Genomic DNA, 225,603 nt, shown 5'->3' with positions numbered 1-225,603 from the left:
TGTTGGGCCTTCTGTGAGACAACTGATCACACAATAGGTGTAAAGAAAATGCGACCTGTTATTTTTCCATTTCCCTCTGCTGCCCTGAGAATGACGGTCTCCTCTGTCCTCAGCTAAACTCAGTCGGCCCTTAATCCAGAATGACAGTGGGGTCTGTGTTGCACTCGACCAGGCACTTCCACTTTTCTATGGCAAAGTGCAACCTGAAATCTTTGCCTGACATTCTTTTTTCTTCTCCACGAACATGGATAAGGGATGTAATTCAATAGTCACAGAGGGGCGGGGCAGCGCGCAGCAGAGACTATTGTATTTGCTTGTGGACAGAGGCCTTTTCTTACTGTTTGACAACAGCCAGTCTCCCTCTAGACATAGAGTTCACACAGCTGACGAAACAGGTACAAAAAGGGCAAACTCTTTCTTCTTCACTGGGCAGCGGAGACGTTTTGCATGCATATTCACTCTAAATGTACTCTTTGCACTTTAAAGTGCACTAACCGATGCTTTTATCAGCAGTGCACTGTGAAGTGAACAGTGGAGTATTTATGAGTGAATTCATGCAAGTGTTTTACATTGTATCTATCGGAATTAGGGGTACGTTGCACGGGTGATGCCTTTCTGAGTACACTTTTCTCTTAAGAATGCCACTTCATCTTACTGGGTTAGAGTACAACATTTATATCAAAATAACTAACACATTATATTAGTAACTGTGTACATGCATGTTGTTTTTGTTAAGAATCAAATGGTGTTTTACCTTGTGAGGCCCAAATTCTTCCTCTTCATGGTCAGCTGAACCTCAGTCGTCAAGGTGATGGTGACGCAGTCCCGAACAACACACACACACACACACACACACACCCTCTCAGGTATCCGCCTCATGTTCACTTTCACTCACTGAAAACAAAAGCACAAGAGACAGTCGAAATGAGATTAAATATCTCACAAATGTATAAAACTCAGCATTTAGATCTTCGCTTTCGACCTGAGTATCTGTTAGATATTCCATATTTTATATTAATAGAGATATCTGACTGTCTAATGCATGCCATTACCAAAAGTATAACCGTTAAGTCGTGCCCAGATAAAGTTTCATCTGTGTCCATCTCATCTCCCAGATGGCGTCCCTGCTTTTGTGTTGTAATAGCGGCTTTATTATTAATAGGGAGTGCGGCATAGCTTTCCTTCAGAAGAGATGCTCACTTATTGTTTCACCACAGCCAGATATATTACTGGTAAAACAGTCTGCTTTATCACCTTTCTGTGTCTGAACTGCCCCAAACTGGAGGTACAGTGCTCACACTGCTTTGTTAACATCCATTATGCAGGATATGACAATTCACACACCCCACCCCACCATGCATTATTTAGAATGAACGAAAGACAAACGAATTTCCCAGCCAAAGACAACCCAGCAAGCTTTGCAGCTGCTGTGAAGAACAGGTTCAGGAGGCCCGGCGGAGTGGCCCGCTCATGTTTAGCATAAAGCTTATAAACACTAACGTCCCCCCTAGACCAGATCATGAACAAGATCATACACCTAATTCATCCTCCTAAACAAACAAGCCAGACTTGGCTTTATTGATGACTGCAAAGCCAGCAGGCCATTGGTGGCCTTTTCAACTGAGGAAGAGAGATTGCTCATTCCTAATGGAAATAAAGAGTGCTCATTTTGAAAGATGAATTTATTGTTTTGTTAAATGTCAAGTTTATGAGTGGTGGTGTAAACTCTGTTCTATTTTACCCATGGTACCATCTCTCCATGATCATCCCGCATTGCTGAAAACAATCAGAAGTCAACAGGGCACAATAATACATCATTAATGCACATTTTAATCAATACGGTGCATGCAAAGTGGATCCCCACCTATGTTACAAACTACTGTGATCTTTTTTTTTTGCTCATTAATGTGCTAAAATGGGATCTAAATAAGATGCCCACCGATTTGGACCTCCCATTACCTGGCTAAGCTGTCGTTGGTCGTATATGCGATTAAATATAGACCTAAATCTCCATTTTATCCAATTAATTCTCCGTGCAGGCATGAGAGTGGCTAATGATGTTATCTTACCTAATTAACCTGTATAGGGATTCAACTCCAGGACAGGGGATTGTTCATCCTTCATCCAAGTGTTCATTATTATCATTACAATCATTATCATAAAGGGGGCTAACTTATGATGTTGGCCATTCTATCACCATTAATCTAGATTGAGTCCTTTTTATTTGTTATTTTTAGATAGGGGGATCCTTTGGGGTCACTTTTAATTATCATTAAAAGGATGGGAATTCTAGCAAAGCCGAATAAGTTCAGTTATGGTCACAGCAATCATTGAAATCCCGTGAGAACACGTTGCACGTGATTTGACTGCTTATGACTGAGGGGACATTTCTGACTTTGCTGCGTTCAGGGCCCTGAGTCCTGCCCGCTACCAAACTCTTATCGCAGTATTCTGTCAGCTCTCCCATCGAATGTCGGCTTCAACCTATTAACACAGCAGACTTGGAGCAGATCAATACCCCTCATTGGGCCATGTGTCATTAGTTAATCGGATATTGATGAGGCTATTGACACGCTCCTAATTAATCTTCCAGTGCCGGCTTTCATACGTTTCTTTAATTATGCACTTCATCTTAGTCGCTGTACATCAGCAGGCTATCACTTCCTGGTTGACAGTGAGTAGTTTGCTGTCAAGTCTCACTGTTGTATTGTACGTTTATTTTCTCTTTTTAAACTGTCACTGACTGCAGCAGCCGTTCAGTAAACAGGCAGGTTAAGCATGTTACGTTTCAACTTGCAACACGCATTGCCTTACAGTTATAAAAAGCAATGTTTAAGTCATATTCTGGACAGTTAACCAACTGTCGCAGGGTTCTTTTTTGTTAAAACACAAAATGCAATTACATAAACCAACAGATGCTGCAATACATATATTCATATGTATGAGGGCTATCCTCAATGTAAGACGTTCTTCAATTAACACTCATTGTGTCAACTAATCGATGAGAAGATTTAATTGCCAGATCGGTAGAACAACATTTCTCTCCAAAGAAACATGCAAAAGGACCCCTCTAAATCTCGTGTTTATCAGAAATGTGCTCGTCAATTTCTTGGAAAGCCATTCAGCATGAAAAAAACATAAATAAATAAAAACATATCCACGAATCCCCAAAACAACAAAGTAGTCGACGAATCAATGATAACGAAGAAGCCAACAAAAAAAAGAATAAATAACTGTACATGCATTGCTCAAAGCATATGTCTCCTATCCCAAATGCTTATGAAGTGTCATGTATGTAACCCTGTGTCTATGTCCATGCTATTGAATGTGAGCTTATATCTGTCTGCTTTGTGTGTACCTGCTTGTGTGTGTGTTTGTGTGTGTGTGTGTGTGTGTGTGTGTGTGTTGACGCATACATGCTGATCAATAGAGCTGCGCATTAGTGCGCTGCTGTACAGATGAGAGAGCACCTGAAGGTGACCCTGACTACTGGCATCACCACAGGGCTCCAATAAGCTCCTCAGCCGCTGCTCTGCAAACCGCAAATCTCCAACTTTTAGCCCGCTGATGTTGGTTTGATTATTGTTTATAGATACAGCCGAGAATTAAAGTATGGCCCGCAGGCAGCATAATTATTTACAGCTGAAAACTCATATCATTACCAGCATGCTCCTAATTGCCAGAAGTAATATCAATGTTAGTTGATTAAGTGTTTTTTTTTTTCATCTTCACTCTCCATAATGTGCAGAGATTGTTTTCCCTCAGCATATGGGGGTGACGGTTTATCTCAATACAGCTGTTCATCTGGCTTGACTTCTATTTTTTTTTTTTTACTGTTCATTCCAAAATACAATATTGCGGCATCTTCAGAGGGTAGCGATCGATCGCTCCACTTTTTGTAGTTTGTTTACAAGGTCAAATAAGACACGGGAGATTCATCTTTCGTTGCACAAAAATAATTTATCTCTGTAAAGATTTTTCTTAAATAGATACAGATGTGACTAACGGGGGCAGACTTCTGACTCAAGGTGATGTCAGAACCAAAGAGAAAGGCCAGTGGGCTGTAAAGCTACCTTTAATTCACAATCTAATGATTAATTCAAACAAATGTTTATTTGGCCTGGACCTCCCTCCCTGTGCTATGAACATGTCAAAATATTTCATCCTGTATTTAAGGCGGCAAGAAAGATGAGGCTATTAATAACACCGCCTGTGAAGGGGAAAATACATAAACCTTGAAGGCTCCTTTATTATTCACATGTAGATTACTCAAACATTAATGTGGTTCTGCAGCACGAGAAACATGTGGAGCGTAGAGTTCATCGAGTGAGTATGTGTAGATATCTTCAAATTAAATGTCAGAAAGGGCAAAGGTCAAAATTATGTTATACATATTTTCATATCTATATATAAACAAACACACCCACGTAACAACATCCGGCATTCTTTTCAAGAATACGATTGTACAATTGACACATCAGTACAACTATTGCTAATAACAACATCCAATGTGTCAGAAGAAACTAACACTTCTACTTGTCAGGCATTGTTGTTTCTGGATTATGGTCTTCCAATCAGGAGCCAGTGTCATTTAGTTTGACTTTTTGCTTAAAGTTATTTCTATCGCACTCGCCTTGCTTTCTCTTTGACCACAGAGTTCGTGTATCCTCGCAAGCGTGGGAGTGAGTGACATCTACCAAGAGGAAAAAACAAAAGGCTTCTGTGTGAAGCCTCAACTTTGCTTCAATCAAACTTGGAAACAAGTGTTGTGGAAGTCAGCTCGCCTTTGCAAGCATACAGCATAAGAAATAGAGGGAAAGTCATAGAAGCCATTATTTCTACATTTCCTCTCAGTGCATCATATCTTGCGAGGAAAAAAAAATGAAGCGCCCCAAAAGATTCTGTCTATTAGGCATTTAACAATCACAGGAATCCATCTCTTGCTTACAGAGTTAATATTGTGCAGGGGAGTGTAATAATTGTTAAAAGGGCAATGCAAATAGTGATTAAAAGTGGGCCGTGGGTCATCATTAGAGCATGATCTCAGAGAAATTGAGAGCAAGGGGGAGTGTTTGAGAAACATCCTGCTGTCCAACAAGCGGCATCTTGCATGCAAGTGACTCTTCTATGACAAGGATTTATTATGCGCCTTGTGACAGGCAGAGAATTTGCCCCTTTGATGAGTACACTGTCTCACCCATAAAACGCTTGAGGAAATTAGACAATTGTCGGAATGAGACGTTGCACTCTAAATACATTTTCTTTCTTTCTTTCTTTCTTTCTTTGTCATTCAGTCTGAGACTCAGTGATGTCATCATCGCACAGTGAAGGTCTTGTGATCCATTTTAAAGATCAAGAGGCCACAGGCGGTGGTGTGACAGTGTCTCAAAGGGTCGGTATGTATAGGACGAGATATTAAATACAGTTTAAGGCATTAATCTACATGAACGGATGGATGAGTTTGATCTATTTAACTGTGACTCATGACACATGAAAGGGAATGTGTAAAACTGGGAGACATTCATGGGCCTTCTGATGCTTTGTTGAGCTCAACAATTGATCTATATTCTGGTAATGCGGACCAAACTTAGTATATTTATAAATAGTTTTCCTATTTGGACTGCTAAAACCAGTGTCCAGAGAATGTTCGACTTTTTTAAAGAATAATTCTATGATATATCTATATTAAATGAGATTTGCATCTGCTATTTTTCTCCATTGAATAAAAGTATGTGTTTTTCCATCGAACTTAATTCGATTAGTTTGCCGCTCTGTTTGTCTTCTTTGACTTGACAATGAAGCCTATGTTTCATTGCTGACATTTGCTGAAAAACAGGGTGATTATTGGTGCCCCTAACTGCTTAACACTTTAAATTCCCTAGAGGTGGTGTAATGACATGTTAAGTTGGTTTCTGTAATGGTGGCAGTATTTGCAGTTGTGGTGACTGAAACCTGACAGTCTTTAGAGCGTTGCGTATTTACAGAAAATGGATGGTGAACAACTCGATCTGCCATTCATTGCCACATAGTTATACAGGAAGAGGAGATTTCACTGTTACTTAGTTACTTAACATGGAAAACACGATCTTCTAGACAATGTAATGTTAGGTTTATATCATTGCCACCGGTTTTACATTTCAAATAGCGACAGTAGCCTCACAGTGACACAAGTCATTTTTATAACTAACAAAAGGCCAGAAAAAGCCCTGAAAAATATGCAACTCAACCGTATAGTTCTGCTTCTACTGAAAACACTGCGCAGAATACACCTACCTTCCAGAAGAAATATTACTGGTTCTGTTGCTGATTCAGATTTTACTCACAAAATACAGCACTAAAACTATGATGCATTAATACTTAAACTATCCAGCATTAAATAAGTATTGAACGCTCCAGTTTGAATATAAATTAACTAAATTTAAGTTAAGATATTTCATTGTTGCACTGGAAGTAAAAAATATGAATGCGGGACTTTCACTTTGTAACAATGTTACTATCATTACAGTTTTACTATTAATATATCAATAGTTTAACTTTTTAAGTTTTGAGTACTTCTTCTACATCTGCCAATACCAACAAAGGGTTGTTGTTCAGTGCATGACTGAACATGACATACTTACGGCCTGGTGGCAGGGTAGTTTAGTCTCAATTGGAGTATTGTTAAAAGAAATTACTTAAATGAAGACAATAAAGTATCCCATGAATATGATAAATTAGTTTGCAGTGAATTACAATTCCAAGTTGGCATTGTGGGGGTTGGTTTATGGGGTTTTGCTACACTTGTTACACTTGCTGTCTTCTTGCCCTTACAGTTCCTGTCCCACTGCACTCTCGTTTTCTTCCTGCAAAACATTTGATACGGCCAAAGGCAAAACATATGCCTTGACAGCATTTATTGTGAAGCAGCAACGTAGAACACGTTTTTTTCTTCCTGGTACTTTTTGATAAAACTGTTATTCATTGCAGCAGTGTCACAGCATCAGTGTGATCAGCATCAGTGTGATCAGTAACAACTACTGTATATCCAACAATGATTTAGTTTAAGCAACAAAAAACAATGTTGTGCTTACTTTTAAAATGTTTACAACTAAGAACTAAACTATATGAAACACTAAAGAGAAGTTGTGTCCGTTGTTGTTTACTCCAGAATTCTCGTTAAGTGATGAGTCACGAGGATGTAAGCCTGTTTATCCACGTTGGATTCCTGCTACTTCCGCCTGAAATGAGATCGACCCTCATGTCCCAGCTCACTAGCTAACCCACACATCTGTCTTAATATCTTGGAGAATGTTTGAAATGTAAATGTCTTCAATGACCAACTCCACTCAGCGTGCCTTCAATGGACATGCAACGTTGACCCTGAGGGCAGTAGCAAGCTCATTGGACTATTCATAGACTGTGTCCTCTGCCTCTTTCCTTTTAAGTTTTTTAAAGGGTGTAATGTTCACTCTGTGAGTTTAACCTGGATCTCTTTTGAACTTTTAATGATCTATTTCCTACAGTTAATGATTCAACATGAAGTTTACTACTGTGTGTGCACTGACATATTAACACACAGGCAAAGGAAGGACACATTATGATGTAGAAGTTAACTGAGGTAACACTGTATGTCGGTGTTTGACTCATTTAACCAACTGGATGTTTCATATTTCAACATTTTGTTTATGTTTCAAAATTATATTTGTCAGCGGAAGATCTGATGCAGCAGTAAAAACAGTATCATACTGTATTTAGCTGTGGCCCGATGCAAATTTCCATAAAAAATCCACTGTCCTTATTTTCTTACACAATATGTTGTCTTGCAGTTTGCCGCAGTCTTCACATCATGAATGAGCTTTAGGCTAAAAACATTTTCTAGCTAGGCTATATTTGTTTGGGCCAAAACATCATAACTACTCACCAAGGTTCCATAAGGTCAAGCTAGCTACTGCAGGCCGAACCTGAAACCACTTAAAGGGTTGTTGTAAATGTGGTGCAACGTGCCCAACACATGTAGACATGATCATCAACTCGATGTTGTACAGTAACCTGCTGCAGTAGCCTACATTAGATTAATAACAATATAGTAATTAAGAAAAAGAGTGTTTTCCACTGTATTTTTTAGTAGTTCTCATTGGTTTCTTTCAGAATAAAGAACACAGTCAGAACACGGCACACACATCTGAACTCATGAGGTCATCGACGAGTGTGTTTGTTGTTCTTACCAACAAGTAACAGCAAATACTTTTTTTTCAAGTTTACCAACAAAATCTTTGTTTCAGCTTATCTCTATTCAAATTATCGTCACTCTTTTCTTTTCTGGCTAGGTAGCCCAGTCACTTCGGGGTTAAAGAGTCTGATCAAACTCAAAAGTTAGAAAGTCCAAACCAAACAAGTTGTGAAAAGGCCCTATGTTTTACAATACAATTGTCTAGTATTCACACATATTATGTATTACAGTCTTTCATGGTGCACATACAACTAAACGTTGAAGGTTCACACCCTGAACTCATATGTGTTGGATGTTTGAGAATGCGGCTCTTAAAGCCAGATAAACTGCAGACTTTGTAAGTACACACTGGTTGCTGTGAGATGAGCAGCATTGACAGTCACTCTGAGGAAGTTGTTTAACCACAGATAAAAAAAAGGAAAAAAACATGAAAGGCAAAGGTAATGTTATTGCAGGTGATGCATAATGTCAGTAGAATTAATTAGATCAGCTCTATTCACACTATAGACACTCTTTTCTTTTCTGGCTCGGTTTTTCAGTCACTTCAGGGTCAAAGTGAGTCTGAGCAAACTTTTCAGTTTGCTCAGTCAGAAAAAAACGCCCAATGTTTTACAATATAATTGTCTAGTATTCCCACATATTTTGTACAACAGTCTCTCGTGGTACACATACAACTAATTGTTGAAGGTTCACACCCTGAAATAATACTTGTTGTATATTTAAGAATGCTGTTATAATCCACTTTCTGTATTGATATACACTGCTGTGAGTTGAACAGCATGAGCCACAGAGATTAAACAAATTAAATGAAAATAGGTCAAAGGCAATGTCAAGGTTAAATCAGGTGATAATCTCAGGATGACTATTTAATTGTCTGTGTCTTATTCCACATGTTAGCACGACGTCTCTCAGAGCTTTGACTGCGATTTGTGAAAATGCTGCACCTTGCATTAGATTTTGTTTCTGTCTGGTATTTCAGGATTTATACAAACAAGGAAACACTCAAGAGGAGCATTACAAAAGTGTAGGTTATGGTTCAGGCTTTTAATGCCTTTTATTACCTATAATTCCTGAAGACATAATAACTACTATTTGTAATTAATGATCCAGATGACATGACATAATCATATTTGTGCCCGTTTGTATGTAACCTATACAACAAAGTCAAGGTTTCATTGTGTTTAGATGTATACGTTATTTTTCCTCTGTTCATTCTGAATTTCTTTTTGCAGCCGGATCATTGGAGCGTATCGAAGAGTGATGACTGGTGTTCAATTCCGCTCGTTGCCGTCAATGTTGTTGTCCTCTCTATCTCTCTCTTTCATTATAAAAAATAGATAACGCAGTCAAAGCTGAAGGCAATCTCAACACCATTCTCACACGAGCGAGTGTTAGATGTGGGCCTTCGTGAGGCAAGTCGAGAGCTCAATATCTCCAGCACATGAAGTTATAAAGACAGAAGCAAAGCATCCTCTGTTGTATAAAAGTCATACATTGCTCCCAGGCACCGAAATACAGAAGAAGTTGAGCCGTGAACATATTATGAAACAAGATTGGAGAGTGGCAAATTGGTAATTAGCCTCTTCGTTGCAAATGAGCATTACAGTCTTGCTTATGACTTTCCTCTGCAGTCCCCAAAGCCTCTTCTATTAATTTAGCTCTGAGGGGCCATCCATAAACAGGCTGAATAAGCTGTTAGCCTTAACGACGAGTGCAAATGAAAGGCTGGCTAAATATGCTGAAGGTAACAGAGATAACGAAACAGCCAATACTCAAATTACAGTGAGTAGAGGAATAAATTAGTTTTCTCAGGTATTGCTGGAATCTCGCACACTTTCAGAGAAAACATGTTGTATCGATTAAAAAATAATTTCAATAATTAGATATTTCGTATACTTATGTCCATCATACAAGAACACACATCGTTGCCTGATCAATTTAGAAGAAAAAAATATCAAAAACATAAATAGACAGATAACAAGTGCTTGATGAAAGTTACTTTATTCGGCAACCAGAACCGCTGAATAGGATGAGACTTTGATGTAATTTAGGCTGCAGAATCCATTACATGAAATTAAAAATAGTGCGTTTCATTTATAGGTTATACAATATATATATAAAAATAACTAAATGTAATATATAAATATAATATGGAACAGTTTACAGAAAAAATATTATACTAGTGATTTGTTGAATTTTTTCGGTCCATAACAAAGAGCAATAATCTACATGTAAGCTTTTTCGAATGAATGTATCGCTTGGCACAATATGCTTGTCTGGCATCGTTTGTCACATCTCATGTTCTGTCTCCCGGCTTTAATGGAAATGGCTCTGAACTCTTGAAATTCTGTTTCCCTCCCTCATGAGGTCAGTTTCCTCCCTCAGAATCCATTCAGCCCTCTGGTTGTCTTGCATAAGAACAAGCATAGCCCATTACCACCAAATGAAAAGGAAGTAAGACAGAAACTTCCAAATTAATTTACAGTGGAACACACCTTACAGGTAACTGACTCGAGTTTGATGTAATTACTCCAGAAACCATAAATGGCTGTAATTGAGAAAAAGCCTACAGCATACAAGGATAACGAATGGTGAGATAATGGAGGCAGTGACAGTCTTAGCTATTCAGATTGATGTTCGGGGGAGAAATATCTGGCTTCCTTCGGATGGGCAATTCTTGCAAATACACCTCCCCAACACTGGTATCACTGCTGCCTGGCGCTCGCCCGCCCCTAAGCATGGCGCTTATATTCAGATGAGACAGCCATTAGCTCTAAGTGGTCTTTACCCACAAATTCTGCCATTTCACAAATTAGCCAATTTTCAACATTAGATGTTAGCCAGTGGCCAGGTCAAAAGGTCAGCTGTGGTAAATATGAGGTGCAAACCAGCAGTTAGGGGGATTAATAAGGGCTCGTTCAAAAGCACTTAAATGGAGTGTGTGACACGTTCTCTGGTCAGAAGGATGGGCGCTGGCCATTCAGGATGAGTGACTTTTCAGCTTTTCAAATGTTGGGACATATTTCACCGTGACTGAGTTATGCGCTGCTCTGACCTCAACTGGCTCAGGTTTTAAAGCCATCGCTCTCCCTGCTGTGGCCTACATAGTGTCCTGAATGGCCGCTGCATGGTTTAATGCAATAGACAAAACAGCATTAGCTCTGCACCAGAGTGGGGAGAAAGGCTCGTCAGCCCTGCAAAGTAGACTGGAAATAGAGAGAGAAAGAAAAAGGGAGTGAGCACTCTCGCATCCCTGCCCTTCCACTCCATCGAGTATGCACCAGGGCAGACGCACATATGGGTGACGCTACATTCTTTAAAGGGAGTGAGGCAAATTCCTGACCCTCCCTTCCCGCCCCATCCCTCTCTCCCGCCCCGTCGCTCACAAATTGCCCGTTCGAATGTCAGCCCTCCTCTTTATCAAACAAGTCCATTGTCTGCCAATTCGTGGGGCACTGACAAGAAGAGGCTAGCAAACTGTGGAACCTCTCGCCTGTGAATGCGTGTGTGTGCGTGAGCGTGTGTGTGTGTTTTGGCTATGCTTTCTAGCTGTCAGCCTTGTCAACGTGGTGGCACACAGTCAGAGACACGAGCCGAAAAAATCGATACAGCTTTGCATGGGCCTGACCCACATACAGTGAGGCGAGTGGCTGCCTCGTCAAGGTTGTGTCATTATTTTGATGTGTGCGTATGGAGAAACGTGTGCGTGTGCCTACATGCGTGTCTGAGTTTTCCATTTTGAATGTATGCACGTAAGTCAAATGTGAGGAATCATACTAGTGCGGGAGGAGGTCAGGTGTTTGATGACATGGCTTCGGAAGAGTGCAAGTTTATTTGTGAAAATGCACACGCAGACACACACATTTGTGTGTGGATGTGTGTGTGTGTGTGTGTGCAAATCTAAACATTGACTCCGAGTGGGTGTTGAGTTCACACAAGCCCTTCCTGCTGCCTGACTTCACTGTCACTGATTGCAAGCGACGCACAGCTAATAAAAGAGCAAAGCTGACTGTCAGCAGCGATTAGGCCGGCTACACAGACAAGACAAAGAGAGGGAGAGCACAGCAGCATTAGCTATGGTCAAGGAGAAGGCTAGCCTGGTTTATTAAAGGGGAGGAGGGCAGTGGTACAGACCTGTTTGCATCATTTAGCAAACACATTTTCTACAAAATCCTAATTGAGTGTTTTCCAATTTGAACCATGGAGGTGGTGAATATGGGCACACATTCGTCGAAATATACCTTTATTTTGTGATTTGATATTTCTGTTTCTATTCTTCTACTTCTCAGTATCACTTCCCACCTGTGCACCTGTGTCTTTACCCTCCTGTGCGCCTGTAAACATTGCAACAGCCGAAAGAAGGATCCAGGATGTCTAAAAAGACAGGATCTTCATGCCAACTCAAACTTATGATGAACCTTGGTGATTCTTTCCAAAAATAATAGTGCCATTTTTTTTTTCAGCACTTGTATTCATTGGAGCCTGCTCAGTGTTTGTGTTTTTATTTTTTTTTAATAGCAGGAAAAGGAAGCGATGTGATCATATAGTGCAGTATGACAGGTGAGTCAGCATGAGTGGTGTTCAGATGCACAGCTGCAGAATATGTCTGTGTTGGAAGCTCATTTGTTGCTGTTTCTGTCTAATAACACTATAGATCTCTGCATGAAAACACTTTTCCAACCAAAAAGGTCTCCCTGTAAGATATTGTTGTTTATTTTGTTGTTGCATGATGCAGTCACTTGCGCGCCCACACACACACGTCATTTCTCTCACGCACACAAACCATCTTTATTCCCCCCGTGTCACAGACTGTATACCCTGAGTCGTTTCTTTATTCTCACTTGCTTGTTCATGCACATGCAAACATAAACAGACACACATGATCACATTGACTCAGTTCCAAGATATCTGCCACTGGCTGGCTGCATTAGCAGGTAAATGAAAATCTCCTGACAAGCAGGTGGGGATTAGTAAATCTCCTCTTTTTGCCTCTCAGCAATGTTAGCGCTCTGGCTGGCTGGCTGGCAGGTTACCTCACCATCTCCCCCTCCCACCCCCCCTTCCTTTAACATCATGCATACCGATGATATTATCTCTAGATAAAATACAATCTTAAACCAACCCAGCTGCTTTTTTAGGATTAAGGGGGTACAAGTCATGTGTGTAGATGTACTGAAAACGGTAGAGGGTGTGAGTTGGTATTTTAAAGGCTGCAAAGGCAACAGGCGACCAGTAAAGGAGGGCTCCTGGCACATCAGCACACAGTGAGACATGTATGAGCCAAACTCGCAGCTACGTTTCATCTTCAGTGGCCTCCAGGAGGAAATGTGAGCTTAAATCTGAATCTGTTGATGACAGCGTGGATTATGAGAGAGAGACGAGACATGACATAGAAAAGAGAGAGGGGGGTGGGGGGGGAACAGATAGAGGGAGTAAACAGGAGTTACAGGTGGAGGCAACACATATTTTAGTGAGACTAAAACTGTGCATTTAGATGACAATCGTTAGCCTGTGTCAAGTCCCACAGTTGACAGCAATCTTTCCCAATTCTAAATTAGTTATGATGATGCCGAATGCAGAAATACAAAGCCGTACATGTGTCGACATGCGCCAGAAAATATTTAGCAAATGTGGATTCCCTGGTGATAGGGTTTAGTAAATGCCAGTCGGCTAATGGTGTGGTCAACATCCGACATGACATTGTCTGAATTGTGATGACTTCACGTGACACGGACTGCTCAACACCAGAGAGCTGCGAAAAATGTCTGTCTCCTGCAAAGAAGCTGTTCATTGCCACGCAGGAGCCAAAAGGAAGAATTGGAAGAGTGAATATATGGATGGAGAGATGCAGGGATGGACAGATGGAGGTAATTAAAGGTAAGGGTTGACCTGAACGCCCAGACAGGAGGCAGTAAAAACAGCAGTTGGGAGTGCATGTGGTATTTCTTAGGAAAACGTGTAAGTGAAATGTAAACGGATATCCTTCTTTTAAACTTTGCCTCAAAAATGATATCATCATTGAAATGTGTTATTGTGCTCTGATGGCTCAAATTGAACTATACCTTTCGATCGTATTATGATGTACAATGCTCTCAACAATATAGAAACAACGTTTTTAAATTTGTTGAGAACATTTTGATAATGAAACACAGAGTTAGAATAACTCAGATATGAAGACTCTCTGTAAAGTGTGAAGACTGTGTCGGAAGTACACAATATGAAATGTTAAAGATTTTATTTTGCCCCTGATGCAATTTAGCCCAAATAAAATGAAAGAAAGTTTCAAATGTAGACTCTGCCCTTCTATCATTTATACATTCACATATAACAACCAAAATGTTATTCTGCTTACGATTTAAAAATGAAGTAACATCCTGAAAAAAGTCTTGCGTAAAAACATTTTTAAATCCTTTTGTTGCATGTACAAAAAGTCAAAAGGAGGCGATTCAAGGGGAAACCATGCATGTCAAGTTGGAGATGGTTCTGTCTTTTCTTATTCTCGTACTGATTGCCATATCTTCACATTCATGTAATTTATTGTTCAGTGTCTGTCTTTATATCTATTTATAGCTCTGTTTTCACCTGCTTCAATCTACACACACACACACACAATTGTGCATACACGCAGAGACATGCAGACTCAAGTTACCGTACCACACAATCGAAAGCCCATATGAAATGCATCTGCCTTACAAAAATACACTCACACTTGTGTAAAAACAAAAAGATTAGTCAGAAGCACGGACACACACAAACAAAAACCTTAATGCCTGCTTTTCCTGCTTGTGTTAGAAATGACTGCCAAGAAGCAGGGGTATCCCACAAGCCCCGTAGCCAAGAGACCAGGGCTGATAACCAGAGTGAACATTTCTCTCTCGCTCTCTCTGAGTCTGCGTGTGTGTGTGTGTGTGTGTGTAGGTGAAAGAGGAAGAGGAAGAGAGTTGTTTTGTTTGCTATATGTGCTGAACGGTAGTGAGAATCTCTGTCCCATGTGTGTGTAGGTTTTCACGTATGCAAAACACCCTCTGTTCTTCTTGATTAGATCTGTGTGGCTTGTGTGTTTAATCATGAATCTGGGTTCAAGAGCTCTGCTTGTTGCATATGAATGTGGGTAATGTCTGCTCCCTGAATCCCTCCCACTGACCTGAGTTCGAAGGCCCAGTCTTATTGCTCCCCTAACCGTCTGCGGGTCACCGTCTCTGGGAAGAGGTTAGCAGTCTGCCCCCTCAGGCTGGGCAACATGGGGGTCTCCTTCCAAAGCATGTGAGAAGGATTTTACACATCTCCTTTGGAGCAATTATTCTATTACCATCTGTGTCTAAATGTTTTTTGCTGCTTCAAATTGATGGTTGTAGACATCTGACAGTCTTTCAAGACTGCAATGGGCTGGAGGAGGTTGGAATCAGGAATGCTTTCAGAACCCTTTCAGGTTGCTTTCACACCGGCAGTTCGGTTCATTTGATCTGGTCCAGGGGCAAAGAAAAGATGCATTGTTGCATTTTAGTTCTGGTTCACGGTGACGATTCACACAAACGAGACCAAGAGGAGTAAACATAACGCCACACGGAAAGACTCGTTGATTGGATAGTTTTGTGACACTTAAATGCTTCTGATGATTATATTTATGTACATTGGTGTTACAAAGAGCTCATGAATAGATAAGTTAATATCAGCATTATTTGTATTATTAGACTGCAAATCAAACGCTTGTTATGAATAATGACAAACAGACTTGAAGGAGGCGTCTTGTAGTAATGATTATTACTGTGGGATCAAAGTTGCACAGTTTTTAATGGACTTAAGCAACTGACAAAGTACAGAGCTTCAGAAACACTTTATAGACATGGCATCTAACCGATCAATGATCCTGAACAGATTGTGTGATCATCCAATGAATCTATTTGTAGTTTGGCATTTTAAATCATGCTTAAATCCCACACATGGTGTCATTACATCCCGTGGTTATTGACTTCTCTTTAACCCTCCTGTTACTTTTCGGGTCAATTTGATCCCATTCATTCAAGAAATATCAACTTTTTTGTATATTTAAAGGGCTATTTAGGTAGTCAACAAACAAACATCAAGTAACTCACACTTAAACTTGGGAAACAATATTAATTCTAATAATTTTCTGGAGGTTTTAATTGCTGGGGTCAAATTGACCCCCGTCCACACCAGGGTTGGATAAACAGCTTTCACAAAAGCACCAAACAAACCGTACTTACCAGGCAAACGTTTTGTTCTAACCACATCCAACAGGTTGCGGTTGTGGAAGCACCCTTAGGTGTCGGAGAGGACTGACTGCAAAACTGCCACGTCTTAGACGACTATGCCAGACTCCACATTGTGTTCACTGGACACAGCCAGAGGCGGCCATAGCCGCTACAGGAAACACCCTCCGGGGAAAGGCAAAGACAGTTTCTCACTTTTCTTGCTCATTTCTTCTTTTCATGTCTCTTGCATGGACAAGCAAAGGAGTGAAATGCAGCTCATGCTTTATGCTGGCCTTTATTCCTCCATTAGCTTTCCCCAGCACAACAGCTTCCATAGGGTCCATAGCAAATTACATGTGATCATGTAAATATAATAACAATAAAATGACAGACTGACTGTACTGACGAATAAAGCGGGTAAAAAAAATGCACATATTCATAATCATGATTGAATTATTATTATTATGAGTGTGTGACAGACAGAGGGAGAATGTCACTGATAGTGACTCAAATAGAACATACGACAATGAAGGCAAAGAGAGCATAATTACTATTTTGCTCTTTGGCTCTTCGAGTATCGGCCTTTATCAATGCACAAATCTATCCGATTTAGCGTATAGCTTCAAGCAACAGAGAGAGCGAGAGCAAGCGGACCGAGAGAGAAGCTTGCCTATAGATGAGGAAATGTTTCCCTGAGCCATCAGCCATAACTGACATTCCCGGTTCCTCTTAGTGAGTCTGATTAACTGCTGTCACTGACTTTGTTCAGACTCGGCCGTGAAATGTTGCGGTGAAAGCAACCATGAAATGCCATTTATTTTTGTATTAAAAGCTGAAATGCGACCACATATTGTATTGTTGTTAAAGTCCCCTGCTGTGCACGTGTTCATTGGATTGCATTCAAAATGCAGAACGCTGCATCAACTCTTAATTGACTTAAAAGAAACCAAAGAACAGGTTGGCTATTTTATTCAATTCAGTTTTTGTTTATACAGCCCAATATCACAAATTAAGAATTTGCATTCTCGGACTTTAAGCCACACAATTCTTATGTGCACTATTATGAGGTTATACAGTAACACAAACACATCTACTGAAGGAGTTAACAACTTTTTGCCTGCAAAGCTGGATCTTTCGTCTTACTTCTTGATGCCTTTGAGCTTCTTCTCAAACTCAAGTTAAAAAGCCCAAATGATCCATTTAGTTCGTGAGAGCTTTGTCAATACAACGACCGCAAACTGACACAATCCAGACACACAAGCCGGCGAATGCTTACATGCATAACGAATACACATTCACGATCTCTGCGCTCAAAACATTACCAACAGACACTTTTTGAACTGCTCAACAAATCAATACAATTATCTTTTGTTCTTGGAAGGTGTTTTATTTCCCCAATACAAATCAAAAATGTATTTTTATATGCGTAACACGCGGCGGCATTATGTTCAATGACAACAGAGCGTCTGGGGATCTTCATCCCGGCAAACAAATACGTGCATTCTATTTTCTGCTCCTCCAAGATCAGATATTTGGGGCAAGGTGTTCACAGTTTCCTCGTGGGTCTCTCAGGGGACTCTTGTTTTGTGCTCCGTCTTCAGTTGGAGATAAATGAAAAACCTTTTGACTTTCCCTCCAAGGAGAGAGTGCAGGCAGGAAAACTGTGAGCTACGCTGTGGAGCATGCTGGATGCCTCTAACAGAGGGTAAAGCGAGAGAAGAGGGGGAAACAATAATAAAACAATTTATTCTCATTATAATGCTGTTTGGCTTTCTATTTTTATTTTCCGTCGGAGAACCTGCATGTCAATTTAGTTGGGAGTGAATTTGACACAGATTTGCATGTTTTTGTCATTACTCAATGTCACTTCTTTATGACAATCCATAATGTCATAAAAAAGCCTGTTGAAATAATCATAATAACAGTTGCATATCTTTCTGTCTTTTTTTCTGCAGGCAGTTTCAGATGTAAAAAGCACAGCATTTGATTCAGATTATTAACTGTGCTCCTTCCAGCTTAGCACACATGTTTCCAAAGAATTCCTCGGGGATCGGGTCACAGCGAAGAGCTTCTTCAGCACCGTCAACCGTCATCTGTTCTTTTGTTGAACCCTTCCTTGAACCTTCGGCATCTGCTGTATTTGGCTGGCCAACTGCCCATCAGTCTGCATGTGGCACCATTAACTTGACTGTGTTTTGGGCTCAGAAACCGTCCATTCGTCATCCATCCCTTTCTACACCCATCTCTCCGCCCTTCTTGTTTTCATCCATCCAATGCCACATCACTTCGTCAGTCGGCATCCAACAGTTCCTCTTGATTGAATAAGTAAATCGCGAGAATTGAGTGTGCTGACAAGGCTTTGTGGATAAAGGAGAGGTGCCAGCTTGAGCCAGGCCGTTGATGGGTATTAAGGATAGGGATAAGGATAAGAAGTTTATTGTCATTGTAAAAAAAACATACCGCAAAATTAAGTTGGCGACTCATCATTCAGTACAGCAGCAACAATAAAAAACATGTATAAAAACATTTTAAGACAGGACATTTCGCATTTAAAAATAAATAAGGGTAAACAAAACACAAAACACAGGCATCAGTGCTAGCTGGGTGGGGTGCTGGGTGATGAAGGAAACCGCTCTGGGGAAGAAGCTGTTCCTCAGCCTGTCAGTCCAGGTTTTAATAGTCCTGAATCTTCTTCCTGATGGCAGAGGAATAAACAGAGAGTGCCCTGGGTGTGTGATATCCTTGTAAATGTTGCTGGCTTTCTTCTGGAGGCGGCCAGCATACACCGTGTCCAGGTCAGGGACACAATCCTCCCACAATCCTCTGTGCGGTCCTAACCACCCGGGCCAGGTCCCTCCTATTCTCTGCTGTGCAGCTGGACCACCACACTGTGAAGCACTGGCAGATGATGCTTTCTATTTCACTCCTGGAGAAGTTACTCAGAAGTTCAGGGGGCAGGCCAGCTTGCTTTAGCTTCCTCAGGAAGAAGAGCCTCTGCTGGGCCTTCTTCACCAGGTGTGATGTGTTTAGGGACCAAGTGAGGTCTCTGGTAATGTGGAGACCCAGGAATTTGATGCTGTCCACCCTCTCCGCCTCCTCCCCACTCATGAATGGCTGGGCTTAGATCACCCAGTCTTTGGCTTACCTCCCCCCCCCCCTCCTCCATGTTGCAAGTCATGTTTAAAATGTATGTGCTTATGTGCTCTCTCCCCTCATGTTATGCTGTAATCTTCATCCTTTCTTGCCATTGCGTTGCCTCTGTAGCTGTACTCTAGCAATGACAATAAATTGAATCCAATCCAATCCAATGAAGAGTGGAGAGGGTGTGGTGTTCCTGGATCTCCTGAAGTCCACTATGACTTCCTTAGTCTTGGTGGTGTTCAGGACCAGGTTGTTGTCCAAGCACCACTCAGCCAAATGTTGGACCTCCTGTCTGTAGTGCTTCTCATCATTGTTGGAGATGACACCCACCACAATGGTGTCGTAAGCAAACTTCAATATTGTGTTGGAGGAATAGATGGGCGAGCAGTCCTGGGTGAAGAGTGTGATGAGGGCCGGGCTGAGCACACAGCCCTGAGGTGCTATCTGGTTCCCTCTCCTCACATTCTGTGGTCTGTTGGAATAGAAAGTCCAGAATCCATGAACAGAGTGATGTAGAAAGTCCAAGGTTTTTGAGTTTACGCACCAGTTGATGACGGTATTGAAAGCAGAGCTGAAGTCAAGGAGGAGCAGCCTGAAGTTTGTGTTTGGCTGCTCCAGGTGAGACAGGGCTGTATGAAGGGTGATGGAGACCGCGTCCTCCGTTGATCTATTTGGAAGGTATGCAAACTAAGGTACTGGTGGCTGTCTCGATCTGCTGGGAGGATGTTCCTGATGTGAGACAGTATCATCCTCTCGAAGCACTTGGTGATGACTGGGGTCAGGGCGACTGGGCAGTAGTCGTTGAGGCAGGTGACTGCGGCCTTTTTTGGGACAGGGACAATGGTGGTGGCTTTAAGGCAGGTGTTGCAGGGAGAGGTTGAAGATGTTCGTGAACACCCCAACCAGCTGGTCGGCACAGGTGTTCAGTGTGCGGCCCGACACTGGGGCTGTGTCTACTACCGCGCACTTGAGCACTTCGAGCACTGACTTTCAGTGTTCGAAGTGCGCCACTGAAAAAAACAGCAGAATTCAGTGCACTGAAAGTACCCGGATGGTGCACTGCAAACGGGCAAAAAATGTAGTGTAAAACGATGGACACTACTCGCCCTAAGCGGCCGCCATCTTGGCGACGTAGCGGAAGAGGAGGAGCCCTTTCGCCAGCTTTTCATTTTATTTCTAAAACAATGGCGGACGAGATGGCGACGGTAGCACAAGCGGTAGACCACGGAGGCTCCTGCCGTGATTGTGGAGGTATCGCAGTTTCCACATGGGGTGGAGAAAGGGGTAAACAAGGGACAACAAGAGGGCAAGAAGTACATTAATTTTGTCAGTTTAAGGGTTAGGGTATCGCAAGCAGATTTGCATATGTCACTCCCGGCTTAATTTCGCGGGTGCCGTGAACAGATTTGCGTCCGTCACTTCCGCCAAGTGGTTAACGGTTAAGTGTTCCATTTGAGACAGCACTTCATCAGCGACGCAGTGCACTGCAATACAGTGCACTGAATTGCAGTGCACTGCATTGCAGTGTACTTCGTAAAGTGCGCGGTAGTAGACACAGCCTGGGTCTTTTCAGCTGTTGCTCCGCTGTGCTGTCTATCAAAGCGGGCAAAGAAGCGGTTCAGTGTGTTGGGGAGGTCACTGTCCTGACTGATCTGTGTGGTGCTGCTCTTGTCGTCAGTCAAGGTTTTAATTCCTCTCCACATGCTCCAGAGGTCGTTATTTTCATAGTGACTCTCAATGTGTTGTTTATATCTGCGCTTGGCCTCCCTGATGCCCTTCTTCAGGTCCTTCCAGGGATTATTTTGTAGGCCGTTATGTCACCAGACCTGAAAGCGGCATCTCTTGCTCCAAGCAGTAGTGATGTGATGGGATAGAGTCCAATTTTTCAGATATGTGGACATGATACTTGACTCCAATGTCAGTGATTCAGCTCGCTTGTATTGAATATGAGCCTCTGATGCACAAACAAGTACAAACAAGTACACACAAAACACACGGGACGAAAACACCACAAACAAATTAAGAGTGCCGAGCCGCTGCATAAATGCACGCCGTCATCTAACACGGAACCTTGGGCTTTCTTTGACACTCTGAATCCAAGTCAGTTTTACAGACAGAGACATCACAAAAAGGTTAGATGATTGAAATGACGATCGAAGAAAGTTATGTAACTCAAAAGTACTTCTTGCATTTGGCTAATCATCCTAATTGCATTTCACATGACAGAAAGGCGATTGTGATTCGGCTAATTATACAGTACCTACGGTTGGCTGGAAGTCAGCCATGTGGGCATTTTGCCTCACGTTATATATGCAATTATAAAGTCAGTCGGAGTGCGTACTTGTGTTGTTGGGTGATTTATTGGCACTTTAGATCACAGAGGCTGAACATCTTAACTGGTAGGAAACATTGTGATCTACTATGTGTCTATTTTTCTTTGATACTTTAATGACAGTGTTTCTGTAACAGGCTGCCTCCAGGTTAAATAATGAAGATATCTAACCAGCCTGTGTAGAAACATCTTCTGAAAAAGTTTACATGAACAAGTTATCGCTCGATTTACTGACTCTTGACTTCTTGCTGAAAGTTTTCATCATCATCATGGATTTGTTTTAATTAATTAATTTATAATGTTTTCTTATTATTCTTATTCTTATTCTTCTTCTTTTCTTTTTCTTTCTCTTTTTTGTCGTAAGTAAACTCAGAGTGAACAGTTATGCATTATTCTGCAACGAGCCCTCTGTATAAGTGTATAATCTGTGTGTGAGGCGTGTGAGTGTGTGAATGTGTGAGTGTGTGGGTGTGCGTGTGTGGAAGATGTGAGCAATGCGTGTTTGAAGGAAAGAATAAAAAAAGATGGTGGAGTGTTATTAACCGGCTTGTTGCCACCTGCCAGAATCACAGATGGGTAGCGTTGGGCCATACCTGAGTATGTGTGAAGCATTTGTGAAGCATTTGTGCAATCTTCCCACTGTGGTGGATCACATACATGCACACACCACACGCACACACACACACACACAGAGAGAGAGTAGTCTCCACCTTTGATTTAATTTGCTCTCATGTTCTCTGTCCCCAGTTATGAGTCACCTTCACCTGTTTGTCATCAGACTTCTCTCTCTCTGCAGCATTAGGTCTTTCTGTGACTCAGATTTGTCTATATTATTTGGATAAATAATTCATGTTTGGCAGTATAGAGTACATGCTTATGGCCTTGCAATCATTTGTGCTCCAGGATCACACAGTATGGGAATTTAAAAAAAACAGTGACCTTTGTTTCTCTGCATTTGGCATGTCTACAATTTGATACCATCATGAACAACAATGCTGAACAAAAAAGGTTCAGAAAATATCTTAAAAGCCATGCACTATCCACCGACATTAGATGAATGCACTTAAATACCTACCACTGCTGTGAAAGGCAGCAGCTTGGCCATTTATTTTCCTATAGGGACTGGGAAGAGGGAGAGTTGAGCAAAAGCCACCTCCATCATCTTCATCAAAGTGTCCCTAACCACATGTTGAGAGGAGAGAAATCCCGTAAACTTGCTCAAGTGGAGGTGTACGTTCAACTTAAGGCAGGACAAAAACAGCATTAAAAAAGCTCAATGTTCCCCAGTAATCCAATCGCATCACACCAGTCCCTAAATCTTTGTCAAGGAAATGCAATTGTTATAATGCATTTATTGAAACTTGGGCAAGGTTTTATTTAATCATGCTGCTCTCTAACAGCACTGGCGGTAGATGAGAAAAACACACAATCTTTCATCACACCATCATCCTTGGGAAATCCAATTTGTTGCTGTTCCTCTCGCCCCGGTGCGCACCACACGTGTGATTGCTACATGGTACAGTGAGAACGAGGAGTAAACTCTTTGTTAATGTGGGTTGCATGTGTTTCTTTCCATTTTATGTTCTATTGTGTGTCATAACGGTTTCATTTTTCCAGTGATTATCAGAGTAATTCAGTGTCTTGGGAAGGTAGAGGATCTCTGCTGAAGAAGAGTATGTACATGGCCTCATGTGTCTGTGGGAACCTTGATGAAACCCGAAACTGAAAGCATTAACTCCAACTGCACATTCAAACATATTCACTTCCAACATAACACTTCCTTATTCTCATTGTGTGCCATCTGCAAATCTACATTGACACAATAAAAAATTCATCAAATCCCATGTATCGTTTCCTTGTGTAATTTTGTTTAACACTGAATGATCATGCTGGAATTATGGTTCACAGCTTCTAACTGATCAGTAATAAAAAAGCATGTCAATGTTATCGTGAAAAAGATACAGCTGCAATATTATCTTAAAGACATAAAAACATGGATGACCTGCAACTTCTTGATGTTAAACTCAGACAAAACCGAAGTAATTTTAATCGGCCCTGAGCACCTCAGAGATCAATTATCTGGTGATGTGGATTCTGTAGACGGCATTGCCCTGGCATCCAACACCACTGTAAAGAATCTTGGCGTTATCTTTGATCGGGACTTGTCCTTTAACTCCCACGTAAAGTAAATCTCAAGGACTGCATTCTTTCATCTACGTAATATTTCAAAAATCAGGCACATCTTGTCTCAAAAAGATGCAGAAAAATTGGTTCACGTTCGTTACTTGAGACTGGATTACTGCAACTCCTTATTAGCAGGCTGCTCTAATAAATCTCTTAGGTCCCTCCAGTTGATCCAGAATGCTGCAGCTCGTGTTCTCACTAAAACTAAGAAAAGAGATCACATCACTCCTGCACTAGCTGCTCTGCACTGGCTCCCAGTAAAATCAAGAATCACTTTTAAAATTCTTCTCTTAACCTACAAAGCCTTGATTGGTGATGCTCCATCATATCTTAAGGAGCTTGTCGTACCATATTGCCCCACTAGAGAGCTACGCTCACTAAATGCGGGACTACTTGTAGTTCCTAGAGTCTTAAAAAGTAGAATGGGAGCCAGAGCCTTTAGTTATCAAGCTCCTCTTTTATGGAACCAGCTTCCAATTTCAGTCCGGGAGGCAGACACAGTCACCTCGTTTAAGAGTAGACTTAAGACCTTCCTCTTTGACAGAGCTTATAGTTAGGGCTGAATCAGGTTTGCCCTGGTCCAGCCCCTTGATATGCTGCTATAGGCTTATAGCTGCCGGGGACGTTTTAGGATGCACTGAGTACCTATCTCCTCTTTTTCTCTCCTTAAGGATGAATTTTCATCTCTCAATCACACGTTACTAACTCTGCTTTCTCCCGGAAGTCCTTTTGACTTTACGTCTCATGGGGTCATCGGACCCTATGAGACGGCATAGATCTATCTGCCTGATGGATCGTCTGGGTCGTGGAATTCCTGCTCATGACTACGCCACTGTCCTGTTGAGACTCCGCCCTCCTCCTCCCCACCGCCATCTGCCTGATGGATCGTGGAGGTCTCCATCGTGGAATATGCCTACTATGAACTATTCATACACTCTGTCATATTCATTGAATGTATTTTAACTCTAAATCTGTCCTTCTGTACACATTACATCTATTGCATCTGTCCATCCTAGGAGAGGGATCCTCCTCTGTTGCTCTCCTGCAGGTTTCTTCCTTTTTCCCCCTGAAGGGTTATTTGGGAGTTTTTCCTGGTCCGATGTGAGGTTTTGGGGCAGGGATGTCTATGTGTACAGATTGTAAAGCACTCCGAGACAAATTTGTAATTTGTGAAATTGGGCTATACAAATAAACTGAATTGAATTGAATTGAATATTGACTGGAAATTAGCGATGGATTTATAACTGGACACCCACCTCACCCAGTACCTATCCAGGTGCATGGACTGCCATCTTGAAGCCTCAAGTTTGACATTTTGGCTGTTCCTATCTTGGTTTTTGGCTTTTTGCCACCAGAACACACAACAGGCTGCAACTAAGTGCAACATAATGCTGAGTAAAGCATTGAACTTTGCCAAAATTGAAAACACACTGTGAAATGGTTCAAGTTAAAATATTCTTTTTAAATTTTTTTAAAGCTCCCGGACCGAACAACGCCTTTTTTTTGTTTAAAAGGGACCATAATCTACTAGATGAACATCAAGCTGTATTGAAGAAGACTTGAAACTAGTGATTGAAACCATAGATTCATGAAACTCGAAATCTAGCAAGAAGAAGGGTACATTTCTTATATTCTTCTACCCTGTTTATTTAAATCATAGGAGTCACCCCCTGCTGTCCTTTAGAAAGAATGCAAGATTACTGCCCTTCCACATTGGCTTAATTGTTTCAGACCTGGAGTTTGCTGTCTGAGCTGGACAAACATCTCCAAATGATCCCTGAGCACTTTCACTCACAAGCAACCGTAACACTGCTTAACAGCTTTGCATGGTGATTTAGTTTTTCACAGTATTTGAAATGGATGGTCCTAGTATTACAGTGAATTATAAGCTAATTTAAATAGTAATGATTCTTCTGCATTCATTTGTGGGTCTACTTGTTCTTTCTTGAACGGGCCTGTGCTGTAGGCCTCCTCTGAGTATCATTTATTAGAGTATCGGAGTTGCTGACAGCTCCCAGGTCTGGAGCTCATGGTGCTTTTGGAGTGAAGGCCTGGCTGATCCCAATAAAGAGTTTGTTTGTAGGTGTATTTTAATGTGATAATGGGGACAAGCGCTGAATTGTGCGTTGGTGAACTTTCTGGGTCATACAATTCTAAGGAACTACAGAGACGAGGAATCAGAATCCATCAAATCCTGGTAATGGAAAGTTTTGCGTACATATGTGAATGTGTGCGCTTATATAAATGGATTATGAGTGCTCCTCACTCCTCCACCTGCCAACCTGGCATCATTTGCACCCTCTCTTCTCTCATAAAATGTGCCAGATGTTACAGATTAGTCAGCATTTCACTTTGGCTCTAGTCTTAAGTCAAATGCCATCACCCCGAGCCACCCGTAGGTAACCATAAAGGCTTGAGGTTAACCAAATGGAGGAGGGCAACAAAACATAGTTGGGCATTGTTTGCAGATGGGAAACCTTATGGTTGTAAACCAGAGAGGCTCTAATCCAGCTGTGTTTAAAGCCATTACCGGGATGTTGCCTCAGAGAAAAGGAATTTTACTCCTACATGTCAGCCAATCGCGTTCTGCTCAAAGGTTCACAATGTGGTTGATAATACAAACCTTACAAACGGTGGCAGTTGGCAACTCTCCTCATCAGGGGAGCAACAGTGTGTGGAGTGGGACCTGTCACTGTTTGTAAGGTGTTCCCACAGAATCATAATTGAAAACTGTATTGAATATGTCAAACAGATAGAAGGCATCACCTTCCTGTGTTCAAGAGGTATCGCCTTTATCACATATCCAGTGGATTTAATATGTTGGCTTACTCGCCATCACTGGCCTTTACTTAGCATTTACGTACACACGCAGTAGAAGCAGCTGAAAACGATGGTTCTTTATGTTCCTGTCTGTTCATGTGGAATGATTTTCCTTTGGTTCTACAAAGCTCGGTGTGATGGAAATTAACATTTCCAATGTCCATTAGAGAAAACAAGTTCAATGTCGAAACGCTTAAATGTTTTTACTGTATTTACTAAACAGACATTTTGAAGATTGTGGTGAATGACCACAATCACAAATACAACCACAGTTGGAAACAGAATGTGCATTTTATCTATAAATAAGCTTTTAAACATAAAAAAAAATATGTTATTTTATGTTACCTGTATTCTTCTTAAATCTGCATGATGCACTTGCATTGGACGTCATATCACCTAACTGTGGTGCAATGGACCCTGTATGGGAGAAGACAAACATGGGTACCAGCGTCTTCCTTCTAAAAACTCCACAATACGCAAAAGAGAATCAACAAAGTCTTCGACCTTATAAATCCCCACCCCAAACATCACCACAGGCACACACACACACACACACACACACACACACACACACACACACACACACACACACACAGAGCCACGCCACACCAACATATTGGTGTTTTATAGTGTTTGTAGTGTATAAGGTTTGTTTGTGTATGTGAGTGTGTGTGTGTGTGTGTGTGTGTGTGTGTGTGTGTGTGTGTGTGTGTGTGTGTGTAGGTGTGTGTGTGTGTGTGTGTGTGGCTGAGGATGGATTGCAAAACAGGTTCAGGTCAAAGAGTGTGTGATGTTTAGTGTGCTTTTACAAGTGTGCATGTTTGCACAACTCCAATGACGTTACATGCATGTTTGTGTATGAGTTGTAATATGTGTGTGCGCGTGTGTGTGTGTGTGTGTGTGTGTGTGTGTGTGTGTGTGTGTGTGTGTGTGTGTGTGTGTGTGTGTGTCTGTGCAGCATTAAGGTGCTTCAGATGTTCTGGAAGCTCAGGCCCTCTGGCTTCAGCCAGCTGGAGTTCTCCAAATTAGCCCGGCGCTTCATTATGCAGCTCCTGTCTCCTCCTCTTCCCTCACCCCCGCCCCACCTCCCCCAACTCTCCCTTCTTCCACATTCTCACCTCCCTCTTCTTCCTCACCCACTTCCCCAACATCTATCCTTATCTTCATTGCTGAACGTAGCTCCGCTGTCCCAGTCTCCTTCTTCATCATCATCGTATTTTTAACGAGAATTTTTTTTTCTTTCTTACTGGTATCCAGCTCCCCTCAACACGTCTGTAACCTCGTCAATTCAGCCGTGTCTGTAATCTCCAACAATACAAAATACAAAATGGTAATCAGAAAATCATTGAGAAAACTGTAAAAGTGTTTTATCCAACCTTACAATAGTTGACAATATGCACCTGCTCTCCCCTCTCTTCACCCTTCTCCTCTTCCCCACATGTCGCTCTACTCTGTCCTACCCCCAATCCTTCTCCCTCACCTCCTACCCCTGCCCTCTCCCACACCTCCCTTTCCTCTCTCACTCCCCTCCGCTTTAGATATTTAGCTCCAGGTGAAACAGCAAGCCGACCCTTATGTTGCTCTTGTCTGTGAAGCTTTTGTCCTCTTCCTCATAATTGCACTAAGGCTCAATGCAGAGAGCGTGTGCAGTGTGTGTGTGTGTCTGTGTGCGTGCGTGTGTGTGTGTGTGTGTAGGTGTGTGTGTGTGTGTGCGTGTGTGTGTGTGTGCTGTATGAGTGTGTCAGAGAGAAACCAAAAAAGAGAGGAGAGGGTCTGGGGTGGTTGGGGGTAGCTGGGCGGTTTGTGTATTTCAGTGTGTGTGTGTGTGTGTGTGTGTGTGTGTGCGTGCGTGTGTGTGTGTGCACGTGTGTGTATGCTCTTGTGTTTGTGTGAGTCCGCCTCCTTTGCTTTTCATCTGTTGCCTATGGTGCAATCTATAACCCCACTCCCAACCGGCTGCCCACACACACATACACACACACACACGCACACACACACACACACACTCCTAGCCCTGCAGTGAGGTTGTTAGCAGGTGTGTTTAGTTTATGTTAGCATTAGCCATGTTAGCCTAGCCGCCATGCCCCCCAGTGAGTCTCTGTCTCAATGGAAACCAGGGATTTCATTTCATTTGAGGGCTGAAGGGAGGGCCTTGTTGCGCACACACACACACACACACACACACACCCACACACACCTACACACATACGCAGACACATTGGAGGCCTGAGGGACGGCCAGTAACTGAGCCACCAGCCAAGGGAGCTGGACCAATTACATTGTTAGGATAAATGTAGCGTCGGCTATGCATGGGTTGTGGTACTTAACAGCCGGCGCGAAAAAGAAAAACCCTCCCTTCACTCGCCTTGTCTTCTGCAGTTCTTCTGGGCGTTTTTTAAATGATGGGGAATTTAAAAACAGATTTATGGGTCAGTTAAATATAGTAGGCAAAACTGATTCCCTAACCAACCACCCCTCCTCCCTAACTCCCTCCATCCATCCCTCCCTTGTACCATCACCACCACCACCTTCCATCCCCCCCAGTTTTTGTCTCCTTTTCCCTCCCTTTGGTCTTTTATACAATGATATATCTCTTAAAAAGGATGGAACAGTTCCCCCAATGGAACGCTCAAACACAAATTGACAACCCAGTCCTTGTGGTTTAATAGGCACCCTGTATCTCGCTCTCTCTCTCGCTTCCCCTCCCTTTCTTTCTTTCTATCTCTGTCTCCCTCCCACCTTCTTCCCTCCTGTCTCTTTTCTCCTGACCAACAAGGACTTATTAAATGAAGCCTTAACTAAATCTGAGTTAATGAATTATTCTAACACCTACGATGTGATTATTGTAATTAATGGGCCACCGACGTACCTACCTTCACACCAGGTTTCCTAAATGAACATCTTGCACAGGCCTAATGTCTTTCTTTTTGACACATATTTAAAGCTTCCTCTGTCTGCCTTTCCTCCTCTTCAACTTATAACCCCAAATGCATAGTGGGATAGAGATCTGGGTCTGATATTCATGTTTCTCCTCTCAGGAGAAAAGAAATACCCATGAGTATTTATATTATGGTTTTACAAAACCGAGAGCACTACAATTAGTGTTTAAAGGATTATCAGGATCTCAGTGGGTTACTTTTATGTCAATGCAGTTTTCTGTGGGGACGGGGACATGATTTGCTTTCCATTTTGTCAAAAGGCTTAAGTCCATGTGATGGTATCAGGGAATGTTTGCATTTGGATGACAAGCATCATTTGGCAATCCAAAATGTTTGTTTTAGGGGGAAAGCATTGATATTTTGGATATACTGTTGCAGCTTTTCCTTTAAAAAATCTTCAGGAGGAGGACGCTTCACTAAAAATTTGTTTATCTCATAATACTAAGAGTTATAAATGCAGGTTTTCAGCAGCGGGGATGGAGGTGCGAATCTCCCTCTTCACCACACGCTAGCCTCCAGCGCCACAGACATGCACACATACTTGTTTCACACACACACACACACACACACTCACACAAACTAACACGAGTACACACAGTGCCTGCTGCTGCCTTCTGCTAATCCACAGCACCAGCGCAATCCACTTTCAGGGCTGCGCGGCTGCTACCGCGCCAAACAGGCCACACGTTTGGTTCCTTCTCCGGGACACACAGTTCCAACCCATGTTTGAGATTCTGTTTCAGCAGCATACACACACGCCAGCGCTGTTCAACGTTCTAGTCGTATAAAAGCAGATCATTTGACCAAATAAAAAACAACCTTACCAGTGTTGGTGCTACTTCACGAACCTCGTCCGAGCCTTTCATCCCCGAGCCAACGTGTATGGGGCAAACATTCAATGCCCTTTGATTTTATAACCACTTAAGAAGATTCAGTCACACTTAATCCAGTTACTCAGCCAAATGTCCCTCCAAGCTGGTAATTATGGCTGAATAAAGTGTATATTTGAAGAGTTGCTTTTGTTGCCGTTGTTATATAACTCTGGCGTAGGACCCTCCTTGTTAACCCGCAGGTAAGTAGAGGAAGTGATCACCCAATGTGAGTGACGTGGATCAACTTACTTGAAGTACATTTCTGCTTTTAAGTTTCTCAGTTCTATGAGTAAATCAAAATAAAGTTCTGCACATACGTTATTTAATCAAACATAAAGTGAATGGACAGTATCACTTTACCTTTGCGTCAATTTAAATATATTCAATAACATTTGTGTCACAACTCATTTTTCCAAGCTGGAGAAGTAGCCGTATACCACTCACTGGGACATTTGAAGTTTTGTTGTGCGTTCTCACTGTTCTCACTTAGTGTCTGCAACACATTACATCATCACTAGCAGAGTTCTCACTGTTGTATGGCAAAGACGATGAAGTGACCACACACGTAAAAAGGTTTGTAAACTACATTTTGTACGTATTCAATTATCTAACGTGCCCGTGTGTTCATGTAGCATTCCTCCTCCAGACATTGTTTTCAATCTGGGCCCTATAGAACAGGGAAATCCGGATGTGCTTTTGTGTATGTGGAATTACCGTCTTACAGACATATCTTACATTAGTCGGGTAAGGAGTCCAACAATAAGCAGTTCTGACATTACTTGACTGGTGCTTTTATGGGCGTCAGAGCTTTGACCACTTCGTATCATATTGCCCCTTCAAGACTAAAAGGAAGGCCGTATAAATAGCAGCCTTCTTTTTAAGCCACTTGGCCATAGAGCTGTAATGTGTTACTGGTAATCAGCTTTTACAGAGTTTTCTCCTTCAGATCAACCAGTTTAAAAATACCACTTGTTTGTGTTTCTCTGTCATTGTGTTTTCCTGTGTTTGAACTGGTGCATGTTGAAGTTATGATTCCTGAATTTTAGTTTCCGAGAGATCTCTGCCATTATTGTTATATATTTATTTATTATTGCTCAGCTTTTTTTATGTATCAGTAAAGTTTCATGAAGCCTATGATTGATTGTGAAAATAATTATTACTGGATATACAAAAAGGTTACAGCATTTCTTTCATTGTATCAGCTTAATTTCTAGATTTATGTGTATGCTTCTTCTGTTTGCACGGTCTTTGTCGATGGATGAATTATAATCTAACATGTTGTCCTATGTTACAATGTAGTAACATATTTATTTTTATCTGTCATATCTCAGATCTGCCAAAACCAGCAGTACTACATCTCCCAGGTATCCTCATTGTGTGGAGATGTGAGGGGTACAGCCGGGCTGACCTATGTGGACCCTCGGCTGGTCTGTGTGCTCTGAGCCTGCAGCAAGAAGGCAACCCGGCACTGATGAGAATCCCTATAATTGGCCCAAACCTGCACACATAGCCTGAAGCTCCTCCACTCTACATTGCCAATGAGAGTGAATGATACAGATGGAGAAAGTAAAGCCCAGAAAGAGAGCTGACCTGACTGGAGAAGCAGCTACGTATTGGTCTCTGTGAAAGGATGTGGTTTTGGGTTTACTATATTCTAAGTAATGAAGCTTGCTCACCTCACTACAATATTGTTACACTGACTTTTTTTTCTTATGCAGTCAATCAGCTATACTTAGCAGGCATTGAAAACTCTTCCAAGAGACTGACTTTTGTTCTCATGTATGTCCTTTCCAGTATCTGTTGTTTTCCTCACAGTATATCTTATCTCTTCAGCAGAGTTTCTCTTAACCATCTTGATTCATGCATTGCTCCATCCCCTCATGTTCACTGTGAGTGCATGTGTGTGTATGTCTGTGTGCATGGTGCACCACTACACGTGGGCCTGCTATCTCCCAGCCACACTTCTGGGGCTGGCAGTGGGACAGAACATCCTGAGGGCCCTAACTTTCCCCGGCTCCGCAACCCCTCCCTCCTCTCTCTCTTTCTCCGTCTGTTGGCCATCCAAGAATATGCCAGTCAGGTCCTGGGCAATCTGCATGCTGCCCTCCTGCCATCTTCCACCTACTCTCTCATCCTCTCTCTCTTATTCCCTCTCCTCTGTACACACATTCCCATTCCCACTTTCACTTTTCCTTTTTCCCTTTTCCTCACCTTCTCTTTGCATCTCTCTGTCCCACATGTCCCTCCATGCTCCTCTCCTCTCTGGCCTTTGGCAGCCACCGTCAACCCGTTGCATGAAGCGGTGTCTGTTCGTAGCTCAGTACCGTATGTGTGGTGACGCCCTTTGGACACGCTGGCATGCTCGCTGACAGCTTAATTTGGACCCAGAGTAGCAGAGAGTAGAATGCTAGTATTATAAACCATATACATCTACATATCAGTGCAATACTCATATTTTTTGTAATGTGTTTATTTTGTTGAGTTGCGATATATTAAAGTCAGTCGTTTGGTGATAACAAATATGTATTATGATCTCATGTATGTGTTTAAAAAAAAATAAAAGAAGAGATTTATTATATGTGTGCTACTTGTCAAAGATGATTTAATTTGCTGTCTATTCTCAGACGGCCATTTAAATTTCACGGTTTGAATAATTTGTCATTCATATTCAGCTACATGTGCTGAAGGCAACATTAGACATATTCCAGTACCTTGTCTGCTAAAGAATAAAACTACCATTTAAAATCCAAATCTGATCTGTCAACCTAGCACTATCCCGGCTCCACTGAAGCCTGATGTTGCTGCATCTGGCTTGCACCTGTTGCTGTAAGGAATAACATGAACTGCCATACGATCAAGAGCATGACCCAAACAATGCAGGACCTGAACAATCCTCAACACCTCAAGGTTTTTAAAATACTGTTGCATGTTCGATTGATGGGAGTTTTTGTATGTTTAAATTCGAATATTAACCTTTCTTAATGTCATCATTTCCCTTGCTGATTTTTAATTTTAATTACTTATCATATAAGGCAGATGACATCTTCCCACTACATCTGAGTAGCAGCTTCCATACCGATAGATCTACTTCTTGAGCCTTTTGCAAAATAGACAGAAAAAGTGCTTTGCAGGGTTTTGCTGGTGATTTTCCAAATGTAATCTGTAACCTATGCAGTATGCACAGAAACTAGAGGCCATTGTCAGTGGGTGGGATGAAAGAGTGGACAGGCTGATAGGCAAATGGCCTGTTGTTATTGAATGCTATTGATTGGCCGTGTAATTCCACTGTATAAGGATTGATGGGACTTCACTGTGGGCCACATCTGCATTGTAACAAATAGGAGGAAACAAAACAGCTACTGTAGCGGGACCTCCTTCGAAAAAAAGACTGATTAATGCAGACTCCTCCAGGGGCAAGGATGGAGGGATGGATGGATGCTAAAGAGGAGAGGCTGGCAGCTAGCTCCTAATGCTACGGGGAGAGTGACGAGAGGGAGGGAGGGAGCGAGAGAGAGAACGTCCGGGGGCAGGCATGCAGGAGCAAACACACACACACACACACACACACTACACACACGTGGGGAGGATTTTGACTCTTTAATCTTGCCCTGTGTGGCTTTGATAAGGAAAGAAATCCCCCCTTGCAACGGAGATAGAGCTGTTCTCCTTTTGTCTAAAAGTTATGGGCATATTTATGCATGAGCTGTTTATTTGTGTCAGGCTTACAAATTAATTTCTCAGAGTCCTCCAAAAAATAAAGTGCGCGCTCAACTTAAATGTGACTTTGCAGAGTTTTGAGACAAAGCGAGTCAGTGCTGATGTATGGGTATCGATTGCATCTGCCAGCAAAGAATAGATTCCTTGGCTGCAGCCACGAGTATTTACGTATACAAACCCACGCAGATCCACCGATGCACATTCCTTTGAGTCTTTCAATCAAGTTTCCCAAGAGCAAGTGGACGCCGAACCTGCAGAAGGTCACGGGATGTCAAATGCATGGCTCTCACTCTTCCTCCCTCTCAGTTTCCATAAAAAATCAAATATACACATGCAAAAATTGGGACAGCCTACTTTGACAAAATGACTGCTCACATGAAGGAACAACTCACTACTGAATACTATTCGTATCACATTATTCTGTCCTCAAGTCTGTTTCACTAACCACACCCACAAACAGTTACACTGTTTTTTTCTGTTGACCATCAACATAAAGCAACAGCTCTTTTTGGCAGGTATTCATTAAAACCTGCAAATCCAAATCCCCCCTTCATGACTCACACACACACACACACACTCAGGTATACTCAAATATGATGTAGCTGTCAGAGTTGTGGAGTGCTGTTTGGAAGCTGCTTTCAGGCTTTGAAGTGTCTGACCTTTTGGTCTGGCTCGTCACACGTTGAAGCAGAACCGGACTGTCAAGTTGCCACTGCCTTCTGCCACATTCCTTGGGGACTGTAGCCGGGAAGCTATTTTCTGTGTTATTTCTGTGTCACTGACACAGACATGCCTTCTCAGAACAAAGCCTTGCGCTGGAGCATGCATGGGCCCTCTTACATAAAGATGCACAAATACCCTTTGATGCAGATGGGGAGCAATAGACTTCGGGAAAGAAAGATGAACAAGTGAGTAAGGCCACTGGTTCAAAAAAACGAAATGATAAAAAACTGTGAAACTGAGATGGGGGAATTGAATGAAAAACATATTTCTGTTAAGCTTGTAGCAAGATACTAAACTCCCAAACGTGTCTTTCGTGATAGAGTGTGACCTGAAGAAGTATATAAAGGACATAACCTGAGTGCAAGTCTGGGTGATCTTAAAATAGAACTGAATAAATGTACTAACCACAGTTTGTACTGTACTAACTTTATTTCCGAACAACAGTGTCTTGGAAAACATTGTCTTCACATAAACCTGCATAATGCTAATACTGCTGCTGCACAGTACACACACACACACACACACACACACACGCACACGCACACACACACTTTTACATTTAAAATCCTATCCCTGCTGCATAAGAGTGTATCTGTGAGGGAGACCTTCAGACATCTGTTTATGAGTGAGTGCTGGCATTTTATGTCTCTTTGGTCCACTTTTCTTCTCTCGCTCATCTAGGCAGTTACTCATGCACTTAATTAATGGCACACCTGCAGAGAGAGAGGGTGTGTGTGTGGGGGGGTGTGTGTGTGTGTGTTCATATCTGTGGGTCTGACAGTGTGGTAACTCTCAGGCTCATGGTGGAATTGGTGATGAAGGAATGCTGCTCCCTCTGACTCACCTGGTGATTTGTCTCTTACTTTGTGAACAACGCGACCGGGAGATCCCACACAACAAGGGAGGCGATGAGCAACCACCATCAGCAGGGGTTGTTTTGGTTCAGGAGTTGAAATTCAAAGATGCAAATTGTCCAATAAAGAATAAAAAGTATCTGCCAGTGAGCTGCCAGAAAACAACTCAATACGATGGCTTCGTACAAAGTGGATAAAAGTGCATAACCCCGTTAAACGCAATGCTGATGAGTTACACGTGTGAAATGAAGAGAAAGCGATCAAACATACATGTGAGACAACACACCCACACACAGTCCATCCCAGTCCCAAAAAAGAACTCCTCATGAGACTTGCTGGAGGAAGACGTAGTTACGCTCTAACGCAGCATAATCAGATAATCAATGAATAAGGAGTTCAGTCCGCTACCCTTTCTTAAGACAGACGGGCAATGGGAGAGAGCTGGGTGGGTGGTATATAAAGTTCACATGTGTATAAGCTTTGTGCACGGCGGCCTTGAATGGATGGAAGCGCTCATTTACATTTCTTACATTTTCACTCTGTCTTCTGAAGTGTGTTCTCTCCCGCGTGCTGCCATCTCTCTCTCTCTCTCATGCGCTCTCTCTCTCTCACACCTACACACCTTCACATACACACAACTACACGCACACACACTTGCATTGTGTCCGCCTCTCTGCGTCTGTCTTGCTCTCTCTCAACTGTCAGATGTGTAAATACAAGCCATGCTTCCAGTAAAGCCTTGAGGCTAGCTAGAGTACACCCTAATTATGTGGATTATTATTTAGAGGACACAGTTGTAGGAACGGTTACTGTTACTTGGCTGAGGTAAGGTAGATAGATCTCCACAGGGACAACATTTTTGATGTGCAGGGAACTGAAGGACATTTGATTACTTTTGTTGCAATTGACATTCAATTGTTTCAACCTGTGGTCGTCTTGGGAAAAACCTTCCAACTTCAGATCAGACTTTGAGGCCAAAAACAGATGTGCCCTTTTAGACATATTAAAAACTAAAACTTACCATTATAAAATAATGCTTAATCTGTATGAGCACTATCATCAGAATCAGTTATGTGGGGTAAAAATATATCAGACATCAGACCTCTCAATATTTCAGCATGCAGAAAAAGTAAAGTGATGTAAATACTATTCACAAAAATATGTCTCAAAGGTCATCACAATCTGTAGAGCATACGACACTGAGTTAGACCATGACGTGTCCAAGCAGAGCACAAGGCAGACTTTCACTACTCGGTGAACATCTGCAGAGAAGTTACTGACTCTGTGTTCACTATAATCATCCAAGCTCAGCTAATGTGTACAGATAGCATCATGGAATCCCTATAAAGCTCCGTGTGGGGGTAAATACCTGGTACCTTGAATAATGATTTACCAGAGTCAGTGTTCTTATTGCCGAGTTCAAATGCTACAGTGCAACGTGTACAAGTACAAATAATATGATCATAATAATAAAATAGTTCATGTTTTATGAAATAAAATAGTAGTTTTATGTTACATTCTTAAAAAAAGGATGTCGAAAACAAATCCAACACAGTTTGTCTGACTGTGTTTTGCCGTTATGTCTGCCCGCCGTGTGCAGGAATTAAACCATATGTTTGTGATCAGCAACAACACATGGCCTGAGCATGGGATCCTGGGAAAGAAAAGAGAGAGACGGGGCCCATACATCCTGAGTCGGGAAGGAAAAGGAAAAAGAATAAAGATGACAAAACAGATCCCATCTTTATTAGCAAGACTTGGACTGCAGGCTTATGTGTCCTTTTGGGCTCAGGTCAGAGCGTCTTAAAGAAATAGAGAACGCTCTCCACCCCCACTGTCTCACGAGGCAGCGAGAACATTAAAGTACCTGAAAGGGATCAGCGTTAAAAATGGCTATCGGGTGGTGACAGTCGGGAGTAGCGGCAGAGCTACTACTCCAGGCCCCCGCAGCCATGTGACAGTGATGTGATCTAGTTTAAACAACAGCTGTTTGTGATTCCAGGGGAAATTAGGACAAGATTCCCCTTGAGATGACAGCGACTCACTACTCCAGTTATCTAAATGAGGTGCCTCGCTCACCTTGTAAAAACACACTTCTTCCTCTCAATGGTCTCTGATGCTGTTACATCACTCCATCTCTCAGACTCCCCTCTGACTTCGCCTCCCTGCTGGATCAGAACGCAAAGTGTCCAAACTTGTTCTCATTCTTGCTTCTTTGCTTCCTTCCATCTTACCCCTCTCTTGTGTCCTGTATCATGTCACAGTGCTGTCCCGTCAGGTTGCATGTATATAACCTTTTCTCATGCATTATGTGCATAATGACATCCTTCTAGCCTTGATGCTGTATTGTAGTGATTAACGAGACGTTTTTTATGATGCTTGCCTGCTTTCTAGGCTTGTGAATACTTGCACAGGACTTGCACCTCGCTCCTCTTCATCCCCCAGCCTTACCCTCCCGCTATCCCTGCCCTGTCCCATAAAAGTGATGCAATATAAGTAAATTAAAGAGGCTGAGATAATCTGTAAATTTATTAGCAGTATTGTGTAAATAGATTGCTAAGTACGTTTAATGCAGGTCTGCTGTTTTGTGTCACATGTAACCATGTCAAACTTTTTTTTATAGCAGGAGGCTCGATACGTATAAAGTGAAATAAGAAATCTGACAACCACGAATTACCAAAATGCACAGATGTGAACACCAGTAATAAATATCCTGCAAAACACAAAGCATGGCAATACAGTGCAGTCTATTGTATCTATTGGCTATCATAGGCTATTAATAGTCTTGGAGGGAAAACAAGTGAATGTTCAATGCTGGTCACATATTAATGGCAATATCTAAGAATATCATAAGTTATTACACTATTTTCCTTAAAGGACACCACTGTTTATGCTCTTGCTGGTAACAAGAGCCATAGCCATTGGAATACCATATGGATTCGTAATATTTTCTTCCATGAAAAAACACATTAAAAAACCCTTGGATTTAAATTTGACTGGCATTAACCTTTAACTACTCTCACTGCTCCAGTGTTTTTGGGAAACCAGCATGAAACCCGAGAGAGGTCCCAGCCTCCCACTTCTCCCTCACATGTCTTTTACCAGGTCATATTGTTGCTATTCCATGTTAAGTGCTTGTACCAGCAGACACATGGGTGTGTTTAATTAAAGTTATATAGCCACCATAAATGGGGTTGCCATTCTGGATAAGGAACCTTTATGGGAACTTAAAAAATTAAGCAGTGTCTTTGAAGTGGGAACCACATCTTGGCTCAGAATAGTAAAAGTTGTGGTGTAAGATGCAGTCAAATGATATTTACATTTTTTTCCTCCATAAAACACCTGGGTTTGAAGTCAAACTTTATTGTCCTAGAAGTATTAATTGGTTATTTTAAAAATATTATATTGGCCAAGTTAAGAGTTTTATAAACTAAAAAGCACATTGGCAGCATATGTAAGCGTTTTGATGTATGGGAATGGGACAAGGTGCAACACACTGCTAAATGGAAACACAGCCTGAAATACTTTGGGTTCAGTCACTTGAGCTGAGAAGAATATGCTATAAAACTGTGTCTGAGTTAGACACTGGTTTCATTTTCTCTTCCATGTTTGAGGCTTGTGTCAGCTCTTTAAGCTTATGATATCAGAGATGTGGTAAACCGAAAGTGTATCTTTATGCATATGATGTCACAATGTTTAATCAACAGCTAGATCACTTATTTCAAGGATTTGGAAGTACAGAAACATTAAAACAAATACAATATTAAGTATGTAATGTATGCCAAAACACCACACTAAGAAACTCCTCAAGATAAGGACAATGTGAGAAAATCTCATCTGTGCAAGCATCTCACTGGACTGTGATTCTTACAGTCTGCGTTTAGAGCTAAAGGCTTTGTTGTCAAGTTCTAGCCACAAAAACAACTCCTCGCACCAGACTGCACATTGGCCACCAGTACTCCCACAAATATGCACTCATTCATCAAATCAATGCATTCCCCTCCCATTCACAGAGATCTCCTCCAGCAGTGAGCAGCACAGCACAGCACAGCACAGCCCAGCGCAGCAGCAAGCTAGACATGTCGGTTGGAGACTTCACAATGGTTCAGCAAGCAAACATACTTCCCTTAAGGCCCTTGGGACAAACACAGCATCAAGCGGAGGGACTCCAGGAGTGGTTGCTGCTGTCTTTTTTTCCTCTTGTGTATGTGTGAGTGTGTGTTTCTCAATGTATTTTGTGTGTTTACAAGTGTGTTACTGTACTGTTGCACCTGTGTGTTGCCCTATCAACGCATCGTCCTCCAGATGGTAGTCAAATGTGTAATGATACACTTATGGCTTTGGATTAAAGACATAATATGTGTTGGCTGTTATGTAATGTACTGCAGTCGAATCACACTGAAGGAATGATGCACAGGCCACTTGTTTTGGAGGAAAGGCATCACCACAGGGTTGGCTGAATGAAGAGGTTTTATCCTAAGGCAGTCTGGAATGTATTAATGAGATTGGAGTGGTGAAAAATGGAATAGGACAGATGAGAATACATTTTCATTCAATGAACTATTTTACTTTTTCTCGTCTTTGCTGATGTTTCTTCACTTAAACTATCAACTCCTGTGGGCATCAATTATCTTTTCTAGTTGATAACTAATCATTAATGATTAACTACTCTGTATCCGTAGTTTAAAGAAGGGAAGGGAAGCAGACGTAACTGTGGGCACAATGATAGTCAAACATATTTTGCAATCAAATCCAGAGTTAATTTAATGGGATATAATTTTGTTGAAGGAACAATGTTTTGGATCCTAAATCTAAATGTGCTCTTTTGGGTTAGGGGACATACAACTATCTATTGGTTGGCTTGAATCACTGAGCAGTGGGGTAGGGGGTGAGAGGTGGGGGGTCCACCTGGGTTGGCACACCACATTGGGCCTGTCAGAAAAAGCGGGAGGGGTGCACATTCTTCACCTTCCCCAGAATGGCACCTTCCAAAGCGGATCCCCGGTCTACCCGTTCCCCAGGCCCCAGATAAGAAGCTCATCCGTCATCCACTGGGGCCGCATTAAATTTTAACTCTGGTTACCGAGGTTGGCCATTCAAACTTTTATCTCAAACCTTCTTTATCTTCTTTTCATTAAGTTCTCAAGCACTAATAGCCCTGCGAGTCTCCGCCGGGGTAAGGATGATGTTCTGAATAATGAAAGCTCATTATTTCTCCACAGAATGCTTGTTAATTCAAATGATGATATTAAAACTATAGTAGCCCTCAGCAGTCGGGTGATTTCTAGCATACTTTATCATGTATCAATATATACTCTGTTTGTCAAAACTGCCCCGAGCCTGGGCTGACATTCTCCTCCCGAGGAGTGGAGTGCTTCAACAGGGCCTGCAATACTCTAAGGTGACAACTGGCAGAGTTTGTGCCTTTAGGAAAGTGTATGTGGGGTGTGTGTGGGGGGGGGGGGGGGGGGGGATGAAGGCAGTGATGGGGAGAAGGATGAAACTCAAAGAGCAGTCATTGTGCTCCCATGTCTATTCGACATTTTTCCATCATGCACACATGAATCCTCCTCCTCCTCCTCCCTCTCCCACACGCAACCACGCACGAATACACTCACATCTGTCAACCTCATCTGTCTTGCCTGATATGTGGACGTCAGCAGACATTTGCACATATTCACTTAAATTCATATATACACACACAAGAGCGCACATGCACATGCACATGGACACCCATGGCCATTAACCTTTAAATATACTGCTCTAGTGTTTCATCCTTGAGACATGACTTATGCTCAGGGATGTTAGTATAATGATTGTGAATGAATCGTGATCATCCTATCCAGATCATCATAATTTCTCCTGTCCCATGGATAGTATCAACATCATGTAGCTAAGTTTGTTACATCAGAATAGTGTTTTGATCTGTCAAATAAATTACCGTTTATATTTCAGAGATCAGGTGGAAAATAATTTAAAAATTGTGAAAACATTTTTAAAGAATAGGAAACACTGACACATTGTGTGTTTTCTTTAGTTAACCAAGTCGGCTGTGATACAAGATCCCACAATACATAATAAGGGATTGTTGGAATATAAATTGTCTCATATGTTGACACTGCTCTTTAGAGTTCCTCAAATTAATGTCACAAAGTGAAGAGTGTGAATCTGACCTTAAGTTTGAAAAAGAAGACATTAGCTTTGCTCTGCTTTTCCTAAAAAAAAATATTTATAGATAAATGTACTTTAAAAATATATAAAAATAGTGCTGTTGTTGCAAAGGCCGAGTGAGTTTAGTGTGTTTAGGCGACCGATATCCAAATAGTAAATAATCTACATTGAAATTAGATGAAAAAAGAGAAGAAAACTCCCCAGAATGAGTCAAGTGTTGAAATTCCACGGAGGATCTCGCTGCTCTAAATATATCCCTCTTATTCCATTACCTGAAGCGCATCATTTATGTTTTGGCATCTCATTAAAAAAATGCCTGTAGTTCTTTGCTTCAAATGCATATCTAGGGGGTGAATGTGATGACAATATGTTTCAAATGGTGTGGAGGGCAAATTTACTCTGGATTCCTCGAGAGAACAAAACCAGAGAAGATAGGGCGGAGAGCGAGGCATTCAAAAAGGCCTTGGGTGCCGTAGATGACACACTTTGATAGGTGTGCTCCTGGACACGTCTTGTTAACACCGGGCCAGATGCAAGTAAAAGAATACATCATCTGGGTTGTGTGTGGGTGTGTAGGTGTGTGTGTTCAGTGTATGTGTATGTGTACAGAAATATCCTGCGCATATGCATATGTGTGCAAGCTTATTTGTGTGCATGTTCCTTCAGGAGGGGCAGCTCTATGAGAGTTAGGAGTCAGGAAGACAGGCACTCACACAGCAAAACACAAAATAGCAACCAGACACACTGGCCTGACTGGTCGGTTCACCCCGCTGGAGACCGCAATACGCCCCCAGGCTGACTCGACCCGACTATCTGTAAGCTTCTGCTTCAGGCATCAGGTTTCAAAAGGGAGAGCCTCCAGCACAATGTCACTAAGCTATAGGCCCTGAAGGCCATTCATACAAATGTGTGCGTGTCTGCACTCAGAAACCAAAGTCTACCTGCAACATGAAACACATGCAGAGATAGGTGCTGAGCAAAGCAGACGGGATTTCTGGAAAATGTTGTAATAATTTGATGTGGTGTGTCATTAAAGAGAGTGGGGGCAAGTAAATGGATGAAAAGGTCAAAGGTTAGGGGTCAGAGGTGGTAAAATTCAGGTTAGACCTCATGCTTGAAAGTTGAAATGTCCCTACTGGCTTCATACAAAGGGGGAAACCTGTGTTTCTTTCTTTTTTTATGACAGAAATGTGTTCCTACTGAGACTGCTCCAAAGCACACATATTGTAAATCAGCTGAGATCTATGCTCCTCATGCCTCTTTTTAAATAATTTATTATTTTTTGACTGCTTTCACCGGTTTGCAGAAATAATCCTCAAGCGAGGTCATTTCTTATTTGACTAACAGCTATGACAAAATAACTTTCATGATTTTTTTTAATGCCTGAAAGTTGAATAGGATATTATACAAATTAATCTGCCATAGTTTCCACTTTGTGCACCTACTAAAGCAATGGTGCCCATTGCCTCAAACATTGCTCTGATAGTATACCTGTTTCATATTAAAATTGGACTTTTGTCGTTCGGTGTCCATCTGTGTTATGCCCCTGTCATTTTTGTTGAAAGGCTTTTAAAGCAGCACAGTGAGTACTGAGCGAGTGGCAGCCAGCCAAGGACGGTGGACCTGGGGGGTATGCAGCATTAGCCGGGAATTAGACACACTCACGCTCAAACTGGCACACTGGCCATCACTATTGCCGCAATGGCCCCTTGGTTAGTCCATAGTGTAACTGTGTGTGTGTTTGTGTGTGTGCGTGTGTGTGTGTGTGTGTGAGAACGAGTAAATGCTGCCAGTTGCCAGTGGTGTTTCATTGTGCCCAGTATCTGGCCAGTCTCAACAAGCACAACCCATGACAGCACCAAAACCACAGCATCAAACTATGATGCGGCTTTCCACCTGGGAGAAGAGATAGTTCTTGAGATTAGCAGAAGTCTGGCTTGTCCTCCTGAGACACACACACACACACACACACACACACAAACACCTGGATAGCGTACTATAGTAATTAAGCCAGGAATTATTGATGTAGCTTGTTTTATCATCAAAGATTGTTCAAATATGAGCAATGTCTTATTATTGGCAAGCAAGAAATGACTCACTTAACATACCTTTATGCGTATGCTTCATCTGATCTTCATCTGTCTGTATGCAGGCAACACTTTGAGTTGCACAGGTGTCAAAATAAATCACGCACCTTTGAAGTAATTTGACCTTATTCAACGTTTTGTGCAGACATGTTTCTAATATATTACTCCGCACCACACTTGTTATTAACCTACACCTGAAAAAGTGGTGAGAACACTGAGGTACTGATAGAAGATGTCTGTAAATCCCTGCTGGGTATTTGTGTGTATTTAAGTGGTGTGCCCTTCATGCATGATCTCACTGTAGCACAAATGTGGTGTAAAATACACTCACCTTTTGTTTAACAGTTGTTTAATTTGTATTTCCATTGACTCATAATCTGGTTAAAATATATACTGCAGACATCAGCCCCCCCCCCTCCATCTCTCCTTCCTGTCTTTTCTCTCTCCTGCCCTCCCTCCATATAGTATACAGTGTTAGAGAAACAGTGTGGAAACTGTTGTCCTACCTGATAATGGATTTGGGGGCCCCCCTGCAGGCATGCACCATTGGCAGATACTGTATACCACCGAGGGATCAATGGCAGAACGGGAGGACAGAAAAGGAGGGAGTTACGATGGGGAGGGTGAGAAAGAAGATGAAGAAGGGATGGGGCGGATAAAAACAGAAATCATGTGGCTTCTCCTGTTTGCGAGCGGTGTAGGGTAAAGCCGGCACCGTAATCTGTTGTCAAGACACAAGGCCGCTGTAATGTCTACCACCAGCAAGTGGATTATGTGCAGGGGAATTGTAATTTACACCAGCTTCACTTTTATGTGTCGCTCGGCTTAAAAGTTAATAGCATTTAGCTCAACAATAGCCCAGCCACATGGAAACCCGTCTGCAACGCACCAATCTACAAGTGAGGCGCCATTGAAGTGCCGTTGTCCCGAACCCAAGACAATAGGGGGTTCCCACTGAGCTAATTAGCTGAAGCCTGCCTATCTCCACGCCACACATGTCCATTGTTGCTGTCACTGCAAGAAATCTCCATCTCACTGTATCTGTACAGGCTATTGTCTGCTCAGGTTCTCTTCAATAATCCAATGTAACGCCTGCATGTTTTGTCTTTAGCTTACTAGATCCGAGTGCTGAAGTGACATGACCAGACATGGCTTTATAGACCATATTTGATTACCTCTAAATTCCACCGTTTTGTCTTTTGTCTCGAAGGAATTATAGGCCTTAAGAAGTAAAGCCCCATGTTCACAACTTCGAGTTATTGAAAATAACCTTCAAGGAAAATGCAGAATTGTGATTTAAAATAAGACGGTGGCATATCTTAAAGCCACGTCTGACAGATTATGTTCAAAAAAGCACCAGAAAAAAACCCTGTTTTGATTTTAAACAAGCGAGCTATATACAAAGTGTTCCTATTTGACCCAGACAAGATGTAGGTCACCCTTTTAAAAATAGCGTCATTTTGGAGGGCAAGTCTGTTATTTTCAACATCCAATACTTTGCGTCTGACTATTGGCTGGGAAAAATCAGTCGTGAGATCTTGAATACAAAGTAGTTTCCAGGGTGCCGGCATTCCAAAAACACATACCAATAGCAAGCTGAGAGAGAGAGAAAAAAAATCAAGCCTACCTCAGATATTTTCCCAAGCCATGTTGCCCTTGGGGTAGGCAGGTGTGATGTTGCGAGGTGTCCTCTGTTTTCTCTGGGAGCAGTTGAGAGGGAATTAGGAGTGGGGTGGAGGTGATGGGTTAACCTGTAGATGTACACATAATCTGACAGCAGGAGTTATGAATAAGGGAGAGTGTGTGAAAACAGATGCTATTTACCAGCTACAGTCCCTGCACAGGTGACATACAAACCTGTCAATCACTGTGAAAGCTAATTGTGGCCTGCAGTTTTATTGCCAGAAATACTTTATACAGGAAGCGCCGACATGTGAGCCAGGTGATACCGCTGAAGCCTCTCATACCATACTATCATGTCAGGAAGGAATAAGCACCGAGATTCTTTGGCCTTGTGTTTGCTTTGCATGTCTGTCGGGACAGAGGTTCGCCATCAGGGCCCTGTCTTTAACATCACCCAATTAAACTCCGTCTCCTCCAGATGACATTTGTATGCTTCTAATTTGTTTAACGGACAACTTTGTCCATTTCGATGTAGGCGGAGTCATGCTGCTTGGAACATGTTCACAGGCAACTTCTGTGACTTGTTACGACCTACATGCAAACCACACTGCAAGTGCACAGAGCTTTACCACTGGACACTGAGTCCAGTGAGTGTGGTTCGGGTTAATCAACAAAAACACTTTGGCTAAGAAAAAGGAAAGGAACTACAAAAATGCGAGTTAGCATTGTAATACATACATGCATGCTTAACTGAACATTGCTGTTTGTATGGCTGGGAGGTGGCCCACAGTACAGGCCTCTACTGGCTCCCCCCTCCTGCCACACCCAGAGCCTAATATACTCCAAAGGTATACGAGGCGAATAAGTGCAGTCTTGAATAAGTAAAACTCCATTTCAGCTCTCTGCTCTATTATTAATACCGAGCAGGCTGATCTTTGATTAAGCTACTCAAGTGTTCTTCCTGTGTGGGATTTTGATTAAGACTGAGCTGTGTCTTGGAGCAGGAGAAAATGGCGTCTCTTTCCTCTCTATCCGACTTGTTCTTTCTTTTGTTTCTGTCTCCACTCGTCTCAGTGCATTACTAGTTCTCATTCGCAAACTGGTTATGAAAGGGCCTTCTCACTCATCTTCTTCTCTCACTTCCACCTGTCACCTTTTCATTTACTGTGAGTTCCCCAGCATTTACTTTGCCAATGCAGCTGCTAAGGTACATAAACAATAAAAATGACATCATCAGAGACATCCCTGCAGATTGTTGTGATCGTTCTTGAACCCTTTGAATCATGGGCATTGTCACTCTGGTCTCTCATGAGTATACAGTCCATTTGTCAGTTATTTCTGGCATGCATCTTGGTTTTAAAGTGACAGGTTAATTGGACACGGTTACATTACCAAACTGGTATGGCATGTTTCTGCCACATTCAGACAAAGCAATGACCAGAGACGGGTTTATTTCTAGCCAGGATACAAAACTAAGTCACCTGTCTTTCTTTTTGAAGTTTTGAACTGACTTTGTATTTTAAAAGAAGCGGCATCCTTTTTTGTCGTTTGTTATTCCTGTCATGGTACATCAACACAACTGATTGTCAGTTGTTGTTCAACCAGAAAACTGAAACTCCAAGACAAACAGTTCAGTTTGTGCAAGCAGGCCGATGAAAGATTGTTGCAGAGATAAGGTCAAAACTAAATAAACGTGCCTCTGAAGGAACTGTATGATTAACATGACATGTCTTATCTGTGTTTTCTTTTGCAGCTCAATTCAAATAAATGTGCTACTTTTATTTAGCATTTCTGAACGGTTTTAAGATTGTGATAAGAAACCTGTTTGAATTCGTAATTCTGCAAAAAAACACCAGCTATGAGGAATTAAAATAACCAAATAATGCTCACATAAGGGATTGCAGAAACCTTTGCATATACATACTTGGTAAATCTTAAACAGTTGTAATCGGAGCATACACCCAGAACAGAAGCTCACTGATCTTTGGATGCTGCTACAGAGGATGTGGAAAACACATCTACATGCATTTGTGTGCTTAGAAAGCAGGCGTAACAGTGTTTTCTTCAGCTGTGATGCCAAGGTCTCTTGACATTCATCGTTGCATCTGTCGTTAATTTGAACGGCCTGTTTGTCGCGCTGAGCCACCAGATCAATCCTTCCTTACACATTACATGCAATGCAAACACACACACACACACACGATACGGACACACAACTAGGGAGAGATGTCAGTTGTCTTCCAAAGTCTTTTTCTTTTGCTCTAGGTGCTTTGAACAACATCTCAGCGTGCTCCTTCCATCCTCTTGCACCCTGTTTTCCCATGATCCTTTTATGAACACCTCCTCATGCAAAGCTTCCCTCTCCACTTGGGGCTACTTCTGTTCCATTATGCATGGTGGCAGGATTAAAACTGTCGACGCGGTGGCTTCCCCCTTCCTGTGTCACGTGCAGGCAACGAGCGTCCAATGGTGTTCGAGTGTGGCACGCAACAGGGCGCCCCGCTTGGCCACCCACACATCTAGGGGAGTGGGGAGTATGTGCGAGGAGCACAGTATCAAACGGGGAACATCTGTGGCCACTGGGCTGTGGAGACCGGGGACAATGGTGGCCCCGGGGCAGCCGCAGAGCCCTGGCCCGTGCCGCAAAGGCTAGACACAGGCTAGGGAGCCAACCATGCACACACACACACACACACACACACACTGAGGGATGGGAACCCATGCACACACACACACATCCCATTTGAGCACGAAGCAAACCAGGCCGGTGGAAACCAAAGCCTTTTTAAGGGCAAAACTAATGAAAAGTATGCCACCCTACTTTTTGTAAGTGCAGGTGTTTGTGCAATATCTGTGTGAATGACAAATATGTTTTTTTGTTTACAGCAGTTTAAACGACTACTTTAGATTATTTGGAGTTGGGTTGTTCTCAGTTCATCTCTACCATCCACTGTGGGTAAAACACTGACTATGGCTAAGTACTTCATTAACCACCTTCAAATAATCCGAACCATCCTTTTAGGGCTTTATTTCATTGGATTTATTCAACCAAATGTACATAATGTCAAGTTTAACCAGTGCAATTTACACCATCCATCCAGACAGTGGAGAAACTGTCGGGTCCTGTCGGGCCAAATCAGGCCTTGGCCATCCTCACCACCTCCACTTGTCACATCACTCCCCTTGTATTTACGTTGTGAAGCCTGACGGACATTATCATTCTCTTAACTATGTGATTCCATTTACCGCTTCCTGTCCAGTCCTAACACTATGCAGAGTGAAGAACTGAGTCACTCATTGCTACGCTGCAGCAAGAGCACAGAGGTAAGTGATTCTCTCTAAGCTCCCCGCAGAGACACATCAGCGTCGTTTATTCCAACAAGCAGAGCTGATAACACGTGCACACCCACGTATTAATACCGTGACACACACACAAACAGCCACACACCATTCGAATAACATATTCCACAGCTGCTGCAGCTCCCAATGGTCTCCCATGTGGTGTTTGTGTGTTGACATGTGTGAAAAGTGTGGCCATGGAGACAGACACAGATGCACATGGACACACACTCACATAGCAGATCTCCTCATGTGCTGTGATGTCACCTTGTCGGAAAAGCCCGCTCCACCTTGTCATGTTGTGGTAGCCCATGTCTACAATCAAATGCCCACTGACATGAAATATGACGCGGGAGCAGTGTGTGGTGTGTGGATAGGTGTGTGTGTGTGTGTGTGTGTGTGTAGACCCAGGTGCATAAACCTCCCATTAGGGACGTGAAGGCGGGTGGTGCTCCATCTCACTCTACCCAGTCCCTGGTGTGAACACACACACATGCACACACCTGCGTAGCACAAACACTCGCTGGAGATATGAATGCTGGTCTCATCATGGGAGAAAAAAAAGTGACGTAATTCGTAGATACTTACGAGGAAGTATAACGGCCACTAAATCACACAGTGGGCCGGTGGCCAGGAGGGGAGGTGGATAGGTCCAAGCAATAGGGATTGTTTGCCCCGAGGATCGCAATGCGTTCCCCACGTGTAAGGAGAAGGCAATGTTGATGTTTTTGTCGGGTAAATTGTGAACTTCACTGATGTCATTTCCTTGGTTATCTTAACCGAAACAATGATCTATTCCTAAACCAAACTAATTGGTTGTGCTGCTTAAATCAAACTAAGGATTTCACAATCGATTCCTACGCCTAACTAAGTTTCCATGTTTATTATGACCGTATGCATGTAATGAGCGGAAAAATAATGAGGGGTAACTTTTCCTCGGGAATCATATGAACTGTTGTAGGAGGATATGGAGAGTTATCCCACGAGTCAGAGTAAAGTGCTTTGTGGAAATGTTGAATCCTGAAATGTTAAATAGAGGAAAAAACACATGATCTGCATGTTTGATGCATCAGAATATACATGTAATGCTCTACGAAGGTTATTAGTGCTATCAGAAAAATCCAGATAAAAGGTTGCCGGCGATTATTTCATGAAGCCTATATCATTCAATGGGGTATGCAGCCTATACAATGCTTACCATGGAGCACACGGCTCTCCGAGATATCCTGCATTGCAGTTTCTGATTAACTTGTAATTCACCTCTGTACGTTTCCGCCCCCTTCTCACGCTTCAAATGAGTGGATCCTCTCACCACTCGGAGCCATATACCACCACAGTTAGACAGGGTGATTCATTACACTTGGAGACAGCAGCACTGGCTGCAAGTCATTTGTTTGCGCATCCTGTTTGAGTTTTGGATTTCAAAACCCCACCTTGATCACACAGAACACTAATCAGAGATGCACAAATACATTTTCTGCACACACACAAACACACACACACACACAATCACACACACACCCTTTTCACACAGTCATTTTGAGATATTTTGACAAGCGATTGCTTCCTGTATCAACTGGCCCCTGGAAAGGAAAGAGCAGTGAGATAACTGTGGGAGGGTAACCACAATGACAGATATTAAAACCTTTTGTTGCTGGTCTAAAAGAGAGAAACAGCTCTATCAGGAGAAGATAACTGAGAGCAGGATGTTTGATTTTGTTTCAGTATTAGTTTTTTTAACTTGTGAATGGAGATGTGCCAAATTGACAACTTTGTGAACAATTCACATGAGTAACATTTGACTGAAACTGAATACGGGGTAACACAAGAAGTCCCTGGTATTTTAAAGAATGCATCAAAGCGGTGTACTGATGTTTCAGATCCTGTTAAAATGCAGATGTTTCGTGTAAAGTCCACTGTTTCTGTGTCTCAAGTAAATTTAAGTCTTTAATTTCATTTTAATTTCAATTGCCATCTCTTTTCTTTCACAGATTCTGTCTAAACATTACATATTAAAGGTGGCCCTGCATGGTCCCAGTGTATACATGATTTGCTTTACGGCACTGCATTAAGCTTATGGCACAAAAGACAGAGGGCACCCACGGTGCTTTGAAAACAAATGGGGAAAAAGTTTTCCAAATTCTTTTTAACTATGTGATGGGAGTTGTGAAAGATGGAGAAGAAAAAAAAAGGTATAATTTATGAAGTCATTCACAAAAGCGAGAAAAATATGGAGCCCCTGAGCAAAGGTTTGCTGCCTCTGTACAGTAAATAACTGCCTGAATGTGGACCAGAAGTGCCATTTCATTTAACCGAGGCCCACAACTGATTGACGTTTGACCAATGCCATGTCTCTTTTGCCTTCTCCCCACATTAATCCCACTTCCTTGAACAAAATGCAATTCTGATCCGTTCATTTATACTGTCATTCACCGCACAGCGCCAATAGTTCATAGATTTGAAAAATAACAACAACAGAATGTCATTCGGCGGCTCTTTCTTTGACGTGCCATAATGCGCGGCTCACCTGGAGAGTGACAGGGCGTGATGGATCGACTTGCGGACGCACAGTCGTACGAACATATACACATACACAGAGGAAAGACACTTTGGGAAAGTCGAGTAGAGAGGGCAAGAGGGTGTAAATGTGGAGCGAAAGGGGGAGAAAGGAGAGAGAAAGGGATAGAAAGAGAGAGAGCGGGAGAAAAAGAGAGAGAGAGAGATTTGAGTGAGAGGGGTTTGATATTTCTGTGGCTATACACTTGTAAGCTCAAGCAGTTTCCTCCCTCCGAGGGACAGGGTCCGTTAAGTAGCTTTCCAGTGCCTACAGTTTAGAAAAGGACCCAGGCAATACTGGCCTAATTTAATCAAAGGTTACAGGCCCGGCATAGAAACACAATATTATGGCAATTGTACAGGAAAAGGAAGGGGGGGGGGGCATTTCACCAAGAAGGCTCAGGCCTGCTACTTCATCCCAACGGTGTGAAGGCTAAGTCCCTCTACAATCTCCAACTGCTGGCTCTAACACGCATTTCCATTTTAGCTAGCGGGCCTGCTAGAGAGGTTGCTATCGTCCGACTGGCTGGTCAGTACGATGACTGACATGGCTGTAAGAAAGAAAAGTACAAATTGCGCGTACATCTTTTTTTAAATGTTTTATAAATAACATGTTTTTAAATGCAGTTCTACAGCTTCAACACCCACAAAGCTAGGTATTCACACATGGAATACTATATATATTTTTTTAAAGTGATATACATTCAGGGTTGAATCTAGAAAACCATCACGTTGTTGGTGGTTGGTCAGCCCTTTATCCTTTTACTTTTGGACTCATTGGATTCAGAGTGGGCCTTTAGCAGCTGTGTGAATACTGGCAGCATTCAGACAGATTGTAATCTGTTTAGCCCCGCTCACCGGCCGTGTCACTGTATAATAAACTGTCATAAGTGTCAGTGTTCTTCTCCCCTAGGGATGTACTCGGTATGTGTGTGTGCGTGTGTGTGTTTGCGTGTGTGTGTGTTTGTGTGTGTAATGTGTGAGAGAGGCTACGACACACACAGCTCACAAATCATACAGACTTCACTGGATTACAAAATTACCAGTTTGAATGAGCCACAGACCACACACTCAGACATGATATCCCCAACTTGATTACAACAATAACCATTCATCCAAAGCTCTGCTTACGGTACTAAATACTAAACAGATCAGCATTAATTCTTAATCATAAATCCCATAAGACCAAACCCAGCATGATAAGTTCCATTCACATTATCATGGAGAGCTGCCCACTGCTCACTGGAGAGACTTGTGTTTTGTATTACAGCCAGTGCTGGATCCATAGGCAGAATTAATACAATTGGTCCATTATAAGATTAGGCCCAATGTACACTCCATCCCAGCACACACATCAAGCCATAAATACCTCTTGATTAAAACCCACCATGATGTGTCCCTAATCATTATGCATGCAGGGAATGGAACTGAATAGTAAATAAATGAAGTATATTTAGGCTTTGTTTTGTCATTTCAGCCACGCACCTAACGGTTTGACTGTTCTGGCTTCTGGGCAGAGAGACGGCAAGTGAAAGAGATTATCTTGTGTGTGTGTGTGTGTGTGTGTGTGTGTGTGTGTGTGTGTGTGTGTGTGTGTGTGTGTGTGTGTGTGTGTGTGTGTGTGTGTGTGTCTGTGCAGTTAAGCGCTCACACAAACTGGTGTGGTTTATGGGAAAGACAGAAATAGACAGTATATACTACGTTCAGTTTATGGGAGTGAATTGCGTTACATGCGCACCATAGAATATATTACAGCTAACGGATAGATAGCTGAAATGTGAACGACCAGGGCCGTGGCCTCCCTTGATGGTAATGTAGGGGTTGGATGGGTGGGGGTTGAGGTAGGAGGGGGGAGACGGGCGGTGTCAGGGCTTTAGCCTATCAAAAAGAAATCAGCTCGCCAGCTCTCTGGGTGCAGAAAGGCGCATCTCGTCGGCTTTCACGGACCAAGATTGCTTTCACCTGCATTCCCCGGGGCAACGCGCAAAACACAGGCCTCAGCCGGCCTGCCAGTCACACACACTCATGCATGGACACACACACACACACGCACACATACCTACATCTATATGCAGAAACACACACGCACACACACATTCTCTCTATCTTCCATGCCTGACTACAATAGAATCATATTAACTCGCTCCATGCATTCCCAAAAATACAGCATTACGTTGGTGCGTCGGACGGTGCAGAAAATCACAATTATGAGCGCATACATATAAAGTGCCTTTGTCCTGCTTGCATTTATGAGTGTGGGTGTGTGTGTTTGTCAGCATGTATATGTGCGTTTGCTTGTGTGTATGTGCAGGAACATACATGTGCATGTGTGCAAGTGTGAGTGCGTGCGATTGAACGTGTGTGAACGTGTGTGTGTGTGTGAACGTGTCTGAAAGTCTAGTCTAAAATAGTCTGAAAGCTGCATTCAGTTGATCTTCCAGGAGGTGGAAGAATGATGTCAAAAAGGCAAATCTGTATTTACCGGCAGACAGGTATCCTTGACTTGACAGCTATACAGTCATTATCTGCCTGTCATGTGTCGCCCGGGGCCACCCTGCCTTCTCCCAAAGCCCACGGTTCCCATGCATCAGACGCAGCCCTATTAGCTTACCTGTTTCCAATTCAAAGGCCATCGCCAACCAAAAAGACGCCAGAAGGACAAAACAAGGTGTCATATTTATGAATGTGTCAGCACGGGCCCTACTGAAACCCAGGGCGCACCTTGAGCAATGGGCCTGACAACTCAACAGGGGCCTTTTGCAGTCAAGAGAAATGATACCTTCAGAAACTACTGGCGGAATGAAACCAGAATCTGTGCTGCAGCCGTCATGACACAAGGGGAAAAGAGCGCTCGTCGATTGTCTCAGTATTATTCAGCCCCAATTAGGGGAAACTCAACCTGTTACGTCGAATGGAAGACAGTGAATATCAAATGCTGGATAATGACTGGATGAGTTTTAGAAGTCGAACAGAAGACGACAAAGCTGTAGGGAGGGGGTTGTGAAGGTGAAGATTACCTCAGCGCTGACAGTTCAGGTGTGTTTTCAGGTGTGTGTGTGTGTGTGCTGGGAAGTTGACATCCTCAACTCTTGGGCATATCCAGGTGCAGGCCGTGTTCTACAGTTTCTACATCTGCATTGTGAGGAAATGGTTGCGTAATTACTGCCAATTAACTTATCGGATTGCAGATAAAAGACCCGCATTCTGCCGAGGAGCCACGATTAGACAATGCTGTGGAGCATTTTACCTGGTGATAGGTTCCCATTACACATCCATTCAAAACTACACCTCGAGAAATATTGACACATGGGTGGGATGTAACAGTTTGTGTGAGGGGGGGTTAAGTTACCAAACGACACAATGCTAATTTGTAAAGGGAGTATAGGGGGTGGCAGTGGGGCCAAAACTCCCTCTAGCTCCACCCCCGTGTCCTACATGATGACACCCAACCCTTTTCCAGTACCCGAGTGCCCAGTGGAGGTTGACTGATGGAAGAGAACAACACATTCTCACTCCCAACTCATCATCTCTATAGCTTCAAACTATTTGGTTGTAGGTGCCCCTCTAGCATCCGTTTTGGACTTGGCAGGGGCGTGTCAGTTTCTACTCATTACTTACATTGTGTATTTTATAAATAAACTTCCATCTTCACAGACAATTAGGTTTTGGCAACAAAAGCACTTAAAAGAGCTTCGTTTAGTTATCTTGACTGACAAAACGACTCAAGTGACTCGTGAGTGACAATCCAGTCAGTAACATCACGAAATGTCACCGCTTACTTTTAGTTTGGCAGTCTGCTTGACCAAAGTACTGTGTTTGTTGGTGTCTTCCCATCGTGTCCCATCGCGCTGGAATAATCTAATAATATATCATCAGCATAGCTTTACAACTTTTTTTAATCTTCCTGTTTCTGGCACACAGATTCAGGCAAATCATGAACATGCAGCTAAAGTTAACACCTTTAGAACAAACTAGCCTATTGTTTATTTCTTTAGAAAGGGTCTAGCACCTCTGGAGCCCATTTTTCCTGAAGCCATCCGTGACAAGTGTGTAGCCGTCACTCGTAGGTTCCCCCCTTCTTAAGCACCAATAAGGAATAAGCAGCCAGAGGGATATTCAGTAATAAAGTTTATTCGGACCGCAGACTGTGTCTCTGCTCTCCACGCTCCCGATCTTCCTTCTGTCCAGCTCCTTTATGGAGACAGACTCAGATACACAAACACAGATCGTCATCAGCTGGACTGATTACCAATCTAATTACCAATCAGTCCAGCTGATGACAATCAGACACCGTTCCCTGAACCACCACCCCGCTCCACCCACTCTGCAGCCCAGCCGAAGCACCCCCCGCTGCCACACCATCTAAATTGGGCTTGGAGAGTTCTTTATCAAAACTATAGATATGTCAGCCTACAATATTCATATTTATTTCATTTATTTTCCACGGAAGTTCTTTGCTTGCTCCATCAGCCATCCTGAGAGCCATTACAGCCAGATCAATACAAACTGGCAGTTCAGAATTTATATCATCACCAGCGCCATTGATCTCTATCAGCAGTTAGAAGTTTCTTGGGCAAAAATAAGCCATTTCCTACAGCTTCTTCCATTTCTTTAAACAACACAAGCAAAACAGCCATATAATGATCATTCAGGAACAGAAACTTTCCACATTGTTTTATTTGGTGAAAAAACTTTATTTTATCTGCCCATGTGTTGCTTGGTGTAAAACCAGAAATAATACTTCTTCTAAAAGTGGGTAGTCTGCTTTTGTTAGTAGCTGGAGTATACACACTCTGCTTGGATATTGTGTACAGTCGTATTATGTTCCCTGTCTGATGCACTCAACATTTGACTTTTAGGTGTGCACCGTTTAAAATTATTTTTAGATCTGAGTTTTTGCATATTCAGTACGTCACAGATTCAAATGCAGATTGTACATAGTCAAATAGCAATAGCCGAAGTGCAAACCTCCTATTTGATAAGTGCACTTTTTTGAGAATAACAACAACAAAAATGTTCTTGCAAAAAAAAGTTAAGGAAAAAAAAGGAAAAAATAAAAATACACAAAGTGCAGATTTGATTTTTGCAAGAAAATATTTGGGTTTCAGCAACATTTCAAAGTGGCTCATCTGTTCAATTTAACATATACTGAGAGCTAACTGAAAGAAACCCTCGATAAGTAGAATGAATGCTACCGAATGCATACATGGCTCCACATCCCTAAAGCAAAACGTGTTTGTTTTAACTGCATGTGTGCACATATGCACAGCTCAGTTCTGGTTGTTCCATTCTTTGTTGGCATGAAACACGACAGTGTTTGTTGCCAAGGAAAAACACAAATCTCCTTCTTGCACTCTTTCCGTCGGCCTCTCTCAGTCGTGGGAGAATGACAGGTGTCCTGGTCCCGTACTGTGGCCCCTCTGGAAGACAAAGCAGCTGGTTAGGACCTCGGGCAGTGTGCGTGTGTTTGTGTGTGTGTGTGTGTGTGTGTGTGTGTGTGTGTGTGTGTGTGTGTGTGTGTGAGAGAGAGAGAGAGAGAGAGAGACACTTGGGGGTTCCATATTCTACAATAAGATTAAGGGGCCTTTTTGCGCCATTATAACTAGTTGTATGCAATGACTTGGTGGCAATTGCATAAACTGGCATTCGCTTACAATGAACTTGATAATACCATGCTTCAAAAATTAATTTTCATATTCAACACATTTCAGAATATCCAGTATTTGTAACACTCAATAATTAACCAGTATTCATTCAGATTACATCACCTTGTGTCTGCATAATACTCGGGTACTTTAACTGACATTTTACTGGAACGTGAAGGGTGTTCATTTGTTCATTAGCAGTGCTCAGTGTTGTTACTATTGCTAAAATTGCTTTTTAAAAGCAATGGGAGATTGTTAGCCTCAAGCTTATGATGAATGTGTAGCCTAAGTCATCAAATTACATTAGTATTACATAATGAAAACAACAAAAAGAAAATAACTAATTACTTTGTCTGTTACAGTAATATAACAAGGGCATTTACATGACCAAAACATCTATTATAATTCACAGTCAAAGATGTAATGCTACAAAAGGAAAGGAGATCAATCCGTTCCCATTACTCTGCATAATGCAGCTGAGTGAATTTCATATACTTAGCGCTGTCTCTTTCATTGATTCCCCAATAAAAGGCTTCACATTCAGTAATTAGGACCGATTAGTAAAATCATATATTTATTGTAGTACTTTTATCACCATACATTTCATGTCCATGCTCCAGCTCCACAAATGTATTAAATGTGTGTCTAATGTAATGGATTGTATGATAATCAATATGCAAAATGGCAATAATCACACCGCATCTGAGGCAACAGAGATTTTCTATTGAAGTTTCTCCGTATCGTTGTTTCACTCTTACGGGTTGAGTTATGGAGGACGGTACATACACTGGCATATGATGACTAAAACAAAATGCCTCTGAAGTTCAGGGATTTGAGCCTCCTGGTAGGTTTCATGTGTGAGTAACTCTTCTGTCACCATGATGAAGGTCGCTGCTTTAGGACAAGTCCTCAAAACAAACAAATATCATTCATTAGGTCACGTTGTCTGTCTATCTGCTCACGCTGCTGCCTTCATGTCTGTTTCAAGTTTCAAGTTTTTATTGTCACATCCCCTTTTATACAAGTATAATCGGTTTGTGAAATTCTTATGTGCAAAACACCCGACAGCAGTAGCAGACTAAAAAAAAGAATAAGAATGAGAATAAACTATACAATATCCACAAAAAAAAGAAGAAAGTATTAACAATATATGTATATAAAACAATGTAATAGAATATACATCATGACAATATATATATATAAAACAATGTAATAAAATATACACTTTTTTGAGACAATATATATATATATGTATATACATACAATATATATATACAATATATATATATATAAAACAATGTAATAAAATATACACCATGGCCATAGATATTCACAGAATATGTGTAGGTAGATAGATAGATAGATAGATAGATAGATAGATGGATAGATGGATAGATGGATAGATAGATAGATAGATAGATAGAGAAAGGGGAGACGCTAGGTTGTCAATCTGACAGCTCAGATCTCCCTGCAATCCCATTCAAGTAACAGATGCAGAGTTTCCCAGGCCCTGCGTCAACACACACACACACACACACACCGCTGCCTCAATGGGGACAGCCGCTCAACTGTTCTGGAACAGAACACATCACACGTTCTCCGCTCGCTGTCATTTCACTAACAGTCGTCCCAACAGCAGTTCCTCCCCATACTTGTCATCCAGCCGGTCGCTGATCGACTCCCTCCGTGGTGAGAGCGAACAGTACATCCCAGTCTCCTAACGTATATATTATCATGTTGGACTTCTGGGCTTCACAGGCTGCGAGTTCACCCAGTGTAAATTGGTTTGTCGTTATTTGATTAAATTCAAATTTGCATGGGAATATGTAGCACCTACGCACAACAGTAACTGAACTGGAATATATAACTACTATGTACAATGATGATTGTGTGGAAAAGACAAACGCCATCTTTTTTAACGAACCCGGCTTTCATAATGGGAATAGGTTGTCGACACATTTTCCTGAAGAGGTATTAGACATTAAGTAGGAAATAGGTGTAATAAACCATGCAAATATGACTGATCACTTCTACAATGCGGCTATATGGGTAAATTACATTGTGGCGACCCTCTCCGCCCTGTCGGCCTGTCACTTTGTTTTGGCGGCTGTTTTCCTTGCAGGTGTTAGAGGAGGGCGTGGCAGAGCGTCATCAGCAGAGCGGAAACACCCGAGCTCATCAGAAACCCTGGCAGCACCTGTGTGCCAGTGCACTCTGTTAAAACCCTCTTTGCGCTCAGTGGCGGGTGCTATCTCCACCCTGAGACGCCCTTTTGGTTGTTGGTTGACATTATTAATTAAGGTGTGTGGTTCTTCACCATGCAACATTGAACACACACCTTTCCACTAATGCCCTCACTTATAGCACTGAAATGATTGACTCCACACACCACTGTTAGTTTAAGCTTCCTTCTTGTGTTCCCTTTCAGTTAATAAATACTTTTTTAATTGGCTTGACTGTGTGTGGCTCTCCCTCTTTTGTCATAGCCGTGCGGTCCGGTTTGTGACATTCGGGACAGTAATTAACCCAGAAAGAGACACCTTGTCGCATTTCCTGTATGTGCTTTCTCACTTGCCGTTGATGTGTTTTTGGAAGCTATTTTTAACCCATGTCTGTTGTAAGTGTGTCAGAATAAATACATATTTAGCGGTTTGTAGTTAGCAGCTTAGAGGAACAAGGAACAGAACTAATGAGCCTTTACAGCTTTATTTATGTCTATGTGCGTGCATGTGCTCATGCCTGTGACTGTATCAGTGTGACCGCGTGTGTGTTTATGTATTTGTGCAACTGTGTGTTGCTGTGTTTGTGTTGTGTGCTGAGCTTGGCACCTGTTAACGGTGCCAAATAATGTGCTCTCTTGAAATTTTAATCACCTGCAAGTACAAAACAAGAGCAATGCAATCAGGACCTAATTAGCACAGCAATTAACACCTCTCTCTGACGCTTTGCGTGTGCCAGAGCTCACACTCTCAGCTCATGCGATTGCAGGTTCTCGTTTCATTAACATTTATGCTTTGATTGAATATGTTTCATTCATCAGCAAACATTTTATTTGTTGTTGTTGTTGTGGTTGTGGTAGTGGTGGTGGCACTGCTAGCTCATTGGGTCCCAGCAGCCTGTTGCTTTCCATCAGCTGCATGTTTGGTTTTAAAATGAAATTGTGAGTAGTAATTTGCTCTTTTTGCCATTAATATAATCACATGTAGAAATATTAAACATTTTACTAGATAGATATTGGAAAAACATACGGACATACAGCATCATTGTGGATCATTTTAATTTGATTTGTTCAACTAAGGAATATGAACAATAATTAAATCCAAACCAGTGAAACAAATTAATTCATTGATAATATTAATTGATATAGTTTTAACTTTTACTTCAGTTACTACACAGGCAGGTAGAGAGTGACCATGATTATGGGTAGAACAAGTATTGACCTGATTTTGGATACAAAAATACTCTTTATATTTAGGATTGCCTCAAAAAATCCAACCGTCTCAAAGTGAAGTCGATCATATGGAATTTCTGGTTGACTGAGCAGTCGGTGTCGTACATGCGAGCCTGACTGTCCATGCAATAACTGTGAAACATGAATAATTCGATTTTGAATGTCGTATGTGATAATTGATCAGTGACCCGAGAAAACGATTGATTACTGTATTTTGACACCCCGTTAGCTTTCCTTTAAAAATGCATATTTGGCAATAATTGTGAATTGCAGACGCACGCAAGCCCACACATTTTATTTTATTAGATTAATGCATGAGACCTGACGAAGCACACATGCAACTTTAGATTTTGAAACTTGTACATGCATAACTATGTGTTTGTGACACACATTCACAGAGTGTTTGCTGAGTTTGTGTCTTACAGTTTTGGTTTAATGGCGACCACGTGGACGAGGTCACTGATGACTATTGATCAGGCAGTTACTCAGCCAGCCGGCCGGCTCTGTTCACACGGGGAATGGGGATAGATTTGTGTGTCACTGTCTGTCTGACTGTAGGCCTCCTGGGGAGTGGAGGTGTGTGTGTGTATTTTTGCCTGTGTGCCTGTGTGTGCCAGTGTGTTTGTGCACGCTGGCCTCACAAGCACACCGGGTTATATCCATTACAGCCTGTCCAGGAAACTAATAAGCTTCACTTCAACTTCAGAAATATTAACTTTCTTTTCGATGGCAAGCTAATTAGCCCCCCCTCCACCCCACCCACCCCACACCTAACCCTGTCCAGGTACACCGTGTCGCTGCTGGGAAGTCCAGTCAACAGCAGTGACATCAGATCAATGCATCGAGCTACAGATGAATGAGGAAGGGACTTGACTTATCTGTTGGATTTCTTTGTTGGATTTCTTTGTTGATATGTGTTCGTTCAACAAATGTCAATGTTCAAGCTGTTGCTTTTAAAGGCTTTGGGTAATACGAAAGAATAATATAAATCCATCTTATCATTATGAAGAAAATGTAGTTAAATTCCACTAATTTAGAGTAAAAGTACATCGACAGACGAGGAAACACCCCCAACATTTTTGTCTCGTTCTGTTTTTAAAGGGATATCATCATATCCATGGCATGTACAGTGGTTCAGACCCAGACAATGATGAAGGAAACCGTCTGCCGCTCCGTTTTGGACAGGAAGTCGAGTTACCCGACTAGCTCTCCAAGTAAGAGACTTTGTTAGCGCTCCATTTATTCCTGCAGATGTCAAATCATGGCCGTGACTTTGGTGGTATTCTGGGTAATTTGATGTGCCAGGGCGCCGCAGATCTAATTTGATTTGAACAGATACAGTTTTAGTAGGCAGCGGTGACATCACTTCCCTCTCAGCATGCATTCCTCGGCATCTGTGTCATCAGCCTAATTTGGGGATTCAACAGATGACTTATTGTGGTGGGACTGTGTGTCTTGAGTCGAGGATACACGTCTCGGGGTGAACCATAACTTCTGTAACGTGGACCCCGAAACCAATGTTAATGTAGGACAACGGTGCCGTTGAGCACTCAACCCCCTGGGCTCCAATCCCTCAGTCGCTCTCAAAATATCTCATTATCTGCCATTCACAAATGCTCATTATGGCCACATTCTATGATGTGAGGTGGAGCCGGAGCCTCTTCTTAAAAAGGCACGCGGACACCCCGGATGTGAAAACAAAAATTAATTTGCACACATGCACACAGAGAGCAGAATTGTTCAATCCGGATTCAAGCGCTCAACCACAGGAGGGAACGGAGTTAATGCAGTTCTGAAAAGTGAGAAAGCACAAAGACCCAATAAATAGTACCAGAGCGAAGGGAGATGTTTACTTCACCGACAGTCATCTGATCTGATGCCATTATGCCAGAACCACGCTTATTTTCAAGAAGAAAGGAGAGGGGAGGACAGCAAGACAGAGACTTGCGTATGCCATCAAACCCCCCGGGGGCGTCTGGGTTTTTTTGGCGTTCCAGAGCGATGCAGCGATGCGGCCGCGTGTATGACCATGACTCCCCGACGCTGCCTCCCCAACTCGGCCACAGTTCAAGAGCAGAGGTTGGGAAGCTCCCGGTCTTTGACACGATTTTCACAATTTTCTGCTTGACTGTGGTGGGAAACGTATGAAAGCACGCTCTGTGCGTCTTGCAGGGCTTGGTGCGTGGTTGAATCCCCCTCACAGATGGCTCTGTGTGAAGCGACCACTGCCGCCCCGCAGATGGAGGATGCAACGGAGTAAATGGCGACGGTGTTTGAGCTCCCGGTTTCTGGACTTGAAATGTCCCACAGGAGAGAATTTCAATAAACAAATTCTGTTTCATGCGTCGGTGTCATTTAGACACACGGAATCTCGTGTTTGTTGTCTTTCTTCTGTGCTCACTTGTTGCTATCCCAACGCTAACCATGAGGGCCTGCATGGGAAAGAGAGACACGGCAGTACAGTAAGAGCAGAAAGTAAAAATATGAGTCACTGTCATTATCAAACACATCTGTTGATTTATTTGCAGTTTATTTCCACTGAAAAACAAACCTTTTTTTTTTTGGGTGCTCCAGATTTGATTTTAAAGTGTTTTTATATGAAGCACTTCTGCACAGGTTTGAGGTGGAAATGCACAAAGAAACCTGAGTCTGTTTCAGTGTGATTGATGCTTTGATGCCTTCAAGGTAAATTCCTCCCTTGGATTCTTTTACATCCATGAATCAACAATGTTCAGTGTCAGATTATTATGTCATCAAGTGCTGTGATTTAATTTGAATCTAAATCATCTATCTCAGCCGGTTATTTCTCAACAAACAACCAAATGCAACTTACATTTGTTCTTAATAGAGATATGTAATAGGCTGACCTTGATTTCCTCACTTTCCTTCATTAAAGTTATTATACATTTAGAGATAGAGTTGAGGAGAACAACTAATGGGATTTAGTGCAACTTGATCACGGGCCATGAGGTTAAGTGTATCAAAACTATCTTTACTAACAAGCTGTAATGATGTTCAATGTCTTTCTTTCTCACTCTATCTCTCTCTCTCTCTCTCTCTCTCTCCCCACTACGACACAAAATAGATATTTGAACAAACATGAGCGCTATGTAGGACTTTATTACGGCCAACACTCGTAATGCTGCAGTTATTATCTGCCTAATGACAAATTCATCTGATTTGCTATCAGATTTAGAGCGAAGACACCAGAGACCTCTTTTTGGTTCTTAATTTGGAGCATATTTTCACTTGGGAAATCATACTTCCTTGTCTCGTTCTCACCAGAGACGTCGTTGCTTTTTGAGTTTACTAACATTGGCGCGGTCAAACCAGGCCGAAAAAGATGGTAGGCCTAGTTTGGGTGGATAATACAAGAAATTAATTAATGCAGATGATTTCATCATTCCACACACATGTCTGTCTTTGTGCGTGCTCGATGGGATTTCTGTAAAATTTTCTTTTTATTTTATTGCTTACCTCTTTTTAACTTCAAAGCTCTCTGTCTATGTCTCTCATCTGCAGTAAAGTCTGCCAGCTTGTCTCACATTATTTTATTCCCTCAACTTGGTCAGCGTATTTCCTGACCAACGCTTTTCTCCTCTCTTTCTACACCATCTCCTCTCCCAATCCTCTTCCAGCATTTCCCCAGACCTAACCCAAAGAAAAGCTGCAGCAGCTATCATCAAGGCTTGATGGGCTGATTTAAAAAAGGAGTATTGCCCAGAGACAAATGTATCCTATGAGGGGGGGGGGGGGGGGGGGTTCAATCCTGGCAGAGGAACTTGGTGTGATCATCCTGGTTGAGGACACACGTACCATTAACGTGAACTAAATTATAAATATAAAGGAAACTGTTCCAAAAATAATAACGCAGATGCAATTTTTATTCCAGCGTATTGTAGGATGTCAATTAGTTTACACAGCAAGATGGAGGAGAGGAACGCGTCAAGTTTATTTAGATGCTTCTCCCGCCTCCCTCCCCATCTCTATCTCTCCCGCTCACCATTGGAGGTAGGTAATTAGGAGTGAGTGTGCAGGGGTCGGGGATTCGGGGGTGGGGCGGGGCGGGGGGGGATTGTTAGGTCCTATAATATTTTGCTGAGAAGGCACCTTGTCCTCTCCCCTGTTTATAACATCATCAAAGTTGTGCCTCTGGGGGCCCCTAGCTTCGTTAATAATTTAGGTGCACGCTGGCCTAGCTGGCTGAGGCAGGAAGCCCTTACTTTTTCGAGTTTGCAAACCATGTGATGATTTACGAGAACAGCTTTGCGTTCGTCACGCTCATTAAATAAAATACTCTCTTTCTCTGTGGCCATGTTTAATCAAGAACATGGAGGTAAACAGTGCTTCTCTCCATCACATGCAGTTGTGGTAGGCCGAGAGGATGAGGGTCAAAGGGGACTTGGCAATAGTGGTAAGACGACAAAAACGAGGAGGGATAATATAAACGGATACAAGCATACACGTACATCTAACTAATGGTGACCTTACACTTTAAATATCACACTTCTGACCTGTTGAGTTTTCCCTCTTGAGCTGCATAAAAAGTTTGAAAACCAGCCATGAAATATAATTTTTCTTACCACATTTTTTTCAGTGATTTATTATTCAACAATGTCTTTTGTAAATTAATTCCTCATCTAAAGGCAATAATGTATCCCATAGTTTCCCTTACGATTAAATAAATGAGGTGGGTCAACCTGCCTAAACAGCTGCTAACCCATCTAAATTTATTTCATTCATCTGCTGTGGTGGGAGGCGCTTTCACCCTGATGAGAATACAATTCTGCTGGATCCTGTAATTGTTTGGCATTAAAAAGGTGAAATTTAATAATGCACAAAATGAAAATCAATACATAAATGCACAGAGCTTCTCCTTTCAGTATCTGGCCGGTGCTATGGAGAGAGTTATGGTCCTGAAAGGTGGTACATTAAGGTTTTGCTTGGCAGCTAGCTTGGACATGGTGTGGAGGGTAAGTGCTTCACGCTCAGATGGCAGTCAAAGTGGGTTGTCTGACCTTCATACGGCACCTTACACCCCGGTTTAGCTTTAGGAATTGATTGTGATATGTCATGGCAGAGCTCGGGCCAGGGGACTATACCCAGCAAGGGGCCGTAGAAATGGAATATTTCTTCACCCCAGGATTTATGGCTTTTAGAAAGTTTCTCGCTGCATGTGGAGTAGATGATTGGACAGTGTCTGTGTGTGTGTGTGTGTGTGTGTGTGTGTGGTGTGTGGTGTGTGGGTGGGTTTGTGGGTGTGTGTGGATGTGTGTAGGTGTGTGTGTGTGTGTGTGTAATCGAGAGGGAATGTGTGGTAAAGGTGAGGTTGAGTGCCAGTTAGAAGTAGTGGAGATAATAGAAGAGAAGGAGAGAAAACAGTTAAAAGAGTGACGAAGATAACAAAGATATACACATAACAAATAAGATCATATTTAATTAGCGTGAGCAGTTACTTTAGGCTAAACTGCATGGGATGGTTGGTGGCAGACGTTTTCCAATATGTATTTGAGTTTGAATTATGTTTGAAGCCCCCTAAAGGCAGGGCAGCTAAAGGGGTGTGTTTGTTTTACTGGCTTGGTTGTTGTTTTAGAGTCAGTTAGGCCACATTAACACCATTACATCTCTTTTTTAAACATGCATTATGTTGTTTAAACCACCTATAGCATGTTTGCTCAAGAAGCAACCATCCATCTAGCCAATTATTGCTAAAATGTCCCAGGAAATTTTGAGTGTAAACATGCAATCTTTCCTCTTCCCCGCCACGTTTATAAATCCACTTGATAAGCGCCTGTCACAGTGTAGAGGCCCACGAGGTTCACTTTCTTACCCTCTCGCTCTCTTTTCATGAGGCTTTAGATGGTGTCACTCTAATGGCTTTTAACAGTTTTTAAAGAGATTGTTCTTTGGGATTATTACCTGAGCAGGAGGGGCTTGGAAAAGTTCAGCAATGCCTTTGATTTCCTGGAGTGTAAACACAACCTAAGGCTACCTTGCAAGGAGGAGCCCCTGTTTTGTTATTCAGAGCCGTGGCCCTTAATTGTGGTGGCCGGGACAAAAGAGGAAGAAAAAGGTAACATTTTTCTAAAAAGCGACAGGGGAGGGGCTCAGCGAATGGTCAAGAAAGGCCAGGACTTTGCATAATTGTGCAAACAAGAGATAGAGATTCCACACTGAGGTCAATTAAGCGCATCACAGGTTAATCTGAACATTTTGCAAATTTTCAATTTTCAAAAGGCCAATAGCGATAAATACATATTTACAAGTTCCCACTATCCGGGGCAATAAGTCCTCTCAAGAGTAGAGTTAAGAAGAAACCTCATACCGACAGTTAATATAGTGCTTTAAATCATCCAAAACAAGCTTTTGTGGAGACTCATTACTTCTGTAAAAGAGTCAGGCAGCGTTCAATGCTCTGCTTCCCTGCAATATTTAAAACTACGGCTCCACTGAGCCTAAGTGCAGAGATGGGGTTGTCTGTTGGCGTTATGGACATGTAAATAGGCCTTAATGTGTCCACAAGGCCCTCTAAAGGCAAATACCTCCACGCTCACTCACAGCGATGAGCTTCCTTCTGGTGCAGGCTGCACTGAGCTCTGTGCGCTTTCGAATTAAAGATAATGCCTGTTAACGTAGACTTGGGGGACATGTTATTGTTATTGATCATTGCGATGCATTTGCACTAGATCTAAAGTAAGACAAGCCAGGAAATGTACAGTAGATATTTAGTAGATGCTGTCTTATATCAGAATTATTACACCGTTACTTCGGATGAACAAAACCATTTAGTGTCTCTGTTGCAGACACAAAACACCACATGTGACGCATGATATCGAACAGCTTCCAGGTCTTCCTTCACATACACTTCCTCCTCTCGACAGGAGTAAATGTGCTATCGAAAATGTATCACACAGGAGAAAAAGCAGATCCAGAGTGAAAGGCAGAGGAGAAACCAGATAAACAGCATGTTGTGACAGTTGCATTCCCCATTATTTTTGATTCTCAGTCTCTTTCTTGTCCTGTCAAAAAAGGAAAGACAAATCAATATTGTCATTCACAACTTCAGATTAAACTCTCCTTGCTTTTACTGCCTCTGTGTTCTTTTTCGGGCCATTCAATCCGCCGTAACAGTGACAAACACATCTCAATCGATTGCTGGTGAGATCAGCGAATTAACAAGTGGAATGTTTTTTTCTTCCCCTCCCTTTGGTTTTTCCTCCAAAATGGGCAGGGAGTGAAGCAACGGAGCAAAACACATAAAAAGACGGCAGTCATCAACAAACACAATAAAACCCTGATCTAGAAACTACTTTCTGAGGCGAGGGAGTATTGCCGTGCAAATGTTTTTGCAATTTAGAGTCAGTTGCCACAAACCACTAAATGCCCTTAAATAGTACTGTGCAGTTAACGTTTTCAACAGAAAAGTAGTTCCAGTGCTTTATGTGGGGCCAGACATGGGAATCATTAAAAAAAAAAAAAAAAAGATGTGGGGTAAAAAGCAAACACAGAGTAAGTATTGAAAATATCCTCCCCAGATTCATGCCAGACATTCGCATATATCGACAATGTGGTTTTAATAGATCCTCATTGTTCCTCACGGCATCGCCAGAGATGTAAACAAAAGTCAGCGGTGTCTCTTTGCCACATGGACTATCCACATGTGTTTCCGCAACAGATCAAGTGTGCTGGCATCTCAGACTTCTTTCCTAAATCCTCAGTAATGCTGATACAAAGACACAGCTTGCGACGGCAAAGAGAGGCACACTTGGCGCGCACGAGATTTCGGTCCAGAGCGGGTGAGGTGGGGGCGGGTGGGTGATTAGGCCCGTTTAAAGCCGTCAACGGCAAAACAACACAAGAAAAATGACAAAGTTGATGGCTGGAGATGGAGGGCGGCTCGGCACAAAAACGCTTTTAGACATAGTTGTTGTCTCAGGCCGCGCCAAGGTAGATTATAGCGCGGCTTTAGCGCATGAATGTGTCATGGGATAGGCTCGAAAAGGGAGGATGCTGCTTTTGGGTGTGAGAGGTGCAGGTCGGGGTCACAGGTTCACATTCTGAGTGGATCAGCATCATCACACGCTCAAGTGCCGCAGTAATACTCTGGACCCATCTGCCTTAGCCAGGTAGAGAAAGAAACGCAGATCCCCCTCCTCAGCACTAACTTAATGTCTCCAAACCCAATCTGCATCTGCACGTCTTAGAGAAGAATGGAAGTATTTAGTTGTTGGATAGACACTGATGACTGCCGCTTTGAAAGAGTCTTGCAGGGGGTTCAGAGGATAATTCCTCTTCTTTTTCATGCAGCAACTGACTTTTTGACCTTCGAGGGGTCAGAGAACCAGGTAAGACTGGATTGGAAAGAGCCAATAAGACACTCGGGTAGAATTGATTCTAAAGGACAAAGAGTCAAAGGGGCCACCGCAGCACATTTCAGTCAAGCTTTTTGTTCGTCATCTTTGTTTATTAAAAGTGTAAGGTATCCTCAAAACTGGGGCACTGCGCAGATGGTGGAGAAACAGGCTTCCGGACACGCATGGATTAAGTTATCAACATTTAATGGCAAGAAAAGTGAATCAAACATTCAACGCGCTCTCCCTCGTGTCCAGACTGCAGGCTCCCAGCTCCACCTGGGAGCTCACAGCCTCCTCCGTGGAGCTCACCTGAAAAAGAGGACGAGCTCTCTAAAAACACGCCGTTTCATAATCCTCTCTTGCGCCGGTCAAACGTCACTTCCGGTTTCAGTCGCTTTCACAATAAGATTCCCGTCAATTAAAGTCACCTTCACAATAAAAGTCTCTTGTTATAGTAAGTCACGGATTTCAACCGGCTTCGTCAATCTATAATACTAACATACAGTCACTCTCATGCAACATACATTAATTCTTGCCATTTACATTTGCATAGAGTAAACATTACCCCTATGCTTCATAATACATTAATAACAATATCAATATTCTCCTTAATATTTTCTCTTATAATATCTTTCTATATGTATTAATTTAAAACATAAGACCTCTGCAGATGTTATCAAAATAAACTATTACAACTTAACAAAAGCAATCATTTTCTTTCATTTAAAGTGATTTAACCAGATACACAACATGTATAATTGCCCTGTTCTGGCTCATATTCATGATTTTTAAAGGAATGACCTGCCAAGATAAGTTTTAGGCCGATAAACCACCTGACAGAAGATATTAAAAAGAAGGGATGCAGTCAAGAGTATAGCAGGCAGAGGTGAGTGTGTGTGTGTGTGTGTGTATATCTGTGTGTCTAGGTGTGTGTGTGTGCGTATGAGCACGTATCTTTATGTACGTGAGTGTATATAATAACTGAGTGGATGCTGTTCACTTCAATCTGACACATTCTCACAACTCACCGAGCGCTTAATTTCTCCTCCTCCAGCACGAGGAGCAGGGGTCACACATCAAAGTGGCCAATGATGATTGAATGAGAAAGGTCTCCCATCTTAAGAGCCTGCCCGAGCCTGCTCCCCTGGATTTAGACAGGGATAAACCAAAGGCACTGGATTTTACTTCCCGGACACGCAATCAAACACACACACACACACACACACACCTTCATGCACACACCTAGACCTACACTCCAAGCTGCCTGTCTGTGTTTGTGTGTTACGGCCTGTACACCTACAGACACACGGGTGCTCTTGCATGACTACACAAAGATCCTGTATTTTTCAAACATTTCTATAAAAGAGAGTGAAATACCAGTCAGCTTTGTATTGTCAGCAATAACTAAAGTTTCTTCATGTATGCTTTTTTTTCTTTATTTCATCCACAGCAATAGACTGTAGACAGATTGTGCTCCGACTTCCACCTGAGAGCTGCCCAGTATAACCAGTCATGCCCTATCCACCGCAGAACAGATCAAGCTGGAGCAGTTTGGAGAGTTTTTAAAAAGGAATGATGAGCATTTCTCATTCACCGCCTCCTACACTCGCAACACCACGCCGGACTGCGTTTTCTATGCTAGTAAGTTAGCAACCCTCCATCCATGTTTATTTTACATAGACATCGGGCTCGGTGAAGCTCCATCATGAGCTTTATCCTGAAAGGCTTTTTCTCTGTTTGTGCTTTGCAAAGTGTAAAACGGAGAGTTTAAACAGACGAGACTGTCAGTTGGTGACACTGAGAACATAGTTGCAGTGTAATAAGAAGCATAATTAATATGGAGCACAGGGATCCTGCTCACACGCTGCTCGTTGCAGGTGTGCTGTTGTGGGGTCGCTGATGAGTATCAACCGCAGAACAAAAGACGATAGTTACAGGATCAAGACAAATCTCTGATGTGCTCTCACACACGCACACACACACACACACACAAACACACACATACACTCCACAAACACAACAAGGCGTGTCCTCCTTGCAGTGATGTTAAAGTAGCCAGGTATTTACGCTCCTGCTTGGCTTATCAGATTTCAGTATCTTCCCTGAGGCACCGTAACACAAAAAGATAGATAGCCATCCAGGCATGACCTCAGACAGACACACAACGCACACAAAGATACACGCACACACACACACACACACACACACAGTGCATGCAAACCCAGGCATGACGTCAGACATCACCAGTGATTATCTTCTTCCAAAAGGTGAGATAAAACAGAAGTGTAGACAGAACAACTCTTGTGGTTTTGGTGACGGATTGCCGAGCTGTCCAAGTGTGTGTGTGTGTGTTTGTTTGCACGAGTAACTGTTTTGAACCACGAGCGGTTCGGAATGTGTTTATCCTTTGTAAGAATTTATTGCTTTTTTCCAGTCTGCATCATCCAAATTCACTTGCTCGCAGTTGACATGAGAACGCTTCAGTTGCCTTTGCTGTATCCTAATGTACCTCGACGTATAAATGGCTCTGCAGCCGGTCGGCGTGCGCGGCCTCAGTTGCTCCAGCAATCTCTGAATATCTCAACGTCGAACTGAGCTTGACGAAAACAGAGCTTTGCAGCAGGTTGAATGTTTTCAATGATGGTAATATGACCGCATACTTGGTCAGATGAGCACCGGTGGTGTATTTTCTGGACATGGAAAGGTGTGTGTGTGTGGGGGGGGGGGGGGGGGCAGCTCCTCACTGGCTGTTTTTCCTTTTGTTTCGGTGGGAGGAGTTGGACTCGCATTTTTCTCACACTTTATGGGTTGCCGGTCTCAGTCCCGGTTTAAAAAATGAAATATATGTAAATCCTGATAATTTAGCAGCGTGCGTGGCAGTTATTCATCTTGTTGTTGCAGAGCCAGGTGAGCCAGGCTTAACCTGGCTGATAGCATCTGATTTCACATCAGCTCTGCCTGCAGGCCCTGAGGCCCCACCACCGTTTATTTAACTCTAATCATTTTAAGGCATCTCCTCTTTACCACCGTCACTAGAAGATAGATAGAAGGAGATTGAGAGAGAGAGAGAGAGAGAGAGAGAGAGAGAGAGAGAGAGAGAGATAGAGAGAGAGAGAAAAAAAATAGAGCAAAAGAAAAGCCCGGACTGAGAGAAAGAGATAAAGAAATGTAAATCTAAAGAGGGATGAGGCACACTTTCAGATCCCAAATGCTGTCCTCTTCCTGTCCTCTAGTTTTCTTCTTTGGTACAATTTCCTTTTCCTTAGAAGTACATTTCCACACCCACTTTTGCCAGAAACTGCTCCAGACATCGAACACACCGGGACAATAATATGATGATGGGGTTAGTAGGAGGTGAGAGGTCAAATAATGTAGGTGACAGCTTGGACTTTGAAGTTTCGCAGCAGGTAGCCCTCCTCGTCCCCCTCCTTTCCCATCCTCCCTCAGGCTCTCTGTACCCCCCACCCCTCTCCCCCTTTCTCTGTCAGTCTGTCTATTTCAGTCTCACTTTTAACACACCTTCATCCCCCTTTTTTCTCTCTTTCTCTCTGAACATCTACTCATTCTGCTTGAGTAACTAGCATGACTTTTGTTGCTTTCCATTGGTAGATGAGAATAAGGAGTGGCCTTTCAGTCACAATGTCCACAGCACATTCTTACATTTTTACTCCGCATGTACCCAATTTCAGAACTCCTTATTTGTTTTCAATTCAAAATGCATTGTTCTTTAAAGTGGATTAAAAGTTATATCTGACTGTTGAATACTGGCTGCCGACCTAGCTAATATTAAACTCTACCCATGTGCGGAGCATGTATATATGGCCTCTAAAGCGCCACACAGCTTGCCATCAACATAGTTCTACTCACTCACAACTGCTGCCTTGTCAGCGTGTGCCATGATTCAAGCATGTACTACACCCTGTCACATTTTAGCAGCAGAAAACAACACTTTTTGGGGGAGAGTTACAACCTAAGCGAGAAAGATTGTTTTGTGAAAACACTCTGGAAGAGCTTCTTTGCCTAAGGGATGGAACTGAGATGTGCACCCCCACGACATACACACACACACACACACACACACACAGTCCAAGGCACAAGTAGACACATGGGCAGACCTTTATGCATATGCACAAATGTCCACGTTCATGCATGGTCGTGAAAACACACCAACATTGAAGACATCTGCAATAGGCACGAATGTACTTGCACACTCCAGACTGCACACTCCACTTCCTCAAAGTCACACACACGACAGTGTTCAGTTCCTTCGGCGCACTTCCACAGCGTCCCTAGAGTGTCAGGGTCGCGCCGCACACTGTCATCTAAAGAGCAGACATTTGCTCCCGTTACTCCCTCGCTCTGATGAGAAGCTGTGCAGCTACCAACGCCAGTAGTTCCCTGTGTGTACATGAGAGAGAGAAAAGCGATGTGGATAGAAAAGAAGAAGAAGACAGACGATGGATATACAGACAGAGGGAGACAGAGAAAGGGGAAAAGAAGACGGCTAGACCAGTGATTGAGTCTTCACATTATTATGGGGGAAACCCCTATTTTACACAGATCTATTCATTTAAGTTCACAGAAATATGATAACGGTTTTAAAAGTACTGAGCACTGTAACAAAATTACACACCTTGACCTGGTGTATGAGTGTTTTATCACCCCAGACAAACAGCATTTTTGAGTAACTGTATGTTTTCATTAGTTTAGCCTTAAAATGTTGAAAATGTACGAGTTTACAGTTGGCACCCACTCAGTCAGTTTATTGCACTCACTCCAACACAAATAGGCCTTTGACCCCAAAAAAGTGATGTCTCCATCACAAAAAACAAACAGATGACTGATGGTAATTTCTCACATTAGACTACTGTGAGCCTTATTGTGATATATCTGGTATTATTGTGATGGAAGATCTTTGACTTTCATTTCCATGTGAATGTTACATACAGATATAATTTGCCCTGTGGGGATATTTTTACGTGGTCTCTTTGGGGTCATGGCTAGAGGCGAACACGCGTTGCCCCAGGCTATATTTGTGTCCACCCCTTTATCTATGTAAGCCTCAGAGGCCCACAGGGCTGTGCTGTTGTGAATTATTTTGTTTTTTAAATGATTGTTGCAAATTTAGGGCGCAAATTCATGCGGAAAATTGTAATTTAGATCTTGATATCAGCTTTATTTTGAGACCCTCATAAAGATGTACGATGAATCAAGGATGTATTCTACAATCACCAGACCTGTGAATTCTCAGATGAATCTCTGTTTTTTTTTTTTTTTTAACTGAGCGCATGAAAGAATCGCAGCTAAAAAACATTAAACTATTTAAATGGAAAACCCTCCTCATTCTTCATCATCCAAATGTTACAGCAGCACCTTGCTTGACCCCTCGCTGAAGAGCCTTCCCATTCATGTGTTTCAAGCTCCCCTCACATTGGACCCACTAATGGGTCCTCTCTCTCTTTCTTTCTTTCTCTCTTTCTCTCTTTCTCTCTCTCTCTCTTTCTCTCTCTCTGTCCCTCACTCTCTGCTCACGCTGTGCTCTCACTAATGGACAGATGGCATCCCATTGTTTACTGGGCCAAGGTACAATGCCTTATCGGCCATAGCAGCGGAAACTGGGCTAGCGTTTCTGCTTGACCCAGCTTAAATATGCTTCCTAAAAAAGGAGGAGGGGAAGGATGGCGGGAAGAAAGAGACGGAAGGAAGGGCCGGCCGATGGAGATTGTAAAAAAAGTCCTGCAATATGATTTCTGCCCTTCTGTTTACACCTCTGTGACCCTGGATGGTGTGTGCATTTGTGTGTGAGTTGTGATGGTCAAACCCTCCCCCTCTATTCTCCTCCTCACCTCCTCGTAATCGAGTAAGCTGTGACAGCCCCCATCATATATACTAGCAAACAGAAACGCACACACACATAAACAAGCCCTGGGGCTAGAGGGGATTTCTCGATGGGACCCAATCAGCTCAGAGCCAATCAGTAATGAGGGTTAATCAGCTGTTCGATCGGAGGAGAGGGACTCTGTGGCCACACTGCTCATAGCTTCATTGGACTTCACTGTGTTGGGTTTGGTGAAAGATGTTGAGGATATTCCACACAAAAAATGAAGATAGTAATAGTAATCAATATAGTGCTCATAATGTAAATATACAACAAACTTAGATAAGAGACGCTCAGATGTCCCATAATGCTGCCTGGTACACACACAAAAGAAAAACAAAGAAATACAAAGCTCATTGTCTAAAATAAAAGATCCAAAACAAAAATATTTAATTTTCATATTAGAGCCACAGCCAGATTAACAATATCAGGGTTTAAAAGATAAGTGATACGCACATTAGCCAAAAGCCTGCAAGAACCAAGGGGTGAAAAACTGATAATCCATGAGATCTGTAATGTTTTGCTTTGTTGTTTTCACTTTATTGTGGGGATATCTTCGATGCGAACATCACTAATGTTTTGTTTCAGTCTTGCTCTTGTGTCCTTGTGTCCGTATACATGTGCAGCCTCAGTGGTCATCACTATTCATATTAACTATCCAGTTCTTTCTATTTCTAAACTGCAAGGATTTAGCGTGCTGTGTATTTAGATTGAATGGGGCTTGGTACTAATCAGAAGGATTCTCATGTTTACTGGTGCAGCTATACCCAAAAGAGAAACTTGTACATCTTGACCACGGAGGGCCCCTGTTTCAGCCCCTCAAACCCCCCAGCACCTCCTCTCCTTTTAACCCCCGAGGGCCAGAGACCTGGGGAACTTTTAATTACCCAGATCCCTAGCTACCCTCTCCACTGGCCACTGAATGGTCAACAGGCTTTTTACTACTCAAAGAGGCATCAGTGCTTGAATAATAAAAGAAAACAATGTAGTGTGCAGGGAGAAGTGTCTAAGGGGGTCCGAGGCTGAGAGAGAGAGAGAGACGGGAGGAGAGAGATAGGCCTATCATTCGATAAGCCTGTTGGTTAATTAGCCCTGCTTCAGGAGGAGGGGACCCCCCTCCCGATGCCAAGAATGGCCATCAGGCGTTATCCGTGGTCGCCTATTTTTTATGGTCCTTTGCAGATTGCACTGACGAGGTTGTTAAGCAGCATGGAGGGCATATGGTGCCAGGATGGAAACACGCTGTTGTGAGTCAGTTGCACATTGACAAAGAGAAAAATACAAGTTGTTACATAGTTGCAGAGGCGGGACTGACGATTATTCCCTCCAGCTGCTTGTTCTCCATGGACTTTAAAACAGGATCCCCTCAGTGATGGAGGGGTTTGGACCATTCATCAGGTTAGCGGTGTGGGATGTCCTGACGACACCTTCTGCTGGTTCACATGATTTACGGTACATTAGCAGAGGCGAAGACAACTGAAACGCTGATGTTGGAGATGTTGAAGGAGGATTTCTCCTTTTTAAAGGGTCACTTCAAATACCAAAAATCATATTTTCCCACTAACTCCACATGGATAGTTTCAGTTTTGTTTGGCTAGGTTTTCAGATCATTGGCAGTTGTACCAGAAACTATAGCTTAATTGTATTAACCAAGAATGTTTGGCAGGTCTTATCATTTGTAACAACAACATTTCTTCAAGAAAAAGATGTAAGAGTGTTTTCAAATGTCATTTTTGGGACGTTTTAAGCACCCAAACCCAAATAACATTCAACCCCATCGCATTTGAGTGGCAGCAGAAGTCTTACCGGTCAATGATCAGTGTTTGTCAGTTTGAGTCTTTGCAAATATGTTCCCACAAGCCATAATTTGTTTTAAAAAAACAGAAGTTGACCCATGGACTTCCCCATGTTATTGATGTTATCAACGTACAAGAAAACATAAAAACTCCAAAGACAAAGGGGAAGAGCTATACATAATACATCAATTCAGAGCTTTGAACACTCCTGCCTAGTTTTTTTAACTCCCTTGCCAGCTATTTGCATCGCATTGTATGGAACTCATTTAGTATTCATATTACTGTATGCACTGGCTTTCCTGTAGTCAGTTCATAATAGTCCCTTTTTTTCAATTAATCACAAAAGATTTTTATTTGGCCTGCAGCACATTCTGGAGGACTGATTATACATCAAACACCACTTCCCTTTTCTTTATTTCATTATTTCTATCTCTCTGTTTTTGTTGCTCATTGCAACATACTCTCTTGTCCTTTACCTCTTTTCTATGCTATTCATTACCCCTTCATTTTCTCTTTCATTCTTCCTTTCTGTCCCCGAATACTCGCACACCCCTCCAGTCGCCCCTGTACATTTCCCCCTTTTTCTACCTCCCTCTGTGAGCTTTACAGATTTTTGCCCTTTACCGCCACCTTCTCCCCTCTTCGCTCTATCCAATCCCCCCTTCCCCCCTGTGTCTCTCTATCTCTGCCAGTGGTGGCTGGGCAGGCTGAGCCCTGGGGCAAGAGAAGCAGCGCCCAGATCTGTTCTGTGTCGTGTGACTAGTTATTTTTATCTCAAGTCACTTTCTAGGCCCAAACAGCTCCCTTCTCCGTTCTCCTCGCCCTCGCTCAATTTAATTTCTTCTTCTTCCTCTCTTCATTTTGATTTAGATTTTCTCATTTTTGGCAGAGGTCCTGGTTTACTCACTGTACTGTATTTACTTCTAACAAGCAGTGTAAGATAAGATGAGTTGGCAGAGTTTATGAGTATACAAGTGTGTGTGTTGGGGGGAGGGGGGGTGTGTGTGTGTGTGTGTGTGTGTGTGTGTGTGTGTGTGTGTGTGTGCGTGCGTGCGTGCGTGCGTGCGTGTGTGTGTGTGTGTGTGTGTGTGTGTGTGTGTGTGTGTGTGTGTGGTAAGATGATTCAACTTGCTTTTTGTCATTGATGTTGACAAGCAAAAACATAAACCTGCTCTCTCTGCTGATAAATGTTCCTGAAAATCACAGAAAAGAAACACAACCTCAGGTGATGACTGCTGATCACTGGAAAGAAGGAAATAAAAGTCACTATGTTTAAAACAAATACATTTTCACTATTTTCCACTATGTACAGATTCAGTAAAATAAATTTAAAAAGTATATCAGCATGATAGTACAACTTCCAAGCTGTTGCAACATTTTATGAACATCAGTATCAGCTTTTCTGGAAAACACCTTGGAGACTAGTCCTGCAGAATTCTGGGCATGCTGGATAGAGAAAAATGTGTTGCCAGAAAAGAGGACATGCACACACACACACACACACAGCCTACTCTTCAGGAGGAAGCCCATTGTGCGGAGAGGAGATCGATGGAGGGGTCAGGCCATGTCAGAAGAGGTAAAGCAGAAACAAGCAGAAGATTGTTTTCTGTGTCTCTCTCTCCTCCGCTGTCTAGAGACCCCGCTGGTCAGTGCTTTGTGCCAGTGTACAACCTTTTATCTCAGGGAGACAATTTATTTCTGTGCAAAAACAACAAATATCTGCATACTACTTAAATAGGAGACATTTTGAACTAAACTGACACTAGAATGTACAGTATGTATTGAGTGCAATGGCATCAATTGAACCATAAACTCTTGTACAGAATCATCATCTGTCTATAAATGATGAGGAAAAGTAGAGGTTACAGTTAGGGTAAGGCTCCAAAAAAATTATGATCAAACCATAAAAATAAGTGACTCTATTCTCTTCTGTCAATCGGTCAGGCGTCTCCGAAAAACACGTCACACTACATCCACTTGGGCCAGTATTTGCAGGAATGATGGTGTCGGTGCAGAATAATCTAAAAAGTACAGAATATTAGTTAGTGAGTAATACTAGGATTTAAACACAGGGACCAGTGGCATGCTCTCTTTATTAAAACTGTTAATTCCTACTGCTTCTTGCCGTTATTAGCCATCAGATGTTATTTTCAAACCCTGGCCCCAACTGATAAGTGTGGGAAAGGAGCATGTGGTTCTCCACGCCAGTCCTCCAACCTCACCCACAATGGTGTGCTTTGTCCACCTCACCTCCCTCCTGCCCTGTTTTGGGCGCCACATAGGGTTGGTATTGTACTTAATAACGTTACAGTGGCCCTGGGACGTCTGACTTCCGTTGATAGCCAAAGCCGGCACATCTGGGGCGTTCCGAGTTGGGACAAAAGACCTCAACTGCCACTTTGCCACAGCCAGGCCAAAGGTAGCTCAGCAGGGCAATAAAAAAGAAAAGTGGCTAGTGAGGTTATAGCAAGCCATGAGATGCAATGAGCATTAAAAGAAACAACAGCATGGTGAATTTCTGATGGATTTCAGATAAAGGAGATATATCTGGAGGGCAGATCATTGACGTAGCTAATGAGTTAGCTGGCTGGCACCAAACCACCAAGCTAATGATTAATTTGGGCTTTTCCATGACCCTACAGCCCTCACGTGCCCCGTGTCACATCTTTTCAGGGTGGGGGTTGAGAGGGGCTGCAGAGGCATTAGCAGAGCCCTTGTTTTTAGCTAATACAAGGCGTTGAAAGCTGGTAAACAAGGCAAATGAGTCCAAATGAAAGGGTGCCGGAAGAAATGCTTTACATTATAGATTTAGGTCCCAAGCAGTTGTTCACTGACACTCTCAGTGTCGGACAAAGGACAAAAGGGCAGTGACATGTGGAGCATAGATGATGATGGATAGGGTGGCGGTTAGGGTGAGCAGATTGTTTCAAGACCAACCTGTGGGAAATTTACATAAATGTGCCGGAAAAAGTCTTTGTTGTGAGCATTGCCTTCTTGTTGCACAGACAACCTCCAGAAATGAATGGTCAAATGGATTTCAATGGATTTATGATGTAAATGAAGTCAAAACCATCCATTGTTTATTCAACAAAGTGACTAATTAAAAGTGCCCTTTCAGTGTGATCCTTTCATTTCATACACTTTGTATACTTATTTAGTTATCTGACAGACCAAACCTTCATAAACAACAAGGGTATTCTTGCAGCTTCCTCTAAAATCACATCATCTGTCAAATGTGTAGAGTTACTTAATTATACATAACATAGTTGATTCGCTGGCATTAAAAAAACATTATCCAAGTCTGTTCAACCATTGGTCTCTGTTCTTATAGAAACTCTACCTTATCTGGAAAAAAATGCAAATCATAAGAACTGATCTTTTTTCTATGTTGCTTGTTGCTACTGTTATTCTTGTGACTTATACCCAATGTTATTAATGACAAGGTATATAGTTCTACATGTATAACCCTAAGTATGTTTGCTACCCATTTCTTGCTTGTGTTGCAGGCAGCACGTGGCCAGCTCCTGACTGATGGTATGCGCTCTTTCCCCAGAGCGGCTGGGTCCCCTGGTAGTCTCATTCCCCCCTGCCACAACACTCCCTCAGGGTGTCACAACCATGTGTGTGTGTGTGTGTGTGTGTGTGTGTGTGTGTGTGTGTGTGTGTGTGTGTGTGTGTGTGTTTATATATGCATTCATGTGTGTGTGCTGTATCTTCCCTGTGCAGGTAGCTAACTGTGACAGCTCAGTCCACAGGTAATAGTCATGTGGCTTAAAGGAGGACCCCCTTGGGAAGATCTCCGTCCACCACACCCCAAGGGACAGAGAGAGAGCGGCTAAAAGATAGGTGGATAGGTCAACCAGCGAGGGGTTTCAGAGCTGAGCTGAGTGTTCCCCCGTGACTTGCTCACAACCACCATTCACTCTACCCTACACAGGCTCTGTCCCCACTGACATACAAAAGTGTGTGTTTCTGTTTGTGTACATAACAACTGATTGGGCTTATTTTCAATGCACAGACGGAGTGCATACGAATGCCGGGCGACATCTGCCTGCTAATGGTAAGAAGGTCATGATCTGACAAGCGCATGATGAATGTCTGCTTAAGCATCTATTCCCTGCTTCCAGTTAGTCTGTATGAAGCTCTGTGGATGGCTGGCTGGGAACACAGCCATTCCTTTGGGTTTGGGAACATGGCCATTTCTAATGATCCAATTTCTAATTCTTCAAACAAGCATCTCCACACATCTGTACACAGCAAGCATAATGGCTGTATAATAACAATGCATCCTGGTCACATGAACCACAATTACCAATAAGATCATAGATATACTCTTTTGTTTCCCCAAAAGAAAATCCATATTGGAATTTAACAATTATTGTGACAATCCTAGCATTGTTATGGTTAAGGGAAAAAAATCATCATCAACTATAGTTCAGGTTAGGCAACTGAAAAAGAAGAAAAAAATGCTTGTGTCCTGCATGAAATCACTCCAATACTCCTACCTCCAGACCTTTAGTTTCTGCCTTGCTATGCAGTAGGCTTCTTCATGCACGAGCACAGAATGCTGGCATTGGATAAATTATAGAGTGTGGAATCATATAATATGGACGTAATTTCTTGAATATCTGGCTGCTGCAGACTATTGTTTTAGAGGTTCAAGGTTTAAGGCACTACAAATAATACATAATATACATATCCATGTAATGTATTATTTATAAAATGATACTTCATTGCTCCCCTCAGGAGACAAGATTTCTTTTGACTTATAGGTTCTTGAACCTTTGCGGCTCAATAACAGATTCACACATTTTTATTGTAAGGGTTTATCTTTCCTGTTACCTGTGCATAGACAGGTGGTGATTTGGTAGCCTTACTCAAACTGTAGAGGATTATAGCAGGTGTTTGCAGGATTTGTAATAGCTCCCATGTGCCTGGACATGCCGTGGCTTACACTCACTGGTAAGTGTGCATTCATGGGACGGATCAAGGTGGATTTGCACGCATGCTCTTCAAAACTTTTTTGTATCTTTCCAGACAGACATACTTGGTGTGGATGTTGAAGGAAATAGGAGGGGAAGAGACTATTGGGTTGTCTGTTCTTCAAGCCCACCACACAATTTGAGTCAGACAGTTTACTTGGTCATGGAAACATTCCTAGTCATGTGTCACGGGACGGCAAGACCTCCCGAATCTTCCGCTGCGTTGCCAACGAACCCCATTAAGAAAACTCTCCGGCAAGGCAACATAAACAAGATTCTCTTCCTCTTGACACTTCTTGTCAGGGATGCCCTTTATCACCCTCGCCGTTCTATATGAAGGGAGGCCTATCTTTGGAATATCAATTGACATCATGTACAAATTCCTCCTACCAGATGCTCCCTTGTGATATGCTGTGTGTGTTCCCCCCTTGCTATGTGACTCAATGGGCTGCTTTCTTCTTTTGTAGCATCCCCCCTCCATCCACACACAAACATATAGACCATGTCAGCCACAAAGTCTATTCAGCTGATGGAGACTGCTGGCTGAGGGGGAAAAAGCCACCACATGATAGTAGGTCCAGCCCCTCGCAGAAAACCACCTTTGCTGTCTGAGGGGGAAACAGACAATGCTTTGTGGACCATATAGAGGGAGTCTACCCCTTCTATTAAAGGCACTGACGCCCAGCTGCTTAAGCACGTCGGCCAAACTATGGACCATTGTTCCACGCCTGCCTGCTTTAGTCACATCCCTTCCTCGATAGGCCCCCAGTGATGATCAATGGTCAGGCCTTGCTGAAGTAGCTGAGGGTCTGTGGCACCCCACAGGCCTCCATACTGGGCCCACTCATCCTCTGACTGATCGCCTGTCACTCTCCACCCTCTCCACACCCCTGGCCTGGAAGAGGCACTCGTACTGTCCCTTCAATTTAACCCACACAGCAGGTTATAGACTCCTTGTTACTGGTTGCTGGCTTTGTCAGACAACATAGACCTTGTTTTATTCCTCCACGCAGGGGCGGACTGGCCATAGGGGAGACCGGGGTAGGCCGACGGGGTTGGGCCAGTCCACCTCTATCACCAACCGGCCCTCCATCTGACATCGCCAGCCTCGATTACATTCTATGCTTCACAGAACATGTTAAATTTACTCTAATAACTACAGTCAATATACACTGACTGTATTCACACTCGTGGTTTCCACACCCAGCATGCAACACGACTGATCGTGATCTGTATATCCACACTCATGGTTTGGATGTTTCTTGCAGGTTTTCAGAGCTTTTTGGTGATTTTAGGATATTCTGTCTTGATTCAAATCCAGAACACCGGCACTCGGGCAGAGTTGATCGTACATTTAAGTTTAATTTTTGGGGTAACGTTATGACGTAGCCTCTTGACATGGGTCAAGACTAGAGGCTGAGACACACAGACGGATGTATCCGGTCATATTTAAAAATATAACATCTTTCTGGCTTTAATTATTTATTTATTTTTTACTTTCTGTGTGGCCCGTTACCAAGGGGACCTTGCGTCACTTGCTCGAAGACGAAGCAATTTTTTTTACGTAATTCGACAGCATGGGACCAAAACGTAAAACCTTTAAAGGTGGAACTGTAAAGCTCAGGGAGAAAAAAAAGAGACGTCTGGAGGAAGGTGCATCAAAATATAAAAAAATCTGATAGTAAGTTGTGGTGTTGACTTGACCAATGTTAGCTTGCTTCTCACAGATGAGGTAATGTTCCCTACAAGCTAGCCCAGTTAAAGTTAGCTCGATAAATGTCAAAATTGAGACTGTTATGATCTGGTCAAATATGAATGCTGGCGATGTTGTCATCATTGAGATTATATAATTTGACATGTTAGCCGTAGTGCTTACAATTGATGAACAAGCTATCCATGGTGGTATATTGTAAAGAAGATAATCTTATCATTTCTAATAATTAATGTCAAATAACATTTAAGTTAACCAGCTAGCTTGTAATGCTAAAATCACTGTGATACACACTAACATTATAAACAATGTTAATATGTTATCTAAATTGACGATTCTGCTGCTGGAAGCAGCAGCCAGGGACCCCAGAGCCAAGATAAGATCCAGGGCCACACAGTAATTAGTACAGAAAAGTATTCTTACATGAAGTACAACTTCAGTGTGTCCCATTTTAGTACAAAAACGTAATGTATTGTTTTGTTATGCACCTTCAACACCGCTAAACACACATACACAATGACACACCCAGCATGCAACACTACTGATACCACTGATGTTCACAACCCATCTTATGTTCTGTTCTATAATATAGATCATAATAATTCTGTCCTCTGATTCCAGTTTATTTATTGTGATGCCTTTCTCTGCGGACATTAATTCCGTAAGGCTCTGTAGTTATACGTATAATCTGATACTAGCCCAGAGTTAAATATATTCATCTAGCAAACTATACCTAACTTGGAGTGTTACAATAGCAGTATAATTTTATTTCATGTGTTCATCCAGGCAAATTGGTGGTGCCAAATGTTATACAAAAACAAACAATTATGATGTGATTTCTAATCATCCAAAATAATGTTAAGTGTATGAGTATATTTCCAAGTAAGCCACTGACTGGTCGATACGTGAGTCAGCCGGTCTGACATTAACTTCCGGGCCACTTTTTCCCCCCAGTCCGCCTCCGCCTTCACAGTGAGGTACATTTTTTATTAGCTGAGTTTGCAGGAGATAGGTGTGCACGTTCTTATGTTTTTCATCCCGTCTTCTTTTTACGACAGCCTTTAAAAAACTAATGTCTGTCATCTCATCTGTTTGGTGCAATTAAATTCTTATTTTAGTGGGTTTGAGAGGAGGCCTCAGCTAACACGTCCATCAGAAGAGGAGCTGCATATAGGAGACATGCTCAGTTAGACCGCATGGTCATAAAGGTTATATTAATGGTTTATGTACCCCACTGCAACATTGTTAATGGCAAATGGCATTTACTGGGTGATGCAGAGGAAGGCTATTCAATCCACTGTATGGTTTATCTATCATGTCAAGAGCTCAATAAAAAGCCTTCAGTAATATCAAAGAAGACTCAACACAAAGGCTCTACCCCTGGGCTAGGTTTAAAACCTTCTCTTGTGTTCTATGCAACAAAATGAATAGTTTATATTTTCAAAATCCGTCTGAAATTAATCAAATTTAATTCCTCTTTGCGCCGTGCCTAAGTACATGCACACGGACACACAGAGACAAACACACACCACGGTATGTCTGTGTGTGCACACACAAGGCAACAAAGCGATCCCTACACAGTGAAACAAACCCTATTAAAAGAATTTCAGGGGTCGTTTCAAAACTGGCTCTGTGAAATAGCTCACGCCTGAACCAGAGACTGATTTCATGTGCCTATTTCATTGTTTGGTGTCCCTTTATCGGTGAAGATGTCATCAAAACGTGTCACCACACCACAGCAGCACCTCTCTGGCTTTACAGTTAAGCAATCCCCACAATGCTGGCTGAATGCTGGAGAGGATAACGATAATGATGATGGAGGTTATCGTGGAGTAATTACTGTGCATGGAGGATTCCGCGCAGTGTGAATGAGTAAAACACCCAAGCGAGAGAGATTGAAAGAGGGAATGAGGAAGAAACATCGAAGGGGAGGGGTTGTGGGGGAGTTGTATCTCTTAATGTGTCGCTTGATTGAAGTGCGTAAGGTTCTGAGCTAATTACATCCAGAACCGCAGCCTAGGAACAGATGCCACACTTGTGCATCAATAAATGCTTATAAGTAACTTATTTAGGGCTGCCTGCCATGCAAGGAAATGGCATGACTTAAAGCACAAGCGCCCGGGGGCTATTCCCCGGCTCTTTGTCTTGTCATCCTGCATCTTTTAAATCTATTCACCGCTTCAAAACAACACAGGCAGACAGCAGGGCACGCGGAGGGAAAAAAGAGAGAAGAGGAAGAAGAAGAAGAAAAAAAGATACAAATATTCACACTTTGCAGATAGTATTATGTTTGCCGTTTGGGTTGTCTTGCATCAAAGAAATGCTGTCTTCTCTTCAATTTGTGAGCGGTAAAGGAGTGGTGAGAGCGCTGTCTTTAAGGCCAAGCTCCCATTTGATGAAATGCAGCTGTTCTCTAAAGTTTTAAGATAAATATGTTTTGACTTGAGTGTCGAGAGATACATTAGCTTGACAAGTCGGTGCTATGTTTTATTTAGCGGCGTAATAAACAGTCAAGCCTAAAAGCCTGAAAGTTGTGTGCAAAAACTACTCTATAGATGTGTTAGGTGTGAACACAGGGAAAGCGTGTTATTGTTGTTGTTGATTTTCTTCTGGTGGAGCACATGTTGACATGCCATCATCTTTACTGACCGCTGTGAGTGACAGATTTAGACAGACCGGTTGACTACCTTGACGATTCCAAAATGGAGCGCTTACAGAAAAGAGTATGTCATCAAAGACAGACCTTAGCTTTCTGCAACGATAACAGGCAATTAGTGTTCGCACAGCCATGGAGCTTTGCTATCCTGTGCATGCATTCGACAATCCACTTCAACATCAGTTGTGATTGTTTTATCCTTGGAACAGCATTTGAGCCATTAGCGTGGTGCTAAACGTTCTTCGTTTTTGCATTCTATATTTATCTTTAATTGTTGCACCCGTTTTTTTTGCCTCCTCTCCAGTGTTCAAATATTTTTAGCTGATACTTGATAGAAAAAGACCCAGCGACTGCATGCAATGGTACTCACACTCAAGTAACTCTCTGTGTATGTGTGTGCACTCAATCTCACAATCGTGCATGTGCATGTTTCGGAGTGTGTATAGTGAACCTTGCCCCTTTCGCAAAGCTATTTAAAGCAGCAAAGCTTGAAAATCATCTGTGTGTAACATTAAGGGCCCCTGCACATTCCCAAGGATTTGCATATAGCGAGAAAGAGCTTCTTCACTCATTACTGTCTCTGCTACATGACGTAAGAGGGCGAAAGTCCCCCTGATTATGGTTCGCTTCGAGCAGCCTGCACGACTGACCAGTGCTAGAAACACTGCAGTGCTTAATACAAAAATGCTTATGCAAGCAGTCCCTCCTATTTGTTCTCCTTTTTTAATGCAAAAAGCTGTTTTGCAATTGACGATTGTCCCAAAGAATAATTAGACAGGTTTGCATCTTTCATGAGATTAATTCATGGATTTCTAATGTGCGTTTTGTAACCTCTCACTGCATATATTCCGCATCATATTAACATATTTGAAATATGTATGATCTTTAAGGAATATGCCATATGTTAGTAGCAGGCCCTGCACCGTGGGTAGAACCACGTGAAAGCAGAATGCAAATTGCCAAGTTTGATTTGTAATATTGATATTAGAAGCTTAGAAAGGGGTTTGTGATGGAAATCTCACGTGGATTAGTCTGTTTCACGTTAACTATAGGCAGATCATATTTACAACAATATATGGACACAATCACACATACATTTTAAATATAGGTGCAAGCAGAATCAACTTTATTTAAAATCACATGTCTATTAATTGTTAAAATGCCGAAATCTTCACAGTTTGTATGCATATGTGTTTGTGTGCTTTCGTATTTGAGCACGCGGTTGTTTGCGTTGATGTGCACGCGTATTTGCACACAAACATATTTGGGTGCAGTTTGTCTGTGTTCTTGTGAGCGGTCATCCCCTGCATGGACAAGCAAGGAGGTGGAGTGTGTGATGAAAGGGGAGAGGTGATGGAGGACGAGGTGTTGGAAGAAGCTGCGAAACACGGCAAACTTGTCCATGACATCACTCATCCGGCATTGACGATGATATTGAGTTGTCCGCTTCTCCTCTCCAGCGCCACCCGAATGAGAGGCATGTAGCAGAGAGACTATGTATGTTTTATAGGGGTTCCAAGTGGCCTGCTGCCAGAAGCTCTGCCTTTCCTCCCAGGGCGTATGTATCACCTCCTTCTCTCATATACTCTCCTCAGGGGTGGAAGTTCTCCATGTTCTACCGGGATGGACCAATGCACTAGAGTCCAGTTGTACCTCCTTAGAAAATAACACTGAACACTAGACTCAAACCTTTTAGTTTAATCTGCAATATTTGGTTACAGAACATCGATTCCATGTTTAATTAACACTTTGCACGTTCGTCCCCAATAACAAATAATAAATACAGGATGTACTGTCTCGAGAAACAGCATCTGCTTTTTCATTAACACTCCATTAAGTCAATTTATGAAATGAAAACCCGGTGTATAAAAACCTTTAAACTGTCAAGTAATCAGACCTGAGGCGTCTTTAGTACCAAAGCAGCTGGAACATACTTTCTCACAGTGTGGAGGAAGTCTGTATAACCAACCACAGTATGTGATGAATACGAAAAAAACTGTAATACAAAGTGTCTGATTTCACCTCCAGGGCAGGAGGTGGGGGAGCAGCTCTGTGGAGAGGTACACTATTTTAATGCTTTAGAAATTACTACTCACTATTTGTCGACTTGTTTGGGCAGTGAACAAGCACTTGTGGCAAATACACCTCCTAGCCCCACCCCTCTCCGGCACCCACAGCTGCAGCCACCACCCCCGATCGTTTTGATCTAATTTCCTATTTTTTTCTTCTTCTTCCTTTACCTTTCCTGCTGAAATTGATTTCTGCTTGTTTGGTTTGGCAGTAATAAGATCAACAGTAGGATCATGTTTCAATGGCATACTACCTTGAACCCCAGGCAAATGATTTGTCCAAACTTAATAATGGAAATACTTAGGATGTATTGGGAGATGTAAACAGTAGTTGTAATAAAACAGTGCCGGAAGGTAAGGGCTCCTTTAAGTTGCAAAGCCTTTCCACTTATGTTGACCGTACACACCTCGGGCTCTCCCCAAACACTACGAATAAAGCGTATCCCCATTTAGCCTGGCGAAAAGTCACCCAATAAAAGCTATTTAACTGGAGTGCGGTCTGCAGCGTGGCATGTTCAGCCCACTGCAAAGTTTGACCGCCAATGACAAAGCTGTCAACACAACAGGAAACAGCTAATGGTTCACTACACAGACAATTAGTTTAAGCCTGTCAAACACACATACAGGCACTTTATACTTGCTGTAATACTAAAGTGCTGCTTTTCCTCTCCCAAAAGACTTTTCTTTTTCTTTCTGTGAAAGGAGTCCAAAAGGGAAAAGAGGGGGGATTTTTTTACGAGTAGCATGTGTTGCAACCCTCAGAATTGACTTTTCTCCTCTTTGTAAACTGTTACACCTGTGAGGAACATTACAATGAGAACACGCGTAAACATTTTTAAGTAGCTACACAAAGAGCGAAATAGTTCTCTCTCGCCTCTTGTGTGAATGCTGGCTTACAAGTCAGTCAACACGCCTTGTTCGGGACTACAAGATCTATTGTACTTTAAGACCTGTCTTAACCTCCAAAGACATTACAGTAAGATCTCAGCCATTTGCTAAAGTAGCCAAGGTAGCAATTGTAGGTTATATTTAGCTTTTCAAAAGGTATATTGTATGTGTGTCAGTTTCTAATTAAGCCCTTGGAGAGTTTTGTTTACAGGCTGCCGCCTCACACCTTGTATGCATTGGCCCACTTACATTCCTCAAAGTGAATTAGATTAGTTTCACTCCATGCTGGATGGCAGAGTTACTCCCTGTCTTCTGTCGTAACCTGAGAATGTATCCATTCAGGAAACGCTCCCTCTCCTTTCCCACAGGTTTCTCCTCCATTTTACAAAAGAAATGATACCTTTGGACACTCAAACATCACCTAAAATGTGAATGTACCTTGACTCTCGTTGTCAATCAGGGACACTATTCTTAACTGTGAAGAGTGTGAGCAGATGTGAGTGGGGAGCTTTCAGAGCTCCTCTTTGTGGCTCTATTGACCCAAAATAGAGCGATTCATGCTGTGTTTAGTTCTGTATCATACCCACTGTTGTCTGCCGCATGGAGTCCTTTTGACCAGGCCACAGAATCAAGATATAAACGACTTCTCGGTAAGCTTTCTCGCTTGAACACACAAATCATTCAGAGAAACACAAATTTAAACACAGACAGATTAAACATTTGCAAATTGAACGCACATTTAATGACTCGAGCACAAAAATACATTTAAAAGAATCAATGAACCGAAAGCCTTTCCCGGCCCACTAATATCCCCTCACCTTTGTCTGCTTGCTGTCGTCCCGTGTATCCTCTGGTTCTCTTGTTGCCCGATGATGCTGTCTGCTAGCTTCCTGCTCGATGCTCGTGTGCGAGGCTGTGAGACATTCACAAAATGCTTGTTGTCACATGTAATGCTTGTTGTGATTGTATGTTAGACCTTGGTGTGTTTGGAAATATTTGGATGTGTGCTGCAGTTTTTGTTATCTTCTGATTTTTTTTTTCTTTTCTCAAGATGCTTTTCTTTTTACCAGACGGCCATTGGAAAAAAGAAGTTGTTTCTAAGGACGTGCCTGGTTAAATAAAGGTTAAATAAAAAGACAAATTCTTGCAATTGAAGCAGTGTCATGCCGTGTGGGCCCTTCATGGCAGTTTTAATGCAGCTGCAGTTTGCAGCACTAATTCTTGTGACCCAACAGAGGCTCAGTCAGTGATCCTCCATGACAAAGAAAATATTCATCGTTCAAGTGCAAAGGGACCAGTGTTTCTTCTCTCATATATGAAACCAGACCATGTGATTCTGAGCTGTCATCTATGACCTGTTTAAATGTGTTGAACCCTTGGTCGGGAGTCAAAATGGAAACTCTGAAAGTTGTTGGAAATAAACAGCAGGCGGACTCATAAAACACCTGTTTGCAGTACAGAGGCCTGAAAGCAGGAGTTGTTAATAGCCAGCCATAAATCGCTCACTCCATTGTTCTGTCACCAAGTTGCAGGCCTACATTTCTCTGTGGGATTCATGAGCCAAAACTTTGTTGAAAGTATAACGCCCCCCCCCCCCCCTCATTTGCTGCTTTGACATCAAACATTTGAAAGCACGCCATGCAAACCTTTGAAACCGGAAAATACGAACTCCTGAGCCGTGATCTGTCACAAACATGCAAATCGCCTTTTGAATTGCAACTTCTTTGCAAGTCATTTGGTTCCTTTCACATAATCTACGTAAAAAAAGAAATACAAATAAAACATTTCATCAATTTGAATTTAAAATATGTGCTGCCTTCTTTTGTGAAACTCCATTTGACGATACTGTAAATTAGTCACAGCTATTTAACGGGCGCTTTTTAGTCTAATGCTGATATTGTGATTAATGTTTGCACGGAGAAAAAACACGCTGATTTATCAGAATTTAGCTGCTGTTGACGTTTTGTGAGGGCTTGTGAGCGCCAGCAGAGAGGGGCCTTTTTCCTAATCAGTCTTTTGACAACAAACACAAGCTGTTTGGGCCACAGAAAGCATTGAATGTGTGTGTGTGTGTGTGTGTGTGTGTGTGTGTGTGTGTGTGTGTGTGTGTGTGTGTGTGTGTGTGTGTGTGTGTGTGTGTGTGTGTGTGTGTGTGTGTGTGATGAGTGCATTCATGTCTGTGTCACCTGGAGAGCCTGAGTAAATCCCCCACCTCTTTTATTTAAAAAATAAACCTGTGGACGTCTTGGTCGTCTCATTGATACAACGCACATGTCTGACAAACAAAGGAAGAGGCAGAGGAATTGCATGGGGGGGTCAAAAAGAGCAACCGCCACAGACAAGTCTGGACGGGACTGGAGGGAGACCTCTGGCCTTCCACCGGTCCTCCCTTAGAGTCTCCTTGTATGACGGCTGGTGGGAGTTATCAGCCCACTGTAAAAAGCTGCAAAAAGACAGCAGGAGGAGCGCTGGGGAGGGGGGGGGGGGGGCTGAACACCTGAGATAAGATCCGCTGATCATCGCCTGCAGTTAAGGGTCATCTCGGCATTCATTCTCCTTTTAAGGAGCCGAGCCTCCACTGTGAGGGAAAGACACCGAGTGGGCGAAGAAAAAAGAGAAAGAAGTACAATGGTGACTCTTGTTTTTTATAGTTTGTTGCAGTTTATGAGAAAGGCTATTGTTCCATTTGCTGTTGTTTTTGTTTTAGACGCAGATGCCACTTATTCAAAAGTCTATTTTATTTATTACAGATCCGATTTAAAAAGTCTGAGTGTGAAGACAGTGAGACCACCTCGAGCCCTGCTAAATACTAGGTCTTGTATACTTCTGCTTTAAATGGTGACTGAAACCGAAAAAGACGAGGGCCACAGCAGCCTTTTCTGCATTCTCTGTCTAGTTAATGTCGGGAGGCTCTAATAAAAAGCCACCATGTGCCAATTGAGCGCCTACAATTAACAGATTAGAGTGATAAAGAGGTTGCAGGGCTGCAAGGCATGGGGCCGCCTCCACGGGCCCCCAGGGCTCCATGATGGGCAAGAGCAGGAGGAGGAGGTGGGGGTGGGGGGGGGGCTGAACCACTGATGAAGGGCCCAGATAATCTCTTCCTCCCTCCTTCTCTCTCCCTTTTCCCCTCCTCCCCCTGTCGCTTCTCCTCCCCCCTCGCCGCCGACCCACCCCACCCAATCCCTCGCTTTTCGTGCCCTGGAGCACCTTTCGCAAATACCTGCTCAATATTCTAGTTGGGGGTGCATCAGTGGCGGCGGTGGTGGCGGGGCATGTGGTGTGTCTGCAAAGGGGAGATACAACACACACACAAAGCCGCTTGAAACAAAAAGCGGAACATCTGCTAAAGCGATTGCGAGGTAAATATGTTTGACAATTATTGTTTACAGTGACAGTGGTAACAGTTTCAACACCCAAATCAAAACCCCACCATTTCTCTATTTGCAGTGAAACAGATGGGCCTACAGCGATCCATTAGCAACCTGTCAAACGCTTTATTCTCAACTAACTTTTATGTCTTTGCTTCTTTGCTGTGTGACTGAGCAGAGGCACTATTTGGGCATAATGATTATTATCTATTTGCCCAGCATAAATCAGATACCTACAGCTCATTTGTATATATTCCTTTTTTTAAATCTTTTTTTTTGTCTCGCTCTATACTTTCTATTCCTGCTAGTGTTTACTGTTTAAGGAGAGCCCCTTAAATCCACATTTGTTCCTCCCTCCTCACATATCATTATATTATTGATGGCGATACACTCCGCATTGCACTTGAAAAGAACCTGCATAACGATTTTTCACGAATTGTTGTTTTTGTTTGTTTGCTGCAGCAGTTCAATCTAATACATTTGGGGCATTTCTTATGTGTGTGAGTGAGATGATTCAACGGGGCAAATTATTAACAAGTCGCCTCTTTTATCCTGCCGTCTGTATTCTCACGCTACCTTGAGGGATCAGACTTTGAATGAGGATGCAAATCAAATCAATTGGCAGCGGTTTTGGATCAAGGGAGTTGCAACTGGAGACCCCTTCCGCCATGTTTATATTGTTTTACAGAAGGCACAGAGCACTGTATTAGACACATTATAAGAAAAAAATGTAAATACTTCATGCTACAGGAAAAGGAAGGAAGTTCTTCTTATATGCTTATGAAATGGATTTGAAAATGTTTGTGTGGGGTGTGTGTGTGTGTATACATGCACGTCTGTCACTGTCTGTAAGTGTACATCAACACAGACTGAGGCGTTATCTACTGCTACCCCTCTCACCATGTTCCCCTTGCACTGTACTGCTCTAAATATGCTCAATCAAATAATGTGTTGGGAATAATTAACCCCAGAGCCCCCATTGGTTCTAATTGGCACCTATTAGAGAGCTGTATGATTCCTTGATAAACACCGAGGAGAGAGAGCGAATGGCAGCAGTGGTGGTGGGCGGAGGTTTGATTGGTAAGCAAAGTGCGGGAGCGATGCATACCGGGGGTAACCAACAATTAATTATCAATGAGGTTTTCGCAACACTTTAGAGAGGCCCCGGGCATCGTTTCCTTCAGTAGTAGTAATGGGCTCTTTTTAATGGAACTTGTGTTAAACACGGTGCTGCCACTGCAAAGCTTTGGCGTTCAGCCCTTAGTTGTGGCTGCTTTAATTTAGGTGACTACTGAAAGAAGACAGAGCTCATTTGGGTTACACACTTCTGAAAGTGTGTACCAGGGCCGTGGACGGAGATAAAGAGGGGCATGGTGAATTCACATATAGGCTCCATTTACATGTTCTCATTTGTATCTGCTGTGCGACTTCTTCGCGACGAGGGCTAGCAGAATGATTCATCTCTTTTCAGATTGCATCTAAGAGCTTCAGAGCATTTTGATACGTGTCCTTGTATTAAAGAAAATACCACATTAGGCTCTCCAATCAAACTACTACAAATTGTCAGATAACTTTTTTACTTTTAAGCCACATCGCTGGAGCCACGCTGTTTTAAATTACGAGTGGCTGAATGTGACTCTAACATCGAAGGCCAGCCGCTGTCACCACAGTCAATAAATAATGTGGTTTCCCAATGAGAACAGTGGGAACTTTAAGTCATTTGATTTCTCAACCGCACAAACTCGCCTCTATCCCATATTTGGTACATTTGTTTATCACCTGTTCGTGTCAAAAATAGTATTTTTTTAATTTTTTGAATGTGTGTTTGATAAACACTTTGGCTGGTCATGAACTGTTTGTCATGAGGGCTCAACATGTTACCAGACTGATCGTGTACTTGGGAGTACACATTGGGAGTTCAAAGCAAATGAATGTCAAGTCGTTTTGCTTCACGTCCATCATACACAAATGTGCTATTTTCTAATGTCGGAGTGGAAACAAAATCAGGAATGTCTGGCCTTAATTGTGAAGGGAAGGGTTTACATTACAGACAATATTCTACGAATAAACACACTGACAGTTAGTTGTTTCATTCATTGAAAACCCAACTGCAGCTTGTTGGAAATAATTGTGGAATGTATGAAGAACCATAAGAAACAGCTGTGCACACTTAATGGCCAGTTTCAAGCCATTGCCTATGCACTGAATAAGGACAAAGCAATCACTGCTTCTAACCAAAGGTGACATCAATCATCTGATCTGCGTATAATATACGATTCTGTTTTCTAAAATGAGAACGGTATATATGATTGTGGAGAAACTGGACTTCGGCCTCCGTTTGAGGCCTCAGGCTTGATCCTCCTCTTCCAGAGCACTTGCATTGGGACTAACGCCGGTGTGACGGGGCTCGGGGCAGAGCCTAGCCCAAGTCTGACCCAGTTTTCGGGAGTTCCTGAGTAGCAGACGGCTGGGAGTCTGACGGTGAGCCTCCATCAACACCAGCTCCTGTAATCTGGCCTAGCATGTGCCAATCAAGTCGAACACGATGACAAGCTCATGATGACACGGCCATCGTCCTCTCTCTTCTCTTTGCTGCCTGGACATCTCAAACGCAGGAAAACATCCCAGTGATTATGGCAACTGGCATGTTGAGTTTGGCCAGAACATTGAGATTGACAATGGAGAGACAACATGTTTGTGAGCTTCGCAAAGTGTATAGGGAAAGGTTGAGGTTTTTGGCAGACAAGTGTTCGATGGTATTAGATGAATCTTGTTTGTGGAAGCAAACCATCAGATCACATTTGCATCCATAAAGCTTTCAAAAACCATGAGTGAAAAATACAAACAACTTTCTCACACTTAAAAAAATATATATATATGAGCACATTCAAAAAAGTAAACACACACAAGAACTTGAACACATACTCCAACTAGATTTAAACATTGGCAGAAAATACATTTCATAATAAAGCCTCATGCAGGTTTATCCTTTTTGTTCTCCTCCATTTTGAAAATGTTCTTTTCCATTTCCCAGCTGTCATGGGAATCCTTTTTCTGGACACTCACATGTAAGAATACTGGGAAAGAGAGAGAGAGAGAGATAGTTAGTATGAGACACAGAGGGAGAGAGAGCAGCACATCTGACAATCCACTGGCATGAAAGTGAACCCCTCAAGCTAACAAATTCAGAGGGAAAATTACAGTTGTGTGCGTTTGTGTCAATATGCATGTCAAAAGGTAATTGGGAAATTGTTCTGCAATGTCAAGTCCTGTTGGCAGTGTTTAGCCTGTGGTAAGATCAAAACCATTTCTTCATAGGCTCCGAGAGGCCAGACCAAGCTCTCTAACTCTCTCAGTTATGTACAAGACTCTCTTTTTAAGCTAATAATGTGGCTGTTTATCGTAAAGTATACATTGTTATCAGCTGCTCACAGGATCTGCTGAAAATGACCCCAAAAAACGGTAACGCATTTCCGCACTGCCATGACCAGTTCATAATGTGAGATTAAGTTAAGCTAACAAGCAATAAAGATGGACACAGTGAAAATAAATGCACGGCGATCAAAACATTACCTTCCGCATTTTCAATGCGAAGGTAACTATAGGCTTTTTCCATCTTGGAACTCACACAGACGATTTGGTGACACTGCAATACTCGCATGACAGTGAGAAAAGGAGTCTCAAAGAAAGACAATTATTTAAGTGTATCTTATTCTGTTAGATAGTATATTCTTTAGATTTTTAAACGAAAAGAAAAATAAATGCCTGAAATTGCAGATCAAAATGTAACGACATAGATGTCGTTTTTTTCTTTCAAGCAATAGGATCATAAGAAAGGACTGTCTTGCATCTATTTTGTATGTGTTATAGCACCTGTTATTCATTCAGTTCCAAATTATGATTCATTATAAGATAATAAAAAGGTATCTAACACTGGATAAGTGCACAAGGGCCACTTGCTTTTAACAATATCTAAATGCTGTTTTACGGGTTTTCCACTTTATTATGCGTGGCATTGCAGGCTCAACAACGGAAGCCTCTTTAGCATGACAGAAAGTAGAAATATGTAAGACAGGCAGAATAAATACAGCTGAGAAAAAACTAAAGGGTAATGATTTGGTTATGGTCCCGCCTGTTTAGTCACACTTCTTCATGCATATAGACAAATAATTGTCATTTGTTGTCATACAAATAAGTCAAAGTGTCGAGAGCAGCAACCCCACACGGAGTACATCTTGTCAACGTGTCCTATGGAGTTCATTTCACATTATTCCTAATTTAGAGTGTTTCGTTGACATGGTTGTGTGGTACTATATGGCCATCCAACTAATTCCAAAAGAGCCAAAGGAAAAAAGGAAGGAGAAAAAACTTTTCCAAATAATAAAGAAAGTTTTTTGTTGGAATGTAACACTCACCATCACTCCAGTGACCCTTTACATTGAAGAATAAACTGCATAAGCGTTTCTGTCCTTGATGAAGTTGAAACTGTCTGACCTGAAGGCAGACGCATACCCATATGGACAGAATGGGCCCTGTCACCTGGAATTACAGTTTTAGGACCCTATCAAGCTGGAAGCTGCAGGGCAAGAGGTCCACATTATGTTCAGTGCATGTGTCCCGTTTCGTTATACATTGCTTCCACTTCTTTTATTATTTCGGGAAACAAATAGACAATTGTGTATAAGAACAAAACAAAAATATATTTGTCCTCTGAAAACAGACATTCAGACGCTATAAACTTTCCTCCTAAAATCGGTTTTGTTTCTGAGCAGCTGGATAAAATAGTGCGTCCAACAAAATGCGTAGGAGTCAGAGAAAGTAAGAAAAAAATTGCCTTTCTGAATAACAACTTCGGGTGAGTTTAAGGTGACCGTATATATATATATATATATATATATATATATATATATATATATATATATATTATATCCCTCTATATATATATATATATATATATGCATATATATATATATTATTGATAGTAATATCAGTATTGTTGTTGTTATTAATAAAGTTTCGTTTGAGGCGTAATGGTAAATAAATGTCCAACCAAATGTTCATGTCACAGAGAGAAAAGGGAGACAGAAAGAGAAATAGAGAGGGATGGAGAAAGAGAGACAGGGGGGGGGGGACCAATCGTTAAAGGGCCAAGCCAGTGAGTTGATTAGGTTCGGGAGAGAGAGAAGCTGCTGCGGCTTTCTTTGCGCACAGACAGAGTATAAGTCCTTTATCATGGGGAGGCACCGGCGTGGCCCCGAGCTATTGCTGGCCCGAAGCAAAGTACCAGAGAGAAGGAAAAGAGAGAGAGAGAGAGGAAAAAAAGGAAGAAAGGGTGGGGGTCTATCATCAAACTTCATAATAACGCTTGGGGTTTGCCACAGCTGCGCAGTGACCCTTTTATTTTGCTGTGATGGAACAGATAGCTCACTATGAAATAGTGTGAAATTATCATGTCTATTAATTCAGTCAGACATCCACGGCTCTCCGCTGCTACCCGCGCCCCATCCCCATCCCCCTGCCCCTCCCCCAACTCTGTCTGTCTGTCTTATTCCATCCCTTTTCCGTGATTTCCTGGCAAATGCTCCATTTTACTAGAGTGAATTTTACATCGTCGATTCTCAGAAAATAAGGCAACGGATGTCACGTGGTGTCAACGCACCGGGTGTCTGTTTATGCAGCACACAGCAAACACAGGCCGATGTGTACGCGCTCATCTGTCTGCGATCCACCCTTGCAAGAACAACTTTTAATGTTTGTGAATTCAACAGAAACAGACAATTGTATGTCCTCACAGAATCACGTTTTTATAATAAACCCAATCATTTAAAGTCCCATAGAACCGGATTGAATATGTTTCCCAAATGTTCCATTCATATTTACTTATTCAGTGAAGTTAAATTCAGTAAGTCAATCTTATTGTTTTTATTCTTTTTTTATAAGTATTATTACTCTTCTAATTATTATTATTAGTAGTAGTATTATTATTAGTTGTAGTTTTTTTGTTATTATTAGTGTTATTATTATTAATATTATTAATCGTAGGAGTATGATTAGTTTCAGTATAATTCATATTATTATTTGTATTATTATTAGTAGTATTATTAATGCGGTTATTATTATAACTCTCATTATTATTATATCATAATGATTTTACTAATGTAGAGTAGAGCTTGCTTTAAATTGGCCTTCAGCATTTTAGATTCCATCCAAACGCCTCGAGGTTTCAGTAACATCTGTGAAACTCCGCATGTCATGTCATTTGTCACTCCGTCTCTGACAACACATCACAGCCATTGCTCTGCAGTAAACAATGCACGTTATGATCAGCTATGTGTCCACTTGGTTTGATGACCAAGCATGTACCCTTCTTCTGAATAATGCTGGTCTAAAATAGTCACCAACATTTTCATTTTTCATTGCTCATGCGACCGTTTTGCCAATAAAGCCTTCCAACGTGGTGCACTGTCAATATTAATGAAGCTGGCGCTCCAAATGAGATGACCTGACAGCAACAGCAACATGAGGCGGAAATACAAATGTAAAAAAAAAAAGGATTTTAAAGGATGTGTCTGTGTGCTTATGGAGCTTGAGGTTCTGGTTTGATAAAAGGTCTGGGGTTTGATCCAGAGAGAGAGAGAAAGAGAGAGAGTTGATTGAAATGGCGTGTGCCTGGCTGACGGGAGCCAGTGAGGGACAAAGCCCCTACGAAACCACGGCCACTCGAGCAATTATTCCTCCACGCTGCATTTGGATTAGTGCAATGGAAAGAAGCATATGTTTGGCCCGGGGCGACACTCCCCCCCTGGCTGACTGCAGAGGCTGCAGGGAGCGACACAGAGAGTGACACACAGTCAGAGAGAGTGACTGAAGCTACAATATAAAACGGTATGAACCAAGTGCAGAAACATTAACACAATTTGAATCCGCCTTTTTTCCATATACAGTATGTGGGGATATACAAGCCCATGGAGTTCCAACCCGTAAACCGAATGGACGACAATGATTCCTGTCAACAAACAGTATTTATTGTTCATTAAAGCCTTTTTAATGTGTCAAAAAATATATATAAAAAGGCGTGTGTGAGAGAGAGAGAGAGAGAGAGTTTGTTCGTTCTTCCTTGCAGACGTCAACCAATCAAACGACTTTCATTTTTTTGTGAATGAGCCATATTGCAGTGGAGTTATTGAGCAGCGCCTATCATGAGCCCTTTTGTTTATTCAAAGTCACTTAATGTTTTCTAATCGATTACCTAATGTCTCAAGTAATCAAGGGTGATTTGATGATTTGGAGTCGTTGACCTCTCTTGGCTTCTGAGCCCTGGCTCACAGAAGTGGGCAAGGGGCCCATTGGGGGTCAACGCCATGCAGGCGTGGGGAGGGGGTTGACGGCTCATGTCAGAGTTGAGGACAATTAGCCATTTTGTGCTTCATTGCTAACTTTAAAGTCACATAATTCGATTGCACCGATAACCGTATCAAATGTCATTGGGCGGAACCCTGCATCTTGTCCAAGCCACTTACAAGCCGGCGGTTTGAAATGCGCCGTTAGTAACTCGGTACAATAGCTGTAATAGACGGGCCTGTGTTTGCAGAAATGGTGTCGATAAAGTGACCATCTGCTCTCCATCATAAGACGTTGTCTGTCTCGGTATTTCTGGATCATCAACATGTGAAGTAAATTAAAATCCTCGATCAGAGCGTCTCTGATCCATGAATGAGAAGAACTTTACTGCATTGTGTGCATGACACTAATCCGTTTTTGTTTGTTTTTTATCAAAGTAGGGGCAATTATCTTAAAACTGATTTCCATCTTCTTCAGATCCCCGTGTTTAAATGTCAGAGGGACAAGCTGGGCTTGAATCAAATTCCCATCACACCAATCTAACATCTGTGGCAGTGCGCTCCGGCGATGCCCCGCTGCCCTACATCCTCCCACGCAGGCCGACGGCTCCGCGGCGTTGCCTGCGAGCGTCGCCGTGCAGTCCGCTCCCGGCTCATTTGGGCCACGCGGACACTCCTTTGGACCAAGCGATGCCTTCCGCGGCTTCCACTAAATACCTTCTGACCCCGAGCCCGTCCCCACTGCCGGCGGACGGGCCGCGTGCACATGTGTAGCCTACCGACTGATGAGCACAGCTAGAGGGAGAGGAACAGTTACGTGCGAGCTCGACAGACAGTGATCAATAGAAGGCGATATAGCCTGAGCAAAAAAAAGAATAGTTGAAAAAAAGATATAATACATTTGCACACGAGCACTCAGCTCTGAATTAAACCTCAATGCAACGGTCGGTGCAGCTGGAGATTTAAAGATTGGAGCCGGAAGAAAGTGTGCACACAGAGAGGTGGTTCAACTGAGTCTGTCTGTTTGGCCTTCATTACATCTCTGCTACTAATTATAAATATCAGCCGCGCGCCAGCCCACTGGACCTGCCTTTCCCAGCAGAGGGATTGACACAATGAACAGACATCCACACTTCGTGCGCATCGTCATCATGCAGACGACGCCTAATCACACAACGTGTGGGCTATCACTCTAGTCTAACCCCTATAGCATATATTTCATTTCGCGTATCCTGCAGAATATTTGATAACAAAAGGTCTAATACTTATTAAATATTATACGGGAATCAGCTGTAATTGCTTTAGTTGAGACAAGCATGGTTTGAATTAGCCAGATTGAGCTGGGTAATGCTGACTGGCTCATCAAATGTCACCTCCTTGTTTGTTTAGTTTTTTTATTTAGCAAATTACTTTTGCTGAGAGCGAGTACTAAAAAATTTAATATACCTGTTTAAGATCAAATGTGGGTACAATTACAATGTTGTATTAAAAAAGGATATGTACATTATCGGCTAGTATCAGTGTAAACAAACAGCAGACAATGGGATTTAGAGTTTCTTTAACACTCCAATTCCATTACACAGAGAGACACAATTACAGGCCTTTCGATCTCGTACTAAAACACACACATATCCACCATTGTCACAGACACCCCTATTTCTAATGCGTTCGTTTCACCCTCAATACCCTGTTTTCATTCAAGCAAAACGCCGATAAATTTATTAAACAACATTAGCATTAATGACACACGTGAGGGGGCTTCCTTTTTTCGCTAATACCGATGAATGCTGTTTTAATACGATTGTTTTCCCTTAAAGTGACTATTTATGCGCCCCCTCCCTCCCCCTCACATCCACCATAGTAGGAGCAGCCGGGTAGTCTCTCCCCTTTATGAGTGAGCTATTGTGCCTGAGGACAGGATCCCACACACAATCTGAAGACTGAGCCAACAAAAACAGGGCCTGACAGACAATGCCTCGCTTCACCTGCTCCAGCACTGTGCATCGCAATTATGCCAAGGACATGTACAGTTAGGCTTCATTCACCCTCCTGCAAAACAACTGCCTCAGAATTAAACCAGGGATCGAAAGTCATGCAGATAATAAATATGGCTGCTGAGGAGATTGGAAGAGAGGAAAAAAGGAGGAGTGGAGAGGAGATGAGGAGGGGGAGGGGGGGGGGTCACCCATGTTACAGTATTTCAAACTGCATGCGGGTTACCAGACAGTGAAATGGGGGAAGCAAGAAACAACAGCAAGATGCATACATCAACCAGACTGATTCATGCGCCAGACGAGATTGATTTGGAGCTATAGGTGCCACGCCATCAATATACAATCAAACTCAACTCAAATGTTATGCAACGGCATGTTCTCTGCAGCTCTGCACGCAAAATAAAGCAAAGGCCACCATCAGATTTGCTATTACAGCCCGCGTGATGGCCACATTTATGGACTCACTCAGCCAAACACAACGGAATGAGACACAATACCAGCTCTGAGAAGGGGGATTCTTTATGAAAGTGTTATAGGCCTAATTATATCACGGAATATGGATTAAAATCCAGCATACTGAGCGCTGATTGTTCATTGATTACACAGAGAGGCAAACAACAAATATTTGATGCATGTCTTTGAATAAGACTCCAGCACAGAATAAACGGAGCACAGCCAAATATAGCCTATAACAACCAAACATTGCACACCAGGCCTATATACATCTCAGAGGGTTTTAGCTGGAGGGGTGGCGCTGCACTTCAAACGCGAGTGTATCCATTGTTGTGAGCCATTTGGCCTGCATCAGATCCTGTGCTCTGAACTAGGGAGTTTAAAGTAAGATTTTTTTTTTATTATACTTGAGGGAAACAATGAGTTCAGCTGCTTATTGCAAGGAGCAATCGTCAGGGGAGACTTAAACTCAATTACTGTAGCCATTCAGAATAGAGGGAAAAAATGCTAAGACCAAAAGGGAGAAAAAAAGGAAAAATCCACCGGGGCGTATCAGGCAGTGAATAAAAAATTAAAAGACATGAATAAATATCGAGATGAAGCGTATCAAATATTTATTTTTTTCTGGGCAACAAAGGACTATAATACATTGACAGGCATGGGAACTATTGCCAGCACATGTCTATACAATACAGCTAAAACCGCCTCCAATTTTGGACATTATCGGACATAACAAGATATCAGGTGGTCCCAAAAAGTGTTTTTTGAATGTCTTCCAACATTTAAAAAAAGACAATATTCCATTTATTGCTTTTATGGTGCTTCAAGGAGAGAAGAGGTGAAACGTATTCTGATTGGCACAACACATAAAAGCTTGTATAAAAACGAAAATAGGAAAACAAAAACAAACAGTTCTCCTCAGGGTGTCACCATATGCTCCGTCTCAAATTTAAAAAACTGAATAAGGATGATATATATAGAGAGAAATGGAAGTTTATTTCTATTCAATTTGTTCACTTGCTTCAATGTCGCCTCAACATGCTACAAGAGGGCTGAATTGAAATATCCCAGAGAAAGAAAAAAATACCCCAAACTTCTGTTTTCTAAGAACCATAAAATCACATGAAGAACTAACCGAATATTCAAACCCACTAAAACAGGAGGCACCAGATAAATAAAAAATTTAAAAAAAGAAGTTTCAACAGACGCACCATATTTACAATTCCCATTAAATTACACATAAATAAATATATACATACATGAACACTGATTCCCTTATATAACCGCGAATCGTGTCGAAATTCAAAAAGTTCAAGTTGGTCGCTTGGAGAGAGTGAGAGTCTACAACTGAAGTCATGACATGGAGCTCTGTGGAATTTCTCTTTGTTTTTCAAGTTTATTATTCACAATACTGATAAGAATTCATCCTCTTTTCGCTTCGTTTTTGTCACAATCGTAAAATTGAGATATAGAGGGGTCGCTGGATTTCAGTCCATTCGTTGCAGCTCATAAAAAATAAGAGGAGTACATAAAAAGTCCTCTGGCTGAGGCAATACACCTTTTCCTCGCCCTGGAGCTGTTCCTCTGCAGCTTTTTTTCTTTTCTTTTCTTTAAAAAAAAATAACATTTCATATGGTTCAGGTGTTGGAAGAAGGAGGAGGAGGAGAAGAAGAGGAAGAAGACGACGACGAAGAAGAAGATTTCTCGCCGTCGTGTCCTCGTGAATCCAAAGTGGGATGTAAAAACAAAACATGTAAAACCGCGCAAGATCAGGAAGTGGCACGTTTAACTTTATCAATAGTATTTATAAGGTATTTATAATATTTATATTGGATGGGTGGGGGCCGGGGCGAGGCGGAGGGACGTGGGGCCGGTGTAGAAGAAAGGCCCTCGGGTGTTGGCCCTCGGTGACGGTGGGATCACTTTCTGTGCTTCTCGTCTTTGTCTCCGCCTTTAGTGCCGTTATCTGAGTGACTGTTGGGGTTGTTGTTGAGGTACATTTTGTCCATGGCTTTGACAGCCTCGGTCAGATAGTTCTGCAGAGCCGTGACTGCCGCGCACAGTGCCGGGGTCCCGAAGCCGTGCGAAATTAGACTGAAGTGGGTCAAACAGCTCTGGATTCCCGGTTCGAGAATGGGCTGCGGCCGAGAGTTCCCGAGCGGCGAGCGGTCCTGGGACAGCAGGTCTGTGAACTCTTTGCAGACTTGCCTAAAGAGATTGATAGAGCGGCGAGTTAATGACCAAGCCAGAGTATCATAAATCCATTGCATGCATTTTAATGTTTAAAAGAAGGTGGAATAAATAATTAAATAAAACTGGGTACGCTGCAAAATAAATCGCCATGTTATATAATCAGTCAGTGCAACTTTTGTCAATTCTGAATTGTCAGAAGGGGGAAAGTGACCAGGCACTGAGGTAAGAGCCTGTTTCTGCAAATTAACTGGTTTCAATCATTTTCTTATTTTTGTTCGACAACATTTATTAGAGGACTGAAACTGTGTTTCTTACTCTGCTTTGTTTTTACAATGTATCACTTGGCTAAAGTAAATGTCCGGAGGCTACGAACAGGTGGAAGTTCATCTCTGAGCTCAGTGGCTGGAGATCTTGCTTTTATTAAGAGGATTTTAAGAGTAAACATGAGTCCAAATGTTCCAATGTCAACTTTGAACTTCAATAGCTGATTATCAAAAATGCCTAAACATATAAAACGATACTGATAATCAATGTTGTTATTCCCCCAAACACCTTTCTCGATACATCTTGCTTATTATGCAGGACACTGTCAATGTATGTAGAACATTTTAACTCGTATTAAACATTGTATTACACGTTTCTATTATAGAACTTTACGAAAAGCTTTAGCATTTTTTATAACACTCAAAAAGCCTGTTTGATTATAGCAGCCCGTGATTAATATTGCATGCATGTTTCAGTTAACACAAATTATAAAAAGTAACCAAAACCAATGGGAGCGCTGCACGTGAACCAGCTCTGTGTCAACGTCGGATATAATGTGTGAGGGAAAGGTTCCACATACCAACAGCAGCACATTTATCGGCGCGAGAAGTGTTTTAATTATGATGTAATATTGGATCGCACGTGTAGACCAAATAATAAGAAAATAAGTGTCCGAAAAAATACCACAATTGGCAAAAATATAGCATTTAAAGGTGTGTGTGTGTGTGTAAAAATAAAAAGCTGTAATAATTAATAGTTGGCTTACCAATGGCCTGATGTTGATTGTTATCATGAACACACATCTGACATATACATGTTTGTATTTGTTCAAAAAACACTTTAAAGAAATTATGACACGCATGAACAATTAGCATTTTAGTAAAATACCCAAAATAAATAATGAGTTTTCTGTGTGTGTGCGCGAGTGTCAAATAAACACACACACACACACACACACACACACACAAACAGTGGCACAGACTGCAGTAGTGTGACAAAGTGAAATGTGATAATAGCACTTACTTTGTGGCCAATAACATGTTTTTTCTTTGGACTTGTTCGTTTGGGTCGGAATGCTGACGGTTTACATATTCAGCTATTGCCTTGGCTGGAAACTCGGTCTCGCATACATAACCAAAATCCCTGGCAAGATGAACCGCTTCGCCTGAGAAAGAAGAAAGAAACAAAAAGGATGAATGTGTTTGCTTATTAAATATGGTTACATCAAATTCAGAGCAGTTCACACACTCCCTGGACTAACACATGATTAATCTGATCTGAGCAGAGCGTCCAGACAGCAGGGTTAAAGCACATGTGCCTTCACAACAACACTAATGATGATAACACAAAAAGTACCCTCGGAATAATAATTAAATAACAATAATAAAAACAAGCCTGCGAGCTGTCAATACACGTCAAGCTCTCTCTCTCTCTCGCTCGCTCGCTCGCTCTGTCCCTCGCCCCCCTCCCCCCTCTCTCCTTCATACCGTGAGAACGGTCAAAGATGGCGGGGGGGGGGACATAAGTGGTTATGAAATATAGACGGAGCGTCATGCTTAACACCATGTCATTGATTACCAATGTCTGCACATTATTGAAAGTCCAGCAGATCACAGAGGCATGGGGAAGCTATTTGAAACGGCTATCCCTAAATCTCACTTTACATGCTGATCTATGAGCATCACAACTTTCATGATGTCCGAGCTCTCTTCTCTTGTTGGTTTGAATATTTTTTTCTTCTTCTTTTTTTTCTTCCCCCATGTCCTTTAATTTCCTGAAGCAGTTGACTTCTTTACTGCGGGGCTTCCTGCCCATAAGCCTCCACTCCGGAAGAACGCATGCGCCAATTAGCATCAAAGCTCAAGTCCAGTAAACTCGTTTCCATAAAATGGAGCGGATCATAAACAATGACAGCACTTCAGTGTCCCTTCACTAAACAACCGGCTGCCTTCTCCCACACTCTGCCGTCCACCACACGTGCCACCACCCCTCTATTACGCAGAATCATACATTTCGCAGGCTCATTACAATACAGCAGCACATTTATATACGAAGCACAATGAACATTGCATTTGGCCCTCTCCTGCAATAATGATTAACAGGGACCAGTGAACCATCCCAGGATTTCACCTTTGGAAACCCACAGCACGCAAAATACCACTGCACTGAATAATAAGGTTCAGCTCTGCGAGCAAAATGGATTCATCCATTCGCGTAAAATGCATCTTTTCAGCGCGCCACCATCGACTAATTTATTCTTTAATAGGCCCAAAATACACTGCCCCCACCCCTCCTCCTCCCTCCATTTGCATGCAACAAAACTCTTCACGGACAACCAAAGAATGGGAAGCTATTAACGAAAGAATTAAGTCACCATTAAAAAATCTGCCCTGCGCTGCCATACCCGCATGGCTGTAATAATGTTTGAAACAATGCAGGGTTAATAAATCAATCGACTTCTCATCCATGAGGTGAAGCAACTCAGCGGTGCCCAATAAACAAGCAGCACTCAATAATTAACTGGACTTCAACACAAATTCATCCAGTGTATAAACTAGGCCAGCCGTGGTGGACCTGCAAGTGCGGGCTCCTGAAAGCGAAGGCCAACGCCACTAGAATCACCAGCCCCATTCTCTCTCTCTACACACACAACCACAGAGAGAGAGACACACGCACACGCACTCACTCGCACGCACACATGCACATCCTTCATGCTTTATTACTTGCGAGGCAAAGTCGGTCCACATTACACGGATGAGCGCATATGCTGATTTCCAACACACAGAGAGAGAGAGGGACAGAGAGAGAGAGAGAGAGAGAGAGAGAGAGAGAGAGAGAGAGAGAGAGAGAGAGAAACAGTTTTGAAGCACCTGGTATCACGGGAGCAACAACGTGATTTACAGCTCACGACTTACCTTCGACTAGTGACGTCAGCAAGGTGACGTTGGCTGCCTTGCGTCTGCCTGCAGGTAGATTCAAGCCGATTTTATCCAGCTTCTCCCTTAAGGATCTTCCTCCATTCTTAGACTTGGCCCTGTGACAGAAGAGAGCAGACAATTAAATATATTAAATATGCAATACTGTTGTTAATTTATGAGAAACTGTGGTTTGCATTTACACGAAAAAAAATAACATACAGGGTGAAATATTTGTAAAGATGATGTCCTTTAATTAGTATGATATTTCCACAATGCTTACATCATATTTACATCATATTTCAGCCAGTCAATGTGGCTAAGGTCTTGGTCACAAATTTAAAGGTGAATGGACTTAATTTGGCTGGCTTTGCCCCCCATTACTATTCCCCATAAACGCTATAAATAATACTAAAAGAGCCAAGCCGTTTTACCAACAGACAAATACTGTACAAAATGAATAAATAAAGCCATACTTAATAGGCAGTATTACTGGCTGCGTGTCTATAGCCCTTCAGTCGACAGTTCACTGGAGACCAATGTTGTCATGTGTAATGCCTGCACTGGGCCTGTAGAGCTGCACTTGAAACAGACTAGGCTCACATTAATTTGAACGAGAGAGAGTGTGCGAGGGAAGTTAATATGGAATTTAACAGACCCCTCCTGCTTTAAATGCAGGAGCTAGGTGTCATGGTTGGTCGATTTTAATTATTCTTGGTACAGAGGAGAGAGAGAGGGAGAGAGAGAGAGAGAGAGAGAGAGAGAGAGAGAGAGAGAGAGAGAGGGAGGGAGAGAGAGAGAGAGAGAGAGAGAGATGCACGCTCACAGAGAGAATGGAAATGGATTGGAGTAGAGGGATAGAGTTCACACTCACACACACAGACACACACGGGTACAGCGAGAGAGAGAGAGAGAGAGAATATTTTTTTGCAGGCTTCCAGTCGAACTCACCTCCTCAGCACCCCGCCCAGCAGAGAAGCGTTGAGGCACTCGGGCGGCGAGAGGCGTCTCTGAACCTCTGCCACTGTGACCTTGTACTTTGATGTGGAGCTGAGGAGGGACAGTCGACCCGGAACCGAGCAGAACACCTCGTTGGGGTTTACCACTCCTCCAAAAAGACCGTCCTTATTTAGGGGGATGGCGTTGATGTTGTTGTTCTTGGATAAAGACACTGGACCTATAGCCAGAGAGAGGGGAAGCGTGGTGGGATGGAGAGAAGGAGGGAGGGGGTGAGACAGAGAGAGGCCGTGCTCAGTGAATTTCATGCAATGCAGAGCCTTAACTAAATGAGAAGGGGGGATTTAGGCCCCGGATTTAGAGTTTAGCACCACATGTGTACACTTTCAGCAACATGGACGTGTAGGGGAAAGCGCCCGGTGCAGGCAGTACAGCATGGCAATATATGAATAGGAAAAATGTGTGTGTGTGTGTGTGTGTGTATTCTGGAATCAGTAACGTCAGGTATTAGTCGCCATAATGATCACTACAATACAAAATTCGGAATATTTCCAACCCGTCTATATTCTTTATCTGAAAAAGCAGCGCGGTCAACATCGACATGTGTGTCGACATCTTAGAAGCGGACCGCGAGAATCTCCTCAATCTGAGCGCGCGCTCATTCTATCTTTGCGCACCAAGGATCGACTCTGCTGCACAAAGCAGCCACACCAACCGAGAGATTTGGTTAAAGTCTACATATTTGGACATATCCACGATATCTAGAAAAATATAAATCGCCGGTGTGTGATTTCAAACGGAGGGGGGGGGGCACCACGACTGGGCTTTATGCCGTTTTGGTGTGCAGTAACCGGAGACAAAGGGGACTGTGCGCCTTTGGATAGATCACTTGTGACATTAATGGCTCAGGGGAGCCTAATAGAGACAATATGAGTTAAACGAACTCTTGAGATTACTAATATAAGAAGCCAATTATCATGTTGATGCACAGATAGACAGACTCAAAATAGAGAGAATGGGATAAGAAGAAAAAAAGACAGAAAAGGAAAGAAAAATCGCCCCATATCTAGTGAGTTCTAATTTGACCTGACAAAACGCTTTTCAATCCAAACAGGACAAAAACAGGTCTCCTCGTGCTGTATAATATAATGTAAACAGCAAATATATAAGAAATAGTATTATCCAAAAACCTTCGCTTTATCACACAGTCCTTTTTCAAAGCCGGGGTTTGATTCCCTGCCCAAATGAGGGCAGGAGTACCATCCTGCACACACTGAGACCTCCATCCAGCGCTACCAACTCCCATTTTAAATTAGACCGTGCAGTGTGATCGCAGCTATTGGCTTTCCCTACTGAAGTGCCAGGATCGTCTATAGGCCTGAATCTTTGTCCATCAATACCACGGGCCCACAGAGCCCACCAGCTCCACTCATCTCCCCGCTGCTCTGAAACGCTGACAGTAAATTCCATCAGCGAGAAGAAGAAAAAGGTGCAGCCAGTTTGATGCACTTGGAAACCATGTAATGAAAAATAGGCTACTGCGTATTAGGATCAGTCAGGCATTACCGCATTGCATCGGGGTCTCTCGAGCAGAATGGTGAATGGTGTGTGCGTGCGTGTGTGTGTGTGCGTATAGCCTAGTGGTGTGCAGCTTGCAGAAACATGCGTGATATCTCGGAGGAAATTGCTTACCTTTTTTAATTACAGTCTGGTCGGGAATGTGAATTCCTTGATCATCAACCGACTATGACACACATGCGGAAAAAAGGGGGGGAAAGGACAATTTTAGCACAAAGGCAGGAAACATATCAGCCTCAGACCCGTGTCAGTGAACGCACCTCGCGGTGCTGAACGCACGAACAAAGCCTGACACAATTAGCCGCCACCATCACCCAACATGGAGGCTCTCGAGGCCCATACCTGTTATTATTGTCCACGACTGTTTTCAGCGGGGCTACACTGATGGACGCATCACACAGATCACAAAGTCAGACTTAAATAACGAAGCTGTGTCGCCCCATAATCCTGACCTAATTTCGCCCTCATATTGGCTCTATACTCACAAGGAAACTTCTAATCTAGATTGGATAGTAATTACGGCGGCGCAGCCTATTAAAGGCCTATGAACTAATTAGAGGATTATTGGTGTTTGTTTCTGATTAAAAACTGAGAAGAGTCCTCTAAATAAGAATGAGGGTTATAGACAATGTTCAGCGCTCATTTATCATGCATCTTTAGTAATCGCACAGCTATTACCTAAACTCAATCCACCAAACTCAATGCTCCTGTTCGGGGATCGTAATGTGATTGTTTGCAGCAGAGAACGACGAGCTTCATCCGTTTTTAAACTGAAAAATGAAATAAGAGTCAGGCGACACGAGGAGATCCGCTTGTGGATATGGACGCCTTATTATTTATTTATCTATCTTATTTAATTAGATTTAAGCGATAGGAGCCACACGCCATCGAATGTGGCAGCTGCAAGCATTTCCATGTCATTTTTTGAAAACTATAATTTATAAATGGAAATTATGAGGCTGATGTGTGCTTTTTTATTCCAAATAGTTATGACAGTATTGAAAACAATTATGTCGTGCTATATTTTCAACCATAAAAAATAGCTCTGTTCAGAGACTAACAATTGTAATGCGTGACATCCTTTTATCATTTATTAGAGAACAATAACAGACATATTAATGATGATAATAAAAAACACTTTTAAAAATGCCCAAATAACATAAACAAATAAATAGTAACCTAATTATGAAAGGCAGGTTGCTTGAAAAAAATAGTAGGCAAACAACAATTAATTTAAAATAAAAAATAACACAATTACTGTTATTATTGGAAGTGATTATATAAATACAAAAATACATCAGTGGTGGTAAACAATTGTGCCATTAATAACGGCCCCTTTATTAATATTTTTAACAAAATAGGCACAGCCAAGAAAGAGACTCGGGTAAAAGCTGCCTCACCTGAACGTCGTCTAAAGAGTGAGGTATTCCATGGAGAGAGATAGAGTCCGACAGTCCCGTATCGATGCCATGGCCGGACGGTAGGAGCACTTCCCTGCGGTACTCCCGGCACAGCTGGTGGGGCAGGCCGCGGTGCTGGTGTAGCAGGCCGCTCTCCTGACTCTGCCTCTGGCCCGGCCATCCCGGGTGCTGCGGCTGCGGCTGGGCGTGCAGTGAGTTGAGGGAGTACGGGTCGTTGACGTGCGAGTAAGGGTCCTGAGACTGCGGGTAGATGGGCTGGTAGGGCGGAGGGAAGTACGGGGGCTGGAAGTCCGAGTTCGGTGTGTGGGAGAGCGGAGGGGCGCTAGTGTAGGGACTCTGGCCCACGCCGCCCAGCTGAGGTAGCCTGGCTGTCCCATTGCTGGAGCCGTCGTGACGGTCCTGGCAGGGGAGGACAGAAAGAAAAGAGTTTAGCATGGATTAAAAAAAAATTGTATTTTTAAAAACACACAACCGTAAATTATCGCATTTCCCCTCTTAGCTTTAACTGCAGAATGCTCTGGGCTGATACTGGGGCAGTATCAAATATGGCCTGAGTCTATAACACGAATTAGACCAAGTGTGGAATCTGAAGCCTATTACATCTGAACTTGTCCTGGTGGATTTTAAACAACAAACACCCCTAGTTCACGCACCGAATGGGACTACTTGTCCGCAAAGTTTTAGAAATAAAATAACGTAAAAATGAACGGGTAGGAGTACATTTTAAAATAAAAAACATCGACAATACCGTAGATGGGAATGCCCAAAAATAAGCAACCGAGCCATATTATTATTTCACCACTTCCCCAGTGTGTCCCACCGTTTTTAAGGCATGCAAAATTCTCCAAATATAAAATCAGCGAAATGAAGCAGCATCACACATTCGGATAAGCAAACACGACTCGAAGTCATCTGACGCGGAGATTCAGCAACTTACCATCGCGGAAAAACTGTGTACCAACATTTGAAAGGATTTTGGTGTTGCCACTCAAGGAAAGAATAACCAGTTCAAAAAAACACTTTGAGTGTTTTTGGGAGGGGGGGCTGGGAGGGGGGCGAGCAGAAGGAATTAACCAGCAAAAACCACCAAAAAAATTTAGCCTCCCGAAAAGACTTTCTCTCCGGAAAGATCACGATGGCCCCGGCGATCAGATACGTGACACAGAAGCAGGACGATAATCCATCAGAAATAAACGGTTAGATCCCCGCTGCCCTTCACGTGGGTCTAAAAATGCAGATATTCGGCGGTGCCGGCGGATTCGGGTTGAAAAGTTTCTCTTGGTAAAACCCTCTTTTCTCCCTGCTCTCCTGGCTTCTATCACAGTGTTGCCGTCCCCTCGCTTGAGCTCATATTAGCCAAAGAGCCGCTTCTTCGTCTCCCTCTTGGACTCCTAATAGAACGCATTCATGACTATTAATATTTTCAGGAATACTTAATAACAACGAAAGGATGGTCAGAAATCGGGCGTGAAGCGGAGGACGCAACTCAAGGCAGGAGTCTGCGCTTAAATGACGTCCATTGAAAGGAGGAATCAGTATATCTAATCAGAGATGGGGAGAGAGGGAGTGAGAGAGAGAGAAAGAGGGAGTGAGACACTGAGTAGGGAGTGGAGAGAGAGAGAGAGAGAGACAAAAAGAGGGACACTCACTCCCGTCCGACGAATCAGAGAGAGAGGGGGAGGAGGGGGGTGGGAGAAGGGGGGGGGGGCATTTTAAAAGGGTCCCAGGGCCAAAGCGCAAAAGTGAAAGAAAGACATAGGAATGACGGGAGGTGGACCACAGACAGGGAAGGAGCCGTGGAAGGAAACAACGTGCACCCCTGAACTGGGTGAAAAATCCAGCAGACGGCGTTATGGGCACCGCGCGCGGCTCCTTTCCACCGCGCGCGCCTCTTTGTTTTCCACCTCAGACTCCGACAGCGAGCTGTCCTCCATGGCTCTCTTTCCACTCCTCTCTATCTCCGCCGAATTATTCCACCGGTTCCGGTACTACTCCCGAAAGGCAGAGTCGTACCGGCTCTAACTTTAAATGTTTTGAGAAATATATTCAACAACAAAAAAGAAAAGTCGATGACAGGGCCGCGCGTATCCGGAGCTCTTGCCAACTTTTTTTTTTACACACACACGCGGCTAAAAGAGCTCCACTCCCATTCCGCCTATAATCACACGTTTTCTTTTAAATATGATTATTAAAAACTAAACACTGTGCTATGACCGGATTTTGATCACGCATTTAATTTTTCTTTGCACCCAACAGCGGGAAAAACATTACCTGTAAATAAATATATTTTTTAAACACCATCAAATGAACGCAGGAGGTGCCCAGCTTTTGTTTTCGTCCTCCCCGCCGTCCCCGTGTCCTCTCAGGACACTGGTGGAAACACGTTCGACCGGCTCCCGAACAAGTCCCTGATATTAGTGCCAAACTTTGTCTATGGCCATAACAACGATCACTCCACACGTAAACAGCCACACACGCATATTCTAACGGCTCATGTTTCCACTAAATTAAAACGAGAGGTAAATGTCCATGCCATGGAGCAGTGATGAAGCAGGCTGTGTTAGCGCGTACACCTGCCATTTAGTCAAAATATGTATTTTAATTAAATGCGTGATGTATAATATTTGTTTTAGTCCACGTGTCATTTCATATTCGGATACAATTATTTTATGAGAATGTAAAGAATAAAAAAAGAGAAATAACTGATGTGAATTTACTCATGCAACTAACATTTATAATATAGCTATTATGACCATAGTGCAACATTATTATTATAATTATTTGTAGCAATATTGTTCTTGTTATAATTATAATAATCGTATTATTTTCATTTATATTAGTGCTATCTTCTAATTTTACTCTACACAAATGCACAACAGGAAAAGTATGAAATTAAGAAAAAACACAACAAATGGATGTATTCCCTTTCTGCACTTGAATTAAAAATGTCCACTAACAGCTGTCAAAAGAATGACATATTTGTATCAAACAATACAACACACCCCTAAAATGATCACCTTAATACATTTTAAAAGTTAAATTAAATTAAACAAATCAAAGAGGAGCCCCTTACCTCGCAATCTTCATATTTAATGTTATCAGTTAATTTCCAAAGCATTCTCATGGATTGTTGAGGTGGATATTGAGTGGTATCGCCTTAGTCTTGTTTTCACTCAGTGAATTGTGCTCCCCGCTCAGAAAACTACTTTTATTGAAGCTGTTGGCTTCTGTCTGTCTTGCGCTCTGAGGTCTCCCTCTAATGGTGGAAGCGAAGGGCTGGAGCAGCTCTGTAATAACATGGCACAGGGCCTCATTAGCATATCAACAGCCGTTTGATTCCCCCATCTGCTAACACAACACCAATGGACAGCGCACAGGTAAAAACTAAAGCAGCACCACGCTACACATGCTTATTATTATAGTTTTCAGTGAGCTCTGTGTGTGTGTGTGTGCGTGTGTATGTGTGTGTATGTCTTTGTTGAGGGGGCGGGGGGGGGGGGGGGTGTACAGCCATGCATGGGGATCTGCATGCACCTGGGACGGTTTCTACAAGTCGAGGCTCGAGAAAAAGCCCATTTGACTCTTTTTTTAACGAGACATTTGCATGATTACCAAAACAAAAGTAAAAAGAGCAAATGTCTTATCGACATCCTTGTTTGAGCTGAAGTGTACCGACTCCTGCACGTCCTAGTGCCTTATCCTACTTGTCTGTGGACAGCAGGCCTATGCAAATATAAAACCCTGGCACACACTTTGTTGCCAACATTTATTTATTTATTTTTTACTCCCAAAGTTTTATTTTAATCCCATTGAGAGTGGATACCTTGAGAGGCTATTCTTCCAATGTTATGGTAAAAAGGTGAGCCATTCGAAGCGGCTCCACAGGTCCATTGACTACCTGTAAGGGCGCAGGGTTTTGGGGGAATGTAAATAATTAACACAACAACATGGCCCTGTTTCATTTGAATGAGCGGTATAGGGAGCCTGGCTCTGCCCTGTCGCCGGCCGAGCCGTCACCTCAGCAGGTCGTGGGTCAGCAGACAGGTCGCCAGCTCTTTAAGGCGTTGGCTCCTCTCGTTTAAACCCTGGATTACCATTTTTGGTGGAGTGCCTTTTCTTTTTTCTTCTTTTTTGAAGCAGTTAGGCTATTAATAAGAATGGAGCGATGAGACTGGCTGGCAATGACAGCTATGCGAGTGTCTTTTGAAAAATATGGCCTGGTTGTCTTTGGTGATTGTTATTTATTTTTCATCTTCTTCCTTTTTTAAACGAGTTAACGTGTTGCGTTTCAGCAGGTCGTCTCTGTAATCCTCCGCAGCTCACACACCAAAGCCTCGCACATAAATCCACTATGGGATGCTTTGTAACTTGTGAGTTGAAAACATTGTGATGCGAATGTGGAACAGCTGTGAATAGGCAAAGTTTAGGCTACATTAATGAAAAGTCCGATCTCACCTCGAAGACGCAACGACGCGTTTTAGAGTCAGGGTTGCACTTATAATACAACATAAACACTCCACCTCTCACGTCTGTTTCACACACTTCCCTAATGTATGATAAAACACATGATCGTGTATCAGAAACGCGTGTGCAGTCATTACAATCTATAATAATAATAACATGCGATCAACATCCCCAGGCTTCCACGGCACACACACAAGAAGAAAAATAAAAAACGACGCGATGGCTGTATGGCGACAGTTTTCCAAAATAAAATAACTTCTTCCTGACGGATTAAACCCACACGCCTCCAAACTACCTCCATCAGCTCTCTTTACAACATGTTTCACGAGAGCAGCCTTTACCTACAACAAGTCGACACTTTGACAGTTTTCATGGATTTTCACAGCCGTGTCTTTGTCTTAAAGTATAAGCAGCACATACCTGCCATTCCCCCATTTTGCCCATAATTGACATTCTTTGTCTTCTGCTTCCTTTGGTGTTTGTTTTGGTCGATCCGGTTCCGTGTCTATCTCATTGAGCCTTCGGTCCCAAACTAAACCTTTACTTTTTTGGGTGTTTTTTTTTTACCTGACCGGATCGTCTCACCTGGCCAGAAAAAAAGCGTTGCGGAGCCACCTCGATGCGCATGCGCAATGCTCCGGGTGTGGACGAGAAAGGAGCAACTCCCTGGGAAAAGTGAAAAAGTTGATCTTGTCTGTGCTGGATAGGCCTAGTTTGTCTTTAAAGACAATTCCATGAGTTTATAAGAACAATAGATGTAAAACGACCACAACAAATCTCGATGGAATTATTGTTGAGGAAACTCTGAGATAACAGCCAGCCATTATTAATAATATATATAAATATATATGTAATATATATAATTATTATATTTGCAGGAAAGTGTCAATTTAGGCTGATAACATATGCAAAATATTTGTCACTTTGATCACTCAGGTGAATTTTCATCAAAAATGTATTTCGTTAATAAAAAGTGAGAAAAGGGTATTGTGCTTTAGTGTAATGTGGTTTACCTTCCCCTTAATTTATGGAAATACCGAATTAATAAATATGACTTACTAGAGAGTAAAACAAGACAATTAAATAGTATGGACCAAAGCAAAGTTTTTTAAATTATATATGTTTGTCCTCGACTGATATACAAACTGAAAAGGATATATCTGAAAGTTGTCTTTCCTTTTTTGTTTCCTGTTTTGTCTAGCAAACATGGATTGTCAGTGCAAATGAAACTATGTCAAGTTAAAAACTTGAAGGTTAACTGCCAACACCATTGCTTCTTCAAAGAAAAGCTATCCCTGCTATTGTGAGGGTCATTATTTATTTATCCACTGTTTATTTCTAATACATACTTATGTAGACCCCTCGGGCCCAAGAGCGAATGAGCTCTCCCACTCTCTGTCTTGCACACGCACGCACGCACGCACGCTCACATTGGTGATAATGATCGAAGCTTTTGTCCCAAACCCTTTTTGACCTCTTTCAAGTCCCTGACGGAGCTCGCAGGCAGCGCGTTGCTGGCAGCTGCGCGTTGGTTCTATAACTACATCAAACACTTTATATTACATATATTTAATGCATGCACTGAGATTATTGGACAAAGTTTTTTCAGAAAAAAGAGATCTCCTTTTGCGTTTTCTTCTATAAATTCTTTATCGTTGAGGTTTATTTTTTATTTTTTTGAAATTGCAGAATTCCTCGTTGGATCTTTAGATTTTTTTATTTTTTTGCAGTGTTAATATTTAAAACAATCCTTCATGTTTGACTTCAAAGGCGAACACATTTTAACTGCATGCACAATACCTGCAGCTATAAAGACCTCGCTAGGCTGGACAAAGGAGAAGGGGTTGGGGGGTTTGGGGGATCAGAATTATTGTTCGGGGCTCTGCGCACGAAGGGAGGAGTAAGTTTTAAAGCAGAGCTGTCTGAGAATGGGTAACTCTCAGACAGGAGCGGGGTCCCTTTGGATATGCAGCCTGTTTGTCTTGGGCTCGGTTTCAACCACTTCCACCCTCGCACTGGGCCTCCGGCAACGTGCAGCTTCCTAAAACTGCGAGCTGTGTTTAATAGGCGTCGGCAACGGCTGCACCCCGGGCAATTTGTACAGCTCATTCATATTGAGACAAATTATAATAAATGATTATTGTTGTAATTATTGTTGTAATTATTGTTATTATAAGTAATATTTTCTGCATTAATTTGGTATTGGTGGTGGTGGTAGTGTGTGTGTGTGTGTGTGTGTGTGTGTGTGTGTGTGTGTGTGTGTGTGTGTGTGTGTGTGTGTGTGTGTGTGTGTGTGTGTGTGTGTGTGTGTGTGTGTGTGTGTGTGTGTCATTCAAAAGCCGAAAACTGCTGATACATAAACTGCGTAAATTACGAGGTCCTTCTCATTGACAAATATGCTGCAGGAAGTAGCCTATGTTACTACTTTACTGTCGTTTCTTCTTCCTCGTTGTGTTCATGGGACCGATTATGTTGCCCCCAAGTTGTGTTGGAAAATGACGCTCAGCTTGATTTTCAGTAGATATTATGATTTATTTATTTTTCGACTCGCTCCAGCTGGACGTGTCAGCCCGCATGAGGACGGCGCTATCCCGGTACAGAAGCCCCGTGTAGCTCGATGAGATAATGAAATTGATGTCTGTTGAGTGAAAAGGTTTCAGGCCTTATTGTATGAAACCTTGCTTCCCAAGGACGATAACTTGTATTATAGCGCCACCTTGCTTACGGAGATACATTTAAGACAATATTGCAGGTAATTGAAACCAAATGAGAATGTGTGCGCATGCAGCGAGCCTTCCAGTAAAGGAAGCTGCCAACCCGATGCCAGTCACAACAACAAGAAGGTGGTCCAAAGGAACATGTTCAAGTTAGTGAAATATAAAAACATGTAGCCATGGGTAAGAATGTAGGCAAATATCAGCTTTATCACTCCGGTTTTAAATTAAACAGACAGCATTCTTTGGGCTTAGTTACGCAATCTTTTTAAAAAAACCTTTATCCACCTGTCGTTCTTTATGAACTCTCATCACACTTCTAAGACTAAACCCATTTCCCCGGACACCCACCAAGGCTCCAATACTGAAAAGACATACATTATGATGAAGGTACAGGTGATGTGTGTTTTGTCCTTTTTTAAATATATTTTTTTCTGAATGTAAAGCAAACATTTATTTGAAAGAGGGAAACAAAATCCCGTTAAAGCTGGAGATGTTGGGGTATGCCTTCAACACAACCTAAAATAATCCTGTGGTGCCATCTTGTGGTTGAAATAATAAACAAGGTCTAATCTGTCTGACGACTATCTGGGCCTCGAAGTCATGCAAGGCCTGTAGTTTAACTTCACTGTTATGTCACAACCCAGCTACCTGTTTGTTCCCAAGCATATAAATACAATTAAAATCATGGAGACCTATCACACTAAAAATGTCCTCTTAAATGAGATTCCTTTGAGCAAAACAATGTGAAATAATGGTCAATAATGTTGACTAATGCACATCGATGTGGAAACAGATGGGGAAGCTGTGCTCATGGGCACACAATCAATCTCAGGAGGTGGCAGTGTCAAATGATATGCTACAAAAAAATAGAATGATTATGTCAAAGATGTTAATAAATCACTAATCATAACACACAGTGATACATGTTTCAAATTGCTCCTGTTATTTTCTGCCTGCAGATACCAGCATAAAGACCTAATAGTGGTGTATGTACAATAAAGATTAGTCAAGGAATCTATCTTAAATATAGATTTTTTTAGACAATATTTTTGATTACTAATACTACAACAACTGCACATGTACACTTGTTTGTCAATGTTACCAAAGACGATAGTCCATCAACAACACATGATTTGGTGAATGTCATGCAAAATATGACGATATTTCAATATATTTTTTAAAGAACCAATATAACTTTCATATCGGAACAAAACGCCATTGATTATTAATTTACCATTAATGGTTCTACAAATTCCGCTTCTCTTGAACGCAGCACCTTGCCTCCCAAGCAACGTGGCCTACATTTCCCATCAGGCCCCGCGGCGCGTGTTGTGTGCTCCATTCATTTGTGCTCGGTGGAGAACTTGGCTGCTGTTGGTTGTGACAGAGGACAAACAGAGAGCAAGGTTGTATATGTGTCTTCATTCGCGTTTTAAAGCTTTCTTTTGTTACAATCTCAGGCGTTTACAGTTTAAATTGTTCTACAAAGAAAATGGCGTATATAGCTAGTTATATATTCTGTAAATTAAGCGACGCATGCGTGTCGCTTGTGTGTGCTCCTGGTGCGCTTGCTAAAAACTGTACAGCAGCTAGCTTAATCGCAACATCCAGACAGGCACTCGAGTGTGTGCACTGTCACAATTTCTGGCCCCAAAAAAACGTGACAGCGGGGACACTTCCTCGCATGAAACAATGTTTCTAAGTCCTCCCGTGGCCCTCAGATAGTTTCCTCTGACTGCGTGTTGCAGCACTCGGAGAGTCCTTTTGGTATGTTTGCATCTGTAACGTGTCGGGTTCGCAGCAGGAAGGTGTCTGGACTCGGTCAGCTAGCTCCATGGAGTCTGTTGGCTCACTCACGCGCTGTGGCCCCTGCAGGTGTCCAACATGTCTGTGGATTGGGTCGGATATGGATATGCAGCCCTGATCGCAACCGGGGGAGCCATTGGTTTTGTTAAAGCAGGTATGGAGAGCACCTTTTTTTGATTTTGTTTTAATATTGTAATTTTTGCTTGTTTGACTATCCTCGTGTTTACAATGACATGTGTTGTTTCTTTCAGGCAGTACCCCCTCCCTTGCTGCGGGTCTTATCTTCGGTGGCCTCGCTGGTTTGGGCGCCTACCAGATCTCCAATGACCCTAAGAATATTTGGGTGTCCCTCGGTTGGTATACTAAGACTGTACTTCATAGTGTGTGTGTTGCATGTAGAGGAACTATGCAACAAGTGGATACAGTGAATAAGTGGCCAGTGGTGTGTCATGAGTTCTCTGTCCGACACACGGTGTCTTGCAGCTACATCCGGAGCTCTGGCTGGCGTCATGGGAAAGAGGTTCTATGGGTCCAGGAAGTTCATGCCAGCTGGCTTGATTGCTGGAGCAAGGTATCCATTTCATACCATTCATGACTAAACCTGTTTTGCACACACCAACATATTCAAGGTGAGAGAACGTTTCCTTTTCTTTCTGGTTGCAGTCTTCTGATGATGGGAAAGCTCAGTATGACGCTGCTCCAGAAACCGCAGGAGTCCTGATGGAGTCGAGGTTCTGATGTGCCCCCATCTTCTACTTCAGGAGCTTCTTGTCTTTATTTGTCATTTACTGTTAATGTTATTTTATAAAGGATGAAATATAATACCTTGTTTATATATTACAAATGGCCGTCTTGTCCTTTTTTGAATGAATGTCTTGTGAACGTTCATGTATTTATTTCTATAAAATGTTTACAAAATGTTCACTCAATACAAAGAGGTGTGCAGGGGTACAAAGAAAAAGTTGATGTCATCTTTTGTTGTTGCCATTACACTGAAGATGTTATCGGAATAAAAGCAGAGTGAACATAACATTGCAGGAGCTGTTAATAAATTACTGATTCTGCTTTGTCATCAGTAGTAAAACAGTACATTACAATGATAAACTCAGTTATAAAAATTAAAAGTTTTGCAACATCACTAACAACATAATTGGCTCACACTGGCTGATTGTCAAGCAGACAGGATCCGTCTTGGTTCAGCGTCATGGCAACCGTCATCCTCCGACCATAGACGTCATGCACACCTAGAGGCATCACTCAGTGATCAGTGATGCCTCTCTGGCATTAAAACTTTCTCCTTGAAGAATGTCTCATGGGACTACTTATGATACCTCCATATCTGTGTTTAGGGTTAACTTCCTGCCAAAGATGTGTGCCACCAGGCAACAGTCCAGCAGGCAGTAGAAGCTGCATGACCGCTCTGAACTACCGATTCCCTCCATACTTGGATGCCCAGTCCACCCTGCCGTAGACGGGCTGCACGGGCGGAGCTCTGGTCAGGAGATTCCCGGACGTTTTCCCCAGGGCCGAGTAGCTGCTCCCCTTCATCTGAGTTCTGTCTGCCCTCCTCTTCCAGCCCTCGTAATCTGGAGGAACATACCAGTCAGTCATTTTTGTCCATCTCCAACATATACAGTGAAAATACAGTGTATATATTCAGATATCTGTCTTTACACACTGACCAGCTTATAAAATAGCATCAAAAGTAAACTCAAAACTAGTATTGTTAGTAGGAGCAAAAGCAACAGACGTTAACAATACAGAAAGAGCGCTTTTCCCTCTATATGCACCAACACAAGTAATCACGCCAGAATCATAATAAAACAAGAGCTTCATGGAACCCATAACGGCAATACCTTCATTAGTTTCGCTCAAAGATGAGTTGGATATGGGCTTTGGCTTTGCAGATTTCGATTTGTCTTTTTTATTATCGGGAGAAGAAGACAGATTGACTGGAAGAGTGAGAAAAAAAGAGGCGAAACACAGTCCCTGTGAGAGTGGATGGAAATAGTGCAAGCAAGAAACTGGAAACTGAACAGAGTGAAGGAGAAGGGATGTCCGCACACACACCAGGAAGGTTATTCTTTCTGAACACAAACTGTTTCAGGTTTAATGAGGAGCTCAACATTTTGAGCCGGATAAGGGGGTCGAGAAGTTATCCGACCAAACATTAAGAATCATTCTGTCAGCGTCACGTGGAGGGAATTAAAGCTTACTTGTGTGCTGGCCTCCCAAAGGAGCCAGCTGGATTCTCTGCCCCACCGAGCCCACCTCTTTCTTTTGGAATGAAGGGATATAACCGCCAGAGAGGTTATATTTGGTGCTTACAAAGTTCCCTAGAGAGGGAGAAAGACATAGTTCATGGGTTTTTATTTGTTATGCATGTTAATGCCACCGCCTCCATGTACCCACGCAGCATGCTGGTCAGGGTCATGTAAGCTAAAATAATGTTTGTTTGTTTGTGTATTTTATTCAGTCAATCAAATCAAAAACAATACAATCATATATAATATACAAAAGAGAAAGACTGAAAAGGTATAGGTAGAAGCAAAAAATGCGTATAAATTCCTATCCTAAATTGAAATCAAAATAAATCAGAAAATTAATATAAAATAAAGAAAAAAAACAGAAAAAAATGAATGTGCACCCTTTAAAACACAAAACACATACAAATGAGGAAAACTTTCATAAACACACCGAAGAGATGTTTCTCACACTTCGGCTTTACTGATATAAATGAAGTGTGTGAAGTGGCTACTGCATATGCAACAGCTACTGAGCACCCAAACAAATGACTAAGGCCATGTGATTGAAGTCATTCAGCTTCCCCGGCGCCTCCATCGATCTGCTTCGCCAGCAGCCACACATGGCATCAGTATAATAAGGGGAAAGCCTCATTGTTCCCTTATGAAGATCATGTGGTTGTAGTGCAATTTAACATCTACTTAGCCACTGGAGGTCTTAGTTCCCGGGTTAAACTGTGTATTTGTCCCTGTGCCTCCTGCAGAGCCTTTAGCAGCCGCTTCCATTCGCATGTAAAGTCGCTGGGTGAATACCTGAAGCTTGTTGTATCAGCCAACACGCCAACGACAACTCCAGTGCTTGTACACAAAAGAGCGTGAGCATTGCAACTTAGAGTTAAGTCAATTCACAGCATCCAGCTGTGAGATGCAACAAAGCGGTTCCCGTCAAGTCATCTGAATGAAATACCTTTGGAGAGATCGATTTTCTCCAGTATTCTTTCTTTAACAAACGTTTTCTCTGGTGGGCTATCCTCACTTTTAGAGGCACTCTCTTCTCACGCCGAAGAGGAGAGTCGGGGAAGGTGTGCATGCAATCGGAGAGAAGGAGGAAGAAGACAAATATAACGAAGAAGAAAAAATATCATGCATACGTTAGCGCCGATGAAGCTGCATCGGAAGTTAACAGAAAGAGACAAAACGAAAATAAAGCTACTACATTTTTGTATTCATATAGGCGTATCAAAATACATGTTGATGTGTGTGTGTGTGTGTGTGTGTGTCTGTAAGTGCTGGGAGGAGGGACACGTGGGCAGTGGGTGGCAGTTGAAGGCCATTTAAGGAGCACTTGATCTTACACCGACAGCCTTAATCTCATGAATAAGCAATAGTGATGGAGAGACAGTGAAAGAAAGAGACAGAGGAGGAGAGCACATACATATTGTGTGTCTGTCTACATGACAAATGATTTATAGAAGTCTCCCTTCTCTCAAGCCGCAGACACTTCCGGCTCACCCCTAACACGGCTTTGTCAATGGCTCCGTAACTACTGATCAGGAGACATTAGCTGCATCATTAGCACGTCGTGCCCTTTGTGGCGCGAACAGGACGGTGTCATATTATGCAACAGTACGTGACACTGACAGTCGCCAGGTGAGGCGAGTCGCGGTATAGCTATTATCCTTATCTCTGAATGAGTGGAGTCAATGTTTATTTCTGTTGCCAAACATAAGGCGCCGGCTCGGTTATGGTTACTCAAAAAAAGGCTATTTTTCCACAGTCCACGGTGGGTACAATGTGTTGTTATGAATGAAATATTCCCTAGGGGCATTAGGACATAAAAACTGGAAAATAAAACAAAATGTTTTGTGACAAAGCTGGGTTTTTTCATGCAACGTGCATAACTCCATGAATCAGAAGAGAACTCATGACAGTTGTTCGTTGGATGTCTCTAATGTGTGAGTGAAATCGGGGGAACCCGCAGACTCCATCAAAGTTCTTAACACTTCTACATTAGACATTAGTCCTCACCTGCGTTGTCTCTGGTCACAGATACTCCTCCTCCAATAGGAGCAAGCGGTTTATTTACAGTGTTTGAGGAGTTCTCCCACAAGTCCCGCAGCGTCAAACCACTCAACTCCTTATCTCCAGAAGTCAGATTCTTGCCGATCAACCCTTAAAGCAACATACCTCTTGTTATGAAAAATAGGAGGAAAAAAAAAATGAAATGGTGCCTGATTGTTTTTACTTGATAGGAGGGGGACGCCTGGTTTAATTAACAATTTGTATTGACATTTGTGTGTGTGTGGACTAGCTGATTTGAATTGCTGAGATTTTATTAAGATAGTCCTTCAAGAGTTTTACAATTCAAATTTTTTGGACTTAGGCCATTTAAAAAAAGTTAATCTACGAGCAGTAGATGAACTACTACTAAACAAAAGCCCGTTAAAGATTGATGCAATGTTCAGAGAGATCAGATTGCTTGTATAACATTACGTTCTGACGACCTCTTTCCAATGATGAAGATTACCCGATTGGCTGTTAGTCATGCAATCCTACCTGGCAAGTATCGTGACTGGCTCAGGTAGTGCTGCCGGGCAGCAGATCCTGGGAGATTAGAGTCCATTTGGCCCGCTTTAACATTGTTGGGTAGCTTCGTGATTGTGCTGAAGGAATACAGAGGTTTCTGATCCTTGGGCCTAAAAACAGAAACCAGATATTTAAAGGTCACAGCGCCTCATGCCTTTGACAATCCTTCACAACTCAGGCAGCCCATCGTCTCTAATAATGCATGATGCATGAGACAGCTACATGTAACGCATATGTTGGTGCTTCGCAGTGCTGCATTGCAAATCCAGTCTTATTAGGATACCAGAGCACCTACTGTGGGTGATGCTCCTTCAGGCTCACTTCCTCCTCTGCTTTCACCAGGCTGGGTTTCTTGGAGTTGGAGGCAGCGGTTTCTGACGGCTCGTATTCCTCCCAGCTGTCTTGAGGGGTCTTGGCCACCGTGTGGCCCCAGCGACGCCGGCCACTCTTGAACCCCCCAATCCCACCACCAACACCAACGCTGTTCTCATTGCCCGGCAACGCTGCTTTCTGCAGATGAATACAATAATCGTACAAGTCTTACTCCTCGGCAGAGGAGTCCAATACGATAAGTCAGGGGTCAGAGAGATCCCTTCATGTATTAGTATTCTGGGAAATTGTGAGAAGATCGTCTTTATTTATTGTCTACAACATGAAATGCAATAAATAAGGCTCTGGTCTGCATGGCGGCACTCACTGCATGGCTGAGGCCTCCTGGTTTACTTTCACTTTGGGGAAGGGGCATCTGCTGAAGAGGCTGATGATGTTGGTTTCTGAAGGAGGATGTGGAGGCTTTGGACTCAGAGGAAGACTTCTGAGGATCAGCCTTGGACTCCGAGACCTGCTTCTGGGCCGGCGGCCTGACCTGGACCTTCTTGACCTCCTGGCTCTCAGGACGAGGCCCTAAGATCTGGCCTACCTGGAAGTACGGGTAACGCAGAACCTAGACCGGCAAAGAAGGGAAACAGCAGTGTTATTCAGTAAAGTCCTCCAGAACACTAGTCAATGAATTTAAACCCAGTACATACACACAACATGAACCAGAGCATTGTGTTGACACACAAGTGTGTTAAAATCATGGACATACAGTGTAGATTTTATCCAATAATATAGGTAAACTCTTTTTAAAGTGCATTTTAATTGTTTCCCTTAGACCAGGATCAAACTAGATATCCCTCTTACGCCTGGGTGCTTTGTAAGCAGGGAATGGAAAAGCATCGTCACTCCCTCTGGAAAGGTGTTTCCCACTTAGGGACCACACAGGGATCCATCGGTGGACTGGTAATGATGTCTACCTATGTAATGACCATGTGTTGTCCATGACGCTGCAGCACAGAGCACACAGGCAAGTGGTAGAACATTGTGCAGTGGCAGGGGGAATGAAGTATAGTGTAAGCCTTTCTTTAAATGACTGGGATTAAGATGCTAACGCATGTAAGTATTGGGACCACAGATAAGAGAGAAAGAAAAGAAAGAAATGTACACTTTTATTGATCTGTGGGGAAGTTCTTCTCTGCATTTGACCCATCTTTAGTTATTAACGAGCAGTAATGTGCAGGGAAGGGCCCAGGGAGCAAACTGTGGGTTGAGTGTCTTGCTCATGGACACTTCAAGATGCAACTATGGAGAGAGCGGGGATCAAACCGGGTACCTTGTGGTTACCGGACTGCCACTCTCCCCCATGAGATACAGCCAAGCCCACACCCTGCATGTCGTGGTGAGTCCTGCACTGTCATTTAAATGACCTCTCTGAGGACAGGTAGTTATGTTGAGTTTTAAAAAATGATGTGTGTCCTGATAGGTCATTGGATTCCAGGTAATACTTCGGCCAGTCGCAGACTTATGATGCTGGTTATGATTTATAGTACAGAATGCTTTCACTAACAATAAATGCTATTTACATTGACCAGACGTGGTAAAAAAAGGCGTGGCGTCTTTCTGTATCACCAGACCTTGAGACTTGGTTTTGATTACCTGTACAGCAGTGGGTCGTTTTTTGGGGTCCCATTGCAGCAGGTCCCTCATCAGAGTGATAGCCTCATTGCTGGCATTAGGGATGAGGGTCTTCAGGTGCGTCGGCACACATTGGGGAAAGCGAAAGTTCATAGCAGATGCTAGTTGGTGGCCTTCTGACCAATCTGTCTATGGGAAGAAACAATCAGATGTTATTCCTTATTATATTCATCAGTCACATTTAAAATATCTCACCACTGGAAGTGTTTTAGATTTTCAAGAATCCATGCCACTTTGCTTCAGTTGCTTTTGAATGCAACGTGTATAATTTGCATGTCTATATAAACATTTAGAAACCTCAATTTATTCTTTCAATGGTGACACATCTTTTAGTTTCAACTGTGTATGGCTACCTTGATGTGCACATCTTCTATAATGATGCAGAAGAAATCCACCTAAACACACCTGGTCAGCACCAACTACCACCTTGATTCAAATACATATACAATATATAATGAAATATGCATGAATAAAAACGTTCCCCTCTTGTACCTGTGGTTGAGGTCACATACCAATTCAAAACCAGGTCATAGCATAAATTGGCGTTGACCGCTCCCCGCTTTTTATTTTATTTGAAAAACAGTTAAAACCCAAAATAAAGGTCACTTATTACCACCTCACTCCTTTTAGTTTCTTTCTCACCTTTTTGACGGTGCCGAGGACTTGGCAGATCTTAAAGATCTCATCCACCTCACTGTTCCCTGGGAAAAGAGGTCTGAGGGTGTAGAGCTCAGCCATGATGCAGCCCACAGCCCACAGGTCAATCGGAGAGCTGTAGGTAGCGGACCTGAGCAGGACCTCTGGAGCTCGGTACCTGGACAGAGAACACGCTCAAATAAACATACTGCATATAAGAGAGAGCGTAATGTGAATTTTCTTCGGATCCATTACTGGTCCAGCACACTGTAATTGACGCCCAGGTCCTTCTCTGCATTTTAGAAGAATCCTGATGTCCAGGCAGTGCCCTCACCATCTGGTAGACACGTAGTCTGTGTAGGGGGGTTTGGAGCGGATCTCTCGAGCCAGTCCAAAATCTGCTATTTTGACCAGTTCTGGTCCCATGCACAGCAGATTCTCTGGCTTCATGTCACGATGAAAGAAACCTGTGGAGAGGTTCACATCGAGGTGAGCCACTGTGTGTAGAGGCAACTCTGTACAACGGACGAATGGCCAAATTACAGTCATTTCAATTATTCTAAATAAGTATTTCACACGCAATGCAAATGCTGCACGAAACTCAGATAGCACAAGTAAAAGGAGAACTGGGAAGCTGCTGAGTGGGTGTATATTTGTTTTCGACAGCGGTGGCCAAGGTGTGAAGTACTCGAGTAAGTCGAGTATTTGACAATGACATCGTCATTATTTAATCACGGCAACAGTATTTTCTCTAATCTTAACCAAGCTTATTTTTCCCAGTACTTAATTCACCACAGAGATAGTGGAGGGAATGTCTCTGTCAGTGCAGTTAGCGGGTACACTATTATCTGACACGTGCACGGCCTCGCTCCAGCTTATTCCCCAATGTTTCTTGTGTTTCCCTCCGTCCTGTGTTTCCACCACCCGCCCCCGCCTGTGTCTGTGTGTGTGGACGTGGTCCTCCTGGCCTCTGAGTGCCACACTAAATTACCAGAATTTTTGTAACAATATACACCCAAACCAACTACTGAAATGTGGTGCTACTTCTGAACAGGTATAAAGAGTCAAATAGAGTAAAGCCTCTTACCATGCTTATGTACAAAAGCCAACCCAGATACCACTTGAAACAAGATGTTCCTAATTTCATTCTCTGATAACTTCTTATTCTCTCTGAACAGCAGACCAAAGAGATAAAAAAAAAAGAAGGGAAAGAGGTGTAAAAGAGAAATTTAAAAAAGCAGCAAGAAAGAAGAGAACTCCTGAAAAGCATGTGCACTCTGGATGTGTGGAAGCATGTAACATACAGGCTGGTTGGGAATGTGTTTGTTTGCATTTGAACATGCACACATTTAAATTCATGAGTTTTCCGTAGTTTTCTTAAAACTTGCACACACCCATTAGAAATGCAGACCAATGAGTCAGATGAGGCAGTGGTGAAGAGCTGACACACTCCAAGATTCTGATAAATGAATCATCACTTTGACTTCTCAGGTCCCTGGTTTAAATGTTCCATGTATTTCATAGCTTTAAAGTTTTCAGGTTTCATCAGAGAATCTTGCAGTATGCTGCCACTCGCATGCAAAGTGCAAGGCAGGAAGGGAACACAGTGCACCTACCATGTTTGTGAATAAATGACAGGCCTTGTAAAATCTGAAAGCTTATGTTTCTTATCACTGATTCAGGGAACAACCTTTTTCTGGAAACATAAAATTGACAGAATTCTCATGAGCCTGCTAATGTAAGCATTATCACATACACATTGTTTGACTTCGTTCACACAAACTGACTGGTAAAAAAATGCTGAACAACAACGCAGATGACAAACCCAGGCGAGGGGGAGTGCGGCGTACGCCTGGGATTTCCAAACTAGCAAAAACATCAGGGCTTCCCCCAGAGAAGGTGTTAGCAGCTGTGTTCATAAAGAGCCTAATGCAAGCGTCTCCATCGAAAGACATCAGCCTGGAAAAGTGTGGGGTTCCTCTTCTTACCTGTCCTTCATAAGCTGATAGAGGTTCTCCTTCATGTACTCGAAGACAAAGTAGAGGTGATCGTTCTCTCTGATTACCTCCTTGAGTTTCACCACATTAGCATGGTTCAGCTTCTTCAGGGACTGGCGTGACACGTGGTGGAAAAGGATAAGAATGATGGCATTTGTGTGATCTCGCTGGTTTGTTTGACACATAATAATAACAATACACTCCAATGTTTGCAATTGTGAATCCGAAAAAGTCAGCGGGTAGTTCAGGGTAACGTACGGTAGTTAGTGTGTGTAGAGCTTTAAGTGCACAATGCATTGCAAGTGTAGAACATTTATCTTGCCAATAAAATAATATTCTCATCTCTGGAAGCAGCCTAAAGATGTCCCATGCCGTGTCCAGAGAATCAGCATCCTTACCTTGACCTCTCTTAGGTTCATACATTCTTCCCATGAATAAAACTTCCTCTTCATTCTGTGGAAGTCAAAACCAGACATTAAGTTTGGAGTACAGATCAGATGTACATCAACTAAACAATAAGGGCATCGCCTTTGCCGGGAATATAATGTACACCCAACATGGCATAGAGTCTCTAGAAAAACTCTTTTGTGTGTCTCCATCAATAATTCAGCTATTTTTTTCCCGGTGTCTGTCATTTCAGCTTGTTTCATTTCAAGAACAAAAAACAACAAACACTAGAATGTAAAGTGATATGAATTGCCATTCTGGACCATAAAGGTTTTATTATTATTATTATTATTTTCTTGTGTTGATTGAAAATGTCTCAGTGACTATTGCCATTAACATGCACTCGATGTTAATATGTACATTAAAAACCACACAGCAGCTGTTTACGGGATGCCTGGACGATAGCGTATCTCCTCCAATCAACGTTACCGCTCCCGCCAACTGGAGTTATTTAAGAGTTACACTATGTGCAGATATCTTTTTTCCTCTTTTCTGGGCACCTTCCAGTTTGGTTGGTCCCTTTCACAATGTCAGCAACCTGACACACTCCCTCTACTTTCACCCCCTTTCACCGTCACCACATGTATTGTCTTGCATGGTAACCAAATGATCAACCAGTGGACGGATCTCCCCAGTTTCTCATCTATTATTGAACCCCGCTGCCATGCTGCTGAAACAAAGGTATGTACGCTGGTTTGTTTGGCCTGGTGATGGCAGGACACGAGACATTTCTTTCATGGCGGTAATCCAGAGCAAAGTATGACAGATCACATTTTTGAATATTTAGTATGACTAAATATATACTTCTATAGTAGAAAATGAAGTGCATCTACATTGTAGAACTGGTACGGTAGGAACTAGGGATACATTATTAAAAAAGGTTGTAGGCCAGAGTTGACTTCCTACATTGAAAATCTAAAATACCCTTGTGTTTATAGTAAACATACTCGTCGAATTGGGGGAAAAAATGATGTAATTGATAACAATAATTATGGCCCTGCTCATGTATGCCCTGGTATTGTGCAGGTTGGCTCACTGGAATGGCTGTTAACACACACGTGAGTGGCCTAAATTAACCAATGAAACCTGTGTTGACCCATGACATGTCAACATGGCTGCAGACTTTTTAACTAAAGAGAGTAAATATTTAAACTATGTGACTATATCCAAATAACCAAACCAAACTCCCACACAACATTCATAGTATATCAATATATTGCCCTGCTTACACAGTGAGAAACTATACTTACATTGAACATATGATCAACATCCTCACCTCTTGATAGCCACCAGTTCTCCAGACTCGTTGTTTCTCGCCATCAGCACGCTGCCATAGGTGCCATCGCCCAGCTGCTTCAGGTTGGTGTAGCGATTCATCGTCCGTCAAGACGGTGTCATCCGCTCGTTAACTTTCCTTCTGCATAAAAAAAGTTGAGGACACACACTGCAGATTCATTCATCAAATGTCTGTGCCCAAGGAGGAAGGGTCTTTCAGTTGTCCAGTATGTCACGATGCTCACCAATTCTTGAAGATCCAAACTCATCTGGCAGTAACGGATCCGTTGTTAGAAGAGGTTGGACCCTGGTGATCAGTCAAGAGTCGACACCGGGCCTTCGGGATCCTTCGATGACAGTAAAGAAAACAAACATTAGCAGCAGCAGGTGGACACCAATCAACTACGAATACAGAAAATCGCACAACGGTGAAAAACTCTACCCACTCCAGAATAATCCCCACTAGACGGGATGTTTATCAGATATGAGAACAAAGAAAAGTGACAAACAGTTCCTGTTTTTCTCTCAGTGAGGAGGATTAGGTGTGTGTCTCACTAGGAGGCTCCGACGTGACTACCCATGGGAGAGGAAAAAGCCCGCCCTAGGCAGATTAGGCCAACAGGGATGTAAATAGGATGTTACATCAACAGCATGCTTACCGGTATCCACTACCTTTCCCCGAGCACCCTGCCTGTCAAGAGGATGTGATTGACGCCACAGTGATCACACGAGCGTTGCATGAGACAAATAGTGTTTTTTAGACTTTGATGACATGATGTGCTTTATTTTCTTCTTAAATGCATAGCTGGTCACTGTTATTCGTAAAGTAGCAACATGCTGCTCTAAACGCTGGTGAAACAGCAGTCTCTCCACATGGGTAATTCCAAGTCTTAACTCTTAACTATAAAAAAAAACATTCATACTCTGACATAATATGGATAATGAAACAAAACCCAGGTATTACTGGCCAATAAATGACAATGGATATTCTGGTTGTACATAGTGAAATCCATACACACATGCTAAGCCGTCAACGCCTTATGATTGTGAGCATTCAGGTGTCAGGATGTCAACACGGGAATGAAGTGTAGAACATGTCTCCTGACTGTATCAGGTTAAAGGAAATGCAGTTGCAGATAAACCAAGGACTGCTGAACAAAATGAGATATGTGTTTATTTCATTGGATGAGGCCAGGAACGCCCATCCACAGAGAATGCCCAACTCCTGATAATCACCTAATGAATGTCAGTGCAATTATGAAGATGTACCGGTACATGTTTTAAAGCTCATTATTGTCATCATTGTTGCATGCCTTTTAGTCGATATATACTCCTCAATGTATCCTTCGATTTCCACTGCAAATTAGAAATTACTTCTCTAAACAAAACTCTGCTTGATATTCCGGTCTCACTGGAAGAATAAGCAACAAGACAAGTGTGGATGCCAGACAGAGGACTGCTGGCTTGTGTTCAGCCCTCACATATGGTAATCTGTTGTAGAGGGATTTAAAGGGAATTAAGATGCAGCCTGTCCAAGCCACAGGACATTAGGAGGCTATTCAAGGTCAATTATAGTGAAAACAAATGCGTACACAAACCTGATAGTGGAAAGGAAACAGAGTTACATTTGATCATAACCTTTAGTATGTACCTAATAAGACCTACTTGGTAACATAAATGTGAACTTCATTGCTTCCCGTGAGCAACTCTGTTGGCATGAACACATTCCACTTAACACACAGCAGGCTATACATAAAACAAGTCAGCCTAACTTTAAAAAAAATACCAGCTTTGATGAACCAGAATAACCTTCTGTAGCCTATAATAAACAGTGTAGCCGTGGGTCTTCAGGAACAAACATGTGTTATTGGCATGTCAGCTGGGACGGTGCAACTCCCTGGCTCTCTGTATTCAGGCAGTCTTCTGCAAAGTTGCTTCTTCTAAACTCACCATCTAGGGATGCATTTCCGGGCCTCGTCCGTTGTTTTCTGGGCCTGCCGATAACGCGACGGTTCTTCAGTTAAAATGCACGTAGTATCTAAACCAAGTTCTTACGATAAGGGCGCGTGTGCGTACGCGCGTGACTGCTCCCCATGGAAACGCACTCACAAACGCTTATCTGAAGTTGCCAGGTGACGAGTGGCTTTGCGGCCGCAATGCTTTGTGGGACTGCGGAAGTGCACAGCCTTGTCCTCAACGAGAATGTTATAAACTTTGAGTTGGATTAATAGTAATATTCCATGTTGTCATTTGTGTTGAAGTATTTACTGTCGTATACTCTTTCGACCCCGAGCAAACGTATTTGAAATAGCCTCCACACAACTGGAACCACAGAAACAGGTTTTTAGATACGAAGTCAGCAAGTTCCAGACCGAAAATGAAAAGGATGAATAATTAATAAAACATAGCTGCTTGATCTGAAAACAATGTCTGCCAAACACGTGCCTCTTTATTTCAAAACAAAAACAACACTGTAATGACAACAATAAAGTGATAAGCGTGAGAGCTCTTCACTCCACCGCCTCAGGACACAGTTGTAACACACGCGCTCCACCAGTAGATGGAACTGTCGGGTTGTGGTTTTCCACATCAGCCAATAGAGAGCGGCGAAGACACCTTTAAGCAGTTTATAAATGGCTATTTATATTAGCCTTTGTTTCTATGTAGGCCACGTATGGCCTAATAATTAGGTTAGACTAAGCCTATGTGCCATGTGGACCATTAGTCCTTCAAGTAACGAATCCATGGGAGCCATGGCTTTGTGGTTCTAGACCAGAATATTCGACTACAATTAAGAGAACCTCCCCCCCCACACACACACTTACTATATTCCACTTCAATTGAGATAACTTTCCTGTCTGTCTCCGCCTTACACACACACAGACACACACACACACACACGAGGCAGGTAAGGCCAAGAAGCAGGAGAAGGGGATAACAAGGAGAATGCTGCTCTAAGAGGATTATCACGATCTGTCTTGTCTACGGATGCCTGGTTCACCGGTTGGAGAACTGCGCACCGGAACCTACCGAAAACCGGGAGATGAAAAGGGTCATACTCGCTTTGGTGCGAGTCGAAAGACGTCTTGAACCGGTCCTATATGTGGCCTGGATTAACTGAGACGGTGCAGGATGGTGTGCGATAGTTGTGACCTGGTGGGAGCGCACGGAAGACCGTCACCGGGATTGCATGCGCACGGTGCGGTTTCCTGAGGCGGGGTTTTTTGACAGGCTGTTTATGACATGAAGACCCGACCTGCGGGGATCGGCAATGCCAATGCCGACTGGATGGGTTCGCTCCCCTCGAAGCTCAGTGCCATGCCCCTCAAACACCTCGCCGTGCCAGGTGAGTCCTGCATGCGTAAAGATGTTGCGTTCTCGGCGTCTGTTCATTGGTCCATTAGTGTCCACGTTGGAAAGATAAAAACAAAGCTGCACTGTTGAAAAGGCATGAGATCTGTTCATTGTTATTTTCCTTTGTCTCGACCAGGGTCTCATGATTCGTTTACCTACTGGGTTGATGTGCATGCTCCTGTGGGCCCAGACCAGAAGGTGTATGTGAAGTATCTCGCCACCATGTTCAGCATCTTAGCCAAGAAAGTCATGGTGAAGTGGTCCATGACCCAGGTACAGAGTTCAGACCAGTGACATATAAAAGGCTATACCATCTCTGGAGCCATGATAGCTTAAAGATGACATTTTAAATGCATTTTAATATTTTACAGCGTGACAGATGTGTTATATATAATGCTTGTATTTCTAGAACCTGACATTTAAAGAGCAGTTGGAGGCAGGAATTCGCTACTTTGATCTCCGGGTCTCCTCCAAACCAAGAGAGTCTGGACATGAGATCTACTTCATCCACGGCCTGTTTGGCCACAAGGTGAGCATGCAGGTGATCCAAATGCGTCATCAATAGGCTATATGCACCTGCTCGTCCTTATTGTGATTAAATACGTCACAGTCGAGTATTATTCATCAATGTGTGAGGTTTCTGTCTTTCTGGATCAGATGTTTCAAATAATCGAAAGTACATTTGAATGTTGTTTCCAATATTTCAGCTGATGTCAGTAGTGGGATGGAGATGGCCTTGAACAGGGATCAAAGGGTGTGAGTTTAGTTGTAAGCATCTGTCTCCAGAAATGTGTGATAGCGACATGTACCTGTCGCCCGCGTGACACAGGGACTCCTCTGGATGCAGTAAATGACCTCCAACCTCTCACTCTGTTCTCCCCCACAGGTGTGCGATGGCTTGTTAGAAATCAACACCTTCTTAAACCGGCACAGGAAAGAAGTGAGAAGCATTTTGAGTTCACTGTTCTTTACGAAATACATGCACATGGACATAGATTGAAAAAGTCATCATACTTATGTGGTTTTGACATTTGATTGATTTAGGTTGTGTTCCTTGACTTCAACCACTACTATGCAATGGGAGCAGAGCATCATGTGTACCTCATCAACATGCTCAAGCAAGTGTTTGGCAGCAAGCTTTGCAACGACTGTGCAGTAGAGAGCATCACTCTGGACTTCCTCTGGCAAAACAAATACCAGGTGAGATCATAATTCATATATCACAACTGTCCTCGAAACATTTAAAAACAAATATTTTGTCCACTTCCAACCATGTGACTCCAGTGATCTCAGAGCATTTAAAGCTCACATGTACAAGTAATAATGGCGCGGAGGCATGTGTTTATTGGACGGCCCACTTAACCCCTGTCGACAGGTAATCCTTGCTGACTGTGACTCTCCAGTTCAAAAATTAGTGGTGACATCATCCCATTAACTTTTCATCCATCATCCAACCTGCCTATCTTCTTTTCTGGTATTTAGCGTTGATCCCTTCTTCACAGCCCCTTCCCTTTCTCCTTCCCTACATTTCTTCCTGAATTTTCTCATCTCACGCTCTTCATCTTAGTCTGTCTTCATTCTCTTCTTTTTATATGTACACGTCCAGATGTGGACGCGAGAAGCTCCACGTACACATTCATCTGTACGTCTTTCTGGTTTTAGAGACGATTCATTTTTATTTCGTCATGGTTCTCCGCGCATGTCCGTGTCTCACTCCGATGCTATCAGTTTATATCCTGCTCGTATGACCCTAATCTGTGACTGGTTTAGCTAGCAAAGGAGAAGAAGAGAGAGCCTTGAGAGCAGACAGAGGAGAGACCGTAGAGCAGGATACATTTGCACAAATACCGGCTCCAGAGGGCAGCCAGCTGTTTTGTGAACAATGTCATTGTAAAAGACCCTCAATCAGGGGCGCAGTCTTTTAAATGTATCTATTCACAGCCTTTCATTTACTTTTGTTCCTCAGGTGATTGTGTTCTACCATCATCCATCGGCTCAGCACATTCCTGTCATGTGGCCCGGAAACAAGATCCCCGCTCCCTGGGCGAACACCACCCGACCCAAGAAGCTCACACAGGTCAGAAAACCACATAGGCTGTGAAAACTGTACCCACCAGCGTGAGGGCCCCATGTCTACTTCTTTCATCTCATTCAGCTGAATATCAGTACTGGTATCTAAGATTTTGCTACTTCTAAATTGCAAAAAAGAAAATCTTCAGCTTATAAATAAAGAGACATAAGCTATGTCCCCACTCCCCACACATATCACATCAAGTTGTGCTTGAGATGACATTAGCTGTGTGTCAGCTGTTTGTGTTTGACATTCCCCCGTCTAGTTCCTGGAAACTACACTACAGCAAAGAGCCAAGCAGGGCTCCTTCCACGTGTCTCAGGCCATCCTCACACCCAAGTCCAAAACTGTGGCCAAGGGCCTGGTCTGGGGGCTTCGCAGCTACCTGGTGGAAAGGTCAGTCACTGCGTTTGGGCTGTTTTATGAAGGTCGGGGAAGTGTGAACGACCAAAGAAGTTGACACTCCAATCATTAGAGTGTCAACTTCTTTGGTGATTTGAATACATTAGCTTTACATATACTTTGCTCCATAGCATGTGTCTAATATGTGTGAGCATGTGTCCAAGCATGGATGTGCTCCATGCACCTTCTGACATGTCTGCGCTTAACTCCATTGAATTACTTTTGGTCTGTGGCCAGTAGAGGGCAGTATAGTAAATGCTACAAATGCTTGCAGTAAAGCGGTTCGATGGTGTTTTGAGCCCTCACCGGAGCCTTCCAGGCAGCCGCTGCCTGGAAGGCGCCGGAAGGTGGTCCCGCCCCCCAAAACTCTGATCCAATCAATGCGCTACCCCCACTTGGAGCGGAGCGCATATTCAAATCCACTTTTTGGAGCGCATTGCATATTCAAACCCGCGCATTTGGAGCCAAACCCACTTGGAGCGCATTTGGAGCGCATTTAACCCACTTGGTTCAACAATTTCAAAGGTACGTAGCTATTTTGGGCTGGCTAATGTTGTGGTAATGTTATTTCAACCTGCTAGCTAGCAGATAGATTATGCTAATCTTAGCTGTGGTAATGTCATTTCTACCTGCTAGCGAGCTAAATCTGGTTAAAATATTAGGTAACAAAGTAAGATTAATTACTGCAGATTAATCACTGTATTTGAGTGATTGTTAATGGTTAGTGGTTATCTTTCAAATGATGCCTGTGAGGCACTTGACGTTGAGACTGGTTGACTTCCAGGCTGCTTTGGAATAAGGATACCTCTGAGGCAGCCACCAGTTTTGGATAACTCTGAGGCATCATAGGTAGTGTTGACTGCCAGGCTGCCTAGTCGTTGGTATACAGGTTAACTCACAGGCATCCAGTTGGTTTTAGATACCTGTAAGGCATCTAGACGGACATTAAGAGGGCTGACTCCCAGGCTGCTTCCTAACACTGGTTAGCTCTCAGGCAGCCAATTAGCTTTGGATGCCTGTGAGGCACTTGATGTTGAGACTGGTTGACTGTAGACTGATATCCCTTAGTTAAATTGTCCTCATGCCTCCTCATACAGATAGGCCTATTGAATAAATCTGCCAGATTATTTTTAACATTGCATATGCCTAACATTATGTGATAATACTAATCACACTCATATTGCCTTTCTCTTTCAGTTCATGAAGAAATGGCGCCCAGGAAGGGTAAGGTTCAACCTAGACCTACTTTAATGACTAAAAAAAAGTCTCTTTCACACACTGACATTTAACAATGACTTCAATAATTCCCCAAAAAATACTTATTAGTTCCTTGCAATGTCTTTATACAGTAGGATGGAAGCGGAAGGCCCTGCAGGTGTCAAAAGGTGGTAAGTTATTCTTTATCTTGCCATCTGGACTCGAGTACTACAACACTAGTTCATCTCCTCATATAGCAAATTTGGTTACTTCTTGTTACTTTATAGGACCATCTGCAAGATCGCAATTTTCCACCAGTCACCACTGGTTGGTGGAGCCTCGCCCAGCCCCAACCCCATCTAGCCCTGCTGCTCCATCCACCCTTCCTGCCCCATCCGGCCCTGCTGCTCCACCAAGCCCTACTGCCCCATCCCAGCCGGCATTTCAGAATGTCCACAGCCTTTTGAGGACATGCTCAGGGCATCGGAGCAAAGGTGAAGTGCACAGCTAGGCATAGGTTTCTTCAAGACAGGTTTATATTTTTAGTGGTAGTGTGGTAGTAACAGTGCTGAGACCATTTGTGATGGGATCTGGGAAAACCAGTCACATGGTGAAATTTGACCTTTGGAAGCTGACTTCAAGCTTGTTTCAAATATGTTTTCATTATTTGTCTGTTTCAAATGTTATGATTGCCCAAAGTCAGCTGATCAGTTAGATTTCATGGAATAGAATTTTGACAAAACAACTTTAAAGAGAGGGTTCTAAATAGACTGGCTGGTTGAATAAAGCACATTTTAACACATTCAATTAATGAAAAACAAGTAGATATGTTTAGGGATGATAGACATGTTATAGAATAATAATTGAATCAAAACCCAATTTCACCAAAATACTGAGTTTCGACCTACTAGTATTTTCACTCTAATCTCAAAAATGTCCCTTTTCACCATGTGACTGGTTTCCAGAGCCCATCACAGTTTTGGGTTATAGGAACATCTGTTGGGATGGCAGTAAAGACAGAAGGGCTATGTACAGACATTACATGTGTACAATACTGTACTGTATGTAAAGAAGATGAAATCCTAATATTGTTACGAATAATATTGTTGAAACATTGAAACCTTCTTTGAGTGTGACTCAGAAATTATTTTACAAAGATACCAGATAACGGTGGAGGAGATCAGGAGGAGGACTGCTCCACCTGATTGCAAACTATTCAAAGACAGACCACAACAAGCGGCAGATACAAACTGTCCATCACGACGGGGCATTTAAGCGCAGGCGAAGACAGCGAACCCGTAACTAGTCTTTCCCCAGTTTTCCGACCTGTCCCACACTGCCCCAATAAAATATTTAGATAATATTTATAGTGTATTAAATTCTGCCATCCTTCGTGCTTAGTAAACTAAGCTGTTTGCGTGTGAAATTTTGTTTTTACCATTTTACTGTGTGTATGAGGGTTGTATTTGGCCTTTATTTTCAATAAAGAATATGTCACACCCCATCAGTCATGTCTCTCCTCCATCATGTGTGTGTCCTCTGACGATACATTTAAAAAAAATAATTAATGTAAGTTGGGGTTTCATTAACTTGTAACACTCTACTGGAATAAACCCTTATGTGAAGCTGTAGAAATTAGTGTTGACATAGTGTTACCATGACTATTTGCCTTAATCCACATGCCTAACATGTCGGATCTGTAATTTACACCATGCGATTTCAGGCCCAGCTAGCTAAATTATCAGACTAGTTAAATCAAGATGCCAAGTTCAATACACTTCCAATTCACGACACATACACAGTGATGTAGAACATGAAGATATTTAATTAATGAACACAACAAACAACAAATTGCTAATTGTTAATATTTTCAATGTGTGTCAACACACTTTAAAAAATATCCACCACCACCTCTACCATTCCTGGCCCCAAGGTGTGCGTGAGGAGGTCAAATTGATCATTTGACCTCACCTGGTTGGCGAGGTGCTGGAGCTGTTGTCTGGAGGAAAAGATAAACATAAATTCAGGATAAATAATGTATATTAAACCTGTCAGAGCCCAGATATAGGATGTGGAATATTGCAAATTACTTGAACTCCGTGGCTCTCCTGTGGCCACAGTGGGGTCTGATGCCGGCAGCATGGCCACTTCTTTAAATTCGATGCTCCTGGCAGCCAGAGCACCGACGGAGGAGCACAGGTCCTTGGCCGCCTTAACAAAAATGGGAAAGACATATCATGACACGAACACAGTATTAAATTCAGATTTGATGCACATACCAATGTGACAATGAAACACTTATTGACACTGGGGTGTAATAGTTTGGAGCTGGCTTTCTGAAGTTCTTTATTGATATAAAGTAGTCTTTAAAGTCTTTAAAGTAGTTATTTATTGATATAAAGTAGTCAACACTACCTATGATGCCTCAGAGTTATCCAAAAACTGGTGGCTGCCTCAGAGGTATCCTTATTCCAAAGCAGCCTGGAAGTCAACCAGTCTCAACGTCAAGTGCCTCACAGGCATCATTTGAAAGATAACCACTAACCATTAACAATCACTCAAATACAGTGATTAATCTGCAGTAATTAATCTTACTTTGTTACCTAATATTTTAACCAGATTTAGCTCGCTAGCAGGTAGAAATGACATTACCACAGCTAAGATTAGCATAATCTATCTGCTAGCTAGCAGGTTGAAATAACATTACCACAACATTAGCCGGCCCAAAAATAGCTACGTACCTTTGAAATTGTTGAACCAAGTGGGTTAAATGCGCTCCAAGTGGGTTTGGCTCCAAATGCGCGGGTTTGAATATGCAATGCGCTCCAAAAAGTGGATTTGAATATGCGCTCCGCTCCAAGTGGGGGTAGCGCATTGATTGGATCAGAGTTTTGGGGGGCGGGACCACCTTCCAGGCAGCGGCTGCCTGGAAGGCTCCGGTGAGGGCTCAAAACACCATCGAGCCGTCTCTGTTACAAAACTCTGCCACTTCACTGGTTTATTTAACTAAGGATTAGCTATAATCTGCTAAATACATTTCCAAACTATAGAGGATGAAACAGAAACACAGTTCATCGCTCAGACAAGATATCTCACTTCCTAAGCAAGGACTAAATTATCTGCACGACGTTAGCAGTCATCTAGCTCGTTGAGACAAAGCTTTAAGTAGGAATCCTGACTCAGAGGACGTACCCACCATGGCCTTAAAAGTGAGAGAAATGCTGGGGTATAAAACTCCTGCTCTGTCGAGACAGGAGGCGGCCTCATTTTGCACTTCCGAGGAAGTGGGATTGTTTATCACTGCTGGTGAAACATTCTGACTTCCTGGTTTTGTTCTGCTGTCGACTCAAAAGTGGAGACTTTTAGGGTGTTGGAAGTGATACAGCTATGGCATGTGTTTGTGTTTTTGTGTGTGTGCCCACATGCCAAGAACTATAACAGAAAGTATTTGAATGCAAAGCAATGATTTTGAGGCAATGGTGGAAAATAGCTCCCTCACTGACAGACAGAAACATCACTTCCTTTAACCCCTTTTCCATCTGTACCATTTTCTCCTACGTCAAGCTACTTTATCTCAAAAACCTTATCAGCAGCTTTTCGTCAAATGTGGTGGACACAGAGAGACATTCAGTCTGGGTTATCAACTGATTAGAGTCGTAGAGACGGAAACTTGGCCAGTGAATCACGTTTGAAATCAAGTGACAGCATGTTCAGTGGAACACATAGGGGTGTCTTTTTTTGTTATTGTTTTACTTCTAACACAAACTCTCTTCTTTGGGGGCTCCAGAAACCTGCCAACCATCATGTCCTGGGTTGAGGCTCAGAGGCCGGGGCAGGAGGGGGTGAACATCATCACCTCTGACTTTGTGGACCTCACCGACTTCGCCAACATAGTCATCAAACTCAACAACCTGCTGTTGCCTGAACAGGACCGCAGACCGAGATGACACATGTGTGCACAACAGGACCAATGTGTCTGGACCCCGCTGTGTGGCAGAGGTCGGACGACAGATTCCTCCATCATTGTTGCATATATAGTTGTTCCATTATTTTCAATAATAATGTGTGATTTACGTTTTTATTTTATTGTTGTCATCTAGCACATAGGTGCTTCTTGAACTGACAAGGTTGCCTTGCTCAAGGACACTTCCACAATAGATTACACAGGGATACTCTAGGGACATTACTTAGACCCTAGAATGACACCGTTAGACAGAACAATGACACAGTCTGGGTTGCAGATGACTTCCACATCCCCAACATCATCAAGTCCAAAAGAGGGAAAGAAGCTGGAGCTCAGATTACTGTTGTTATATTGTCAACCAAATGATGTCACACCACAGCTTTAGCTTCTTAAATTAATTTCTCGACCTTCCCTTTTGTGGGAAAACTGGACATACACCACATTGGTCCTTAAAGGCGAAGCCGCACAGGTCGCCATGCAGAAAAAGATTCCCAGCTCCTCGTGACCTGGACAATGATGAAAAGACTCAGGAATGCACTTATATGGTTTAACTTCTCAAATATTACAATCCTTGTCCTTTTGTTTTTTACATGTTCTGATCACATTACAGGTTTTATTTTATTAGTGGTGAAAACCAGGATCTTATTTTGCATATTTCTTTTGCTTTTTGAGATACTGTAATCAGAGGTATTTAAGCCATCGACTGCACTGGAACTAGTGTACACATCAGGTATTGGAATGCAAATCGATCTTGTTTACAGACTAATATATCCAACATTATGTGAGAGAATTGTTAATGACATAATGGAAGTGGATTCATTTACATTGCATTCACTATTGTTAACACCGAGCCAGTATTCTGAAGTTGGGTTTAAAACTATGCAGTTGTTGTTTTTACAATAGTGAAAAGTGCAGTATTTTTTGCTTCTATGTTAAGCAATGCCACACGTTGTAGCTCTTTGTGCAGCAACACTGTCTTGGTACATATCATTGGGCTATGAAGTTTATGTGAACAGTGACACTTTTAAGGAGGGGGGGGGGGGTGTTGCAGAGGCATAAGCTAAATACGTGTGGAACTTGTGCCACAATACTCATTAAAAGTGCACCCATACAGCTTTAACTTAAATACTTTTTATTAGTGTGTGTTTTCCCTCCATAACTACCGATGCAGGAATGGAAACAGTTTCCTCGGACAGAAAAAGTATGGAGGGGAAATGCATAGAGCACTCCAGTATACAACATATGACCATGTCCAGCACCATGAGGCACACTCTACTTATCCATAGCCAGGGGAAATGCCTCTGTGTGTTGTGTGTGTGCTCGGTGGGCCCTGTGATTATGCATGACATGGAGAGTATGTGACAGTCGCCATGCATTCCTGTGGTTAGAGTAGGCAAAGAGAGGAGGCGGAGAGACGGACTGCAGAAGAGGAGGCAAAGGGATTTACAAAGCAGAGGCAGTAAGACGGCAGAGGACATTAAGAAGAAATGGAGGGAACAAAAAGAGATATCTGAACAGCTGTTTTTTCCCTCTCAGCAGCATCTGACAGGAAAGTAAAATGTTTTCTCTTCATAACAAGTCTGCCTTTTTTTTTTTTTTTTTTTTTTTTTTTCACTCCCTGACTCACTGGTGTGAAATAGCCTGTTCTGTCCAGGCCACATTGTTGACATGGTTGGTGGGCACCAAGCGCTGCAAGTCTCTCTCTCACACACACACACACACACACACATATACGCACAGGCACTTTAATTGTGGAGTAATTACACATACTATGGCAGGCAAGTGGGAGAGCAGAGAGCAGCAGCTCCAACTGATGAGAGCATTCCTTTAGTTGTTTGGATTGGTCCTCTTTCTCTCTCTCTTTCTCTCTCTCTCTCCCTCTGTCCCTCCTCTGTATCCCTGCTGGCTTCCCACGTTTCAAAGGAGAATATGACAACTCAAGCATGATCCTCCAATAAAGTCCTGAAGTAATCATGCTGCCTTTGTGTGTTTTGCCAACCAAGTGTCTGTTATTCTACAGTTATTAGAAGTCCCACTCAAATCCTCAAAGCCCCCCATCAATGATGATACCAGGGATTTCCCAGAGACTAAATGAGCTGTCAGAGAATTGGTGTTAAGTGGTTCAGATACTGTTTCACAGGCCTTTTAGTACAGTAGACTTATGGCTGTAAGTAAGTAAGGTGCATTTGTCTGGATGAAACTGTTTCTCCCCACTGCAGGGCCTCCGAACACCAGGTGGAAGCCCTCTCCACACAGCTCCAGAGTTCCTGCTCAGCCTCCTGGGATCACATGGGAGTTGTGGAATTCGCTCGGGAATGCTGTCAAACGTTCGGCGGGATGATGACAGGGGGAATTAAGCTTAGCTGCTCTCATGCTAGCAAAGCAGCCATGGAGGCCGAGTAGCTTCATAGCTTCTGAAAACACGTGACAAGAGAGAACGTTAACAGGAACTGCAAGACCATTTTCAGGGAGAATTGGCCTGTTAACACTTAGCTGTTATAATTTGAAGGCTTTTTAAAGATGCATCTGTTAGAGTTGGGTCGAGAACCAAAGGGACCGAAAAGCCATGACGAGTGGCAATATTTTTTCCGTCTGCCGATCCCATGTCGTCTCCTCTTTCCTCCTCCTTGATCCTTGCGATAGCAGAGTAGACATAGTTGGGTTTGTGAACTTGTGAACAGATTCACACTTTGAGGGATATCTAATTCTGTGGGTTCAAAACCTTTATTGACTCTCTCATGGCCAGTAGATCTGTACACATAATGTGTGTCCTGAGGCGCAGTGGAGAAAGTGGAGCAGGGGCCCGGTGTGCACGAGCTCTCTTCCTGTTTATCCACGAAGAGATCCATGCGGTGCCGGAGAGATAAAATAATCCTCCTGCCTGGGGGAGGGGGGGGGTCCTTGCCCTCAGTCCTAATCAGTGGACCACTTTCAACACGACATTCATCATTTCCCAACCATAACGACACACCAGGCATTACACTTGTGATCCTCGTGTGTAGCCTAAACAATATTCCGCTTGACTGAGATCATATTATAGTTGTGCATAGTGCACGTTGTCGTCTTATGTAACCTCTGCTGCGAACCGTGGAGAATGCACACACCTCTGCCGAAGGAAATTACCTTCCGATACAGAACCGCCGGCTCCATGATGTCTTCAGACTGACGCATGACCGTACATGTAGCTTCTCGGAGGGTGCACATAACTTATACAAAGAGCAGCCAGCCAATGCTTAAATACTCACAGGTCCACATGTGCAGCATTCAACCGACCAGAGATCAAGATTCAGAGTAAATTGACCAATGCACTGCGACGTTTTCCTCTCGTTATGACTTCGATTTCGTAAAGATGTTTTGCAATGCTAACTGGATAAATGATAATGAATGCGTGATGCGTTTTCTTTTGTGTGTGTGTGTGTGTTTAATGTGTAGATTGTTGTACCTTCCTGCAATTGTACCATAGTGTGTTCATATGGATGTCTTTTTCATCACATTCCTCAGAAAGGAAGGCCAGTTCTTTTGCCCACCAGCCTGGTTCTGTCTTCATAGACTGAATGAATCAAAACTCTCAGTATAGTGGGACTGCATTGTGTCATGTGAGTGCAGACTAGACTGCATTCCTGTTGTAATATCATTAGCTAAACATGCTTCTTATCATGGTTTTTTATCAATGCTGCCAAGTAAGTCCGAAGGAATGCTCTCTCTCTCTCTCTCTCTCCCTCTCTTTTTCTCCCTCTCTCCGCTTCTCTCTCTCTGAACCTAAAGGGTTTTCTATTTGAGCTAGTGAGAATGAGAGGTCAAGTGAAGGTGGTCCGTTAACACCTGCACATTAGGCTCTGTGTCTGTGTCAGCGTGTTTGTGTGAGAGAAAGAGAGAGAGAGAGAGAGAGAGAGACTCCCTCCCCTTGCTGGCTCCCAGCTCCACTTCCAGCTGTTGCTGCATTCTTCCGCAGGTCGCGATTGGCTTTTAAAAAACGTTTGTGTAGGTTTGGAGCGGTTGTGTATCTGTATGTGTGTGTCTGTTTCTGTGTGTGTGTGTGTGTGTGTGTGTGAATGTGTGGATGTGACAGAGGATTAAAAGTATCTCCTATAGCGCACACTGCACAGGGGATGTATGCGTGACCCCAGCATCGAAGGAAGTGACAGAATATCTTTGGGATCCTTTTACTGCACAATGACAGAAGTGTTCAGTCCTGTTTCAATAATGGTGAGTGTGATTTCATGTGGGGATGAATACCACAATATGTGTTGATGATTTAAATGTGTTTGCCATAAATGTATCCAATCTCTTTTATGGTGTTCCAACATCCACTGGTGTTTAATCTACTCTGGGAGTTCTTTACAGTGTGTGTTTATGAGCTGTGTAAAGATAAGCTACATCTTATCCGACTTAAATTCCAGATTTTGTTCTCGGCAAATACAATACAGGGAACGTTTTGTTTGTTTCTGGGCCACTGATTAAATGCCCCCAGTTTAGAAATGTGCGAGTATAAGTTAATACGCTGAGGATAAAGACCAATCAAGAAACACAATGATAACGAATATTTTGAATCCTCTTTCTATTTCTAACTTGGAGCCCGTTCACAGTATTCATTCAGGAATACGGCATCATTTTATTTTTCTTAACAAGTAGATACAAAATAAACATATATATTTACTAACCTTTTTTCGAGGCACATGCTTTTTAGATGAAAAAATGAAAAAGTTAGAACAACTTCTCAGATATTACAGCGCATGATTCATATTGGAACTTTAATTGGATATTTAAATAAGGAGTACCAATAAGAAGACAAATGAGAGCAGTGGCTGATTTTGACTGATGATGAGTGGTTTGGGGTATTGGTAGTGTGTGACTATACCTCTATCCCACATTTGGCACAAACAACCCTGAAGCACACCTTCGTGGATCAGTCCATGGCACAAGCTAGTATTATCCCATGACTCACTTGTTCTCTAGCTGCCATGAGTTCCTCGACGCACTGCGTGTTGCTTCCCCTCTCTCATCACCACGTACCTCCTTAACATGGCAGGCACACTGTATAAGTCTTAAGTATGGATGAATTGAGTGTGTAGTGGGAGGCTATTTAATCTAAATTGATCTGACACAGTATAATCCTTGACAACTTCCCAGTAAGGGAATGATACACAAGGTTACACTTGGGTCATGTTGAGTTGGTCTTGTCAGGTTTGTTGGAAACCAGTTATATGTTGCTATGGCTCTGAATACCATTGTATTTATTAGGCTGTGGATGTGTCCAACCACAGCACTTTACAACAACACGTCTGTGTTTAGGTTACGAAAAAAACCTTCTCATATAGAATGATAAGCTATGTTAAAACCATTATACCGGTCAAGCTGGCACTGTCTATGATGTGGAAACCGGGAGGATTGTCACACAGACTCAACATACCAATAATGTTCTGAGCTACTCACACTGTACCGACCCAACCCTTAACAAGTGATAGAAGTGCACCTACAGCCCTTGTAAGTATATCTAGTGTGCTGAAGCTAAATATTGTTCTACTCTGTAAAGATTCCCTCCACATTGTGTGTTTACCAGTTATGTGCTTGGATTTCCGTCAGTGCAGAATGGGATCGCATTTGTTTCTTGGTCCATTAATCTCTTTCCCCTCCTTTAGTCTGTTTTTATTTATTATTATTGATTTATTCGCCCTGTTTTCGGCCTCCCTCTTTTCTTCTTCGTCAGCACTCACAGTTGATTTCACCTTGTGAGCGATGTTAAATGTGGGTTGTATGTGCCCCTCGACACTTCCCTGTCCCCCCTTGTCTCTGTCATATCCGGCCCTTCAGAAAGCCAAATATCAGTGGATCCTCTCCATATGGCAGCAAAGGTAATCTGGGCTTTCCCAAAGACACACACACCCTCCATAGAAATTCAGGTTTCCTCCAACTTTGAGTCAGCTGCAACAACAATGGACTTTCTTTCCTGTGAGGATCTTGCCTTTGCGTAAATGATAGAAAAGAGAGCGCTCATTTGAGTGTGAGAGAGTTGGGGTTGGAGAACAATGCTGCTGGATGTTTGCTGTGTTACAGCAGGGGTTCAATTCAATTCAATTCAATTCAGTTTATTTGTATAGCCCAATTTCACAAATTACAAATTTGTCTCGGAGTGCTTTACAATCTGTACACATAGACATCCCTGCCCCAAAACCTCACATCGGACCAGGAAAAACTCCCAAATAACCCTTCAGGGGGAAAAAAAGGGAAGAAACCTGCAGGAGAGCAACAGAGGAGGATCCCTCTCCAGGATGGACAGATGCAATAGATGTAATGTGTACAGAAGGACAGATTTAGAGTTAAAATACATTCAATGAATATGACAGAGTGTATGAATAGTTCATAGTAGGCATATTCCACGATGGAGACCTCCACGATCCATCAGGCAGATGGCGGTGGGGAGGAGGAGTGGGCGGAGTCTCAACAGTGGGCGGAGTCTCAACAGGACAGTGGCGTAGTCAGGAGCAGGAATTCCACGACCCAGACCTCGATGATCCATCAGGCAGATAGGATCTATGCCGTCTCATAGGGTCCGATGACCCAGTGAGACGTGAAGTCAAAAGGACTCCGGGGAGAAAGCAGAGTTAGTAACGTGTGATCGAGAGATGAAAATTCATCCTTAAGGAGAGAAAAAAGAGGAGAGGTTCATGGCTAAGTTGTGTTAATCAGCTTGCAGAGTTTTCACTAAATCACACACACACAACAAACACACAGGCGTGGGAACACACACACACACACTCAATCAAAGACACAAACAAGTAAGTCACAGAGAAGTTGTGTGTGTGTGTTGGGGGGAGGGGTGTGTTGACGTCTGTGGTGTGTATGCATGCGTAGAGCATATAAGAAATGATTGCGCTCAGAACAGAGAGTGTAGTGAGGAGAAGGGGAAAGCTCACCCCGTTTAGCCCTGAGTTGCTCTATAAGGAGGACACAGAGAGGGACTCCATGTTAAACAGCAGCTGTGAGACAATGCCGGCTTTGTCAGGTGGGCGGAGGAGAGGGTAATGCTGGAATGTCAGGGGAGGGGATGTTAGTGTGAGACAGAGGGATGGAGAAAGACAGAGATCAAGACGGAGAGAGGAGTACAGGCAAGGTTACAGGCAGCATTTAACGCTTAAACGGCAGATGAAACACGTCAAGTGCATGGGAGAGGGAACTAGGCGGACTCAGAAGACAGCGTTTTGTAAACAAATGAGATACAAGTCCAAAATAAATGGACAGAGATGGAGCTAAGAGCACATGAGAGGAAAGAAGATGTGGTATTCTTAACAGATTGGGAAATGGGTGTCCCGATGAATCCAGGTTGTGACATGCACCTTATATATGACACTCAAGCACGCACATGAACACTGTACAATGCACATATATTAAGCACATTAACTCACGCTATATGCATGCAATTCATCCTGCATCACACACTCGCTTCCAAAACCCAAAGACACGAAAAACATTTCCGAAACCTGTTGTGCTTGAAACCACTCATATTTGATTTTTGTAGCAAGTACAAGTGTAACAGTCACCTTGACTGCAGCTCAGTGTATCATGAACCCCTCTTATCTCCAATAGTTGGTCAATATATCATCCTGTGGAGCTGCCTGCCTCAAACACCCTCCAGCCTAAAGCCGATGTTTAAGCTACTTAAATAAAGCAGGCACACACACTAAAGAAGTGGCCAGCGTGGAATATCTGCAGTTAAAGTAGAAGCATCCTGATTGTGTCTGTTGTACGTTGTACTACTCTTCTATTTTGTTCATTCAGAGTAACTGCCATATATTCACCATTTAGCCCACGACCTTGGTGTTTTTATGAGAATGCAGCCTGCCACAGAAACAGACAACATTGGAGAAGGTAATTGAAACTGAAGGAAAGAAAAGAAACAGGTGCAGAGGAAATAGAAACAGAAGGATGAAAGCAAAGGATGAAGAACATAATATAACAGAGAATTCTTGAAATGGAGAATGTCCTTCTGGTTTCATGCGTCCTCTTTTTTCTTCCATCACTTTCTCTTTCTCTGTCACTCTAATTTTCTATCTCCATCTCTGTCTACCAGCTGCAGGGCAAAGACTCAGCTGTCCTGCAGATGGGATCAAAGGAAGATGTGTATGCGTGCACTTTTTTACTTAAGTCTTAAGGATTTAAAACACATTCTATGTATGAAGTTGTTTGAGATGATTTTTGTATTACTTAAAGAGCTAGTTCAGGTTTGAAAACGACTTGGGATGAAAGTTAGTATTAAAAGTGGGTCAGGGCTCTGCCATCAAACTCCATTGTAGTTGTAATGGAAATATTGGACCAGAGGGGTAACTATACACCTGAGAAATTGTAAACATATTTAATCATTGTAATAACATCCGTCATGTGTTGAAAGTAGGATTGTGTCATTGAAAGTATATTGTGTGTAGTTGTTGCTTAACAATGATGGACAATCATTATGTGATTCATATACCATGAGTTCTCGTCTTCATGCTCAGGGGGCAGTGCAGCAAGCTACACAACTGTGACATATTATCACATTATATTATACACTTGGTACGGTAACAAAGCGAGCAAGCATGTTGCCTACTCATCCAGCAAGCGGAGCAGCATCGGCTTTCATTTGGAGACCTTTAAATGTCAGGCCAATATGAACTCTTTTGGCTTTGTTTTGGTCTCCACCACCTGCTTAAATGATCTGCAATATATATATACATATATATATATGTATATATATATAGCAAGACAGCTGCCTATCACATTAAACTCATTCACTCTCCATATTATTGACTGGAGTAGCTTTAACAGCCAGGTGTAACAGCAATGATCGTAACGGGTATTCATAAATGTATTGGGTGTTCATATGCTTCTCTACAAACCTGCAAATACCTCGACCACCAAGTAATCTCGTAGCTCTCTAATCCAGTGGCCCAGATAGCATCAGTTTAGCTGATTGGAGATTGTGGAGGCTCCTTGGAATGCCAGAGCTGAAATCTAAAAATCTATAAGGGGGGTTGACACACATCACCGCTCTGCTGAAGCTCGAGCACAACAAGGCCAAACGCGTGTCCTGACCTGCCCAGACCGGAGCTCAGGGGGCCTTGGAAAAGTAGAAAGACACTGAGGTGAAATGATGGAGTCAAGAATATAAGACAGAAGGGGACAATCAAGGAGGAAGGAAAGGACAACAAGAGGGAAGTGGGAGGAAAAGATAGAAAAAGAAGATGGAAAGATCTTGTCATTATACTTAAAACAGTTCCCGTTGAACTTTGAATCTGTGTCTCATCTATATATTTGTCCAGCTGATTTTCTTGCCATCATACATTGTGTTTGTTTTGTCTACACCAGGAATGAAAAAAGAAATCAGTGGAATGTGGGGCCCCCGCATCTTTATGCGATAACAAAAAAGAGCTGATGCGTGACTTTATATGTGGCTCTGAGTGTGTGTGCGTGTGTGTGTGTGTGTGTGTGTAGGTGTATGCGTGTGTGTGTGTATGCATAGGGGTTACAAGGGTGGCTGAATTGCGAAGAATAGAAATGTGTGTGTTTAAAAGCAATAAGGGTGTCAAAGGAGAAAAAGGAGCAAAGGAAGTGACCTCAGAGAGGAAGTTGCCGCTGACTTAGAGGAAGTGGTATGGAGCTGACTTGGATTTGCACTTCCTATGCTGGTCATTGGAGGAAAGAATATAAAAATAGAGGACAGTCAGATCTAAAAGAAAGGAGGATGGGACATAGAAAGTAAAAATAAAGGTTGGAAAGTTGGAAACACTGTTGAAGAAATTCAAAATAAATGAGATACTAATGGTGAAACCTGTGTGAGGTTGATAATGAAAATTAAGGATAACATTGCGAGAGAAGAGAGACAGGAGATGAAAGAAGGTCGAAACAGAGATGTGGTTGGGGTGGATTCCCATGCTGTAATCTTCTCTGCTTGGGTGAGAAGCATATAACTTATCCATATGTGTGTGTGTGTGTGTGTGTGTGTGTGTGTGTGTGTGTGTGTATGTATGTGTGTGTCTGTGTGTGTGTGTGTGTGTGTGTGTGCGCACACAAATAGAAGCAAGCCGGTGCAGGGTGCTGCAGGGGTTCTCCTTGGCACTGGATCTTAGCAAGTTCAATCAAACACCATTTTATATCATTCCTCTTTTTAGTTTGACATTCTCGTCGTTTTATGCCAGTCTCATCCTGTCCTGCTTTTCCTGCATATTCTCATGGCTTCTTATTCTTACCCTTAAAATGGTTTCATTTACCTTGACTCCACTATCGACTTCTTTAAAATAAGCATAGTCATGACACCAAAGTCCCCTCGTGGCCCTCAGAGGCTGAAATGTTTATTACACCCACAAATGAAGAAGCAAACAGCACTGAGGCTTATGCTAGTCCAAGGTTGGTCCTGAAGCAGACTCTTGATGAAAACGCTGAAATCAAATATCAAAAGCATCAGAGCATGAATCGGATCAGCACAATCTGCCTTCTGCATGAGGATGTATCTGCACATTTGACCAGTGGCACAGGAGGAAAGTCTATGAAGTCTCCAAAAGGTCCATGAATGAACTCAACATCTGTATGTTCGTTTGTTTTTCTGAAATGTTGGCCCTACTGTGGCAATTTTGCCATACAGGTGGTGCATCCTATGGGTATTGCTATCACTTGACTCTATTGCTTCTCTGCTGGAACACACACACATTTAAAGCAACGGGGAGGAATGGTCGACTGTACCAACAAGTTGTGGCAACTCTTTTTTCATGGAACATTTCTCCCAGTTCTTCCAAACCAGCCTGTCTGTGTGTGGGGGGGGGGGGGGAGTGGGGTGAGAGAGAGAGAGAGAGAGAGAGAGAGAGAAAATTTATTTATCTCAAGTGTTATGTTCCCCTTGGGACACTTTAACACGGAGAGTTCCTCTCATGTGGCAGCAGCCGGTCATGCAATGTTGTGTTTTCTTTGTGTGCATGTACAGTATATTTGAGTGTAGCTGTGGATGGGCATACTCATCTGTATAGATAAGTACAACCTTTGTGTATGTGTGACCCTGGTGTGTCGTGTATACGGGTGGACATATACACCATTTTCGTATATAATGAAATGATGATGAAGGAATTTACATTTGAAAACAGAAAGGCGAAAAACAAAAAAGAACATGCAATACTATCATGAATAAATGATAATCAGGTGTGCTCTCTCATCCATTTTGCAGGACTCTGAGATGATGTTTCAACCAGAGTCAGATCAAATTTCTCGAGTGGAACCCAAGGTGAGAATATGCAAACACACAAAAGCATTTCATGTAATTTATAAGTCAAATTAATATAAATAAATGTGTCTTTAGCATTGTGCAGAATTCTTTTTTCGGGTACATTTTATTGGTCTTAGTTTCTAGTCTTAGTCTTTCAAGAATATAATAATGATGAATAAGCCGTGAGTGAAAACTACCTTTCCTATCTGACTGATGCTTGTAGTCTCCGCATCTGGACCTGATTGACACAGGGAAGGGGCTGAAGGTCCAGACCGCTACGCCTCATCTGGTGAGCCTGGGCAGTGGGAGGCTCAGTGTGGCAATCACCCTGCTGCCACTAATCGAAGGTAACACACACACACACACACAACACACACACAAACACACCATGGGTTCTGATTTCTGAGTCAGACAGTAGCCATTCCTCTTCCCGATGCCCAGGATCATAGACTATTTTATAATGATTGTAATTCCTCTCAAGTTATATACATCTGTCATCTATGGTGGAACTAGAGTTACTAGACCTTTGGACTTCCCTCAACTCCCTCTGTGTCCCTCCTTCATTGCTTTGTTTCCCCATAGCCTTTCCCCATACCTCTCCTCTCTTTCTGCCCTCTCCCTGCCCATCCATCGCTTCATCTCCATGTTACTGGAGAAGTGTTTGTTTGTGTGTGTGTGTGTGTGTGTGTGTGTGTGTGTGTGTGTGTGTGTGTGTGTGTGTGTGTGTGTGTGTCGAGGGGTCGCTAGGGGAAAGTGATACTGTGCATGGGTCACAATAATGTCAAAACAAGGAGCCAACACCACTTCCTCCCACAGGGCTCCCTTAGACTGAAAACATGTATTTAAACAAACTCCTCCATCCACAGCTCTGGTTATTTATTTGTTCTTTCATTGTTCTTTGAAAAATGTCCGCACTTGATGGTTAGTGTGCAGATTGAATCCACATTTAACCGTACCAAGAATGGGGACAACACTGCGCTAACATACTGAACGGTTATAAACAACAGATGACTCAAACTATACGGTTTCATGACCGTATCTTCGAGATCAGGGAGGAAGCATTCACTCCATTATATTGAAAGACTGAAATCCACAAGTATTGAAATCAGAGCAAGCATGGCCAAATACATGTTAGTATTTATGTCTCTTTCACCAGCCATCCACAGGTGTCTTGCACTCATCTCCCCCTCAATGACCCCCCCCCCCCCCACTCCTCTTATACACAGACACACACACAATCAGACAACCATAAACTCATTGACTCGGCAAGCCACAGGTGCCACAGCTTAATTATTATTCCAGCAGGTTAGCCAAATGCATGACAGTGAAGAGATGGGAGCAACGATAATGAGATCTACAACATTATATCATGAAAGACACGCTTGTACAACTGATTATGGTTCAATAGCCTGCAGACAGTAGATGGAATACTTATACACACAGACATGAGCTTGAAAGCGTTAAACCTAATTGAAAATCTGTCATTGGATCACACTCGTGACTCATATATTTTTAGAGTTGACAAGTCTTTGGATCACAAAGCTCTCATTATATTCCTAATACAGAGAGACAGACTCTTTTGGTTTCGCCTGCTCAGCCAGGAGAGAAGGGCTTAGAAACATGTTGATAGATGGATTGATTTAACGACGGTGTAAACTCAATGTTTTAATAATATAACACAGGGGATGGTATTAAAATGAAACGTGGTGTAAAGTCAGCATTGTGACATTTCATATTTTACGTCATTATATGTCTCTTGCTCTGACACTTTTCGCACACTTTCACATTCTCCCGGCTCGGTGTGCCCTTCCATTTCAGTGAGGAATGCCAACAATGTGAACAAGACATTTTAGGAGAACTGAGGGTCTATTTTCCTTCAAAATGTGTCGACTGAAAAAGAATAAGCGGTTGATATTGATAATACTGAAGTGTCCCTTTGAAGTCTGGCTCACAGACCACCCACGTGGTTCAAAAAGACAATTGAAAGACAATTTTAGCATTTTTAACATTTCTATTTGCAATTTGCTTGATGTTCCAGGGGTGACCCGCATTGGCCGAGAAGACGCTCCAATTCCTCAAGATATCACGATCCAGGGTGTTGGCATCGAGGCAGAGCACTGTCTCATCGTCAATGAAGGTTGATGTCAGTTCCCTCAGCACATGTCATGGTATAGCCATAGGCCTCTGTATTAAACAGGACTGAAGAAGTGTGTTCTTAGACGTTCACCTCGTTCACGTCTGTAGATTGTGTTCGCAAATTACTCATTTAAATGAATTAATTTATTTAAAATATGCTGAATCTAACAAAAAAATGAATCGATCCAAAAAGTGACTTTTAATATTTGAAAACATTTAGTTAAACTTGTAAAGAGAGGATACGTTAAATATCGTAACCACAAAATGCATCTATCTTGTTTTAAGAGGATTATTTTAACAAAACTGCAACAGAATCTGTTAGAAACCATCAAACCGACACACTCTTTAATTTGGTTAAATTTTAATAAGTTTTCAAGTTAAATATAGCATTGGATGAAATATTAAGCTGAATGTCTTTCAGGACTTAGTCACTGTATTGTGAGCATGAAAGGACAATTATCTTTGACGAGTGATTGATTGCACTGATGTTTGTTTTGGTTTGTTTTTTTGTTCCTGTGTGTTACATCCTGTATAATTACCACGCCAAGCATTCAGACCAAAGCCCCGTTGTGAAGATGGAAATAGCATGGCTTTGTGTGTATGTTATCATTAAACATGTTCGTGAGGCATCTTTCAACAGGGAAGTACTTCTGAGTAAAGGATGATGTAGAAGCTGTAGTTACTTTACTTTAAACCAAAGGTATACTGATCCCCTCCTGTCTCATTATCACCTCTGACACAGGAGGGGTGGTGACCCTGGACCCCTGTGGTCACCTCTGCAGTCTGGATGGAGCACAGGTCACTGTCCCCACACCACTCACACAGGGTAAGATATGCGCGCACACACACACACAAACAAACACACTCACACACACACAGACACACACACAGAATAGCTCAGTCTACTTTCAGAGAGAGCCTGAGTATAGACTGTGTATCCGAAGGCCCATATCAGGTGTTTGTTTCACTTGCTTGCACAAAACCAGACACACGCATGCACATGTTTGATATACTGCCACCTACTGGTCAGTGAAATAGTTGGAGTGAAAGTTGACTACATTTCGCTGAGTGTGCATATATTTTCAGTGTTTAAAAGCTCCACTTTGTGTGAATAACAGAGATCGGTTAGTTTGCGGTTCGGTGAACTTGCATTCCTTTTAGAGTGTGTATGAGTCATATGGACACAGTTAACATTGTGCTGACGTGAACATGAACAGCCCGGTGAACATGTGTGTGTTTGTGTGTATTTCACATACATTTATGGGCCCGTGTGTGTGTGTGTGTGTGTGTGTGTGTGTGTGTGTGTGTGTGTGTGTGTGTGTGTGTGTGTGTGTGTGTGTGTGTGTGTGTGTGTGTTTGAGCATTTCCTTGTGTTTGTGGATGTGTTTTGAATGATGTAGTGGATGTTCGTGTACCTCTGGTTTGGTTTAATCCGTTGTGGTTTGGAACAGCTTCTGCTACAGTGAGTCACAGCTTCCAGCAATGGCAAAGCACATACCCTCACATCGAATTCGGTCATAACACAGAACACTTGCAGAACACACACACACACACACACACACACAAACAGAGGATCCTCCCGAATTCTAACACATTACTTTTCTCATCGCTGTTTCCACCCCTGCCCATGTGTCTGTTTCTTGTCGGCCAGTATCTTGATCTATTATCTACCCGCCCTCTATTTTCTCCTCTCTTCCTCCAAATTCCCTTTTTATGGATTTACTGAGTTGCAGAGCACTCCTCGTTTGACTGTTTTCGCACCTGGTTTCTCCTTCTCACTGTATCCATCCTTTCTGTGGACCCTTTTTATATCCTTTTCATTGAGACCTGGCCATTTCAAGTTAAATATTGACAGGTCTATTTATCTTCCCTCTGTGCATGGCTGATTCAAATATTGACATCATCTTGGTGTGTCTACAAACAAACACACAGACAAGGCTAGGGCTTCAGGAAGCCGCAGGGGTGAAGAGAAGGACTGAAAGAATGAAAAAAAGGTCGAAAGGGCATGGTTTGGAAAATTATGGAGAGAGGGAACATCTTTCAGGAATACCCTCTGGCCTCAAATGCTCTGGGTTGAGTTGTCTGATCACACACACCGACACACGTACACACGCACAGACACAATAACACACGCACACACACACACACACACACACACACACACGCAGGTACACGTGCACACTGTGGAGCAGCCTGGAGTTGATTAACTATGTTTAGGAAATGATCTGTTCTGTATTTGTATCAGCTAAACTTCTAACGAAAAATAACCTGAGCAGCTGGAAGTCCCTTGTTGAATGTGTTCATACAGCGTAATAACACATTTCCAATGATGAAAATAGAAATTATCGTATAGCAATAACAACAGTTATAGAGAGACGGTACTCTTGACTGAGACTTTCTTTCTCGATTGCTTTACTTCCTTCCAGAATCTTCCCCAAAACTCTTGTCTGCCCCTTCTCCACTGTTGTGTGGTCTCAAGACAAATTAATTAATTGCCAAATGAATTGGTTTGTGATTAGAATCCAAGCAAGCCACCAGGTTTTAAGTCAGCCGCCATAGTGCAGCTGTTTCGGGGTTACGCTGGTCCAAGGTATCAATGAAAAGAGAGAGCAAATAATAGGTAGACAAAGAAAAGCTGAGGGGGCGTCCACCAAATACCTCACTGTCTAATAGCCTTTGAACCTACCAAAACTAGATTAGTGTGATAGCGTAATAGATTGATCGTTTACATTTGGTTTAACCCGCCACAATCCTGTTTTCTTCTCTTTTATTTGGCTTTTTCAAACTTTGAACCTTCCACGTTGCTATTTTCTTCCTCGATAGTATTTTCAAATAGTTTGCTCTCGTGAATCCTGAACCACTCACCCCTTTTTTTACCGAGAGTTGGTACAGTCCCGCACTCAGAATCGTGGATGGTAAATCAGTGAACTTTCTTACACACGGAGTCAAGGCGGCGGAGGAGGCACCCGGTAGGAGAGAGAGAGAGAGCGAGAGAGAGGGAGAGAGAGATAGGAGGACAACAATACGGGGACCGTCAGGACTCGAGCTATAGCATTTGTTTTACTAGAAAAACTAAAAAGTTAATTTGAATTATTGTTATTATAATTTGTGAGACGTAACACAAATAAAGAAATAACCTTACTAGCTTAGGTGTTATTGTCGCTCACTGAATGGGACTCAACAGGTATGTAACGGATTTTAATTTTGCTAGCTAAAGTTAACTTTCAACGAAAGTAATAAATTCATTTAGCATGTAAATACATTTTCTGTACTTATATGCACGTCATCTTTTTGACTTACAGTCTTTGGCCTACTCTTTTTCTTGAATAAACTAAGGTTCGTGTTTTGTTGGCTAACGATACTAATTACAGGTGCAGTATGATAGTTGTAGTTTCTTTGGAGGTCTTTTCTCTCTGTCTATTGCCCATTCGTGGTGATGTGTTTGAATCGGGCTTCTACATATTCAAACCATCAGAGCTGACCGCAAAGTGAAAACACTGTTTCGAAACCAGCAGCATCTCGTGCTCTCTTTCTCTGAGAAAGCTGGAAAACTGCTATTCCCACCAATCGATACATTTGTTTATTTGAACCTTGTGGTCCGAGCAGCGAGAGTTGGCTCTCCCAGTCATGCATGGCCTCATCAGCTGATATTATTGGTTTTCCTTCCTCCCTTCTGATTGGCTGCTGTGTGGATGCCGTCACAGACAGATTGAGTCCCATCTGTCCCCATAAATGAATACAAATTGTTTCTTTAAAAAAACTGCTATAAGGCCTGTAAAGCCAGCTGCATTATTGCTGCTACTCCTGTGATCCAAGCCAATGAGTGGGGATAATAAGGGGAAACACTTTTTTTTCCTTCATATTGGCAGCCATCTTTTGGAGGCGTTTCATCACAACCTGTTGGCTGTAGTATATTGTCTGCAGCTTTCGATGGATTCATAAATGTGGTGGCAAGTTCACGTACTTGTGTGGTGTGAGTGCATGTGACAAAGACAAGCGGCCCGTGGCTGTGAGGACAGGCTCAGTGGTCAGGATACCTGACACCTGGAAACAAAACCTGCCTCATTGTCATGGATGGTATTGTGTTCACAAGTCTTTCTTCTGCTTGCCTTGAGCACATTTTGTGTGAGACTGAAAAGAAAAGAACAGTCTTTAAACCAGCTGAATAAGAAATACATTTTGCATGGTGTTTGTTGTTATGTTTTTCTTTCTTTTCTTTCTGCTATATTAGAGGTTCAGTCAGAGGTAGTCATAACTTTTTCATCATGCCAACTGTTATATTGTTAATTCTGTACACATTACATCTGTTGCCCTTCTGTCCATTCGAGGAGAGGGATCCTCTTCTGTTGCTCTGAAGTTGAATTGTGTGTGTGTGTGTGTGTGTGTGTGTGTGTGTGTCTGTCTGTCTGTCTGTCTGTCTGTCTGAGTGACTGACCGACTGAAGTGTGAGTGAGTGTCTAAACTAATCTAACCCGACTCCCCTGAGAAAGACCAGTCTGTTTTTTTATGATGGTACTGCTGGACCCTTGTGCCCCGGAGAGGGTTAATTTGTGGTTTTGAGGCCTATTTACATTCCCACTGGGACCCTGTGTGTATATGCATCTTTTCATGAATGAGTAAGTTCAGTTTTAGTTCAGTTACAAAAGGATTTAAGGGATTATAGCAACATTTAAAAGGCAACCAGTTTCTCCCGAAAATGCATGCGTGCATTTGGAACTTTTGGGTGATTTACTTTTGATTCTTGTGATTAATTAGCATTTCAAACCTGACCAATTAGCAGGTAAGTAAGGGAAGTTAGTTTCATTCAAGAAATAATTTGACATTCGATCTGTATTTAGTTTGTTTTTCATTCTAACCTAATGGTCTCAATTTGGCAATTCCTCCACTTATGTTAACCACGGAGAGAAACAATTTTGAGTTCCCCCTTACATAACACTGCGGTGAGAGTGTAGTTTGGGTCGCTCAGATCTACATGGAAACAAAAATTGGCTCCAGACGCGATACAGCTTCTACATCTGTGCCCTCAAAGACTCTGAGGTTGGCCTTTGTAGATCACACACTTTAATGATCCTATAAATGTATGTAAAGACTAATTTCCAGTTTTCTTGTCGTTGGAGAGGGTCTATCCATGTGTGTGTGAGGGGGGGGGGGGGGGGTAATGCTTTGACGTGGGAGGCAAACTCAATTTGCTGGTAAACAAGTGAGCACGTAAATAAGATTAAACATGTTTTGTTGTGGATGGTGTATGTGTGTGGTTGTTTGTGTGTGGGTGTGTGTATGTGTGTTTGTGGTTGTTTGTGTGTGTGTGTACCGTGTGGTTGTGTGGAGGTAAAAGGGAGTTGGCATGTGTTCATGTGCAATCTATTTAGGACAGCAGCTTTACATTTAGTCCGTGTGCAAGCAGTTAAGATTCGCATTTCTGGATTGAATGTGGCGGATGCTGTGTAATCTTATTACAAATGGAATTTAGGAGTAAGGGTTAGGAAAAGGCTTTTTTTTCCAAAGTGATATAAAGGTTTAATCATCAGGTTGTATAAATATAGTAGTATATAATAAATATAAGTACACATATTTATATAGTATAAATATAAGTACAATTTCTGAGTTTCTCATCCTTTCTTTGCTTTTCTCTGTCACAAACACACACAAACACACACACTTCTTGTATTTGTTCATGATGGAGGAGGACGGGATTAATTAGTTATAATAGTTATTTGTTAGCTAAGAAGTACTGGGAGGAAATTAGATCAATGGGCGGAGTGGGGTCTGTGAACAAATCATGGCGACACACTTTACCCTCCTCTTTAAAGGTGGCACATGGTGAGGCTATTGAAGGGAGGAAATTAGATTTTTACAAGAGCTGACTGGTGTGTGTGTGTGTGTTTTCTCCTCTGCTACATACCGAGAGTTACTGTGAGTCATTAGGCAGACACCGCTAAGAGACATTATTAGATCATTCCTACACATGACGTTGTGTGTGTGTGTCTCTCTTTCTCTCATTTTAATTACAAAACACACATCTTTTGATCTCGCTGTCAGGAAGCTTCACAGTTTGCTTCACAGTTTGCATCCCGACCTGTGAGTATTGTGCCTCCATAGGTATGCATTTTGATAAGTTCACAGTCAAGCTGTGTAGACTAAACATTTATTACACGGTTTTCATGCGTGTGGTGTTAGCTCCACCTCACCACAGCGCTCAGCCCCCCCCCCCCCCCCCCTGTGCGTAAAAATTACAGCGAAGAAATCTGCCAGGGCAACGTCTAGACAGATCTGAACTACCTAACCTGTAATCGCAGATTTGGCCATAAGAACAACTTTTCAGTGGAAGTGTTTGTGAGACTGGACATACGGCTGCAGAGTGAGAGAGAAAAGGACAAAAAAGGGATGAGAACGAGAGAAGGGAAAAGAAAAAATGTTCCATTCAGTCTTTTTCCATTCCCCCCCCCCCCCCCCTTGCCTCAGTGGCTGTGTCTGACTTCAGGTCCAAGGAATCTGATGAAACTGTAATGGAGCTATTAAGGAGGTTTTTACACACATGCTAACATTGTGGGGGTTTACTGTTGTTTATCTGAAACTTCTACCCTCAGGGTTGGCGGTTTGGGAAGAGCAAAGAGATTGTGTGTGTGTGTGGGGGGGGGGGGGGGGCACAAGTGTGAGAAGACAAGACAGACAAATGAGAGGGGAACTCTTTGTTTTTCAGCCAGTCTTGTGATCTTCTCTCCTCTTTGTTGTCTACTCCTCTTTGCATCGGTGTAGTCTTTTCATTTGTTTTGGGCTGTCTCTTCCTTTTCACTTCTCTTGTGAGTGTGAGTGTGTGTGTGTGTGTGCGTGTGTGTGTGTGTGTGTGTGTGTGTAAGCACTGCTGTCTCTCTCCCTTCCCTTCTGAGGTATTTGGACAGCTGTGGCTGTCTGTGTGTATTCCAGAGGTTGTGACCCTGACATCGTGTTTGATACCTGGCCCTCTCGGCCTAATTGATGGCCAGAGCAAACACTGGGGTCTGGAATGGCTGGCTGTGCACGAGAGTGTGCAAGTGTGTTTCTGGCTGTAGAGAAGAAGAGAAAGCTGTACTTACAACTTCATTTTCATAAATACAATATGGCGTTTGATGTATTCCTCATGTGTGTGTATGTGCCACACAAACACACAAGCCAAGATCACATGCTTACAATTACTTTTTTGATTCCTTTTCTTTGTCTGTACTATGTTTCTTTATACCACACTCTTTTACCTGTTTCAGTCAACATGAGTTGCACCTGTAGTTTCCCGTCACATGTCTGTGTGTTTCTTCTCCAGGTTATTCCCTGTGTCTGGGTAAGTCCTATTTCTTCCGGTTCAACCATCCTGAAGAAGCAAGCAGAATGAAGAGCATGCTTCCACAAAAGAGCTCCGTGTCGGCTTTAGCCTACAACACAGGTACCCCCCACACACACACACACAAAGAGCGGGCCTAAACCTCTCCTGACCCGTGACCTGTACTTGAGCCCTGCTATTCTTCCTTTGTTTTTCCTCTCTCTTTGTTCTGCCACATCATCATCTCCTCTTCTACCTCTCTCCCTCCCTCCTTCATCGCCTCGTTCATCGATTGCATCTGCTTTTCACCTGTGCAACATCTGTACCCACAGATATCTCCAATGCGCTGACTTGGATCTCAGGGTCCAGTTACAGATACACACGACCTAGACAGGTGTGTGCGAGATTGGCACGTTAGTCTTGAGTATGTGTGTTACACACTTGTGACAGACTCAAGCGTAGAGCGCTGGCAGCTATTTATTTCATCCCTTCTTCCCAGTATATTCCTTAAACATGTACTCTCACCGTCACACACATGCTAAAATGTAAATTCAAAACATAGGAATGTTACTGTCATCTGGTGCCTCTCCATTACCATGGTGATACAGCTGGACTCGGCTGTCTCCTTGGTGATTGATCGGGCTTGGAGCAAGGTGTGTGTGCGCCATAATCAGTGGAATCCTTGCTCCTTAAACTCCTAGACGTAAGGAATGCACTCCTCTCGCCCCTGCTCCTCTGAAAGTTTCTGTTGAGAGGACTTACATCTCTCTCTCACACACACACACACACACACACACACACACACACACACACACACACAGGCACACACACACATTGGAAAGTTGTTTTTACAGGCAGCTAAAATCTTGACCTTTACCCTTCATATTGCCAAGACTCACACTCTGCAACGTGCACTGAAAGTGAAGGCTCTAGCTCAAAGCCAAACAAGCTGGGCAATGAGGGAGTAGTCACGATAGAACGGACTTGATGCACGCCAGGCCTCTGGTATAAATCTGCCCATGTATGGACACAAACACCCTGTGTGGGTGTGTGTGAGTGTGTCTGTCTCTGTGTGGTGTGTGTCTCTAGATCTTATGATGTCTTTCATTTTCTGCCCCATTTCTCTCCACCATGTAAGGTTTGGCATGTTCTCGCACAGGTTGTTATTCAGCTGTGAGCTTCACTTTAGGTATTCCAGCTTCCCCAACAATATAACTCAACTAATTAGTCGTAGTTCCAACACATATGTACACTCTTAGCATTTACACATCGGAAGTACACGTGTGTGTGTGTGTTTCTGTCAGGCGGAGCCACAGTTTTTGGCATATGGGACAGTTAAACTGTGGGTGGTCTCAGCATGAGCATTATAATGGCTCCTTTTCCACATAAAGCCACCGATGAATTCAAAACACTCGGGAGGTCCTCTTCACTCCCCTCTTCCGCGTGTTTTACCTGCACTTCTGATGACAGGAGTTAAAAAAGTAAAAACAGTGCTTATAATCAACAATACTCCTGCTGACCTCAGCAATATTTTACCGAGTAAAAATAACCTTTTCTCGGATTTTAGTTTTAGTTTCAACTTCCTTCCTGCTAAATATTACTGACTCAGTTGAGGTTTGGAAAAAGACCCCCTCTTTGCTGAAGCTGTTTTAAATATACGGCTTGAGGAAGGGCGGGGGCCACTTGAGGGTATCCCAGAATATTTTGTGGTTATATTTTCGTTTCTTATACTGAGAAACAGAAGTCAAGCTAGATTTAAAATGTTTGTCTTGGATCTAATGGATGGTTTTGTGTGTGTGTGTGTGTGTGTGTGTGTGTGTGTGTGTGTGTGTGTGTGTGTGTGTGTGTGTGTGTGTGTGTGTGTGTGTGTGTGTGTGTGTGCGCGGGTGCGTGTGTGTGTGAGAGAGTCGACTCCTACTCTGGGTGATTTTCTGCCTTGCTGTTTGGTTTTGGTTTGTTCTCCCATCAGCCCCCTTGTGTGCATACACAACCTCTCTCTCTCTCTCTCTCTCTCTCTCTCTCTCTCTTTCTCTGTTATAATTGTCCTTCTTCTCCTGTCTTGTTTTCTTCTTACTCCACATTGCTTATCCCAGCCATCGCGCCTTTTCTCTTGTTTTTTATCTGCACACTTTTTCTTTCCCTCCAGCTCCTCTTTGCTTCCCTATATATACATGTATTTAAATAGCTGTTTCTCAAACTCCTGAATGTTCGTCTGTATTTGTGTATCCACGCATTCCCTATATTATTCATTAAATTAGTTTCCCATGATATCTTTTTCCCACCTTCAGACTATTTGAAGTTTAGCAGTGACTATAGCCATGCGGTGGTGGGCGGCACCAACAGTGCCCGGGGCATGCGATCAGCCTCCGAGCTGCGGGACTTGATGGACACCCTCCAGCGCAAGAAGATTGCGCTGGAGAACAGCCTGAGAGCCAACGGGAACGCAAACCCCTCCTACTTCAGCGTAACACAGGTGAGACATCATTTCGCTCCACTCCGGGATTTATTATTCCACCTTCTACGTCATACTCCAACAGTGCGTGTGGAGTTCATTTGGTTGGCCTGCAGCTAACCAGAGTTTACTCAATATCCTGGGCTACAGCGTTAAACTGGCAACACACGGCGTATTCATTCTGTCACAGCTTTAGGAAGATTGGATGTCTTTTTATAGACTAAATCCTCACCATTATCTTCTCAATATATGTATCTCCCACTCATCATATTGTATCTGCATTAGATATTATGATGACTTAGCATTTTTCTCAGTTATAACACATATCTTTTTCATTCCATCTCTCAGTCTCCTCCCACCACACCTGTCACGAGTCCTACCACATCCTCATCCGCCTATCAGGAACAGGCCAGGCGGTTCTACGGCTCGGATCGTTCACCCATGTCTTTGAAATCCGCTCACCCGCTTTCTCCTGGACGGCGATCCGACCCCCCTTCTTCTTCTCTGGCCTCGCGCACCTCGGTCAGCCGCAACCAGGACAGCATGAGCGATGGCCAACGGCTGCACAGCACGGGCTCCTCTTCTTTGCTGTCCACATGGAATGGTGGAGGCTCCTCCATCTCTGTTGACGGTAGCAATAGCTTCATCCTCTCTCGTCCTCCCCCCTCATCGTCCTCCTCCTCATCGCGCACTCCATCAACAGGAGGCGCAGCCAGCATGCCCTCAAGCCCCCGTCTTGGACGCCGTAGCTACGGCAACCAGGAGCCAGTGCCCAGCAGCAGACCCAGGAAATATTCAGCAGGCTCACTGAATGGGATGACAGGAGGAGCGCAGAGTCGCTCGTTGCCACGCCTCTGCCCCTCCCAATCTCCCCGAGACAACAACAACGGCGCCTTGACATTGTCAACTCTTCCCCCGCGCCGATCCGATGCTGCTGGCGGCTACAAATTGAGCAAAGACTATTACAACTACAATCAAAATGCCAGCCCTGATTTCAACCAGAAGTCCAGCCAGCTTTCCTCCAACAGGAATCAAATTCAGTCCAAAAGTCAGGGAGAAAGTGTTGTGTCTATCTCCCTCTCCTCCCCGAAGAACTTGCCCTCCACGATGGCCACTATCCCTTCCACAACCACCCCACCTGATGTGACCATCCCATCTCGGACAGGGAGCTCCTCTTCTCCGCGTGTGGCCAAAAAACTCAGCCTGACCTCCACTAGCTCTGTGGGTTCCATCGGCTCCACGAGTTCCAGTCCTCCAGAACTGGAGCGGCTGGCAAGCCGTGGAGCGTCCGCAGGAGTGGGCCTGTCTTTGGGGGAGAGGCGAGGGGTCGGCCTCGAGCTCGCAGGTTCCCTGGGGCCTCGACTTGGAGAGAGGAGGTCTTCACTTGGGAAGGCAGGGCTGGAACCTGGGATGGGGCTGGGCGAGAGGAGGCAGTCGTTTGGAAAGGCAGGAGTGACCCCACCAGGAGGTCTCAGGGAAAGAAGGGGGAGCATCAGCTCGCTGAGCGGGAAGGAGGAACTGACCGACTACCATCAGCACCAAAAAGAGGAGAGACTCCGTGAGCAGGAGGTGGAAAGACTGGTGAGTTTGAGTGTGTTTGCACATGTGGCTTTCTCATGATGCCACTGTCTAGATACGTCGACATCCCCCGTCATACATACCATATGTGGTGTCATGTGTAAAGTAGCTTACAGAACTTCCACACCTTTATCAGATGAACAGTGTTGTTGCAAATGACAGAAGATGGAGGTATCACGTTTACATTTGCAGTGTACGGTCTCTATTTTTGCATATCGTTCAACATGCAATCACACAAAGGCGATAAATGGAATGAGTTAAGGAGAACGCATCCCTCCACACCAAACTCCTCCTTGTCCCCTCAAACATACTCTCAAAGGGAGCTTAGCGCACACACACATGCACACACACACACAGAGAGAGTGAGGTTCACCAGTCCACAGATGCCTCTGGCAGTTAGCCCATACTAACAGGACTATTCTTAACCCCGGGCTTGGGTCGTGTGTGTGTGTTTGTGTATGTGCGCTGCGTGTTAGTCAGTCATTTAGAGGTCCGCCCAGTGTGGTTCGGACCACTGAAGAGCCACAGCACACATCAGTCAGATGTTGGTTAGAGAAACCAGAAAGATTAGAGAGCAGAGTTGTAGTGGAGCAGGTGGATAAACACACAGATGCTCAACATGTAATGACAACTGGACTCAATCCCACTAGCATTCCCTCTACAAAACGCGTTCTCATCCACATGGTCACATTCTGCGAAGTGAGCTGGTGTCTCTTAAGCTGTGGAAATAGTTTTTTGGATGCCGTACAAACCCAGCTGTGTTTCCCGAGCTGCTCAGTGGCTTTAACCTCCCCAGTTTGCAAGATAAGAACATTAAACCCAGCAAGGCCTCATGTGATGTGGTTTGATCTAAAACTATTTGTTTTTGGTTTGTGCTCCAGTGTAATAGATACCCGCCATCTGTTGGGCATGTTAAATGTTGCATTCAATTTGTCTTAATCAAAGACTGATGCTTATTTTAAAGTTACTACAAGGGATTTTCATTTTGTTGCCGATTTTGGTGGTCCCTGTGGATTAAAGTAGTCGTCTTTCCGAGCACCAGAGTCCCTTTAAGAAACCACTTATTTTATTGCAGCAGGGGTCTTACAGTCTGCTCCACTCAATCCTGGTCCTGGTTCTGCAGTGGGCCCAGCAATACGGCCTGGGTCTCCGGCGTCGGTGTTGGCTCCCAGCAGAGCGGCGAGACAAAGCTCAACTCTTAGCTGGAGGAGCAGAATATTCATTCCTCCTCCTGCTGGAGCTTCTGTCAGGAGGCCGAGGGCTGCGGTGAAGCTGGGTCTGGGTCTAGGTCTGGGTCTGGGTCATGGTCTGGGTCTGTCCGTGGTTGCTTCAGGAGGAGCTAAACGAGTTTCTGGTGAACTTGCAGGATTTTATCTGATTACGTGCAGAATAACAAGTATTAAGAATAACTATATAGAAAATAGCCAATTACCTTGATGCTCTTGTTTACTTGCGAAGGTCATATAGAGGCGATAGTAATACTATCAGACTGTTCCATAACCAGTTAAAGGTTCCTCACCGGTACTTTATGTTTTGAATTATATCTCTGAATAGCAGGTCTGATCAGATATGCTGCTGGGCATTGAAAGAAAGTTCATGGCTGAGCTCAGAAAAGCTTTACCTTGTTCTTGTCCGCCCTCTAGTGGTAGAACAGGAAAACTGCATACTAAGATGTTAATATAGGCTGTATCCACAAAGAGAAACACAAAAACAATTGCTTGAAGCTAACACAATTGACGATTATGGGATGTATATTTTAGATGTATTTGTGAAGGTTTGTATACATTTATTATTATATTCCATCAGTCCATATTTATTGAGTCAAAGTGGCTATTATTTTCCCACTCGTTTCCCTCTCTTTGGTTTTCTCTCCATCTGTTTTCTATTCGGCCCTGTTCTCGGAGTTTGTCGTCATCTCCCTGTATCTCTCTGTTAGTTGAAAGCTGATTACGACCAGGGCTCCACGCGCAGGGCTCCACGCGCAGGGCTCCACGCGCAGGGCTCCACGCGCAGGGCTCCACGCGCAGGGCTCCACGCGCAGGGCTCCACGCGCAGGGCTCCACGCGCAGGGCTCCACGCGCAGGGCTCCACGCACAGGGCATGTGTCCATTAGAATAGAACAAGGTGACAAACTGACATGGGCTTGTTTGGCCTCAGCTCCTTGTTACAAACAATTGTGCTGTTATCACTTATTCCTATTCCTATTCATTATAGTAAATTGCTTTTTATATTTGATTTCTCAAATAGTATCAAGACAGACAGATAGTCCAAACTTCACCTGGTCCTGATTCCTTCCTAGAGCACATTTCCCTGGAAATGTGTCCCGTTTCCTCCGGGGCAAAACACACAGACAAATTCCTGGGTTTGGAGTCATGCCCTCGTGCACACTTCCGATCACAGTTGACAGCTGTCCACCTTCTCATTAGCTCTCTCTCCCTCTCTCTCTCTCTCTCACGCACACCTCTGTCTCACATTCTTTCTTTCTAACCTCCCTCTTTCCACCTCTAATATTACTGACACAGGCTTGCTCTGTGGGTTTATATTTCTCCCTCCAGAGCAGCTCAAACTATGAGGGTATATCTTGACCCTCTGCAGCCTCTGTGCTCCACACAAAGCTGTGTGCAGGAAGGCAGAACTGTGGAAAACTCCTGCTCCAGAGATTCCCAATGAAAGGAAATATTCTTTCTGTACAAATGATTTACTAAAGTTGAGTTATGTAAATTACAATCAAAACAGGATGGTTCAGAGTGTATTTTGGACTAAACAAGGACATTTGAACTGAAGCGATTCACTTCCGCGATGCTTCCCCAGGTAACTTAGTATTGGAAACTTGATTTTCTGATGGAAAGACATGATACCGGCTGAGCTATTGTGACTTCTCTCTAGTTTTGAACCTACCAGAATGTTAAATGTGTGCTTTTTATTTTAACGTAAATGTGTGTATATTAAGAGATATGATGTCAGTTAACATCTGACTAATAGAGCATACGTTATTTCAGATGATACATACATTTAAGTTACATTTCGGTTTTTCCCCATTTGATATATCTGAGCTTGTAATCCAGCGCCACAACACAGCTCAATATGAAATGAGTTTTTTTGATAACACAGTTATTGTGTAGCACCCCAAAACGAAGACGCTGTTGATTAAAAAATGGTGGGGACTTTTGGGTTTGTTGCTCAAGGTACCAGGAGGGTGTACCCCTTTTTTGTTTTTAAGTAAAATGATAACAACTTGAATTCAGGCCTAATAACTTATAACTACACCGTTTTGAATAACTTGCTCTAGAAAACATCATAGAGAACAAAAGTAATGATGTGTTACCGCTTTATTTTGCACATACTGTAACTCATGCACTGGTGTTTGTGTGTTTGTCTGTGTGTGTGTGTGTGTGTGTGTGTGTGTGTGTGTGTGTGTGCGTGCATGCTCATTTCAGGAGCGCCAGCGCCTAGAGACCATCCTGTCTCTGTGTTCGGAGCTGGGCCGGTCAGCGAGAGATGAAGGAGGCTCAGCCACAAGTCCCACTTCAGCTGTGGCGGATCTCCGGAAGATCAACCAGGAACTTGAGAAGCTTCAACTGAACAACGGCGACGGCGACGACGACGACGACGATGACGACACACCATCGGTCTTTTCGGACTCTTTCGCTACTAACGGAACGACCGGGAATGGACACATGGCCTCCCCTGGATCAGAGAACGGTTACTACGACGACGATCTGCAGGTTCGACGGAGGCGCAGCAGCGGTCACCGAGACAACAGGGCAGCATCCCCCGCTGTCAGTCTGCGGAGCTTCGCCCCTTCACCTTCTCCACGTGCACAGAGGACCAATGAGGTAAAGGGGATTTGTTTCTGCAGATTCATACGCACTCGTACAATATCACAGCTGTCGAACACAGGTATGATCAACTGGTTTATTAATTTCAGACTCAACTCCCATAACCACTTTTAACATACACAGAGATGTATAACACATACACGTATGCAGTTTTCTCTTGGTTTTAATGAGAATGTGGAGCCTAGAGCAGAGCACCTTCTGACCCACCATGGGTTCTTCAGGGCTGCAAAGCACTGACCTTTGGTCAGGTTAGAAATGTAATTTCATGACTTTGGTGATTGAATTAATTTCAACAGACCAGCTGACTCATCAAAAGGTCGAATGTGTAGGATCTGACAACATTTAGCAGTAAGGGTGCAGACAGCAACAAAGAGAAACTTCTAACATGTGCCAAGCGAAGTGGGGGGGGCATAATCTAGATCCAGTGTTTGGTTTGTCGCCCTCCATTTGTAAGTATAAAAAAATGGCACGTACTATGGTTACCAAAACATGTTTTTTTTTCAGGGGATTATACACTAAAGGAAAAAAATCCGTAATATAATATTCCATTTCCCGCAAAATGCTACACAAGCGAGACAGAGACCTGAGATTTCTATATAGTTATTCTGTGGTTAAGCAGTAGAGCGTATGCATTTACAGTCAACATACACATCCTTCACGTACACAGATGGGAGATATTTACAGACCAGTTATTAGGTTAGAGCCAGCTGAGTGTTAACATTCAGAGTGGACAGCTGGTGTTTGTATGTGTGTGTATGTGTGATTGTGTCTCCCCATGTTTTTTTAATGCTTCACGAGAACAGACACTTTCAATGCCCAGATGAAGCTTCATGCTTCACACAGAAAACCAGTTCAATCATCCCTTCAGTAGCCATAATATAAATTATAGATTATTTTGTCCCCCCCATTTCCACTTGATATCACCACATTGTCTAATTGGTGGCACATTACCATGAAACCCAAATATTGTTAACACATTTGAACTACATCCTACAAATTAGATTGCATTGGATTGGATTACATGTCTTGTCATTGCACAGAGTACAGGTACAGAGGCAACGAAATGTAAAATTGTTGAATCTTTTATTGATGTTTCATACCAGGCTTTGGAGGATGCAGCTCGTCGCCGCGGACAGGAAATGAGGCCCTCAGAGGAGGATGTGAGGTGTGTGGAAGAGGAGAGAATCCAGGTGCTGAACAACATGGAGGAGCTGGAGCAAAAGATCAAAGAGCTAGACAACCAAATGGATGAATCTGCCCAGGAGGTAAAGAGAAGAGTGATGGGCGATTAGGGAAGAAATGACTGTCTTAACAATTCATAGTTTAATAATAAGTCTAGAAGTTCTAATTTTAAAGAGAAATGTGGGATTCTACTTCTTTACATCAGTAATATGAGGTAGTGTTACATACAGCTTTTAATAAAAGTACGGATAAACCCAATGTCACTGTAAAAGGCTGACTTACTGGTGTGTATTTATCCAAGGTGGAGCTTGAGCGAGCTCTGGTGGAGGCTGAGCAGGAGTCGGAGATAGCTGCTTTCCAGCAGGAGAAATATGCTGTGGAAGCACTTCACAACAAGATGGCCGACCTGGAGACCAAGTCCCAACAGGAGAAAGACAAGGTATTTAACCGGCTACGCTTGATTGTAAAACAACGAGAGACGAGACAAGATGCACAGTCGCTGACGCAGAGACCCCAAGCGGAGCGCGTTGATCACCAGACGACGCGTTTGATGATGCGTCGTCTGCAAAGCGATTGTATTTCTTTGCTGAAGGGCTTTAAAGTGATTTCCAGTCGTGTGCAGAGTGGAGGAACACAAGTGTTGCACACCAAATACAACAATTCCCTCCCTTTGATGTTTGGTTGTGAAAATACACACACTCCTCTGAGACTCTCGTACATGTAGGGGTCATGTGACTAACTGGTAGGCGTTAATCCCTCTCATGCTTTCTCCGGTCCAAATATATATCTGCTAATACTGCACAGGGTATAGCGGTCACCAAGTGATCCTGTCTCACTCCCACTCCTACGGGACGCCCGTGTGTGTGTGTGTGTGCGTCTACTTTTACCAGTCCATAGTAACATTGACAGGGTGCGGAGTGTAAGCGCATAAACGGATTGACTTTGTTGTCGGTATGTGTGGTTCTGCGAGTGCAGGCCTCGGTTTAGCATTTGGAGGTTCTCCTGTCGGATTGAGTCCTCGCCTGTTTGCCATATTCCCACAGCTGGTAGATACTATATATGTTCAAAACGTGGTCATGATACCGTGAGAGATGGAGGGAGAGAGAGAGAAGTGTTGACGAGCTGCTGAAATTGAGCGCTCGTACAGATTTCTTGCGAGCGTATATGTTGTGATATTTATAGAGGATAGTTAATCTACCGAGCCGTCGCTTCTCATTCACTCCATCAATCCTTTCCATTCCGAAAAAGGGCAGGAGAAAGAGCTCATGACCCTATTCGTACTACCTTCATTTCCACCTCCCCAGTTCTCCATCTCTTTGGTCGATGTTTTTTCTCCTCCAGCTTGCCCTCCCCTCCCTCCCTCTGGGATAATCTTGCTGACCTGGTTGCCGTAGTGACTAACCGTGGCTCCCCAGTCCCACTAACGCTGCCATCCTCTCTCTGTCCTGTGTGTGTGTGTGCGTGTGCGTGTGCTCGTGTGTCTCTGTCTCTCCGTTTGTTGTGCACATAAACACATGTGTGCGTGTACGTGTGTGTGTGCGGGCATGTCTGTGTGTTCTGTACATGTGTGTATGCCAGGCGTGTGAGTTGCTGCAGGCAGAGAAGGGCAGAGTAGAGAAGTTGGCTCAGATTGTGTGTGAGCAGCGCTCCCAGCTGGACAGCTGCCCTGAGGCCACCAAGGAGCCCCTGCAGGAGCAGCTGGCCAGGGTCAGTACGAACACACACACACACACACACACCTCACAAACACATGCACTGGAAGATAAGGACCATAGTGTGTAAACCAACGGACCCACGCAGAGAAACCACACAGATAAGCATAGAACTGGATTGTTGTGGGAAGTGCATGTGTACACAGATAGGCTGAAACAGAACAAAGGCAAATTAATGTACACGTAATGTGAATAAGCACACGTTTTCTTTCCTGAACCAACTTGCCCTCTAACCCACGGCCTCCTTTGATCTGAGTCACGTTCTTCTTCTCGTTCTCTTCTCACTGAGTAACCTTTTAGGTTACGATGTCTACATATCTCCTTATTTCACCAATAGTATTTGATCCTGTCGGTGTATATAATATATCAAGAGCTTGGCTATTATGGAAATACACTGACATTTGGGCATGCGGTCTACGGCTTCACATTCTGTGTTTGACGTATGAACAATATCCAACCATCCAGGGCTGCACACTTAATTGAGGATTAATGGAGATCACAATTTACCTTCCCACAATTTATGTTTTTTTTTATTTGCTCATATGAACTCATATCAAGTCAAGTCCTTCCTTGATAGCCGTCCACCAGGGGGCCTATGCAGTGTTTTCATATATAGCTTCACTATTAGGGAGCTGTCCTGAAGCTGTTTCCCTACTGATGCAGCAAGAGTGGCCACTGTATATGATTTATTGTGTCCATCAGAAAGCTAATGAGCGAAATAAAATGCACTGAATTCAGGCAAATACATCATTTTAATTTGTTTTGTATTTAATGCAACGATTTGTCAATTAGCCGGAGTGAAAGCAGTGCTCTGTTTATTATTTAAATGTAAATGAGCAATAGGAATATGTTGTCCCAAAACAATTATTATAATTGTTGCAGCTCGACATCCATTGATCCATTATTCATCCAACCCAGCTGACATGGGGTGAGAGGCAGGGCTCACCCGTCACAGGCCTCCAGTCAATCACAGGGCTGACACATGGAGAAGGACTCACGCTCATGTTCTCACCGACAGGCAGCTCAGAGTCATCTATCTGGTCTTGTCTCCTGGTCTTTTGTTGTGTGAACCTGCATCTTGAATCCTTCATCAAGTGTACGTGCTGTAACAGTACGTCTCGTTGAGTCTGTCCTGTACGCGTTTTCCTCTATCTCGCCTGTTTACCTGTGCGGTATTTCTTCTGTGTGTGTGTCAGGACTGTGAGGTGCTCGATGCAGAGTCAAAGCGGTTTGAAGACCTGGAGTTTCAGCAACTGGAGAGCGAGAGCAGGCAAGACGAGGAGAAGGAGAGCCATACTCAAAAGCTTCTCCGGGAGACCGCAGACTACCAGCGGAGCACCGTCACCCGCAAGGTAACGGCTGTTGGTGCTTTTTTAATTTGTCCTTGGAATGCTAGATTTTGATTGAAAATCCATGATTTCAAATTATTTAATAAATCTAGATTTCCTCTCCTGCCGAAGTTGGCTCTCTGTTTAAAATGGTTTGCAAAAGATTTGTTTCTAGTGTTAGTGGAATGCTTTGTAAGTGAAGGCGTGCGTCAAAATTGAAGATTTATATGAACATAAGCGAGCTAGAAACACGTAACGCCTGGTCTTGTTTTTCTTTCAGGAACGACTGTTAACTCTGAAGAAGCAGGCAACACAGATTACCCAGCAGGCTCAGCGAGAGAAGGAGAGCTTCTTGAAGGAGAGGAGCACCCTCGAAGCAATGCTGCAAAGGGTACGAAGATATCCATGTTTGCATGTGGCTGCATCTGCATGCACGTGGCCATCCGTGCCTCTGTGTGTGAATGAAAAGCAAAAGCAATCAAGAAGAGGTTCATGTTGTTTCCTTGTTCCGTCTATTAGGAGAAAGAAAACCTCACCATGCTGGAAAGAAAATATGCTGACCTCACTGGTGGCCGAGGTTTCACTCTGCGGGAGGTAGGTCTGAGAGACAGCGGTCAGACAAGAAAATGAAGATATTCCTCCTCTTGGAACTGCTTAAGCCCGGGCAGGACTTCCTTCATTGCTAAATCTCGGGGTTTCCTTCTCTGCTAGGGCTCAGCTTCTCTGGCTGACGTGTGTCCTCCTCCACTCAACTTGTGCGCTCTTGCATCCCTCCTCTCCTCTATTTCCCTCAAGAATGCAGAGGTACTTTTGGCTAATTTCACCACTATTTTTCTTTCTATTTTCTTCTTTGTCCAGATCCATCTGTTTTAATCCTTTTCATCTTTACTTTTTTTATTTATTCTGTTTTTCTCCTTCTTGTTGTAACTTCAAGTCCCTGCAACGTAGGGAGGGGAAAGTGAGACTTCTTTCATTAATTCTATGCACGGCTTGTACTTGCATGTTAATACCCAGGTAACCGTGTTATAATGCCTATTGCCTTGTGTAAGCCACTGAATGAATGTTTCCTGTTCAGTTTCTAACTAATTTACTTCCAAGTGACAAGACTTGTTGTTCCATTTTTTGCTTTGAAATTGCTTAAATTGCCACCAAATTCTGCATCGTTCTAACAACTAATAAACGACTAAAAGTGTGTCATTAATATGGCTGACTCACGCCATTCTATGCCTCACCCCTTCTTTCTCCACATGACACTTTCCAGGGCTATGTCACAGTCAGAGAAATCAATGAGCTTTACTCACAGCTTGGGGCGGAGCCTAAACCCGCCCTTGCCCCCACTCTGGCCAATGCTTCTCCTGAGTCCGAGGTAAACTCCTCCCCTGACGACGACACTCCTAAACCGGAGTATGAGGTGTGTGGAGTGGTGTTAAGGGGTCCCGTGTGTAGTTATGTAAACAGACGTAGATTATGCAAAGTGTTTGGCTGAGTGAGTGTGTGTGTGAGAGTGGTTTCCCCAATTCCTTTCCTCTTTTGGCGCTATTTCCGTTTTTCTGACAATATTCCTTTCTTCTGTTCAAAGCTCTGCCATTCATCCTCAACTGTCAGCTGTCATTCCTCTTCCTCCTCTTCCTCCTCTTTCCATCTATATCCCCGCCCCCTCCCCAAAACGCCCTCCGTGCATTGGCCAGAGAACATGGTGTCATATAGAGACCCCTCTCCCATTCCTGACTCCCCCCCACCTCCCCTCCCTCTCAAAAAACACCACCACCGACACAGGCAGGTAATGCGTGGGTGTGTGTAGGTGTGTGTGTGTGTGTGTGTGTGTGTGTATTAGCAACTTTGTGTTTTTACTTTTTACGCAATGTGTCAAAACCAGATGCACAGTGTACACAGTTGCTTTGATTGATTGTTGTTGATTATGGTAGATAGTTGACAGTTAGTACATTTGGTTTTAGTCCACGATTAGTTAAGTTATCCTCCCCCCTATTCCATCTCATACTCATATGAATAAATTAGAATTTATTTATATGGCTAAAATAAAAAATCTGGATTAAAAATTAGAGAATGCACTGTGGTTTTCCAGTGTCTTTTTGTTGATATTCTTAATTTAAAAAGGTGTTAGTACAACATTTTAAATCCCACACAGAGAAACTTACATATATGATCTAAAATTAAATTGGATCATTTTGCTCATTCATTTAATTGAGTTGAATGACATGATACATAATTGATTTTCAATCAACTTCTGTTATGTGTGTGTGTGTGTGTGTGTGTCTTATCAGCATTTCCGTTTGCTGGAAGAGAAGAAGAGGTCTGACGGGGGTTCCCATCTAAGTGACACATTACCCAGGAAGAAAGCCACCCCCATCATGAGCCCCCAGTTCATGTGCGCTACACTGGGACGCAGCTACCCGACTAAGGTACACATAAATACATATATATGTGTATGCACAAATTACATTAATTAATCCAAATGATTTGATGTCATGCTTGGTCTATCTGTGGCTTATGTTCACAGGTTTAACATTCAATTGTATTGTGTATACAAATTCTAGATATTGTATCATTTAAAGTAAAAACAGGTTTGGTCTCTCTTTGTTTGTTTTAGTCTCATCATCCCCTGGTACAGAGCACAAGTTGTGGCAGCATTCTCCCAAGAATCTTCTCCTTCCCCAACAAGGAAACTGAATCTCGTCGAGTGCATAAAGGTAGACAAACATAAGCTTACACACTTACTTGGAAACCATATATACAGATAAAGACACTACTTCATGGGAATAAACGTAACTTCACTGACAAACCTCACTGCCCTGGGTTTTGTTTGTCATTGTGTTGAGTTGGATCCCAAAGTTTCTCAGTTGTTTATGTGTCAGAGGAGATAGTGCAGGAATGTAAGTGGAGGAAGGCTGCTCCATCAAGTGGTGTGGAGTGTGTTAGTTAGTAAATGAGTTGTTACAAAACAAGCTGCTTAGATGTAGATTTCGTCAACTTCCTGCCATAAAGGTCAATCAGCCATTTCCCATCATTAAGGAAATATCTCATCCACCGCAGAGTATAATCCCTGTGCCCTCTGTTTGGATGTATGCTGACGATGCAGTTTTAACTGTAGTTTTAACTACTGAAGATGAAGGATGGTCTGTTACCTGGAGGGCCCCGTGCTTCTTTTTTGCCCCATGTCCAGTTTGACGTGTGTACGGTCTTACTATTTTAAATGAAAAACTAATAACTCAAGTTCAAACTAACCACATGCATCAACCAATTGTGACCTTTCATTAGATGTTTTTTCCCGGACACTGCTTCGTGTGTATCTGGCCCCTCAGTCCCTTTGGTCCCTTGATCTGGCTCATCAGATGGGTGGGTCTGCTGCATGGGGCAGATGGTATCAGGTTTTTCCGTGTGTTTCTTCCTGTACCCAGAGGCCGAGTTTGCCTATCTTTAAAGTAACCGCAGCACAATTATTGTCGTCATCCCTCCTTCTACTCCTGAGGACATCACATTTCTTTCCAGACGTCTTTGGACTGCCGTAACTACGTTCAGGACTCTTCTGTAGGCCGGTTGTTCGTTCGGGATTCTACTTACTATTTGGATCAAGATTAGTTTCACCAATAGGGTGTACATTTATTGTTCACTAATCGTAGAAGAGCGTCTCACAGTGGCGGGGCAGTGTGATCCAAAATTGAAGCCGTCTGGGCAAACGGTTGTCCCAGATGGAGTGACAGAGACGGGTACAGCACAGGAGGGCACACGTGCATGGGGAGGGTAACTAAAGTTAGTCACTGCTAACGCCGTTGTTTATTTCTCTCGCTCTTTGTGTGTGTCTCCAGGTCAGCCCGGCTCACGAGCAGCTTCACAGAACAACGTCTACCTCGATGCCTTCGGGTACCGTGACAACCAGGCCTTTGACACAATGAGTGTGGACAGCACGGACTCCATTGAAACCAGCATCTCTGCTTGTTCACCGGATAATATCTCCAGGTCGGTGACTACAGATTGTGTGTGTTTGTGTGTGTGTGTGTGTGTGTGTGGCTATCCGTAGAAGGAATGGAAACAAAACAGTGTTTTGCTGGAAGACTTGGATGTGAAGTATTTGCCGGTGAACATTACTCGCGTCTCCTTTCTTCATTCTGTTAGAAAGGATTTGAAAAATGTAGTTAGGAGGAGAAAAGTTGAAGTATGACAAGAGACAACTGCCTTGAAAATTGCAGGCTAGACCACACAACACTGTTCCTTTTGTGTTGGTAATATGAAACATTGACTGTAGAAATGGGGGTGGACAAAGAGAGCAGAAAATGGGTTAATGTAAAAAGTGTGTGGGGCTGCAGTGCAAAAGGTTTCCCGCCTTTCATGGCTCCCCCTTGGAGAATAAGATGTGTAGAACTGAGCTTGTTCTGAGTTAAGGGGAACTCTTGATTAGTCCTATATGGGTCAGGTTACGGAAGACGGAGAAAACATGAAAGTGTGTGTGTGTGTGTGTGTGTGTGTGCACAGTCAACCCCCTCAGGTTCAGATGAACTGAGCAAACCAGTATGAGTGTGGAGGTGGATTTAGGGGTCCCACCCCCCCATCCGGACTCAGTCCATGTGTGCTTGCTTTGCTTCTCGACTTTTGTGCAGTGGTTACATCCGTCTCTTGTCTCCCCTCCTCTTGTTTCCCTGAATGGTATGGTCTTGTTTCTGTGGATAGAATGTGCACAGCTTCAAACCATTTGCAGATTGACCTCTCTGCAAGTTTTCCTGGAGCCGGCTGCCTCTGTGATCCTCAGGATGGTTGCAGTTGGATTTTGTATTACCAGATTAAGTTGGATTGGAGGACGCGTGTTTTAAAACCTGGATCAGTGTTGGACACAAAAAAAAGTAGTTTTATGAGACAACTGGAGTTTCTGTCAGTTATGTTTTCTGTTTTTTGGAGCAAGATAAATCCAGTTCTTCCCAAGTAGTCCAAATACTTGAATAGATAGAACTGGGCTGCTCTATAATGACGATGAGTGTGATCACTTCTCATCGATTGAGGTAAGAAAATGGTCAAGAGGATGGGAAGAAGAGAGGAGAGGGTGGATGTTACAGTGAGCTTGGATTAATGTTTATGTGAGTACAGGGAAACGGGTTGAGTGCTGGAAGATTAGTTAATACTCAAATGCATGTAGTAGACCGAAATATGGCACAAAATGCAATCACAGATGCTGATTTTATAAAGTCTGCCCGGCATTTGTTTCTTGCGTTGGGATGGCATTTTCATCTTCCATCTCTGCCTAAGAAGTTTTTGTATTTACATAAAAAATGCACTAGTTTATAAATTGGTTGTATTCAGTTCAAATTATGGCAAAAAAATAGAGCTGTGGGGATGTTATATGAAACTGGCAGCTGATAAGAACAGGAAAGCATTTTCTTCTCCACGCTTTCTCTTATTGTTTTTTTCATTTTTCAAACCCTCCCTCCAAAATCCTTTTTTTTCTCTTTTGGGTTACATATGGTACCCCCCCCCCCCCCTCTCTCTCTCTGTCTCTGTCTCTCTCTCTCTCTCTCTCTCTCTCTATATATATATATATATATATATATATATATATATATATATATATACTGTATATATATATACGCCTCCCTTTCCTTCTTGATTTGTTTGGACTTGATCTAAAGTGTACCATTCATGTAAACAATGTTGTGACATCATCACAGATCAACATTGGGTATCCATTTCCATTCTGGCTGCGGATAAGAGAGGAAGTGTGTTTGCATCAAGGTGGAGAAAGAGGGGAATGGAGAGGAGGAGTAAATATGGTTCACCATGACAAACAGACACAAATCCCTTCCATGTGATGTCATTCAAGAATGCAGGTCATCTGTAGACCATCTGCAGTCTGGGAGAGCGGAGAGCCCGAACGCTCGGCTCGGCCCGCGGCTCTGAACTGAAGTCAGGGACTAGTGCCATGACATCCAGGATTCCTTTCTTGGTGGATTTCCTCTTTGATTTAGCACACACACACACACACACACACACACAGTCTGCGGTCTCCCGGAGAAGCTTTTGAGTATGACTCTGCTTCTCCTCGTCTTGCCTGCTCTCGCTCTCCAGTTGCTGAAACTCCAGGTCTTCAAACCGCTTTGACTCTGCATCGAGCACCTCACAGTCCTGACACACACACACACACAGACACACACACACACACACACACAAACAGTGTATTCTCAGGAGAGTTTATTTATCTCTGTAAATGTAACCCCTGAAAAAAAGCAGATTAAGAATCTATGTAAATAATTGCATTATCATTTTCTGCTGGGTCTTTGTGGTAATCACGAGTGCTGAGTTCATCTTGTGGACAGCTCATTGCATGGGTGGAATATAAAATGCTCTTGTCGTGTAGCAATGCTCTGCTCTTGAAGTGTAAGTTCTTGTTTCATTTTGGATTGTTGCTGTTGTTTTTCATTGATGGGACTTCTTGACCACATTTGAGAATGACAATAGTTTCGTAAATTCCTCCCAAATGTTTTGGTGTAATGTGACCATGTTGCAGTTCCTCTGCAGCCCACTAGGTGGAGCCCTCAGGCCCACCAGCGGTACAGCTGCTCTGCTTCCCAGAGCTCAAACAGGCTGAAGAGAGGATGGAATCTGCAGGTGCTTCTTCCTCCTCTTATCTGTTAGAGGATGAGGGCTTTTGGGGTTTGATGAATATTGTTCATGCTGATGACACACTACTGGGGAGTTCATGCTTAGATCTACAGTGTAGGTGTCCTAACCAAGCAGGAAGGTGAAAAGTTAAAAGGACTAACAATAGTTGTGTACATTAGTTCTAAAATCTGGTGATTAACAGCATGGCATCTGCATTTCCTTCGAAGATAAATACACATCAGACCTGAACCGAGGTATTTTAAGTTTTAAACTGCCTCTTGTTTTGTGCAGATACTTTATTATCTAATCTGCACCCGCTGCTGTGATCCTGAAATGTCCCCACTGTGGGACTAATAAAGGAAGATCTAATCTAATCTAATCTAATTATTTTTGTCTCATTGGTGTCTAGCTCATGCGACGGCCTCAGCCTGTTTGTCGGGCCCTCGTGTGGCCAGACAGGCAGCTTGAGCTAAAGCTTCTGTTTTCTGCATATCGGCATATACATAACCAACAAAGTTATGATCAATGATAGACATTTCATATTGGTTACAGGTGAGAGTAGCAAAGAGAGAGAACACGGCCTCCTGAGCTGCCGCTGCATCAGCAGGTTTATTTCTTTAACTTGGAAGCAGCTCAGTCTCATCACTTTTGATGATTTGGTGTTTGTTTTCTCATCACTGTTGGTGAAGACAATTGATGTTTGTTGTGTGTGCTTGTTTGCTGCAGTGCCAGTACTTCAAATATGGCCAAGCTCGAGGAGATGGAGCGTCTGCTGAGAGAAGCCCAGCAAGAGAAGAGCAGCCTCCTCGAATACAAGGTCACTACTGATCAAATCCTCCTTTTGTTTCCACTGTGTCAGACTTTGGTAGAGACGATATCCACAGTACATCAGCATACATGTGCTCCCTTTATTTAGTCGCAACATTTCCATTATTCCTCAGGAGCAAGAGATGGAGGTGAGAAACCAGGCTCTGGATGAGGAGAGGAAAAGAAGAGAGGACCTGGAGAAAAGGCTGCAGGAGGAGACCAGCAGACGGCAGAAACTCATCGACCGGGAGGTGAAACTGAGAGAAAAGCAGAGGGCACAGGTAGGAAGGAGCAACTACACAAAAAGTGTGCGTTCATTTGTCATTGGACAATGTTTCTCAAGATGTGATCGTGTTGTTTCTGCATCTGGAGTCCCACGTCTCAAACTGTAACACCCGTATTGCAGCCAGTGAAGGGAACAGAGCTTTGTCCCTACAGTAAAATAACATTTGTCGTGCTGTAATCATACACAAACGATCCTTTTGAGCTTGCTGACAGTTCTTAGCACAAGCTCCATCCATCATCTTGTTTTCTTTTGTCTGGACCATCAACTGTTGGCAGCGGGAGAAAGAATATTCTACTTGTAATATACCTCACATATGATATACATCTGCATGATTTGCATGAATTATCCAAACACAAAAAAAGCTATAAATACACTTGAACTCATCAATGACCCTCTGATCTCTGCAGTCCCGGCCGCTGACGCGGTACCTGCCGGTGCGAAAAGACGATTTTGACTTGCGCGCTCACATTGAGTCGGCGGGCCACAGCACGGACACGTGCTTCCACTTATCCATCTCGGAAAAGACGTGCCGTGGCTACTTGATCAAAATGGGCGGCAAGATCAAAACCTGGAAGAAGCGCTGGTTCGTCTTTGACCGCAACCGACGCACACTCACCTACTACTCAGGTACTGCGGCTCAGAACAGACACACAGGACCACCTCATAACAGACACAGTGTACATCCACACAGGCGGAGGCCCACACACACACATGCACACACAGGTATTGTGTAGCAGAGGACACGTTGCAATACATTGACACACATGTTGCCCTCTGCAGACAAGCATGAAGCCAAGCTGAAAGGAGTCATCTACTTCCAAGCTATTGAAGAAGTGTATTACGATCACTTGAAGAATGCACATAAGGTACAGTGTGTGTGTATGTGATAAAGTATGTGTGTATGTGATAAAGTATGTGTGTCTGTGATAAAGTATGTGTGTCTGTGATAAAGTATGTGAGTATGTGATAAAGTATGTGTGTATTTGATAAAGTATGTGAGTATGTGATAAAGTATGTGTGTATGTGATAAAGTATGTGTGTCTGTGATAAAGTATGTGTGTCTGTGATAAAGTATGTGAGTATGTGATAAAGTATGTGTGTATTTGATAAAGTATGTGAGGATGTGATAAAGTATGTGTGTATGTGATAAAGTATGTGAGTATGTGATAAAGTATGTGAGGATGTGATAAAGTATGTGTGTATTTGATAAAGTATGTGTGTATGTGATAAAGTATGTGAGTATGTGATCAGATATATGCGTATGTGATCAGGTATGTGTGTATGTGATAAGGTGTGTGTATGTGATAAGGTGTGTGTGTATGTGATCAGGTATGTGTGTATGTGATCAGGTATGTGTGTATGTGATCAGGTATGTGTGTATGTGATCAGGTATGTGTGTATGTGTGGCTGCAAAAGCAATGAATGCGATGTACTTATGTTCTGAAAAGTTGGATTTCAGCATCTTCTAATTTATTTGAAAATTCTTGTCTCCATCTCCCATCCTTTATCATTTCTCCCCCCACCCTCACTTTTCCTCCCCCTGTTCTCGTTTCCTCCTCTCCCTCAGAGCCCAAATCCTTCCCTGACCTTCAGCGTGAAGACTCATGACAGGGTCTACTACATGGTCGCTCCCTCTCCTGAGGCCATGAGGATCTGGATGGACGTGATCGTCACCGGTGCCGAGGGCTACACCCAGTTCATGGTGTAGTGACGATGGGCTACGACTCACTGGGGCTTTTTAAGACTACGTTTTCTATCGTTTTGCTCTGGACTTTTCTCTGTCTTCGAAACTGATTTTATTCTCCTTCTTTTGTTGAAGAATGAACTCAGTTTCCTGTCGAGATGGGCTGGGTTTGTAATAATATCTGGAGCATTCATGCGTCTTTGTAGGCAGATGCAAGATAATAATCTGAACAATCATGCAATCGTGTTCCATCCCAGAGATCTAAAATGTGCTGTGGTGCCTTGGAGTGATTTCAGGTGTAAACACCTTAAAACTTATATTTTATATTAACTTTTTACAACCCATTTTCTTCAGAGAAGAGCGGCCTGTGACTCAGCAGCTCCTTCTGTAGCTGTATGAAGCTTTTTACAAACGATTTTTAATGAGGAGAAACTATTGGAAACAGTGATGAGTCAGTTTGAGCTCGCTGGTGTATTACCACCTTGTCATCGTTGACATCATTACATAACAACGCTGCCAAGCAAAGCACAAACAATTTGAACATGTCATGGAACATGTTTTTAAGTTGACGATAGTGAGGACACGCTCCGTAATCAACTCGAAACTTCTCAACAACAACAAAATTATATTTTGAGTGGCAGTATTTTTTACATGCAATATTATCTATATTTGTCATGAGCTACGTGCATCTATCCACAAAGCCGACCTGTCTCTGGTGAGGAAACTATAATACCAGTGGTTAAGCATGGCCCGAGTGGTTTTGTGCGTTAGAAGCCCCCCTCCCCCTCGCCCCACCTAGGTGTCGGGCGGTAAGAATGCATGGTACACACACCTCAGAGGAGCTCAGCCATCCAAACGGTGGATTATCTGCTGCTTTGCGCTTTTATTAACACTCATTCAATGCTTTAGTGAAGCTGACTATTCCACATTAACACCAAAGCTGCTTTTACATTTCACAGCCTACTCCACGCTACGTCTGAGTGCTGCAGTCCACTGATGGATGCATTTATCTGACCTCTTGGCATAGCTTCTTGTTTAACTGACCAAAGAACATGTTTATGTGGTATAATGTATATGTGGTTACTCTGCTTTGACTTATCTTTGTTCATTACAATAAGATCAAAATGCTAAATGTTTTTATATGACGAGCACCTACTAAAGGAGCTGTTACAGTGGACGCTTTTTTTTGGTATAAATAATTTTATTTTGATCCTACTGTATTTATACCATTACCAATGCATGTTTCTTAATTTTGTATTTCTATATGAATAATAAAAATTATATATTTTACCTTTTTAATAATTTTTAAGAAGTTCGCAACATCGTTATTGTTAATTACGGGAATGACATGGGAGATTTAGAAAAATGCCAAAATGACTAGTTGGGTGTTATATGCTGCCACATACCTCCATGTGATGTGCTTGTTGCATTAAAGGGACAATTGAACCTAAACAAAAAAATGCATGTGTTTCCACATGTGGTGCTATTTATCAATCTAAAATCGTTTTTGTGGGAGTTGCCGTGCTATTACCTCACCAGACGAGAGGTGATTGTCAAATAATGAATATACTCATATTTGACAATCACCTTTTTTGTCAAATATTTTTGGTTCAAATACGCAACATCTTTTCAACACCAGAATGAGTCTGTGTGTCTTTGGTAAATATACAACTAAACAACTATGAATTCAAATGAATTGCTAAAATGTTCTGGAAGGAAAAATCAAACATAACCAGTGTGTCAATCAACCATAACCAGTGACATGGTTATGGTTGCTTGACACACTGGTTATGGTTAATAAATATATGAACTAGTTATGGTTAGTAAATAAATGAACTGGTTATGGTTGGTAAATAAATTAACTGGTTATGGTTAATAAATAAATAAACCATGAGGCTGGCACGAACCCATGAAGAGAATAAAAAAAGGCACAGGGCAGTGTTGTGTCAGAGTCGGCTTCAGTCAACAGACGTGTTATAACTACATGTAGTTATAACACGTATAACACGTCAGAGACTGTCAGGAAGTGACCTCATCCTGGATTCCAGCTGAAAGACCTGACGAACCGGCCTGGTACACGCCACTGAGACTGAGGTGCTCCTCCAGCTGTAAATACACCGGCCTTGCCCCTTCGATCTAGAGGAGATATCATTTTAAACTGCTGTAACTCGTCATACAATCCGTGGCCTGCCCTCTGGCAATGTGTGGGGTGTGCAGTGGCTGACATCTGAGAAGGGTCAGGGGAGGTGACCACAACACCAGGGGTTTCACAGGACACTCATCAGGTCACCCAGGACTGTTTGTAACACGTGTATGACACAACCAAAGGATGAATGGAAAAGATTGAGTGTGGATTTTTTGGGGCCTTCACTGGATGAATCATGGACACTGAGACCGGTGGGGGGCCCACGGCCGCAGCTCTCTGTATTCTGGTTAGACTGGTTTGATTCCCCCCGGATCAGTCCAACCAGCCGAGGCTATAAATAGACACCGCCAGGGTTCTTGGGCATCCCACTCTGGTAGAGTGCATGGGAGTGTGTCTTTAAGAATTCGGCTGTAATTCGAGCCCTATCGGAGGGAGAGGGAGACCGCCTCTTTCTCACACGCACACACACGCGCGCGCGCACACACACACACACACAGCCTCCATCCTTCACTTCACTCGATCGAGCTGCAACCACCTGCAAGTATGCACGTTTCTCGCCGGTTGGGATCCTCGGTGAACAGCGCAGAGTGGTCACAGGCACGGAGCTCCGGCCCCGCCGCGCCTCCCACGAGCTGTTAGCGTGCGCGCGGAGCGGGAGGCGGGCTCCTAGTGTTGTTTATGCCACACACCGACAAACGTCTCGACATGGCTCTGGCTTCGTCTCAACGCGCGCGGTTTCGCGACCGACCCTGGACACGATAAGGAGCTGAGAGCGCGGCGCGGATCCTCTTGATGAACGTCACAAGGTAGGCCCGCGTTTCCACTCTTCACCGGCGGCGGGAGCACAGACGCGACACCGGGGCACCGGGTTGTTGTTTCTCCCTTGGAGTTGGCCTTGGAGCAAGCCGTCGTGCCCCTCCAGCTTCACAGAGAGCCCCAGAATACCCCCGCGGCGCGTGCTTTGGTTGATCACGTGTTCGCCTCCGGGGCGATCCACTGTGCCCGAGACTGAAATGCGACGTGAGGAACATAGCGAAGTTATTTTTGGTTTCTTTTTAAAAGGCCTGAACTTGACACTGGCTCCATCTTAATGGTTGACAACAATAAATCAGTGGTGAACAACACGGAAGTCCTCAACTCCACCTCGTTGCGTAATGTACACTCAAAAAACGATTCAAGCCCTTCTTAGAGGTGACACATTTAAATATTGTTTGATACATTTAAATAAATCAATTACAAAACGAAGATATTTATATTGAATGGGTGTAACACAAAATGTATGAATACTTTCATTTATTAGATTTATTTAGGTTACACTCACAAAAACGATTCAAGCCCTTCTTCGAGGTGACACATTTAAATATTGTTTGATACATTTAAATAAATCAATTACAAAAATAGATATTTATATTTAATGGGTGTAACACAAAATGTATGAATACTTTCATTTATTAGATTTATTTAGGTTAGATGGTATGCATATCAACTCAAAATAAATGTGTTTCATTGAGGACTACCCTTTGCGCATGCGCCTTCTGAAAATCAGTTGTTTGCATGAGGTGCAGACACTTTCAGCGCTGTACGGTGGTGTAGTGGCTAGCGCTGTTGCCTCACAGCCAGCGGTCCCTGGGTTCAATTCCCACTCTGGGTGTTCCTTCTGTGTGGAGTTTGCATATTTTTTTAGTTCGTTAGTTTATATTTTGAGTTGGACAAACACAAATTAATTTAATTCAATGAATATCGTTATTTTATTTTAGATGTATTTGATACAAATGAGTTGGACTAACTTAATTACATTTTATTGCACTGATGTGCTAAATTTGAGTTGGAGTTGCATATAATTATTGGATGGAAAACCTGCCAACAATTTAATTGAGTTCATCCAATGAGTCATTTCTTTGAGTGTACTTACGTGCGTCTGCGCCGTGCCTCTTGTCCCTCCTCCACGACGTTCTGCCTGGCGTGCGTCTGGACTGGAGGTGATGGTTTCTGCCCCTCTTTATTCACTTATTTTCTTTATCACTACTGGTTTAATTTCAAGAGTCATGAGTTTGTGTCATGAGCTCATTGCAACCTTATTGTCAGGGATTTAAAAAGTGTAAGTCTTCGCTTAAGAAAAACGCACTCGACAAATACACCCAGAGGTTAAAGGTTATATTTATTTTTAGCTGGTCGTGTTAGTTTTTCTTTTTCTTTCTATTTTTTCTTTATATCCTTACGTTGACCTTTGTAACGTGTGCCCTTGTCCACAGGGTCCCCGGGTAGGAGCTTTGCAGAACACAAACATTTGCGTACATAAAACAATCCCTCTCTGCACTTCGTTAGAATGGCTAAAGACGCGTTTACGTGGATGTCTTTGTGTCTCCCTCAGTAAAAAACAAAGAAGAAGCCACTAATAACAATAACACACGTCTTTCGGCCCGGCAGCATGCAACATTAAAGTATGTGTGTGCTCACTTCCCACCAATGCATGTTACATGCAGGCTAAAGTGGACTCTGTGGAGTCTGCAGTTGAGGTCACTGGTGGCTTTCCTCTTCATGGCCGAAGTCATCTAGCGAGGGACACTGTTTGTCCTCGAGCTTTTTCTTTGTGGGTATTGCAGAAACGAAGGCCCAGAACTCTGAGGCCGGGGATGAGTGTGTTCTTAAGTGCGTCTGCGCTGGGAGACACTCTGTTCGGCAAACATGTATATACAGTGTACTGATCTGGCGTCTCACCAAGAGCTGGCACTATCACCCCAGGCAACGCTCATAAAACAGTTGGCTGCAGTGGACCTCGGTCACTAACTGCCAGTCGGCCTGTAGAGCTGCTGGATTTGGATCTCCGTTGCCTTATAGAAAACACTCACTTCTGGTCCAAATATACTGATGGAATACGATTTTTTATTTGTTGGGGGAGGGGCTTTCGTTCTACTCACTCCACACCATGCTGCTTCAAGGCCGAGCTTTAGATTTAGATTTGACATGGATTTTATTGAGCCATTGAACCCACGCCGGGCTCCCTTCATGCCGTGTAGCCACGTTCCACTCACATTTTCCAACACATGGCTGACCTGTTTCCATGTAGGATGCTCTGACGCTGAGCGACGCTGAGATACGGCTCTTTAATGTTGCTCTTGTCGTGGTGATTTCTACTCACATGGTCGAAATCAAAAGTTATGTTGTTGTGTATGACGGTATTTGCTCTGACACTTACATTTTGTTGGAATCTATCCAGCCGTATTGTGCATTATTAAATCTCATGCAAAGTGGACCAATATTGACGGAAGCAGGGCTATTGAGGGAAACTCTGCATGCCGCTGCATTACGTACACTGCAGCTGTGATTTAAGTTGTGAAATAGTTTAACACGTGAAACATGTTTTTATCATAGTTCCCCAGTTTTTGGCTTTTCTTTTCATAAGCAAACAAAGCGAAGTCCAGGGTGGGTTAAAAAGCAAACCGTTCAATGGGTTATAGATATAGTAGAGGAGCAAGGCCATTTTTGTTTGTTGTACGGCTTCCTGGGAACTGAGGTCCCTGTGTGGTTGTACACTCAAAGAAATGACTCATTGGATGAACTCAATTAAATTGTTGGCAGGTTTTCCATCCAATAATTATATGCAACTCCAACTCAAATTTAGCACATCAGTGCAATAAAATGTAATTAAGTTAGTCCAACTCATTTGTATCAAATACATCTCAAATAAAATAACGATATTCATTAAATTAAATCAATTTGTGTTTGTCCAACTCAAAATATGAACTAACTAACTAACAAAATATGCAAACTCCACAAAGAAGGAACGCCCCGACTGGGAATTGAACCCAGGGACCTCTGGCTTTGAGGCGACAGTGCAAGCCACTACACCACCGTACAGCCATGAAAATGTCTTCACCTTGTAAACAACTGATTTTCATGCGCAAAGGGTCGTCCTCAATGAAACACATTTATTTTGAATTGATATGCACACCATCTAACCGAAATAAATCTAATAAATGAAAGTATTCATGCATTTTGTGTTACACCCATTAAATATAAATATCTATTTTTGTAATTGATTTATTTAAATGTATCAAACAATATTTAAATGTGTCACCTCGAAGAAGGGCTTGAATCGTTTTTGTGAGTGTAACCTAAATAAATCTAATAAATGAAAGTATTCATACATTTTGTGTTCCACCCATTCAATATAAATATCTTCGTTTTGTAATTGATTTATTTAAATGTATCAAACAACATTTAAATGTGTCACCTCTAAGAAGGGCTTGAATCGTTTTTTTGAGTGTAGATGCTCTGTGTGTGTGTGTGTGTGTGTGTGTGTGTGTGTGTGTGTGTGTGTGTGTGTGTGTGTGTGTGTGTGTGTGTGTGTGTGTGTGTGTGTGTGTGTGTGTGTGTGTGTGTGTGTGTGTGTGTGTGTTCGTGTTCGTGCTTGCTGAAACCACAAATATTTTTCACCACACGTCTTGATAGGTTTGTCTTCTGTCACACTTCCTCTGTAACACAGACCCAGGTGATACATTATCATGCCATAGTACCGTTTTTTTATTGTGGACAAGGCTTTAAAGATGTGAAGAAACTGATGCGGCGGAGTCGATCACCTGTTGTCTTCAAAATGTCTTTGATAGCGCTGATTGATTCCACTGAGCACGGCTCATCTTCTTTCCTTCCTTCCCCTCCTCCCTCCCACAGTCAGGTTGAGTGGCCATGGACCCATTCAACCAGCTCATTCTCGCCATCAGTTTCTTCGCCTTCCAGTGGCTCTTCCACAGAGTCAGCCCCTGGACATCCACACGCATCAACCACAGCTTCCTCGGCCTCAGCGACAAGCAGAAGGTGGAATGGAACTCCAGGTGACGCGACACACACACACATGATGATGTGCAGGGTTGTTTCAGTCAACCTGCGCTTTTCCTGTGACACTAGCACCTCACTCACTATGAGCCACGGCGTGTTTTGCAATGTTTGCTCCACACACCGCTGTTTGCAAGGTGCCGGGCGCAGGATGGAAACTCAGCGGAGCGGTGCTTCGAGGGTTTGGTTCAGCCGTGCTTCCTCCGTGCAGTTTAACCTCATCGTTTTAACATTCAACAAGGACCGTAGCTCTTATAGTGCGTATACATGCTATTTCACTGGCGTTGTCCTCACAGTTCGTTAGTTCAAGGACACAGCTTCAAACCAATGAACAGTGTGATCTGAACAACAACAACAACAACAACAACCAAGTGTCATATGTTGTCATATTGCTTGTTTCATCTGCAAACTTAAAGGAACATTGCAGATACTGGTGAGAACAAATGGATTGGAGTATATTTACACACCGACAGAAAGACAGGCTGGCAGACAGGCAGATAGACAGACAGACAGACAGACAGACAGGCCGCTGTGATCTTTGAGCACTACGAGTGGATCCAGACTACAGGGATCCTTTCAGAGGGCCCATGATTGTGGGAACAGACTTGCAGGCTGTCATTGAGTCTCACTCACTGACTGACTGACTGGCAACTGGCCGACCGTCTCACTGCCCCAATGACTGACTGGGATTGTCCGCGCCGCTCTGCCTGACCCTTCAGCAGTGTTTAATCTCTTTAGTCAAATCGGTCTGAATCTGTACGCAGCCGTGACGGACGATCAGTTGATTCACTGGCAGGACCGCAAGAAAAATGACACCCTGTAGGCCAAACCACAAGAGGGAAAAAAATTAGATTGATACTCAATATTCCTCTGGCAAGCGTATTGAGCACGCAGTCGACTGACGCGTGTCGGTACCGCTCCCGTCAGACGGGAGAAGATCTTCACGGCCGTGTGTTTTTGTTTTCATTTCAGGACGGTGTCGACGTTTCACGCGCTGTTGGTGGGAATCTTCTGTCTGTACATCTTGTTCTTCGATGACGCTGTCAATGAAGACCCGGTCTGGTGAGAGTTTGAATCGCACGATTATAACCTTTACTTTTCATATTCTTTTTTTTCTTCTTAGTTATACAGCGTGTGCTGCGTGAGTGTTTCTGTTTAGAGCAGTTGGCCAGATTGTCCAGTCGTTGCTTGATTTCGATAAAATCTGGCAGTGAAAAAGCTGCTTGTGTGTGACATCAAACACCCGTTGTTTCAAAGATTAGCAGCAATTTCAAGCGGTAAAGTATGACCGGCATAGCAAGATTAACCAGGGTTGTTGGGCTTAATAGATGATGTCCACCTCTGCTTGCTGGGACGGGGAAATCCCCCCCGCACGGTCTGAAGTTGTCAGGTGCCGTATACCTCATTTTCATTTTGGATACCACAATTAAAAGTGTGCAAAGTCAAGGCATTTGCAACAGCGGAGCTGCGTTTCAAAAATTTTGAATCAACCGTGCTTTTCTTCTTCCCTTCAATAGTATCTATTTTAAAAGAAATAGAAACAGTTAAACTGAGAAATCAAATGTATTATTAACATTTGAAATAGTTTTGGCCGCAAAAATATTTTAATACAAAATAACATCTATTTGTAAAAAATGACTCTCCATCCTAAAAGCATGAAGGACCACTCAAACATATTGAAGTCTTCTCTGCCAGCTGACTGTAACCACTCCGGTGGTAGAGGCCGGGGATTCTGACCGTTTGGAGGGCAGTGTACATGTGGAGACTTGTAAACCCTGTAACACCAAATGTGTTTTTGTTCAATAGGGGAGACCCTACACTGGTGAAGACTAACGTCGCCATCACAACAGGCTACCTCATATCTGGTAAGAGAAACGTCCAGTTTACCCGGTAATGGTTGTGTAAACGAAACCAAAAGAAGCTTCACGTAGTTTGTAATAAGATGTGATAACTTCATGCTCCGAGGTCTCACTTCACAGAAATATAATTGACAATTTTCAAACAAAGTATTTCCAATTTTTCAGTCATATGTCCTTCCAATGTTTTGATTCCACTCGTGACATGTTCCCTCTCTGTCCCCTGTGCTTCTGTTTTACAGATATGCTGCTGATATTTTATTATTGGAAGGCGATAGGGGACACATTTTTTGTAGTTCACCATCTGGCAGCGTTGTTTGCTTACTACTATGTACTGGTGAGTGCCCTATTGTCCAATAGCAGAACATGCAGGCAAGATGGGAAGGAGACAACCAAGGGTGAACAGCTGTGTCCCGCCAGGCTGGGTCTTCTACCTAACTTAACCACCTGTCAGCAAGTGAGTGCACCATGCAGCCGAGAAGGAAACAGTACGGAGGTTTAAAGTGCTTTAAAGTCGTTTGGCTTTAGGATGTGCAAGTGTGAAGCGGTTGTACTCTTTAACCTTAATGGAAATGGCAAGTTTAAAACATTTGAGGATTGCTGTTCACTCTTGGTTCAATCTGAAACCCTCCAGGTCGCCAGGATCGGTTGATATTTACTATGGCAATGAATGACTATAGTATTTTTTGCATGGAATGCTCAATGATGGTACTGGCTGATGACCCCCTCCCCCTTCTTTCCTTTCCCTTACAATTTCTGTGCTTTCTGTTTGTTTTACTGACCCTCCTCCTCCTCCTCCTCTCTCCCCTTTTAATGTTGTATGAATCTGACGCAAGTCGAGCTTAGCGCAGCTGAATACTAAAGCATAAATCACTGTGTGCAGGCTTGTAGTTCCAAAGCATTGTACACAGGCCGGGCTCCTTATCGTGTCACTGTGCATGCCAGCAAACAGTATTTAACTTCCTTCATTACTTCCCTGCCAATCAGACGCCTGCCTGTATTTGTGCCAGTTCTGCCTCTTCTTTCTCTTCCTTAAACTCCTCCTGAGATTTCCCGGTGAGGGAAAAACTGACAAAGTCACTCAAATAGTGTCTTCCACTGGACTCCGAGATGATAGTTCATCACCACATAGCCATATTTGGAATGTATTCTATCAGTTGTACTCTGAGTTTGACAGAATTTCTGTTGATGCTGTAAGAAGTTTCCTTTTATACCCATTTTCTTTTAGTTAAACAAACTTTTCTGTAAAGAGGAAAATACAAAAGGACACTCGGTGTGCATTGCTCCGCCTGAGTCCTAATACTTTACTTATTTTTGGAATTTAACCTTTAAACAAAGAGCAGTAAAAAAACTCTGTCCATTTGGTTTCAACCACATGTTTAGTGTAAATCTTGCAGTCAATATTTACATGTGACCCCGAACTACATTTCAGTCTCTGGCTGGACTTACAGATGTGATTTTCTCCTTTAATTTGTGATACATATCATATTAGCATCCAGGTGTTTTATTTGTGTGTCTTCGTTGCACTGAGAATGAGGAACATCACTTTTCCACATTTCTTCGTCCAAACAATAACAAGATTAAAGCAGTGCGATATCGTTGGAATATAAATTTGAATCCTAACCAACTGTAAATCCAGCCTTTCATTTGGAGAAACAGAGCCAGCCCCTGAATATAAAGCAATTAGATAAATGAAAGGAAGTAGGCCATACTGTTACTGGACACCCATGTTTCCTCTGACTGGATTGGAAATTCTTGTGGGATAACAGAATGGATGCTCCGCATTAGTAAATGGTGGCCAAGAACATATTGTGAGCCATGCAAGTGTGGCCACAGTCAATTTACAGTCAAACTTGATGTCATTTTCATTTTATTTACTTCTGTATTCAGTCAAATGTGTCATACGTTGTCAAAGTCTTATTAGTTAATGTGTTGGGTGTGTTTATGTGGACGTTTTACTGTCAAATACACAATACATTCTACCTACTCAAAATATTAATGTTAGCCCCTGAGGCACCACAGACACATTTAGGCCTAATTGAATTCACCTTATTTAAAAATAAACTTCAGATCAGCTTAATGTCATGAGCTTGTTGGTTTTGATTATTGATTTATCGGTCACTAACAGTGTGATAGTATGATTTATCGCTAGCATAATCTGTATTTGTGTTTGTTTTAACAGTCGAGAATAGCTTTACCAAAAAGATAATGTACAGTATTAACAACTGTGTAACTATTAGATGCATGCTTTCTTCTCAGTGTTGTAAATGTTGCTTCTTATTTGCTTCCCATTGGGGTCGCATCTTTTTCGTTGTTGTTTTTCTTCTAAACTATCTGTCTGTCTGTCTTTCTGTGTCCGTGTCCTCCGCTGACTTTAACATAAATAGCCCCTCTTCAAACCATACATGCAAAATCTGCCAATATCAAGTCGGACCGTGTCATCCCCGTTCATGCAAAAACTACTAAAAAGGTTGTATGCCATTTTTAAAAAACAAGCAGGTCTTGGTCTCGATGTGGACTTTCTATTCCTGTCTTGTCTGCTACTATTGCTGTTGTGTTGCACTGAGCAGATCTAATGCCCAGTCACAGTATGGACTTACCAGTTCCTAGAGGTACCAGTATTCTCATGCTCGGTGGCAGGTTCAAATCATACGCTAGAAAAACTGCAATGCAGTGTTTGTGTCACATAGTAAGTATATTTTAACGACTAGCTTTGATTTCAGCCCGGACGGTAAGTCTACTTCTACCTGCTGTGAGCTACGAGCCAAATAACCTCAGCGCCCTTTGTGGGAAATTGAATGCTGTGATTTGTATCTTAATTATGAGTTTGATTGTTTTTTTTCACGGTCAGACGTTGGACACAAAATTTTATTTCAGAAAACACCAATCAACCATTGCAACTCAAATTGAGATGTAGATCACAGCAGTGTTATTCAGTCTTTCAGTCGGTACACACATGTATCTGGCTAATGGCCCAATTTGAAATCAGCGCTTGATCATTAACATTTAATTTCGCCATGTATGCCGGGTCAACACTTTTCCAGATGTGGAGTCCTGAAAGCATCTTGTAGTGAGATCGTCTTCATTTTATTTAGTCGTAGAGGAAACATTTTCAATTGGAACGTAAATTACGCCATAATAAAACTTATTTTATGGTCGGATCACTCGAGGACATTCATGAGTCATGGTTTGGAGCGCTCATAATCCAGGTTTGAGCAAACATGCAGAAGATGGTCTCATACAAAATGGAATTCAGGCCCTGATTGTCTAAACCACGACATGTTTGGCAGTTAGACGTAGCGCTCCTTTACTCCGCATGGCTTCTGGTTGCTCCTTTTTACCTCGTGGCTGGCTGAATGTACGTATGGTTGTACATCACATGTATGAACGCCTGTGCAGTGTTGATATCTGCTTAATGCCCTCTCAATGTGGAGCTGTTGTGCAGTGTGGTCTTCACTGGTTGTTTTGCTCTCTGGATGAAAAGACAGTCCATTTAAGTTAGCAGTAGATGGCATTTAGTATGTTTTTTTAAGGGGTAAATGATCAAGATGTTATTTAGACATCTTATGTTAGGCAAAGCTATGGATTGTCTCTCTGAAAGCGAGCCCAGTGTTGGTTGGTAAATAGGCCTCTCGTGTTCTCTTAGTTACTGGCCATGTTTCCAGTGGATTTGACTTTAAAGGGAAATTGCACCACCGTTTTTATGTGGATGACCAATTATTGCCGGTGGTACATGTATTCGATTAAAGCAATACATTCCTCAGTGTGTGCTATATTGACTGAGACTGAGATATATATTAACTTGCACCAGTTTCAAGAGCAATGCATGTCTCTGAGTAAGAGGACTCTGCTTTCCGGGTCACGATAACGTGCGCTGAGGAATTCATCGCTCCATTTGCACTTACCCGTTACTATTCAAGTTTCCAAGGGGACGACTTCACTATTTTAAAATCTAAAGATCAATTTCCATTACATTTTCAGAGTATTAAATTGTTCTCCTAGCAGGATGAATCATATCCATTTACTAACAATTGTGCCAATGTCAACATTCCTCCAAAGATATCTGAGCCTCAAACAGATTGATTGCCATTAAATGTGTTCGGCACATTTATGAACCCACTTGTGTGTCCACGTGCCCTCACTGTGAACAACTGACTCACTCTCAATGTATTCCACTTGATTTGTTTACTCCTTTTATGGGATGGACTCGTTCCTGCTCACCACAGATGAGAATGAATCATTTGGCAGTCAAATTAAAGACCAGTCTAATTTGAGCTCAAGCCGAATTGTGTGCCCTGAAGGAGAACGCTCTTTTCTTAGATCTGCCAAATCGGTCTTTATTTGGGAGGACGTCTGCGTTTACACTTGGCGCCACACACAATGGCAGTATGTCTCGAAATATGAATGATCATACATGTCATGTCTGAGCGTTCCTAGGAATTGAAGCCTTGGTTACCTCGTCACTCTGAGGAGCAGGCGGTACATCAACCTAATGCCTGCTGATCCAAATGACTTGCTGTCTTGTTTTTGTCCCTTTCACGTTTCGTTGTCTTCCTGTTCCTACCTCTTTCTTCCAGGGCGAAGGATTGTTGCCTTATTTTGCCAACTTCCGTCTGCTTGCTGAGTTTTCGACGCCATGTGTGAACCAGCGGTAGGTACCCGTTTACTAATGACCAGAGCTTCGGCTCTTAACAATTTGGTTTGGAGCTCAATTTATATTTCTGGAGATTATATTTCAGAAGTTGTGTTTATTATGAGGGATTTTAATGATAAGAATGTCGTCTATTGCTTCTTGGATGTTCTCAATTGTGTTCAGATGAGATGAGATGAAGATGTACAACATGTCCATATCTTGCCAGACACTGTTTTCTCAACCGTGTGTTGTGTTTCAGCTGGTTCTTTGAGATACTAGGTTATCCCAAGTCCTCCCGGCCCAACATGGCGAATGGCGTCGCCATGACAGTCGTCTTTTTTCTGGTCCGCATCGCCGTCATGCCCGTGTACTACATCCGCATGTACGCGGTCTACGGCACTGAGGCTTTCTACCTGGTGTCCTGGGGTGGCCGCGTGGCTTGGATCGGCTCCAGTATCTGCTTGGACATCATGAACGTCATGTGGATGCATAAGATTGGCCGCGGCTGCCACAGGGCGCTGCGCTCGGCGCGCCAGAGCAAAGCCGACCCCCGTCAGGGGAACGGGAAGACGGATTAGAGGGAGACAGGGTGTCGGTGGCCAGGAAGCTCAAACGGAGACACGATGAAGTCACTCCCGGCGCATTGGGGGAGCGGCAGCTCGGACACTCAACCTGTCCTGCACCTGGGGGAGAGTGACACCACATGGTTCCTAACGGATCGTTTCCTTCCCAACAATGTATGGACCCTTGAACTGGCCTTCCGCAATACTGTGTGCATGGACAATTATTTTTCTCTCACCACAACAGAGTCCTTTATATATTTTCAGCTCAGCAAAAGACTTAATCATCATTCTTTTCTTTCTTTTCCAATCCCATAATTACACAGTTCATCACTCACTGTCATTCAGTTCAGAGAAGTTTATCCGACATTGTGACTCTTGGTAACATTGGAAGGTGTCATTTATATAAGGTACACTTTATGTCTTCTATTTCTTTTGTCTTGCTGGAGTCAAGGCAAATTAGTTTTGAATATTCAAACAGTTAAATATGCTGTTTTTATTGAAAAGGATGCCGGTGTACAGAACACCCTCGAAATGCTTAAAGGGAGGGCGAACGTCAGCGCTGTGTTTGTACGCTGATGCGAAGCAACGCAAGAACATTCGCCGTTTTTCAATAACGTGCATACAACCTGAAATTCCACAGAATGCAGGACAGAAATGCCGCGTTGCATTGACACTGACAAGTTGTGGACAGAGTTTTGTGGGAGTCGTCATTTATGTCAGATTGTGCAATACATGTTGGGGGTGAAACGGACGTGCTGATTAGACCTCACAAAAACAATATTAAACTCAGAGGGCAGACCAAGAGCAGCAGCTTTGAGTGCTACGAGGCTCGGTGGGAAATCTGACACCCTTTAGTTATTCTGGCAACAGGTGTTGACCTTAAGTTTAGATAATGTTCACACTTCCTATTTGTGATATCTTTTCAGGCACAAGCTGTTCAAGTCTACCCTTCTCCCCTGAGCAACATTTACCAACAAGCTGCTATGTGCGTTTACCGTGAATTGAATTCAGTTCAACACATTTATTTAACTGATTGTTTTTTTTCGCAGATTTTAAGTTTGATGTAAAAAACTAAACACATCCTGGATAATAGTCAGTGTTTCAGAGGGTAATGGGTTTTTTTGTAAAAAAATATTTTTGCAGTCGTTTTAGGAAGGGTGATAGAAAAACATTCTGCCTCATGTCACACATAATCTTCAATCTGCTGTTAACCTACACCCCCCCCTTTTTTGTCATTTTGACCCGATTCAATGTTTCACCCTCCTGTTACCTTTACATTTACTAACATATTTGGTTCAATTTGACGCCAGCAATTAAAACCTCCAGAAAATTATTAGAATTAATATTGTTTTCCAAGTTTAAGTGTGAGGCACTTTATGTTTGTTTGTTGACTCAAATTAATCCGGGGGAGGGTGTAAATGATTCGTTTCAAAAAATGACCCTAAGGCAACACAAGGGTTAAACATATAATACTTCCATATTTATCATCACCTTATTTCTTTCTTGGTGGAATATATGGAAACGTGAAGATTCACGTTATAATTGATTTCTTGAGCGTCATTCTACTGACAAAGCTGTCGAACACGTCGTACAACACTGAACACACAAACAAATCTCCTCCAAGGGTTTTAAGACAAATGTAGAGCCTGCCATTTGTTTAATTTAAAGGTTGCAATTCATCGATGAGTGACAAAAAACATGTACTTGAATTTTCATTCTAAAAGTATCTTTTTATGAGCTGTACATCAAAAGCTATGGTCAAATGTTTTGTGAAAACACAAACGGATTGCTAGCTTTCTAAAATACGCCTTGCTGTGTTCAGTATTTGATTTTGTTGCCTTTTTTCTTTAACAACTCATACTGGCATACTGAATACGTTGTTATATCCCCCCCCCAAAAAAATGTGTTTCACGTTTGATGCCTGGTGTGGACAGCTGGTTGTTTTAGTGCTTTTGTTTTGTTATGGTTTTAAACGTTGCATTTGTGCCATTACTACTCCAAAATTATTCATTTTTTCCATATACAGTGCCAACTTGCATCCATCATTTGATGGTTCAGAACGATGCTGTTCACATACCCATCTCCAGTCACTGCAGGATGAGGCTCAGTGTAGTTTGTGTGAAATACTTCTGCCACTGACGCCATGCGATGACACGCAGTGTACTCGGAGCGAGATGGACTCCAGTGGATCATCACCATCCAAGGGTCGGGATGTGTTAACGCTTCACTGGAAACCATGCACGGCCTTGCACGGCCGGCGTGGCCGTCTTCTTCATGCACCCTCTATGACCGCATGTGGTATTGCATGGGGTTCACACCGTACACACAACAGCGTAAACAGTAGGTTGGCAAGACAACGTTTGTTCTTTTCTGTTCTTCCTAGTACATGCACATAATGTTTACTAAAATGTTATTTTTGTACTGCGCCACATAATGTAATCCACAGATCATAATGATGATGATGATAACTATAAAGCAGATATTTAGTATAATATCCAGCACAGAAATAATAATAAAGGGAATACTTGAATACTGAATGCATAGTCTCTAACAATCTGGGCAGTGCAAATAAACCTGAATCCTATGAGCATCTTGCATCATATGCGTACCGTTGTCTTTAATTTATTAATGCAAGAGCAGTATAAAACAAAGCAGATGCTCTGGTAATAGAGAGCAGCTGTTCTGAATGTTGTGTGGGGAGAGAAGTGAGTAGGTGGCGTGTTAAGTGACATTCTATGAATGTATCGCAGAAGAAATATATTTGTCATTTACGTTTTCATTTGTTCTTTACAATAAATACCAAATTAACGGATGTGATGTGTATCATTCGGGTTCCAACACGTTTGGCAGCTTACAACACAATTAATGAGCGTCTATGTCTCAGATACAGATTTCATTCATTAGTGTTAAGTCCCATTATTTGAAGGCATCGTTGTCTTTGCCCTCCATGAAGCAGTACTGGAAATATGTTGACATTGAATTTTACTTTTTTATTTTCATGAGGTTATAAGTGGATATAATATCTTAGAATCATATTTGATGGCAGCTTAGCAACGCCGAGCACCAATTGACATCAGAGACTAAACAAACAATCTCTTTACATAGTAGAGATGTTGTCTACGTGTTTTTACAATCTTGTGTTTATAAAAACACGGAAACAGTTCCAGATGTCAGAGGTTTTGGCAAATACATGCATGCTTGACCAAAACCTGTAATATCTGTATACCCTGCTGCTAAAAAAGAGCAATCTTGACAAACAATACCACATAAATCACAGATTGCTACTTTGTGGCATTGCCGTTAGGGTTAGAGAAGGTGCTCCGCAAACCCTAACCCTCGCATTACATATGTTCACATTCCCTGGCCACATGAACATTATTTTTTGCATCATAATGTAACAATCTCCACTAAATGATACATGACATTAGCAGGTAACGTCTCACACGGGCCACTAGAGGGCGGTGTTGACATGTAATGCAACTCCCTGGCCTCCCATCCATAACGTCAGGCACTGAATCCTGCAGTGTGGCTGCTGTTTTATAGTCATCATCAATGAGAAGGATAAACCAAATTCACTGTGCTACCAATGTGCCATCCACATGTGTCTTCTCTTCTGAGGTTTGCTTAAACCTTAAACGAAGAGGGAGAAAGGTATCCCTCCTCTCCCTCTATTCTCTTCCATACAGAACATGTGCACGGCCATTGTTGTTGTATGACAACCCAGACACAGACCTGCGCTGTCTAACGGTGTTGTGGTTCAGTTGGACTCTTGTGCCTCTCCGCTGTGCCCGTGTTTACTAATAGAAAGTCTTCCCTCAAAACAGAGGGACTTTTCCTAAATGACAAGAGGAGTATTAAAATAAACACCAAAGATGTATCTCAACCAATCAAATAAAGATGTGCACTAAAGTTTGATGTAACCCAGGTTCTTTGAGGACACGCATCACTTGTCATGAGATACATAACTATTTTTTGTTTTTGTGTACTCTAGCAAACCATAAAAACGTAAGTACACTTGGTTTTTAGTGCCGCTTTTAATCTTTTTATAGCCCATTTTATAAGCAAAGAATATTTGCGTAACTCATAGAGTTGCATTCATGGTACACTTCTAAATATGTTGTATTATTGTAAAGGAACAACTTGTTTTCACCTGATTGTGTTATCATGATATTTGTCTAAATGTATATTTAAACCAGAACAGTGATTTATTGTTTAGTATCAGATGATTGTCGGTGAGAGAAAGCTGAGCCCGTCATCATATTGAGTGTTGAACACTATTCCATGACAATTATGTCATCCAAAATAATGGTTCTCTGGAGTCTATTCAACATCTGGTGCATAACTATAGCAGCAAACAACTATTTTCTATCTCAAAATATAGTGAGGTAATGTCTACCTGAGCAGAGAATAAAGTTGTAATCCGTGTGTGCGGCTAACTCACGGCGGAGGTCGTGAACTACATGTGAATAAACTAGTAGTGTAACTATTTGACACAAGTTGTCTAGCAGTTCAACTCCACATAACTTTTTGGACAATTTCCTATCGACATATCGAAACTTAGAACGTGTGTGGGCCATAAGAGGAAAGGAATTATTACATTTTGTAATTGTTTCTCTGCTGTAATTGACCAACCCGTACCCTTTTCCTCTCAATCATGGACTGTATATAATGCGTCCACCGCACCACTCAATTTATTTTCGTTAAAAAAAAAGTATGTATCTTTAGTTAACTAACCTGGATTTTTTAGTTTTGTTGTAGTTAAAAAGAAGTGGTAGCTTGCAACCAGGCACGTGCACAGATAGACCCCATGGTGCTCAAGCACCAGCCCTTTTGCCCTGGATGAGAAAAGTGCCCTTTCTGCTGGAGCCCACTTTTTCTTCATTAATCAGTATTTAAGAATAACAATTACTCTCTCTGTCATTAATTCCTCCCAATTGTGTTTTGATATCCGGCGGGGCATTTATTTGAGTTCTTTCGCCCCGACATACTCCGCGGCGCACACGAACAAACAAAAACTCACGAAATCCGTGGTTTCAAAGCCTTGCAGCTGTCTACTGACATCATGTTTAATAAAGAGAGAGAGAGAGAGAGAGAGATACACACTAGGCATTTTCCTTGTGTTGTATAAATTCCGTTTAGACAATTTCGAAAGTATGTTGAAAGTATGTTTATAAATGTCACGAGAATTCACAGCTCGAAAATAGCAGCTAGACTATGCTAACAATGCTAGCTCTCGGTGTCATGCTATCCTTGTGCTTCATTACCTTCGCATTGAAAATGCGGAAGGTAATGTTTTGATCGCCGTGTATTTATTACCTTCGCATTGAAAATGCCGGAAGGTTATGTTTTGATCGCCGTGTATTTATTTATTACCTTCGCATTGAAAATGCCAGAAGGTTATGTATGTATTTATTTATTTATTTATTTGTATGCGTGTTATTCGCAAAACTCAAAAAGTATTGAACCGAATCGCATGAAATTTGGTGGGATGATTGTTTATTATCCGGGGACCAGTTGATTAGATTTTGGGATCGATCGGGTCAAAGGTCAAGGTCAAAGGTCATGAACAGGTCAAAATCTTTCGCAGAACTCAAAAAGTATTGAACCGAATCGCATGAAATTTGGTGGGATGATTGTTTATTATCCGGGGACCATTTGATTAGATTTTGGGATCAATCGGGTCAAAGGTCAAGGTCATGGAAAGGTCAACATCTTTTTTTACCATAGCACGATACATTTGTGTCCAATTGGCATGCAACTAATGCCAACATGTTCATAATTCAATGCCCAATCTTGTGTTATGCCCATTCTAGTTTATTTATTTATTTATTTATTTGTATGCGTGTTATTCGCAAAACTCAAAAAATATTGAACCGAATCACATGCAATTTGGTGGGATGATTGTTTATTATCCGGGGACCAGTTGATTAGATTTTGGGATCGATCGGGTCAAAGGTCAAGGTCAAAGGTCATGAACAGGTCAAATCATCTTGAATCACATGGAATTTGGTGGGATGATTGGTTATTATCCGGGGACCATTTGATTATATTTTGGGATCAATCGGGTCAAAGGTCAATGTCAAGGTCATGGAAAGGTCAAAATCTTTTTTTTACCATAGCACGATACATTTTTGTCCAATTGGCATGCAACTAATGCCAAAATGTTCATAATTCAATGCCCAATCTTGTGATATAGTTCATTTATTTATTTGTATGCGTGTTATAGAACTCAAAAATTGAACGAATCGCATGAAATTTGGTGGGATGATTGGTTATTATCCGGGACCAGTTGATTAGATTTTGGGATCGATCGGGTCAACGGTCAAGGTCAAAGGTCATGAACAGGTCAAAATCTTCTTGAATCACATTAAATTTGGTGGGATGATTGGTTATTATCCGGGAACCATTTGATAGATTTTGGGATCAATCGGGTCAAAGGTCAAGGTCATGGAAAGGTCAAAATCTTTTTTTACGATACATTTTTGTCCAATTGGCATGCAACTATTGCCAAAATGTTCATAATTCAATGCCCAATCTTGTGATATGCGAAGGTATGCGCTCTACCGAGTGCCCATTCTAGTTGTTTTATGTGTTATCTCTTTGTTTGGTCTGTTCCAGTCTTACAACGATCAATCTTGTGGAAAACGGACAACACGGCTCAGCAAAAATGTATTTAAATTTACGGTAAAGTAACAACACAAGTGATTCAAACAATAGTTTCTCGTCTTCTTCACTTTAAAAAACACATGTTTGCTGCTTCTGAATTTCCTCTTGGCTGTTGACGTAAGAGGGCAATACGGATCCATATCAGACAAGCGAGGAGGGCAATACGTAGCTGGCATGACCCATTAGCCAATCAGAACGCTTGTACTGTTGTTGCCATATAATAATTCATCTTTATTCATAAAGAAAATGTAAGACAGCTGTCTAATCCTGCCCAGAGGAAACGCAGGTCGAGGACAGCTTCACTAGTGTATTGCTGCTTATGCTTCAACTCTGCCAGAATTTTCTTTGGCAATTGGTGACCTTTTTTGGGGTTTGAGCACCTGCCCCCCAAAGTGTCTGTGCACGTGCCTGCTTGCAATGCTCTGCTTTAGAAGTAGACTCCCCAAACGTGTTGTTCTGGTTGAACTATATTTTTGTCCTCATATGAGACATCATTTGATCTGGCAGAAAAGCAAAGTGGGGAAGATTGTATGTCCTGCCAAAAAGTAAATAATGTGGTTATTCTGTGAATCAAACAGACAAGATATGCATCTTTTTATGTGCATGTGGAGGTTATGTGCATGTAGACTTTAATGTACCGATATCATTTATCATTATTACTTTTTCCCTTCTGGGTTTGCCATCATAAACTGCACGTCATTCCCAGTATTATCAAGTACTGGAGAACAGCCCTGCAGAAGATGGAGTTCACTACACACAATCTGGCAGTCACTACACATCCTTCCAAGAAAAATGATGCCAGAAAATCAAGTTACCTGGAGAGTGAAGGATATAAACCAAAGGTCCACACACTTCCCGTGATGTCAGTCCATAAAACAATATTCCAACGTAAGTCACCAAAGCAGATTAAACTAGAACGGGCACTCGGTAGAGCGCATACCTTCGCATATCACAAGATTGGGCATTGAATTATGAACATTTTGGCATTAGTTGCATGCCAATTGGATAAAAATTGGCCGCGCTATGGTAAAAAGATGTTGACCTTTTCATGACCTTGACCTTTGACCCTATCGATCCCAAAATGTAATGAAATGGTCCCCGGATATCATAATAACCAATCATCCCACCAAATTTCATAAGATTCGGTTTAATACTTTTTGAGTTATAAAAGTAACATAAATACATCAAAAATAAAATTCCATTTTTCCATCAATGCTATATATAATAAATTTGTTAAAGGGAAACTATGCACATTTAAAACGTTTCCTTTGGATAAATAAATACAAATACAATCATCAAAAAAAAACTCGATTTTTCAATGCAAGGTAATATAATTAATTTTAAAGGGAAACTATGCACATTTAAAACGTTTCCTTTGGTCTAAGACGGTCCAAATATGTCAGATAACATAAACTGTCTAACAAATCCCCAAAACAAAAGTGCTAAAACTCAAATGTGTGATGTCATCCAATAGAAAGAGCAAAACCTTTCCATAGACACTTGGGAAATATATAATAGATGATAATGAGAGCACCCAAGAAAATAATCTGAGTGTATATTTTCTCAAAGCTCATGTGGGTAGAAAGGGGGGGGGGGGAGAGAGAGAGTTAACTCATATATAGGTCAAAATTGGAATATCATATTGTAATTCTTACTTTAGGTATGTGTTCCCTTTTAATATCTAAGAGCTAATCCATACCACATCAACTCTAAAACTCCCTGAAGAACAGTTCTGCGGGTTATAACAACATATCCTGTGTGTTTGTGTGCTAGTGACTATTTTTTGCTCCGTCCCGATGCGCGCATACCGGCATTGGAGCTCTGCAGCGACCGCGATCGACCTATCGATCGGCGCATTGAGCACCCCTGCATTCAAGCATTAAATACCCGAGAGTTTTTTTCAGCGTCAGGAATACGATGTGTGGCGGGAGTGCGTGAGTTAAGACCGAAATGCGTGAGTCTCACGCTCAATGCGTGAGACTTGAGAGCCCTGGGTAAGGGACCAATAAAAGTGGATTGCGGATTACACAATCTATGTAGACAAGCCAAAGGTGAAGCAGGGATACACTTCCGCCACGTTTCGGAGATATATTTCCTGCAACATTTCAAAGAAAGAGAGGACAGAGAACTGTCGTCTCGGGACCGATTTGCCAATCCCCCGCTTTAAACGGAGTGGTTTGCGCTGTTGTTGACTGCAGTTTTGTTTGGACACCTCCTCGTGCTATTCACTGCGCTTTCAGCAGACATGACATCCAACTATTTCAAGAACGCGGAGGAGAGCCCGGAGCCCTGCAAGGCAGAAGTGAAAGGTAGGTCTGGTCTGCACCGAGTGACCAGCAGACGCAATGGCGGGCTCTGACAGGTTGCTTGTGGTTTAGGGAGTATTCCCAGCTGGCTGCAAGGGACCCTGCTGCGCAATGGTCCCGGTATCTTTTCTGTGGGGGCCACCAGCTACGACCACTGGTTCGATGGGATGGCCATCATGAACAGCTTCGCCATTAAAGATGGTTGGTGTTTGGTTTTTAAAAAATCATAATTTCGTGTATCATATCTGCGCAGAGACACTAAACGCATTGACATGTTTGTATTTGTTATCTTCTTTCAGGTGAAGTGACTTACAGAAGCAGATTTCTAAGAAGTGACACCTACAAAAGCAACATGGATGCAAACAGGATCGTTGTGTCCGAAATGGGGACAATGGCTTACCCAGACCCAAGCAAGAACTTTATTGTCAAGTGAGCATGCTCTTAATTTGAATCAAATCACATTTAGCATTTTAGTTATCCCTCTCAGCCACAATTGTTGTTGTCATACTTTATATCTTAAAAACTTCCAGTCTCCATTGTTGTTGACATGTTGTTGACATGTTTGTACAATTGTTGTTGTGTATGTTTTATATTCATTTAAAAACACTTCTTCATAACATCTGCAATACACTTGCGACATGAAATTATTGAGATGCAAGCACCTAAACGTTTAAAATAAGGATTATAGGTCTTGTGAAAACCCCATGCTTCGTCTCTTCATGTTGTGAATTTATCATTGAGATGGACATGAGTCACACACACTTTACAGGCCCCTCAGAATGAGCAACATTGGTCTTTTGTGTTGGATGAACCCTGAACCCGCTTTCCAATATATAATATTTCTTCTTTCTTTTCAGGGCGATAACCTTTATCAACCACACAGTGCCCGACTTCACTGACAACGGCGCGAGCAATTTCATTAAATACGGAAAGGACTACTACGCCACCTCAGAGACCAACTACATCCGCAAGATTGATCCTGTGACACTGGAAACTCAGGACAAGGTAAAGTAATATACTGACCTTGATCACTCACTAATGATTACTAATTTATTAGCACACGTTCAAGTGAATCGATCTCGGGGCTCACGAGTTGCTGAACACACAGGTGGACTACATGAAATACCTGCCGGTAAACTTGTCAACATCCCATCCGCACTATGACAAAGAGGGCAACGCCTACAACATCGGGACTTCAATAGCAGACAAGGCCAAGACCAAATACATACTGTTCAAAGTCCCTGCTGTTTCAGAGAAAGGTATGTGATCCCTCATAACCCACTCAACTCATCCCACTGCTTTCTTTTCATAACAGCTGTAGCCAGCATCAGAAATACACACGGGTGAAGGGCAAAACTGCCCCTAACAAATATAATATTGCCCCTGATATCACTAGGAGAGGGGCAAAAAATGCAGCCATAATTTCAATAATTTAATCGCGTTTTGTTTTAGTTCTTTGTTGGGTGTGTGTCCTATCTGTATTGCCTGTACTAGGTAGGGACACAAACAAATATCATTTTTAATTATAAAAAAACTAAATAAGTTATAATTGTTAATAGTTGTTAAAATAAATTACCACAAAAAAATAAGAATAATTATGAATATCATTGTCTGATTTCAGTTTTCAGTTTTGTTCAAAAAATCTCAGAAAACACATTGAATCTGTAGTCTACTGCCTAATAGTGTTATTATTTACATTTTTATGACAATTGCTCAAATACTGTAAGCCTAAATAAGTATATATATTATTTAAAAATATGTAAATGTCCTATCCTGGCTGTAGCTGCTTTGAGAAAGTAGAGGTATAATTGGACGGGAGGGGCGGATGAAGCGTGCTGATTGATGGTTATTTTTACTGAATTTGAAGGCCCTGCAGTCCACACTTCTCAGCATTACATTATTGTTGCAATCTTTTTACAGAGAAAATGCTCAATGTATCACTTCCAGGCCAACAAAGGAAAAATAATGCGTTGACACAATTTTAAGTGTCTTCTTCTTTAACTTTGCTTCTTACTTGAAACCTTTCAGACAAAGACCAGAATGTCCCCGCACTGAAGAACGTGGAGGTGATCTGCACAGTCCCCTGTCGCACCCTGCTCACACCCAGCTACTACCACAGCTTTGGCATGACGGACAACTACTTCATCTTCATCGAGCAGCCTCTCAAACTGGACATCCTCAAGATGGCCACGGCGTACATGAGAGGGGTCAACTGGGCGAGCTGCCTGAAGTTCTGCCCGGAGGAAAACGTAAGTTTCATTTATTGCCTTGTGTGTCACTCTGCATATACAAACTACTGAACTAAGTGGGAAGCAGATATAGTTATCAAAGGAAACAAGTGTGCACTAGTCTACCAGCGTAATGGACATAACATCTGGGTTAACATAACTGTGACGGTCTGTCTTCAATAGACTCTGATCCACCTGATAGACAGAAAGACCGGCAAAGTGGTCGAGACAAATTACTTCACTGGCTCGATGGTCGTCTACCACCACGTGAATGCTTTTGAGGAGGACGGTCATGTGGTCGTCGATGTCATCGCCTACAATGACAACGGCCTTTATGACATGTTCTACTTGAGCAAGCTGATGGAAAACTCAGAGGGTCAGGGTGATAAATACTCCAGACCAGTCTACAAACGATTTGTACTCCCCCTCCAGTCAGACAAGGTGGGTTTTCTAACTAAAAGTCGAGTTGATTTCATGCTATAATTTAGAGAAGATATTTGTATTCATTTTTTATTTTCTACTGTGTTTTGCAGGGCGTGGCGGTTGGAGAAGACTTGGTGAAACTCAAGTACACGACCGCCAGTGCTGTGAAGGAGAAAGAAGGCAAACTGAAGTGTGAAGCGGAGGTTTTATGTCGAGGTAAAACCAAAGCCACTCAAATAGACACTCAAGTCATTATTATAAAAGTAGTTCATCCTAGAATGGGAGTAATTTATTCGTTAATAACACACAAAAACTGTCATTTTATTACCATCAGGTTTTGAATTGCCCCGAATGAATTATGACTTCAATGGCAAGAAGCATCAGTTTGTCTATGGGAGCAATGTGGAGGATTCTGCTCTGACAAACAAGGTGACATTTCCTTTTTTATTGGATTTATTTGGCTATTGCGGAACAGAACCCAGGGGAACATCTGTCTTTGCGATTTCTTTCAATCTCCTAAGTGTTATTTTCCAAAAGAGAACCGAAACTTGCCGACTCTTGAAGAACAGATTATAAACACATAAACACATAAACACGAGGCTATTGGGAAACAGAATCTTCCTGGCACCATTGTTTTGACAAAGGTTGGAAGCATAGCGCGGAAGTGACAGTTACCAGTTGACGCAACAGACGGTAGGAAACCCTTTGGTGATGTGAGAATTAGCGGTTGCCCCCAACAAAGACCCACCACTTCATGGCTCTGGCTTCAATACCCACACATCCTTTGTACTGGGCACACTTGTACATCAATGTACCGGAAACAAAGGAAAGAAGGCCTCAACTCTGGGCGGCTTCAAAGTCACGAGTTTTAAAGCGCTTCCCTTGTGTCTCACTGCATACGCACGGTCCAGAGGAATCGTAACTACAGAGGAAGGAACTAAAGGAAACGGCCTGGTTCAGACAATTCGATATTTCTGTCCATTCCCACGTGACACAGAATTCCAACAACAGAAGAGAGATCTGGCGTTTCTTTGAATTTGAATAGTGTTTGTGATATGGAATAAAAAGCAGCACGAGCAAAAGGAAACGGCACTGAATAGTTGTCACACCACCGGATAAAAAAATACTTTCATTTGACTAAGTATGTTAAGCTGATCCATTAAACAGGTAAAGTTTAATGTCATAATTGTAATATTTTCACACCCAAGGGGAAGCAATATATTGTATTATGCAAACATGCCAAGTTTAAATCAATTTATATTCAAATAAAAAATTTATTGAGGTGAGATCTTTACCCTTTTTAGAGTAGCCAAATCTAAGAATATTGTGTTAAATACTCGCTGATATGGCTCCGGTTTCCTCCGACAGTGAGCCGAAACCCATACAGGTCAGGTGACCCTGAGAGTGCCTATCGATATGAAAGTGACCGCGAATGGTTGTGTGTCTACGTGTCAGCCCTGTGATTGTCTGGTGACCTCGCCAGGGTGGACTACTTGTCTTGCCCAATGTCAGCAGGGATCGGTTCAAACCTTCAGAGGATGAGCTAATGTTAGCTGATGGATGGGCGGATTCACAAAGCAGCTTGTTACTTTGTTTTGGGAAAGCATTGAAAATGATTTGATTTCTTGATGAGATTTGGTCACTCTAAATATAGACTATGGCTAGCCCAGGTAATACTAGGGAAAGTGTTGGAACTTAGTTTGAAGTCTATTTTAACACTTCACAGCTCTTTTGTAAGTATATGGCTTGATCTTGGGGCAAAGTACTTCACAGGCGCATTGCTTGTGGGCAAGATACGCACTATGAATTGGCAATTTCTTAAATGTCTAAGACGGAAAACTAAAAACAAACTCAATATGTCAAAACAGCATTGACATGCTGTTGTTGTATTAGTTAGTCTTCCCTTTCAACATAGCTCCAAAACGTACTATCTTTTGCTCTATGTTTTCTAATGAAAACTATAATACTATTAATTAAGTGGCCTTTTTGCCCTTTGCTAGGTTTGTAAATAATTGTCGATACATGAGGTTTTAGTGCTTAGTCATATAAGCCGTTTGTACAGGCTGAGTAAATCATTATTATTTTTCCAAATCTATTTCTCTGCTGTAGCTCGTCAAGTTCGACGCAGACACCAAGGAAAGGGTTTACTGGAGTGAAGACAACTGCTTGCCATCAGAGCCTGTGTTCATCCCCAGACCAAATGGAGAGTCAGAAGATGACGGTGAGAACCCTGTGTGGTGCTTGACATGCATCTATGTGGTGTGTGTACGTGCTCCTATACAGCAACATATGGACGGGAATATCAACCCCTGAAGATTCCTCACAGATCACATCTGGAATGAGACTGTAAAACCAGACATCATTTGATGTGATTCCTTCAATCTTTGACATCCTGCTTTGCGCTCTAACAATAACCTTGTCCTCTCTATTCACAGGTGTTGTCCTGGCATCAGTTATCAGCACCGATGCAGGCCTGTCTGGTTTTATCTTGATTCTTGACGGCAGAACGTTCAAAGAAGTAGCTCGAGCATACGTGAACAAGGGGCTCCAGATGGACATGCATGGTTTTTTCATCCCACACGAAAATTCGTCAGTTGTTAACATGTAAAACGTTGCTGTGTGGCACAGGAATCTATTTTAAAACTCTACTTATTGGCTGCCTCATCTCTGTTATAATTACAGGATAGTGTCTAAAACTAATTTGTATTGGCCTGTTTATTCAAGAAAAGATGCAGATTCCTTAATTTTTTTGCGTGGATCAAAATGTTGTTTATGCATGTGTATATATATATATAAATATATCGCTATTTGATATGTAGTCCACATTATTGTATTGCTAAGAGATCATTATATTTGTGCTTCTCCTTCTCGTGAAAAAATAAAATATGTCCATTTTTAAGACGTGTCCCATTCTTCAGGTGCATACAAATAATGAGGATGAACCCTACCAACACTCCAGTTACAGAGTAACATGAGCAAATATCTATTTAGTTACAGTTTATCATCTGTTGCCAAATCCTCTGAGTAAAGGCTTCTCAATAACCTAGTATCACCAGCTTTCATCCATAAAATCTAAAAGATGTCAACTCACACGTCTATTGGTATACATCGCAGATTGTCCTAGGTCAGAAAGACAACGTTTCTATTGATAAATGGTTGTTGCGTTTCAACGTCAAGATAAAGGGACTCTTTGAGCTGCACGTGTGGAGAAGATTCACAAATTAATCATTTGTACACATAATGCTGTTGCTGTACACATTCACATCCTCAAACAAAACCTCACATCGGACCAATAACCCTTCCAAAACAAAAAGGAAGAAAAAAGGAGGAAACAGGGAGAGAGGGGAATAGAGGAGGATGGACAGAGGATAAGGACAGATGCAACAACAGTAGAAGGTCAAGGGATGTTAAAATAAAGGAAATGAATATGACAGATAGACAGAAGATTAATGAATATGTATATGACACGATCCTAATAGATCATCAGAAGGATGGATGACGAGAGGCGATCCATCAGAGGGACGGGCGGGGCAGGAGGAGGTGAACAGGCGTGTGTCAACAGACAGACAGACACGATCAGGCCCATCAGCAGGGGAGGGCGAGGACCCAGTCTCATAGGGATCCATGAGGCAGAGGCGAGAAGTCAGCGACTCGGAGAAACAAGACGGAGAGCGCATAGGTCAAAAGGAGAAAAAAGAGAGAAAGGAGAGAAAAAAAGAGATGGAAGAGAAGGCTCACCTCATCCGCCCTGCGCAGCTAATCCCCTATAGCTACCAGTCAAAGAGAGAGCTCTAAGGACTCAAAAAAGATTCAGCCCAACTATAAGGACTCTCTAAGGCTAAAGTCTATATAAATCTACTCTTAAAAGAGGTGACTGGAAGCTGGTTCCATAAAGAAATGGAAGCCCTAACATAAAAGAGGCTCCCATTAAAGGCTCTGGCTCCCACTCAACTTTTTTAAGTCTCTATTTGACAAGTCTCCGCATTAGGCATGTGGTACTACAAGCTCCTTAAAGATATGATACAGCAAGCCAAATAATACTGGGAGGAGGGAGAACAATAGCTTTGTAGGTTAAGTGAGATTTTTAAAAGTGTGCAGAGCATTGACTGGGAGCCATTGTGAGCAGCTTTCTTAGTTTTGAGGTCTTGATCTTTCTTAGTTTAGGCAGAACAGCTGAGAGGACCTGGTTCAACTGAGAAGAACCCTAGCAGGAGATATGTAACAATTAAGAGGAAGTTGCAAGAGCACGAGCATGAATAAATAATGCAGTGATTGACCCAGCTTTATGCATTTTTTGAGACAAGATGCCTGATTTTTATGAATTTCTTTGAGATGATGTGTGTGTTAAAATGAATTTGCTTTTCGGGGTTAAAGGATCCAAGATTACAGTGGTGTTGGATGCCAGGGCAATGAGTGGTGTTTGATCCATCACCAGATAATTGATCTCTGAGGTGCTCAGGGCGAGATAAAATTACTCTGGTTTTGTCTGGGTTTAACATCAGTGCTTTGCTTTGTTCCCAGGTTTGCCTTCTTTTATGACATTACATTTAAAAGTTGTGGTTTTGCATGAGTTTATATTTGAAGTTGCTATGGTTAGTATCTGTTGAGTATGGAATTTATATGAATTTATCTGAATAAATATTTAATAAAAAAAGCATGTATAAGGTTGAGCGAGGTCGTTCAATTGAATAAAGTGTGAACTGTGTGATATAATTGGGTTAACAACACGGGTTGTTATGGCGTAACAAAAACCAAATGGTTATCAACCTGAGGAATTACCAACTGGATTAAGCCAAATAAAAAGTTTAAACGCTATTAGTGAAATGCTCCAAAATGCTGGCTGCCAATCGAATGCAGCACAGACTGCTACCCAGACAGGAACAGAGGTATTAAATGGTCTACATTAAGCCATTTTCAGAAATGTTCAATTTAAGTCTCTGCCATTTTCACGGTGTTATTTAAAAAAGTCCTGAAATTTCTAAAATATGTGGTTCTAAATCCTCTCTGGTAATTCATTCAATTAAATTTGGATACACAACTGAAAACAAGAGGAAGAGGAATGGTATCATGAGAGGTTGAGAGAGCTCTGAGATAGAGTTCTTTTTCTGGTTAGCCAACACCTCGGAGGTAAGGTGAGGGTCTGGTACGAGAGGTTTGCAGGGGCACTTTGAGGTACATAGACACGTGGCCTGTTAGCAGAGACACGCATGGATTAGCCACGTCTTTAAGAGCCTATAAAAAGAGACACAGCCAAGAAGTAGAAATGAAACCGTTGAAAATAATTGAAAGGGGAAAGGAAAAGAATAGAAACCAAATTAGAACGAGAAACACCAAATGATTCACAAGGATTCCACTTGTTTACAGATTGGCCATAAGCTGTAGGGCAGCCATTCCTATTAATCATAATTTTAAATCTTTTCATAAAAGAAGTTCATAAAGTCATTTAAACTAAGGTTTGTTAAGGAATTCAGGAAGAGTCCAGAGCTCGGCTCTTATAGGGAAGTGGCGCCTTTAAGAGAAAAGACAGTTTGTTTTTTTTTTTTTACATTACTGATATTTAAGTGCTCTAGATTCTGGAGTTAGCAGCCTTCTTAGGCTATTACTGGCTTTGTGGAGGCTCTCTATTTTCTTCTTTTCTTAGTCAGTTCATTGTCTTTCAAGCTTTCGTGATGTTGATGTTTGCTTTAGTTTCTTGGGGTTTATGGGGAGCAAACCTCCTCTTCTCCTCACAGGGCTTCTTCTGAGGGATCTTCCTCGAGTGTTCTGTCATTCTCACTCAAAGAGAGGTCAGCACTGTCAACAAGATAAATCTGACTAAAGAGGAGGAAAGACTCTATTATATTCCTCTATGATATTCGAGACTGTTAGAGAAAGATAGCTGAATCGAATTGCTTCTTTAAATTTAGCTACAGCATTGTCAGTTAGACATCTAAACTAGAAACTAGTTAGTACCGTAGTATAAGTTAAAAGGGAGTACACTGTGGACAGGAGTCTGTTGGAAGAAGGGAAAATGCTCAATGTCAATGTCAACGCCTAACAAGTCATCAGCCAATGTCAGAAGCAACAAGTGGAAAGAACTGCTCTCTGACAGAAGTACTCCTGAGCACAGCAATCCGAATGCACAACAAGTCCAACAAGGAGATGAATGACATGATCATTATCATTATCAACATCCACATGGATATTAAAATCTAAAACAATAATAACTTTAAACCAATGAGAATATAAATATTCTGAATGATTATGAACCTGGGCCTATAGAATGAATATGGACCTGCGAATACTGTACAGAATCACAATTGGCTGGTTGGGTTTAAAAAGAAGAAAATCAAAAAAAAAGAACAAGTGTTTCAAATGAGGTGTAATTTTAATTGGGTCAGAAGGCTTAATAGGCTCGATCCTCCTCGCCTCTGCCTCACCGAATCCTCGATTAATGTGGACTTAATATGACTTGGAGATGGCAGACATATTTTTCACCACATATTCAGGTTTCAGTTAGGCAACATAAATCAATGTGATTATCTGATAAATCATCATTTATTTACAATCATTTAGATCACAGCTTTTAGATGCTTAGATCGACGATTAGAGAATATTTAGGAGAGACCTATTAATTTGCACTGTTGAAATAATGGTGTTAACTTGTATGTGATTGTATGTTGACTTATTTTATTTCTTTTATTTTTATTTTATTTATTTTAATTAAGTGACGGGACAGAGCTCTACTCTAAAGTCATCAATGGTAAAGAGCAATGGAAGAGCAGAGAAGAAGAACAACTCTGTTCTCTCTCTGAGTTCCTGATCGAACCCTGATCTGATTAAGTGATCACTTGGATCATGTCACTCAATGAGAAATGAGAATGAGGGTCGTGGCGATGGGATGAGCCTCCTCTCTCCTCGATCAGGTTTTTCAAAGTCAGTCTTCCCAGTTGTCGTAGCCCACATATTCGCTGGGCACCACCTCGACAGCCCCAATGTTTGAAAGACGACATTCGGCTATCGTTCTGTCTGTCAATCTGAGAGAGGGGAGAGCCAAAAGAAAAAATTACAACATCTTGGCATAAAGCACAACCGATTCCACATTAATTTTAGTGACTTCCGACCATCGGCGACGGGTACCGCCGGCGTGTATTACAATCTGACATCTCTGACCTTATCGCCAGCCAGCAGCAGCAAACAAGACTCAAGACCGCCCGCCGCCCGCTTCGGGGAGGCACACGACTCTAGTCACGGGGTGATATATATATATCTTCTGGTTACTTTTGATTTAATTAATTTAAGTGATTGTAGGACAGACACAGTCTCTTTTGAGTTATGGGTGGGTAGCTGCTCGAATGGAAGTGCATAAAGGGTGTAAGACTACAACTCTGTAAGAGAAGAGAACCATATGAAAGGAAATCGAATAGGCCTGTAATGACAATATCAATAACATTGTCTCTGAGACTAATGGTGCACCTATACTATAATAGTAATACAATAATAACAAGGGCACATGTCCCACTTTCTTCTTTTTCTATTCTAGCCTTCACAATAAAAGCCCCAGACAGTACACACTTCGGCCCTATCTCAATCTCCACCCACATGAGGACCCACGGTGTCACATATCCTCTAAATATTCTGGAAAGTTCCCTAAACAGCCTCATCCTTGATTTTAACTCACAAAGTCCCTGAGTTACACTTACTGAACATTGTGGTGGGTCATGTGACAGGCCATATGATTTAGTGTTCCCACAACAACATTTCCAAGATGTTTGCCCCAGGGTGTGACAGATCTTACACAAGTAGGAGCTACATTTAAAAAGGTCAGATTCACCCATTTAAGAATGTTAATGCTTTTACATAAACATCTCCTTTATTGTATTGAACCTGCTGTGGACACATTGTATTGAACAAACTGATATAAAACTATTCAGATAAATATCGTTGTGACACATACATACACATACACACATACGTTCCCCATCGGGAATTTAATCTAAAAAGTTTTCACGAAAAACCTAATGTGTCATTAATTGTCACAATAAGAAAAATAATGATGTGCTTAGTTAATTTGGCTGATTCAGTTATATTAGCTAATATATTTTATATTGTTCAATTTAAAATATAATGTAAACAATTTGTAAAAATATGTTTATATTGTTCAATTGTTTATATTGTTCAATTTAAAATATAATGTAAACAATTTGTAAAAATATGTATTAAATTATTAATAAATAAAGTTCACCATTGTCACGGGAACATGATATTTTGCAGCAAAGTGCTGTCCCATTCGTATTTACTCCATGTCAAGCCCTTACAGCCTCTCACACTCGACCGTTTACCAGGTAACGTCAGTAAGTCTTTGAGGGTTCAGGGTTTATGACCTTAGGGGGAACATTGAGATTGAGCCTTATTCCTAGAGACCTCTTCCGATAACTCAGAGCCTTCACTTATCAACTCAACCTAACAGCTTACAACATCATAGAGCCCTTTAACCACAGTATCTATTCAGTAAGATATTAATAAACTCTACAATCTGCAAGCGAATGTAATTAGGTCACAGATGTTTGTTGAGGTCAGGACATGGGTTTATTATTCTGTGAGTGTTATTTAATGCAAAAAGGGTTAATAACGAGCAGTGACGCATGAACATTTACCCACAATCCATAGCAATGTGACGCTAAACACGGGGTTACCAGGGGAAACGTGGAGACGTAAAAAGAGGGCACATGGATTTTCAGCCTGACAACTTTATACATATTCTCAGAAACAGTAAGGATTGAAGATGGAACGGAAAAACAAATGAGATCAGAGTTTGTTAGCAATAATTATATTACACAGACTTATTGGGATTGGACCATGGACCCATCATGATGCTATTTCATAGATTACCTGTGAGATTTATGGCACATCCAAACTAAAGTTTGCAAATGTGAGGGCACATTAAGTCATTGACAACACAGTAATATAACTCATAAATAAACAATATGTAAAATACAACATGATCATGGGCGCTCTCGGTGACTACAGTGCATCACTACTCATCATTAAATCACAATATAATATACCTGCCTCAGTTATTCTTAACCTGGGCAGGATATGTAAAAATGGTCAATTCTACGAGCATGTCATTTAATTTCTTATTCGGTCTTAAACATTTCACAAAACAAGCCAAGTGATGTCATCGGTTTTAGTAAAATAATCACTCAAAAGTATGTCAGTGTTATATAAATTATATAGAAAACTTCAGAGGGAAATTTGTTGAAATTCCCTCAAATGTGATTGGTATAACTTATTTGGGCTTGTGGCAAAACAGGCAGTCTGTCCAATCATAACAATAATCATTCTGACAGACACCCCACAACGCAGAAAAATACATGCCGCCAAGAAACAGTAATATAATACATTATAAATAACATACTAGTGCAATCAGTGTAACTGCAAATATGCCATCAAAATCACATTTAAAATACTTCCCTACACACACACTGAACTCCGGTGTCCATCACCAGCACCTACTACAAGTCAACGGTCTTCTCCACAGATCAGCCAAAGAAAATGAGAGGGAAGATAAAAATATGAGTAGCCAGCAGACTAGATTTAGTTTCACATAAGATGTTTGGAAAAGTTAGAACCGTATCTCCAAAATATTATTCCAATGCTATTCGCGACCATCTGCACGACAGCAATAAGACAGCAATAAGTCTCACAATGAACATTTTAAGTTATTGGTAAATCCGAGAAAAGGAAATCACAGTAATTTGCATTTTAAAACTGAAAATCAGACATATGTTTCCCATCTATATGTAAAGATGAAGAATAAAACTGCGACAATGTTATGAATTTTAATGTTTTTTTAATGATTCATTCAGGGTGGAAAATAATAATGCACTTGTCTATTGTGAAGCAGATACTGTCAGGTTGGCTGTTGTAGCCAGAGAGAGATATAGGACACAAACACCAGCAACATTCCACAAAAAATTTAATCTTTTTTTCTCAAAACAGGTCAAACACACAAAAACTAAACAGTACAAAGCCACACTGGGGAAAGAGACAAACAGAGTTTAAATACACAGGGAAGATGCAGGTGATTGGACACTGTGGAATGAGACACAGGTGGACACAATCAGGGCGGGGCTAGCAATCACACAGGAGGAAACAGGAATCAGGGACAGGGCAGACAATCACAGGGACAGGAAGTGCAGGGAAACGGAGGACACGAGAGACAGGGACTTCAAAATAAAACAGGACACAAAATTCCGGATCGTGACACGTACCAGCTGCATCTAAGAGGTCTGGCAGTGGGCCCAAAAAGGGCTGGTTTATTTGCAAGGTTATGTGTCAGAGTGCAAGAGCAAAGCCCAAAACAAGAGGCCGAGCCAGTGAAACAGAACATAGTTCAAGAGTTCATAGTGTTAATATAAATCTGAATTATTGAAGGTACTGGTTTGTTCAAGTTCCTGCAAATTCAGAATAACACCACATAGCAGATGGAATATGTGTCTGATAAGAAATATTATGTCTGCTCCTCAAGTTTAGGTACTGCGCCTCACATAAACGCAACACACATACTTGTTATCATATTGTTAATATGAGAGAGGGGGCGAGGCCACTGGAGGGCCCCGTCCTGTGAGAAGGGGTGGGAAGATGTGGCCGGTCCGAGGTCAGGATGACGTCCACGAAAATGTGGGTGCTTGGAGGGCCGTACTTGGCTTGGGGGAAGAGTCATTTTGGGTTTCAACCAATCTTGTTGCATGCAAGCTTGTATTTTACATGTGATCAGTGAATAAATTCTCCTGTTGGAAGGGGAGAGAACAAGAGAAGGTTGTTGGCTGAATTATTCCAAAGGCACTTCCAGAGATATAGCCATACGGCTAAACACAGGCAACAACGCCTAACAATCACTACTATAAACTATGTGAGACATGTTAGAGATGTGAGAGGAGCTTGGCTCTCCATGTTTCACTCTGATACAATAACTCATGGAGTCAACTCCTCAAAACATGTTCACACAACACAGAGCTCCATCCTTCTGGAGACCAAAGTACTACATGATGATGATGTGACGTAGTCAGAGGAGTAAGACACTGACAGCAGAGTCACAACAGAACAGGTTACATGTTGATGATGATTTAGTTTATTTCGATCAGCAAAATATACAACAATCATAATTCAACAAAAGAAGAAAGTGGCTGACCGAAAGGGTCGAGGCTGAAGCTAACGAGCTTATAAGTGCCCTAACCTATGATTTCTCGAAAAAACTTATTTCAAAGAATCATATATATACATATATATATATATATATATACACACACATACATACATATACACAGGCACGTGCACAGATAGACCCCTAGTGGTGCTCAAGCACCAGCCCCTTTGCCCTGGATGAGAAAAGTGCCCTTTCTGCTGGAGCCACATTTTTTCTTCATTATCAGTATTTAAGAAATAAAGTTACTCTCTGTCATCAAGTTCCCCCAAATGTGTATGGATGTCTGTCGGGGCCCTCCCTCCTCCACTTAGAGTGCAGTAAGCAGAAAATACAACACTTGTAATAACTATACTTACTAATTGAGAATGAGGTCATGCCAGGAAATATCAGACTTCCGTGAAAACGTTATAATGCCTCAGTCTGATATTTCATGGCATGACCTCACTCTGGGTTAGTAAGTAGTTATTACAAGTGTTGTTTTTTCTTGCATTTACTCTTTTCATCCGAGCGGTCGAGGTTAGTAAGTCGTTTATTATATGGCATTTTTTCGCTCCTAATGTTTTGTAAATAAAAACAAATTGTAATATGTCATTTTGTTCAGCTCTCATGTCTTCTCACGACACGATGTGTTTCAGGTGTTTCCTTGCAACCAATTACTTAACTTCAAGTTCGAGTGATCAATAGAAAAATCATTTTGCCGATGGGTGCCCTTTTGGGGGGGTTTGAGCACCTGCCCCCCAAAATGTCTGTGCATGTGCCTGTATATATATATATATATATATGTATATTTATAAATATATATATAGGCACATGCACAGGTAGAGCCCTAGTGGTGCTCAAGCACGTGCCCCTTTGCCCTGGATGAGAAAAGTGCCCTTTCTGTATTCATGTCAAATACACATTATTTTGGTTGTTCTTACAGAAAGCCCGTCGGCCCAAAGATGAACGTTACGATTAAAGTCTGTTTGATTCCTTCTCCAGGTTGGAACCGACATGCCACGTTCAACGAGTCCAGAAGGCCGAGCCCTGTGTCCGGCTGCTGGGAGGCGAGGAGCTTCCAGACGGACTCCAGGAGCTGCTGGACGAGGTGCCGGCTCATGTCTCCTGTCCTCAGCCTCCAGAGGACGTCATTCATGCTGCTGAGGTCCAGCGGCTGTGGAGACGTCCTCCTCCATGTCGTCTGTTCTTTGGTTTTGTTTCAATGTTCTCCATCCAGTTAGGAGTTTGGTATAAAAGCATCATTTCATATACTGCCGGGGTCTGTAACTTACTTTCCTATTTTCTATATTTGTCAATGAAAATCTTGTAAATAGAAATGATGCATTGCTTTTGTTGGATTATTTAGTGAAGATATATGTTGGTATTTGTTACTGATGGTTGCCAACTGACATGACACGTTTTGCCATGTAGGATTTTTTGTACGATAAAATATTTTGTGGTCATTTAAGCTACGTTTGGCAAAACACAAAACAAAAATATAATCGTTTAATCGTTTATCCGTTATGAAGATGAAAAATGAGCACTGGTGTAAACTAACAATATATTAGACATTAATTATTAAGAATCAACACAATAATTAAATATAAAAACTATAACATTGTAGTGCATAAGTCTCAACCATTAAAGTTGATTTATAACCCAATATGAACATCATCAGTGTTTGCTGACCCAGTAGTTTTTAATAAAAAGACATTTAGATGTTGTTGTACATGTATTTATTAAAATCAGGAAATAATCTAAATACTGTACACAGTTAACATGAATGTACAGTGAGTATTCCATGGGACAAATGAAAGGATTATTAAGTCTTGTTCAGGCTGAAGTGTCCGTCTTCTTCACAGCTGCTTCCTGGGCGGGCGGGGGGGCGGGGGGGGGTCCTGATTGACTTGTGTCGTGGTCTGCTGAAGGTGACGGGTTGGTTGACGTCCACCTCCAGCTGGGAGAGAGACAGAGGAGTCCTGCCCTGTGAGACACAAACACCAGACATGAATAAATTTGAACTGAACTACACAACCTTTACATTATTGTGTTGGATCTGGCCTCCGATGATTGGATCGTATTACTGATACTTCTGTAGTCTGAGTGAGGGATTACTTACTCCGCCCACTAAAAGAAAGGCAACCGCCGCTCTTCATCTGGTCCTGTAGTCCTTCATCCTTCTCATGTGGTCCTCCCTCGTCATCTTCTTCGTCGTCGTTCAGGAGATCCCGGTAGACTCTTCCGTGTCACAGCAATCGATACCTAAATAAAAAAGTAGAACCACGCCAACCAGCCTTCCCCCGCCAGGCGCGAGGGAAGGCTGTCTGGAACTTTATCGGTCCTGCCGGGCAGTCGGGCTCCTCCTCTTCCTGCTGCTCCTGGGAGACTCTTCTGGTTTCTGGGGGACTGGGGTATCTGTTCATCGCTCTATCCATCCGTCTATCTATCTATCTGTCTATCAATTGTCTCTCGGTCTGTCTATCCATCTATTTATCTATTCTAAACTATATTTTCACATACAAGGAATGTGTCATGGCGGGTGGTGCAACATTAGAGAATAACATTAAACAATCAACAATCAACAAAGTGCAAGAATTGTAACATTACATTTACAGTAGAATATAAAATAAAGTGCCCATACAAACCAATAACAGTCCTTTAAACAGTGTAGTGTAAGTTTAAAGGGACAAGTGTATCACTAACCTGATAACTTACCTGCGGGCCAGTCCCTGGCGGAGTCGGCGGATGGCGCGGAGCTGGCGGAACCGGCGGCGGATGTCTGGGTGTCGGAGTCGGCGCCGGAGCTCGTCTGGTGTTAAAAGGGCAAAGACACGCAACAAAGACACACGCGCATTATGAAGCCTAATGTCCGCAATGTTATCTTCCTGCACTAACCTGATGGCCGTAGGAGGCCAGGAGCTCCATCGTAGTCGCCACCAGCTGGAGGGAAACATTTAAGGATTCTTCATTACATAAAATAGTTCTGGATTACATTGAGCAATAATAGATTCAGATTCCAGCTGCTAACCAATAAGTTAGCAGGTCATTATGCAACTGTTTAGACTCGTGAGCCACACCTTCCAGACTAAACAATGTTTCATATCTTCTCACTTTCCCCTTTATAAACCTTTAGTTGTGCGACAGGAGGGTTAATTGTTAAATAAATAGTTTATGGGATAGTATTAATTAAAAGGAGCAGATGTTTGTTGAATAAGTGACGTTTCAGTCAAACAGTCAAAACAAACCAACTCATTGTCTCAATCAGATGCGCCTCTAACACACCTGGTGTGATGACGTCACGCTGACGCATGATTCAATTTCAGAATTAAGAATTAATTAATTAATTTTCTTCAGAAATTTAAATGTAAAATCTGTCATATTTGATACCCTCTAAATAAAATAACATTGTTTTAAATCCACTACACTAATAGTTAACACATACCACAGATATCCAGCGACTTTTAAGACATTCCGGTCCTTAAATAATCTTTTTACAGAGAAACCTCCACCACATCTGTATTTTTCAAACAGGCCCCTTGACATTGTGAACTGTTCAACTATAAACTCAAAAGGTTTCACTAGTTTCTCAACTGAGAAAGTTTTAAATGGTTTTAAGGTAAGAACCAATAACAAAAATGCTAATATAAATATAAAACTTACCTCTGGCGTCGCCCCGTGCGTACAGGTGGTCCTCCATTCTCAGGCTTCTCGGGAGGAAGTCAGTCACTAGAACGAGATTCAAGGATAACTTTCAGCTAGCGGTCAACAGCTCGAGGAGTTAGCTTCACA

The 225,603-nt window shown here is 42.5% G+C and overlaps 7 protein-coding genes and 1 long non-coding RNA gene across 28 annotated transcripts; 5 read left to right on the top strand and 3 right to left on the bottom strand.

The window, feature by feature from the left end:
- Nucleotides 1–102,967: 102,967 nt before the first annotated feature.
- Nucleotides 102,968–116,651, bottom strand: tfap2a (transcription factor AP-2 alpha). 3 transcript variants are annotated; one of them, XM_056434602.1, is made up of 7 exons: nt 116,581–116,651; nt 111,676–112,095; nt 110,390–110,441; nt 108,692–108,917; nt 107,741–107,859; nt 105,849–105,990; nt 102,968–104,576 (listed from the first exon to the last, which is right to left on the bottom strand). In XM_056434602.1, exons 1-7 carry the CDS (start codon nt 116,611–116,613, stop codon nt 104,288–104,290), a joined length of 1,281 nt encoding a protein of 426 aa, XP_056290577.1. In that variant the 5' UTR covers nt 116,614–116,651; the 3' UTR covers nt 102,968–104,287. The 3 variants fall into 3 exon arrangements, with proteins under 3 accessions (XP_056290577.1, XP_056290579.1, XP_056290578.1); XM_056434604.1 differs by lacking the exon at nt 116,581–116,651 and adding an exon at nt 114,770–114,829; XM_056434603.1 differs by lacking the exon at nt 116,581–116,651 and adding an exon at nt 112,634–113,176.
- Nucleotides 116,652–120,220: 3,569 nt separating this feature from the next.
- Nucleotides 120,221–121,527, top strand: tmem14ca (transmembrane protein 14Ca). The gene is made up of 5 exons (XM_056434749.1): nt 120,221–120,283; nt 120,753–120,837; nt 120,935–121,036; nt 121,167–121,254; nt 121,347–121,527. The coding sequence occupies exons 2-5, from the start codon at nt 120,762–120,764 to the stop codon at nt 121,402–121,404; spliced, it is 324 nt and encodes a 107-aa protein (XP_056290724.1). The 5' UTR covers nt 120,221–120,283; nt 120,753–120,761; the 3' UTR covers nt 121,405–121,527.
- A 36-nt stretch (nt 121,528–121,563) lies between these two features.
- Nucleotides 121,564–133,987, bottom strand: mak (male germ cell-associated kinase). Of its 11 annotated transcripts, none has more exons than XM_056434733.1 (17): nt 133,831–133,979; nt 132,126–132,227; nt 131,882–132,049; nt 130,557–130,611; nt 130,150–130,271; nt 129,249–129,331; nt 128,496–128,628; nt 128,168–128,339; nt 127,487–127,654; nt 126,210–126,455; nt 125,808–126,022; nt 125,483–125,622; nt 124,955–125,098; nt 123,894–123,977; nt 122,900–123,019; nt 122,540–122,635; nt 121,564–122,269 (listed from the first exon to the last, which is right to left on the bottom strand). In XM_056434733.1, the coding sequence occupies exons 3-17, from the start codon at nt 131,980–131,982 to the stop codon at nt 122,109–122,111; spliced, it is 2,040 nt and encodes a 679-aa protein (XP_056290708.1). In that variant the 5' UTR covers nt 131,983–132,049; nt 132,126–132,227; nt 133,831–133,979; the 3' UTR covers nt 121,564–122,108. The 11 variants fall into 11 exon arrangements, with proteins under 11 accessions (XP_056290708.1, XP_056290709.1, XP_056290707.1 ...); XM_056434734.1 differs by lacking the exon at nt 129,249–129,331 and adding an exon at nt 129,778–129,857 and having other exon boundaries at nt 131,882–132,022; XM_056434732.1 differs by having other exon boundaries at nt 131,882–132,022.
- Nucleotides 133,988–134,749: 762 nt separating this feature from the next.
- plcxd2 (phosphatidylinositol-specific phospholipase C, X domain containing 2) lies at nt 134,750–143,075 on the top strand. Of its 4 annotated transcripts, XM_056434748.1 has the most exons (9): nt 134,750–135,226; nt 135,371–135,507; nt 135,644–135,763; nt 136,121–136,174; nt 136,279–136,434; nt 137,201–137,311; nt 137,571–137,701; nt 138,905–138,931; nt 139,057–139,196. In XM_056434748.1, the coding sequence occupies exons 1-8, from the start codon at nt 135,124–135,126 to the stop codon at nt 138,909–138,911; spliced, it is 819 nt and encodes a 272-aa protein (XP_056290723.1). In that variant the 5' UTR covers nt 134,750–135,123; the 3' UTR covers nt 138,912–138,931; nt 139,057–139,196. The 4 variants fall into 4 exon arrangements, with proteins under 4 accessions (XP_056290723.1, XP_056290722.1, XP_056290721.1 ...); XM_056434747.1 differs by having other exon boundaries at nt 138,905–139,196; XM_056434746.1 differs by lacking the exons at nt 138,905–138,931; nt 139,057–139,196 and adding an exon at nt 142,692–143,075 and having other exon boundaries at nt 134,753–135,226; nt 135,371–135,432.
- A 2,244-nt stretch (nt 143,076–145,319) lies between these two features.
- Nucleotides 145,320–186,280, top strand: phldb2b (pleckstrin homology-like domain, family B, member 2b). Of its 6 annotated transcripts, none has more exons than XM_056434727.1 (24): nt 145,320–147,074; nt 154,054–154,110; nt 154,316–154,439; nt 156,131–156,229; nt 156,971–157,054; nt 163,523–163,642; nt 165,808–165,992; nt 166,320–167,552; nt 170,987–171,385; nt 172,492–172,653; nt 172,872–173,009; nt 174,149–174,277; nt 175,479–175,634; nt 175,891–176,001; nt 176,130–176,204; nt 176,914–177,021; nt 177,893–178,030; nt 178,219–178,318; nt 179,435–179,585; nt 182,940–183,030; nt 183,155–183,301; nt 183,714–183,933; nt 184,087–184,172; nt 184,874–186,280. In XM_056434727.1, the coding sequence occupies exons 1-24, from the start codon at nt 146,982–146,984 to the stop codon at nt 185,012–185,014; spliced, it is 4,347 nt and encodes a 1,448-aa protein (XP_056290702.1). In that variant the 5' UTR covers nt 145,320–146,981; the 3' UTR covers nt 185,015–186,280. The 6 variants fall into 6 exon arrangements, with proteins under 6 accessions (XP_056290702.1, XP_056290703.1, XP_056290701.1 ...); XM_056434728.1 differs by having other exon boundaries at nt 176,872–176,976; XM_056434726.1 differs by having other exon boundaries at nt 176,872–177,021.
- Nucleotides 186,281–187,565: 1,285 nt separating this feature from the next.
- On the top strand, nt 187,566–200,117 carry LOC130205988 (TLC domain-containing protein 4-B-like). Its single transcript, XM_056433632.1, has 7 exons — nt 187,566–187,942; nt 191,808–191,968; nt 192,942–193,031; nt 193,776–193,834; nt 194,068–194,162; nt 198,403–198,476; nt 198,718–200,117. Exons 2-7 carry the CDS (start codon nt 191,823–191,825, stop codon nt 199,034–199,036), a joined length of 783 nt encoding a protein of 260 aa, XP_056289607.1. The 5' UTR covers nt 187,566–187,942; nt 191,808–191,822; the 3' UTR covers nt 199,037–200,117.
- Nucleotides 200,118–207,859: 7,742 nt separating this feature from the next.
- bco1 (beta-carotene oxygenase 1) lies at nt 207,860–213,543 on the top strand. The gene is made up of 11 exons (XM_056433627.1): nt 207,860–207,996; nt 208,066–208,194; nt 208,293–208,422; nt 208,851–208,998; nt 209,102–209,252; nt 210,022–210,242; nt 210,405–210,662; nt 210,755–210,860; nt 210,979–211,073; nt 212,754–212,865; nt 213,080–213,543. Exons 1-11 carry the CDS (start codon nt 207,933–207,935, stop codon nt 213,250–213,252), a joined length of 1,587 nt encoding a protein of 528 aa, XP_056289602.1. The 5' UTR covers nt 207,860–207,932; the 3' UTR covers nt 213,253–213,543.
- A 9,990-nt stretch (nt 213,544–223,533) lies between these two features.
- LOC130205991 (uncharacterized) lies at nt 223,534–224,750 on the bottom strand. Its single transcript, XR_008834011.1, has 2 exons — nt 223,934–224,750; nt 223,534–223,798 (listed from the first exon to the last, which is right to left on the bottom strand). It is a non-coding gene; the product is annotated as an uncharacterized LOC130205991 (long non-coding RNA).
- Between the last annotated feature and the right edge of the window lie 853 nt (nt 224,751–225,603).

This window comes from Pseudoliparis swirei, chromosome 16 (assembly GCF_029220125.1).
Source record: "Pseudoliparis swirei isolate HS2019 ecotype Mariana Trench chromosome 16, NWPU_hadal_v1, whole genome shotgun sequence".
Taxonomy (NCBI): Eukaryota; Metazoa; Chordata; class Actinopteri; order Perciformes; family Liparidae; genus Pseudoliparis; species Pseudoliparis swirei.
Note: the sequence above shows the minus strand (reverse complement) of the source record. Positions and strands in the feature narration are given on the sequence as shown.

Bases quoted from the DNA above. Each gene is read 5' to 3' on its own strand.
- tfap2a (XM_056434604.1), bottom strand. From the start codon at position 114,820: ATGAGAATGCTTTGGAAATTAACTGATAACATTAAATATGAAGATTGC. The intron at 108,918-110,389 runs GTAAGCAATTTC...CTCTGGCTATAG, and splicing joins CCAGACTGTAATTAAAAAAG to GTCCAGTGTCTTTATCCAAG. The intron at 107,860-108,691 runs GTGAGTTCGACT...CTTCTGTCACAG, and splicing joins CTGGGCGGGGTGCTGAGGAG to GGCCAAGTCTAAGAATGGAG.
- tmem14ca (XM_056434749.1), top strand. From the start codon at position 120,762: ATGTCTGTGGATTGGGTCGGATATGGATATGCAGCCCTGATCGCAACC. The intron at 120,838-120,934 runs GTATGGAGAGCA...TGTTTCTTTCAG, and splicing joins CATTGGTTTTGTTAAAGCAG to GCAGTACCCCCTCCCTTGCT. The intron at 121,037-121,166 runs GTTGGTATACTA...GGTGTCTTGCAG, and splicing joins GAATATTTGGGTGTCCCTCG to CTACATCCGGAGCTCTGGCT.
- mak (XM_056434733.1), bottom strand. From the start codon at position 131,982: ATGAATCGCTACACCAACCTGAAGCAGCTGGGCGATGGCACCTATGGC. The intron at 130,272-130,556 runs GTAAGGATGCTG...GTGTCACGCCAG, and splicing joins TGAACCTAAGAGAGGTCAAG to TCCCTGAAGAAGCTGAACCA. The intron at 128,340-128,495 runs GTGAGGGCACTG...TTCTCTGTCCAG, and splicing joins GACTACGTGTCTACCAGATG to GTACCGAGCTCCAGAGGTCC.
- plcxd2 (XM_056434745.1), top strand. From the start codon at position 135,124: ATGAAGACCCGACCTGCGGGGATCGGCAATGCCAATGCCGACTGGATG. The intron at 135,508-135,643 runs GTACAGAGTTCA...TTGTATTTCTAG, and splicing joins TGAAGTGGTCCATGACCCAG to AACCTGACATTTAAAGAGCA. The intron at 137,702-142,691 runs GTCAGTCACTGC...TGGGGGCTCCAG, and splicing joins CGCAGCTACCTGGTGGAAAG to AAACCTGCCAACCATCATGT.
- phldb2b (XM_056434726.1), top strand. From the start codon at position 146,982: ATGCGTGACCCCAGCATCGAAGGAAGTGACAGAATATCTTTGGGATCC. The intron at 154,111-154,315 runs GTGAGAATATGC...TGATGCTTGTAG, and splicing joins TTTCTCGAGTGGAACCCAAG to TCTCCGCATCTGGACCTGAT. The intron at 171,386-172,491 runs GTAAAGGGGATT...GTTTCATACCAG, and splicing joins GTGCACAGAGGACCAATGAG to GCTTTGGAGGATGCAGCTCG.
- LOC130205988 (XM_056433632.1), top strand. From the start codon at position 191,823: ATGGACCCATTCAACCAGCTCATTCTCGCCATCAGTTTCTTCGCCTTC. The intron at 191,969-192,941 runs GTGACGCGACAC...TTTTCATTTCAG, and splicing joins AAGGTGGAATGGAACTCCAG to GACGGTGTCGACGTTTCACG. The intron at 193,835-194,067 runs GTAAGAGAAACG...TCTGTTTTACAG, and splicing joins AACAGGCTACCTCATATCTG to ATATGCTGCTGATATTTTAT.
- bco1 (XM_056433627.1), top strand. From the start codon at position 207,933: ATGACATCCAACTATTTCAAGAACGCGGAGGAGAGCCCGGAGCCCTGC. The intron at 207,997-208,065 runs GTAGGTCTGGTC...CTTGTGGTTTAG, and splicing joins CTGCAAGGCAGAAGTGAAAG to GGAGTATTCCCAGCTGGCTG. The intron at 210,663-210,754 runs GTGGGTTTTCTA...TGTGTTTTGCAG, and splicing joins TCCCCCTCCAGTCAGACAAG to GGCGTGGCGGTTGGAGAAGA.